The 288,358-nt window shown below is 40.1% G+C and overlaps 3 protein-coding genes and 2 long non-coding RNA genes across 10 annotated transcripts; 1 reads left to right on the top strand and 4 right to left on the bottom strand.

Moving 5' to 3' along the window:
- Positions 1-16,358: 16,358 nt before the first annotated feature.
- TAF2 (TATA-box binding protein associated factor 2) lies at positions 16,359-105,878 on the bottom strand. Of its 3 annotated transcripts, XM_032858421.1 has the most exons (27): positions 105,511-105,878; positions 105,042-105,096; positions 96,155-96,315; positions 86,635-86,753; positions 85,205-85,346; positions 83,741-83,972; positions 81,428-81,612; positions 79,820-79,933; positions 78,577-78,676; positions 76,916-77,001; positions 74,325-74,460; positions 73,132-73,286; positions 72,343-72,457; positions 71,890-71,999; positions 69,770-69,835; positions 68,294-68,546; positions 66,484-66,624; positions 63,284-63,394; positions 58,690-58,883; positions 57,932-58,071; positions 54,765-54,834; positions 48,000-48,109; positions 38,574-38,803; positions 37,116-37,271; positions 36,524-36,629; positions 27,169-27,291; positions 16,359-16,713 (listed from the first exon to the last, which is right to left on the bottom strand). In XM_032858421.1, exons 1-27 carry the CDS (start codon positions 105,591-105,593, stop codon positions 16,451-16,453), a joined length of 3,756 nt encoding a protein of 1,251 aa, XP_032714312.1. In that variant the 5' UTR covers positions 105,594-105,878; the 3' UTR covers positions 16,359-16,450. The 3 variants fall into 3 exon arrangements, with proteins under 3 accessions (XP_032714312.1, XP_032714313.1, XP_032714314.1); XM_032858422.1 differs by lacking the exon at positions 37,116-37,271; XM_032858423.1 differs by lacking the exons at positions 85,205-85,346; positions 96,155-96,315; positions 105,042-105,096; positions 105,511-105,878 and having other exon boundaries at positions 86,635-86,658.
- Positions 105,879-107,103: 1,225 nt separating this feature from the next.
- Positions 107,104-121,323, bottom strand: DSCC1 (DNA replication and sister chromatid cohesion 1). Its single transcript, XM_032858420.1, has 9 exons — positions 121,137-121,323; positions 119,236-119,404; positions 116,685-116,819; positions 115,345-115,435; positions 114,070-114,208; positions 113,315-113,367; positions 112,977-113,131; positions 110,363-110,511; positions 107,104-107,395 (listed from the first exon to the last, which is right to left on the bottom strand). The coding sequence occupies exons 1-9, from the start codon at positions 121,313-121,315 to the stop codon at positions 107,287-107,289; spliced, it is 1,179 nt and encodes a 392-aa protein (XP_032714311.1). The 5' UTR covers positions 121,316-121,323; the 3' UTR covers positions 107,104-107,286.
- Positions 121,324-130,042: 8,719 nt separating this feature from the next.
- On the bottom strand, positions 130,043-130,806 carry LOC116868419. The gene is made up of 2 exons (XR_004382822.1): positions 130,731-130,806; positions 130,043-130,519 (listed from the first exon to the last, which is right to left on the bottom strand). It is a non-coding gene; the product is annotated as an uncharacterized LOC116868419 (long non-coding RNA).
- Positions 130,807-133,793: 2,987 nt separating this feature from the next.
- Positions 133,794-261,145, top strand: DEPTOR (DEP domain containing MTOR interacting protein). The gene is made up of 9 exons (XM_032858418.1): positions 133,794-134,094; positions 177,661-177,839; positions 179,109-179,232; positions 201,788-201,966; positions 222,537-222,722; positions 225,062-225,196; positions 229,841-229,911; positions 231,820-231,924; positions 260,881-261,145. Exons 1-9 carry the CDS (start codon positions 133,973-133,975, stop codon positions 261,007-261,009), a joined length of 1,230 nt encoding a protein of 409 aa, XP_032714309.1. The 5' UTR covers positions 133,794-133,972; the 3' UTR covers positions 261,010-261,145.
- Positions 248,864-270,611, bottom strand: LOC116868286. Of its 4 annotated transcripts, XR_004382791.1 has the most exons (6): positions 270,543-270,611; positions 269,538-269,637; positions 267,599-267,655; positions 257,842-257,979; positions 254,828-254,967; positions 248,864-249,041 (listed from the first exon to the last, which is right to left on the bottom strand). It is a non-coding gene; the product is annotated as an uncharacterized LOC116868286 (long non-coding RNA). The 4 variants fall into 4 exon arrangements; XR_004382790.1 differs by lacking the exon at positions 267,599-267,655; XR_004382792.1 differs by lacking the exons at positions 257,842-257,979; positions 267,599-267,655.
- Positions 270,612-288,358: the final 17,747 nt, after the last annotated feature.

Genomic DNA, 288,358 nt, shown 5'->3' with positions numbered 1-288,358 from the left:
CTCTTAGTAGATCTCTTTGTGTTTATCCTGCTTGCAATTCACTGAGTTTTTGAGATTCATAGATTGATTTTCATCAAATTTGTAATGTTTTCAGCTTCTTTGTGGTAGGGGGCCCTTTCCTTTCTGCTCTTTTCTGCCTCTCTTTACCTCTTCTGGCACTCATATGACACGTCTATTGGTATGGGTAATGGTGTTCCTCATTTCTCTGAGGTTCTGTTCATTTTTCATCATTCTTATTGTTTTCTGTCCTCTGGTTTGCAAAGTCTCTATCCATCTAACTTCCACTTCACTGATTCTTTTAAATTTGTTGGTTCCTCTAGTGAATTTTTCATTTCAGTTAGACTTTTCAACTCCAGAGTTTCCATTTGGTTATTTTTGAAGTAATTTCTCTTAATCGATGTTCTTTCTTTGCTGAGATAGTGTCACCATAATTTCCTTTATTTCCTTAAGCGTGGTTTCTTCAATTCTTTGAACATACTTAAAACAGCTGCTTTGAAGTCTTTGCCCACTAATTTGACAACTAACCCCCCTCATAGTTTCTGTTGCCTGTTTTTCTTCTATGTATGAGTCAGACTTTCCTGTTTCTTTTTTTTTTTTTCTTCCAATGGGACATTTTAGGTAATGTATAGCAGAAATTCTGGGTAATGTTTCTCTCCTCCCTTTCTGGGCTTTTGTGTGAGCATGAAGCATATATTTGTTTAGTCATTTGCATATATTATTTTAATGAAATGTAATTTCCTCCTCCTGCATCTGACAGTATGAAGCCTCAGCATATACCCAGTCATCCTGGAAAGGCAGTGGTTTTAGCAGGTTTTTTTTTACCTTCTCGTTCCCTGACTTCTCTGTTTAGTTGTCTGCCTCTTTTATATCCCACTCAGCTATTAGACTCCATTGACTGCGTGTGATTTTTCTCTTCTTTCTCTCTTCACCATAAATTGCTCCTCGGGTTGATCTAATTAAATGCAGGCTGGGGTAGTTGGGGTCCAATCTTTGAAACTTTTTTCTCACATCAGGGGGCTCATAGAAGCTATGTGTTTTCCTGATTCTTTCTTGTAAACTAGCTGGCCTAGGTTTAGTTTGATGCTCAGAACTACCACCCCCTCTTAATTTCTTTCTACCAGATCTTCATTGCTTTAGACAATGCCCTTAGGTTTGAACTTCCCCTTCTTCTGTTTCAAATAAAGTCAGTTCCTTTGTGGGGTGAGCTTCAGAGCTCTATGTTTTTACTGGCTGCATCCCACCCCCTGGGCAAAATCTCTGAGCCACTGAACCAGGTGTTAGACAGTGACAGGGGCCTGCTTCTCTTAGAGAGACACCTTTGCTTTATAAGCAGAGAGACCTGGGGAGAGGTAGCAGCCTCTATCTTTCTCAGTTTGCCTCCGCTGGCATGGAATCTTCACCCTGCGTCAGCTGGGGTGAGGATAATCAGGGACCCATTATTCTCAGACTACCATGTTTGGAGTAAAGCCTCCAACCTATGAGTAGGGGCTGGATGGAGGAGAGGAGTACCCAGCCTCATGGAAGCACCCACCAAGAACTTAGTGTCTGTAACTTGAAGTTGTACGTGATTAGAAATGTTGGCCTGTTGCTCCTGGTAAAATACTGTACCCTTTGATTGGGAATGGAGCGGAATGGCAGCTCTTTCTGGCCACACCTGCCTAGAGCAGAGCTTCTACCAAGCTCAGCTAGTAAGGAGAGACAGGGAGGAAGAGGGTGATGATTCAAGGACCACCGATTCTCACTGATCTTACATATTTAGTAGATTTTGCTGAATAAATATTTCTCCCTTTGCTGTACGTTCTCAGGACAATTTCCAGAAACTCTAAAGAGTTGTGTTTTGGTGTTTTGTTTTTTTTTAAATCACTTTCACTAGTTATTTTGTAGCCCTGGAGAATACGTCTATCAATCTCTTAACACCTTCCAAAAGTCTTAGCCCCTTTTAAAACACAGAATTCCATAAGCTAACATTATAATTGCTAGTTTTGGTTCTCTTTGCTGACTTTGATTTCAAGTTGTAATAATAACGGCTAGTAAGATAGAGAGATGCTATTTTTTCCTGATCAAGTGGACTTGATTCCTTTCAAATGAACTAACTTACATGCAAATCTGAAACAGGAACGGGGGGGTGGGGGAAGGGAAGCAAGTGGGAACAACATTTTATAATCTGTTATTAAAAGTATACATTGCATGGAGCACTGGGTGTGGTGCAAAAATAATCAATACTGTTACGCTGAAAAAGTAAAAAATTTTAAAAAAAGAATTAAAAGGGACATTTATGAAAAAACTAGTAAAATCTGAATATGGTCTATAGTTCAGTTAATGATAAGAGTATATCAGTGTTAATTTGTTAGTTTTGACAAATATATTACGACTATGGAAAATATTAACAATGGGGGACTTGGATGGAAATTCTCTGTTATATATATTATAATATATATATAAATAAAATTTCTATAAATCTAAAAAAAAAGTATACAATGTTGTTTTTTTTTCTTTCTGGTTTTAAAAGGCAAACACCAAGACTAAAGTGAACTTACAATTTATGAAGGAAATCAAGCATTTAGGCACCGGCTACCAAGCGGAGACCCCCGTTTTTATTCTGACCCTAATCCATTTTAATGTGAGCTAATCACTACGAATCCACATATGAATTGCTGCATCTACTCCATGATGATCTTGTTTTCAACATGGTTTCACTAACTGGAACCACTTTGAGTAGGGTACATGTGCATTAATAAAAATGTTACTGTTGTAAAAGCAAACATTTGTTGAGTGCATATGCCAAACCCTTTAAAAACTGTTTTAAATTTATTATTCCAATCAATTCTGATAACATTACTATGAGGGAGTTTGGATTATTACTGTTCCCATCTCATAGATGAAGCAACTAAGGCACAGAGAGGTTAAGTTACTTGCTTAATATCACACAGTTTATCAGTCAGTGGTGAGGCTAGATCTGAAACAAGACAGTTTCTAGAACTTTACTGAAGCTTTGGACTATACTAATACTTAAAAAAAAATGCTTCACTACCAAAGAGGGATATAGTAATCTCCTAAAAGTGGTGTTTAGGAAAATTTCTCTAAGAGAGAAATTATTCAACAAATATTCACTTATTCAACAAACTTTTCTGAGCACCTATTACAGCCACGAACCCGGATTGTTCAATTAAGCACGGAAACTAAATACCAACCTTTTGGAAGAAAAGTTGACTCCTCAGAATGGAAAATAACTTCATGAGAATCAAAACCCAGAAGTCACACTGTGAAGCAATAGCTGGGATTGTGGAAAAGGTCTTAAGATTTTAATGAGCGTGTACTACAAGCCAGGCACCATGTTAAGCTAAAATGCTTTATGTAAGTAATTTCATGTCCTTCCTCCAAAAACCACAAGTAGTTAAAAGCTCAGACTGTAAGTCAGCCTTGGGGGTGGGTCTGAATTCCAATTCCATCAGACTAGCTGTGCAAATCAGATACATTATTTAACACCTCTGGGCCTGTTTCTTTTTCTGGAGATTGAAGATAATAATACTTTGTAGCAGGTAGGACTGTATTTCAACTGCAAGTAAAGAAATATCTGATAATAGGGGCACCTGGGTGGCTCAGTAGGTTAAGCCTCTGCCTTCAGCTCAGGTCATGATCTCAGGGTCCTGGGATCAAGCCCCACATCGGGCTCTCTGCTCAGCAGGGAGCCTGCTTCCCTCTCTCTCTCTCTCTTCCTGCCTCTCTGCCTACTTGTGATCTCTGTCTGTCAAATAAATAAATAAAATCTTAAAAAAAAAAAAAGAAAAAAGAAATATCTGATAATAGTGGCCTAAACAAATAAGGGTCTACTCCACGTAACAGAAAGCCCGAGAAACAGAGACTATAGGTGTTGGCTTAGCATTTCCACAATGTCAGGGCTGGCATCTGCAATGTTTTTCAGCCTTTTCTTTGGAGCACAGGCTAGCTGTTTCAGTTCCAGACATCATGTCAGTATTTAGGGCAGAATGAGAACAGAAGAGGGGACCAGCCATGACGGTTCTCTTTGATCCATAAAACTAAGGCAGAACCAGCAGATTTCTGCTACATCTGCATGGCCAGAACCCTGTCCTATACGGTTACTCGAGCCACAAGTGAAGCCTGAAAAGCAAATACCTAAGAGACACATTGTCACCCCCACAACATCGGGGTTCTAGAAGCAAGGGAGGGGAGAATGAGTACTATGGGAGGAGCGCCCAAACAAGCGTCCACCACACCATTTCACGGAGGATTGAGAGAATTCATGGGGCAAACTTAAGGCAATCTGGGGTCCTCATCCAGGGCCAATAGAGGTTAGCTATTTTATTTATAAATGAAGAGGTTGAACAGCTTACTTCAAGTCACAGTTTCTCTACAACAGAGACAAGATTTAAAGGCAGCCTTGTGGACGCCAAAGCCTATGCAGTAACAAGTAGGTAAAGGGTATCTACAGTGCCCTTATCGTGATGAGCACTGGGAAATGTATAGGATTGTTGAATCATTATGTTATATGCCTGAAACTAGCATAGCATTGTACGGTAATGATACATCAATTTAAAAAAAAAAAAGTCATTGGGCAACTGCGTAGAGGCATTTGCAGGGTGATGGGTATTGAGGAGGGCAGGTGCTGTGACGAGCACTAGGTGTTACGCTTAATGAATCTCTGATCACTACATCAAAAACAAATTAGGTACCATATAGTGGCTAACCAAACATAATAAAAAATTAATAAAAAATAAAGAGTTATTTCCCTCCCGAACTCCTTTTTGTGCTTTACTTAACAGTCATGGTTTTTTCCTCCATAGAGGGGCTAAGGTACAGCTCAGCCAGAGCCCCTGTAGTCATTAGTGGAAAAAGAAGCAGTGTAGCCAGCTCTTGTCCTAAGTCTTTGAATCACCAGACAACTACCTAAGATGAAGCAGAAAGACATCTGCATTTAACAAAAAACTCTTGTATTTAATAGAAAAATTGCCATGAAGCTCGATTGTTTGATTAAGCATGGAAGCCAAACACTGACCTTTTAGGATAAGAGTTGGCTTCTCTCCGAATGGAAAACAACTACATAAGAATCAAAACCTGATGTGTAAAGTGTCCCCTCAAAGCAAGATATTCGAAAGATGTTAGAAGCTTTAGCCAGGAAAACAGACATCTCCATTTTTCAGTTACAGAAACTTACCATTACTAATTAAAACCACAATATTGAAGTCGATGCCTCCCCTACCGCATGAAAGACTTGGTTCTGTCTTTGCAAGGTGTAAGGAGAACGTGAGGTCTAGTGACCTCATACATAATAACCCCACACATATAATTACTGTGTACAGAGGTGTCTGGAGAGCAGATTTTTAATCAATGCCAGGAAAAGCCTGCATTGCATTAATAGAAAATGTAGAACACATGGTTCCAAGTCTGTTTGCTTAACCATAAAATGATCAGAGTCTTGCTGACTCGACTTCTTCCCATAGGGAGAAAGAGCAGAAGATAAATTTCTCGAAGACACAATCTATGTCCACAGGGCACCAATGGCAACGCTTATTATTCTCAAGAAGTTCAAGGACCATCAACTTTGACCTTGCCAAGTAGGAACATGAAACTGACAATCATAGCAACAATCAACCACCCACACAACAAACCACTGACCACTGCCATCACCATTTCATAAAAGGTCATTTTGAACACCATGCTACTAGGATGGACATACTTGTGCGCCAAGCAGAAGGCAGTACTTCACGTGGAATGAGTTTTACTGAAGTCTTACTGCCTCCTCCAAATTTTTTCTTGCTTGATAGGCCACACATCAACATTTAGGTCACAGAGTCCGTCCTGGCATTGTTTTCTCGGATGGACTATCGGGACACTGGGTTTCAAGGACAATCTCTGGGGTAGGATTATAGGCAGGGCCCAGGAGTTTCAGGATGCAAGCAATTAAAATTCTGTACTAGGAAATTTTGACAGTGTTTATCCATAACCAGAGCAGAGAATTTGGCAAGGCTCCCCCATGCGCCTCAGGGTCTGCCTTAAAGTAGCGCCATACTTTGTTTAGACTCTGGGTTCAAGTTCCTTATATATTCATTTTAATTCTATGCCTAGAACCTAGACCCTTTGAGACAGCGGACTTATATACATGCAATGATGTCTACTTACTGACTTGGTGTGAGCTTGATGACTGTGCGTTCTGCAGAAATTCTAAAAGCTCATCATAGCAGCTGATGAATGTCCCTGTAAGTGGGTCTGGGGTAAATACGGGTCTGTCCAAAGAGCTAAGGAAAGAAAAAACTGTTTACTGTCCATGGAAAACTTTCATGTTCACACACCCAGCTCCATGGTGTCTCATGCATAGACCGAGCATATGCAGATGGTCTGAGGCTGACAAAGAAGTTCTCTCTAGAAAATTCAAATAAAACTGTTCCAGGCTATCCACATTAAAAAGCTGAAATAAGGACTTTATAAGCTTATAAGCTACATTTTCTTAGACACGTGTGACCTTCTCCAGGTATTTATTGTGTAATGGTAACAGAATAATCACAGGAGATTGGCGCAGGCAGGAAACTTTGAGACCGTCTTAACCAGTCTTCTCATTTTTCAAGGAAACGGTCCCCAGTGAGGTTGGTTGATTTATCTGAGGCCATCACAAGAGACACTCATGAAGAAGTTGGGACATAAAACTCTGGTTTCCTGTTTTCCAGAACCATGATCTTTCTACAGTATTACCGACTCTCTGGCTGATAAAAACACCTTCTGCTTTCATATTCAATTCAATCAAAACAGCCCATGGTGAGTGCCAAGAGTGACTCGCAGTGGCAGTAGATAGTTAAGGGACAATAAGCATCATAAACAGGATAATGGCATGACCTCCACCCTCAGTGAGTCATAATTAAACGGGAAGGACTTCACACACCCAAGTAACATGTTTTTGGGGTAAAAGTTTATCTTGAGAAATAATAAAATTGTTGAATTTTTCAACCCACCCAGTTTGCTGACTCCTTTCCTCTTTCCTACTATATTCCTAATATCTAACATGTGCGTGTTACACAGACTATCTGGTAGAGGCAACCAGATAGCCCTGTTGAAAAGAAAATCCTCCAGTGTTTACTTCTCAGTGTTGGAAAGTAGGCACAAAATAATATCCTTTATGCAATTTTGTACAAAACTCTGCACATTGATCTATCCTCTGGCGTGCAGACTTAAAACTGTAACACCAATCAAAATAAGACTGTCACTCAAGTGAATGCACATCCATGTTCCAAACGAATACCATCACAGTAAAAGCCCTGAAAAGAGAGAGAGACACAGAAGAGAGAGAGACAACAGAACCTCAAAAACTATATGAAAAATTCTAGCAGCCCCTAGGAGGATAAAGGCCATAACATGCATTGCATCCTGCTGGACGTCTGTCCATATATATGCGGCTCATCGACTAGGATTAGCTTGGTGGACTAAATTCTTCTTTCAGGAGATAATTTGGGTAGAGGTGGTGGTAGAAAAGAGAGGTGGTTCTAGAAACGACGGAGCAGGGTTAAAATTTTGTTGCTTCTGCTTACTTAGCTGCATAAACTAAAATGCAAGCTCAGTGAGGGCAAAAACTGTGTCCCTCTTCTTCATGAATTTATCTCAGTGCCGAGACGCAGAATGTACCTACAAAATCGTGGATGATAGATTTTAATCACGGTAGGCACTTTAGAGTTTCTCTACCTGTAAAAAAAGGATACTGCCACTCATTTCACAGGGTGTAATGAGTCTGGAATGGGCAAATGCACACGTGGTAGGTAGCACGGTGCCAGGCTCATGGGAAATGCTTAATGAGCAGCTGTGATTAGAGACAATAAGGCTTTGTACTTTCTTGAATGGGGATTTTCATCTAATTTTAATTAGAGATTTATAATAATATTCTCTCTTGTAAGCTGAGAGACAGTAATGAGAGTCTGGAGTGAATAGTTAGCCCGAGAATTCTCAAGGAAGAATTCTCACTTCCAGGGGAGCACTGGAGGTAGGCCAGGAGATTGATTGTTGCAGTGACTGGGCCTGGTTAGCATGCTGGGACCAGAGTGTCAGATGTCCAGTAACAGGTGGGACAGTCCTGCACAAAATACCCCAATGTTCCCCATCATGCTTCTACTAAGAAGCACAGTGTAATCTTGAGAGGTAACACAGTTACTCGTTTCCTGCCACCTTTCACTTTAAAACACAATGTAGGGGTGCCTGGGAGGCTCAGCATTAAGGGTCTGCCTTCGGCTCAGGTCATGATCCCAGAGTCCTGGGATTGAGCCCCGCATCGGGCTCCCTGCTCATCAGGGTGCCTGCTTCTCCCTCTCCCACGTCCCCTCTTGTGTTCCCTCTCTCACTCTGTCAAATAAATAAGTAAAATCTTAAAAAAAACAAACCATAATGTATACAACTTTATGAAAAGTATTTGCAAGTGAAATTACACTTATCCCTATTTTGTTGTCTCACATGTACACAAAGACGTATCAGGTTCTATCACAGTATACGATAAACTCAGTTAAAATGTCATAATCATTTTTTATGATTGCACCAAGGAAAAAAGTTCTCGTGAAATAGTCAAAGAACACGGCACTAAAAGCAGAGAATGTGTTTGCAAAAGACATTAAGGATTTTTATCTTGTCAAAGAAGCAACTGAGACTTTTCATAAGAGTCAAAGAAAACCACTTTGAAGAACTCTTACTTCCCTCCTTCTGGCCCTGTATTCCATAGAGAGAACATCTGTGTCCCGTTAAGATTTTAGTTTCCCTGCTGAGCAACAGTCTTGCCAGTCTCAAGCCTAAGTTTTGCTTATTCTTTTGAAAAGAGGAAGATTGAGGAGCGATGTTACAAGAGCAAGGCACAGAAGAGGGAGAAACCGCTCGAAAACGTGAGGTCGGACGGAGATCTAGAATAGGGACCTTCCAAGTAGAGGGTTTGTGTATTCCAAAGAGCATACAAGAGATAGAAGACTGTACTCGAGCTCTACTTATATGTATCTCTCTACATATAAATGGACAGTGAGATCGTCTCCTGAACCCTGTGTCAGACAATATTGTGAGATATTTCACAGCATCAAGAGACTGGGGACAGGGGTGCCTCACCCATTCCTCTATTTTGACATATCGCAGTTTATTGTGTCCAGTTAAATGGACTTATGGGTTATGTTACCTGTTTTAACTACACCAAACACCGCAAAGTAGACAATGGTCTTTCAAAGATTTCTACAAATCACACCAGATTGAAGACCGTAACAATCAGGCAAGCACATGCAAACAAATGAGAAAGAGCTAAACCAATGCTTGCTTCATAGCATGAGTTCTACCAAAGCCACAGCACAAGACAGAAACTTGATGACCAGTTGCCCGCGTCAGTGCTGTCTAATAGGACTGATGACAAAATGTTCTAGAGTGGTGCTGTCCAACATGGTAGCCACCACCCAGATAAAGTTATTAAACTTAAAAAAAAAGTTATTAAACTTTTTAAATATACCTCATGACACTGAAAAGCTAAAAATTTTTATTTTTCAAACTTAAATAGCCACTATTTAAATGGCTATTTAAATGTCTAGTGGCTACTATCCTGGACAGTGCAAGTCTAAGAGGTAATAAATAGGGCCAAGTTCTTAGGTTTGAATCCAAATGCTGCCACTTACAAGCTGTGTGACCTTTACCTTAACTTGCCCATGCTTCAATTTCTTCATCATAATCATACTGCCTATGTCATACAGTTGTTGTAAAGATTAAGTTAGTTAATGCATAGTACTTAGAATATTGCATCATATATAGGACATTTTTATTGGCCCTTAATCAGACTGGAGAAGAAAAAAAGAAATTCACTTGAAATACAAATTGACAAATGCTTAGTACTAATGAACCTTGAACAAAGTTTATAGTGGGCTTTAAGTTATTAAATAGTATGAAGATATCACAAACTTCAGGACATTTACAAATAATTTATCTCATCTTTATCCTTCCTTGTATAATTTTTAAAAAGATTTTATTTACTTATCTGACAGAGATCATGAGTCAGGCAGAGAGAGAGGGGGAAGCAGGCTCCCTGCCGAGAAGAGAGCCCAATGCAGGGCTCCATTTCAGGACCCTGAGATCACGACCCAAGCCGAAGGCAGAGGCTTAACCCACTGAACCACCCAGGCGCCCCCCTTGTATAATTTTATGATGAATATTGTAGCTATTAATCCAACTATATAAACAATGTAATTACTTTAAATGTGAATGACATTAAATACACCAATGAAAAGACAAAGATCATCAGCAGATTTTAAAAACCACCACCCAAAACCAAACTATGTTATGCACTAATATATACTTATAAATATATACACATTAGATACATGTACCTTTTTTTTTAACTAATGGAGTAAACAACCAAAACTGTTTAGAGATTACTGGGCTAAACCAAGAGAAATGTTTATTTTAGCAAAGCAAAACAAAACAAAAAACAGTGCTGGGTCTATTACCATTCAATTACTCTGTTTAAGTCATGTAGATAGAGTTAAAAAAACTTTTTTAAAGGATCATTGCCAAGAACTTTAAGTCTGTGATGAACAGAGGATGCGCTCAATAATTACACTTTGTTTTATTAAACAGTAAGGATATTCTTAAGTAAGGTCTGACCATTAAGGGACAATAAATGCTCTAGAATAATTGGTTGAGAAACCTCTATTTCAGTGATAATATAGTCCAAATAGTATAAATACCAGGGAAACATTTAAAAAATCAGACTTATGGAACAGCTTTTTCCAAGATTATAGTAGATGTTCCTTAGATTTTCACAGATGTGACAGAAGAAAGTTCCACAGTCGGGTAAGTTTGGGAAAATACTGTGTTAAAAAGGTCTCTTTACTACAGAACTTCTTGGAACTTGTGAGAGGCCTCTGACAGTTAAGTGAAACTCTAAGAGGGCATATGCATTTTCTCAATTATCTCCAATCACAAAATTCTCACTTTTTTTTTTTTTTTTTTTTTACAGTATCTAATTAGGGAAAAAAATTTTTCTTTTTTTTTATGGTTAGCCCCTCAGCCTGTTCTTCTCTTCTTGTAAGAACTTCTTTTATATTTCTGCTCTTAAGCTTTCCAGCTGTCACCTTTGGGTCTTTTATCCTTGCTCCCTTTGACCTCTCTCCAAATATTCCTCTCTTGTAAAATGCTGAGGTGAGGAAAATGAATTTTTAGCTCTTCAAAAAGTAAATAATTTAGGTTATAAAAATGATCAAAATACACACTCATACCCTAGAAGGAATACAATTCCAAGATTACAATTCCTTCCTCGCAAGTATTCCCACATACCCTTCCCCCAGTTTCCCATTAAGGTCAAACATCACCGTAGCTCATTTGTCCAAACTAAGGAACGAATACTGGTTCATTAATGAAACTCCAGAATGTACTTTGATTTCACTAGTTTTTTCACAAATGTTCTTCTTCTGTTGTAGGATCCCATCCAAGAAAACTCACTGCCTTGTTGTCATGTCTCCCTCATCGCCTCTGGTGGGACAGTCTCTCTGTCATTTGTTTTTGTTGTTTTTTTTTTTTAAATTTTTAATTTTTTATAAACATATATTATCCCCAGGGGTACAGGTCTGTGAATCGCCAGGTTTACACATTTCACAGCACTCACCATAGCACACACCCTCCCCAATGTCCATAACCCCACCACCCTCTCCCAACCCCAAATTTAAGGGCTTTGAGGAATAACAGTCAGGAATTTTGTAGTATCCCTCTGTTGGGTTTGTCTGATGTTTTTCTCATCTGGTCTAATAGATAAACTGGCACTGTAGGATTTTATATCCACAGAGGTGTCCTTCTCACCACATTGTACTAATGAGGACATATTAACATGACTTACCGCTACTGCTATTTACCATGGTCACTTGGCTAATGATGTGTCTGTCAGCTTTAACTGGAAAGTTACTATTTTCCCCTTCCATACTCTATCCTTTGGAAGTGAGTCACTCAGTCCTGCTTGCACTCAAAGGCAGGGTTGCCAGAAGTTGAAAGTTTTGAAAGGACAGTTCCACCTGGGCTGGAGCACATGAGATATACTGAGATTTCATTTCTTTATAGAGTAAAAGGTTGCAAACAGGAGAGATGAGTTAGGAGAGGAGGATGGGGAAACGAAGTAGCTTTCCAACTATTTACCAGACAAGGATTTCAATGGAACAATGATACTTTGATCAAAATGTCTTTTTCAGGATTTTCTAAGACTTCAGTAGTAAGGTAGTGTCTCCATTCTCTCCTTGATAATCACCCAAAGGAAACAAATATCATAAACTTCAACTTCAAAGAAGGTGAAGAAGTGTGAAACACAATCCACAACCCATGAAGCAGAGAACGCAAAGCGGGACGTGAGATCATCAGAGACTATGCCATCCCGGCAACTCTCAGGCCACTTCAAGCAAGAGAAATAAGTCAGACAAAAAAATAAATTAGAAAACTAAATTTATCGGGGCGCCTGGTTGGCTCAGTGGGTTAAGCTTCTGCCTTTGGCTCAGGTCATGATCTCAGTGTCCTAGGATCGAGTCCCACGTTGGGCTCTTTGCTCAGCGGGGAGCCTGCTCCCCACCCCCAGCCCCGCCTGCCTCTCTGCCTCCTTGTGATCTCTGTCAAATAAATAAATGAAATCTTAAAAAGAAAACTAAATTTATCAACATTAGACAAGAGGTAATAAAATTATCATCATTTACAGATATGGATGCTTTTAAGTAAAACCCAAGAAATACATGTAAATGTTGCAGATAGTGAGAATTTAGTCATGTAGTTATGCTGGCTAATTTTAGGTGTCAACTTGTCTGGGCCAACGGATGCCCCCCTAACTGGTTAAACATTATTTTGGGGTGTATTCGTAAGGGTGGTTCATGAAGAGACTAGCATCGGAATTGGTGGAATGAGTGAAGGCGCCAGCCCTTCCCACTGTGCATGGGCCTCACCAGAACTGCTGAGGGCTTCCACAGAACAGGTGTAGGAAGGTTGAATCCCCTCTCTGACGAGAGTGGGGACAGAGACCTTCTGCCCTTTACAGTCGTGGTTCTCAGGACTTCAGACCTAGACTAGAATCTGTGCTGTAGGCCCTCTTTCTCTCAGGCCTTGGGACTATATACCTCTAGCTTTGCTGGGTCTCTAGCATGCAGACAGCAGATTGTAGAACTTCCCAACCTCCAAAATTGTCAATACCTTATAACAAACATCTATATATTTCTCGAGAACCCTGATTAATGCAGTAGCTAAGCACAAAATCAGCATAAAATAATCTTATAATGAAAAGACTTCATTTCTAGACAACCAAACAGAAACAAACGACTGTATATATGAAACCATCCTAATAGATAGGAATACGGACATCACTAATACAAATCATCAACCTCAAAATACCAATTCTAAGTTCACTCTTGACCAATACTCACTAAAAAACAATTTCATGGGAGAACCTAAAAAGCCTAATTCTAGTATTTATGTAGAAAAATAAATCCACAAAAAGGCAAAATTACAGGGATGGAAAATCTGTGAGTGGAAGGCAGGGGTTGGGTGGCGGAGCTGCTGACTACAGACTGAATTTTTGCAGGGACGGAACTGGTGGTTGGAGATACAAGTCCAAGCGTTTGTCGAAACCATAGAAATATACAAAAGAAGGGAGTTTTACTGTGTGTAAATCAATCAATCAACTGGAAAAAGAAAACACACAGGAACAGCAAGAAGATCATGAAAAGTAATGAAGGGAGACTAGGTCTACAGTATTGAAACATGGCACGGTGCTACCGTGATCTCATCAGCGTGGTACTGGCGGACGAGCAGACCCATGCATGACACCAGCCGCAAAGTCCAGAAATGGGCCCAAGCAGTAAGGGGATTTAGTATGCAAGACTTGAAATCTAGAGAGAAAAGATGCGAGTTTTATTTTTTTAATTAATTAAAAAAAAAATTTTTTTTTGAAGATTTTATTTATTTATTTAACAGAGAGAGAGAGAGAGAGAGAGAGATCACAAGCAGGCAGAGAGGCAGGCAGAGAGAGAGGGGGAAGCAGGCTCCCCGCTGAGCAGAGAGCCCGAAGCAGGGTCCGATCCCAGGAACCTGGGATCATGACCTGAGCTGAAGGCAGAGGCTCAACCCACTGAGCCACCCAGGCGCCCCTAATTTTTTTTTTTTTTTTAAAGTAAACGCTACATCCTATGTGGGGCTTGAACTCACAACACGAAGATGAGGAGTCTCGCACTTTAGCCAGGGACCCCAAAAAGGAAGTTTTAAATACATAGTATTGGGTAACATTCTGGGGGGGGAAAAAAAAAAAAGCTGGATCTCTCCACCTCCTATTTTCTATGAAAATAAATTCCAGATGGATACTAGTTGGATAGAAACTTGAAACATAAAACTTTAAAACCAATAGAAAAAAATGGGAGAATTCTTTTGTAATCACAGAATAAAAAAGACATTTGTTAGTACGACGCAAAATGTGTAGTCATAAAAGATAAGCTATACCAAAATTCAAAACATTTCTATAACTATCGTTTGTTAAAAAAAAATGTCCATACTGCATAGACATACGTACAGACTAGCTCTGGAAAGACACACGTAATACTGCCTGCAGAGACTCCTTCTGGGGAAGGAGACTGGGGAGACTTACACTGGAACTCTGTGTTGTTTGCATGTAATTACATATTTCAAAAAAATATGAATAATTCTTGTGTTGTCTGCTCCTAACCATCAGCTTAAATAACTGAAAGCTTGCCATTAAAAAAACGTGCCTCACAAGAAACACCCAGTATAAATACCCAATTTAGAAACGACAGGTAACATACAGTTCCCAGTACGACGCCGGATATACAACACGTCCTTAAGTTATACAGGTTTGCTATTATTTGTCACCTCTTCCTACAACATTAATGATTATTTTGAAATACATCTTACTATTTTCAAAGTTGGGAATTCTGTAAATGGTATCACACTGCGCACCGTGACAAGATGTTCCACTTTCCCAAAATAATTCCAGCGGGCCGACACTAAACTAATGGGGATCTTGAAATAACTGCCACTCAGGCCTTTCACCAAGTCAACTGCACACGTTTTCAACTCCTGAACATCCCCTTACTTTCCTCCATAAAAAAAGAAACACCGTTTCTTTTACTGAGAGAACTTTCCCCATCTCTACTGAAATCATTCTCCCTAGCAAGACCAGCTCAGATCCTGCCGTCCACAAAGCCTGCAGACAGCTTTGTGGACAGGTACGTGATATGCATACACAAAGAAAAGGGTAACAAAGCCATAAAAAGACACAAAGGCAGAATGGACAATTTAAAAAGTTATTTATTAAACAAGTTAAACACAACTAAAAGTATATTTACTTAAAAGTCCAATATTACTGGATCCCTTTGAGACATCTATTCCAGAAGAAATACTCTGTCAAGCTAATGGTAAGAGAAATGATAAAAATAGAACAGGTATGAAAAACATTTTAAATAAACAATAAAGCACATGGTAAATTCAGAAATAAAAACACACAAACTATTTAAGTATGAAACCAAAATGTTTCATATATTTTTAAATGTTTCTGGTATACTTACATGAGGGCTGACTTGTCTATCTCTGAGTTAGTAAACACCATATAAACACCTTTTTAAGGTACTGGACTTTGTGTTATATAGAAATAATTTTAGATTATGTGTCGGGTGTGTAAACTGTCCACATTTAACAAATATATTCTATATATGAACATATTCACTTATACTTAATGAAAAAAGAACTTAAAATTTAAACATCTTGATTTGAGAACTGTGGCTTTGAGAGTTCTGTTAAATTCCAACGTCATAATCCCCAAAAGCACTATCAAAAATGCTATCCAAAAAAAAATTTTTTTTAAAAAGAGCTGCTTCTAAAAATTTCAGTGTTTTAGGGCAAAAGAAAGTATCATGTAATCTTGTTCACAAATTCTGATGTTTAGCCTCTATGGTTAACACAAAAAATACCATGTAATACAGAAGATTCCTATGGAAAAGCCTCAGTCTTTCTCAGTAGTTCCCAATAGTGTCATACAAGATTTCACTGGAAATCGTGGTTTCACCACAGATCTGGCAGGAGCTTGTTTAAAACATCACTTTGCCCCATAACATCCATCAAAGACTTTAAAACATAATTGGTTTTGGCAGTACACATGAAGACCATGATGTGAATGGGAACTGCCAGTGGATATGAGGGCCTTTACGAAGGCTGGTGTGAGTGCGCGTGCATGTGTGTGCGGTCTAAGGAGGAAATGGGAGGAAATGGTTGATTCAGAACTATAAAACATTCTTCTAATTAGACCTCAACTGCATAAATAAGTCAAACGTTTAGAACTTACATAGATTCTGAATTTCTATGAGAAAGGCAACTATTTTTTTGTCTGTTTCCTTTTATCATTCTTTACAGAGAACAAAGCTTTAGTTACATATATTCTTCAGGACACAGAGGCAAAGCGCCCTTTGTCCCCCTCTCAGTCTGAAAGAGAAGGAGATCGGACAGACCTGGCGCTGGCCGGGCTGGGGAAAGTGAAAGGCTCTTTGTCCTTCTCTTTACTCTCGTGCTTGTGCTTGTGCTTGTGCTTATGTTTGTGCTTCTTCTTCTTCTTCTTGTGCTCGTGGTGATGGTGGTGGTGGTGCTCGCCGTGTTTGGAGGACGCCGTCTCCTTAGTAAACACGGAGAGCGGAGCTGCTGCCACTGGGTGCACAGCCATCTCCAGAGGCGACTGTTCCTTCCCTTCAAGATGAAAGACACCCAAATGAATCCCGTTGATAACAAGGGACGTGAAATGAAAGTGAGAGAGAGCTGACGGACGGTACAGAAACGAGGGTCTCCCGAGTGAGAATTATTAGGAATGGGAGAAGTAGCTGAAGAACATATGCAGTCAGTCACGCACACAGACGTGTTCAGCATTGTGGCCAGGACACAGAATATTTCAATTCCTTACAGTTTATACCAATTACGATATACACCGGTGTGTTACCAAACCATATTTTAAAAGTTAGCACTTATGTTTTAAAGTACTGTGAAATGATAAGAATGATTACATGTTTGTGTTGTAAGTTAAGACCCACATTCATCCTTCAACTGTAGCCCGTTTAACTACAGCTCGAGCCTAGGGTACTGGGCGGGCAATGGCAGTACTTTACTTCTGCCACCCGAAGACCCACTTACATACACACGGAAACATGGTACACTAGTTACAGATAACAGTGCAGCAAAAATTACATTTGTTTAAGTTCCTGAAGATAAGTTCTTGGGAATGGATAGGAAAAAGTGAACTCTTTAAGTAGGTTTAGCGCACTTAAGAAAACCAGAAAAGGCACTTAGTGTATAAAAGGAACATCTCTACTTAAAAAGACAAGAGTCGTGTCACACACACACACAAAAGAAACAAAGGAAGGAAGAGAGAAAGATGAGAGACAGGGAGACCTATGCTCTTGAACAGATTCTGCTGTTAACTTTCAGCATGCATCTTCTTCCTTTTTACCTCACCTAAAAAAAAAAATAATCAAATGTTTTGGAAAGTTCTTTTCATTTAGTATTCTATCAGTCCAAGAATCTACAGCAGGAGTTCGTAGACTCTAGTGTACAACAATTTCTCGCTTCCTGCACTGCTGCAATCCCGAGGAAGACTTCTCTCCATACGACTCTGGACTGAAGGCACTGCTGTACAGGCAGCCAGCTAAGGCAGGCCCAAGGATCATCTCGGGCACCGGCCTTTCTCAATCCAGGTGGTCACCGAATCTCGTTGGCTTTCACGTACAAATACGCCATTCGCCTGCCCCTACGCTGTCTGTAACCATATGAATTCAAACCACCTCGCCTCATCTGGGTGACCGCCCCAGTCCCCTGTGAACTGGTTCCTCTGCCTGAAGTGTATTACACTCAAACCCGTATTTTGCACAGCTGCACCGAAGCTGATTTCACCCCACAGGTGTTAGTCGGCAGTATCTGAAGACACCGTGTTCACACCTGAGGCAGGACTGGGGGCGGAAGTGATATGGGCCTCCAGTGGGTAGAGCCTAGGGATGCACAGGACATCACATCACGCACAGGACAGCTCCTACAACAACAAATTCTCAGGCCCAAAATGTTAATACTGTTTAAGCTGGAAGACCCTGCTGTGTAATGACCTTCCTAAACACAAAGCTATCCATAATTACCTGCTCAAAAACTCAGTTGATTTTAAAATCAACAACAACAAAAAGAACCACTCAGCTGGTTCTACTAACAGAATAAAGCCAAACTCCTTGGACTTAAACACAACAGTTTCAGAAAATATAGGTTTTTATCCAAAATAGCTAAAAAACCAAGCTTTTCACTGAAATGGACTTTTAAAGTAAATTCTCAGCACTAATTTTGATCCAAACTAGCCCCAAACCATGGATCTTATCAAAACAGACATCACCACATAAGTTTCTTAAAAATCAGTCTCAGCACCAATTTTACTGACCACTTAAAATCTGTCCTGAACCCACCATTCCAGCCTTATGTTCCCTGTCACTTTCCATGCACTTGAGGGTAGCCCTTCGTTAACCGTGAATTTGTAAATGCTGCTTCCTATGCTTGAAATGCCCTTCCCTTATTTGTATGACCACAGATTCCCTTAACAAGTAACAGAAACTATACGGGGAACTGGGGAAAATAATGATAAACTGAACAGATCTCAGTCCTCCTGCCATTTACGAATGAGCTGACAAGAAACTGGGTAGGTATAACCAAGTAATAAAAAGACAAAACAGAGAGTGAACCAGTAGCACAACAGGAAACTTAAATTAGTTGTGTGGGGATCAGAGGCAAACTTCTGCAAGGAAGTAATGTTTAAATGGTAACCTAAAGCAGACAAAAGGGATTAAAAAAAAAAAAAAAAACTTCATGCTCTTTAATGATTTAAAACAACTCAAATGTCATTTCTTTAAGAAGTGTTCCCCAAACTGCCCAAATAGAATTCGTTCTTTCATATTCCCACAACATAACACAGAAAGGAAATTCTAGCACAGAGAACTCAAGTGACTTGTCCAAGGCAGCACAGGCAAGTCTAAACCTGCCTCCAGCCTGCACGCTTCCCTCCCCCCCCCCCCCCCCCCTCACCCGCCCCCTCCCCCACACCCCTACCCTCCTCCCGCACTGTGCAGGCGGCTGGCTGCCCAGCTTTTCCTTGGTGGGTCTCTTTCATTCCACTTCCAGCGTCTTGAGAACAGGCAGGTCTTTCATCCTTGTATCCCAGTGTTTCACCCGGCGTCTAGCACCCCTCCATTTCACCTCCCCACCCCTGCCAAAGCTTGCTAAACAAATGAATTCATACAATAGAAATATCTAGTAGCTGTGTTTCTTTTAGAGAGGATGTCCGGTGAACTTAATCCAACAAAATGAAATGTGAAGGTCACTAATTTTGCAACTAGAGGGATAAAGCACAGAAACTATTAAAGACCATTCATTCACCTAGTACTGACAGACTACTATACTTCTTTTGTGTCGGGCACTGTGCCAACATTTCAGGACAAATGAAGAAATCGAGATTCTTGTCCTCACGGATTCATATTTTAACTACTACAAAATTATAGCTTTATATTCATGGTACTTTGGTAAAGACATCACTAGTAATGATGCATGAGCTAATTACAGAGATTATTTACATACAGAGCAAGTTTAGAGATCTTTATCTTTTGCAATAACTGGTAACCAAGAGAGTATTCAGAAAAATTTTGAGAGATACCAGCCAAATATGCCACCAAAAGTAAGATTTTAATTTAGATTTTAAATAAATTACACGAGCAGGTTTCCAAAATATGAGAAAATAAGTCCATACCTAACAGGATACAGAGCGAGGTGATAAGAAGAAGTGGTAAGAGACTTTAAAGTCTCATGAACAAATCCCTTCAGATCCTACCTCATAATTTAGTCAGTCTAAAACAACAGATTATGAGGGTTCCGATTGGCTGTCTGCACTATTAAGAGTCTGAGGTCCTCCTCTGGGCTGAGAGAAGTTTCATCATCCTAAACACCCGCCAAGCTACTTGGATTGCAGAAAAACCAGTAATTACATTGGAAACTGTACTTCCTGGCAGAGGCAACTGCCAAAGAGACAACCGAGCGTACTTGGGTATATTCTTTTCCAAGGAATACTTATAATCACTTCAAAGTCCAATCTCTTGTCTAATGGCCTTATACTCAGTATCAAAGATACACTGAGGGGCGCCTGGGTGGCTCAGTCATTAACCGTCTGCCTTCGGCTCCCGTCAGGATCCCAGCGTCCTGGGATTGAGTCCCATATCGGGCTCCCTGCTTGGTGGAAAGCCTGCTTCTCCCTCTCCCACTCCCCCTGCTTGTACTCCCTCTCTCGCTGTGTCTCTCTGTCAAATAAATAAATAAAATATTAAAAAAAAAAAGATACACTGATTGTAAATCTTGCATGTCTCTTGATTTGCATTTAGTCTATTAATAAGACAATGGATTAACCTGATCCACAGATAAAGGTGTTAGGAACCAGGGTTCCCAGGACAAATGACTAATTTTGGACTGGGCAGAATATTTACAAAATGAACCTGAAATATCTGGTATAATGGCAAGGAAGTTAACATTCTTCTCAATAGACCCAATGGTCAACTTCTAATAGTTTTAACTGTCCAAAGATGAGAAAATTTGAATAATGATAAGAATAATAACTAAGGGACTGGAATTAATTAGCTCACCACTGAAGGATGCTAGTTAGCCAACTTATTATTCGGGAAATTATTAAATAAAAAGAGAAGCCATTACCTTTCTCCCTCTGTATAATCGATACCACTGGGTAATAATAGATGAGGGGGGCTTCAGCTTTACAAAAATAAACCAGTTTATAAAAGTGGAAAGATGAATGAGAATAGCACCATCTTGTGAGGCGCCCGGGTGGCTCAGTCCATTGAGTGTCTGACTCTCTTGATTTTTGGCTCAGGTCATGATCTCAGAGTCATGAGACTGAGCCCTGCATCAGGTCCCATGATCAGCAGGGAGTGTGCTCTAGATTCTCGCTCTCCGTGCTCGCACATGCACACACTCTCTCTAAATAAATTAATAAAGTCTTAAAAAAAAAAAAAAGAATATCAGCATCTTGTAACCCGTAGTGAACCCTTAATATAGGGCTAAAACATCTAGGCCTTAAACATCTTAGTGGCTAACCTCATAAAAGAGTCAATTCTTAATCACAGGAAACCAACTGAGGATTGCTGGAGGGGAGATGGGTGGAGGGATGGGTTAACTGGGGGATGGGTATTAAGGAGGGCACAGGATGGAATGAGCACTGGATGTTATATAAGAATGATGAATCACTGAACTCCACAACTGAAACTAATAATACATTATGTTACTTAATGGAATTTAAGTTAAAAAATTAAAAATATGTAAAAATAAAAAAAATCTAACTTCCACTATTAAAAAAAAAAAAAGCCAACCAGACATCAGATGTTACCAGATGGAAGAACACGACGCCATCTATAAACCTAAATACACTTAAGCTTCTATATCCAACTACAAATTTACAGGAAATAAAGAGGACTCTAACACGTTAATTATACCATGGTATAGAATTACCAAAACACAGACTTGAAAACTACAATCAAAACCCTCGTTTCTTTAACAATTACAATTACAGAAGGGAAGAAAAGAGAGAAAAAGGTAAACTTGAACATTAAAACGATGTAAAGGACATAGCCAACTGCAATTAAAGACGTGTGGATAATGATTCAAAAAATAAAGTGTTAAAAATAAATATCAGAATAATGGCATAAGTAAACTGCAACTTATACAATGACTGGATATTTAAAAGTATGATAAAATTAATTTTTTAAAGTATAAGAATGTTACTGTGGTTATGACTTTAAAGTCCTCAACTTTTAGAGATCTATACTAAGCTGTTCATGAATAAAGTGATGATATGTGGGATCTGTTTTATGAGAGTGGAAATGGGTAAGGATATAGACCACACAAGACTGACATGAGCTGATCACTGTAGAAGCTGAGTAATAGATAAATGGGGTTCATTACACTAGTCTGAGGCCTTCACAGTTTTCCATAATAAAGTGTGTTTTTTTTTTAATTTAATTTATTTATTTGACAGAGATCATAAGTAGGCAGAGAGGCAGGCAGAGGTGGTGGGGGGAGCAGACTTCCCGCTGAGCAGAGATCCTGACTTGGGGCTCGATTCCAGGACCCTGGGATCATGACCTGAGCAGAAGGCAGAAGCTTAACCCACTGAGCCACCCAGGCGCCCCATAATAAAGTGTCTTTTAAAAAGGAGAAGTTAAGGCAGTTCAATACTATCCATGAAAATGCTAAATGCCCATATTGTGTGATTTAGAACATTCACTTCTAGAAATCTATCCCACAACAAATGTGCTCATGCATATGTTCAAAGACACATACACAAAAATATTCGCTGGAATAGTGTCTATAACAGCAGAACATCTGATAAAACCTAATGTTACTTCATCACCACCACCACCCCTTAGCTCTTAAAGTTTTCACTTATTATAGACAATATATATTTCTATATACTGAGATTATTTGAGAGAGAAAACATGTACGTGTGCAGCGTGGGGGGAGGTGGCGCAGAGGGAAGGAGAGAGAGAAGTTCAAGCTAGACTCTCCCCTGAGCCTGACAACAAGGCAGGGCTCAACCTCATAACCCTGAGATCACGACCTGAGGTGAAATCAAGAGTCAGACCCACCGACTGAGCCACCCAGGACCCCTGACAAAATATATTTTTTTCTTTGTTTGCCTAATCTCTCTTTCCTGGATAATTTTACCAGGTCAAAGCCAAGGTGATAAGAAAGTACAAATTCCTTCCCATGTGGAACTGTATTAATAGTTGGATTTGGGACACATAGGAGTTGACTTTCACATTAGCATGAGGTCATGTTTAGAATCTCTACTGAGAAAAATGCATATATTACCATCCCTAAGACACATTTACAAACATAATTTCACACTATCATTTCAGGGGTTTATCAGATTCCTGGGAACTTGAGGTCCACCCAAGGGGAGGCAGCACTCATTTTAAGCTTAAGAAAGTCCTTTCAGTGACCTGAAAGATATGTCTCTATGATAGACAGCACATATATCAAAAAAAGGATATATATAATTCAGAATATATTTTCCTATTTCATGTTATATGAAAAGAAAAAACACACGCTCTTTTTTTTTTTATAACAATCTCACTTTAATCTTCTTCTTTTTTTTTTTTTTTTTAAACTTATTTGACAGAGAGACACAGCGAGAAAGGGAACACAAGCAGGGGGAGGGGAGGAGGGAGAAGCAGGCTTCCTGCTGAGTGGGGAGCCCAATGTGGGGCTCTGTCCCAGGACCCTGGCCTTATGACTGAGCCAAAGGCAGACACTTAATGACTAAGTCACCTAGGTGCCCACCAATGCTCTGTTTTGTTGTTTTACCCAACATTAAATCTTTCCTAGAGATCTAGTAAAATGCACTATGGGTAAGGATTTTAGCTGCAGTCAGTTTAACAAATGCAAAATAAACCAAGGCAGTACTTAATATAGGGCTAATGTAGAAGTTTCTCAGCCCATCTGATTAAAGTGTTAATAAGAGTCAGTAACCTGCTAATTCTCTTAAATTCATTCACATTAGGTATATGTTTAAACTTAACACAAAACCTGCAGTTTTTATTAGGAAAAGTATGAAGTCTAGTCTTTGGATTCTTTAGATCACTGTAAAAAATAAAGTGAGTAAATTTTAAAATTTAAGTTAAAAAACCCAAAGTCTGTTTTTCATATTAGAGTTTCAAAAGAAAGAACCAGTACTCTCAAGATATATATGTATCTTTTTTATGGGAAAGAGTTCATGCACTAGAAAGTGCTTTTCTGACTTATGCTAGGTGTTACACAACACAGGAGTCCTAGCTAGGCAAAACTACAGGAACTCTCCTTCCTTTCTTCCCCACAGAAACCACTAGGGATTTCCCTCTGCCCCTGTGCCTGTCACTCCTCTGTGCTTCATCACCACAAGCCTCCCAGCAACTTGGAAGATAGACGGGCTGTGTGGGGCATCGCAGCTGCTGTGGTGGAGAAAACTTGGGAGGCTATAAGGCCTCCATTTCTTGCCTTGGGGAGTGGCTGGCCGGGGTTGGGGGGAGGTGATAGTAAAGGAAGGAAGGAAAATATTCCTGCCACTTCTCTTTTCTTACTCCCAAATAGCTTAACCTGTCACACATATCATCCCTAAAATATTCTTCTATCATAAGCAAGAAATGAGAAAACTGGCGGGAAAAAAAAACAAACCAGAAACTATGACCTCTCCACCACTAAAAAGTTTCCACCTCTTCTTTATTTTACCTACAGCCCCATTCATTTTCTATCCACCCCCCCCACGAGATGACATCTGCAACATATGCCAGTTCTCAATTATCATTGGTTTGTTGGCTCTAAGAGAGCCATCTCAGAATTCATCCCAGAGAAGCAGGGCGCCCAGTCTCAAAAGCCTTGGACTGAGGGAGACAGCATAAATGAGTAAGCACTATTCCAAGCACAACACAAAATGGAAGGCACATGCCAGCCTAAGAGGACCTCTCAGTTAACCCTTTTCTGAGAGAAGCTAGAAATCCAGATTTTTATGTGTAATCTCTTTTTAGTCAACCACTTCAAAAATTTTTCCAAGACTTCTATAGACCAAGTAAAAGATGCCTCAGTTAGGGGCGTCTGGGTGGCTCAGTCATCAGGCGACTGCCTTCAGGTCGGGTCATGGTCCCAGGGCCCTGGGATCAGGCCCTCGTCAGGCTCCCTGCTCTGCGGGAGGCCTGCTTCTCCCTCTCCCACTCACCCTGCTTGTGTTCTCTCTTTCTCTGTCAAATAAACAAATAAAATCTTAAAAAAAAAAAAAGGTCCCTCAGTTGGATGTGCTGAGGGAGGTTCCAAATAAGGGTCATTTGTGAACTCTAATCTAGAATCCCCTAGAGAACGAAGAGAGGTCACTGCTTCCCTTACTTAAACTGGTTCTACGCCTCTTCTTCTCAGCCCTCCACGCCAGACTAGCTACCACTGCAAGGGACCCTGGCTCCTTCTGGGAGGCAGGAAGAGAGGAAGTTCCTGTTTTACTGCCAACTTTGAGTTGGGCTGAAGTTGTGCTTCTAATATCCGAAAAGATGGAGCTCTAAGTGCCCCTTCTATCAAAACCATTGTTACACACAGTGGCTAAGTCTGACATTTTTATTCTTCATGTATGGTGTAAGTTAAAAGGGATTTTTAACTTTGTAGGCTAGTTTGGGAGTTACCTATCAAATGTAACAATGTGTCTATGGGAAAACCACACTTAAAATTCCAAAATAAATACATGTACAGATAATCTTCAGGAACGCTACCATTTGTAAAATGAAGGTTTTCTAAATTCTCATAATATCACTATTGAACTTTAAGACTTGCTCACTGGCCACAGGGTACCAAATAGCCTAAACACATTTAAAGAAAATTACAAAAGCACATTAAAAATATATTCACAATTAAGGTTTACAGATCAGTCCAAATAAGATACTGGTATTCGTGTTGCCTCCTGTCACAAAAGGGTCCTAGCAACCAAAGTTAACATTATTTCCCAGCATTAGCCCTACGTATCCTCTTCCTAATCTTCCCACATGATGTCATGAGAACTACAAGACCTAATAAGGTGAGATTTCACAAAAAAGTAAAGATGGGTTTTTTAAAGCGATATGACACTATGATACAAAGGCATAGCAGTTGGCAAAAAAAAGGTGTTAGTCAGTGTGCCACATCACAAAGAAAAACCAAACATACTCAGATTCTTCTCTGGAATAGGAATTCATGCAATAGGCAGAAGAAGCATCACTCTCAAACTATATCAAGAGGTCTGAAACACCCTGAGCTCTAATGTTATTAAAAATGTGGGAAATTTTTCATGTTTAGTAAAATTTTAATAAGTATAACGGTAATAAAGCAAAATTAACCAAAATCAAAAATAAAACCAAGAGAATACAAAATGGCCAAGGCCAAGAAATGTCAAAATTCACTTATCAAAGGAAGTGATAAGGTCTCCAGCTGATTTCCTTCTGAAATAAATTCTGTATGAATCTATTTGAGTAAATGCATAGAGCAGCACACAGAGAGATATAAGAAAGCAACAGTCTGGGGTCTCAATACCAGAATATTCTGAGATGTTGCTTTGGTTTGAATTAATCACAGTTGATACTTCAGCTCCTCAAATCAATAAACAGTTACTCTTTTGTTTGTATTATAAAAACATGGTTTATGTAAGCAAAATCCATCTGTTAGAATCTTAAAATCTGACTAATGACTTTTGGAAAAAGTATTCTTTAAAAATAATTTTGCTTATGTATCCTGGTTTTCACTCCCTGTTCCTCCAAAACTTGAGGACTGAATCTTTGCTCAACAGCACTGAATGCTTACTCGTTATCTAGATTACAATCTTTTTTTTTTTTTTGGTAAGCAACTAAGAACATAGTAGCGGAAGACAATGTAAAATAGAATAGGTAAGAAACACATCTGAACTGAATTATTTTTCATAAACTTAAACCCAATTAGTATTTAGTAACAGGAAAGACAGGACATCCTAGTTTTATAGTATGGCATCTAGTCTTCAGGACTGACTATGGAAGAACAATTGTAAAATATTCAGGGGGAGAGGAAAGGAGAAATAAGTGGATGACTTTCGCATTTTTCAAAAGTATGTGAAAGGTGCAGATCTGATGGTGTCTACTGACGCTGGCATTTTTAATGTTATAATATTCTAAGAAAAATCACTGCAAAAAAAGAGCAATAATGGGTATTTTTAAATGGTATAATGAGGGATGATTTTTTTTTTCTCCTTTCAACTCTTTTCTCACTTCCAAGTTTCATATAATAGGAATGCACTATTTTCAAATAGTAAAAAGTCTAGTCTAAAATATTCTTAGGGGCGCCTGAGTGGCTCAGTTGGTTAAATGTCCAACTCAGCTTAGGTCTTGATCTCAGGGTCGTGAGTTCAAGCCCCAGTCCAAGCTGGGTCCAGAGCCTACTTAAAACTAAATAAATAAAATATTCTTTATGTTAGATAAAACAAAGTCAATGTGTTGCAAGAAAAGCAAGTCCCTAGATCTGTATTTTTCATGTATTTTTTTAAGTTGATAAACTCTGTAAAGTTTGTAGCTTTGTTCTTGAGCAAAATAATAATACTAATAATAATTTCACCTGTTCCCTTCCGTGCAAGTTCCATACTCCACTGGGGTTTTGTGGTGGGTGTGCCATCGCAGCCTGATGAGTGCTGGGGTATTAAAGCAGATCGGGAGCTGGCTGGCCGGTATTTAGAGAGCCCTAGAATGCCAAGGAAGAGGGAAAAGAGGTATTTATTTCTTGGTTTACTAAAAGAAGAAAAAAGCTTGACCTGTTTTTATCAGTTAACCTTAAAACCAGAAGCAGTTCAATAGTAGAATTCTAATAATAAAAAGAATACTCCTAACTACTAAAGATCCCATTTGATTTTAATCCTTTGTCATGGTTCCTATATGCTTAAGTCTAAGAACAACACACACTCAAGAAAGACAGTGAAGTGTGATGGCCTGCTAAATACATAAAGTGGATTCTGTATTTGAGGTGGAAACCGTATTTTATATTACGTGTGTGGAATTTTGCATATAGTCAAGTTTCTTTGCTCCCCTGAAAATTTGCTGGTAAATTCTACTGTAATATTTACTCAATAAAAAGGTAAAAATAATCTAGGGGTTACAGAAGACATTTCAAACAGGAAATGTTTTAATGGCAGGATATGGACAGCACTGGAGGAGCTATCAGGAAACCTTGGCTCTGATTCCAAATTATCAACAAATTAGAAAATCCAGGTGAGACATTATGTCATCGTGTCTCAAGTCCTTCATTTGTCACTTGGAAAAGTTCTAAGGTCAGTCTAGACCTGAGCTGGCTATGAGTCTAGACCTCAGCTGACACCTGAGTGCGTCATTTAGGGCAAGTGACCTAATACTGCTCTCTTAAGTTTACTTATCTATAAAATGGATTGAACAGATAAATAGTTGTTAAGATCTCTTAAATCAGAAAAGTCTAAGAATTCATGACCTTTCAGTTTTCAAATGTATCTCAGGCTCATATTCTACCTGAAGTCAGTTCTCAAATTCTACTAGCTTATCTCAGATCACTAAATAATGAAAAATAATTTATGTCTCAAAACTAAAATCTAATAAAAAGCAGACCAAGGTAGGTAAGGAGGCCTTTGCACAAATATTGCAAGTTTCAAAGAAAGGAAGAAAAACAAGAAGAAAGAAGAGAAAATATCATTCAAACATAAAGGTCATAAAAAGATAACCAGTATGGAGTATAAATAAATACTCCCTTTTTTTCCAATAAAAAGAAAACAGGAACAGTACCCAGAAAAAAAAGAAAAGAAAAGAAAAATACTCATATTTCCAATAAAAAATGCATTATAAAGTAAACTTGAGGGTGCCTGGCTGGCTCAGTCAATAAAGCATGTGACTCTTGATCTTGGTATCACTGAGTTCAAGCCCACATTGGACCTAGAGATTATTTAAAAAAAAAAAAAGTAAACTAAACTTGATTTATCATTTGTAATTAGTTAACAAGTATCTTTTAAGTTATTACAGTGGTAACAAAACAGTACTATGCATACAAAAATGATAAAGGATAAGTAAATGAAAATTAATAAATTCCATCTTACATATCAACATGGATGACTTTAGAAGCATAATGTTGACTGAAAAAAGTTAAGCCACATTGGTAGAATACCATTTTCATAAAATTAAAAAAACAAGTGCAAGGAAATCCTGTATTTATGTGGCATACTATAAAGAAAAGCAATAGAATGATTAAGAAAAAGTAAAAAAGGAAACTGAAGATAGTCTTTACTTCTAGTGTAAAAGCAGGTGAACAGAACCAGAAAGAGGCACAGAGGGAATGACCCTGGCATGGAACCCAAGACTCAGGTTAGAGTGGAGAGTAGGTTCACCGGTATTTGTTTTATTACTGTATTTCATACCTGACATGCAAGTTACATCAATGCTTTATCCCTGAAAGTTATAAAATGATGATAACATAAACTAGGTATTTACTCTTCAAAAAGCATTATGGCCCAATATATCAAGAACTGTGAAAATCTTCTGAAGGTAAGTATCTCACAAGACAGTTAAAACTAATCTTTTCACCAATAATATATTTTGGGAAATTTACCCAAAGAATATAAAGAAACAAAAGCTTTTGTATGAAGATATTCAGTGCAGAATTACCTATAATAAAAAAAATACTTGAAACTAGGCCTAAACACCTACCAACACAGAAAAATAAGGTACATTATAGTCTATCAACCTAATACTGTCTCGGGTACTATTTTCAAAAGGAAAGATTATGATGTTTGAGAAATGCGTGCAAAAATCTCTAGGCAGGCAAAAAGAGAAAGCTGTGTTATGGGAGGCACTGCTTCAGTCAAAGTTTAAAATTATGATTACATTATTAAAAAGAAAATAGATCTGGTATTTTATTTTGAAGTTAAGTCAACTACAAAAAAAAAAAAAAAAGGTTGGGGGGGAAACCCTTAAAGTTACTGGTAGAACTGTTGAATGATTTTTTTTAAAAAATACAAATCCAGGAGGAGGAGTCAAGATGGCAGAGAAGTAGCAGGCTGAGACTACATCAGGTAGCAGGAGATCAGCTAGATAGCTTCTCAGTCCATTGCGAACACCTACAAATCCAACAGGAGACTGAAGAGAAGAACAGCAACAATTCTAGAAACAGAAAATCGACCACTTTCTGAAAGGTAGGACCCGCACAGAAGTGAATCCAAAGCAACGGGAAAATAGACCGCAGGGGGAGGGGCCAGCTCCCGGCATGCGGCGGAGCAATGGAGCACAAAATCAGGACTTTTAAAAGTCTACTCCATTGAGGGACATCGCTCCAGAGGCTAAACTGGGGTGAAGCCCACGCGGGGTAACAGAAGGATCGGGGGTGTCTGAGTGTGGCAGAGCTTGCAGGTATTAGAGCAGGGAAGCCGGCTACAGAGACAGAGCCGAGGAGTGAGCTCTCAGCTCGGGGTTACCTTGAACCGGGCGCAGGCTGGGTGAGCTTGGAGCGCGGCCGGAGGCCACGGACACGGGAGTGATTGAGCGCTTGTCTCTGAGGGTACACTGAGGAGTGGGGCCCCGAGCTCTCAGCTCCTCCCGGCCGGACATTAGGAGGCTGCCATTTTCATTCCCGTCCTCTGGAACTCTACAGAAAGCGTTCAGGGAACAAAAGCTCCCAAAAGCTAACCCGGGAGGATTACTCAGCCTGGCCCCTGGTTAGGGCGGTGCAATTCCACCTCGGGGAAAGACACTTGAGAATCACTACAACAGTCCCCTGCCCCAGAAGATCATCAAGAAATCCAGCCAAGACCAAGTTCTTGTACCAAGGAGAACAGCAGAATTCCAGAGAAGGAGAAAGCAAAGCATGGAATTCATGGCTTTCTCCCCATGATTCCTTAGTCTTGCAGTTAATTTAATTTTTTTTCTTCTTCTAAATTTTTTTTAACTTTTACCCTTTCCTCTTTTAACGTTTAACTAGTTTATCTTAACAATACCTTTCATTAAAAAAAAAATAAAAATCTTTTGAACCTTCATTATTATAGCCATATTTTATCCTTCATTGTATCTAACTTTATTTTTTGTATACACATAGGGTTTTTTCTTCTAAAAAATTTGGGGTACAACTTCTTCTAATAGATCAAAATATGCCCTAAATCTAGCTCCAGGCTTGTTCTAGTCTCCAGCCCGAGCAAAATCTCTCCACTTTCTTTTTCTTTATTCTCCCAACCAACTTACTTTATCAACTCCTTTTTAGAAATTTAAAAAAAAAAAAAATTTTTTTTTCATCTTTATAGGCATATTCCATTCCTTCATTGTGTTTACCCTTATATATGTTTTTCATTCTTTAAAATTTTGGGAGGTAGTTTCTTCTAAGAGACCAAAATACTCCCAAAATTAAGTGGGTGACCCTGTTTTAGTCACCAGTCTAATATATATATTTTTTTCTTTTTAATGTATTTTTAAAATTTGTTTTCTTTTCTTCTTTTTTTTTTTTTTTTTAATTTTTTCTTTTCCTTAACTTCTTTTTATCCCCTTTCTCCCCACCATGATTTGGGGTCTCTTCTGATTTGGCTAAAGCACATTTTCCTGAGGTCTTTGCCAGCCTTTTAGTATTTTATTTGCTCCTTCATATATTCTTATCTGGACAAAATGACAAGGCGGAAAAACTCACCACAAAAAAAAAGAACAAGAGGAAATACCAAAGGCTAGGGACCTAATCAATATGGACACTGGTAATATGTCAGATCTAGAGTTCAGAATGACGATTCTCAAGGTCCTAGCTAGGCTTGAAAAAGGCAAGGAAGATATTAGAGAAACACTCTCTGGAGAGATAAAAGCCCTTTCTGGAGAAACAAAAGAACTAAAATCTAACCAAGTTGAAATCAAAAAAGCTATTAATGAGGTGCAATAAAAAATGGAGGCTCTTACTGCTAGGATAAATGAGGCAGAAGAAAGAATTAGTGATATAGAAGACCAAATGACAGAGAATAAAGAAGCTGAGCAAAAGAGAGACAAACATATACTGGACCACGAGGGCAGAATTTGAGAGATAAGTGACACCATAAGACGAAACAACATTAGAATAATTGGGATTCCAGAAGAAGAAGAAAGAGAGAGGGGAGCAGAAGGTATATTGGAGACAATTATTGTAGAGAATTTCCCTAATATGGCAAAGGGAACAAGCATCAAAATCCAGGAGGTGCAGAGAACCCCCCTCAAAATCAATAAGAATAGGTCCACACCGCGTCACCTAATAGTAAAATTTACAAGTCTTAGCGACAAAGAGAAAATCCTGAAAGCAGCCCGGGAAAAGAAGTCTGTAACATACAATGGTAAAAATATTAGATTGGCAGCGTACTTATCCACAGAGAACTGGCAGGCCAGAAAGAACTGGCATGATATATTCAGAGTATTATATCCAGCTAGGCTATCATTGAAAACAGAAGGAGAGATAAAAAGGTTCCAGGACAAACAAAAACTGAAAGAATTTGCAAACACCAAACCAGCTCTACAGGAAATATTGAAAGAGGTCCTCTAAGCAAAGAGAGAGCCTAAAAGAAGTAGATCAGAAAGGAACAGAGACAATATACAGTAACAGTCACCTTACAGGCAATACAATGGCATTAAACTCATATCTCTCAATAGTTACCCTGAATGTTAATGGGCTAAATGCCCCAATCAAAAGACACAGGGTATCAGAATGGATAAAAAAACAAAACCCATCAATATGCTGCCTACAAGAAACTCATTTTAGACCCGAAGACACCTCCAGATTTAAAGTGAGGGGCTGGAAAACAATTTATCATGCTAATGGACATCAGAAGAAGGCTGGGGTGGCAATCCTTATATCAGATCAGTTAGACTTTAAGCCAAAGACTATAATAAGAGATGAGGAAGGACACTATATCATACTCAAAGGGTCTGTACAACAAGAAGATCTAACAATTTTAAATATCTATGCCCTGAATGTGGGAGCAGCCAACTATATAAACCAATTAATAACAAAATCAAAGAAACACATCAACAATAATACAATAATAGTAGGGGACTTTAACACTCCCCTCACTGAAATGGACAGATCATCCAAGCCAAAGATCAACAGGGAAATAAAGGCCTTAAATGACACACTGGACCAGATGGACATCACAGATATATTCAGAACATTTCATCCCAAAGCAACAGAATACACATTCTTCTCTAGTGCACATGGGACATTCTCCAGAATAGATTACATCCTGGGTCACAAATCACGTCTCAACCGGTATCAAAAGATTGGGATCATTCCCTGCATATTTTCAGACCACAATGCTCTGAAGCTAGAACTCAATCACAAGAGGAAATTTGGAAAGAAACCAAATACATGGAGACTAAACAGCATCCTTCTAAAGAATGAAAGGGTCAACCAAGAAATTAAGGAAGAATTGAAAAAATTTATGGAAACAAATGATAATGAAAACACAACTGTTCAATATCTGTGGGACACAGCAAAGGCAGTCCTGAGAGGAAAATATATAGCGGTACAAGACTTTCTCAAGAAACAAGAAAGGTCTCAAGTACACAACCTAACCCTACACCTAATGGAGCTAGAGAAAGAACAACAAAGAAAGCCTAAACCCAGCAGGAGAAGAGAAATCATAAAGATCAGAGCAGAAATCGATGAAATTGAAACCAAAAAAACAATAGAACAAATCAACGAAACTAGGAGCTGGTTCTTTGAAAGAATTAATAAGATTGATAAACCCCTGGCTAGACTTATCAAAAAGAAAAGAGAAAGAACCCAAATAAATAAAATCATGAATGAAAGAGGAGCGATCACAACACCAAAGAAATACAAACAATTATAAGAACATATTATGAACAATTCTATGGCAACAAATTTGACAATCTGGAAGAAATTGATGCATTCCTGGAGACATATAAACTACCACAACTGAACCAGGAAGAAATAGAAAACCTGAACAGACCTATAACCAGTAAGGAGATTGAAACAGTCATCAAAAATCTCCAAACAAACAAAAGCCCAGGGCCAGACGGCTTCCCAGGGGAATTCTACCAAACATTTAAAGAAGAATTAATACCTATTCTCCTGAAACTGTTCCAAAAAATAGAAATGGAAGGAAAACTTCTAAACTCAGTTTATGAGGCCAGCATCACCTTGATCCCAAAACCAGACAAGGATCCCATCAAAAAAGAGAATTACAGACCAATATCCTTGATGAACACAGATGCGAAAATTCTCACCAAAATACTAGCCAATAGGATCCAACAGTGCATTAAAAAGATTATTCACCACGACCAAGCGGGATTTATTCCAGGGCTGCAAGGTTGGTTCAACATCCGCAAATCAATCAATGTGATACAACACATTAATAAAAGAAAGAACAAGAACCATATGATACTCTCAATAGATGCTGAAAAAGCATCTGACAAAGTACAGCATCCCTTCCTGATCAAAACTCTTCAAAGTGTAGGGATACAGGGCACATACCTCAATATCATCAAAGTCATCTATGAAAACCCACCACAAATATCATTCTCAATGGAGAAAAACTGAAAGCTTTTCCGCTAAGGTCAGGAACACGGCAGGGATGTCCATTATCACCACTGCTATTCAACATAGTACTAGAAGTCCTAGCCTCAGCAATCAGACAACAAAAAGAAAGGCATCCAAATTGGCAAAGAAGTCGTCACACTATCACTTTCTGCAGATGATATGATACTCTATGTGGAAAACCCAAAAGGCTCCACTCCAAAACTGCTAGAACTTGTACAGGAATTCAGTAAAGTGTCAGGATATAAAATCAATGCACAGAAATCAGTTGCATTTCTCTACACCAACAAGACAGAAAAAAGAGAAATTAAGGAGTCTAAATCCCATTTACAATTGCACCCAAAACGATAAGATACCTAGGAATAAACCTAAGCAAAGAGGCAAAGAATCTATACTCAGAAAACTATAAAGTACTCATGAAAGAAACTGAGGAAGACACAAGGAAATGGAAAAATGTTCCATGTTCCTGGATTGGAAGAATAAACATTGTGAAAATGTCTATGCTACCTAAAGCAATGTACACATTTAATGCAATCCCTATCGAAGTCCCATCCATTTATGGAACAAATAATCCTAAAATTTATATGGAACCAGAAAAGACCTCGAATAGCCAAAGGAATATTGAAAAAGAAAGCCAAAGTTGGCGGCATCACAATTCCAGACTTCAAGCTCTGTTACAAAGCTGTCATCATCAAGACAGTATGGTACTGGCACAAAAACAGACACATAGATCAATGGAACAGAATAGAGAGCCCAGAAACAGACCCTCAACTCTATGGTCAACTAATCTTCGACAAAGCAGGCAAGAATGTCCAATGGAAAAAAGATAGCCTCTTCAACAGAAAAAAGAGAAATTAAGGAGTCTAAATCCCATTTACAATTGCACCCAAAACGATGCAGAAAAGTGAAATTGGACCATTTCCTTACACCACACACGAAAATAGACTCAAAATGGATGAAGGACCTCAATGTGAGAAAGGAATCCATCAAAATCCTTGAGAACACAGGCAGCAACCTCTTTAAACTCAGCCGCAGCAACTTCTTCCTGGGAACATCGCCAAAAGCAAGGGAAGCAAGAGCAAAAATGAACTATTGGGATTTCATCAAGATCAAAAGCTTTTGCACAGCAAAGGAAACAGTTAACAAAACCAAAAGACAACTGACAGAATGGGAGAAGATATTTGCAAACGACATATCAGATAAAGGGCTAGTATCCAAAATCTATAAAGAGCTTATCAAACTCAACACCCAAAGAACAAATAATCCAATCAAGAAATGGACAGAAGACATGAACAGACATTTCTGCAAAAAAGACATCCAGATGGCCAACAGACACATGAAAAAGTGCTCCATATCACTCGGCATCAGAGAAATACAAATCAAAACCACAATAAGATACCACTTCACACCAGTCAGAATGGCTAAAATTAACAAGTCAGGAAATGGCGGGTGTTGGTGAGGATGTGGAGAAAGGGGAACCCTCCTACACTGTTGGGAATGCAAGCTGGTGCAACCACTCTGGAAAACAGCATGGAGGCTCCTTAAAATGTTGAAAATAGAGCTACCCTATGACCCAGCAATTGCACTACTGGGTATTTACCCTAAAGATACAAATGTAGTGATCCGAAGGGGCACGTGCACCCGAATGTTTATAGCAGCAATGTCTACAATAGCCAAACTATGGAAAGAACCTAGATGTCCATCAACAGATGAATGGATAAAGAAGATGTGGTATATATACACAATGGAATACTATGCAGCCATCAAAAGAAATGAAATCTTGCCATTTGCGACGACATGGATGGAACTAGAGGGTATTATGCTTAGAGAAATAAGTCAATCAGAGAAAGACAGCTATCATATGATCTCCCTGATATGAGGAAGTGGAGATGCAATGTGGGGGGTTTGGGGGGTAGGAAAAGAATAAAATGAAACAAGATGGGATTGGGAGGGAGACAAACCATAAGTGACTCTTAATCTCACAAAACAAACTGAGGGTTGCTGGGGGGAGGGGGGCCGGGAGAGGGGGGTGGGGTTATGGACATCGGGTAGGGTATGTGCTATGGTGAGTGCTGTGAACTGTGTAAACCTGGCGATTCACAGACCTGTACCCCTGAGGACAAAAATACATTATATGTTTATAAAAAAAATTTTTAAAAATTAAAAAAAAATACAAATGCAGAAGTACGCCAAATACTTAAAAAGGACCAAAATGAAACATAATTTTAAAAAATCCTTTAAAAATACTTATTCCTTTGCTAATAGGCATTATAATCTGATACAACCTAGTATTTGATACTACCTACTTTTCAACTTTATAGCTGTTCACTTGTAAATAAAGCAAGAGGTTTTAGAACAGCAGTACCACGAGAACTCTCTTCATCACCTCCTGATTACTGTACACCAGTCTTACCTGGAGTCGATGGCCTTTCAAGCATGTTCAAATGATGGGAAATGAACGCCTGGCTATCATGAACTGTGTCCATGTCAATTTCCTCCTCATCTTGAGAATTTGAAAACTAAAACACACACACAAAACAAAGGAGGAAAAGACTATTACATCGCTTTATGTTTGGATCTTAGCTCTTAGGAAAGGTAGTAGAGAAGCCACAGAATATACCCCCACATCTTAAAAGGAAAAGTAGTCTTTTTCTCAAAAAGTACTATGAGTAAGAAAAAATTAAGTGGGCCAGCCTCTAAAAGAAGCTGAATGGATATTACTGGAAATGAAACAGCAACTAAAATCTACTCCTATGTTGTAGGGAGAGGGAGTGAGCCATGGTAGACAACACACACATAGTTCCTCCCCCAAAACAGAGAAGAAGTATGTGATAATAGAAGTTAAATCATCAGATGGAAGATCTGAAATGGACATTTGGGATCTTTTATGATTCAGTCTGCCCCATCTGCTCCTGCTAAGGAAAAACCATTGGAAGTATTCAAAAAGATTTACAAGAAAGTGAATATCCTACACTATTAATACAGGTTGAACCTGTATTTCTTACTCTGATTTTGAGTTTGACTTTACTGCTATCCTCATTCTTCTCCAGTATTTGACCAGGTTCTAGTGGGGACCCCAGTGGTGTATCAGCCTTCCTCTTCACTCCCTGCTGATGAGCTGACATATTACATGTTGCTTCCTTGGCAAGGTGATCATCTTCCTGCGGCAATATTCAAGATCAAAATTAGATTTCTGAAGACAAGTAGCTCATATTATAGCTGAACACTAATAGCTACAGCAACCATGCAGATTAGAACATGCCCAGTGCCTAAAAATTATCAGCAATGGGCTTAAAATAAACTTCACCTTTTCCTGTCTGCTGGTCTTTTTGGGGGGAGGTGGAAGGTATAAAAGCGAACTTCTAGAGCTTTCCCAAAAGAATGTATCTTTTGGTATCATTTCCTCCTCTTCTGAAGACTCCAAGAATGAATGTGAATAAGTTAACATAAATGGGCAAGAATTAGAAACATATTTATTCCTACAACTTTGTAAATATTCAGATTTGAAAGAGCACATTAATGAGACTCTTTTTTTCCTATGGAAAGATCATCTCACTTTTTCATAACCCAAACTCTAGGATACATTTCAAATTTACAACAAATACGTACAACTCTATTCCATAAAAATCTAGGTGAATAAACAAATTTAAAATAATTATCACTAACTAGCATGAAGAGAATCTCAGTTTTCAAGTGTCAAAACACCAGTAGGGAATTGCCAGGGAAGTAATCTGGTCTAAATATTGGCGAAAAATGAAGCATGAGTTATTAAGGACATTTTGTTATTAATATGAAAATCATTTCTGGAAAACTTTTTTGAATTACAGTAAAATGATTCCTCAAGGTCTTTCTGCAAAAAGTCTGGTAATTTTCTAATGCATAGCTAGAAACAAAATTTTTTTTAAAAGGCAAACACAGACACACATACATAAATAAAAATGTAACGTATCAACTCCTCCCAAATCAGCAGCTTACTCATTTACCTGACCATTCACGGTTATATAATTCGAAAAGCATTTGCTAGGCACTTATCATATGCTTAGAATTGTGCTACGTACGACACAGAGTAGCAAAAAAACAAACCAAAACAAAACAAAAACACAAAGTCAGGGCCCTTGTGTTCAAATAGTTTGCCAACAGCATAGACAGATAAGATTAACTATTCATTTTAATTTCCTACTACTCGAGGAAGAAATTCAACAGTCAAGTACAAAAACACCAGGTCGTGACAAAAGGGGAAAGGGGACTGACAGGACCTCCTCTGCCACGTGCAGCCGTGCAGCTTGTCGGGAGCACGTTCTAAACTGGAAAGTGCTCTCAGCTACTGTCAGTTGGCCATTATTTTCAAGTGGCACATCAAACTCTTCGTGGCTTTAAAATTCACCAGTCAAAAAAAGCCATTCTCCTCTCTAGAGAGCCCTCTATGATAAAACTACATCTTCCATAATGCATGGGATTCTTACAGGGTTCGGAAATCCAACTAGCTGTGCGTGACTACTTGGATTAATCGCAGCTTCTTGGTTGCCTGCTATGGCCTCTGGAATTATGGTCGGATTCAAGACAGCTTTTTTCTCTTTTAGATTAAGAACCAACCCAAGCTCTGGTAAGGGCAAGCAGGAAGGTCTACTGAGGCCAAAGAGTGTGAAGTACAAGTCCACAGCACCACACCGTAACCTCCAGTCATGTGACGTTCCTAAGAAGTAAATAATAAAGAAATAAGTCAGTACGTACATTTATCCACAAATTTTTAACTGTTCTACAACCCACAAAGGGGAAAGGATTATGATGTCAAGGGGCCATTTAATGACCTGGGATCCACTGGCAAACCCTCTACTCTCAAAATGCATCGTAACACAGATATTCAGAAATTGTTATGGTAGCAGGAAATGCTTTTTTTCTTAAAAAAAAAAATTATTTGAGAGAGACCGCGCACACACAAACATGTGTACAGGGGTGCGGGGGAGAGGGAGAGAGCAACTCAAGCTGACTGGGGAGCCCACGTGGGGCTCGATCTTATGAGCCTGAGATCATGACCTGAGCTGAAATCAAGAGTCAGGAGGCTTAACCAACTGAGCCACCCAGGTGCCCCTGGAAGCAGTAAATGTCAGTGAATGAAACTAATGAGTTTTATAACTGGAAAAAATGTTATCATTATACCTTTTTTTTTTTTTTAAGATTTATTTTAGAGAAAGAGTACAAGTGAGTAGCGGGAGGGACAGAAGGAGAGAAGCAGACTCACTGCTGAGTGTGGAGCCTGACCAGGGGCTCCATCTCAGGACCCTGAGATCATGACCTAAGCTGAAAGCAAGAGTAAGATGCTTAACCAACTGAGCCACCCAAGTACCCCCATTACACCATTCTTCTTAGCAAATGCATATTAGACATTCACTAAAAATTTAATATTCCCCAAACAGTATTTTTTTCTGGCTTTAAATCTTCCTTTTAATTCCTCCTCCTCGGTAACTACTCCATGTTCACTCATTTTCTGTTCATCTTGTCGGATTTTCTTCTTGAACAGCCCATTAGGAAGACAGCACACCATGAGCCTTTATGAACCCTACCACTTGAAACAAATTCTCCTGTCAAAGTTATTACTTTTAGGTTTAAAATATGGTAAGAAATCCTACAACTTCTTAAAATAACATGATTCAAAACTTTATTGAGGAGGAGGAAAATGTTTTGCTAAATGTCTTTATATTTGTGTTGCTCTACTAGGTATTTGTTTAAAAAATAAAAATTAAAGGAAAAAGCAAATCCCATGGATAGCAACAGCTGGTAAAACACATACTGATCAGAAGACTGACTGTGTAGAAATTCGGTTTAAAGTCATTGAGAGACTAGAGACAAGTTCTTTCAATTTCTCTGATGAATCTCGGTCTTTTTTATCTTCAAAATAAGGGTTTTGATCTTAGATTACACATTATCCCATAAAATAGCAGATCAGAGAGCAAATCAATACCAGAGTTCTTTCTCACTTTCCCTTTTTTCCCCAAAAGAGCCCTCCAGGAAGATACTGCCATCAAATGGAACTGACTGAAAGGACAAAATCTGTCACCTGTGGCTTCTAGGAAGAATTTAAAATGAAGTACAGAATTTAAAATAAATGAAAAGTGACATGTAAATTCTTCTGGATAAGAAAAATCCTACAAATACTTAATTTTGATCAAGAACTGTGATTTCAAAGGAGGACCATAATGTAGGAAAAGAGGTTGCTACAGCAAATTTTAGACAGCATAAATACTAGGTTTTGTGGTTTTCAACAAATATAGAATGAGTAAATAAACTGCCATCAGTCATGTAGTGGTTCTGATGAGACTTACTCAAACAGGTAATAAACAGGACATAAATTTTATGCCAAGGAAATTCATATGGGAGGAATTATTATTTTGGAGAGTTCACACTATATACGACACTGGGCTAGGCACTTTACATGCCTAAGTCTGATGTATATGCCTATATGATGTACCTGATGTACATGAAAAAGCTAACATTAATCCTGTTTGAGACATCTTAACTTTGCTACTATGTGAGAAGGTAACAGATAAATAGCATTGTTAAAAGCAAAAGAAAGGCAAGAGCTCCTAAGGAGGATGAGGTTTTTGCCACAAAAACTACAGAGAAACTAGACATGGCAAGAACAGTATGGATTGAAGAGTAAGGATTTTATGTTGGAAATCCATTTCTTTCTGTGGAATACGGAGATCTGGACATTTTAATGGCCTACCATTGCTTAAGTTTTTGTAGGCATCCACTGTTCTCCTCCTCGAAGCATTTTCCACACGTCGGTTCCACAAAGGGCAGGTATCGGATTCCTGAGGCTTTTATTACGAAGCCTGGATGGGCTCAAACCTCTGAGGGAAAGGAAGGAATCCTGCCAGAGCAGCGAGCACTATCTACTCATGGGCGTCACAAGTAAAGGAGTGAACCTCAGGCATTTTATCAGCAAAGAAAACTGGAACAGTTTAGGGTACATTTACACTGGAAGAAAACTTAGCCTTGAAGATTGGTATCACCTAATTACATCTGCTGCAAATAACCATCCTGAACTACGTTGTAGATGACATCAAAACCAGTCAGGCCATTGAGTGTGAATTCCTAAGTTTAAATAAAAATTATTAGCAAATGGAAAATGTACATTTTGATGAACTAGGGTGTTTTTTTTTTCAAAGTCAGCTTGAAGATGATTAGGCAGCACAGTGAAGGCTGCTAAATGCACTGAGCCCCTAGAGTAAGAACTTTGATGCTTTTTACTTCTATGTGGGCTTTCTGGTTTTGTTTTAAGATTTTATGTATTTGAGAGAGTGGGCGGGAGGGAGAGCATGTGCATGGGCACAAGACTGAGAGGAGGGGCAGAGGGAAAGGGAGATCACCTGCCGAACAGGGAGCCCAATGCCCGGCTCGATCCGAGGACCCTGAGATCATGACCTGAGCCGAAGGCAGACACTTAACCGACTGAACCACCCAGGTGCCCTGCACTTTGTTTCATTTTTTGAGGATTTTGCTAGATCCTCATTTGAATGGAGGAATGAATACTGTCTTGTTCCTGGGGGAAATTACTGATAGTGTTTCCTCCCTCAAAGAACTGATGTGTATGTATTAAAATGTAGGGCTGGTAAGAGGGAGCTAAAAAATGAAGAGCAGTACTTCCTATAAAATTACAAAAGAGAAAAAAAAACAAAGCTCTATTCCACTTCAAAATCATAGAACAGAATCTGAAAATGGCTGTCCTTATGTACAGTGCAACTAAGTTGAAAGGCATACCGGGGAAAACATTTCTGCTAAATGGCCTGCTGGCTCTGGGATCTTGGGCAAGTCAGGTGCCTGGGCCCTCAAAGGAGAACACAGATCTGAGATAATGTGTAAGGTCCCCTCAGGTTAAAATTCTATGATTTCAAATCAATCAATTCCATTAATGAGAAGCCCTGAAACAGTTCCTGACTTCTACCCTCAGTTACAGCATTTCGAAGACGCTCTTCTAGCTTACATGGCTCCAATCATGGAAGCGGCAAGGAATGCTCATAATATATGAACAATACAGTTATTTGCTCCTCTCGGGTCAAATGCTGTCCCATCCTGTCCTCACTAGCGGTTACACTCTGGGACCCACCCTGCTTACCTGAAACAGAAGAACAACACTCATGAAGAAAGGAGGACACCCAGTACTGATGTTCTCTACTCCAATCACGGAGTTTCTAAAGACAAACTCCCAAAAGGGCAAATCTGACACTATAAGAGCATCTCTTCGTTTTTTGAAGTAATTGCTACTAAAGCTGATCAAGCCAAAACACTGCTAAGAAGAGAAGGAAAGCAAGCCACTGTTTCCAGGACACTTTTCAAGAAACCCAGCATTTCTTATTGATGAAAGAACCTTGGAAATCTGAGCAGAGCTGAGTCAGGCAAATAACAACTGCCCGAGGGCAGGTCTATCCTGATCTCCCCACGCCTATTACACTAAGTAAAAAAATTTCACTCACAGCCATTTGTGTGTACATGGATGAAATTTCCTACAAAATATGTATTAGTGCGTTTTCATTTTCTTGACCATTGTTCTTCCTAAAAAAGAGTGTTTACAGGGAGAACACCAGAAGGCCAGAACTTTGAAATCTTCTGATGTTAATATCAAAACTGTCTATTTTCTTACTCTGAAATGTGGCAAACTCCACCAAACAATCTGAATTAGAAGCTTTCATTCTACCCCCTAGAGGATAGTTGTACACTTCCAAACACTAAAAAGTATGATATAAACAGCCATCAATGTCCCGAGCAATTTCATAAATGCTCTCACGTCATTGTCACAGTATTGTGCCAAACACTGAAAAGCAACTTGGGGAGTAATGGCTAAGATTTCTTTCATAATGACATACAATCTAATGCAGGCCTCTATCTTGAGAAATGAAAAAACACTGTTAATCAGGAAAGACTTGAGAAAGTACTTACATTTTAAATAAAATGCAAAGCACCAATGAAAAACTCCAAGTATAAGTTCTTAATTTTAAAATGTATTTTTAGGGGGCCTGGGTGGCTCAGTGGGTTAAAGCCTCTGCTTTTGGCTCAGGTCATGATCCCAAGGTCCTGGGATGGAGACCCACATTGGGCTCTCTGCTGAGCAGAGTCCGCTTCCCTCTCTCTCTCTGCCTGCCTCTCTGCCTGCTTGTGATCTCTGTCAAATAAATAAATAAAATCTTAAAAAAAGAAAGGAATTTTAAAAATTGTCATGGGGTGCCTGGGTGGTGCAGTGGGTTAAGCCTCTGCCTTCAGCTCAGGTCATGGTCTCGGGGTCCTGGGATCGAGCCCCGCATCAGGCTCTCTGCTCAGCAGGGAGTCTGCTTCCCCCCATCTCTCTCTGCCTGCCCCTCTGCCTACTTGTGATCTCTGTGTGTCAAATAAATAAATAAAATCTTAAAAAAAATTGTCATAAAAGAAAATCATTGTCATGTTGGTCTATAATCCAATATCTTACATAAAGCTGTAAGAGGTAGGATTCTCATATGTTCTGAATTTTACAACATTTTTCTTTGGGAAAGGAAAATCATTTCTTTCACTGTGGAAGAAATATACACACACACACACACACACACACACACACACACACACAGCTAATAGAAGAGAGCCAGATCACAACTCCACCTGTTCCTCACTATATATGGGATAAAATGCAAACTCCTGAGGGCTCTTTACTTTTGCATCCTAATCCATTTTTCCAGATAACCCTGTTTGCCAAACACCCTTTCAGAACTTCAGGCTTTTTTTTTTTTTTAAATAGAATTCTCTTACCTAAAACATCTTCCTCCTGTGGCAAACTCCTCCATTCCTTAAGAGCTAGCTCAAAAGTCACCACCCCACAAACATTCTGCCATTCCAGGCAGGGTTCGTGGTTCTATTTTCAGATTTCTGGAGTTCTTTGCTCTTTTCCTTATTTCGGCAACTATCTCTTTGTATTAAATTCTTGTACATACAAAACATAGTACAGTGGCTACTGGAAGTGCTCAGGAAATAAATGGTGGATAAATGAATACCTGAAGCTTTAAAAAGAACTGCTTATGAACAATGTGATACTTTTAATTGAAAATAAACCTATTTATTTAAGATTCTTAAGCAACTAGAGAGAAAAACGATACAATGTGAAAGAGGTTTCTCTTTAAAAATGTTTATTCTTGGGGCACCTGGGTGGCTCAGTGTGTTAAAGCCTCTGCCTTCAGCTCAGGTCATGATCCCAGAGTCCCAGAATCAAGCCCCACATCAGGCAGCGGGAAGCCTACTTCCTCCTCTCTCTCTCTGCCTGCCTCTCCACCTACTTGTGATCTCTGTCTGTTAAATAAATAAATAAAATCTTTTAAAAAAACGTTTATTCTTTCGGAGAAGCATTATTCTTTAAAAAGTATATGAGAACAAGAACGACATTTTGGCAGAAAACTGAGGAAATGTGGATACGAGATCTACACTGGAGTAGGGCATGTTACTGATACAGAAGATAGGTTAGAGGATGTCCTTATTCTTAGGAACATATACTAAAGTATTTTGGGAAGAGTATCATGATGCAACTTGCCTTCAAACAATTCAGGGAAAAAAAGAGGTACGAAAGAAAGAGAGGGAAAAGAAAGTACGTATGGTAAAAAGTTAGTAGCTCCTGAACCGAGATGAAAATACATGGTCATTCACTGTATTATTCTTAAAATTTTTCTAAGCTTTGAAAATCTTAAAAACAAAATGTGGGGGAGGAAAAAAGTATGTGGGAAAATTAGCGGAATGGGGTAAGATATCTAATATCTGTATGTATGTGTACATACTTGTCCAGGTGTATATATGTGTAAGTGTTTTCAAAACAAAAACAGAGTAGCAACCCAGAACTTCAGACTGAGTGGAGCTACCACACGCCAGACAGACAGCAGAGACCAGGCAGCCCTGGGATCTCAAGGCAGAAGTCTGGGAACCTTCCTTGTGGTATATGGCCATTAGAATGACTCAGTTTCCAAGAGCCCCTACTTTCTTTATCTCTCAGCTCTAAATACTTGTAGTTTATTTCTAAAAAGAGTATTATTAATATTAATGACATATGAAATAAAAAAGAGCATGAATATAATTTCATATAATTAGTTCATTTGTCTTACTCTCAAAGTAATTTCAATTTTTGAAACCCTAATGCTATGTATCCTACCACAATTACTCTCTTATTGAGAAGTTTCTGAAACCAGCTAAGCAAACTTTGATTCTTCAGAAACACCTGATGACCACCTTCTAAGATGAGATTTTCTTAACTGCTATGATACTGTCTCTCTATACTATTTCAAATGGGTTCAACAAATTTTTTAACTATGCAAAGTCAACATATCTCAAATCCACTTCGGAACAGGACAGAAATAAATGAATATAATTAAATCCCCATTGTCCACAGTTTTTTGTTCTCCGTATATTTATCGCAAATGACCAGATGACCAAGGAGCCCCAATAGGGAGTGAGGGGCAGACAGATTTCGGTAGGATTTAGGGCCTGAGATGATGTTTTGGCTCCTTTTGTTACAAGCAGATTCTCACTACCATTTCTTAAAAACAATCACAAGTAAGAAGATATATAGTAATGTGAGAAATTATCATGATTAAATGCTGTTTTAATATCTTTATTTCAACTACAACTATATATATACAATTTTCTTCCCTAAAAGCTGAATATACTTAAGTGTTAACAGTGGGTTCAGATAAAACTCTGTAATGTGATTATATTAATGTTACCATTTTTTTAAAAAGACACTTTAAAAATTTTGGGGAGCCTGGCTGGGGATTGTAGGACTCTTGATCTTGGGGTTTTAAGTTCGAGCCTTACACTGGGTGTAGAGATTGCTTAAAAATAAAACCTAAAAAAAAAAAAAAAAAAAAAAAAAAATTAAACAAACAAAAAAGGGATTTCTTAGATCAGATTCATTCATATATCCCACAGGTTCAGGAGTGGAAGGGAAATGAGCAATCCTCTATCCAATCTTCCCTAATATCCAATGTCCCTCTGAAAACATTAAAAAACAAAAAAACAAAAAAACTATTCCCAACTATTCATGCCACTCCCACTGTTCATACTACTCCCATTTATTTATAACTCTGAAAGCTGAGCAATAAATTATTTACAACTACAGATCTGTTCTGTTTAGAGAACTGCCATTGAGAATTCCAAGTCCAACCAACAACTGTACTTTATACTGAACACTACCAAAATTAAATACTAAAACATCAATCTGAGCTTGAATGTATATAACCACAGTTTTCCAATGGGCTTCAAATGTCTTAGAGAAATTGTCCCATTAATCTTAAACACATATTTATTTTGTTCAAGAAATCTTCTGTAGAAGGTGTAAGAGATTCTTTATTTCATTACTACGCTTTCCTCAAAGTTGTAACCCATCCCAGTCGTGGAATCATGCATCTTATTAAGAATATATTCAACACAGTACAATTTGTGCCACATATTAACTGTTAAATGACCCTTTCCAAGTTCCTAAACTTGTGTATTCATCCCCCGGATCTAAATGACAATAATCATAACACCCTTCAAGGTACCACAAGTAGCAAAATATAAAAATTATGTAAACAGCAACAATCATTCTTCTAGGGATTAGGGAAACCATCAGAAAAATAATTTAGGTTTATCAGTAGGAAATGCTTTATGTGTTATTTTCTGAATACTTTGAGGACAAGAGCCATACTACTGTTTCAATTTAATACCTGCTATAGTGCTTTTACCTGGGGTGCTGCACTATGATTATGAAACTGAGGGACAGAGTTATACAATTACTTAACATCACAATGCTAGTAAATAAAATAATTGTTTAAAAAGAATCAGAACTTGGTATTTAGTTATGATTTAGAGAAGTGGCCGCCAATATAATAAGCAGGATAAGTTATTTTCTAATACTCTAGAGAGCAGATAAAATAACATACATATTGGAACGAATAGCAACTGCTCTCTCACCGTCTACCTGGAGCAGTTTATCTTTAAGTAAAATAAATTTACCCTTTAATTGAATTTTAAACCAAAGCTAGTACTACAATTTCAACACATCAGAGCCATACGGCAAATTTTCTTGAAGCATATACAACATTTACAAGTCAACTGGAAAAGATCAAAAAATTATTTAATAGAAATGGCAAAGAGTATGAACGACCTACAAAAAAGGAACTACAAACAGCTCAAGTATATGAGACGCATAATGATATCATTACTCTGTTAGCTTAACACCACTGTTGGCACTTAATAGGAACTAGATACTGTGCTTTACAGATAGTAACTCACTGAGTTTTCAGTTTGCAGAGGCAGAAATCAGCGCCACCTCCATTTCATAAATGGAGATACAAAGGCTTAGACAAGTCACACCTCATAAATCATTCAGCTGGGACCTGACCCTTATCCCGCTGGTTCCGGAGCCGATATGTAGGAGCAATACCTCTCCCAAATAAAGTGATTTCAAAGTGTGATGGTATCCACTGTGCAGAACGGTAACAACATACACTGTTCGTGAAAGGATACACGGGAAACTGGTTCCCCCTGGGAAAGGGAACTAGGTGGCAAGGGAAACCAGATGAGAAGACCTATTTCTCAACGTTTTGTAACCTTCTGAAATAAAAATAACAGTAGTAACCCTTTGCAGGTCCATATTTATAGCTCTTTAGTCATGTGGGATACTTCCATATAAATTAATATTTTTGTTTCCTCAACCACTTTGTGAGGCAAAGGGAGTGAACAGATCCTTAGTAAATGTCATCACGCTCACCACTGTGAAGGCAGATTTCGTAAGTATCCGTCTTAAAAAAAAAAAATGATAAAAAATTAACCATAGTTCTTTAAGTAGTGAAAACTTTTTGTAAAATGAAAATACTCGGATAATAAATTTTTTAAAAAATTCTTACCAGAATTCATAAGTTTCCAAAGTTGATCTACCAAGGCTTCATTGCATAATGGAGACTCCATGTTCTTAGTAAATGGTGGGTTCTTTGTCAGCATGTTTAGAATCTTATGTCTGAAAGATAAAGAAAAATCAAACTTTTGCTGACCATGAACTAAAAGCATTTGAAAATTATCTGTAGTATCTCCTTCCTATTTTATCATCTCTTCTTAGATTTATCTTTGTGTTTAAGTTTAACTTCAAAAGACATTATTTCACACATAATATTTACTATTGTTTTTTCACTGGAAAGATTCTGGTGGGTTTGTTCTTTCAAAAATTACCTTAGTGTACAAGGAGGTCCTTTAAAACGTGACTTTATGTATTCCTAACCAACCTTTCCCATTTCATTTCTAAAATGAACCTTTTATTCTCCTTAGAAAAATTTTTAAAGAAAAGACTGGTCAGTAAATACAAAAATCTTAAAATGGGTCAAAAAAAAATTACATATGGACCAAGAAACCAAGAAGCCTACACTGAAGTAATAAAATGAATATATACTTCATTATTATAGTACCTTTTAAAGCATGGAAATGTGCAGAAGCACTCAAAATATGGAGACCAAAAAAAAAAGGTTTCCTCAAAATGAGCTGAAGTTTAGAGGAGTTAATTAGTAAAAGTATCCTCATGCTGGTAACAGTTAAACTCCGCTACTGGGAGTTATCTCCTGTGAGAGGCCATCTGAACACTTCTGGAGTCTTCTAAAAATAGGGTTGGTGACCGAAACAAAATCTGAAAAAGAAAAATGTCCAAAGCTATGTGTAGGAGACACTAAAGAAAGAGGATAGAGAAAGAAAATGAAAAGCAAGGAAGCTATGGCAGTAGTCTAACTAAATTTAGTGCAGGGATAAGAGCCAGGCCCAGGCCTAAGAGATTCAAGACCACAGAGTAATGGAATACTTGGATATAACTGGAGAAGAAACTTAGGTTGTAATTACAAATGAGATTAGCAAAACCTTAAAGGTGAACTCAGGCAGTTTTTATATTTAATTGTTGGTGGTAAGGCATCGAACTGGATTTGTACTTGAAAAAGAGATGGGAGGAAAGTGGAACAAATAGGCTGCAGATTAAGATACTTAACCCCTTTTGGCTTCAATTTTATGTCTGTAAAACTGGAAGATGTGGACTCCCACTTTAACATCCTCTTATGCTTTGATATTTTAAGACTGTATAAAATAAAAAGACTACTGAAAAGCTTTGAGAACAAAAAGCGAAATGGAGTTATAGATGCAATTTACAGACAGGGAATATCAAAGGGGATACACACCTTCATGGATATTTCATATTCATATTTTCAAACCTTTATAAATAAACACAATTTCTATCCTTAAGGACCTCAGAATCTCTATGTAAGAATAGATCAATAATACAAGTAAACAATCTTTAAAAATACGGATGAGTTTGTTTACAGCATGTTCATGTTGTTATACTTTAAGTCTGCATTAAGAAGAAAACTGAAGTTTCCATTCCGCTGCTTTCTCAGTTATCCTCAAAGACCAAAGTGGTAGCACCCAACTAATAAAACTTTATGGCATTTACTCAGATCATCATGAACTCTTTAGAGCTCTGCCAATGAACTGAAAAGATGAAACAGAGGGTATCTTTGAAACGGTCACTAAAAGAGCAATAATGGTCAGCACACGTATTACTATTATCAAATTAAACATTTCCTCAAAAGCTTTGTGTTTCTCTAAAGTTTAGACGATAGAAGAAAGGATTTTACAAAGAAATACTTATAAGTGACTAAATACCCAGAGCAATACTCAGGAGATGAAGTTTAAGGGAAGACAATGAGAATTGTCATGCTTAATTTTACAGAGATTAAATACCAAAATTCAGAATATGCTTATACGTTTCAGACAACTGGAAGAGATCTAAAGCAAATCCTGAGAAAGTCACAGGTTTACAGTATTATTTCTCTAAACAGTTGAGAATCTTCTTGGTGGGCCAGTCCAATCTACTGCAAATCACTATCAATAAGAAACTCAAATCAAAACTAAAAACATGCTCAAAATCTCTCATGAGAAAAAGCACAAGATGTATGTGTGTCTCTTGAGGGACTGATACACTGTAATCAAACGTATGCTTCATTCCAAAACCAGAACATAATTCCATGTCATCTTTAAAACACTCTTATCCATTTTAAAGAATATAATTAATAGTTCTTCCTATCCATATAAAAAGTATATTCATGGATAGAAATGACTGGAAAGAAATAATCCAAAATGTTAAGTGTTTCTGGTTAAAATAATTATAGGCTATTTAAAGTTTTCTTCTTAGTGTGATTTTGCATTTTTCCAAATTTATAGGAATAAAAAAGTCATGCCCAGTGATGAATCACTAAGTTCTGCCCCTGAAACCAATACTACACTATATGTTAACTAACTTGAATTTAAATAAAATTTTGAAAAAAAGAAAAAGAAAAAAGTTATGCCTACTGAAAGGCATAATTTTCAAAAATGTAAATTTCATTTTAGTTCAAAAATACAACACCTAGATTTAATTATTTATTTACTGCATCTAGATTTTTTTTTTCTTTTCCCTTTTTGGATTATTTCTCTGTCTAATCAGATATGTGAAATGCACAGCAAACTTCATGGAAAAAAAGCATTAGTAAATGGTCAGGTGATTATTAAAGGTTACCAAAAGTGCATTTATTTAGTTTCAATTCTCAAGATACCTTAATGAAGAACTAAGCTACAATCTGAAAATCTTCTATTGCAAGAAAATGATACAAATAAAGTGGACAACCTTATTATTATATTTAAAACATCAAGCCAACATGAAAGACTAAGAACTTGCCCAACATTTCAAAATAAACACCTTAAAACTTTTTTCTGTATACAGTTGTCAACATAGAGATAAAATCACTTCTCTTTAACATATGAAGGAAGTTAAACATACATATGATTAGGGAAAAAGCCATACAGATGTTTAGAGGAAAAAGGAAAAAATTGCATCCAATCACTCATTTCACATGTACTCAACTGACTATTTGTAAGGACAATGTTATGTTCCATACATACAGTGACAAAAGGAAACGCGGTCCCTGTCTCTTTGGAACTTATATTCCTATGGGGGAGACAAAAATAATCAAATAGTTCTAGCTATAAAATTAATATTTATATATACAGGAGGTATTTCTTTAGTATAGGAAGAACGGCAGGATTTTTATGGGTGATTATGACTTCAGGGACATGATCTAGTACAAAGAATCAAGGAAGCATCCTTGCAGAAGGAAATTTCAAGTTTAGCTCTAAAGCATCAAGGAGTAATTACAGGTAGTTGGGTTTTTTTTCCTCCAGACTTTAAGGTTTCACCCTAAAATTCTTCAGAGCTTTATCTAACTCTACCAAAATCAGTAATTCTGACATATATAATAATAAACGCAGAAAGAGAAAATCAACATATATTTTTTAAATTTAAGTCTTATTGGGATGCCTGGGTGGCTCAGTCAGTTAGGCATCCAACTCTTGGTTTCAGCTCAGGTCGTGATCTCATGGGTTGTGAGACTGAGTCCTGTGTCAGTCTCTGCACTCAGAGGGGAGTCTGCTTGGTGGTTATCTCCCTTTGTCCCTCCCCCACTCTCTCTCTCCCTCTCTCTGTCTCTCAATAAATAAATAAATCTTAAAAAAAATTTTAGTTTTTATTGAAGACCATTTCATCATTAGCTTAAAAATCAACCAGGGCCATAAAAATAAAATGCTGTGTTTGGGGTAGGAGAGAATAATGCCAGTGACTATAAGACAGACACCAATATTTACCCATCTTTAAGACTAAGAATTCTATCCAATCAATAAAGCAGAATATGGTGGATCTGTACCGTAGTTACTTAACGAGTTTAAGAAAAAGTAATAGATTGGTGGTTGCAGGGGAAAGGGGGGCAAAATGGGTGAATCAGGTCAAAAAGTACAAAACTACAATTATAAGTCACAGGGATATGATATACAACATGGTGTCAATAGTTATTAATACTATGTTGTATATTTGAAAGTCATTAAGAGAGTAGATGTTAATAGTTCTTATCACAAGAAAAAAAGTCTGTGATTACATATGGTGATGGATGTTCACTGAACTTACTGTGGTGACAATTTCCCAATATATACTAATATTGAATCACTGTGTTATACACCTAAAATTAACATAATGTTATATTTCAATTATACCTAAAAGAAAAGAAAAAGGGAGAAAGAGTAATGATGGGAACAAAGAGAAAAGGACAGAGTTCCTATTCAAACTATTAAAAACAAAGAAGAAACACAAAAATATGGACAGATGTGCCAAGATACTAAATACATACATACATTAACTGTTACGTGGTAATACTTCTAGCCTCTGACAATTAACATTAAAGATTTTTAAAGACACGCTGAATTTTTTAACTATGAATAGAACTATGGGCTAGATGATATTAAGTACAGAATAAGAGCTTCCCTACTACTGATGATATAAATGAATCAGATTAACTAAGAAGAAAAGTGTCAAATATAATCATGAAGTGTATCTTTAAATAAGGTTTTCAGTTCAGACTGTAAATAACAGTACTCTTGAAATTTGAATGCTATTAATAGTTCCACAACAGAACTTCAAAAACAATCATTCAGGTTGTATAGTATATAACTTAGAAATACAGAGACTTCAAATATTATATAGTACTACAATCTGCTAAAATGATCTTCAAAACACAGTTCCATGATCTCAGAAATACACGCTTTAATGTCAGTTTTGATGTTGTGAACTGAAAACATAAATATACACGATATACTTTGTTTATACTCTATTTTTAATTTCTGTTCCTACTTGCTGTCAGTAGGATCTTATAAACTTCCAAGTGCATGAACTCCTGTCAGGTAAGAGATGAAGCTGGTTTCCTGCTTCTCCTCTTTTATCTGAATATACACCTGAGAACAGATGATCATTTTATCCACATCAACCATACCTTTAGTACACATCAACCAGAAAGAAAAATTATTTAAAATACAATTTAGATCACAAATCATGAACTATGAAATATTAACAGCAAAACTTTGCATGAAGATACACATATAACAGGCAACATTTAAAACAGTGAAATGGGTGCCTGAGTGGCTCAGTTGGTTAAGCGTCTACTTTCAGTTCAGGTCATGAACTCAGGGTCCTGCAATGGAACCCCACATTGGGCTTCCTGCTCAGTGGGGTGTCTACTTGTCCCTTTCCCTCTGCCCCTCACACTGCTCATGCTCACTCTCTCTTGCTCTGTTCTTTCTCAAATACATAAAATCTTTAAAAAAAAAATAAAGTTAAAAAAAACAACAACACTGAAATGGTTAGAGTTGAAAAAAAGACAGACAGAAATTAAACACTGAGATAAAAAGGTCCCTTAACCAAGAGCTCACTGCTACAACCCATCTCAAAAACTAACACTGGTCAAAGACAATGTCTTTATTAGGGAACTATAATCTCTTACATGGACTCCTCATGCCCTGACGCATTTCAGTAAGGGTAGAGAGCAGTTTGCCTGTACGCCTTTTTGGAAGAAAACAACTATCTGCCAACTTACGTGTAAAGCTGAGTAAGACAACATCTCTAGGTTTATGTTCTTGTTTCTAGTGGGCATGACTATAAGTTACTTACCACAAGTCAAATTTTATTTTATGAAGTCATAATCTTAAAAGAAATGACAAAAATTTAAGTGTCTCATATATACAAAGAAAGGAAGACAGAAAAGGTAAAAAATTGAATCCTATTCAAATAACTATGAATTATATGTTAATAAAAAATACACTATGAAGATCCTACTTTGCAAAAAGAAAGCAAGAGAAGTAAAGGAAATGAAGACTAGAAGAAATACAAAAATGAAGACTTACTAAGTCAGGACTGGGATTTTCTTCTACTTTCCTCTTATACTTTTTAAATCCCAGGTCTGTGTATTAAAAATGGAGATTTTATAGGAGATAGAAAGAAACAAATGGGATACACCAAGACACTTCTCTCAATGACTTGTAAAATAGACTGAATCAATCAATACAGATATAAATTCGGATATATAAGGGATGTACCATGTATACTACAAACTGTTATATAACCTTTTCTTTGAATTACAATGGAAGTTGTATATAAAGTTGCAGGAAATGAACTTTGCTTATTAACAATGTATTTTTTAGGGACCCCTGGGTGGCTCAGTGGGTTAAGCCTCTGCCTTGGACTCAGGTCATGGTCTCAGGGTCCTGGGATCGAGCCTCACATTGAGCCCCACATCGAGCCCCGCATTGGGCTCTCTACTCAGCAGGGAGCCTGCTTCCTCTCTCTCTCTGCCTGGCTCTCTCCCTACTTGTGATCTCTCTCTAATAAATAAATAAAACCTTTAAAAAAATGTATTTTTTAATGTATTAAAAATGTATTTTTTTAAAGGTTTTATTTATTTATTAGAGAGAGAGAGAGAGAGAGAGAGAGCATGTATGAGCTGAGGGGAATGGCAGAGGGACAGGGAGAAGCAGCCTCCTTGCTGAACAGGGCTTGATCCCAGGACCCTGAGATCATGACCTGAGCCCAAGGCAGACGCTTAAACAACTGAGCCACTCAGGTGCCCCAGCACACTAAATTTTTAAAAAAGCACCTTAAAAAGGACATTAATACATGTATAACATATTCCTCTTTTTTAAAAAAAATAATAAAAACTTGTTCCATGTATAATCTTGAAAATTAGTTTACTTTAGGACCTGCAAAATCAAAATACAGCACAAAAACTAACCTTACATAGGGTACAGGGTCACTCTGAATCATATTAAGTAGCCACTGCAGTTCTTCATAACTCCTGTCCACTGAAAATAAAAATAAAGAAATGTATGTTTTTAACTATAACAAATGAAATAATGAGTGACAAGGAGAGATTTACGCTTAGAATTTAGGGCAATGCCTTGGCTGTATTTTAAATCAGAGTTGAAGGCTGTCGCCGAATTCTTACATTTTTTATGAACAGGCCACTTTGTAAAACTTCACTGGTATTGTGCTACATATAGCCAAAACATAAAACAGGACCAAGTGCCTATTTTTCACTAATGCTCAAATCAATGACAAACACAACATAAAGCAAATTATAATTTAAGATCCCTAAATTAGATGAGTAACTCTAAATGGACAAAATATACTTAAATAAAATAGGAAAATTTGATACCCATTGGTATCTCGACTATGATTACAGTATACCATATGAAATACTGTTTTTACCCAAGTGGTTCCTTTCACTTAAGACTAAAGAGCAGTCTTAACTTAATAAGATAACATAACATAGTGCTATAAATATAAATGATCTGGATAAAAACACTCATTAGCAATTTCTGTTCACCTTTTCAACAAGTTACGTACGCTTTTATGATTTGAAAACCTTTACTATCAGAATTTTATTTCTGATCTCTTCTATTTTTTCACTTTCTAATGATCCAGATATACGGATAATACTAAAGCACCTCTCAATTATACTTATTAACTTAGCATTCTTTTGGAAATCATAATATTAGCATTCTATTTCATTTCAGGTAATACTAATTCATGAAATCTTCATATGTGGCAGTAAACATCATTCATGTATTTTGGGGAAGAAAGTTGGGAATACTGGCGTATTTGGTATATCTCAGGATGTCGAGATTTCACAAACTGGTAAAATGTCCAAACAAAATAGGAGACTGATAGATTACATTATTTTTACTTGAGGAAATATCCATTAAAACAAAATCACTATTTTCACTGCCATTTCTTTTCTTTTCTTTTTTTTTTTTAAAGATTTTATTTATTTATTTGACAGACAGAGATCACAAGTAGGCAGAGAGGCAGGCAGAGGCAGAGGGAGAAGCAGGCTCCCTGCCGAGCAAGGTGCCCGATATGGGACTCGATCCCAGGTCCCTGGGATCATGACCTGAGCCGAAGGCAGCTGCTTAACCAACTGAGCCACCCAGATGTCCCTTCACTGCCATTTCTTAAGAGAAAGATTTATTGTTACCCTCAATAAAAAGAACAAATGAGGGGAGCCTGGGTGGCTCAGTGGGTTAAAGCCTCTGCCTTCGGCTCGGATCATGATCCCAAGGTCCTGGGATCGAGCCCCGCATCGGGCTCTCTGCTCAGCAGGGAACCTGCTTCCCTTCCTTTCTCTCTGTCTGCCTCTCTGCCTACTTGTGATCTCTGTCAAATAAATAAATAAAATCTTTAAAAAAAAAAAAAAAGAACAAATGACCATCCTTTCTGAACTTAGCCCAACATATATAATATACACTATTTTGTTCTACACCTTTATAATTTCTGACTATACACACACATACTTCTATTGAAATTTATAAAAAAATGATAAAGATTTGGGTAGATTTCCTCTAATATGTAAAAATTAACCAGTATCTATTAAACAACTTTGCTCACTCCTTCCTCTCCAAAGTCAGAAGAGAAGTATAACATACTCTAACTTCTTTACTCTTCCCAAATTTTAGCATAAATCTGGAATTCTATATGTAAATTAAATTATAGAGTTCTTATATTTGCATATTATTTTTTAATTTTTTAAAAGATTTTATTTATTTGAGAGAAAGACAGAGCATGAGCAAGAGGGGGACAAAGCAGGGAGGAGAGTGGAAGCCGACTCCCGGCTGAGCGAGGAGCCCAAACTGGGCCTCAATCCCAGGACCCGGAGATCATGACCTGAGCCGAAGTGAGACCCTCAACCGACTGAACCACCCAGGCGCCCCTGCATATTATAAAGAATTATTTTGGAGGGGTGCCCAGGTGGCACAGTCAGTTACGCCTCTGACTCTTGGTTTTGGCTCAGGTCACGGTCTCAGTGTCATGCGAACAAGCCTTCATGCGGCTCCTGCGCAGTGTGGAGTCTGCTTAAGATGCTCTCCTCCTCTGCTCCCCCCACCCTACCAAAATAAATAAATCTTTTATAAAAGACAAATTATGTTTGCATTAAATTTTCTAACCATGCCATTAACAAATATTTAAGCTTAGTTCTAGTTTTGTTTTGTTTCTTTTTTTACAGGCATAGTCATTCATCACTGGGTCTTTCATTTCACACTTTCTTCAATCTTGAGTTATTATTTGATTCACTTCTAGCTCAGCTGAAAATTCTTTGGGAATTTTGTTTTAAAGAGTGTTACAAAGGAGATGTACTTCTAAATCTTTAAGACTATATGACTGACAACCTGGCAAAAAGAGAAGGTAGGATTGCACTTTTCCCTAAACATTACATTAGCCCTTTGTTCACTATCTTTTGAACTCTTCATATTCTGAAGAAGTCACAGGCCACAGGTAAATCATTATTTTTTTATCCTGTACAATAACTAGGTTCTGATATTCCTAGGAACTTATACACTTTTTCTTTAACCTTAAAATTTTAAATTTTATCAGATTTTAGCTTAAGAAGTTTTATTTTACTCTTTCAAAGTATTCTATTTTGGATTATTGTTTTTCTTCTACCTGTTCTATTCTTCTTGACTGAATTCTTAATATTTTCATCTCTTTATTTTTCTGCCCTGTATATCTTTAAATGTCTTGAATACACAATATTCTCTTAGTCACTTTCTGCTCTTACATTTTTTTCAATCTCATGAAGCCTGTTCTAAGGTACAAGATGTTTTCTTGAGTCCTCAGTTAGAAACTTCCCAAAAATCTTCTTCTAGTTTTAATAACATGTAATTAAAGCTATAGAGTAATACTACTGACTCCTTAGAAAGACCAAAGATACCTATCTCTAATTTTATTCTTTTCCCTCACTTATTCTTATGCAAGTTCTACATTTATCAAAAATTCTTTCTAAAGAATTTAAAATTTAAAAACCTATTATGTAATAGGAAATCCCAATAACTAAGATGGCTTTAAATATTTAATAAACATTTCCTTCTAAAATGATATGCACATACGCTTCTAAAGCATTACCTTTAGTATAATCAACGACTGCTTCCAAAGCTGCTATCCTGATGTCCACAAAGTGGCCATACTCTGCATAAGATTTAAAAAGAGCTGGATCACTTGGAACATGTCCATTCTTCTGAAGCACTCGTATGGCTCTCAAACAACTAGGAAAAAGAGTACTTGCAGTTAAATATTTCCATAAAAATATATTGAATCAAACTTGTTTCCAGACATTAGGAATCAATCTGTAACAGCAAACTGAAATGCTGATGTGATCTGAATCTTTTAATTTTGTAACATTAATTTTATGCAGTAATTTAGTCAACAACATCATAAAAGTGAGAACTGATGATATCTGAACTACTGGATCAACTTTTTTTTAGCAAACTCCTAAAGAAACAAGCTTTTAATAGCCATATACAAACAAGTTGACAGAACTAAAGTCATCTAAATAAGAAGCTTAAATAATACAGAGATGTTTATACTATATCCAATGGGATAAAAACATTTTCCAGACATCAAAAATAATGCTATGAAGAACTTCTGATGACATGAGAAAGTGTTGTGATAAAAGAATATAAAAATTTATATATATAATATGTATCACATAATTAAAAATGTATTTAGTTACAAGATGAAAAAATTTAGAAGGCAATTCTCCAAAACACTAAAAATACATCTGTGATGGTATAATGATAAAGGATTTTAATTTTCTTTTACTTTACTATATTTCCTATAATTAGAATAATTTCTATTATAAAAGCAAGTAACTTTTATTATACCTGACAGTGATGGTGTGTCTATAACTTGGAAGAAGTTTTTCCATATTCAAAAACCTGGTGATTTCTTCAAGAATGAGTCTCACATCTGGATTTAAGTTGTCCAAAGTTCGAACTTCATTATTCACACTGACTGCTGGCGTAACAGAGTTGGCAAGGGCATCGATCATTTCAGCACGATAATAGTTATCTGAAAACTAAGCCAAAAATAATTGCAAGAAACAAAATTCACACTTCTGTTCAAAAATTAATAAAATACTTATAACTTCAAAACATAATTTATCAGAAAACATACGCAAGTTCTTGGGTAATTATTTAACTATGTCTTTTGTGTAGTTATTCACTAGGAAAAAGAGTAACTCACTAATTAGTAATACATTAGTTTACTCAACTAGTATTTACTGCATATAAGAGGAACCTAGTTAGATTCCTCTCAAAGGAAGACCACAAGCCACAAAGCCTACTGGTAACACACAGCTTGAAATCGGCTGTTTAGCTCTATTCTCACATATAAATTTATAATCAAGAATCACCAGATATTTAAGGAAAGCATCAACATAAAAAAGGAAGACCAGAACAAACAAAAGGAAGAAAAGCAACCTGTTGGAAAGAGTTTGCAAGGAAAAGAACACTGCTAAGGGGGAAGAAAATCCAAAATCTATCATGAACACTGTCTGAGAAATAACTGAAGGTATGCCTTCCAACTGCATAACACATTTTAAAAAGAAAAAAATATGCAGAGATTAGAAAAAAAATGCAGAGATTCAGAATCAAAATTAAATTGGAATATAAAATTGAAAAAAGTTCCTTAAATTCTAAGCAAAAAGGAAGATACAAAGTAAAAAGAAAAGGAAACTAGGCCTGGTGTAGAAGATATAATAAGGTACAAACAGGAGATCTAGCAAGAGAAGCAGAAAGATGAGAGGAGACAACCATCCAAAACAATTTCTAAATCCATATCCCAGTCAATTCCCAGAGAAACAATTTATTGAAAGCAATCTAGGGTGGCTTGATTTAGCCTGGGAATTTGAATATGGAGCAATTAATTTTATCATCAGTGGGAATATGATACAGTTTTATATCATTGGGAATATGGTACAGTAACACCAACTGCCAGGGGACAGAGGGGGAGCACCTGTCCCCTGTGACTTCCATGGTGGAGGCAGAAGTTCACAATGACAGTTTTAACAACAGAATCCCAACACGTGCCTATGTTCAGATACTGGGCAGAAAAAAGTAAGGCACACACAAAAAAACAAAAATCAAAGAAAAAAATACTCCACACATGTTCACTATGGACCAAGTTTTGTTTTCAAATCATTTTCATGATTACAAAATTAATCACTAAAATTTTAATCTCTAAAAGTCCTATCTTTCCTTTGGAGCCAGGGAAAAGAATCATGGATTTTTGTCAGCCTAATTTTGTTTTAACATTGTGGCATTTATCAACCTTTTCTTTTCCAGGTTCTAAGTCTTGTTTCCAATTTAGAAAGACCCTTTCCATTCAGAGATTATTCAAATTACCAGTTTTCTTCAAATATTCTGATCGCTTCATTATTACCTTCTGATAACTACTTTGCCAACAAAGCAAGAGTCCATTTACTTAACCACTATTTCTGACATAAGTAGTCTAATCACAGAATGAACCTGGAAATTAAAAATAAGATGGGGGAATGGGTGAACTAGGAAAACCAAAAAGATTTAACATTTATCCCTCTGACCACATCCAATTTTCACAGCTACTATAATCCTAACTGAACAAGCTAGATTATCTGATCACCTTAAGGTTATAAAAGACAAAGAAGAAAAAATAATTTGCAGAACACATGGAAGGTAGAAGGTATTCGGTATAGCAAAAATTCCTACAAAAAACAAAACAAAAAAAACCCTGAAGGCATCAGTATCAGTGTACTATTGCAAAGACTGATGTTTTTAACAATGATCTTTGGGAATCAGGAATAGTTCAACCCATGTTCTGTGTACTGTAATTAACAAAACAGAAATTCCATAAGCATATATTATTTATTAGAAATTCATATATATGTATAAGAGATTATCATAGAAAATGGCTAATAACTAGGCTTTAAAGGGGTTTAATTTCAGACTTCTTGAAAACTTACCCAGAGTACTAAATTTCATGCTCTACCCAGTTAACGAGATGTTAAAAAATTTTTAAATATTTTCCACTGATTCTCAACTTCTTTTTGGCATTTCTACACATCTGGCTTATTACCCTAAGGTAAATCTTTATTAGCTTCTAATCTCCTCAAAGGGAAATTGAGATAATAGTCTCTATCTCAGATATCTGATGAGAATCCTATTAGATTATACATATTTTGGTACTGGCCATGGAACACACAAAAAACAGCTTATTTTATTATTACTATTGTTATCATTATTGTATTTATTCTATCCTTAATATCTTCCAAGATTAGTATGCTAATCTTACAGCCACTAACTATAACACCTGATTAGCCTTCTTCTCAAAGTTACAAGAAATTGAGTCTTACTCTGTTCTGCAAAAAAACAATGGAAGTGTAAAATTTCGTAATGTCAGTATGCTCCTTACAAAATCCTAAATGATGACATGGATGATAGCATCATATAAAGTAGCATAGTGCACTAAAAAGATCACCATTAGATGGGTGGCAATAGCTCACAGCACAATTCCCAGATTACACTTACTGTTAATTTTCAACTCTCGACCTCTGTGTTCTTCTTTCATTTGTCAACTCCAAAATAAGTAAGGTTTAAAGAAATTAAGGTAGATGAAATCACTTTACAAAGTAAAAGTACTATACTGGGGCTACCATGATTTTAATTACATAAGCAACCCGCCAAAACAAGAACTGACATAAACAATTTTACAAAGTATTTCCCCCTTCCATCTGAATGTAATTTTGATTCGATATCATCTGAAATTCTAACCTTATATCTTCAAATAAAAGAAATTCATGTGAGAGGAAGAAAGGAATACTATAAATCAAAGTCAAAACAAACCAGAAGGCTAGGAAAGAATCTTATAAAAAAATTTTTTTAAAGATTTTATTTATTTGACACAGAGAGAGAGATCACAAGTAGGCAGAGAGGCAGGCAGAGAGAGAGGGGGAGGCAGGCTCCCTGCTGAGCAGAGAGCCCGATTCGGGGCTCGATCCCAGGACCCTTGGATCATGACCTGAGCTGAAACCCACTGAGCCACCCAGGCGCCCCTAAAAATTTTTTAACAGTATTCAAAAATGGAAAGAAAAAGTCTATCAACTATTATGTACTTTTAAAGTACTAATTTTTAAGGACTCTTTTTAGCTTAAATCATTTGAATATTATTCTACAGACTTGAGGAAAAAATGGTCTTCCTGATTTTCATTACCATTCACCATTTTTTAATAAACATACTTGTCACTTTTTCCTTACTGTTGTGATGTTTCATTAACTGTTCATGATTTCGACTTATCTGCCATATCAGATACATGTGTCTTTACATGTCCTGTTCCTTCTTCCTGGAATAACACTGGGAAAATCCCATTCATCTTTAGGACTCAGTTTGAAAGTCACCACTTGTATACAAAACTTCCCTGAGTTTTTCTCTCTATACCCTTTGGAAGGCACTACTTTCTTTGAATTGCCCTAGAAAAGTCTAAACATATTTCTACTATGGATGACTATTAACTGCTTACTTCTCTGATTTCCCCATTAGGTTGAATCTGTGAGGGTCCAGAGTCAATCTGTAAATACAGCAGTTGTTCAAGAGATGTTTAATGAGTAAACATTAATAAATTAATTAATAAATTAGTAAATTCTGGATGCCATCTACCAATTCTTTTTCTGTTTAACACAGTATATTGCCTAGCACAGCATGTATTTTCAAAAACATTTGCTGACTGTTAGAATTACAAGATGAAATGATTTTGAAGCATAGCACTCAACTGCTATTTGCTAAATAAATTAATAAACATACATTATAGTAAAAAGTTAAATTTATTAATGAACAAATTATCCCTGGAGGGAACTGTTTTCTGTGTATCACATGGCAATAGAAAAAGGAATAAAAAATAACTGGGCTGTCAGACTTCCCCAAATCAAGTTTTAGTTGGCTTCCTGAAATCTGATACACTACTATTTCCACATTGCAACAGGTATGAGGAACATGCAAAAAAAAACAACTAATTAGGGGCGCCTGAGTGGCTCAGTGGGTTAAAGCCTCTGCCTTCGGTTCAGGTCATGATCCCAGGGTCCTGGGATCGAGCCCCGCATCGGGCTCTCTGCTCGGCGGGGAGCCTGCTTCCTCCTCTCTCTCTGCCTGCATCTCTGCCTACTTGTGATCTCTGTGTGTCAAATAAATAAATAAAATCTTTAAAAAATTTAAAAAAAAAACAAAAAAACCCACAACTAATTAAAACAAACAAACAACTAATCTTGGGTTGTCTTCCACTGGTTATTATAATAAATCATATTTGTGTATTATGTAACAAATATATACTGTATATAGTCTCAAGAAATTACAAGTACCATGGACTCAACAATGATTTCACAGTCTAAATATTTCTTTAAGAACAAAATGTCACTAGGTAGTTTTATAATATTCGTTAAAGTATCTTACCTTATTTTTTCTGTTGTCATTGTACTTGATTAAGTCTAAAATGAATGTTAAGACTTCTTTGGGACAAAGGTTGTGAACATCTCTCAATAAAGCCATTGCAACTGGCATAGTCTACAAAAAAAAAAAAAAAGAAAGAAAAACTTTTTAAGCATATAATAACCTCTTCTGTTACTACAATTCATTTTAGTACATGCAGAAAAGGTTTACTCCAGGACTGACCTAGGTATCTGGATGGCGCTTAACCCTCTAATTCTCACCCCTTCTCACCGGGAACACGTGATACGTTGCAACAGAGAGCAGAGTGACAAACCAAGGGCGGAGTAGTCAGTAGCCTGTGTGCTTATGTCTTCATTCCGTGAAGTAAAGTATATGTCATTATTAATTATATAAATGCAGTTCTGTGTCTTACAGTGGAAAAGGAATGGGTTTTAACACTAGACAGACTATTCTTCAAGTCCTACTCTACTACCAAGACGATTATTTTAGCCAGCTGCCTAGTTAAGAGCCTTGCTTCCTCACAACCATGTTTAGGATCAGATGACACAGTGGCTGGAAGCATGAGACAGACAGGAAAGAGATCATGAGTCGGAGAGACACTGATTCTGTAGTACCACCCCACTCTCAACCTAAAGAAAAATGGTAAATTATCTAAAATCCAGCTTAACTTTTCCCTTTCCAGATTTTCACAGGGAATTTTCCTAAAGAAGTGGAAACCTGACTCACACAGTGGTAAACTTTACCAGTAAAACCAAGCTATTTAAACTCAAGAAAGAACCACAGATGAAGTCATCACAGTCCTCAGTACCCAGGGAGATTTGGACTATGCTCTCATCTGATTCAAACTAACAGCATCTTCCAAACTGCAGGACAAAAAGGAGGGTAAGCTCCTTTGCTTGCATGAAGGAGTAGAAGCGGTAAGACCGTCAGTGTTACCACGATGTAACAAAAGACAGTATTCGTGCCCTAAGAACGGAAGGAAAGGCTCTTTTCCACAGAAATACCTGTCCTATGCCTGTTCTGCCCTTAAGAGACTTAGGTTTGACTTACAGTAATCTTTTCTCAGTCTTTTCTGGCACCAAAGTATTATGTGAAAGAAACTGGTCTACAAGCATTACTTTTCCAACTTTTTTGACTGCAAGCCACAATAAGAAATACATCTACATCCCAATCTACACACACACCAATGTCATGTATACTAATTAAAACCACAAACACTTTATACCTACCCTTATAAGATATGTTGCCTTCTGATACTGCCTACTATTTTATTTAAAAACAAACAAACAAACCAAAACTTACAAATTGATCTCATCCCTCTCACTAATGGGACACACCTCCCAATATGAAACACAATGTAAGGTATATGGACACAATGGCACAATGAAGGGAACATTCTGGGTAGACACAGAAATTAACTTGTCTCCATACCATGGATTAGTGAAATGGCAAGAGAAAGCTGAGCAACAAGTTAAGTACTAGAGAATGTTCAGTCCTTTAAAATGACACGCCACCTAGACTTCTTTGATCACACCAATACTGGCTTTCCCAAAACCTGGTTCATCCTGAATCTGTTCTGCTGATGAAATTCGCTCTAATTATACCATGACTTCTATTTTCAGTAGGTATCTCCATGTGGCTGGGTAATCTTTTCCTTCTCCCACTGTCACATATAAATCTCACCTTACCTAACAATCCCCTCAACATCTATCATTTCACTTCCACTTTACTTTCCACCTGCCTCAGAAAAAGGAATGTTCTTATCTTTTCTAAAATAAACCTCCCAACTGTGTCCCACCCACTCCTGTATCTTTAGAATTGACTTCACCTTCTCTTTTTTATATTTACTTGCTCCCACTTGAATATTTCATCTCACCCTTTCCACAGATTCCTTTCTCTGTGCCAAACATGCCTCAAGTTTCTTCTTCCTTTATACAAAACTAACCCACTGCTTTATCCACGACAAGGCTTTCCCGCACTCCTTAACACCAAAATCATTAAATAGGCTTTGTTAGTTTTTTCTACTTCAACTTCATTCCTCTTTCTAGTTTGATCTACTTAATCTGAACTCTGCCTTTATTACATATTTTGTTTTTTTTTAGAGAGCATATATATATATATATATAGAGAGAGAGAGAGAGAGAGAGAGAGGAGGAAGAGGAACAGAGGGAGAGGAAGAAAGAGAATCTTAAGCAGGCTCCACACCTAGCAGAGTCTGATGCAGGGCTCAATATCACGACCCTGAGATCACAGACTGAGCCAACCAAAATCAAGAGGTGGATGCTTAAATGAGCAAGCCACCCAGGCACCCCTGCCTTCATCTTCATCATCATCATCATCATCATTAAATCAGTCAAAACATTTTACAGGTGGTTTGCAAATTGCCCAAATGTTGAAAATCCTGCCATTCCCATATCCCTTCCTAAAACAGTGATACCATCACACCACTGTGACTTTCTATATATATATATATATGTGTATATATATATATATATATATATAAAATTTTCTATCTGATATAGTGTAAAAACACTTTATATACTTGGTCTATTTGATTTTTAAAAAGACAAATTTTACAATTGAGTAAACTGAGGCTTACAGGGTTAAGAAACTTATCCATGTGTAAACTGCTAGTGAGAGCAGAGCTAAGACTGAAACCAGAGATGGGTACTCTACTTGTCTGTTTCAGAAGGGCTGTCCACATTCTGGAAGGACTACCATCAGAAGGACTCACCCATACCTCCACCCCCTATATGAGCAACCAAAAGGTCAAATTAACCATTTCTGTTTACTTCAGTATAAATGTTGGTAGTTACTTACACACAGCTCATAATCTCAATGAATAATCAATTAAAATTTGGGGAACTTATTTTTTTTTTAAGATTTTGATTTTGAGAGAGAAAGAGAGAGAGAGCATGAGCAGGCGAGGGGCAGAGTGAGAAGCAGACTCCCCACTGAGCAGGGAGCCTGAATCGGGGCTGGATCCCAGTACCCTGGGATCATGACCTGAGCCGAAGGCAAACACCTGACTAACTGAGCCACCAAGTGCCCCTGGGGAACATTTTGAAGAACCAAAAATAGAATAAAGGCAAACATTTTATAAAAAAGTAAACACACCTGTTATTTAAATAGTCCCCAAGTTAAACTGAGATACACAGATAACAGCAAAAAACAATTATAACAAAGTAGAAAGTAAACTGTACCTTTTGTAGAAAATAGCTTTGAAAGCTCATAAAGTTGTTTGTTTTCACAATGTTTGGACAAGTTTTGCAACAAAACATTCGAGTAAAGAGTGACTTCATGGCTGGTGGTCCTGTCCATGTGCTTACCATTGAATTTGCAATCTGCAAATAATTATAATGAAGTAATTTCCATTACCACTGAAAAGATATTTTTAAATAAATAAAATAGCTTCTTAAAATCTATTAATAAAATTGGATTTTTCAACAATTTCAATTCTCAGAAATTTAATAATTTTAGCCTTTTATTACCATTTCCAAAAAAAATTAACTCACCTCCCCCCCAATTCTTATGTACACTTATATTTTCTGTAATTTCTAAGTTGGAGCATTATGTTTAAAAAAAAAAACATATTTGCAAAAGGCTTTTATTCTGAATAAGTTTGTCCTTTTCATATATGAAAATATAATTCTAACACTTCAAATTATCAAATAGAATCATCACCATGAATTTTAAATAAGGTTTTAAAGTCTACCCTAAATGAAAAATAAGCCAAGTACAGTGCTAATGTTTAAGTCTGCAAAATGTTCTAGAGAAAAACCATATATTGCTACTGAAACTTTTAGAGTATATAGAAATTATGTCTAAAAAGAATAATTTATAATTTTAAATAACAGTCTATAATTTCATGGAGCTGCTAAGAATTTAGCATGCAAGAATCACAAAGATCTTTATAGAAGCTATGAAATTATATCCTTAGCAGATGATCTATCAAAGAATACCATGTTGTCCCTCACAATCTGAGCAGGATGTAGCAATTTAACTACTCAATAGTGACCATTAAAGACAAAACGAATCTAACCATTATAATCTTTGGAAATGCTGGGCAAATGGATTTTAGCAGTGAGGAAGTCAGGGCAGTCACTAAATGCGAATGAACCTATATCAAGATTTTTTTTAAATACCTGAAACCCAGTATTTCTGGCCAAATTTTTGTCTGCGTTTTTCTGGTTTTCATTTGTTCTACCTTCAGTTTTTTTGCATCTAAAGAAAAATATTTAGTTTTCTTAATAAATTAACTTTTCTAGCATGTGAAATTGTAGAACCTACCATTTTAAGTTATATATCACTAATATTGGTTACTAAACCCAAACCAACATGAAATAATCACCACACGGACTAGTTGAGATGAACTGATTTCTTATGATATTTAACGTAAAACACTACTCAAACTAAGGAATTTCTTGACAAATGCATTCTGTGCTTTAACAGGATGGGTTTGGCAATTCAATAAAATGGTGAACAATCCTCTTTGAATTTAAAATCTGACTTTTGGTTTGACAAATAAAAAAAAAATTTTTAAACCTTGGTTTGAACTTCTGGTAAAGTTCATTCTTTTTTTTTTTTTTTAAGATTTTATTTATTTATTTGACAGAGAGAGAAAAATCCCAAGTAGGCACAGAGGCAGGTGGGGGCGGGGGGCGGGGAGGCAGGCTCCCTGCTGAGCAGAGAACTGAATGGATGCGGGGCTCAATCCCAGGACCCTGAGATCATGACCTGAGCCGAAGGCAGAGGTTTAACTCATTGAGCCACCCAGGTGCCCCGGCAGTTATAAACTTTTAATGCATTATCTATTTTCAGATCAAAATATTTTCCTTTTGAATCAGTCTTATAAACATATTTGGAAAAAAGCTTTTTGAGGGACCAGCTACCAAGTAAAATTAAAGACTTCAGTAAATGCTAAGTCATTATCAGAGTTTTTTGGGTTTTAGTTTTTGTTTTTGTTTTTTTAATGCAGTAATCGTGTTTTCTTTCTACTATACATCATCTCACCTTTGCGAGGCAGAAGCAAGCGGACATTCTTACTCGGTAGAAACACTGCTCTTGTTCTAATATGTCAGTGAGTGCAAGGCGAGATGCTGGCGTAGGGAACTTCTCTAAGGCCAGAATGGACTCCTGCTGTGCAACGACGTCCCTCTCATAGCGGAGCTGATACTGCCACATGAAATCAGCTTGCTCAAATTCTACTTTCCTCAGCACTGACATATCTGGGTCTATCCTTATCCACAGCAAAGGGGAATCAGCACTGAAAGAAAATAAAATTTTTTTTTTCAATTTTATAGAGTTATAAAATAAAAACTAAGCATTTATTAAACAGATTCTCTTCTCTATGCAACACTTAAGACTGCCTGACTTTTACTGTATTTTTTTAATCACACTGACAACATTCTCATTATATTTAATATATTTCAAACTTTCTCACAATAGCTAATCTTTACTAATCTTACTTAAAAGATCCCTCAAGGATAAGAAGACAGTGGTCACAAAAAAATTCCATCTCAAAATATTAATTTGGGGATTTTGATTTGTGCTTATATAATGTGAAAAAAAAGAATGAGATCAAATGTCTTCATTCCATGGCCTACAGCCTAACTGACTATGGCTATAAACGCCATCATTTCTTGGAATCAATCTGTGACTAAGAAATGAATTTATTTTACTAAACTAACTGATTTTTAATACTTTTTAAAAAAAATGTTAGATTCATGATCATCTTTTTCAAATAGCAAGTTCTGAAATCATAGTTCAGAGGCATATCATGAATTTATCCTCCCATACTTGTCAAAGTAACTCCCAGTTTAAAAAAATCTAGTCTATGTCAACACCATCATCAAAAGGACACTACCTAAAACACTACTTTAATTCACCAAATACTAGAGGGTGCTTACTACAAGAAAGGCACTTGATATGGAAAAAGTATATAAATAGCATATAAACAGCAGTAATATTTGGCAATCAAGCCAGTAAATAATTACTGGATTATTTATTATTATATAGATATTATATAGATATAATTAAATAGATATTTAATAAAAAAAACACAGAGGCACAATATGGAGCAAAATTAAATCTGAGTTATAGTATTTTTAAAAATTAAACACTGCCAATCAGTAAATACTACCACATAAAATTTAGAACAATGATATTTAAATTGTAGTTTGAAAGCACGGGGAGCCTCAAAATGCCCTGAAGCCTTGACCAAAGACAAAAAGAACCTGGATCATCTGAGAGCTCCCTAGAAATAGACTATCAGGACCCACTAGTGAAGCACTAGATCAGAAACTGTATATTAAGAAGATCCGCAAGTGACTGACACGCACATTATAGTTTGAGAAACACTGCACTTCTATGGACTTTCAAAGTTTTAAAAGCAGCAATTTCAACACATTTACATACTTTTAGGAGTGTGGAGTAACGAGACAAACAACAATGCATATAATATTACATCCTTAAACTCAAGTAACTTACTCCATCGCAGAAAGATCCATGTCAACTTCTTCTCCATTCATGAGTGGAATTTTTTTCTTCTTATTCCTACATTCAGGGAGAAGTTAAGTTTACAAACTGTGACATTTTCAATTCAGAAAGGAGATAAGAAGAGCTGAAGTTCAAAATAAAAACTTCAGGCAATGTTGTAAGACAGCTTGAGGAAGAAGGGATAGTGAATGTAATGGAATTTAAACACCAAAAAAATCTATTTTGAAGCTGAAGGGATTGAAGTCAATGATACTGAAAGCTCTTCCTGATGAAAGCTTAACAAAAAGCAAAAATATATAGCTAAATGCCAGGTTAAAACATAAATGTACTTCTAAAAACTGGTAATCTGCAATTTTATACAGAAAAGATCAATCTATCAACAAAGAAATCCTTTATAAAAAAACTGAAAAAAAAACCAGGCCTGAAACGAGACAAGAAGCAAGGAGCTATCCCATACGAAATGAAGTATGTGGTTAACTACAAAACATCTTAACAATATTAATTAACATGTACAACTGATCAATATGAAAAAGATTTAGGATAAGTCCTCCAAAAAGCAACTGCTTTCATGCAAATTACTCTTGAATGATAACATCTACTGGATATACACTAAAAACTTGGGAGACTACAAATTAAAATAGGAACAGAGAACAGTCTTCCCATGTTCCTCACACCAAAGAATACCCAAAGGACATACTGTTACTATAGAGAAAAAACCCTGAGGAAATGTTATGAAAAGGGTAGCAATAGGATGTTCCCAATTTCCAAGGCAGAAACAGAACAAAAGGAAGGGAAATTTCAGCCTGAACTAAGAAAGAATTTTTGCAGAGAAAAAATGGTTTCAGGGAAATTTCACAGTCAAGTTTCTCAAGGCTGTCACAATCAACTGACATCCTCATCTGTCTGACATGACCTCAATGTAGTCGTGACTGTAAAACTTCTGTTCCTGAAGTTCTGATATTACTACACAATCCTCCAGCAAAGCACAAAAATGTTCCCATCTTTTTATTCAGAATGAATGCTAATGGCTAACAACAGTGGTAAAGAAAAAATATACTACATTGAAGATGAACGGTTGAATACTTTATTATTTTTTAACATATAATGTACTATTAGCCCCAGGGGTACAGGTACTTTTTAAGGAAAATGACAATGTGCCTTTTTGAAAAACAACAAAAAGGTATTTTTGTTTGTTTGTTTTTTTGTTTTTTTAAGATTTTATTTATTTATTTGACACAGAGAGAGAGATCACAAGTAGGCAAAGAGGCAGGCAGAGAGAGAGGGGGAAGTAGGCTCCCCGCTGAGCAGAGAGCCTGATGTGGGGCTTGATCCCAGGACCCTGAGACCATGACCTGAGCGGAAGGCAGAAGCTTTAACCTACTGAGCCACCCAGGCACCTCAACAAGAAGGTTTTTTAAGGGGCACCTAGTTGGCTCAGCAACTCCTGATCTTGGGGTCATGAGTTCAAGTTCCATGTTGGGTATAGGATTGCTTAAAATAAATAAATGAAGGAGCACCTGGCTGGCTCAGGTGGAGGAGCATGTGACTCTTGATCTCAGGGTTGCAAGTTCGAGCTCCACGCTGGGTATAGAGATTACTTAAAATAAATAAATTAAAAAAAAAAAAAGAAGAATGTTCTGTAAAGGCATGGTGATACAGAGAAAAGGAGAAAGACAAAGTAAAGAAAATGCAGGGGCTTTTTATGACATAGGTGTTCAGTGCCTTCCTTTATATTTAATGATCATTTCCCCAATATTTACTATAGATATTAATCCAATAGGACTAATAAACCAAGCAATTTGCCTTGAATTTTTCCTGGCTCCAAAAAAAATCAAACTTCTATTCCACCTCCCAATGACCCTACAAAATAGATTCTTAAATCCAAGTTTTTAAATTAATTAATTCGAAGAATAAAAATGTCAAGAACAGAAAGCAAATAAAGAATATTTGGTAATACCAACTTGAAATAGAAGGAAGAAAAAAAGATACCAGAGAGTATGTTCTTTACTTAAAACTTAGGTATATATTAGGATTTTTATTTTGGCATTTTAATCCGTGAGACTTACAGTTTAGTTATAAACTGCAGTTTAAAGTTATGATTCAATGCCTACCTTCTGCTTTTGGAATGACAGGGAATATCATGTTTAAGGCTGTTTTCTTCAATTTGCAACGTATGATTGAAAGATCCATCTAACTCCTGCACTGTCACTTTAAGTGGTCCCTTTAAAAAGAAACAATGTTCAAAGATAATGCTAGAAAAATATCATATATGTATTCTTACATGTACAGGTATATATTTCAAGATATAAAACAGTACTATGGAAGATCTGTATCAGGAGACACAGAAAGGTAGTTGGTACCAAAGGAGGGGAGAACTGGGGTAACCTGTGTCCCCTGAAATCTCCATCATAACCTCCATCATTGATAGTTTGTGTTTTCTCAATTTCCACCTTTGCAAACAAAATCTCATTGTATCTTCTAATCAGTTCTCCACCCATAAGCGCTTCCTATATTGAAATGGGGAAGAAAGCAGTAAAAAAGGCCATTTGGAAAAAAAATCTTACCACATATTTCTGAGTTCCAGGGGATGTATAATCTTGCTTTATTTCTAATTCCAAAACATTTCGTTTTCTATTAAATGCAAAACTTCCATAAAATTTTACCACTCCACTCTGGTCTCTGCAGAATTGTAAAGGAACTTTTGAATTCTGAGATGAATATGTACTAAACAAAATAAATGACTCATTACAGTAGGTGATAACTTTCAGACACATTCTCACCAGTTCAAGGCCTGAGAACAAATTTCAGGGTAAACCAGGTGGCAAAGTATTCAAAATTTTTGTGAAAACTGTTTCCCCAGATTTAAACAAAATTTCTGAAATATTAACAAATTTGAAAGAAATAAAACCACTGTACTGGTTTATTAATATAATAGTGCTTTGATATGAAAAAAATGTAAAAATTGAAAAGTTCCCAGATAGCACTTAAGTTGTGCCAAACCCTAACCACATCTAAAAGCCACCAGACTGCTACATCTAACGAGCCGTCCTCCAGGTCTGTCTGGTGGATTATTCACCTCCCCCACCATCAAGCCTATTGCAATACTCACATACTAAAAAGCAATTCAAAATATGCCAAATTTTATAAGCATAAGCATATATGTGTGTATATCTCAATGATTAATAGGCACCTCAGCAGAAATGATTTACAGTTCCTAGTTATTTCTACTACCATTTAGCAACTTAAATAGTTCTTCTCCTTTGGTCTCCCAAATCTTTCTTTTGCCTCCTTCCCCTGACACATATAACCTTATTCCCTTCCCCTCCTTGGTGAGCTGCTACTGAAAAGGATACACCCACTGCTTTATTAAAGGCTGGATGTCTTTGCCAGAGACATTTGAGATGGATTTCAAAAATCCAGATGTGGAAACCAACATCTGACTCCACATATGTGACTGGAACTTCTGTGATGAAGCAGTACTAGCCAAACTTAGCAGTTTATTGAAGACCTGTACGGATGAAAAGGTCATTTAGTATGTTTGTGTAACACAATATACATTGTTTTTAATTCTGTACTATACCCATTTTGCATTATGACTTAACTATAGTCAATTACAAAGATAATACATTTCACATCTTACTATATAGGTAAAACTAGTTAAAGACTATTAGCAATAAAAGCATGCAAAGATTTAAACAGCCAGACTATAAAACTGTTCTTCCTCAAAATATAAGTCAATTTTAATGATGTCCTAGCCAAACAATGAACATTGTTTTTAAGGATTATAATAACAATAATATATAACACCTATAATTTATTGTATCATGAACTTTCAAAGAAACTAAACATTTAGCAAGTTGAGAACACTCATTAAGACTTACACAGCTCTACAAGTTTCTTTATGGACCATCTCTCATTTAATATTGCTCCACTTTAAAGGTAAGGTGAAGGACAGAAAGATTAAAGAAACTTAATTTTAAGGTAAACATAAAATGCTTTAAAAAATTACTAAAAAAATTTTTTTTCACTCACCTGATAACAAGAATGTTATCACTGGAAAAAAAAAATAGCTGACCATTTACAATACATCTTGCTTCTACTACCTCAACCACTATATCTCAACTATTTACACCAAAACTTGCTTAAAATATATGACAGAATTTAATAGTAGCAAAAATAAACATCTTTTAAACAGGGTTGGGTTTTTTTATTGAAAACACTTGTAAGTGGCAGTTCACCCTTAATATTTTAAATAATGCTAAACACAAAATCATATATACAAATAGGTTTTACTTTCATTCCTACATTCTAATTTTATATCCATGACAATCCAGCATTAAATGGGTTAAGTATTGATACTCATTCTACATCTGAGGAAACAAATGAAAAGCACTGATTACTTTGTGAGCAAACAGCTAATTAGTAACAGAATTCCTGCTACAACCCCAGAGGCCTGACTCCTATTCTACAAAATAGCATTCAGATTATACATATAGAACGTATCTTTCTTTGTAACTGTTAAGTCCTTAACTTCAATACTACTTACTTGTAGCATGAATTCCATACTGATCCTATTTTCAATCAATCTCATCACGAGGTGAGCTTTACACTGAAACATAGTGTAGTATTCCCAGGAAAGTGTATGTGGATGTTTTATTGAAAAGTGTAGATGAGATGCCGGACTAAAAATATAAACAACTGTACTTAATAAGACAAATTTGTGTTAAATAAACAAGTTTCACGGCCACATCATGATAATATAACTCAGTAATTTCTTAGCATGAGAGCAATACAAGTAGGAAACTTCTAAAAATAAATTTAACTGCAAGAAAATTAGGAGGTTTCATGAAAAAACAAAGGAAAATTTTAATAAAAACACATCCAAGCTCCTAGATAAGAACAGTGTCCATATTTTCGTGCTCTCCAAATTCATCATTATAATTAATATAATTCTAACCAATATCCCAAGGTTAAACCACATACACACAAAAAATTCCAGGTGCACTACATAACAAAAACAATTATAAAAGTACTAGAAGAAGGAAAAAAATTTCTTGTCCTATTCTAGGGTGGGAAAAATCTTAAAAAAAAAAAATAATAATAACTAACTAAATAAATAAAATCCAGGGGACAAAGACCAGACTGACTAGGTAAAAATTCTAAATTCTGAAATGATGATGATCATCATGAAAAGAAAATCATTAAAAGAAAAGTACTGTCTAGTAAAAAAAAATATATATATATAACATATATGAACACTTAAGATATTTAAAATTTTTCACTATTTTAAATAATGCTGTAGTGAATGTCTTTTTACACATGTGCAAGTATTTCTGTATGGCAAATGTCTAGAAGTAAAATTTCTATTTCAACAGAGTGAGAAATACAACTACTGAATCTAAAAATCATCTATTTTAAATGGCTATTTAATTGGTACCAACAAATTACCCTTCAAAATTACTGTACCAAATTACACTCTCACAATTAATGTGTAAGGGTAGTCATTACACTTGCTTAATAACATGGCATATCGAAATTTAAAGTATTCATCAATTTGGCAGTTACACAGTAACATATGTATGACTGAACTACATTTGGTAATGCCGTACATAAATAAAGGCACACACACACACACAAAAATGGTTATGGCTATTTCTAAGAGGAACTGGTGGGAGGGAGGTATATTGCTTCCAGACTTTTTTTGCCTTTAAAAATTAAACATACAAGAGCTAAATAAATGGGCAGAACCGAAGTAAGAGCCTTCAGTGTAAACAGTATTTACACACCATGGCAATGCTCTAATCATATGCTGGGAAACTGCCATATAGCAGGCAGTCAGGAGAAGAAAGTGAAAGGAGCTAGTATTTATGAAACTTGATTTCAAGTAATCCTCACAACCAACCTGGTTAAGGATTATTACCGTCATTTTACACATTAAAACACATACACAAAAAGGTTATGCGATTTTCTATGATCACAAAAATATTGACAAAAATCCAAGTTTGCCTAACTCCAGATTTCTATGCTTTCCTAAGAACTTACTTTTGTCTTGGTGACCATGCTACAACAAAGAAAAGGCTACTGGTTATACAACTTTAAATTTCTTAATCTCTGTGGTGATTTTTTTTAGACACTGGAGCAGCCTGGTTAATCTTATACGTCCCCTTTTGAGAAACTGCTTTCATATGCACAAAATACAATATATAGAATTACACAGAAAACCAATTGTAATGAAATGCAGTTATAAAAATATTTAAAAATTATGATATGCCAATATATGTGCTAGTTTATTAATACATTAAATAATGAGATCTGGCAGTGGTCTATTATAGTAATATTGAGGTGGTGATAAGTGCAGAGTATTTCAAAATATCTGCTAACAATTATAACATGACAGGAAAAGATCTATGATTTCTACTGTTGACAAAGTCACAGATAGTACTGTCTGTTGCCTACTTGCATAGTTAAGGAAAATATAAAATGTCAGCTAACAATGAGTGAAAATACAGAAAAACTTTCCCACCCATTTCAATCCACATTCCTTTAGGGAATCCATGGACACTAGAACAAACAAGACTGCCTGCCAGTACCATTATTTTGCTGTAAGTGGCTGTCTTCTTTACAGGGATTTGCTACACAACATAAGGAGAGAAAGAGAAAGAAAGAAGGAAGGTAGAGAGGGAGGGAAGTAAAAGGAAAGAAGGGAAAAAGCAAAGAATAAGTAAGTGTCTAGGTAGGTGACCATTCAGACAAACAGGTATAGATTGGATGTCTTGAACTTGAAATTACCTATTTAAGAAAATAATTGGTGGTCCATAAGCAAAATACTTGTTCCCATTATTTTTAAACCTTTCTAAGAACAGTATAATATACTAGCATCTGAAAACCAACATGGAAAAGGGTAAAGCCTTATATTTTTTCAGAGTCTTTAATGTTTAAATCCATTTGTAGCCATCACATGCAGTAAAAACAGTAAAGTAAGGAAAGAAGTAATGAGAGTATTACCAGTATTTGTGGTTTCAATATTACATACTATTATTTTGGTCTGTGTGGGCCTCAACACACATCCCAAGTAATCCTCAAAGACTGAACCCATAATATAAGGTTTATAATACCACCTCTGAAAAGCAAACATACTTATCCTTCTCTTTTCCTCCACCAAATATGGGATGTAGTAAAACTCCACCAGTTTTTAGTTCATATGCCACTATTTTGTCTAGCTCCTAAAACAAATAAAAATAGAAGTCAGTGCAAATTTCTTTACTATCAGATTTTAGAACTGAACTGTGATTTCTCATTTCCTGGAATCCAAATGTAAATTTCTTAAAATATGTTAAATGTATTTACAAAGTAGTTTATGTTCTTATAAACAAAGCAGACTATACAGCCAGCTCAATAATAAAGCCAAAAGGCCTTCTCTCCTTTGTGACTTCAGGGCTGACCAGCAGCCTGCCAATTTTTCTTAATGGCTCTTCCCAACCTTCTCTGACCTGTGTTCCAAGTTCATTTATTCCCTCTTTGTATTTTGTTTCTGGTGGAGGATTTAGGCAAGTAAAAAGAAATGGAAATAAAATTATGCCAGGAACCTACCATTTTAAAACTTCTTCAGTCTTCTCTAATAGGATACAGATCAAAGCAAAAAAGAAAGTTTAAGTGGAAAAAAAAAGACAACAGAACTGTGTTACAAATCATGACTAGTTTAAATAATATGTAACCTATATACAGAAGTGGTAAAAAATCATAGTGAAGTAGTTAAAAACCAGGTTTGAATTCTGGCTCTACTACTCACTAGCTGTGTAACTTTGACCAAATAATTTAACCTCTCTTCGTTTCAGTTTCCTCATCTGTCAAATGGGAGTACTAACAAGGTACTTAGGAAAATTAATAGTTAATACTTGTAAAATGTTTACAGTAGTTCCCAAAACACTGTAAGTGCTATATGTTATTTTTGCTCTTCATTAATAGTTTTTGAAATGAAGAATGGACTCTTCCAGTTTAGATGTATAAATTCTTTTTTGGTTTAGATGTTTGAAATCCTTTACAATTATCTTTCGGCTTACTTGAGTTTAGGCTGGGATGACGAAGATACATAAAATGAGAAAAGGGGAACATGGAGGGGTTTATTTCATAAAGATATTAAAGGTTGAAATTTTCCCACTTGAGAAGGAAGGAGTTAAGCACAAGATGAGTAAAATGTATATGCACGTGAACAGAAAGGGCTAGGCAAAATACATTTGATTTTTTTCTTTTTGGCCAAACCTTTAATTAATAGGAAAAAGAAGTGACAATGACAGCATAGATGCACTGAAGGGCTAGCTGGCACATAAGAAGCACTTATGATGTACAAGGCATCACGCACACTACATGTATGATGTCTCATAATCCCCATCTACTCTCCTTATAAAGATGACACTGAAAAAGATTAACCAAAGTCACAAAGCTTGTAAAGGCTATGAGGCCGACTGAAAAGTAATCTGACTCCAGAAGCTGGGCTCTAAATCTAAACAAATCTAAGAAGCACAGAGTTATGTTACCAATGACTACAAGGAGCTTGGATATATCTAATGACTAATTTGACGTTGAAGGAGCCTAAATACTTCCTTGCTTGTTAGCAAATCTTTGGAAGTCAACACTGACATGGAATTAGCTAAAAGAGACCATTAGTCTTACTCTGTAAAGTGATTTTCATTTTGCTGGGAAAAATTAGGCACTTTCAAATGACTGTGCTTTACAATTATGGAAAGTAAAGGACAAGTGACTTGTTGACTTCTAAATGGGAATGGATCTGGTTTTTTTACCTCTTTAATCCAATGGCGGTATTCATTAACACCAAAAGTTTTTTTCATCCAAAGTCCATAAATATAGCCAGAAATTCCCTTCAGTACCCATTCATCAGACCTATACAAAAAGTCAAAATGTATTCTTTTAATCATAAAAACTCTTAATCATAAAAATTTTCAGATAAGGCCAAAGAGGATAACAGAACACATAGTCTGTACTTTAATGCATTCTTTAAAAAAATGAAAAATAATTTAAAAAATGTATTAACAAAATATTTGGTTTAACCACTTTCTACCAGAAAGTTCTACTTACCCATTCATTACACCTTCCTCACATCTGCTTTCCAGTCTTATTTCAAGTAATGTCCCTACATTTGCACTGCTTCCCTCCTGGCCAACTCTGTCCATACCATCTGCCTCTAAGGAAATACTTGCCCAAAGCCAAGACTGTACTGCTCAATTTGTAAATTTCACATTTGCCAATCTCATGCATAATTATCAATGGGATTCTGAGATCGAAAGTTCAATTACTTATTTTTGGTTTTTCAAGAGGAAAGGGAATTAACACAATTCATTCATCTGTACATTCATACACTTATCCATTCATTCACTCATTTCTTCAAACATTTTGCCTACCATGTTCCAGGCACTATTCTTCACTGAAACTATGTTATTCTGGAAAAAATTACAAATCAAGAGAACTTAACCTCTGCCAACAACAACAAAAAAAGAAACAAACCGATATTCGTTTACCACATATAGCACAGAATAGTCACAAAAATAAATTATAATCTTAAGAGAGTTTCATGTCTTTCTTCAAATTCATCTCAAGTTAATAAAAAAAAAAAAACTATGTTCTTAACTCTTACTTCTTTCAAATATATTAGTACAAAGGTAAACACTAACAGGAAAATACCTACATCATTATCACTACTGTAGAAGACTGTTATTTTGCCTTATACATGATCTTGACCATTACCAGTTACATTGAACACTGACATTAGAATTCTAACCACAGTTTTCTACACATTCAAGGCCTTATGTCTACAGTATTCATTCAGTTTTCTAATAAAGTGTTGCTATCAAAATTCTTTTAAAAATTATAGAACTACAGTGCATTGATAGTCAAAAATTTGGAGTGAAATTTATACTCATTATTTTTCTCTAAATATACAGAGAGAAAAGAAATACAGGAAAAGAAAACAAAAACAAACTTTCCCAATTCTTCATCTCAGTAGTTGTAAACTATGAAATTACTCACCAAGACATTCTGGATATGAAACACCCAAAAAACTGCTGTGCTAAGGACTGGGCTAAACACCTTCTAGTCAGAGGCGTCTCATCTATAATCATGGCACTATGTAACAGATTTGTGCTGGAATTTAAAAGAGACAGCTAATTATAACCAAGAAATAAATAAATATTCAGTCAAAATAAAATAATCACACTTTCAAAATAAGAGAATTCAAGTTCAACGTAAAAGAGAAAAAACAGAACATTCTTCCAAAACTTTCACATCTTTTCAAAGTTTAGGTGAAATCCATAATCTTAATTCACTTTTGCCTAGAACAAGGACTGTAATGTTTCCCATTGATTTCTGTGAAAAATCTAAGTATCTTTTTCTGTGGGAAGGGGAAATTATCATTAGCCTGAAACAGGTATGTTCATCAGAAACTGATCCTCCTATGAAGCACTCTTCTAATTTCAAAAACCTTTTCCCAATAATAACTATTAATTTTTTTTAAGATTTTATTTATTTATTTGCGAGACAGAGTGAGCGAGAGAGAGCACAAGCAGGGGCAGAGAAAGAAGGAAAAGGAGACTCCCCTGATGAGCAGGGGGCCTGATTCGGGGCTCAATCCCAAGACCCTGGGATCACAACCTGAGCCAAAGGCAGACACTTCACCAACTGAGCCATCCAGGAGCCCCCCGCCTCCCCCCATTCTTTTAAAGTAAGTTCTATACCCAGTGCAGGGCTTAAACTCACAACCTCAAGATCAAGAGTCATATGCTCTACCAAGTGAGCCAGGCAGGCACCCCTATTAATTTTTGTGCTTCATTGTTTACTTTTAAATATGCTGACCATTAAGATCTTTCTAACATACTCCAGAAAATACAGGGGCAGTAATACTATTCCGCTTCTACAGATGAGAAAATTTAGGCTCAGATAAGATAAAATGATTGAACCTAAGGCATAAAATTTATAAATCTGGAACTTTCCAAGGAAAGAAAGTAAGTTAGGCAGGAGCAGAAAGGAAATAAATGAAGGGCGCCTTGGTGGCTCAGTCATTAAGTGTCTGCCTTCGACTCAGGTCATGATCCCAGGATGCTGGGATTCAGGTCCACACCGGGCTCCCTGCTTAGTGGGAGGTCTGCTTCTTCCTCTCCCACTCCCCCTGCTTGTGTTCCCTCTCTGTCAAATAAATAAATAAAATCTTTAAAAAAAAAAAAAAAGAAAGAAAAAGAAAGAAAACAAATGAAGTTTTCTCTCTTTTATAATTTGCAAAGAAATTTCTGACATCAGTAAATTTTTAAATGATGCTAGGGAAAAAAGCCCATTAGACATTTATATAAGTTATATAACTTATATGATTTTTTTAAAATGCATAAGAAGAGACTAAAAAAAAATCTGTAAAACATAACTATCAGTTACATCTGGATAAAAGTAACAGAAGTGTTTTGGGTCACTTGGAAATTTTATTTTTTATGCTTTTCTACATTTTGAATTTTAAAAGCACTAGATTTTCTACAAAATGAATCCTATTTAAATGAAAGGAAAAATGTTTGAAACGTATCTTAAAATTGATCACAAAATAACCTGTCTTCATAACATTACCCTCATTTGGGCATTGCAATCTTAAATACCAACCTAAAAATGCTCATGGAAGCATAAGCAGCCACTTCAACATAAGCCTCATCAATGAATACAGTCTTAAAACAGGAGTATGGGTATCGACATGTAAGAATTTCTTCATAAAATTCAAAAACTTCATGAAGATACGATGTAGTATGTTTAAGCAATGGAAGAAGTTGAGGTAAACAAAAATGAGTAACCTGAAAATAAAAAGCAGGAAAGTTCATTAAAAGACAATGTTACCTTTAGTATTTTAAATTCCCTAAATGTCCCAATTATAAGGAAAACTTCATTCATATAAATCCTTTTAACAAACTCATGGCAATGAGGGAAAATGCTAGTGTGAAATCAGTGATTACTTTTACTGATTATGTTTATAAAATATTCACTGTACTCAGAAATTAAATTCATGATGAATTATAAGTCTGTGACATGCTTAGATACACTGAAAATACAACTTTGGTTCAAAATTAAAATGCCCTCTGCATAATAAGCATACAAAAGAAGAATGATTTAAATTTCCAAGGCTTATCACAAATCCACTTTCAATTCATAAATATCTCACCTAGTGAATAGGTCCACCTTGGACACAGCCACTCAAGTATAACATATCATCTCACCCCATATCATGATTCTGTGCCAAATAAATGGCATCAACAACAGATCACTCTGTTTAGAATGACCTACTAAGGTTTCATGCTAGAGATTAAATCTGAGCTAATCTTTTTGAACTGGACAAAAGTTTGATAGGAATGAAGAGGTAAAGAGGATATTCTCAAACAAAGTCAAAGATAGAAAAAAATATAGTATGGTTAGGAAAATCTAAGTACCTATATCAAATATAATAAACAAACAGGAAAGTAATGGAGAAAAAAGCTAGAAAAGAAAATTAGGGCCAAATTCTACAAGATCCTGAAAGCCATACTAAAGAATTCTGATTGTTGCAGGATTGTGGAGGCAAGGAAAGTTTTTAATGTATGATTAAAAATTATTCTTCTAACAGTGTTAGAACAGATTAGACACTAACATACATGAGTGATAAGGATCTATGTACGATTAATGGTCAAAGGCCCAAGGTGCATTATAATCAGCCCTCTTCTTGGTACACAAACAAAACCCAAAATACTATTCATCAAAAAAAAGATTCTCTTTTAGAAAGACCCACGTGGCAGCAAATCTGATAATGCAGTAAAAACTATTTGAGACAGAGAAGGACTAAATGGGCTCCAAGTATTCAAGAAAAATACTTCTTAATGATCATTTACCTTTCTCCTATCCAATGGCCTGGGAGTGGGAAAAAATTCTTCCAAAACACAAAGTAGGTACTAACCAAATATTGATTTTACAGCTAACCATTTACCAAAGATAATAAAATTCTCTGCCAATCTTATCAGCGAATATACTTTTAAGAGTCATTGTCAAGCCAGTAAAAGCAAAACCATTCATAAAATATCCTGAATATTTTCCACAAGTGACTTTATAAATCTTGTGAATTTCAGGAAAGCAAATATGAGAACATACTGAGGAGCTTACTGACAGTCTAAACCTAACTGCCCTCCATCTTGCTAGCATAACAGAAAGAAATATTATTGAGACATATAGTCATTGTGTATCTTAGCTTTATACTAAGAAATAAAAATCTAAAATTGAAAATGTTAGGGACCAAGAGTAAATAAAAAGAGATTCATTCAAATGTTACTTTAAACAGGCACAGAAGTAGAGAGGGTCAATAACCAATACATTACTTCGTGAACACCAGAAGTCTCATCCTTAGGGAGGCCTAAAAGGGCTAACTGGTCTGCCAATTAACATACCATTTATAGCAAGATATGGGATGGAAAAAAACTGCAAGAAGCCTTCATGAATGTGCTGAACAGAATTCTAAACTCAGCTTCAGCCTTACCTTTCTTCCTCTGTAGCTGCTTAAGTGAGAACAAATCTTGTTCTTTAATTTTGAAATTGCAATATTTCAGATTCCAGAGATAGGACCATAACATTCATAAACATACACCAAACAAAAAGGTGACACTAATACAAACTAGTTACATAAATCAACTCCTATTCTCATCAAGGTACACTGAAACTCATTTGGAACTCTAAGTTCTCTGTTGAAAGAAAATCTAAAACTTCAATATACCAACATTTTAAAAGGAATTCATTCAAGAATTCACATCAGTTAATATATCAGATAAAGAATCCTTTTTCTCTCTAGTAATATTCTAGATAATTAGAAAGAAGAGTTGGGAAAAAACTCAGTATTTCATTATATCCTTCCCTTTATCAGGGTGAAAGGCTGGGAGGAGAAAGGAACAAGAAGCTATGACTTACCTCATGCATATATGGATCTACAAGTATTTCAAAAGGTCCAATGGCCAAAGAGATATTTGATGCAGCTGTTGGAATGGCAAGCATGTAATGGAAGGTCTTCTTCCTCATATCATGGGTATACACTGTCTCCACCAAATCTCCATTGGAAACAGCCACCATTGCGGCATCTACTGTAAATTCTAATTTCCATGTACATAATTCAGAGTATGAATCAACACATGGGAACCAAAATCTAGAAAAAATATCAATAGCATAAAAAAATAGCGAAAGTATAACCTACATCATTTCCCCCCACTTATAAGTTATTCTAACATTTATAGAATAGGTACAAAATGGCCTTCAGCTATTTGCCTACTGAAGCTTTTTACTGTGTAACTTGAAAGAATCTGATTAAAGACAGAAACTTTTTGCCAAATATTATTTGGCAATATCATAAAATATATCATATGATACTGCCAGTTCAAACGCTTAAAAAAGAGATAAAGAGTTCTTAGCTTTGAATCTTTAAATTAAAAATTATTTTCACTTGCATATTCACAATAGTTTTTATGTAGTATTCATTTCTGGAAACTAAAAAAGCTTATAATAAAGTCTAAAAAAACACAATATTCAGAATCTGATCCATAAGTTAGAAAACTGTTTTTGCAGAACACGATGCACTGTATTAATTCAAATGGTGTTAGTAAAGCCAGGCATTAAATTTCTATACCACTTTCTATCAAGGTCAGGTTTTACTGTCAGGGTCTGTACCTAATATTGCAACACAAAGAAGTATAAGATATCATCCTTGGCTTGAAGGAGTTAATAATCTAAGGATTACTAAAAATCTGAAGAGACTATGCATACCATAATATTTCAATAACATACAGTGAGCTATTGAGCTCTGGGAATGAACTATAAGTACACGTAACAATGAAGGTAAATCTCACTACCATTGTGTTGAAAAAAACCCAGATATAAAGAGCATAACGCATAACTTCCATCTATATAAAGTTTCAAAACAGATAATTAAGCTGTGGTATTTTAGAAATAAAAACAATTGTTAACCTTGGGCAGGAGGACATTAGGTGAGCAAGTAGTGAATGGAAATAGGTAGGAGGGACGATTCTACAACGCTGGTAATGTTCTTTTTCTTGATGTGAGATTACATAGGTTTGTTCACTTGTGAAAGTCACCGAACTTTTTTTTACTTACAATTTGTGTAATTTTCTGTATGCTATTTTACGTCAGTATAAAGTTAAAAAATAAAAAATTGAAGTGATTTTAGAAGCCTCATTTTGAGAGGGAAAGAGAAAATGTAAGACAGGACTAAAAATGAATGACTAGTGGAACAAGATTCAGAAGAGATAAATTTGAGGATCACGCTCACACTTTTCATTTTACACGAAACACATGTACTGCACATACACAGAAAAAAATGCAACTGGAAAATGAAATTAACTGAAATATATAAGAATAATCTACCTTGTGGAATTTTGATACCCACAAGAGAAAACATGAGCACCTCTCTCTGCCATACTTCCCTCAACACTGGGTACCACAAAATGAAGACCTCCTTTTGGCTGATCCAAAGAAAAATTGATGTGTATCTTTAGGACCTTTAATTCTGCAACAAATAAATATATATATACATTGATATATAAATACATAATTAAGTAACAGTGGTCTATATAATAAGGGCAAAGACTTACACTAAACATAAAGTGGGAATCAAAGCTCAATTTTAAATGAAAAAACTACACTACTTACCCTCGTTTAGGCTCTCACCTTCTCTCCACCTATACTAACTCAACAGCCTGCCTCCATTGATGTCCTTCCTTCCACTCAATTCCACTCACTGCTAGCTGTGTTCTCCCAAAATATGGCTCAGGTCATGCCATACCCTCCTCCCAACATTTCTGACAATGTTATACTGCTTCAAAAAAACAGTTCAAAACTAGATTCAATGCAAAACTTGAAAAATAAGGACTTAAAAAGCCTCCCAGATTGTTAGTTGACTTAGGGGAATAGGAGTAAAGGATGAGTGGGAAAAGCTACCTGAGGATTTACATAATGCATTATTTATTATGTTACCTTTGATTTCTACATAACAAATACATGTTGCTTTCGTAAGATTAAAAGGCGTTTCTTATAATTTCCCTGAAAACCCTACAACCATATGGACTATTTCCAATCCCTGAACATGAAATTATAGCCTTCTATGACTGTCCCCTAAATTGGGCAACTCCCCTTAAGAAAAATGCCCCTCCCAAACACACCAACTATTAAAAAAAAAAAAAAAAAAAAAAAAAGCAAGAGCAAAACAAAAAGTTTCTTTACTTATCTTGGTTATAGGCTAAATAAAGGTAGGTGAGTTATATATAGTAATTATAATGGCTGTGATTTTATACAAGAGAAAATGAAGGTTTAGAAATAATAAGACAGAGTGTGCTCAAAAGTGCAGAACAGAGAACCCTATGTTCTATCACTGATTTGACTACTAATTAGTGACCTTCAATAGGTCACTTACTGTCTGGACTTCAGATTACTCTTCTGTAAAAGGAAGGAACTGAACCAGGTGGTTTTTTAGGATTCTTCCTGCTATGACATGCTGTAACTCTAAACCACTTTGACACTGCACGGGTTCTCAACTCTTGGCAAATTGTCCCAACCATCCAATTTTTTAAAATAATTTTCACTTTAAAAACAACAGTGAATGGGTTGTTTTGTCACAGTCCTTAATTGCTACTTTCCTATTAACCAGTGATCCTTAAGAAAAAAAAAAAAAGCTTCCAACTTCTGTATGTTTCAACTTATTAACCTACAATTATGACATCATTAATTTTCATAGATGTTTCAGGTCACTGAGCCTAACATGATTCTACTGTCCAGTCAATATATTTTTGGTATTTTACCATCAACGTGTTTCCATAACTCTGATGGAACCTTAATGCAAAGTTCTCCATTTCCTGCATCGGGATCCACAGCACTAACCGCGGCTGCATAAGCATTGGAAAAATAATTCAGATTTCTCCTGGAAGAGACAAAAAAAGAGCCTGTTTTACTAATAAGCCAAACATCTCACCAACTATTTTCTTAAATATTTGATACATCTGTTAAGTATTGTATCATTTTATGTAACCTATGAGAATATTTTTTAGCCAAGTAACTATTACTCAACCCATCATGACAAAACCTATTAAATAATAAATATGTCATATTTAATCTACTTGCCAATGCTATGGTATTATTATGATTATCACATTCTTCATTAATTTTGGAATGCCAAAGCCACTATACCTTCCTGAGAGAAGTGAAAAGAATATATGTAGAATTATTATTAATAATTAATGAATAAATAAATATTCTTGATCATGCTGGCAAACATTTCAATGGATTCACAAGCTCTACGATCTGACAGAAATTAAGAAATTAAGATGCTTAAAATAGGTTAGGATGAGTATCAAAGTCCTCAAAATATAACACTTCTTACCATCACTCACCAATGCCTGACAATATAAGCTTAAGGAAGGAGGGAAATTTTGGCTGCTTCACTGTTTTATCTCCTATATGCAAGGGGGCTACTATCAGTATTTGTTCAATAGTTACTTGGCTTTATTTCCCATTAGATGAAAACAACATTGAGAAGTCTTATGGAAATATTAAAACACTGTTCCCATCCAATTTTCTAACTTTATTTCAGTAAAAACAATATATGTATGTGTGTAATTCACTAAATACACACACACACACATAAATACACACCCATAGAGATCTCCTCCCATTTACAACGGGTTTATGTCCTAATAAACCCATCATAAATTGAAAATATTCTAAGTTGAAATACATTTAATACACCTAACCTACCAAAATATCAAAGCTTAGCCTAGCTTACCACAAACGTGTTCAGTACACTTTCATTAACCTACCACTGGGCCAAATCATCTAACACAAAGCCTATCTTTTAATGAAGTGTTGAACATCTCAGGTAATTTATTGGATAATATATTGAAAGTGAAAAACAGAGCGGCTGTATGGATAAAGAATGGTTCTAAGTATATAGATTGCTTAGTCTTGTGATCACATGGCTGGCTGGGAGCTATGGCTCATCACACACCAAAACACAGGTACCACATACTGCTAACCTAGGAAAGTAATCAAAATTCAAAGTATGGTTTCTACTAACTGCATATCACCACCTCTGCACTATCATAACGTTGAAAAATCTTTAAGTCAAACTGTCCTAAGCTGGGGACCATCTATACACCTATTACATTTTCTCACTGAAATCAGTTAAAGGAATATGGACAAAATGGATAAAAGAAAAAAGACAAGGAACGATGTAACAAGAAAATGAGATGAAAGACAACCCCATGAGCCATATTCTTGTTGTGCACATTTAGGCTTATCATTTGGCCACTAGATGAATCCAGAAAGTTAGTTACATTTCACTAGCTTAATAAAATTTTAACTAGTTAAAAGGCAAGATTTATAGACTATACAGAGTGATTACAGGAAAAATTAAATGGGAAAAGCCATTAAAAAAAATTAAAGTTATAAACTCTGAAGCTGACAGAGGCCATTCCTCTCCCATTTTCATCCTCTATTATCTAGGAAGGATGTACTAACTAAAGCTTTTAACAACTACACAACATAACGTTTTGGAAGCACTTAATCAGACTTCTCAATAATTTTAACTATTCTGGGACACCTGGGTGGCTCAGTTGGTTAATGGTCTGCCTTTTGCTCAGGTCATGATCCCAGGATCCTGGGATTGAGTCCTACATCAGGATCCTTGCTCAGTGGGGAGCCTGCTTCTTCTTCTCCCTGCGGCTCCCCCCACTTGTGCCCTTGCTCAATCTTCAAAAAAATAGTAATATTTTTAACTATTTCTTCCTGGCAGATAAATGTGTAATGTGTGATATGTGTAAAATAAATGTAAAATATAAAATAAATGTAAAATGTGTAGAAACTATAGGATCACAATAAAATGAATAAATCTGTGTTTTCACATACCATCTATTTTTTTTTAAAATATCATACAGCAAAAAGAACTCTTTTTCCTTTGGTATATAATTCTGTAAATTCTTACACATGTGTAACCACTACCACAATCAGGATATAGAATAGGTCCAGCATTCCAAAGAGTACCTTGCACTATGCCTTGTGTCAGATAAATGGGAGTCATACAGAAAGCAACCTTGTGAGGCTGGCTTGTCTCAATCGGTATGTCTTTGAAATTCACCTCGAGCATTACATGTATCAATAAGTTTGTTTCTTCCTATACCGAAGAGTATTTCACAGTATAGACTGGACCACTGATTATTGTTCATTCATTCAGCCACTGAAGAACATGTGGGTTGTTTCTAGCTTTTGGCTATCACAAATAGAAGTGCTACGAACAACTGTATATTGTTTTTCATGTGATTTTAATTTTCATTTTTGTAGTACAAATACACAAAAGCGGGACTGCTGAGTCAGATGGTAAAATATGTTTAGCTTTGTAAGAATATGCCAAACTGTTTTCCAGAATGGCTATACCATTCCATATTCCCACCATCAATATATAAAAGTGCCAGTTGCTTCACATTCTTGCCAGCACTTAGTTAACATACCATCTAATTTTAAAGGCTACTTTGTATATCAGAGATTGCAATTTCTTTTCAATAGAATTTCAGAAACATGAAATATGAAAGACAGTGGAAGAAACCTGTAATTTCCCCCGTTATTTGTGAAATTAAAAAATAAAAAACAATCATTACATAAAAAGCCAAATTTAAACGTATTAGACCACTCAGTTTTTTTATGGGAAATTATTCTCACTTAATCTCCTCATTTCCTGAGAAAAGGTAAAGTGGTCCAAATAAAATGGTGAGTCATTTTACGCGGAATCTATTGGAAAGTTAGTTATGAGGAACAATCTTCTCATGGTTTGGATTTCAGTGTTTCCTTTCATAATATGAATCAAATATGTTTCTTTTCATAATAACCTCACTAAAGCCAAAAATCACAAGGCAGGATTATAATAAGTGTTTTCAATTTTCAGAATAATAGTGACTGCAAAATATTAATATGTCCTTGCCCTGTAACCACGACCATCCCCAAACTCCAGCTCCCAACCCTCATCCCCTCAAGGAGACAAAGCTTAAAGATATAAGTAATGTTGTAGGAGATACTGAAAAACTAGTAAACTAGGTTAATCAAAAGAATTTTCTCCAAGAACCTATTATAAACATTCATATTAAAATAATCTGGTAATTCTTTGTCAATAACATATACTTCTTTAAACTATAAGTGCAGATTTTACAAAACTTAAGATTCAGTTATTTGTAAACTTCTTCTCTATTTAAATTAAAAAAACTCATGGAAGTGCAATACGTATCAGAAAAGCACACATACTCTAAATATACAGCTAAATAAATTTTCACAGAACAAAAACAGCCAGAATACAGAGCAAGAACAGAACTTTACCAGCCTCTCAGAAGCCCTCCTGTAATCACTAACCAAGCCCCACTTCCTACCACCAAGGGTTACCCATTATTCTGACATCTAAGGCGATAGATTAACAACTTAATAGACTTTCTCCTGTGTTGGACTTCTTTTACCCAATGTCAAGTCTGCGAGATCCAGACATACTACAGCATATAGCTGATGGTCATTCATTCTTGTTACTGTTTAGAATTCCAGTGGTGTGAGAACATACCACAATCTACCTTCCACCACTGGTCAGTCTTCAGGTAATTTCCAGTTTGACTATTATAAATGCTGCTGTGAACATTTTTGTACACATTTTTTGGTGAACATATGCACATGTTTCTATTGGGTATATACCTAAGAGTAAGACCTACTGATAAGGTATGCATCTATTCAAACTCAATTTACATTTCTATTAGCAGTGTTTGAAAGTTCTAGTTACTCTACATCCAAGTTTTGGTTTCCCTTCTGTCTTTGGTTTTGACAGTTTCCACAGAGAAAATAAGTAAATAAGCCAGCCAGCAGGAAAACCCATTTTCTGAAACAGAGACCATATTGGTATTTGGATATTCCAAATCAATAAAGATGTTTTTAGAAATAATCAAAACAACATTTAATATGATACTGTGAAATAAGGTTGCTTGGAGAAAACTGTACCTGACAGGTTTTTATATAAAATCAATCAATCAATCAATCAATCTAGGGGATTTCCCTCAAATTCAAACTTGAATGAACTACTCCAAATAGCCATTTGTCTAAAATTAACAACACAGAAAACAACAAATGTTGGTGAGGATGTGGAGAAAGGGGAACCCTCCTACACTGTTGGTGGGAATGCAAACTGGTGCAGCCACTCTGGAAAACAATACAGAGGTGCCTCAAGAAGTTAAAAATATAGCTACCCTATGACCCAGTAATTGCACTACGAGATTCAAAGGGTACACGCACCCCAATACTTCTAGCAGCATTATCAACAACAGCCAAATTACGGGAAGAGCCCAAGTGTCTAATGACTGATGATGAATGGATAAAGATGTGATATATATATATACAAAGAAAAAGAATAAAATCTTGTCATTTGCAACAACATGGATAGAACTAGAATGTACTATGCTAAGCAAAGTAAGTCAGTCAGAGAAAGAAAAATACCATATGATTTCACTCATATGTAGAACTTAGGAAACAAAACAAATGAATATATGGTAAGAGGAAAACAAAGAGAGAGAAAGAGGGAAGCAAACCGTAAGGGACACTTAACAACAGAAAACAAACTAAGGGTTGATGGAGGAAGGTGTGTGGGGGATGGGCTGGATGGGTGATGGGTAGTAAGGAAGGCACTTATGATAAGCACTGGGTGTTCCATGCAAGTGATAAATCACTAAATTCTACTCTTGAAACCAATATTACACTATATGTTAACTAACTAGAAATTAAATTAAAAATTTGGAAAGGGGTGCCTGGGTGGCTCAGGGTTAATAAGCCTCTGCCTTCGGCTCAGGTCATGATCTCAGAGTCCTCTGATGGGAGTGCCATATGGGCTCTCTGCTCAGCATGGAGCCTGCTTCCCCCTCTCTCTCTGCCTGCCTACTTGCGATCTCTCTGTGATATAAAAAAAATAAAACCTTTAAAAAAAATTTTTGGAAAAAAAAAATCAAAACAAAACAAAACCAAAGTAGCCATTTGTGAAAGGCTAATGTATTTCAAACTATAGAATAATGAATACACATAAGGTCAAAATGACTCTATAGCTAAGCATCTATCATTTAATCCAAATAGGAAGGATTATATCTAGTTTCAGGGCTACCACATTTAAGAAAAAACAATGACAAATCAGAGTATATTCAAAGGGTGAGAATGGTAATAAATTTGGAAAGAGTTTTAGATGAGGAAGGGTTGAAAGTATTTAGATCATGTAGACTAGAAAGGGGAAAACAATATTTAATTAGGATAAAACAATATTTAAATGGATAATTTTGTGAATATCATAGCAAAACAAACTGTAGTTTGATATAATAATGAATTTTCTAGCATTCAGAAATAATGAAAGGGGTGCTTTAAAATATAGTGAGCTCTCCAGAGCTAGAAGCGTTCAAGCAGAAGGTGAAACAGTATAGGAAAAATTCCTGTTGATGTTTTGACTAAGTCAACTTCAATGTTACTCCAACCACTATAACTTAATCCCAATTGATACTAGTAAAATAACTGGCAGTGAGGCATCCTGAGTTAAAATATAAAACTATCTTCATATAAAACTTACTTAACCATAATCAGTGAGGGAATCACCTACTTCTACTATGTATTAGTAAAATAATGTTTAAAACATTTATAGTAGAAGTCTGTATTAAAATAAAGGATCCACAAAATCTTTTTTTAAAAAGTAGCAAAAAATAAAATTAAACATCAATTTTAAAAAATCAACTCCAATTACTCTAAAAATAATCATTCTAATCACTCAACAGCTACTTCATTTATATCTCAAGATTGTTCATTTCTACTATCATTCCTGAGTGAAAATGAACATAGGAGACAGGAATTAAACTGATGCTTGGAACTCTGGAAGACTGAAGCTTTTCAAGCAAAATAAAAAAGATCTTCTCAAAGTCGCAAAGCCTACCTAGGGAAGGAAAAGAAACAAAGTAAAAGGATGTCAGCCGCTGTAGGCTATCCACAGAAACAGCTTCTCTGGCAAAATCTACATCTATTTCATTCTAAGAAAAAAAAAAATACAGCAAGAAAAAAAAAAAAGGAAAAAAAAAGAGAACCAAAAAGCCATAACTCCTACAGGACAAACTATAATTTATCAACAATATATAAGATTCAAATATAAAATATACTTAGAGAAACTGCTGCAATTATTTTACTGGCAGACAATAAGCCCCCCCAAAAAAGAGTGAGAGAGAGACTGAGCGAGCATGCGTCCCATCCATGTAACGTAACAAACAGGGTTTTTAATTGCATCTGGTCATTTAACAACTCAGCTAACAGTTAGGTAAAACAGGCAAAAGTATAGACACAGAAACGTCTTTTAGTCTGTTATCTAAATGTTTCCCTTCCTTACATTCTCCCTGCAGTAGAAAGATACTGAATCCCAACCAAGGTAAGCACACACTTTCCATTAAAAATAGAAGGGCCTGGCGCCTTAACTTTAAAACAAATAAGAAGAAATGTGACGAAGCAGTATATTACTTTGACTGTTAGGGCATTCTTGTTTTAAATACATTTAAACTCATTCTGGTAGTAAAGATCAAATGTTATCACAGAATCTAATTTTCAATTTCAAAACTGCTATACTTAATTTCTGTTTCAGCTTCAGTGTAAATTTTATTGGTTTAAGAAAGAAAGTTACTTTAGAAACAAAGGCGACGGAAGTATCCAGGGAGCACAGTAAGGACCTCAACTCTCGGCCTTTCCCAAAGTTCTCTAAAAGTAATATAATCCAGAAGAGAGATTTTCCACATCTAACTTCTAAGGAAAGCAGAATTTCCTCTAATACCTGGCATACTTCTATCTTGTGGCTTATCAATCACAACAGTATTTCCCTCTTCGGTATGGCAGCCAGAAGTACCAAACCCAAGTCTAGTTCTTCCACAGTCACTGTGCAGTAGCTTCTGTTAGCGTGTGCCCACACCCGATTTGCTTTTCACTGCTCATACTACATTCATTAGCTTCTTTTTAAAACCGTTGTCTAAGAAAATTCTACAACCAATTTCAAACCCTTTTTAAAATAAGTCAGAGAATAAAAACCAGGAAAAAATAACTAATGTCCTCTCTCTTAAAAAGTAAACGAGATTCTAGCGCTTGGCAGAAAAGCAGGGGTAGGGAGCAAGTATTTGCTAAGTGACCATGCCTAACTGAGCTCTGGTTCTAGCTGAAAAGATTAAAATGTATTTTTGAAAAGATTTCCCTTTATAACCTCCTTTTCTTTCCTTAAAATGCTCTAAGTGATAAAGCATCTTCCCTACCACTAGAGAGAAATTTTAGGGGATATGATCACCTCAAAACAAACATGGCAAAAGTAAAGCTTGCTTCCTCAACAGCTGTGGAGTCCACTGTTCCTGTCATTGGACTGGCACTGATTATATTCTCTGAGACCTGAGCAACAGGTAAAGCAGATGTGCAAGCACTGTTCTGTGACTGGCAGATGGAGAGGCTTCTAACCCTGTCATGAAATACAGAGTTCTAGTACCAACTGGGTAGCTATTCTGGGCCTTAGGAAGGCAATGGCTTCCCTACCTGCTTTTTTGCAGGTGTCTTTTCCTTTCATTAGTGGTGTATATTTACTATCCCAAAGGCAAGTCATTTCTACCCACCCCCGCCCCGGGGGAAAGAGGATGCAAATGATTTTTTAGTAAGTGTTTTTATATGAGTTCTACAAGTGTGGCTGAAAAGGCAATGTAATTTCAACAACGACTCATCTCTGTGAAATGGGAAGTTACAGAAGCAATTCAGAGATTCCCTGAATTTTTCCAACAAGCATTTCCTTTTCTCTTCCCTGAGTTGTAAAGATTCTGAACCAATGATAATTGGAACTAAAAATACATCTAAAGACAAGCCTCTTTTCTCAACCCTTCTAATCACCTGGCACACTAGTTGAAACACAAATTGTAGGACTATATCCCCAGTTTCTGATTCAGTAGATCTAAAGCCAATGCATGGGAATCTGCATTTCTTTTTTTTTTTTTTTTTTCAAGATTTTATTTAAGTTCTAGTCAGTTAACATATAGCGTAGTATTAGTTTTAGGACTAAAATTTAGTGATTCATCACTTGCATATAACACCCAGTGCTCATTACAGTAAGTGCCCTCCTGAACACCTATCACCCATTTACTCCATCCTCTTACTACCTCCCCTCCAGGAACTCTGTCTGTTCCCTGTTGTTAAGAGTCTTTGATGGTTTGCCTTCCTTTCTGTTATTATCATATTTTTTTTCTAACAAGTTTCCAGGTGATGCTGATGCTGCTTGTCTGGAAATCATATTTAGAGAATTGCTGCTTTAAGGCAATGTTGTACATCTAGAGGAATTAAAATACCATCCTGACTTAAAAAAAGTTATAATGAAGTTTTGGCACCTGACCCCAAAACAGAGACTCATGATACAATCCAATGCTATCTAAACTTTGAAAAAACATGTGCCCTCAAATGTAGTTGACAGTACTTAACACAAATGTTACGGGGCACAATGAAGTAAAATACTAAGTGCCTTAAAAATAATAAATAATCCTATTTGCCTAAGGAAATAATTCAAAGGAAAATAAACTGATCTGGGACAAAATATTCACTCAACATTACTTAGGATCTCAAAAGCTGGAAATTATACAAAAGCTGAAAGATGGGAAACAACATGCAAACTATAGAATACTGAGTAAATGGAATATTAATCTGACCATAAAAATGACAGAAAGTGAAGTGTATCATATTTGGAAAAGTGGAGACAAAGCACTTAATTGTAAAAAGTAGGACACAAAACTCATCAAACGTGTTTACTGATAAAAAACAGAAGTAACCTCAGTAGATGGCAGTATTTATGTAAAGTGAAGTAAAGAGGCATTTAAAACAATATTTTTATATAATAGTCTGAAACTATCTAAAGTAAAGTGGTCTCTGGTCCAGGGATTATAGTAAACACCTAATCTACTAAGATCACACTTAATATTTATGAAGTAATTTTTAAAAAACATTAAAAGTAGGAAAATGGTTAAAATTTATTTAGAATTCTCAGATAATACTTCTTGAAAACCAGTCTGAAGAAAGGAAACTTAGTAACTTACTATGTTGGGCAGAGCTAGTAAAATTTCTTGAACCAAATGGGCAGAGCGGTAAAAGAAAAATTATAATTAGGAAAAATATTGCGATTTGAAGTCTAATAATCATCTAAGAAAAATCTATCAAAAAAAATTAATCCAATAATATCGGGAAAACAAAGCTGTTAGAAATATCAACTTTTAAATGTATACAACTTACTGTTTTGATTCACTGTGACAGACTTCCAGGGTTGGGTCATTATAAATAAAAGCAGCTTCTAAATCATTTATCCTTACTCGATATATTCTACACTGTTTGCTGTTCAATTTGATTCTGTTCAAGTTCGCAACTGTGGGAAATATAGTCAGTTCCACGAATCCCTGCAAAGATAAAGAATAATAACTTCATTAGAATTAAGAAGGGTAGGTTTTAGAACATATTTTTTAATCTCTACTACTTACACTTACTTATATTTTTATTTCTACTATGTATACTACACTTCAGAGACAGAATCTCAAATAGCTACATACAAACAAAAGCTCTCCAAGTATCTTCATTTCAAACGTTACTGTCCTAATGAATGAACAGTTGTGAATTATAAATACTTTTATCTTCTTCATGATTCACTATCAGTGAAAATTAGACATTCTGCTAATAGAAAAGTAAAACGACTCACTATCAAATTCGAGAATTTCCATACAGTCTGGAACTCAAACAGGGAAGAAAGAAAAGAAAAAAAAAAAGAGCAGAAAGAGAATCAAAACCAGGTTGGTGAGTGAAAGAACATGGTCCTCCAAAATGGGAACCAAATGGGAAAGATGGGCCATTGGAACATGGCATCTAGTCCACTGATTTTACTCTCTCGAGTAAAAAAACTGATGTACTCAAATGCCAATTATGGGAGGGCATGAAACAGTAGCCTTTAAGGGGCTGCAGGGTGAATAGGGAAACTGGACAAGCTACAATGGGAAAAGCTAAGATGAAATGAGGCAGCAACATAGAGAACTAAAGCATAACAAGTATAATGGCCGCTATTTAGTGAGCGCTACTATATGCCAGACATTACACGAATATGTTCTCTCCAATCCCACTAACAACCTAACAACCGAAAAAAGTATACTTTTCACAGATAAGTTAACAAAGTTAAGAAAGTCATATAACTAGTAAGAGGAGTATTCACATTCAAACCAGATCTAAATGATTCCAACGGATTCCTACAATGCTAGGTTTCTCGTACAAGGTTTTAAATAATATACAAGAAATTTTTTTTTATAACATTCAGCATAACTGCTCAAATATCTAGAGATTCTGCAGCCCCCATCCCTCTAATTCGCAAATATGAAGAGAGCCATACATTCTAAAATTATACTATCTATGCAGGTCTATGTGGTAGCAAATGAGAACAGAAAGAAGCCAAAATACTGCTGATGAAAGCTGTGTTTAAAGGTGTAAACTACTGGGGTGCCTGGGAGGCTCGATCATTAAGCGTCTGCCTTGGGCTCAGGTCCTGATCCCAGGGTCCTGGGATCGAGCCCCGCACTGGGCTCCCTGCTCAATGGGAAGCCTGCTTCTCCCTCTTCCACTCCCCCTGCTTGTGGTCCCTCTCCTGCTGTTTCTTTCTCTCTCTGTCGAATAAATAAGTAAAATCTTAAAAAATAATAATAATAAAATAAAGGTGTAAACTACTAGCTTAATTAGCCTATCAGCAATCCGATGACCAATCTATATGAACAAACTTGGATCAGCTCAAAGACAGCGAGTAGAATGCAGACAAGAGCGAAAGTGAGCTATAATAGAAAAGATTATGGAAAGTGCTTTAAGTCAGTAGTTAGCTCCATGGCTGGAACTAAGAACAGGATTTGGCTTTCTAGACTAAGGTTAACAGTGACAGAACAGTGAATGGAGTGTATTTCATGAAGATAGGGCAAGCCCAGTCTCCTTGTAACATCAGGTCTCTGACACCACCTAGAGCCCTAACCTATATTTGCTTACAACATTCAGATCCATTAATTTCTACATGCCTCCATTCCGTCATCTCTGACCACTGGCATCACTGCAAGGCCCCCAGTCACCTAAGCTCTCACTTAGTCTCATCTCCTTCTTGCTCCTTGTTCCCTCCCAAACACTTCACAGCTGATCATACTCCTATCCTGTTCTAAATCTCTCTTTTGCTATTCAACTTTTTCAAATACTTGTTCTATACCTTCTGGCTTTAGATAAAATGTCTCTTGAAATCCCTCTGACAAGAAGTTACTTATTCTTTCATTCACTATAAATTATGGGAGGGGAAAACAGGAGACCTCCTAGTTTCAAATGCTACTCTAGACCGCTCATAGGATTTTATATAGCATATAATATAAGAGCAAGGGCAGGATAATGTCATCTTTAAATGTTATGTTTTCTGGAGGTAAACTGCCTGCATTCAAATCCAAGCTCTACCACTTAATGAGTGTATGATCTTGGGTTAGTCTAGCTCTGTCTTTTCCTCATCTGTAAAACAGGTGGTCTGACAACTCAGCAATTTAATACATGGAAAGCCCTTAAAATCATAGTGGACATCTAATAGATGCTTAAGACATGTCTTTATCATTCTTTTCTACTTCTTTTCCCGTATGTTCGTGCCATATAGGTCCACTACCCTCTATTTCTCTTTATTCGAATCTCCCAAATTCTTCAACATTTATCAAAGGCTCATACTCCCCCTTTTTAACCTCTGCCATCACTCTAAGTGATATGAATGTAGATATATTTGATCCGTGCAGTAACACAGCTTCAAAGTTCCTTGACCTTAATTCCTACAATCTTCACTTCAGCATCAAGACCACACTCCAAAAGATGTATCATTACTGCTGGTAATTACTCCCACGCTGACACTTCAAACTTGAGTGCCCGCAATGCTTATCCTTCTGCCCCTCCTGTTATTTCCTCCCCAGTGGTACTGTCAACCACATGAAGTCCTCCAATTCCTTGACCTCCTCCAGTTTCTTACACAATCCTTCTCCGTTTATTCAAGATCCTTCATTTCAACCACTCTTCTGCCATCTACCAATTCTCTTGCCCTCCTGCTGCATGTAGCCATCTTTACTGTTCAACAGTGATCCTTCCACTGGTCACTGGAGGCCATACCCTATAGCAGCCTTTAAAATTCCACTCTATTAATCACCCTCTCCTATAATTACAATGCCTCCTCCCTACAGAATTTCTTCCTGTGCCTACAAACATGTACAAGTCTCACATATCATTCCTTAAAATCTTGAGATCTATCACACTCAAATGAACTAATTTTTGCTCTCTTCTTGGAGGTATTGTATCTTGATTCTGAAACAATTCCTGGAGTCCCAAAACCTTACCAGTCTACTAGTCATACTGGAAGTCTTTGGAGGTCAAGTACTCATGAGGGTAACAGCCCAAGGCTATTTCCGAGTAGGACTTATCTCCCTAGTCTCAGAACACACAGTATATATTTTAGTAACTGACAAATCCCCATATTTGTTCTCTCACCAGCACAGTGAGGACTACTAGAGAAGGGCTAGACAGTAAGTCAAAGCAACTGAACATCCCTTGGGGAACTGCAGAGATTCATGCCATCAGATACTGGAAAGATGCCTACTACATCTTCACTTAACTCTACTATTCAGCCAATACAAAAGTTGAGTAAGTTTTGGAGAATGACAATGAATTATTACACACCTGCCAATTACAACCACAGTTTCAGACATAGTATTTTTACTGCAGCAAATCATCATAGCTCTTGGTAACTAGTATCGAAACTAATTATCAAGCAAATGCTTCCCCCACCCCGCCAATTCTTACCAGGAAAAAAAAAATCAGACACAGGTTTTCTGCAAAATAGCAGAACCCCTTCACTGTCATCTAATAACTAAAAGCTATTATCAATTCTCCTGCTCAATCAAAACGTAGTCCAAAAGTCCTTTGATTCCAAGATAGGCTATAAAGAATTACACTGGCATATTATAATGACAGAATTATGCTAACTAGACCTGGTGAGAAGAGAAAAGCAAGTTCTCCAAACGCTTTAAGAAAAAAAACCATATGGATGGCAGAGGATGCAGGTTAAAAAGCATCAAAGTTCAGGGGCCTATCACATTAATAAAGCTTCTAAGGTTCCAGTATTGAGGCATATGAAAGTACTCCTTTCAAAGAAAAGATAAGTTGCTTCATTTCATACTGCCCACCAAGGTGGGGAGGGGGAAGAGGAAAGGACACAAAACTTGGTAAGCTTCCTTGAATTCTGGAGGCAATATCTAGATCTGGGCGTACTGCTTACTAGGCAACCTATTAAGTTACCAGCTTTGACAGGGGTCTAGACTAAGAAAAGGTTCTGCAGCAGGTTCAGGCGTGGTTCAAGCCACCTTGACACTTGGGCCTTAGGAGTCAGCAGATCCAATGGCACTAGGAATGTCCATGACAGACAGAGGTGTTCTACAGACACTGGCTTTTCCCAATAGAATGACAGTGCAAATTCCCGAGCTTTGAGAGGAAGGCCACAAAGTCTTCTGTTGCTAATTACACTCAATTTGCAAAGCCACTACTGGTTTGCTACTAGACCCTTCAGTAGAAACTCAACACTTGACTTCCAAAGACTGTTACCTGAAATGACCATAATGATAGGAGAGTAAAATAAAGCTCTGAAAAATCAAACTGGGCAAGTGCAGCAGTTTTCCACTTTTAAACAGAGACAACAGATCTGAGCCAGGGCCAAGCAGATTCATAAAGAAGAGGCAACACGTGAGTAGGTGCTCAGAATCCAGTAAGACGTCCTCCCACTGCTCGTCTACCTCTCCCTCAATCTACACCCATCGTGTCACTGAGAACTCCCTATGCTCAGCTAACAGCACAAAGCACAAGCCCAAACTAGGAGTAAGCATGCAGGGTGCTACCACCAGCTGGAAGTGGAGGGAACTGCCATTAGAATGCCACTGAAGTGTGGCCCTAAAAGACAGTGGAAGAAGTTCTACAGCCAGCAGAACCTTGGGAAATAGATCTGGCCATACCCTCCTTGTGGAAGCAGAGACGTCCTGAAGTATACAACAACACGGATCCATGGGCAATTGCTAACGGGTTGGTTAGGACTTTGGTAAGAACAAAATTAAAAGACTGAAAACAGGAAGATGGCAGAAGTGTATGGATGGATTTCTCAGAACAGGTACCGTGTGAAAATAGCCATGCTGTTATCACATAAACGACCATCAGAGGGCACCCACAGCAGAAAGGACCTCCCCAAAACCAAGTGGCAAGAGGAAGTCGATACGGTGGACTCTTTCCCTAGTCACCCTACCCAATGCACAAGTGGTAGAACAGACGTGCTACATGAGCCCTATGGCATGGTCTTCCCTCCATCAGGGATGAGCTGGCTACCACCACTGCTGAGGGCCCACTGCCACTAGCACAGGCTCATACTAAGCATCCAGTATGGTACTGGAAAGACCAGTCAGTCACTTGGTAGGAGAACGACTATAAGACAGCACACACCAAGAACATATCTGTCCTTACAAGAGCAGACATATTCTAGATTTTCCCCCCAAACCACAACATACTTGTAGAAGACCATACATATCATTGTAATATCTCATACATGCCTCTAAGTATACAGGGAAGTGTGGTGATAGGCTCTTACACACAAAATTTACTCGTTTCATCATGTGCCCTATCATCCAGAAATGCTGGCATGATCAGCTACTGAGGCTCAGTACTCAGTACAGCTACTGAATGCTCAGCTACTGCATCAACTGAGAGACCTCCAACAGAATGCTATTGGAACTAGTGGACAATATACAAGGTCAGCTTTCCATGGCCAAACTAGATCTGCAAACCAAAGGTAAAAGCTGGAGTGACTGTTCTCACTATTATATTAAAAACAAAAACAAAACAAAACAAACACTGAAGGAATCTTTGCTGTCTTTGTTACCCTGGGTTTGGTATATTTGGCCAGGAGAAACGTGCATCCACCAGGCACATAGTCCTGGTTCCATTACACCGTAGGCTGAGACTGTCCCTTGACCACTTTGGGTTCCTCATGCCACTAAACCGTCAGGCAGAGAAGAGGCCACTATACTGACTGGAATGACTAATCCCAATTATCAAACAAAGATTAGGTTCTGCGATACAGTAAGGACAACAATTCTGTCTGCAGTCCAGGAGGATTCACAGAACGCCTCTTATGGCTCACCTGGCTGACAGTCCTCATCAACGGGCAAGTACAACAATTCAATAAAGACAGGACAGGCAAGGATGCCGATCCTACAGGAATGAAGGTCTAGTCAGACCAACAGAAACATCAGCAGAAGGAAAAGGGAAAATGGAACGGGCAGGAGAATGAGGAAGCTGTGTTTATCAACTTTGGCCTTGACACCGGCTAAATAAAGCAGGGACTGTAGCAATTAAGTTTCACGTTCTCTTAACTACTTTTCTTTCCACTGTTTTGGATGAAAGATACTGGTGGGAGATAATACTTTAGTGGGAGTACAGCTGAAAGGCCATATCCTCACATGAATTCATGAGATGAGAGATTGGCAAACTCCCTCAAGGGTCAGGCAGTAAATGGGCTTTGTGGGCCACAGAGCCTCTGCCATAGGTATTCAGCTCTGCCAGGGCAGCTCCAAAGCACTGTGGACAATATATAAATAAGTGGATGTGACTGCACTGCGACAAAACTTGTTACGAAAATAGGTAGTCAGCCATTGCCAACCTCTGCAATAATGGGTGAGACTTCATTAAGTTTCCTGTGTTGGGAATGCTAGCTTTTCATCTCAAAAAGACAAAAACAAACAAACAAAAAAAAACAAGAAAGAATGTTTTTGGGGGCAAATGGGTAGACTATTCTAAATATTCTCCTTTTGCCCCTCCGAATCCACTCTCCATTCTATACCCCAAGATGTACATTAACTGGCCACTAGCTCTTTAGCTTCTAGTTGGGGTGGTCCAATGGGAAGGAGGAGAAAACTGGAGAAGAAAAGTGAGCTCATTACATCTAAACTTCAGGTTCCCTGCTACCCAGCTGAAGGAGGCAGTAGCTTTTGCCACCAAAGGCCACACATCCTATAAGGTGACTCTTTTTCACAGCTACTATAGTCTATTATACCCTAGTACCCTCTTCCTTTGCTTTTTCAGGTTTAGAAGTGTTAACTGTTCCTTGTTGCTAACCCAGTGTGCCCCTCCATCTCTTGGTTTCTCTTAACCCTGTTTGTTCTAAATAGTCCTTTTACAACCTTCCCTCAATTAACCTGTATGAATATGCTGCTTATTTCCTTATAGGACTCCAATCCATTCACCACCTAACCAGTTTTTCTAGTGGGAAACCACTCATTCACAGCTCCTTCCTAAAATTTTTAGTATGAATCATCTGCAATTCCTTCCCATCTATTATTTTGTCAAAAAAACAAAGCTCACTAAGATTTTGTCTCTTTAATACAGTTCCCCCCAAATTAAGAACTTGGGCAGTCAGAGACTGTCCCAGACTGGATTATATATGCAGGGGCAGAGGAGGTGGAAAGAGGGAACAGACAGTAAGGAGCTGCAGGAGACTCTTAGGTCTTCCTGGATTTAAAAATGGCTCCATCACTTGTTAACTTTATGCCCTGAAGAAAGTTACTTAGTCTCCAGCCTTTCAGCCACTTTAATTTTTAAAATTAGGATTAAAAGAGTGTCTACTTCATGGGGTTATTGTGATTGAGGTCACTCACATAAAACCTTAGAAAGTCTCATACATCGAATGTACTCAATGAACATTCACTGTAATTCAGTCAATCTTGTCTACTCTATTTCTATACCACTTTCATTATAGTTATTTCATTCAGGGCTTCATCATTTCTCCCCAAGATTATTACAGTAACATCTTAAACTTCCTAATTCTCCTATCTTCCCTGCCCAACTAACACAACACAACACAACACACCTAAGTATCCCTCCATGAAGTACAAAGTAAATCTAGCTGACCCCTGAACAACACAGATTTGAACTGCACAGGCCCACGTATATGTGGATTTTTTTCCTAATACAGGGCGGTACTGTAAATGTATTTTCTCTTCCTTATGATTTTAATAACACATTATTTCCCTACCTTATTACAATAACACAGTATATAATAAACACACAAAATACACGTTAATCAACTGTTCACGTTACTGGTAATACTTCTGGTCAATAGTAGGCTATAAGAAGTAAGATTTTGGGAAGTCGAAGTTATACGCATATTTTTGACCGTGCAGAAAGTCGGGACCGCTAGTCCCTACATTATTCAAGGGTCAGCTGTAATCCTATGCAAGGAATATTGACAGAGAAATTCCCTAAATAAGGAGATGGGACTTAGTGAACCTTTAAGGATTCTAAGATTCCTATAATAGGTTACTTTTTAATTTAACTATACAGCTCATCTTGAGTAAACTTATGCATACAGCAGTAACAGTTCCAGAAGGAAGTTCATGCCATCACCCACCCCCTGTAAAAAACAAAACAAAACAAATGAGAAAACAAAACAAAAAAACAAAAAACAAACAAAAACAAAAATCTCACTAAGATTTTGTCTCTTTAATATAAGTCCCCCCAAATTAAGCACTGTGCAGCCAAAGACTGTCCCAGACTGGATTATATATGCAATCTATAAATATCAAAGGAAAGGGGCAAGGTCTGCGAGATTTCAAACACCCTAACACCATACCTAAACCTTCAAAAAGCAATGCTCCTAAACCAGGTCTGCTAAGTATCAGAAAACAAAACCGGCCTCTTAGCAGCCAAGTTAAGTCTGTGAAAGCGCTAACCTTAATTTTTCTCACTGAAGAAATTTCACTATGGGCTTATTCTTGTGTCATGCAAAATTCTAAAATGCTTGGTAATAGAGACTTTCATATTCCACAACAGATTAAACAGAATAAAATATTAATACAGAAACAAAAAAAGAGAGAGAGAGAAAGAAGGGAGATTTGAGGCAGTCGGAACAGCAGCAAGGCTATGCACCTGGGAGTCACACAGATCTGAATTCTGAATATTACCTATTCTTGAAGCATAGTCATCTGGAAGGGAACATTTCTAAATATTGTAAAGGATGTTTGAATTTGTTACTGCTTATAATTGTTGAGAATATACTTACCACAACAGATTTTCTCTGGAAGTTTATATTGTTGATGCAGACAACCTGATGGGTTGTATATTAAAAAGAAAAAGAAAAAAATACTGCTATTATTAAATAAAAACATAATTCTACGGAAGAATAAACAGGAAGTTCTAAGCAGCTCACAATTCTAATTAAGGTAATTGCACGTTTTAAATTTAGCAACAGCCATGAAAATAGATTTCTTCGTATAAAAATAGGAAGCTAGGTATTTTAAGAAAAACACCTATTGACCTGCAAGAGACATTAAATTTGTTGAACAATACTGCCATTCAAAACCATACATACTGTCCACATAGGGTCCTACAAACGGCATTTCCACCACCGTGAGTGGGCTCTAGTTTCCCACTAGGTTTCCCAGGGTCACCAAGGCAGCTTCAAGCAATCACAAAATAAAACTAGTAAGAACTAAAGCTAGAAAAGGAAAGGAATACGAAAAAATACTTATAATTTATATGGCCTTGGGCTTTCAAAGCCCTTGTCTCCTTTCTTCCTGTTCATCCTGGCGGGCTCTAAACCAGTCGGCGGCATGAAGCGCTCCCACCGAGCTTTGCTTCCCGGTTCCCGGGGGGCTGCGGGGTATTACCAGCCTCCGGCACCTCCCACTCCCCGCTCCCCCACGCTCCCGACAGTCATGCCCCGCGGCCAGGGCTCCCTCGGCGCCCACACCCCGCCGCGTCCGATCCGCCGCCGCCTCAAACTTGCTCCCGCGATTCGGCTCCTTTTCGCCGTCTCCGGCGAGCTTGTCACGAAGATGCTCCTTTCACCAACCGCTCCAAGCCACAGACGGCCGAAATCTTGCCTGTCACCTCTGACCTCTGGCGTCAGCGGAACTGGGACGGCGCCGAGGGCGGGAGCCGGAAGTTCTGTGCCGGTGGGCGGGGCTTGCGAGAGCACATTGGGGGTTTGCCTTTGCTTTTCCTGGCACTTGGAAGCCAACTGTTAGAAATTAGGAAATGTATAATGGTTGCGGAAGAGCTGGGCGGGGAATAGGTATGTGTGTGTGTGTGTGGCGGGGGGGAGGTGGGGGGGGGGTGTCTTAGAACCAGTGACACGTGAAACCAAAAGAAGAGGGTCCCGCCGGTTTGCTGTGTGAAGGGACAGCATGAACTCATTGGGCCCCAGTGACTATAGCTGTGAGACATGTAATTAGACCCAGGTAGTCCTAACTCAGACTTAGAGGCCTCACTAGGTACTGCTGCCTCAGTATATATATATTTTTTTAATAATCGCACATAGATACAAAACATTTATAGAAAAGACAAATACTTTGAAACCATCGACATGTGCAGTTTATGTACAAGAGAATAAAAGAGTTGCAAATTTCATTAACAGTCAAATCTTGGTTAGGTAATTGTGGATTACCCATTAACATTTTTTTTTTTTTTTTAACCTTGGATCAGATTTATCTTTCGCCTAACCCCTCAAACTGTCCTGGTGATAAGCTTATTAGCTAAGTTAAAATTAATTTGAACTTTGGTCAAATGAATACAAATCAGGAAAATAAAGCTATAAAGGCATTTTATCAAGCATTCCAAAACCCATTAGACATTACTTGTAGATTTCCAGTATTAGCCGTGTCCCTTTTCTCCATTACAGGATTGTAAATTGCTCTATTAGTATTCTTCATGTAAGATTGAGGATCAAACCCATTTCACATGAACATCAGCCAGGCAACACAGCAGCTATTACCAAGCCAACTTCATCAATGTAAATGACTAATTTAGATAATAGAGGATCTAGTGACTCTCTGTCTTGGTGGAATGTTGAAAATAGAGGGGAAATCACTTGAGAAATGACATTTTAGTGAACAAATAGTTTTTCTAGGAAAGTATTACTATTTAGTTCTCTGAAAAAAGGCTTTAACTTTGTTAATTATTAGGACGTCAAATCCTAATTAAAGGAATGCAATTTTAAATATAAAAAAGGCCAACACTTTTCTATAAATAAAACCATATAGACTCAAGATATACTAAATATAGAAAACAACTTTTGTCCTTATTTAGTCTGTATGCATAATAAAAAAATAACTTGAAAGACAAAGAAATGTCCTATTTCATTCAAGGGGAAAAGAGCCATAGTTTCAAAACACTTAGGATTAGGAGAAAAACGTTTCAAAGTATGTTTTTAAAATCTGTATATGCAAATATATGCAAGAATCTTTTTCTTATAACCATCAACTTTATGTAGCAACTTCAGTCCCAAAGAACAGATTGTTGTTCTTTTAAGAAATGGGCCTTCTTGAATTGTAAACTTTAACACCATTTTGTATTGACGAGCGAGAATATTTAGTGAGCAATGCACCTATGGTTTGCTTCTCTCCACACAAATCTCTGTGGGGAAAAAAAATAATAAGTGAATAGCATAAATATTCATAGTGCCAGCTATTTTTATATATTATATTATATATTATATATATTATATATGTTATATATATTATATATAATATATCATATATTATATTATTATATTATATGTGATATATACATATAATATATGATATATTATATATAATATATATAATATTCATATACATATACACTATATATATACTATATTTATATATATATCTACTATACTCATTGTGCTAATTACTTGTATCACTCTTACCTATATCCATCTTTCCAACAAGCATAAGGATGTGTGTTTGTGGGAGAGACAGGGTACAGAGTGGTTACTAAGCCTTAATTGAACTAGGTACTATACACGTATTACCTTGTTTAACCACAGAAAGAGTAACAGTAATGTATTACTTAACCCCACATTAGATATGGAACTCAGGTGGTCAAGGATGGAACCAAACTTCGCTGCCAGGTCTGCATGACTTTTAAGTCCATTTTTTTTTCCCCATTGTATCACACAGTCTCCAAATTACAAATACAAGCCATGCAATATAGGAGGGTCTAGACAGAGACGCTGGGTCCCAGGCTACCTGTGGGTGCTTATCTATGTTACCCACCCTCCCTGAACTTTAGCTTCATCTTCTGTACCCCAAAGAGGAGAAGGACTATCACTGGAACGTATGAGGTAAAGAAAGAATGAAGGGACAGGAGCTGGAGAAAGGAGCAACAGCAAGGTCATACAGGCTTTAAAGAACATGGAAAGGAGCAGTTGTGATTTAATTCTAAGTATAAAGGGAAGTTACTAGGTGGGTTTTCATTAATGTAAAAGCAGAATGTGATCTAAGTTTTAAATAATGGGGGCAATGAGTTGATGATTATGGAAGCTAAATGGTGAGTACCTGGTACATTCATTATGTTATATTGTCACTTCTGAACATTTAAAATTTTCCAAAATAAAAAGTCTGAATCATGGGACAGGAGAAGAGGGAAAAATACAAGTAGGGACACCAATTCAGAGGCAGGTCCTAGAGGACCCATTAGGATTTGCTCGTAGTTTGAACCAGAGAGTGAGAGAAGAAAAAAGACAAGTATGATTCCCAGATGTTTTGCTTGAGTAACTGGACTAATGGTGGTGATCTCACTGAGAGGTGAAAGATAGGGTTAGGACAAGGCGGAAACCACAGTTCTGTTGTGAGCATGTCGGTTTGAAACTCTTCTTAGATAACCGAGTGGACATGTTCAATAGACAGCCAGGTAAGAGAAACTGGAATTCAGGGAAAAGATCAAATATGAAGATAAAATTAGGAAGTCATTAAGTTTAAATCCAGGTCTAGATAAGGGCACCAAGGAAAAAAATACAAATGGAAAAGCAGATGGTCGAGAACAGTCCCAGAGCTCAGAAGCATTTAAAGGTTTGAAAGAACCAGGACATCTGAGCAAGAGACAGAGAAGGAGCTGCTTTGGGAGAGAGGGGACAAAAACTGTGTGCTTCAAGTAGAAAATGGTGCACAGTGTCCAACAGTTCTAAGAGGCCAAGTAAATAAGGATGGACAGTTGACCACTGAAATGTAGAAAGACAGATGCCAACAGGTTAAGGAAAGAATGGGAGACAAGGAAGCAGAAATGAGTGCCCAAACTTTTAAAAGGAATTACTTGTGAAACAGAGCAGAAGGTATGGAGTCCAGTAGGTTGTTGTTTTTTTAAAAGGAGCAATCGTACAGAATACCATATGTTGATGGGAACAATCCAGCAGGTAGGGAGACATCAATAACAAAAGGGGGGACAGGGATAACTAGAGGATGTACGTCTTTAATAAGGCCAGAGGGATGGGGCGCCTGCATGGCTCAGTGGTTAAAGCCTCTGCCTTCCACTTGGGTCATGATCCCAGGGTCCTGGATCGAGCCCCACGTTGGGCTCTCTGCTCAGCAGGGAGCCTGCTTCCTCCTCTCTCTCTCTCTCTCTGCCTGCCTCTCAGCCTACTTGTGATCTCCATCTGTCAAATAAATAAATAAAATCTTAAAAAAAAAAAGTATTTAAAAAAATAAGGCCAGAGGGATGGATCTAGTGCAGAAGAAGGACTGGCCTTAGGAGTAAGGATGGTTCATGCATTATAGAGGAAGGACTGCAAAGGGCGTTTGTGCAGACATAATCCAAGGAGGCTGGCAGATTTAATGGTAGGAAAGACGTTGTCCTTGTCTTTTCTTTTCTTATCTAAGTCCAGCCTGGGTAAAGAGAGGACAGGAGAGCTAAGACACAGGAGAGCTAAGACACAGTGAAGAGGTGGCAGCATTAGTACATTTGAGATTTGAGTCCTATAAACAGTGACCAACCAGCTAGGTCATTTTCCTGCAATCTGGCATCTATGGGAAATGTTAAAGCGAGGCAGCAGGAAAGGGGGGAGGGTGTCCATCAGCAAGAGGGCCTGCTTTAGAGCCATAGTGGGGCATGTAGTCTGACTGGGCCTCGAAGAGCTGCACTTTGGCAGGGAGGAGGGCAGAGAAGTGGTTTTAGAGGCAGCATGAGGAAGAAAGACAACACATTCCCACCTCTGGGATCAGAGGTGAAGAATGACAGAAAAGATGGCCACCATTTGAAAAAGTTTCAAAGGAAGCCATGTCCTCAGGGAATGCTCAAAAAAAAAAAAAAAATTTCCTAATAATAAATCTCTTTATAAAAATCTCTTTATAAAATCTCTTTATAAAAAGAACCGTCACATGCACCTGGGTGGCTCAGTGGGTTAAGCCTCTGCCTTTGGCTCAGGTCATGATCTTAGGGTCCTGGGATAGAGCCCCACACTGGACTCTCTGCTCAGCAGGGAGCCTGCTTCCTCCTCTCTCTCTGCCTGCCTCTCTGCCTACTTGTGATCCCTGTCTATCAAATAAATAAATAAAATCTTTAAAAAAGAAAAGAAAAGAAAGATAAGAAAACCCTCAAAATCCACTTTGGTAAATTACTTACTGAATATACGGAGCAATGTCTTCTTCTGTCCACTTTTCCCTTAGAGAGAAGAGACTGTTAAAACGTTCTTGATTATCCTCAGGCAAATCATCTACTTTTAGCAAAAATATGATTTCTGGTCTCGAGTGTCTATCCACCAAGGCTAAACCCTATTTTTAAAAAAAATGAAATGAAAAAAGGCAGTTAGAATAATGGTTTAGTGTCTAAATACAACTCATTCTTTTACCTTTAGGTTTGGCTGAGCCCAAGCTGCTCAAGACGTCAGCTACGTAAAACTTCCACAAACTTCCACCTCCTCTAGAAGAGACCCTCAGTAGCGTTTTTCATAAAAAGAGCTCCCTTAGACAGTGAATTCTCTTTTTCCCTTCTACAATCTGACTTCCGTTGCTCAATTCATCAGGATGGCTCTAGTTCAAAGTCACCAATGACCTGTCATTGCCAAATCTAGGGGCACCCTTCCTTGGATTTGTTAGCCCTGTTTTCTTTATTGATGTTGTCTCCTCCCTCTTTGAATCTCCATCGCAGACATCACCATCTTATTATTTTCCTCCTAACTCAGCGTTGCAGTTCCTGTGGCTCCTACCCTGATACCTCAACTTGGTTCAATGTCATTGTCCTGGGTGTCTCAACTCACCTCGACTTAACCTCAGACTGCAAATACTACTTGCTAATGACCGCAACACATGCACCTTCAACTCAAATTACTCTTCTGAGGGCAAGAACTCTATACCCTATCTAAACGTATCTAAGAACTCATTTGATACCCAAAACTGCTCTAGTCCCATTATCCTAGGAAACCATGAACTCTGGGCATTATCCTAGATTGCATTGTTCAAACCCCATACCTATGTGATCACTTAATCCTATAGATTTTAAGGCCTCAACATTTCCCTTAACCATTCCTCATCACCTAATTTCTTTGGTCAGTACTTTCTTCGTTACAAGTATGTAACTGTAGAGAGCCTGGAGATTTCTCCTTTTTCATAATCTAGCCAACCTTCCATCCAAACATCCTCAAGGTCACAGTGTTCTTTCCAAAAGGTCAAATTCATCAGGTAGCTCTTCTCTTCTGATGTCACTAAAAGGTCCCCAAGAGCTTTCTATCCCTTTGCACAGACCGTAGTGTCCCTCACTGACTCACTAGCACCTTTTATTCTAGTCACGCATCTCTACCAATAGTGCCCCAATTTCTCTCTCTCCATGCGTTGGAACACGCTCTCCGGGGTCCTCATCTCTGCCCTTCCATCTAGAGAGTTCATAGTTCATCCTTTCAAACTCAGCAGCTCAAACAGCCAAGACTTCAGGAATTCATCCCCGATCAACCAGTCAGTGAGATGCGTTAAGTCCCCTTCCTTTGCTCCCATAACACCTTGTACACACCCTTCCCATGACACAGATCATGCTACGTTATAAGAAAGGATTTATGCATGTCAGAGGCACCCCCATTGCCAGAGCCCAGAATGAGGACCCTGATGGCATGTGACATCTTCTTCTCAGCGTCCAGCATGATGCCTGGACGTAGTAGGAACGCTCAGTATTGAGCAAATCCTTTCACACTGTAACAAATACTTACTGAGCATACACGACACTATTAGCAAGCAACACTGAAGAAAATTCTATCATGGAGAGTGGGAAACTCACATAATTAAATATTTTCCCAGAGCTAAGCAGTGAGCGCCATGAAGGAAAAATACTGGGTGCTCCGGCAAAGTCAATAGGAGACATTTTTTTTTTAGAGAAAAGAAAAGCCTCCTTGAAGGAATGACTCAAAGATGAATAGGAAGTGGCAAGGCAAAACTACAACAAAGGTCATTCTAGAACAAAAAGCCTTGTGTGAAGGTCCTCAGGTGGGAGAGAGCTTGAGGATCTTGAAAACCTGAAAGAAGGCTGGAATTCAGTGAGCAGGAGAAGGAGATGGAGCCACAGTGGGGTGATGAAGCATTTTGCAGGCCAAGATACGGGTCCTGGATTTTGTTTTTCTTTTTTAAAGATTTTACTTATTTATTTGAGAGAGAGGGCATGCATGCACACGCACAAGCAGGTGGTAGAGGAGGAGGGAGAGGGAAAAGCAGACTCCCCGCTGAGCAGGGAGATTGACGTGGGACTCAATCCCAGGACCCTCAGACCATGACCTGAGCCGAAGGCAAACGCTTCACCGACTGAGACCCTCAGGTGCCCTCCTGCATTGTCTATCTTAAATGCTACTGGCAACCATTACATCATTAAGCATGACGTTCGTCTCATCCACTGACATTTTCCAAGTCATTCTAGCAGCACTGCGGAGAATGGATCGGAGGGACACCATTGCTCTTTACAGCCATGTAAATATGGCACTTCAGGTTCCAACAGTGCTGGTGGGAAGACAAATGCACCAAGATGAAATACACCAGGGGTGGGAAGCAGGATTAACTGTACACTGGCCTGAAGAACCTCACCAAGGTGACAGAAACATTCTCAAAGCAGTGACGGACTGAATGCAGCGTCGGCTCCTAATGGAAACGGTGGCTTGGAAAATAAAGTGGCTCCCAACTCAGTGGCAATAAAGATTTCATGTCACCCAGTAATGAATGAAACCCCATTGCATTATGGCAGTGATCCCCACCGCTAACCTCACCTTAAGCTGATCGAGCCGTGTTGTCATTCCTTCTGGAACACTCTGTTGCCACACTTCTTGAAACTCAGCCAGGTTAAATTTCACTGCATTCTGAAGGAGCATCTGTGCTGTTGCTCTGCAAATTTTATCAGCACTCAATGCAAAATAAACTTCACCTAAGGAAAAGGTCGTTTCCTATGATCTTCTGAGCATTCATTCAATGCACTACTCCGGTTTCTTTTTCCCCAGTGCAATTTCTCAGGAAAAATTACACCCAACTTACCTCCCGCAAACACACATGCACATTTCAGAAAGGTGTACCAATTTGAAGACAAGTTAAAATACTTTCCAAATCTTACCTTCTTCTACATATTTCTTCCCGTAACATTTAAGACAGTGTTCAATCATTGCCCTGAAAAATTTAAAACACTCCTTTGAAAATTTGTCAATATGTTTTTAGGCATTGTATCTTAAACACCATTGCTAACTAAAAACTTAAGATACAAATTTGAGATTTTACATACTATGTGATTTTGGTTGCCAATTAAAATTTTTATAGTAGGAACTAAGTAAAATACATTGGAAAGTTACTACATGACAGGCCCATACTAAACATTTTTTTTCATGAATTATGTGAGCATACATTTATTATAAGATAGCTAAAGCATCATTATGAATTGTAGGAAAGACACTGTATTTTTTTTAAGATTTTATTTAATTTTTTGACAGAGATCACAAGCAGGCAGAGAGGCAGGCCAAGGGGAGGGGGGAACAGGAAGCAGACTCCCAGCTGAGCAGAGAGCCTGATGCTGGGCCCCATCCCAGGGCCCTGAGATGATGATCTGAGCCAAAGGCAGAGGCTTAACACTGAGCCACCCAGGTGCCTCTGTCTTTGTATTTTTTAAGGTAGTAAAACAAACAAACAAAACAGAGATGATGGACATTTATTCAGCCCAGTGACTAAAACTTCTAAATCCTTCCTGGTTATATTATTTTTTAAATTTCTGTAAGACATCAAAATATTAACAGTCTACGCCCTATATTTAGTTCCACTCTGGGAAATAATTTTCTTTCCTTTAAGCAAGTTTGGAGGGACAGTGATTAAAATACTCACTCTGGCTCCAAGGGTCTAAGCTCCTGAAGACAAATATTCAAAGGAACTTTATCAAAAGACCAAGATTCAGAATCCACAAGCTGAGTTACATGATTCAGAAGTTTCATCTCATAATCAAATTCAAGAAGCCTCCAATAACCTACAAATTCCCAAAGTAATAGTTACAAAGGACATTGTAAGCAAATTAATTGGCTAATAGATTGATGAAGCAGCAGTGTGCTCTTGCCCAGTACAAAAGAGACACTACAAGTCTTAGTTTTCTTTAGAGGAAACACTTTTTATGCTTTTCTCCTCATCATTACGAATTGTGTTTGGAGGGAAACCCAAGTGGTTTTTAAAAAGTACCTTACCTATGACTCACACTGATTTTTTCAAGTGCTTTAATAATTAGTTCAGAGCAATCTTGTCATTCTAAATGGAAATGCGGAAACCTGTAGCTGGCTCAGTGATTTCATTAGAACACTGTACAAAAGAGGCAAAGGTTGTCCGTTGGATATCCCACATAGTGATTTCCACTCTGGGGCACTGGCATGGCTGTAACTCTCCTCTAGATGCCTTGCAGAGGTGTTCTCATGCTCATAAAGGGGACTAGGTCACTCAAGAGTCAACAGACTCAGAGGTATGATATGAATCAATGGCAAGATAAAGGTTGGGTGCCAAGATACCTTTCCCTGTTCTTGAGAAAGATCACAAAATGCAACACCATCCCCCTGGAGAAACAAATCAAATACAAATCCACCATTTCCAAGAGAGAATGTTACTATTGCCATTCTGAAAAAATAAAGGCGACCTTAGAAAAGAGGGTGTGTGATGTCGATCTGAGAAAATGCCAGGAATAAACGATACGCCCCTCGACACATACCAAAATTTTATCCATCCCCATGCAAGAGGTGAAAAATGAAGAGGGTGGCATTAAAATCCATTGGTTTCTAACCTCAACATTCATGGTACTCCTATACCATAGAATTAACGGCAGGCATCCATAATTTAAAACTTTATTTCCAAGGCTTAAGGATCAACTGTGCCTCAAGAAAAAGCCCTGTTAAGAGTGGCTGGACTCACCAGTCGGGTGGACCTCGTCATGTAAACAAGACATGTAGCCTCTACTTCCCATCCAAAAAGATAAGTATATCTTTTTTAACCTTAACCCTAACCCTAACCTAAGCTTTAAGACCAAAAGATAATTAAATAGATAGTATGCAGTGGGATGAAAATGTCCATAAATTTCTTTCTTTCATGATAATTCCATTGAATAATTATGGTAAGTAACGCTACCTTCAATCTCACAGGCATTTAGAACTTGTAATTGGGTCATTATTTCTTCCTCGCTTGCCTGAATTTGATCAAGCAAATCTTCCGTTGTATACTGAAACCAGGAAAAAAAAAAAACAAAAAACATTTTAAGGCCTTTGAAGAATATTTTTTTAGACTCACTGAATTTGGGAGAATAGATACATAGAACAGATTAAGACAGTATTTATACATAGCTCAATTTCTTCTGATAACATGTAATGATTATTACATGAAATCTAAGAAGAAAATATAGGGTCGATCTTTGTGAGGTCAACTATAGCCACAGTTTTGTAGATAGGATGCCAAAGAAAAAAGAAAAGTTACGTATGGCTGAGTGGGAGAGGGAAGTAGGAAAAAGTAAGATTAGAAGGTAACAGTTAAATGTAAGAGGTACGGGGTTTCCTTGGGGTGATTAAAGTGTTCTGAATGTCATTGTGGTGACTGACCACACAACTCTGTGTATATCCTAAAGCCACTGAATTAAAGGCACTTAAAAATGAGTGAACTGGGGCACCTGGGGGGCTCAGTGGGTTAAAGCCTCTGTCTTCGGCTCAGGCCATGATCTCAGGGTCCTGGGATCAAGCCCCGCATCAGGCTCTTTGCTCAGCAAGGAACCTGCCTCCCCTGCCGCCCTTCTCTCTGCGTGCCTCTCTGCCTTTTTGTGATCTCTGTCAAATAAATAAGTAAAATCTTTAAATAAATAAATAAAATGAGTGAACTATCTGGTCTATAGGAAAAAAAGAAAAAGAAAAAGAAAAAAATCAGTCAATGAAGAAAACGAGAACTAACATAAATACGGTCTTCAGAATGCCCATACAGTTCTATAATTTTGAATTAAAAACTTGAGAATTGTTTTTACTTAGCTTGTAAATATTTTTCCATAGTTCCAGGAATCGATCAGTTCTCACAGGAGAATAAGAATACTTTCCACTTCCATAATGTCTTTCCTGAAGAGCCCCTAATTATATTTTTAATTAAATAAAAAATAAACTTCTAAAAAATGTATTCCATAGTTAGGAACATGTGAAGCCTTCAGCTATGTAAATGACACCATGATATCTAGCATTTGCTTTAAAGTATTCCAGAAAAAGGAGGAAAAAAAAAAAAGGTGGGATGTAGCAGAGAGACAGAAGCCTCAAGATTGACAAAATATTGATAAATGTTCAACTGAGTGATGAATATATGGGGGGGGTCTTTCTGCTTTGGGGTATGTTCGAAATTTTCATAACATAAACACTAAAAGTAAGAATGTCGCCATTAAGTGGCTCTAATTATATTTCTATTTTGTAAATTTCAAAGAAAAAAATGAAAATAAGTCTTACTTTTGAATGATTTGAATCCTTTTCTTTTTGACTATCAGGTCCTTCATAAGTATTTTCCATCAAAAGTTTCTTTAGCTTCTTTAATTTAGGTCTGCATCTTCTTAATTCCCAATAATTATTAGAAAAACCAAAGATCTAGAAAATATAAATACATAACCTTTCAGGAGGCTTTCTAAAAGAAAATTTCATACAAAATTTCAACCAACTCCTCTGCTCTCAGTAAGAAGAAAAGACGGCCAGGTAATGTACTTTCTGTTGAGAAGGCCTCCTCCAGCCATCTCAAGCAAATGAATGGGTATATTCAGGAAACATCTTTTCAAACCCCAATTAAGAAGACACTGCCAGCATAGTGAGCCAGTCACTGAGGTCAGTAGCTCAAATGTACTCTGGAAACTAGGGTGTATGCCCAGAAAAGAAATGACTGGGATGGAACAGTTCTATAAACCTGATGGACACAATAGAAAATGAGTATTTTTAGGCTGGAAAACAAAAAATAGAGACGTGATCATAGTCTTCAAATAATGAAGGGATGTTAAAAGAGGGAGTTTCCTTGCTCTGTGTGGCTTATGGTGTCAAAATCAAGCAGAAAGTTAAGGAAGAGAGACTTTAATGCAAGAATGCTGCTAATTCCTTGTTGTGAAACCGCAAGAGGCTCATCACTCCAACCAATCCAGTTGACAGTGGCTACTGGACGGATGAGTATCTGCTACCCTTCCCTACCTCTGGGACAGCCAGTACCTAGCGTCTGGTAGGTGCCCGCTTAAATCGTTCACTTAAGTAAGGAGAGAAGGCTGCACTGGATTATCTGCAGGGTGCCTTCCAAAATGCAAGGTCAAGGATGCTTCTACTTTCAAGCTAGTACAAGGCTTGATTGACAAATGATGGGGATGCTGCTGAATCCAGGGATTCCAAGGAGGAGCCTAACAACCAAACCAAAAAGATCGGTTTCATCCACAGTTCATAAACGGACGGGTTGCTGGCTATACCCAAAGCACAGATGTTGGTGATTGCTTTGTGCTGTCCAGGAGGGATAGTCAGTATGGAGTTGAAATTAGTTGCCCATGTGGAAATATTAGAGGAGATTTCTGTCCCAGAATCTAAATGTCAACGTTTACTTGAAAACAGGAAGTCAGAAGATTGGCCTGCTTTCCCACAAGGCCATGCTATGGCTGCCCGCATATGTGGGACTAGTGTTTTCCAATTTGCCACAGACCCCACCACTCTCTATTACTGCAAAGACTAATATCCGCTAACATTTTATCAGCAGCAGCCTGCTCTGCCCATGGGCATTCCTCATCTAACCCTTCCAGGCATCTGAAGCGCAACCACAGTTTAAAGCTTGGGGCACCTGGGTGACTCAGTAAGTTAAGTGTCTGCTTTCGGCTCAGCTTATGATCTTGGCATCAAGCCCTGCAACGGGCTCCCTGTTCAGTGCAGTGTCTGTTTCTTCCTACTCCCTCTGTCCCCCTAAAGATTAAATAAATCTTTAAAATAAAATCTTTAAAACAAAAAAACTTCAGTTGGTAGATCTCTGTTACACTTTCCTCAGTCTCAATGCACAGAATTCCCTTAACGAGAGCTCAGAGGTACTCCTACTTTGTTATACACCTGCAAAAACACCTACAAAACAGGTGCACAATGAGAAAATGACATCTTTTACAAAAGACTGAACTGCCCATATTTCTAGTTAATTACAATTGAAATACAGAACCACCCCCCCCGCCAAAAAAAAGAAAATTTACTGGAAGTTATTCTGTTCTAGCAACATGATGGATCACTGACATTTCCCAGTATTTTCCCTTATTTCTATTCCAATTCTTAGGCAGTAGTTGGCCTAACGTCATTCCAAGAGAATTAAGGGCTATGTTTGGATCATGACATGTATAATAATCTAGACAGGATAGAAACTTCTATTTGGTATCAGTCATCAGTAGTCTCCATAATTAAGAATTTATTATGCATGGCTAGAGGCCGTAATGAGCTAAACCGACTTCAAAGGTGAGAAACACACCTGCCTCAAAAATTCAAATTTCTTTGTTTCTTCACCTCATAAACATTACTTAAAGTATTAGTTGTGGCTTGAGTGAGCCTCCTTTCAAACATATCTCCAGCAAGACTCACTAAAAATAAGTAAAACTTTTAGAATATGTCACCTAATCATAAACTTACCATGTTGCAGAAAATGGTCATCTTATCTATGACTTAAAAATCCAATAGGGAAAATAAGCCAACTTCACAAGACTCCAAACAATGCCAAGACATTTTAAATTGCATTAGAGAACTTTTCAGATCCCCTGTGATTATACTAAAGACTTTTTTAAAGATTTATTTGTTTATTATTTTAAAGACAGAAGGGAGAGGAGAGAATCTCAAGCAGACTCCCCGCTGAGCTCAAGCGCTGGACCCTGAGATCATGACCTGAGCCAAAATCAAGAGTCAGACACTTAACTGACTGAGCCACCCAGATGCCCCCATACCTAGATTTTAATTAAAAGCAGTATTAGCACAGGTGTTGTGATTCTCACATAAATTAGAAGGCAGAGAACAGTACCTCAGCGTGAATAATGTTACAATGCATTTCCTCCTTCTTCAGCTGGTCCGGAGTTTTACAGCCAGGAATAAAAAGCAACATATTAGAAGTGTCCGCTATTTTCAAGTCATACGTTTTGTCTTTACTGCACAGGACAGCCCGTTCATCTTTGTCACCCCGAATCACAAGACTGCAGGAAAATGGGAAGAGAAAATACAGGATTTACTTACTGAGACGTCAACAGACATCTTCATCATAAACAGTTCCAAAATCCTCTAGGCTTGTAGAATGTAAAATGAAGTCTTGAGGCTCTCTCTGTCCCCCCACGCCCCCCACCCCAAGAATCTTGTTAAAAAACTGGATCCCAATATGCCAGGCTGGGATGGAACCCAGAATTCTAATAGGCTCCCAGACAATCATTATGCTCTTGCTCCTGGTACCCACCTAAGAGTGGTTCTTCTTGTTTTGTTCTGAATATCCCCCTAACAATCAAAGCAGCACACCCTAACCTACCCATCAGCTCTGCTGCAAAGAAATTGGGACTTTATAAAGAGAATTGCAACGCTGAATGAAAAAAAGAGGAAAAACATGTTTTTACAAACTGCAGTAAAAAAGTTCTGGCAAAGGCTCACGGTGGGGGGGGGGGGAAGAGCCAGAGAGGACGGAAAGGACAGAAGTGAGGAAGAAGAAGAAAGGCCAAGGACAAAGATGATGGCATTGACAAGGGTAGAGGCTCTAGCAGTTTTGTTTATAAAACGTTTAACCCTCCTCTACGCTATTCACCTCTTTTAAAGAAATAAAAACAAACCCTGAAATAGAAGAATGTGTAATGCTTTTTAAAATTAAAGCCTTAATTTAAGTGAAAATAAGTGGGGTTTTGTTTTGAGTTTCTTAGTGCTAAAAACACTTAAGTCCCAGTACCCCACTCTGCAACATTTATTTCCACCTTGCACTATCTATGCTTCAATATTTTGTTTAAAGCAACAACCCGTCCCCTGGCAAAAAGGTTTTTAAACGACGCATTTCTTGGTCCTTCTGGATTGCCAGGTGGATGAATTGTAACCGGATAAAAGCAATGTCAGCACACCTGAAGTCCTTTCTTAAACTCCGCCCCACGCCGTCCCTAGCTCAGCTGGAATGAAAACCAATGAATGAGGCTCCGCTTAGGCTTCCTTAAAGATCCTTCGCGGCTAGCATCTGTAGATGGCCAGTTAATTATAACAGCGTCAGACGAGTAAATGTGAAAACTGAAAGCCTGAAGAGTTCAAGTTAAAGAAATCTACAAGAAAACAACCTCAAAAGATACAGGTGTTGGAGGTGGGGTGTTGCAGAAGAGAAGCAAACCAGAACCCCTAACTCCTTTTCCAGAAGCTGGGCGTGCACAAAGTTGAATAACTCTCTAGACGTCTCCTCTGTATTTCTTAATCCATGGCTTTGCAGCCCATGTGTAGCTGACCCAAAATGAGAAACAGCTTCAGATTCCCATTAAACGGCCCCACGCGAGTAGGCTTTTGGAGGCCTCCCACAATGACCAACTGTGTAGAACGGCTTTCAACTCATTCCCTACAGTCCGACCTACTTACAGTGGAATATAAGCGGGCGGAAGGCAAGGAGAACTCTGTTAACATTAGAAAGTACCACCGGATTTTAAGCTACAATGACGAAGTGTACACCGCAGCTCCTGACATCAGTGTTCAGGGCTCCCAAAACTTCACTGAGGTTCTATTTCCCGATGTGTTCCCCCCAGATGAGCTGGGCCAGTCCTCTGGATGACCGCAGTCCAGCTACGTGGACGGACCCGCAGTGGCGTGGACCCCTCGGAAGAAAGGCAGCGCGCTGGAGATGAGGCCTCCGGGCAGCTGCGAGCCCTCTGCGTTTCCGGCCCAGTTTCCCCGTCCTGCGTCTCCCCGAGGGGCAGTCACCTGTGCCCGGCCTCCAGCTGCTGGCACAGCGCGGGCTCCAGCTCCAGCAGGCAGAAGTCGCCGGCAGCAGCGCCGGCCCCGGGCCCGAAGGCCAGGCAGTGCACCGCGGGCTGCAGCTCGGCCGCGTTCAGCTTGGCGATCTGGAGCGTCGCGTCCACCTCCTCGCGGGTCCGCTTCATCGCCGCGCCCGGGGTAGGGGGGCAGGAGGGATGCCGCAAGGCTAATGAGAGAGAACGGAGCTGCGTGAGCAAGCCCGACCCCGCGGAAAGCACGCGGGCACCCGACAGCCTTCCAAAAGCGCGCCCAGGCGGAGGGGGCGTGTTTCCGGGGCGGAGCGTCCGCGGAAGGCGCCAAAGGTCGCCGCTGCTCCGGGGCGAGGTGCGGTCCGCGGCGGCCCGTCACCCCCCGCACGACCGGGGCTGCGGGAGGAAATCCACGCTTCCGCCGGGCCATCTCGGCGGGACCCCGTGAGAGCTGTGCTGCCACCTCGCCGGGCGCCACGCGGAGCCCTCGCCCACCCCTTCCGCTTTCGCGCCGGCGCCCCCATTTCCTCGCGGTCAAAATCGTCTCATCCTCCCCCACCCCCACCAGGGGCGGGCCTTATGCTAAGCACTCTGCCGGCGTCCTTTGATGAATCCTTCACCACAACCCTTTAAGGTGGTCCCAGTTCTTCCCATTTTGCGAGTGGGACCTGCTCCTGACCCGCGGTGGCACAGCAGGAGGTAGTGAAGTCTGATTCCACCCCCCACGCTGTTGGGGCTCTGAAAACAAGCAGCCGGGTGTCCTGCAAACACTTGGAGCGGGAGCGAGGCCCTGGTAGACTTGGTCAGGGAATCTCACGTCTTTGCCTCTGGGGACCATCATAGCTGGGGGACAATGGCTTGGACTAGATCCAACCATCCATTGAATACCCGGTCTGAGCTGGGTGTCAGGAGAGGAGCCGAGTCCCCTTTCCCGAAGAAAGCCACCTTTCTGGGGCCGGAAAGGGCCTGCAGTCTCCTGGAAAGACAGACAGACTTGCCACTGCAGGGTGTGTGAGTTGTTCACGCAGCTTTCTCCGTGGTGTCTTCCAGACCACATCTTACAATGAATACAGCGTTTTAAGAGAAGGGTGTCCAGATACGCAAGTGCATTAGTAGCTCGTAAGGGCATAACCTGAACTCTCCCAGGGACCCTGCAGCCCCAGTCTGGGACCCTTGCTGCCCCTGGGAGCTGATGCAGCATGGGAGGAACGTTCCACTAGGGATGTACCTCAGACCTTGGTTAAAGTAAAAGAAGGAGGTGGGTGGGTGAGTGAGGGGTTTAACTCAAGGGAAATGAGTGGGCATTTTCTTTCCACTTCTGGGTGAAATTATACGCAATTACAAAGTAGGGCATCCCAGGAGCACGGGCGCAGCTTCAGTTGGTGGCAGAAAGGTTGGTTCCTATGACCTACTTCTTCATTAACCTTTTTTAGTACACCTGAATGCAACGACTATGATGGAGAAAAATGTTGACTATGTAGGCGGTTCCATGATGAGATATTTACGAATTGGAAGAGAATCAACCATTGCAGGTGCTGTAAATTTGGAGCAGCTCAGTGTGTGAAGAATGCTGGCACTTGCCTCAGACGCGCCTGGCTTGCAATCTGAACTCTGCTCTCCCTAGTTTTGTGACCTAGAGCAGTTTACTTCATTTCTCTTGTTCCAACTTCCTTGTCTGTAAAAAGAAGATAATAATACCTACATTCTAAAATGCATGGAAAGCAAAGGATACTTTTTCAATGGCAGCTTTTTTTTATTTATTAGTTATTATTAATAAATAACAACAATAATTAATGATTATATTAATATATCATATTAATTATAATCAACATATTGATAATATATTGTTACTAAATCAATAATTTATGTGTTAAGTATATTATATATTATTTTATATATTATATCTGATATAATATATATTATTAATAATTAATAATAACTAATTGATTATTTGTTTTTAGGTAACTTATTAAATGATTTTACTAATATCATTTATAACTAATAAATGATATCCAATTTTGCTATTTGGACAGGGAGCTGGGCCTTGGTTCCTCTCTTAAAATAGAATTGTAGTCTTTATTAATTCATTTTTCTAAAGCATCTTAGTAGGTACATTTCTCTAAATAAAAAAAATACACATTTTTCTTAACTGAGGCTTGTTCCATCATTAACCTGAAAACAAGGAAAAAAGAAAAGCTCTTTTAGCAGGTAAACACACAGTTACAGGAAAACTTCAAAAGAGCCAACCACGTAAAACTGATCTGTTTCTATCGATGCTAGGAGCTTGATTATAGAGTTCATGTGTTGTTTCATAGTGTGAAATGGGAATTTTATTAGTAAATCATAGATTATAAATAAGAATTACATATTAATACTTTTTTGTTTTTGTTTCCTCTCTTGTTTTCATTATTTTTTAAATTTTTATTTATTTTATTTTTTTTAAGATTTTATTTAGGGACACCTGGGTATTGGTATGATTAAGTGTCTGTTTTCGGCTCAAGTCTAGTCCAGCACTGGGATCCTTGCTCATCGGGGAGCCTGCTTCTCCTTCTCCCTCTCCCTCTCCCTCTGCCCCTCCCTTTGCTCATGCTCTCTCTCTCTCTCTCTCTGACAAATAAAATCTTAAGGAAAAAATACATTTTGCTTCTTCATTTGAGAGAGAGACAGAGCACAAGTCACAGGCAGAGACAGAGGGAGGAGACTCCCCACTGAGCAAGGTGCCCCATGCAGCACTCGATCCCAGGACCTTGAGAGCATGACCTGAGCGGAAGGCAGGCACTTAGCTGACTGAGCCACCCAGGTGCCCCTCATTATGTTTTTTTAATTTAATGAACAGCACGGTGGCTTCCAGGCATTCCAAAAACTTAAAATGATTCATAACCATGACCTTGGTTTGGGCTCTCACTTCCCACCACTGTGGCCTCCTGAGGTCTAGGTTTTCCTACCTTCCATCCCTCTTTCCCACTGCCCAGACATCCCCATACCACGATGAGTAAATTGTCTGAACATTGAGTTCTCTAATAGCATTACCTTTTGCTCACAGATCATCAACATCTCCCACACCCTTGGAAAAAAAGCTCGTACTCCTGCCAGCTTCCAGGATTTTTCACACGGGGTCTGTCTTGCTTTTTCAGATTCTTCATCCCCAAGTGCTTTTCATGTCTACTATAATCCACAGATGCCCCTGTCCTCCTCTGGTTTCAGGGGCTGCCTGGGTGGCTCAGTCCCTTAAGCTTCATGCTCAGGTCATGATCTCTGGGTCCTGGGATCAAGTCCCGCATTGGGCTCTTTGGTCAGCAGGGAGCCTGCTTCTCCCTCTGCTTGCCTCTCCCTCTGCCCACTGCTCACTCTGCTTGTGTTCTCTCTGACAAATAAATACAATCTTAAGAATAAAAAAAAAAAAAAAAAACTGTCACCTATCACCCTGGAGCGGTCTGCCTCTTTCTTTGGTCCCACCTTGCCCTCCGTGGCTGGGAGCCAGTGTGCAAACCAATAGAACATATCACCTCAATGAGGTGATCAAGGCGAACATCAATGCTGGGATGAACATCATGTGCCTTCTGATATGATATACTGAGTTAATCCTGCCAAAATATATAACCTGAATCTAAATGTAAGGAAAACCTCAGGCAACTCAAGTCGAGGGACATTCTATTCAAACAAACAAACAAAACCCAAAAAAAACCAAAAACAAAATGAACAAAAAACCCCCCCAAACCTGGCCTATATCCTTCTCCAAAAATGGCGGGGTCATGAAGCACAAGAAAAACTGAGAAACTCTCTGAAATTATATGAAAGAAAAGAGACATAATAATTAAATAAAATTAATTCAGGTAAGAGCCAAAAGATAAAATCCTAGGTTAGATCTCGGACTAGGAAAAATTACTGCTATAAAATACATTGTTGAGATCAGTAATGAAATCTGCATATGGACTGAGGGATGGATAAGAGGTTTTTTGAGTTGGGTTTTTTTGTTTTTTTTTTTTAATCAATGTTACATTTCCTGCTTTTGATAATTGGGCTATGATTATATAACAGAATGTCTTTTGTCTTAGGAAATACACATGGAAATATTTAGGAGCAAATGAGCATGATGTCTGCTTCTTATTCTCAAGAACTTGAAAAACAGAATATACATTAGATACATTGACAAAGAAAACGATGGAAGTGGGGCAAAATGATAACCATCAATGTGTCTGAGTAAAGTATACAAAGGCTTAGAGGAACGTCAAGTCCAGATACAGAAGTGAGAGGTGGCTCTGGGGTATGTACTGGGATGATTGATGAGGGAAGCCGGTAACTTCCTCGTGTCCACCCATACTGAGTTAGCAGCAGCTCTGTCCACTGGCCAAAGCGGTGCGTGAAACGGTCATGGGAAGGCAGAGAAATGCGTGGCGGGTAATGAATTCCACGAGTGGGGAGCAAAAACTCCCCGAAGGCAAACCACCAACAGAACTCCCTACTCAGGCTCAAGTGTGATCTTACCCCTTCCCCCAAATCTCTGGCGGTAGGTTGTGCAGAACAGAGGGTGAAGGAATGGTGAACACAGATTCTCAAATCTGAAGAGAGACAACCAAGAATCACCATTTATAAAAATAAATAAAGTAAAATAAGTCACCATTCATGGATGACTAAGGACATAAAAAAGAGATCTAGAAAGTCATCAGATGAAAGAGTTCAGACCAAAGGAAACAGAGGTAATGGAGCAAAAATCCCAAGACTTTGTGATAAATATAATTAAGATTTTCAGAGAGGTGAGAGAGAACTCATAGACAACGGTCAACCAGCAGTCAAAAGTCATTTCCGTTTCCCAAATGTCATTCCCATTTTTAATGATACATTTAGTTGCGGACTCTCAAATTAGCTCCTTCAACTCACGGTGTCAGAATTACTGAAGTAGAAAAGGCAAAATATTAGTTGTGAAACCGTCACAGAAATTAAATTAGTATCTTTTTTTTTCTCTCAGTCTTTTGTTGTTTCTTTTTTTTTTTAAGATTTTATATATTTGAGAGAGAAAGAGAGAGCGAGCACACAAGCAGAGGGAGGGGCAGAGGGAGAAGCAGACTCCTACCGAGCAGGAGATTTTTAGATTTTAAGTAAATTACAATTTTACATTTAGTTCTCTAATTACTTAATGTCTCTCCCTACCTTTTTTTTTTTTTTTTTTACTCTAAGAGCCCACATGAGTGATGAAAGTGGCTGGGTTTAAGAAGTAATTTTTGAGGGGCGCCTGGGTGGCTCAGTGGGTTAAAGCCTCTGCCTTCGGCTCAGGTCATGACCTCGGTCCTGGGATGGAGCCCCACATTGGGCTCTCTGCTTGGTGGGGAGCTTGCTTTCTCCTCTCCCTCTCTCTCTGCCTGACTCTCTGCCTACTTGTGATCTCTGTCAGTCAAATAAATAAATAAATATTTTTTTTTTATAAAGTAATTTTTGAGCTACAAGGGACAATATTGACTACTTGATTAGACATAAGGAATAAGAAGAGGGGAAAGGATCCAATATTCTCGGTTCTGGTGTGGGCAACTGCATTTCTCTTACAACATACTGTAGGAAGGGTAGGAACAGATTTGGGATGAGATATTATGAGTCCTGGTTCTAATGTGTGGCAATTGATGTGCTATGAGCATACACAAGGGAGAACACACTTCGAAGTTGGATTTAGAACTTGGGAGTTTGAAGAAAGGTCTGGCTAGGAGCTAAAAGATAAAGCTTTTAAATATACATACATGGTGATTACAAGACTGCCTATAAATGAGATGGCCCATGGAGAGTGTGATGAAGGGAGGAAAAATTTCTAAGTTCTTTGGCTTTTCTAATAATTAAATTGGCACAAGACAGTTAATAAGAGAAAAACAAATGTAATTCATACGTATGGGAGCTCATAGAAATACAAGACTGAAAGAAGCGACTAAAGCCAGCAATGATTTTTACCTTTTAGACAAAACGATTGACATGATCAAGTTTGAGCTTGGGGTAGTGAATTAGTGAAGAAGTGATAGGGTTTATTTATGCAACATCTGGGCCTTAAACTCCTTTTCTGGTGATAAGGGGATCTCTCTACCTCCTGGTGCAGCTGCCTTTCACAAGGGAGATTTATTTCCTGCTTTTAAGGAGAACAAGGAGGGTCAGAGAGGCCTTCTTGTACTAGCTGCTTCTTAGGTTAACTTTAATTCAAAATAAGCAGTATGCCAAAGAGGCATGTTTTGGGGGCAGCCTGCCCTGAACTCAATCATTGATTTTCAAAACTCAGCTAAAAAATGAAGCCTCACCAATATTTGAAGCGTAAGCCTTGAAAGAAATACCTCCTGGGGTGGCTGGCGGTCTCAGTCAGTAGAGGCATGGGAATCTCAATCTCAGGTTTCTGAGTTTGAGCCACGTGTTGGGCATGGAGCCTACTTTATTTTTTTTTTAATTTTATTATTATTTTTTAAAGATTTTATTTATTTATTTGACAGACAGAGATCACAAGTAGGCAGAGAGGCAGGCAGAGAGAGAGGAGGAAGCAGGCTCCCTGCCGAGCAGAGAGCCCAACACGGGGCTCGATCCCAGGACCATCATGACCTGAGCCAAAGGCACAGGCTTTAACCCACTGAGACACCCAGGCACCCCTGGAGCCTACTTTAAAAAAGAAAGAAGGAAAGGAAGGAAGGAAGGGAGGGAGGGAGGGAGGGAGGGAGGGAGGGAGGGAGGGAGGGAGGGAGACTTCCTTAGAGAAATAATTTCATGAGATAGGAGAAATGGAATCAAGTAGTGTCTTGGAAACTGTATTACTTTGTTTTTACTTAAAATCATTTCAGATAAGGAATTTCTGATTTACACCAAGATGTATTTAATTCTACAGGAAATACAGCAGTTTAAATTTTAACTGCACCTTCTTTGTTAAATAAACTTTTGAAACTTTGCTTAGAAAACAATCAGGACTTTGGCCACTAGATGGTGGTATTGTGTCATGTTTCACAGAGTGGCCCAGTTTTTTGCCCTGTTCACTCACTCACTACCTTAGAAAAAAGAAGGAATATCCATTAATATATCTACTTCATCAAGCACAGAACCGAGTAGCCTGTGCTATCTCAAACCATCTTTGTAGTAATGTAAGTCAGATGATGGCATTCCTTTGTTCAAAATCTGCCAATGTTCTCAATATACACACGCACAATTCAGTGTGCATATAAAAAAAAATCAGTACGATGTCCTTACACTGGAGTATAAGGAAGAAAAAGAAAATCCTTTATACCAAAATAAAATCTAGTTTAATATTTAAGTGAATATAGAAAGTGTAGCGAGATGGTCAGATGTTTACAACTTTTTATAATGAATAATTTTTCAATTAAAAAAATTTTAGGGGCGCCTGGGTGGCTCAGTGGGTTAAAGCCTCTGCCTTGGGCTCAGGTCATGATCTCAGGGTCCTGGGATCAAGCCCCACATCAGGCTCTCTGCTCAGCAGGGAGCCTGCTTCCTCCTCCCTCTCTCTCTGCCTGCCTCTCTGCCTACTTGTGATCTCTGTCAAATAAATAAATAAAATCTTTAAAAAAATTTTTTTAGAAGACTTTTTTATTTATTTGAGAGAAAGAGACCAAGAGCACAAGCAGGGGCAAGAGGGAGAAGCAGACTCCCTGCTGAGCAGGGAGCCCGATGCAGGGCTTGATTTGAGCCGTGGGATCATGAGCCTCCCAGACGCCCCTATAACGAATAATTTTAGAATAACAGAAGACAATAGTTTACTGAATACTGCTATCACTTCTTTTTTATATTTGGCATTCTAAAATTTGGCTAAATAATATATTCCTATACAAATACACATAGAGTCACCACACAGGCAATCGCTAACAAGTGCAGCCTGAAAAAGGTGTTTTGTACTCACAGCATGTTTACCACACAAATAACAAATGAAACAATTTTTTCTAACAAATCTTTCTTGGCAAAGTTCTGAGCAAAGTACAATTTCTTTTTCTCAATGTACATAATAATTGCATTCCTGGACAATTCAGAATTATATTAAAATTGTGCAAAAAAAAATCTTGTGTTTCTATGTAAAACCAATTTAGGTTCTAAATTCAGGAACAGGTTTTTCATCGGCAGGAATATCCCACAGGACCTAGGAAAGACATTCAGGATTTAGGATAATTCTTTATGAGGTCGCTGTCCCTGGAAAGTGAGGATATCTAGCATCCTTAGTTTCTGCTCACTAAAAGCCAGTAGCACTCCTAATACCATGACAAACCACAATCCCCACCTAAATTTTCCAAAAATGTTTTCTTGTGGGTGGGTAGTCCTTCTCTGGTCCAGGACCCACCATCATTTAATGTCATTGCAAAATCATCCACTAAGTGGCAGTATAGACCAACGTATTGAGCATTTTTGATGCCCTTACAGCTTTAAGAACTTCTTGGGGGGTCAGCGGGACCGGGATTGGAGGACAAAAGGACTTCACAATTATTTTGTAATGTTTGAAAAGATGGATCAAACACGACTAAAATATTAAAAAGGGATGTGAATGATGACACAGGAACATTTTATTTTCCCTCTACATTTATTTTTTCCTTTTTTTATTAACAAATTTTTTTTATTAACATATAATGTATTATTAGCCCCAGGGGTACAGGTCTGTGAATCGCCAGGTTTACACACTTCACAGCACTCACCATAGCACATACCTTCCCCAATGTCCATAACCCCACCTCCCTCTCCCTACCCACCCCCCCACCCCCGCAACCCTTGGTTTGTTTTGTGAGATTAAGAGTCTCTTATGGTTTGTTTCTCTCCCGATCCCATCTTGTTTCATTTATTCTTTTCCTACCCCCCAAACCCCTGACGTTGCATCTCCACTTCTTCATATCATGGAGATCATATGATAATTGTCTTTCTCCGATTGACCAATTTCGCTGAGCATAATACCCTCTAGTTCCATCCACTTCTATTTTTTCCTTCTTAAAGGATCTGTCAACAGAAATCTCTAGACAGGCTCATACTGACCCATCCATTTGCTTCTATCCACAGAAAGAGAATAAAAATCATGGCAGCTGAGGAAGAGAGACTCCCATTCATGGGAGTAGACCATGCATGGGAGTAGCAACGTAGACCTTCTGATACCATGCGAGGCACAGGGAAGAACAACACAGCGCTTGAGGGAGTGTAAGAAGACAGCACAGAGAAGGTGGGGTTTGAGTTCATCTTTAAGATCATGTGGGAGCAATACTGGTGTCCACGAAGAGTCAACACCACCACCCAGAGCTACCTGTTATTAAGCTTCAGAGCTGACAATACTCTCTCATACATTTTATTCAAGTCCGTCTTCTCACATTGCAGCTTACCCTTAACCGGTACTCCTAAAAGGGCAGTCTGCCAACGGGTGACCTTTACCTGTACTGAGATACATTGAGACATACAGACATCAGGAGAAATGTTTATAACAATCTGCCAATCTGCTATCTGTTGACCACAACAATGACAAACTGGGCTGTGTTTTGTACATTTAAAAATTCCCCCCCCAACAAAAATTCATTTCTGTAGTATTTTACCCAATATCAAGCTTGAGTGGACTGAAAGCACATACACACACGCACAAACATACCTGGTCCTCATCTCCCCAAAGTTTGAGAAGCACTGGCTCCAAGCACGGGAACAGCCAGAAGGCAGGATGAAGGTGAACAGGGCAAGCTGGAAGAAAAGGCTTACATTTAATAGTTCCCACCTGCAAGAAGTGTGCTCCTTAAATGTTATTGAATCCTCCCCCAAGCCCAATGGGATTAGTAGTATGATCTTGACTTTACAGAAGAGAGCGAAAATTAGAGATGATCATGAGCCTGCCCCCCGTGGAGCCAGGAATCAAACTGAGGTCTGTTGGAATTTTCAGCCCTTCTAAGATCTTCACGCTTGGTTTAATCACCATGTCAGTGCCCATCCCTCTTCCAGCAACACCTGCAGATCCCAGTCTATTTTGGAAGAGTTGCTCCAGGGCTGATGGACTCAGCACGGGTGACTGCATGTTCTTGGGAGTCAGACCAATCTTTCCCTAAGTTAGGAAAAAGGATCTGTCCTCTAACCCAGTCTCATATGCCAAAGAAAGTTTGAAACAATGACAGCAAACCAGTTCCCCCTTCTCACTCATGTGTACAGACACGGAAAACCCTTCTCGTTGAGCAAGAGAAGCAAATTCTGCTTTTTCTCACTGGAGCAGTATAAGGTGTTTTCCTGACTTGAATTTTTTTTTTCCCCTTACGTCAAGGTGTTTTTTACAATTATAAACTTTCATGATAAAAGTTTTTTTTACCACAGTTTTTTAATCATAAACTGTCTAACAAGAAAGTATTCCACAAAAAAATATTTCTTGGAATTTTTATTTTTCAGATGAAGTTGCCTAAATTTAAATGAAAACACAACTAGAGTGAAAGGAAGAAGAAGCAAAAGGCAATTGACAATAGTGATAATTTATAATATGTAGCCAGAGCTTTTAGGATAAAACACTGTTGAACAATGGATAATCAGAAATGTGTTATAATTTATTTTTAATTTTATAATTTTATTTATAATTTTAATTATAATTTATTCTTTTTTCATTCTGCACTTCCAGAAAGCTTAAAATCATTAAATAAAAGGGATTTAGGGGGGCCAGGCCTGTACTTCTTCTTTCTTCATTTTCAATAATTATAATAATTTAAAAAATAATAATTAAGTCAATAATTTAAATAATAATAATTAAAAAAATAATTAGAGATACTTTGAGAAAAGGTGTTTTGCCTTGCACAAAAACTCCTGGAAAATAATCTGACAAGAATTTCTTCTCCTTCCTCTCTTTCTCCCTCCTCCTCCTTCATCCTCTTCCTCTTCTTATTATTACAACAATAAAGATATTAAAGAGAACAGCTTTTGAACACATCATATGCATGATAACTTTACATAATGTTATTAAACCACACAGCTTCCCTATAAGGTAGGAATTATTATTCCTGTCAGGAGATTGAGGCCCAGAGAGGGTAAGTAACTAGCATAAAGTTGCAAACTCTTCATATTCTATGTTATAGGATTAAACCATGAGGGACAGCCAGCTGTTAAACTCATTAATTCTGGGACCTCTATTTCTGTTAAATGATTTTTATACTTCATGCAGAAGGAAGTTCTTAGAATAACATTCATTTGGAACTATATCTCACTTGCCCCACATGTTTGCCATAGGTTTATTTAAGGAGTTAAGGAAGTTAGATTATTTTTCTTGGAGAAAGCATTGCCTAATATCTATTGTTGAATTCACAAGGGAGTTGGACAATTGTTCTCTTTCTGGAGTACGGTTGAGCATAACTTAGAGAGTCTGCAAATCCAGGGGTTAAGGGCTGCCTAACTGACTTTCCAGGCGTGAAATTTAGGCAAATCTCATCACCTTTCCATGCTTAAGCTTTTCCAGTGTAAGCTGACAATAAGAATACACAGCTCTCAGGGGTTTTGTGAGGGTAAAGTGAATAAAATAAACAAAGTGCTTAGCACCATGTAAAGCACAGAATAAATGCTTGATGAATTGTAAATTTTAAGTTAGGTAGTGATCTTGTAGAATACTGGAAAAGGCTACAGTGATCTTTTTTAAAATAAATGACAAGAAGAAAACAGAATAACAAAATACAATAAACCAGAAGGATAGTGAGTATAAATACTTTTGAACAGCAGAATTGGTATAAAATACACAAAGAAGATTATTTGAAGATAATTTGCTTTTCAACAGCCCTCTCATTTTCATGTCTTTCCATATAGTATTCACTAAAAAAAAATTTACATTTACTTGTGAAGGTGCAGAGACTTACATATATGCAAAAATCATAAAAAAGCTGCATAAATTGTCAACAGACAGATATCCCTTTACTATAATGACCTCTGCCATTCGCATTACTCTGTTTTCCTGTATACCAGGCTCTCACCCTGAATGAGACAGAATAACAGACCATTCATTTGGTATTAGTCAAAGTTCCTTTCATCTTCCCCATAAGGAAGGAAAAAACCCATAATATCCCCCATTTTAAGAAGCAGTCTTTTAAGAACGCAACTCTAAAGCTGGAATGTGTGGGTTTGATTCTTCTTGCATTTATTACCTTGCGAGTCGCAAGCCACGAGCCACACTCATCTTTCATGTGGTAGATGTCAACCAGTGGTATCCAGTTATTTTTATTTTGTAAAGGAAGCAGCTGAGGATTAAGCACGTTTTGGTAAGAAATTGTAGGTGGGAGCTGGATCCCAGGTCTGATTCCCAGGCCAGCGTTCTTTATTGACTACGCTATAAGGTAAGTAAGCTTTCTTGGGTGAAGAGGACTGGGACGAGAACAAGGCCTAATTTCACAAATCCCTGCAGTGACGTGTATATCCCTATATCCTTCATTGTTCATTATTCAGCTATTTTGTTATTGTTTTTACACTGGCAATTTGGAGAATAGTATAATAAAAATACCTTCACACTGGTCTAGTACTTACTGGCCTGTCCCCAGGGTCCCACTGCATGGGCTCTGCGGGTTAACGCCTAGAGAGGTCACCTACCTAACCTCCACCAGCACACACTCCGCAGAGCCGGAGCCCCGCCCAGATGTTTATATTTTCCTCCATTGGCCCCGCCCCCGACCACGCGGGGCTCCAGCCGCCGCCCGGAGCCGGAGTTCCTGGAGCAGACTTGCCTAGCGCCTCAGCCTACCCACAGGGATTCCCTCTCCAGCCAATCGCGTCTGAGCAACGGTACTGCCCCTAACAAAGATGGCGGGAGAGGCCTCCGTGGGGGCAGGCTGATTTAACACCCAGACCCAGGGCGGCTAGGGAAGACAGCGGTAGCGGAGCGGCCCGGCCATGGAGGAGGGCGGCAGCGGCGGCAGCGGTGGCAGCGACAGCAGCACCAGCGGGAGTGGTGGGGCGCAGCAAAGGGAGCTAGAGCGCATGGCTGAGGTCCTGGTCACCGGTGAGCAGCTACGGTAAGGCGTGGGGTAGTGCGAGTGGGAGCGCTGTGGCACTGCCAGCCTGTGCCCGAAGCAGCCCCGCGCGCACATGCGCGTGGCTCGTGCCCTGCGACTTGCGCGGGGTTCCGGGACCGCTGGGGGCGCGTGGACGGTCGGCGTGGCTCCCCTGCCTAGCTGCTGCAGCCGGGCGCCCTGCGACTCGGCACGGGCGCCGGGCTTCGAGGGGGACAGGCGGGAGCCGGTGCTGCGCGCTGCGCCCCCGCCGCGCCGCTGCAGCCGCGCGCGCCGCAGACGCGCGCTCCCTCTTCCCGGGCACCTGGCTGCCAGGCGACCCCGAGTGCATCCAGAGAGTGAGAGGGTGGGTGCGCAGCCCCATGCCGCCTCCAGCCCCAGCCCCTCGACTCCTAGATGGAAGGGCAAACCCAACGATTGACTTGAGGTTTTCCTTTCCGCTGGCAAGTCCTGCTTCACTCCTCTGACCCTCGGCGTTTTCATCTGTCTGTAAAATGAGGCTGATTGCCGGGACTGCCTTGACCGCGTGTTGTGGGGGGGCTAAACCCCAGGTTCTGAAAAGCTGCCTATCGCGAAATTGGCACGGCCCCGTCAATCATCAGTCGCGTCCGCGAGGGGGCGTGGAGGCACCTTGTCCCGATGCCCCGCTGCTGTGCCAGCTTCCAGAGCGCGCATATTTGGGAGAGCAGAGTCCATGGGCTCCCGGCTGCTGCAAGAATTAGTAATTGACGGTCTCGCCGCACCCGGGACAGGCAGTGAAACCCAGATCCCGCCCCCACCGTCCCCCTTACCATTGGCATCCCATCCTGGTCCTTCTTGGAATCATGTTTGAGTAATGTGCTACCACGGTCTGACCGGTTCTGCAGCTGCCGGTCGTGGGGTCATAAATCAGTTTGCCAGGAGAAGAAGAAGAAAGAAAGAAACAAACAAACAAACAAACAAACGTGGCTCTGAAGCGTTTGAGCCACAACTCGAGTGCCCTGGCCCAGCTGGCATGAGGCGCTCGCCTGTTCCTTCTAATGCTTGGCCTGCATCTCCAGGCTCATTTTGGTTTCTAAATGCTGTGTTTCAGGACGTTTAGGAGAGAGAATCTTTGCAAAGATCCATGAAGGTTTAGTAACCACCCAGTTTGCAGCGGTTAGATTGAGGAAGTAAATATTGGAAATCAGAGTTAGTTGAGGTTAACGTTACAAAAGGCAAATTGCACACTTCAATCCCTCCATGACTTTTACGTGTAGAGTCAAAATTAAAGGGAATGAAAGCTCGTTTTTCCTTCATCAAGAGTATTTCCTAATTGAATAAAAATCAAAAGCTTTCCTGATTCAGTCTGAAACAGTCACTCTTTAATAATTTATTTGCTCCTCCTTTATCATCTTTTTCGAAGTCCATATCGGGTACTTTTCTTTTTTTTTTAAGATTTATTTATTTATTTTAAAAGGGATAAGGGAAGGAAGAGAGGGAGAGAAAGTTAAACAGACTCCTTGCTGAGACCCAATCAAGGAGGGCTTGGATCTCACCACCCAGAGAGCAGCACCTAAGCCAAGAGTCTGACAATTAACCGACTGCGCCTTCCAGGTGCCCCTCATTTCTTCTAAAATAACAAAATCGGATGGTGCCTTTCTTTGGCCAGGAAGCACTTTCTCCCTCAGGAGGCAGCTTAAATGCCCTTTCTGTGGGGATCTCCAGAGCAGTCATTACTCTCCTTTTCCCCAGCAGCCCTCTATACTAAGGTAGGACTGAGGGGGCCATGCTTAGCTAGTGGGTAAGAAGAGAGAAGGCTCTTTCCCTGGAGGCAGACCTGGGTTTGAATTTCTGCTCAGCCACTTTGTAGCCAAGTCACCATTAGGTTGTTTTCAAGACCGACTTTTAGAGTACATCTTGGTTTTACTACTTACTAGTGTGGGACCTTGAACAAGTTACTTAACTAAGATTGCTAGTCAACAGTGGAACTTAACTCAGTGTTGTTATGAGGATTAGATGAGTTAGTGCTTAGAGGAAGAGTGCCAGGTATATAAGGAAGGACCATGTCCGCGTAGCTAGCATAGCTCTGTGACGTTGGACAAGTTAACTCACTTCTCTGAGCCTTTGTTTCTTCATCTATAAAATGGAAATGCAGATAAGTACTTCATAGGGTTGTTGTGGGAATGTGCCCTTGAGCTTCTGTATTAATGAGCATTCAACAATGGTTGCTGGAATTAATCAGTATTACTGGTCTCTGTGCGTCACCACATGGGACTTCCAGCCAAGTGAGATCTGGCAGGAAGGATTGGGTGGTGGTTAGGAACACAGGGTATAGAATCAGGCTGTCTAGGTTCTTATTCTGCCTCCACATTTCATAGCTCTATCACTTTGGGGTCAATTTACTGATTCACTCTCTGGGCCTGTTTCCACATCTCTTGCAAGAATGTTGTGAGGATTAAATGAGATGTTCCATGTGAAGGCCTTAGAAAATGTTCACGCCTTAATTTTACTTTGCAAAATTGAAATCATTGCTTTTTAAAATCCCAATCATGTTAGCACTGTGTCTAGCACATAGTTATTATTCAATAAATATATGACGAGTACATGTGATTAAATATACAGATGAAATATTCAGAATTTAGGAATTTAACTGTGCCCTGGCTTCTTGGTTACTGGAAGAGCCTCTCGTGAACAGGTGGGAAGGCATCCGTCTGCGCTGTCCCTGTCACAACGTGTCCTTGCATCCTTAGCGGCTTTCCCATAGTCTGACTGGGAGGACTTTGTGATGTACAGGTCACCTGCCTCTAACTGCTTCACACACAACTCCCTTTGTCCTCTCTTGGTTTCCCACGGCTTTCTTGGTCATCAGAGATAAGGCAAATGAACGTGGTAAGGAACCAGGACACCAAGGATTGGGATTTGAAATAAAAAATTTGGCTTCCAGGTCCAACTCTGTGCGTTTTATTTATTTAATGCCATATATACATATATATATATATAATGTATATTGTGTATACAATATATACATAATATTGTATATATGTGCTATATGTAATTATATAATAACATATATATTTGTATAAATAAATGCACTTATTTAATGCTATATATTAAACACAACATTTACTAGTAATGAAACACACACGTGTATGTATGTATGTATGTACTTTTAAACATTTTTCCTTGGTCAAGTCAGCCTCTCTGGGCCTCAGTGCTCTTACCAGCAGAATGGGAATTGATAATATCCTTCCACATAAGGTTTGTGATGTTGGATCAAATGGGCTAGAATATGAGAGGGAACTCTGTAAAATAAGCCATAAACCAAGATTTAGTTATTGTTATGATTATTATAAGCTCCAGGTGTGAAATTGAGGCCTGGCTCCACAGTCCTGACACCTTGAAGGGCAGTTGGTTGCATAAGGACATGAAATTAACTAGCAAACTTAGAAACATCTCCTGCTTCCTTTTCCAGCCCGACTGTGGGTTCCTTTTCCTAATCTCATCATTCTTTCCCTTTTCATAAAAGATTTTACTTCCTTGCCCAGTGTATCTTTATGGTTTTGCATCTTAAAAAAGCATTTGGATACCACTCTATACTGACACGATGTCTGCAGTGAAAGAGATAGATCATAACCAGTGTTCACAAAGTTGTGGAGAAGTTGAAGCCTTCATACACAGCTGGTGGACGGTAAAATGATACAGTCACTTTGGAAAGCAGTCTGGCATTTACTCAGTGATAAAACATAAAGTTAACATAAGGGCCAGCGATTTTACTCCTAGGTAGTCAGAAGAAATGATAACATATGTCCACATAAAAATTTATGCACAAGTGTTCACAGCAGCATTATTCATAATAGCCAGAAACAACAGCTCAGGTGTCCATCTGCTGGTGGATGGATAAATATCCATGCAATGGATTATTATTTGGCATAAAAAGAAATACAGTAGGGAGGCATGCTACAACATGGATGAACCTTGAAAACATGCTGAGAGCAGGGATACCCGGGTGGCAGATGGTTCAGCGTCTGCCTTCAACTCAGGTCATGATCTCCAAGTCCTGGGATCAAGTCCTACGTTGGGGAGTCGGCTTCTCCCCGCCTGCTCATGCTCTCTCTCTCTCTCCCTCTCCCTGTATCTCTCTCCCTAATTCATAAATAAAATCTTAAAAAATAAATTAAAAAAAAAAGAATATATGCTGGGAGTGAAAGCAGAAACAAGAAGCCAGATATCATATGACTCCACTTTTATGACATGTCCATAATAGACAGATCTATAGAGACAGAGAGTGGTTGCCAGCAGCCGTGGGGAGGGAGAATGGAGGGTGAGTACTCATGGGTATAGAGTTTCTTTTGGGGATGATGAAAATGTTATAAAATTGTTTGTGGTTATGATTTCATAACTCTGGGGATGTACTTAAAATCATCACATTATAATCATTAAATGGATGAATTATGTGGTATGTGATTTACATCTTAACAAAAGCATTACAAAAATGGATGATTTGGATGACACATTTTATTACAGAGTGATAAAGACAAAATATTAGAAGTTTTAAAATAAACTTTTGCTTTTTTGATTGGCCAAAGAATGCAATGATATTTATCACTAACTCAGTAACACATTACTACCACACCAAATGGGACTGATATTTTACATATATATTTTTATAGTATTATTCTTGATACAGAACAGAAAAGGTGCCATGAGTAGTTGAGAAAATCTCAGAACATTCCTCATTTGAAGATAATTAACCATATATAAATAATTCATGAAGGGAATTTCATATTATGAATTTTGAAGTCATTGGTTATTTTTACATGCTCTATGCATGTCTTTTATCCTGAAATTTGCTGTGCACTTGTAAATATGACACTCTAATTAAGACACCCCAAATGCATGTCATGTTTCTTCTCTAAGATAATCCCAGAGATACTTTCCACAAAAGTGGGGTTTTTTTGTTTGTTTTAAAGATTTTATTTATTTATTTGAGGGAGAGAGAGAGTGAGAGAGAGCATGAGAGGAGAGAAGATCAGAGGGAGAAACAGACTCCCCATGGAGCTGGGAGCCGAATGCAGGACTCGATCTCCAGACTCCGGGATCGTGACCTGAGCTGAAGGCAGTCGCTTAACCAACTGAGCCACCCAGGCGCCCATGAAAGTGGTTTTTGATAGAGTGTTGTAATAATAAGTTTGTGTTGGGTTTCACTGTTCTCTTTGTGTTGATGGTAGGCATGGTAATAATAACAATAAGAGTCACTTCTATGGCATTTATTACCTGCCAAAGACATATATGCATGAGTGTGTGTATACATGTATACACATATATGCCTTTAATATATATATTTATATAACATACATATATATTTTTATGTTTAATATATAAAATATAAATATAAACATTTATATTTTTATATATATGTATGTCTATCTTTAATCCACATAATGACTCCTTGTAGAAGATGTGCTTATCACCCCATTTTATAGATGAGGAAACTGAGGAACAGAACATTTAAACTAACTGGTGATAGGTTATCCAGCCATAAAGTGGTAGAGCCGAAGTCCCTGCACTTAGGCAGGATGCTAGACTACAGTTTAATGTGTCATCAGCTAAGCAATTTAGAGGGTTACAAAACGTAATGATAAGACAAACAAAAAATGGATTCCTTTTATAAGATTTGTCACATTCTAGTGTGACATCTTTTTGCAAACAAAAAAGTAGACAAGGACTTTTTCCATTCTGTTGGGAAAAATCCAATTTATTTCTGGAAGTGTTTATGTTTTGACAAGATAGAATGGTCACTTCCTCTACTAACTATTAAATCGCTTGCCTTGTGGTTTTGCAAACTTACTTTGGACTCCACTCATTCTAAATTTGTAATCATTTAATGGGAAGATAAATTGCAGTTCACAATTTTGCCAGCTGTGGGGATAAAAGTGGAGTGGGGAGGAGAATTAAGAAGGTAATGAGGGATGCTTAATTAAGAGAGAAAACATTTCAAGCATCCCAGTTATGCTCATCTACCTAGACTAAATATGTGAATTACAGCAATCTCGTACAATCACTAAAGTGGGTTCCTCACAAGCAATTTATTAGGCGATGAGTTTTAGCTGCATTGTAAGAAACTGTATTGCTTTCAAATTGTTTGATGTATTTGCCTTTTTGCTATAACAGACTGCCTTTCCAGACTCTTACAGACTTGCTATTGCTTTTTCATAAAAGCACGTTCAGCAAATATGGAATTGATTATTTCCCAAATTTGTAAATGTTAATGCAGTATGCAGGTAAAAGGTAAGAATCAGCTCATTGAACCAAAAACCAAGCTACAAATAAAATAAATAGGAGATAAGGAATTTAGAGCATGCAGAGGAGAAAAAGGAGAAATAGTTCATTTCCTTGCATTTTGAACTTAAGGAATTTTACATTTGACATGGAGATTATCTTAGGGGGTAGCCCCTCTTGGAAGCCATTAATATGGAAGCTTTGCTCACTCTACTAGACACTGTAACTAAGGAAATAGTAGGAAACCACCACCCAGAAGCTACTACTAGATTTTAGTTAATAATAAAATAAATGAAATAAAATATAAATAAATAATGAAATACATAATAAATATATATTTATATATAAATATTTATATATAACATACACTGTATATTTATATAAATATGATATATAAATAAATACAAATAAATACAATATATAATAAATATAAATAAATAATAAAATATATAATAAATAATGATAAAATATATTTAGTTATAGTTTTAAAATAAATTAATTAAATAAAATAGATAAAATAATACAGGGAGAACACTTTTATTCTTCTCAATAGCAGAGATATCCTCGAGTCAGGAAATCACTGCCTATTTGGTTAAAGAAAAGGGGGGAGGTGCTATAGGAAATAGAGTCACTGTATTTGGAGTCAGTGCAGAAAAGCTTAGTGTAGAGCATTAACTGCCTTTGAATCAGGGGCTCTTCCAGCATACAGACTCTATTCCAGTGAACATCTTTTCTGCCTCACAATTTGGATGAGAGCTTAGGGAGCAGAACCCTGGTACAGAGCAGACCCTCGGTAATGACTCATCTCTTACCAGCAGAGAGCATTGGAAATACTTTGTCACGTTGCGCAAAAAGCATCATGCAAATAGAAGACATTTGGTAAGCCCTCCATAAATGATTGTGGAATTATTTTATACCCATATGGATGTATTCTCGTGTAAATCCTTTTCTGAAATGACTAGGGTGTTAGTTGTGAACAAGTAATATATTTGTGTTTTCTCAAAGGCAAATGCTGATAGTTAAGTCATGGCTCCCATCTCTCAGAATCAATAAATCTGCAGATAAGTTAAACACCTTTCAAAAGAAGAGAATGTAAGCAGGAGGAACATTGTTCTCCTCTCCTGTTGTTTCCAGTATTCATTTTATCGGGAACTCATTAGGTATATATTAAGGGGCATTTACTAAGGGGCCTTTATTCTTTTTTTCCTTTTTTAAAAACTATTTTTACTAACAAATAATGTATTATTTGCCCCAGGGGTACAGGTCTGTGAATCATCAGTCTTACACATTTCACAGCACTCACCATAGCCCATGCCCTCCCCAATGTCCATAACCCAGCCACCCTATCCTATCCCCCTACCCCCCAGCAACCCTCAGTTTGTTTTGTGAGATTAAGAGTCTCTTATCATTTGTCTCCATCCCTGGTCCCATCTTGTTTCATTTTTCCCTTCCCTACCCCCCACAACCCCCTGCCCTGCCTCTCAAATTCTTCATATCAGAGAGATCATATAATTGTCTTTCTCTGATTGACTTATTTCACTCAGCATAATACCCTCTAGCTCCATCCACCTCATCGCAAATGGCAAGATTTCATTTCTTTGGATGGCTTCATAGTATTCCATTATATATATATATATATCACATCTTTATCCATTCATCTGTCGATGGACCTCCAAGTTCTTTCCATAGTTTGGTTATTGTGGACATTGCTGCTTTAAACATTTGGGTGCACGTGCCCCTTCGGATCACTACATTTGTATCTTTAGGGTAAATACCCAGTAGTGCGATTGCTGGTCATAGGGTAGCTCTATTTTCAACTTTTTGAGGAATCTCCATGCTGTTTTCCAGAGTGACTGCACCATCTTGCATTCCCACCAACAGCGTAGGAGGGTTCCCTTAAGAGGCCTTTATTAAGGGGCAGCTCTTAAATGTTGGTTTCTATGAGGTTAGTGACTAGGAAAAAACAGACAAAACAATGGTCAACCCTCTTTCTACACAGGTCATCACTCTTCTTTATGCTCCTCTCCCTGTCCCGAGGAGTGGCAGACTCTAGAACTAAGATCAAGATCCTTCTTCCAGTATTTATCAGCCTGACCCATACTTGGCAGAAAGCTCATGTCAGTGACTGGTTTTTGTGGATTATTATGTACTTGGGGGCGGATAACAGTGGAGACAGCATGGGGACAGAGGGCTTCGCGGGCCAGACGGCATGCTTGCAAGCAGCTATCCCTGGTGGCCATCAGGGGCTGTGGGATCTTTGTTCATCGGATCTGGATGGGATGGCTGCAAGAGAGAACCCTGACTTATGTGGCTATGCATAAAGAATCACTTTTTTTGTAGCTTTTACAATACTTCTAAGGTTGGATAGGGGAGATGAGATGAAGTGAGAGAAAACATATCCGGGAGGGTGGGATAAGATCTTCTTTTGTGTCTGCAGTTTACAGAGGAACAGCTGTGGCTAGGGTGTGGCAAGAGGGGACAAATGCCAGGGCCTCCAGCTCAGGGAAGCCGATGGCAGCTGCACAGAAGGTAGGAGGAGGTAGTCAGCAGTGAGTGTCATCAGAGAGGCTCAAATCTGCCCACCCTTATCCCTCAGCTGCTCCTGGTGCTTCTGGTGGTGGTGGTGATCGTTTGCTTATGAGTTTTAATGCTGACAATACGGTCTCCCTGAATACTTGTTCCTACCCATTTCTGATTCTGATATTTTCCCAGAGATTCCTTTTATGGAGGCGAGCTGTGGCCCAGCACCCACCTAGATCTCGGCCTCATGTAGATCATCCAGCTCGGACAGGCTCTGCTTGGGGTGGTGGAATGATTTCTGCTCTGGAGAGCTGAGCAGGGGACATTGTGGGCAGATCAGGCAATAGTCAGAGGACAAGTCCCCACACAGCAGCTCCTCTGATCTTGACATCAGGTGTAAGAAACAATCGAGCATTCTGATGAACACTCTTTCAAGAAGAGGGAAAGTCTCATTTCATGTGATCCTGTTTTCATCAGGGTTGGGTGTGTCACTGCATTTTATTATGTGTGAAGGTTGGCTATTTTCTAACAAGCTGTGAGATTTGGGAAGATTATGCCACGAGTGTTGTCTTGACAGAAAGAGCAGGGAGGATTGGGAAGGGGGGGGTAGTATAGAGATACGTAATTATGTGTGGACCTAAGAGCAACCATTCTCTTATCCTTCCTAGAAGAATATATGAAAGTGCAAATTTAATGGGCAAGTATGTTAAGAAAGGATTGTATTTTTTTCACATTAAAGAAGAGTTTAACACATATTTCTTTTGGGTATCCTGGGTCAGTTTGCTATCTGTCATACGATCAATCCTCTTATAAGATTTGCCTGCTATTTCCAGGCACATACAGTGAATGCAGCAAAGTGTGAATTACTTGGGTTGTAAGTCATTCCTTTCCTCTTCCTTGGAAGGAAAGGAGAATGGAATCAACTTGGATCTTCTTTTCACTGAGTTCTCAAAGTTCTACTTACCTTTTTATTCTCTAACTTTTCCATGAATGAAAGTGACTTTCACAGAATACATTCATGGCAAAAAGCAAGAAGTTAGTCCCTGTGGTGGTATGAGTATGTCTTACCCTGAGCCATAGAATGCCCCTTATTTTGTGTTCAGTTAAGCTGTGATAAGGTAGATTAAAACAGGGCTTTACCAAAGCTCCCACTTATTGTGCTATTTTCCTTCTTAAGGACTGACAATGAAAAGCAGTTTTAGAGATGAGGTTTTAAGGCAGTATGATCTAATGCATAACCACACTTCCTTTTCCTTCACATTTGTTAGAATTTATTTTATTAGCAACTAGGTCACAGACTCTGATTGTCAGACAGAACAGTATGAATGGGAGGGTATGAATGGACCTTGATTGCCATGATAAAGAACACTTTACTGTACTTACAAGAGCTGAGAGATATCACAAAGCATTTTAAGGACATCCACATGTAAAGAACAAGAGCTTTTTCCTCCAATGGTTTATCATGAAACATTCTAAACATACAGAAAAGTTAAAAGAATTTTACAGTGAATACCTTATACCTACCACTTAGATTCCACAATTAACATTTTATCATGTTTGCTTTATCACATAACTGTTTTTCTATCCCTCCTTCTGTCCAACTTATTATTCTTGTCTACTTGGGAGTGAGTTGCAGACTATAATATACTTCCCCTAAAACCTTCAACATGCAATTTACTAATATTCACTATTTGTTTTCTGAACAAATGAAGACTGAAGAGACAGAGAGTTGGATGCCATCAATGATCAGCAAAAGTCTTGAGCTTTGATGTTTTGGGACCATCTTAACTCACAGATTCACAAGATATTACAGCAAAGCAAAGCTCTTCACTGGTAGTCTTGGGCTTAACCATCTGTAATACTGTGGCAAGGAAGATGCCTTTATCCTGCCTGCCATAGGTCCCCTTGTGGAAGAAGAGGGATCACAACTGTTGTACTTTGGAGAAGGGTTCATTAAATGTTGGGGAGATCAGCACAATGTCCTCAACAAAAGGTAATTTGGGGTCAATGAGAGATCAGTGAAAAATTTTTGAGCAGAGTACATTAAACCAAGACTTTCAGAGAAATAACTCAGAGTCCAGAGCGGGGAGCTTATGCAGAAAAGAAGAAAGTGTCCACAGGAAAGCCACAAGAAAGACACAGCATAAGAAACGTTAGGAGACATTAGTACTTCTTGGACTCTATGGCTTTCAACATAATTTCCCCTATAAACCACCCCAGCATGATGGTCACCTCTTCAGCTGACAGATGCTTTCTCCGTCATCTCCTACCCCTCACCACCTCTGATTGGAATATATGCCTCTAATATTTCTTGGCAATAGAAGTAAAATCGAATTCTCAACATCTGGCTGGAATGCAAGTGGTTCAAGGTCAAATCACAAAGAATTATTTCTGTATCCATTAGATTTTGATGATTTTCCAAGGAACCCCTCCATCCAGAGAAAGCCAAGGCCATATAAAAGTCATCGCTTTATTTAAGCAAAATTGTTTTGGGGATAATGAAGATGTAGATTTTTTTTGGAAAAGGTGTGAAACATTTTTTTTACTTACATATCTCAAATAAGAAAAGGTCTTTCATGTCTCATGTTCAGTATATTTTGCCAATTTCCCCCCTCTGTTCTCCATAAATTGGAAATGGGAGTTAGCTTTGGTTATCAAGCAGGCAGGTTTTTCTCCACTATTAATATGGTTTGAGCTTATATTTCAGTGTACATTGTGTTGACCTTACAATAGTGACTTTGGCATTGATTTCCTTACTACATCTTACCATAAAGATAATTAACAGGAATAAATCCAAATAAAAGTGGTATGATTCTCAGATAATATAGTATGAATTTAGCCTTTTATTCAGAATGGTTGGCATATGCACAAATGTAGCAAAGCTTCTGTACTCAAGTGCTGATAAAAAAAAAAAAATGTGATATCACAAGCGTGATTTTTCTTACACCCGTGTTCACTACCAAAGAGAGCAGCTCCAGTTAAACCCATCAAGAAACATCCATGAAATCTAAGAAGCTGGGCTTGGAGCCAACACATTTGTCTACACGTTTGCCATTTGCTGACTTTGCACCAATCAGGGCGTTAAGCCAAGAAGGGCAGAGTCTGATTACCGGGGACATCACTGTAACTTGCAATTACATCTGTCATGCAAAAGGTGTAGCAGTCAGGGGCGGGAATTCCTTACCAACCACTATTCCAAGGCAGTAGGATTTGTTGAGCCGTTTCATTTATTCCGGGACAGAATGAGTTCAGTATTTACGTGGTTAATTAACCAGAGGGAATCTCTCCAGCTGTCTTCCTGTTAGCTTCATTTTGGGTGGAGATTTTGTTGTGAGATAATCTCCTTTCCAAAAGGGGAACCCTGAAGAGAGGAAGTTGGTTTGGCTATTTGTCAGCAGTTCTGGAAGAATGTTTACCCAGGGAGGAGTCTGAAAACTGTGAGAACTTGGGGGCTTAGCTGGACGTGTCTGATTCTTTTTTGGACTGCCACCATCTATATGCTAAGACTTTCTGGCTGAAGCCAGGCCTCCAGAGGGTCCTTGGGAGAGTGGTAGTGACTTCTTCAGGGTCTCCTTTCCCTCAATTCTTGTGATTCAGAACATCTTCCACAATCTGGAATTCCTCTGCTTCATCAGTGCTTCTCCATTGACCCTCTTGCTTCTGCCAGAGGAAACTTCCAGTAGCCAAGATGCAATATGTTCTTTATGAGCCTCTAAACATGTGGCTGGGGCAGGGTGGGTGGGAGGAAGACTCCATCAGCACAGCACTCGTACTTATGGAATCTCAGATACATCTGGGGAGATCATTGCAATCTTTGTTGGTAGCTTATGTGAAACGAAATTTCATTATAAAATTTAGCCTAGTGGTCCTTAAAGGAACATCCCCCTCTAACGTGAGAATTGGTTTGACTTTGTAGTAAAAAATGCTATTCATGGTGGGGCATAGCAACAGTTATTTAATTGCATTGTCTGGGGAGTTCTGAGAGCTGGGCCTTCGTGGGGATTCTAGTACAACCTGTAGCAAAGAGAACACTTATTTAAAATTATACTGTAGTCTGTTCAGACACTTGTTCAAAGTTTACATTTGAAAATTGAGTGAGGGGCGCCTGAGTGGCTGAGTTGGTAAGCAGCCAACTCTGGATTTTGGCTCAGGTCATGATCTCAGGGTCCTGGGATTGAGCCCCACACTGGACTCCCTGCTCAGTGGGGGGTCTGCTTCTCCCTCTCCGTCTGCCCCGGATTTTAAGATTTATTTTAGGTTTAAATCAAATCTTAAAAAAAAAAAGAAAAGAAAAATTCAGTTAGTCACTTAAAACCAAGAATGCAGACATTTTATAGTATTAGGCCCTGAGTCCTTGACAATCAAATCTTATCTGTACGACCTCGCATGCCTCGCATGGCAGAAGGATTGTTAATGCAAAGTGTGTGTTTCTCATAGGGGCAGGTGTTTTCTTTTCTAAGAGTCCCTATGTCCAAGTTTGATAATTCTCCTGGAGAAGGGGTCAAGGTGATTGACTGCAGACCTATCTTCCTTTCCCCTTCAGACCTTTAGGGATGGGAGGTGTCAGCGAAAGATGACACCTTCTAAAGGGAAAGTCCAACTCTCATTGCCAAACTTCTTCCAGTGACACAAGAGGATGGCTGCACCTCTTGGTTTGAGTCTTCCCATTGTAGCTTACAGACTTCCATCAAGGCCTCCACAGCACTTTCTGGTTTTGTCCCTCTTGTGTGTGGGGGGGGGGAGGGGGGGATGAAGGTGAATACCATGTTTCATGGTGTGGATTAAGGACACTTTTCCTAGGGACCCATACATGGAAAAAGCTCAGCAAGGAGGGACATGGTCCTCCATTCCTTATTGTCCTACCAAAAGTTGGCCATGAGCTGAAGCTGCCTGGCATGCAGTCTGTTTCTATTCCATAGGATAGACCCTATCCCTTTGCTGCATGACCTTCTTGTATTGTGAACTCAGGCACCAAGAAGTCCAACCTGGGGAACAGCAGGTGCCCAGCAGCTGGAGACCTTGGGGGCTTGTTTGAAATTGCAGCCAGGAAGAGAGGCCACCAATCCTAGAGGAAGCTGGGTTTGGGTGCAGCCACTCCTGCTGGGGAAAGGTCAGGCTCCCAGCCTCAGCCAGCTCACTGCCTGGCAAAGCAAGCTGGGCCTCTGAGGTCACAGCCAGACTTCTTGTGTATCCCTCCACAGGTAACAGAGCTGTACTCTTTGAGGTGAGGTCTGCTGCCTTGTTTAATCTTAGGTCCAGAACTTAATGCGTAAACTCCAGGAAGAGGCACAGCGTATTTTAATGCTGAAGTGCATTTTGTCTTACTCTGAAGTTTGGAAACCAGGACTTTAAATGTTACTTTATCTTATAAGGTAAAGGTTTAGGGTGTTCGGTTCACAGGTGAAGCTAGGTTATACCTTCTAACCTCTGACTCTCTTTAATTGCTCACCACTGAGCTTCCATCCGTTTTCCTTCTGCCAAGGTACGTGGACAAATCATCCCTCAGCAGCAGAGTGTAAGCTTTATTACTGCGCTATTGACTGTGATATTCGTTGGTTTGGTGTTGGTTTGATTTTCTTTTAGCCTTCTCAATAAATAATAACAGTCATTACAATAATAACCAGTCTTTATTGAACCCGACTGTGTGCCGAATAGTGTGGTAAGCATTATATATGAATTGTATCATTTAATCCTTGAGTAGGTATCATTAGTCCCATGTTCGAGATGGGGGCACACAGGCTTACAAAGTAAGAAACTTGTCCAGGGTCACAAGATTAGCCAAACAGAAGAGCTGGGCTTTGCAACACCACAGCGCTCCATCAAAAGCCATGCTCTTAGAGTTTGCAGGTGGAGGAAACAGCTAGACTCAACCCCAAGCCACTGGAGCCTGGAGTTCAGATTCAGAGAATGCCCCAGCTATTGTAGGTGTACTGCCTGGACCTTGGAAATTTGACTTGTCTCAGAATGTTTGTGTCTGTGTTGAGTAAAAATGAAATTTTCACATGCTATAAGAATTATAGCAAGTTGGTGTAGCCACTTTGGGAAACAGTGTGGAGATTCCTTAAGAAATTAAAAATAGAGCTACCCTATGACCCTGCAAATGCACTACTGGGTATTTGCCCTAAAGATACAGATGTAGTGAAAAGAAGGACCACCTGTACCCCAATGTTCATAGCAGCAACGGCCGCAGTTGCCAAACTGTGGAAAGAGCCAAGATGCCCTTCAACAAATGAATGGATAAAGAAGATATGGTCCATATATGCAATGGAGTATTATGCCTCCATCAGAAAGGATGAATACCCAACTTTTGTATCCACATGGACGGGACTGGAAGAGATTATGCTGAGAGAAATAAGTCAAGCAGAGAGAGTCAATTATCATATGGTTTCACTTACTTGTGGAGCACAAGGAATAACAAGGAGGACATTGGGAGTTGGAAAGGAGACATGAGTTGGGGGAAATTGGAGGGAGAGATGAACCATGAGAGACTGTGGACTCTGAGAAACAAACTGAGGGTTTAGGAGGGGAGTGAGGTGGGGGGTTGGGTGAGCCTGGTGGTGGGTATTAAGGAGGGCACGTATTGCATGGAGCACTGGGTGTGGTGCATAAACAATGAATCTTGGAACACTGATAAAATAAAATCAAATTTAAAAAAAGAATTATAGCAACTACATACATGAAAATGATGAATAGCAATGTTAATCCCTTTAAAAAGTAATGAAGAAATACTTAAAGATACAAAAAGCCTGGCTCAGTTGTGTGAATAATTAACTAATTTCCACTACACTGTGTGCCTAATTATCAGGAAACATATTGATAGAATATGTCAGATTGACTTCTGTGTGTTTTATCGTAAGATCAGAGTAAATACACCTCACCTGTGGATTGTTTATTAACCAGAAATGGAAGTTCTGGAAGGTGAATACAGCTGGTCCTATTTTAGTCTGTAGAAGGAAACTTATTTATTGCTGCTTTTCTATGTTTTGAAATTCTAGAAAATGCACATCCCTAAGCTTATGTTTTACACATAAGGAATAGATTAGGCAGCAGAATCTCATGCAAGAAACATTTTTAAATGTTCCAAATATTATTTGGGACATTGTAGATTGAGACCTTTTCAAGGTATTGCTCAATTTCTGTTTAGAGCTAAAATTAATTTTTACTTAGTCAACTATAGGTCCTTACCTTAGACCCTAATATAGAGCCTTTGATTCACTGTTTTTCAGAGTGGAAGTTGAAATAGGAAAAAAAAAAAATCTTGGACATTTAGTCCAGGCTCCCTTGCTTCATTTGTAGGAATGGATTAGACAATAATTTTATGACTGTAACTTATTTTTTCACACTAGACCTTGAGATTTGGTGGAAAATGGGTTCCAGAGTTTAGGTGTTGATTTTTGGATTAGAAGAAAATAGGAGGGTGGGGAATCTTGGATTCAAGACAGAATGAGTATAAAGATTTTCTCTGGTAACAGGGGATATGCAGGCATAATGCTAGAATTTTCAAGTATCCTAAGACAAGACTTGCTTTAGCATAGGAGGGGATAAGGAATATTTATAGGAGGTTATACAGTCTTGGCCTGGGTTCTTGAATAAATAGACTATCTCAGGAGATTCTGGGCTCTAAGTAGTCGCCTTTATTGACTAAATCAATTTAAAGTTCTGTTTCCTTTTCTATAAAATGGGAAGAAAAATAGGGTCCTTGAAGTAACATGCCTGTAGAGTTCTTAGATTAAGGCCTAGCGTGTAAGGAACATTCATTGTTAGTTGTTGTTATTATTATCAGTAATAGTAACCACATCAACATGGCTCAAAGTTAACATTCTGAAAGCACATTTTCGGCTATTATGAAATGAGAGTGTACATATTTATTCATGATGTTGAAAACATGAATTATTAAGTGTTATATTAAAAATCAAACACGTATATTGGGAATAAGCAAAACTACGGCTGGTGGGGCATATCTGGCCCACTGCTAGAAATAAAGTTTTATTGGACATAGCCATGTCCTTTCATTTGTGTATTGTCTATGGCTGCTTTTATGCTATAACAACAGAGTTAAGTAATTACAAATGAGCCTGTATGGTTTCCAAAACCAAAAGACTTTGTTATCTGGTCTTTTATAGAAAAATTTGCCGACCCTTAATTATATATCAAAGAGAGAGAGAGTTGTGTGTGTGTGCACGCACGTGTGTGTGTGTGTGTGTGTGTGTGTGTGGTTTGTGCATAGTTGTATTTAGGGACACCTACCTTCAGAAACTGATGACATTCTTCCAAATGAGAGATGAGTATTTCGCAAATTTATAAATTGATTTTGAGAAGCTTTGGTGTTCATTACTTTCCTTTACCTTTTTAAAAGACTTGTATTTTATAGTAGGAAACTAAGTTGAGAAACATTCTGATTTTTTGATCAGGGATAAAGACTTGATTCACCATAAAGAGCCCTAAACTATTTGTTTTCTAATTATTTTGTCCCCTCACGGATGCCTATTATTTGTTCCACTGATACAGAATATGACATTAATAACAAATACACAGCTGTAGACTAATGGTTGTTCTCTGTGCAGTTTTGCCAAAAGCCCATATTTTGGTAAAACCCATATCAAGACTATGTATTGCTGTTTTAACCAAATGTGAAATACTGGCTTTATTTCCCTCCCCTCCTTTTTTTTTTAATCTTTGCCCCACCCTCTGTCAGTTACTATGAATTTCCAAATAGTGTTATAGATATAAAGTCCTATTACTCTTTAATTCCTCCTTATCCTGTGATATAAGGCTTTCTTCCTTTTTTTTTTTAATTTCATTTATTTATTTATTTACTTTTAGAGGACTAGGGAGAGGAGAAGAGGGAGAGGGAGTGAGTATCTTAATCAGGTTCCACACAAACCTTGGAGCTCAATATTGCAGTTACATCTCACAAGACCTGAGATGAAATCAAGAGTTGGTTGCTTTACCCATTGAGTCACCCAGGGAAACCAATCATTGGTAGACTTATAAAAAAAAAATATGTTGGAAATGCTGTTGTACTAAATCCCTTTTATGTGTATGGCTGCAGATTACAATGACCTAGCCACATTGGTGAGTATCATAAGGTGACCAATGGTATATTAAGAGCAATGGGCTTTAGAATTCTGATGGCTACTAGTCATTTTCTATTTATAATTCTACTGAATCTAACAAACTCTAAGCAGCAATGTTGATGTTGTCCAGACAAATAAGGATGGTTATTATTAGGATAGGAATCACTGGTGGCATGAAGAACAGAGAATAACCCCTTTCTGAAGGTCATCAAAATATAACAGAACCACCACAGTTCTAATAACATGTCCGTCTACTGTAGGTGGAAATGGATAAGTATTGGCTTTAACCCAGGAATGCTCCACTTTTTTTTTTAATTTTATTTTTTATAAACATATAATATATTTTTTCCCCCAGGGGTACAGGTCTGTGAATCGCCAGGTTTACACACTTCACAGCACTCACCATGGAATGCTCCACTTTTAAGAGTGCTAAATTAATTTGTTTCAATATGATTCAATGTTTTGTATTTTATGTTCATATGTTTCTGTTCATATGTTTTATGTTCATGTGTGTGTGTGTGTGTGTGTGTGTGTGATTTTTATGGCTATATATATATGTTCATTTTTCCAAGGATAACTACTTTTTATCACACGTTAAGTAGCTCCTCGTCTGTGCTTGTGTATTCAAGCTTCTTCATGTCTCTAGAAATCTGTTACTACTCAGTTGATTGGCACTTTAGTCACGTACGTGGAAGTCTCTTCCCACATCTGTTCATTCTTGCTCTTGGTCTCGGGACCAAATCTAGGAACTGAATGAAGCCAGAAGGAGTAACCTACTCTTTTCCTTCATTTCCATGTCTTCTGGATGAGGGAAGTTGTTTGTCAGGTGGACAAAGAACAGCACGTGACCCATTCAGACACTTCACATAGTCTCCTGGCAGTTAAGGCTTTAAATCTGTGTGTGAATCTGTATGTGTTTAAACTTTTAGTCGAAATTCTCAGTTCAGTGCATATTTGGTCATTGGCCATTGGAATGCTTTTACCTTGTCAGCCCCCCCTTCTCCTTTTTTAAAATCACAAATCTATTACAAAACAACCATAATTTCTACTCACTGAATCACTATATGGCTCTGAGAAGCTCTCTAGCGTGCTTCAAGAACTTGTGGTCTTCATCATCCACAAGTTCTTGAAAGTCTCTGGAAATCTCCCACCTGTTTAATTTTAAATGCTGCTCGCGGTCTCCTGATCCCTCGGTGGGACTCTAGAGCAGGTTTCTAGACGTACACTTCCTGTGTTTTCTAAGCTTACATCTTCGAACTTCTCTTGAATTTGTAAGACCCTCTATATCCTTTCAGTGAAATCCACTTTTTCCTAAATTAGCCAGAATTAGTATCTGCCTCTTTTTTTTTTTAAAGATTTTATTTATTTATTTGACAGAGAGAGAGATCACAAGTAGGCAGAGAGGCAGGCAGAGAGAGAGGAGGAAGCAGGCTCCCCGCTGAGCAGAGAGCCCGACCTGGGGCTCAATCCCAGGACCCTGAGATCGTGACCTGAGCCTAAGGCAGAGGCTTAACCCACTGAGCCACCCAGGTGCCCCAGTGTCTGTCTCTTAACAACTACTATTGACACAGAAATTAACACCAGGAATGAGGTCTATAAATACTATGTCACAAAAATTACAGGTATCTATTACACTCTTTTTCCCCCTAAATGCACAGAGTTGGGATATTAATATAAAACGATTGCTTGTTGCAGAATATAAACAAAGGCTTATAGTACTTGGTATAGAAAATCCTCTTGTGGTCAAAACAATCATCTTATTGTTTGCTTACATTGGAATGAGCTTTAATACATAAAAGTATGTTGGATTTCTAATGACATTGTTATATAGATGGCTGCTTGTTTCTCTGTGTTGATAGCTCTCATGATATCTCCACTGTTCTAGGAATGGGGTAGGAAATAAAATAAAGACTTATTGATTGATCCCCTCTAGAGAGTGAAATGCTTTTAGTTTCCAGGTAATTTCATTCTCCCCATTTTAACTTTTAAAATAGGAAAACTCTTAGGGTTTTTATTTATTTTAGAGAGAGAAAGAGAGAGCAAATTGGGGTTGGGGGCAAAGGGAGAGAGGAAATCTTAAAGCAGGCTCTGTGCTCAGCATGGAGCCCCGCGTGGGGCTTGATCTCAAGACCCTGAGATCATGACCGGAGCCCAGATGCTTAACTGATTGAGCCACCCAGGTGCCCTGGAAAACCCTGAGGTTTTAGGTACTGGACTTCTCTATGATTTGGAGTTTATACTGGGAGTAAGAAGCAGAGAGTATTTTATTTAATGAATTTCATTTGGTTGTTTTCAATTTTAGATGGTTTCATGGACAAGGACACTTACGCAATCTATTTGTGAGCCAGTTCACGTTTTTTTGGTCTTTTTATATTTAGTCTGTCATTTCATTGCACTGTTAAAATTGCTAACTGTTTAGGTACAAACATGAAACAACATTTTAGAGTCAGCTGATTATGCACTGAAGGTAAGATGACACACAAACATTAATATTTTTAGCTTTCTCAGATGCTGTTAGAAAGATGCGATCATCTCGGTCTCGTGAATTTATAGCAGTTATTGATGGTCAGATGTTGTCAGAAAAAATGGGAGTAGGTCACGCTGTGAGCCCTCAATCTGTAGAATCACAGAGAACACTTGCTGGGTGAGACAAATATATAAATAAACGGATGAAAGATCTAAACGTGAGACAGGAAACCATCAAAATCCTAGAGCAGAACATGGGCAGCAATGCCTGCGACATCTGCAGTAGCAACTTCTTATTAGTCTCGTCCTGGGGAGCAAGGGAAACAAAAGCAAAAATGAACTATTGGGGCTCTATCAAGATAAAAAGCTTCTGCACAGCAGAGGAAACAGTCAACAAAACTAAAAGGCAACCTAAGAATGAGAGAAGATATCTGCAGATGACATGTCTGATAAAGGGTTAATATCCAGAGTCTATCAAGAAGGCATCAAACTTAACACCCAAAAAACCCCAAATAATCCAGTTAAGAAATGGACAGAGACATGAATAGGCATTTTTCCAAAGAAAACATCCAGATGGCCAACAGACACATGAAAAGATGCTCAACATCACCATCATCAGGGAAATACAAATCAAAACCACGATGAGATAGTACTTCACACCTGCCAGAATGGCTAAAATTAACAAGTCAGGAAACAAGAGATGTTGGCAAGGATGCAGAGAAAGGTGAACACTCTTACACAGTGGGTGGGAATGCAAGCTGGTGCAGCCACTCTGGAAAACAGTATGGAGGTGCCCCAAAGAGTTAAAAATAGAGCTTCCACCTTATAACCCAGCAATTGCACTATCAGGTATTTACCCAAAAGATAAAAAATACTGATTTGAAGGGTCACATGCACCCTGATGCTTATAACAGCATCATCAACAATATCCAAATTATGGAAAGAGCCCAAGTATCTATTGAATGATGAATGGATAAAGAAGAGGTGGTCTATATATGTACAATGGAATATTACTCGGCCATCCAAAAGAATGAAATCTTATCATTTGCAATGATGTGGACAGAACTAGAGTGTATTTCACTAAGCGAAATAAGTCATTTGAAGAAAGACAAATACCACATGATTTCACTCATATGTGGAATTTAAGAACCAAAACGGATGAACATATGGAAGGGGGAAAGAAAGAGAGAGGGAGGCAAACCATAAAAGACTCTTAACTATAGAGAACAAACTGAGGATTAATAGAAGAGAGGTGGGCAGGCAATGGGCTAAATGAATGATGGATATTAAGGAGGGCACTTGTGATCAGCACTGGGTGTTCTATGTAAGTGATGAATCACTAATTTCTATTCTTGAAACCAATATTACACTACATGTTAACTAACTATAATTTAAATAACAGCTTGAAAGGCAAACCATAAAACAGACTGTTAAGTATAGAGAACAAACAGATGGTTACCAGAGGGGAGGTGGGTGGCAGGATGGGTTAAATAGGTGATGGGGATGAAGGAGTGCACTTATCCTGACGAGCACTAGGTGTTGTATGGAAGTGTTGAATCACTATATTGTACAAATGAAACTAATATTACACTGCATTATAAATGGAATAAAAGTAAAACCTTAAAAAAAGAAATTTATTATTTCTAAAATGATTTTCCTTTCTCTTTTCTGAAAAGCTTTCATGATAGGAACTACGAACACCATTAACATTTAAACAGATATAATTAAATCTTATGTTTAGAAAGAGGTATTATTTTTTATCTAAAAATTTTAAAAGGATTTTATTAATTTATTTAGAGAGAGTGTGAACAGGGGGAGGGGCAGAGAGAGAGAGAGAGAGAGGATCTCAGGCATACTGTGAGCGGAGCATGGAGCTTAATATGAGGCTCAGTCTCATGACCCTGAGATCACAACCTGAGCCGAAATCAAGAGTCAGGTGCTCAGCTGACTGAGTCACCCAGGCACCCCTAAAATTTCTAATTAAAGTATAGTTGACATATAATATTATATTAATTTTAGGTGTAAAACCCAGTGATTCAACAATTATATATGTTATGACATGCTCACCATAAGTATAGTTAACATCTTTTGCTGTACAAAGTTATTACTGCATTATTGACTATATTCCCTATGCTGTATTTTTCATCCCTGTAACTTGTTCATTTTATAATTGGAACGTTGTACCTCTTGATTCCCTTCACCTATTTTGTCCATTACTGCATCCCCATCTCCTCTGGAAACCACTAGTTCTCAATATTTATGAGTTTGTTTCTCTTTTTTGGTATTGTTGTTTATTCCTTTGTGTTTTGGATTCCACATATAAGTGAAATAATATGGTTCTTGTCATTTTCTGTCTGACTTATTTCACTTAGTGTAATATTCTCTAGGTCTATCATGTTGCTAAAGGCAGGTGGCATTCTTTTTTATTGCTGAGTAATATTCCATTCTAAATATGAAATCCCATATCTTGGCTGCTATAAATAATGTTGCAATAAACATAGGGGTGCCTAGATCTTTTTGAATTAGTGTTTTTGTTTTCTTCAGGTGAAAAATCAGAAGTGGAACTATTGAATCATATGGTACTTCTATTTTTAGTGTTTTGAGGAACCTCCATACTGTTTTCCAGGGTGGCTTCACCAATTACATTTCTGCCAACAGTGCATGCAGGTTCCTATAGAAAGAAGTGTTTTTTTGTTTGTTTTGTTTTGTTGTTGTTTTTAGTGTGGCTATTTTTTTTAAAGATTTTATTTACTTATTTGACAGACAGAGATCACAAGTAGGCAGAGAGGCAGGCAGAGAGAGAGGAGGAAGCATGCTCCCTGCTGAGCAGGGAGCCCGATGCAGGGCTCGATCCCAGGACCCTGAGATCATGACCTGAGCCGAAGGCAGAGGCTTAACCCACTGAGCCACCCAGGAGCCCCTAGAAAGAGGTATTATTGATCCTGAACATTGTGTTGATCCTTAGCCTGTGAGCTAAGAGGAATCTGAGTGATTATTATAATTCTAATTTATAGGTGAGAAGGTTTAAATGAAGTTGATCCAATTTTCTTGTCCATTGCTATGTCTATAATGTTGAGCACTGGAGTGGGTACCTGGTTGACCTAAGTAAAAATTTGCTAAGTGGCAAAATAATGCAGCTCAGAGAGATTAAGTGACTTGGTCACAGGACACACAGTTACTAAGTGATGGAGGCAGCTCAGATTTATTCCAAATCCCATTCTCAGCTTTGTAATGCTAATACCCCAACAAGAGTCACTGAAGTAGTTTTCAGTGATAAGAGCTAAGATAAAGAAATATAGTTGAAATATTAAAATGCAGAAATCTTAAATTGAATAAGGGATTATTTTACAGCTAAAATTGGTTCTGTGGTTCTGCTATGTTCAAAGGGAATTTTTTTAAAATACAAAATTGCAGAGGAAATCTTGAGGGCCATGTCATTTTGGAGGTCACACTAAATCATTGCATTTCAGGGTTTTTAGACATGGAAGAACTTTTATATGTTGACAACAAGGAAAGTGAAGTGTACTGAACTGAACTTTCTGAGGCCAGAGTCCATGCTGGCTTGTTTACCACGTGTTCAGTGCCTGCCACAGTGCCTGATGCATGCTAGGTTTTTCAATCCATATTTGTTGACCAGAGGACATCTAGAAAACTAGAGTAGTTGCTCCAAGTCACACCTTGGTCAAGGTCTTCCTAAAATGTTGATCACATCACAGTTGGTCAACACTGCATCTTTTTAGGTCTTCAGCATAGCCAACTTGTTGAACTTCAGGCTGGAAGGACCTTGGTGAGAATCTAGTCCAGCCTTTGTAAATGACTCTTACTCTGCCATTTGACTTTGTGTGAGAGCAAGAACTGAACTGACAGTCTTGCTTCCTCCCCATTCTCTATTTCTTCATGCCAACCCAGAAAGTCTGCATGGGGAGTCAAGATGACCTTCTTTTCTGGAGACCGAGAGGCCCTGAAGTGGTTAGTGTATGTAGAGCTGACCTGGGACATGAGGTTCCTCCCCATTCCTGGGCACCTTTCCTCTGTCCCACAAGCATCTTCATGGGACCGTTCTACTGGAACACAGCATATCTCTGCATTTCTGGTTTGTTTTGCTCAGAAGTCTTTGTTCTCCATTTTTAACTGAAGACTGAAACTGACCAGCCCTCACTGGGGAATTTAAAATGTATAACTTTCTCACATCTTAGCTCTACATTTTCTAGTAGTAGCGGTCATCTGATGTCTTGAGCATGACCACCTTTCCCCACCCTCAGAGCTCTTCTGCCCCTCTACAAGGAGAGGAAGGAGGAAGTACAATGCACTCTGACTGCCCCCCCCCATAAAATTCTGTCTTCTCCAAGTCGATTGCAGTTAAAAAAAAAAAATTGTGAAGAGATTCTTCACCTAAGTGAGTACATTTCTCACACAAACTATGTCTCTTACATGTCAGACATTGTGCTAGCTCTTAAGGAAAACAACCCAACCCTGTCCTCAAGGAGCTCACAAGCAGTGACTCCTGACAGCTAGTTCCAGAGATGGAAATGATGATTCCAGGGTGGTGTGGGAGGACGTCCACAATGGAAGCGCGTACAAGCCACATTGGGAGCAGCTGGTGGAAGGGACCAGCTTTGCCTGGTGGAGGGGGATAATGATTTCCTTGAGCAGGTACCAGCTGAGCTAGGTTTTGAAGTTTATTCAGGATACAGTGAGGGAGAGGAGGTTCATTGGAAGCAGAGAAAATAAGAAGTTGGAAAGACCTAAAGATGAGAAATGTCGTGGCATGTTCAGGAAAATCTAAAGAGTCATGTAGTCCATTAGTTTTCAAATGTTTCTGCTTGCCTATCCTGATCTGCACAAATGTTTTGGTCATAGGGACACCTGGGTGGCTTTGTCTGTTAAGCTCTTGATTTCGGCTTAGGTCACAGTGTCATGGTTGTGGAATTGAACCCCAAGTTGGGTGCCATGCTCAGCAGGGAGTCTGCTTGAGATTTTCTCTCTCTTCTCCCTCTACCCCTCCCTCTCTGCTCATGCACTCTGTCAAAAAAAACAAATAAATCTTAAAAACAAAAGAAAAATGTTTTGATCATAGATTCCCCCACATGAGCATATTAATTTAACAGCTATCCACATGTACTACTGTTCCAATGCATTATATGTATCAGAAACTTATACAAAAATAGCAATTGAAATTCTTTTACAGGTGAGATAAAATACAGGAAGACATTCTCATATTTTTTTCAGTCGCACCCGAAGGGTAGTCTTAGACCCCTCCTTCTTAAGAAAGTCTACAAGCATGTTAGATTCACTGCTGTATCGCAGTGTCTGGCACAGTTTCAAGCATTACTAGGCACCAATAAATATTTGTTGGATTGAGCTGATTTTTAGTATGGCCAGAATTAGCCTGGAGTCGTGAGCTGGTGACAGATGCTTCTCGGCTTTGCTGAAGGGAGACCTTGCTAGATTTTCCCAGGGCTCCAAGCAGGACCCCAGAGCTTTGAGTTCAATCTCTGACTCTCACTGTTTATCTTAGGGCAGGCAAGGTCTTCACGTAACTTTCCTGTCTTATGAGGGCATTCACACCACTCAACAAGGGCAATAATATTCCCACGCATCACACGCCACTTGTGGCGAGTGACTAATAAGAGTGATTTTGTGAAGCACGTGGAACTGAGGAAAAGCTTATCAAAAGGGTAAGTGGCCCTTGTGTAAACAGGCGGACAGAATGAGGGCCATTCTTCCTCCTGCTCTTACTGCTAATGATAACAATGTCAAAAGCATATTCCTCTGTGTGACTTTTGAATCCAGGAGTCTGTGATGTTGGAGTAACAGAACTCTTTTCCACCTGGCAACAAACAGAACATAAAGTCTGTTCCAGTGCCTTGTAATTCATGGATAGGTTTGAACACGATTTAAGGCACTTTTTTTTTTTTTGCAGTAGATGTATTTATTATATATACTTCACCAAACAGTTCTGTTTATAGAAGGGTCAGTTATATTTTTCCCATAAGTAGGACTAAATGAAATTTGGGATTCTGAATTTTAAGTGCAGTTAACATTTTAATAGAGATGAGTTAAGATTATATACTTTGAGGTATATAAAGAGCCCAGATTGATTCAGCGGATTTTGGAGAAACCTGGACATAGCCTTTTTCATCTTTTCCTTCCAGAATCATTTCCTTATATGGATGCCTGCTGACAGTATTTTATCTCTACTTACTCAACCTACAGATATTTATTGGGAGGCTCTGAGACCCGTTTTTGTTTGTGTCATAAGATAAGAGATAAACAGTGTGATTCCTGCTCTCAGGAAGATGACATTTTTAGGTAGAGAAACAGAATAAGAATCCACGAATAATTGAAGGGCAGATGAACAAAATGCTACAAAGTACCCTGGAGAATTAAAGCTACCATTCTAGAAAGGAGAAATCCTTATGCCCCACAAAAGGACCTGGCTTCCTGGTGAGTGGGACATGAGGAAAGATGAGATGGTTTTGTAACAGTTGTAGGGAAGGACAGAAATCCTAGAGGTAGGAATACCATGGGCGAAGACACACAAATGGGATAGGTGTAGGGTGTGGGCCTGCTTGACTGGGGCAGGAGCCTATGGTTGAGAACAGGGGTTGGCACGGTTGGTAAAGGGGAGAGGCAGAGTGAGGAAGGCTCACAGAAATTTTTTGTTGCTACACAGAGGACTCAGGACTTGTGGCATATCGAAAGGAAAAGGGAGCCTCTGAATGTCCTTCTATAGCCTTGAGGCAGGCAGCAGGTGTGTGGCGAATGAGCTGCATTCGAGACTAAATGAGGAGACTCAGGACTAGAAAAGTAGCTGTGGCCTAAGACACATTAAGGGATATTTCCAGGGTGTCAACAATGGAACGTGGTGACAGGTTAAACACAGGAGATGAAAGAAATCTGAGTATAAGAAACCATGATGGAGCTCCTATCAACAGCACTCTGAGTGCTGGAAATATATATATATATATATATATATATATATAAAGGATGAAGTCTTAATTTCTGCGCTTGAAAGAATTCTCAGTCCAAGGTAGCTAGGAATAGTGCCTGGGTGGCTGGACTGTTTGGAGGACATGTGCCTAGAAATCAGATGTTTGGGAAGAGGAACAAGCTTACTAGGGAAGGATGTTAAGAGAATGTGTATGTTTATGGGTGGAGGTACGGTGGGGACCCACTGGAATGATGATGGATTTGTGTCTACCATGTTTTGTGTACGTTGAGTTTGCAGGGCAGAGCTAGGGGTCTGGAGATACAACAATGAGTACCATGGATGGAAATGCCCATCCTCATGTTGCTTCCTGGGTCAAGAGAAGAGTTAGAAGTATGGCTGTTTGCTATGGAATCAATGATATGACCCTCAAAAGAAGTACCATGGAGTATAAAATAATATTAAAGAGTATGAAGCAGAAAACATGTATATCCTCAAATGCAAATAATGCTTTAACATCTGGGTTTGAATTTTTCACCACTGATTTCTTAATTTAAGACTTTTACCTTTCTTTTAATTCTAGTGGTTACTTCCTGCTCTTTAGCTCATGCAGTCGAGAAATGCAGAATGAACATTTAAGGAAGAGTTTGACAGATCTGCTGTAATATAAAACCCACATAGAGTGTTGTGTTGCAAAAACGAATGGAGCTATTCTCAGGGCATGATAGATAGTCACACCATAAACACATTTAATAGAATTAATTGTACCTCCAACATTGGCATCTGGACTTAGTTATTGGTATATGACTCATTGGTTGAGTGGTTTAGGTAAGAAGTTCACCATCCTTCAGGTTAAATGCTCGGAGAAGATTTAAGGAACTTAATTACAGCACATTATTGCTGCAAATGAAAGGAAATAAATTAAAAATAAATTTTAAAGGACCAGAAACTGGAGGAAGAAAGATCATTCCTTTTTATGGAAAAGAGTTTTAGAAATAGCTCTAATGATCTAGGAAGGACTGTAAAATATTGTGATTCTCTGAACATAGACATGTTTAATTTTATCTATTCAATAATAGCTTGTGTTCACCCACTAATGATGTTGATTATATTCAGGCCATTGGTTTTCTATTATCAAATGAACACAGTCCCCTATTCTTTGGTTTATGCCCCTTTATTTTAAAATGCAGGTTTCAAACAATCAGTCGTGGAACACTACATCAAAAACTAATGATGCACTGTATGGTGATATAACATAATAAAAAATTTAATTTTTTAAAATGCAGATTTCATCATTGTTTTCATCTGAACACCTTATCCTGGGCTGCTTCCACTTTCTGTCTGCACCTCCTCCCTTAAATCAAAGAAGTTGAGAACTTGTGTTGCTTTTAAAGCAAATAGCAATCAAACCAAATCAAATCAAATCACTGTTCCTTCACTGTGTAATGAGTGGGAAAGTTACAAGTCTGATAAATGGAGACTGATTTGCAGGGCATTTTAAGTGTTCTCAAGAAACTAGCCAGACAGTTAGCTCGTCAGCTAGCCGGGAGCAGATGAAATTGTAGCGTACATCAGCGTCCCCTCGGAACAGACCTCGGGTTTAAACAGATGCCCGGGCCTCATTTAAAAACCAGGAGAGAGAACCCACCAATTCACAGGACACCAGTATCCTGTACTTTTTGGTACCTAGAGTGAAGGTTTGGAAGGTTTGTCACATGTGCTTTGCTTCCTAGCATCTTGCACACAAGAAAACAAATGCTGGGAAAGATATTAGAGACAGGTGCAGGAGCACGGTGACATTAAATAGAGAGAAGTCTTCCAAAGGCTGTCTGGAATTTTAAAGGATTTCCAAAGAGTCCACTTTCACCTTCTCTACCCTGCCTCAGGTAGCCTAATTAAGAGAGTGTGACTTTTTAGCTGTTGCCAAGTGCCACCACCATTCAAGTGACAACTGTCAAGGGAATGTGGCTGAGAGCTGACCAGATCTCTAGTTATCTGGCTATCTTTAGAAAATACAGTCTTGGCTTTAAAGAGTGCTATAATTCATAAGCAGCCGCAGGTGTTTGGAAACCACGCTGGGCGTCTGGGACTTTAAATAGAGATTGGTTAAGTTTTCAGATGCTTTATAAAAACATCAGCGTGGTTTAAATGCCTACCCACCCACCATAACAAAACAGGGAGTTATCGAGAAAATGGAGGGCTTGGGGGTGTTCTTCAAAATAACAGAAGACCCATGAAAAACATAAATATGCAAATAATACTACGGGTACAACCACTGGTATCACCAGTTATAACCACAGAGAGATAAGCTTGTTAATGAGGTTGGATATACTCTTTCAACTGTGGATTCCTGATAAGTGAGAAATCAAGTTCTAGATGTTACATGCAGCTCTGCCCCTTATGAACTATGAGTGTCAATCCCAGTCACCGTGGTAAAGCTCCTTCTTGTCACTGGTGGGCGGGACTTAATCCCCTCCCCCGCCAAGTATTTCACAGGGTTGTTTGCAAACATCAAATGTGATGAAATGAATGGCGGTGGTTTATAAACCACAATGGGCTGAGCCCATGAACTGTGACATTACTACTATGTGGAACCTCAGTGGGACTCAGATTTTCAGAAATCTGGACGCTCCAGAGGGATCATCTTAAGTCTTTCACACTTGACAGAATCCCTTCTTGGCTATTTCTGGTGCTTTTTTTTTGCATCTGCTTCCATCCCTCTGTTTCTCTCTGTTCCTCAGTCTGAGTGACCTGGAATCCAGGCACGTGTGGGTCTCCATCTAAGAGGTTACATGCACCAGAGCCTCCTGAAATGGAAACAGGGAGAACATCAAGTGTCTTCAGAGACTCCGTGGGTACATATGTATTCTGGAAATTTCGCTGAAAGTGTGTCGAGTTCCTACAAGGGTCACAGGAACGACGTTAAGAAAGGAAAAATGTAAACCTGGGATAAGCCGATATCTAGATTGCTGGTAGTTTCTTCTCCCTAACTGGGTCTCTCACAGGTCTGTGAAGATTTTCCCAAGGGGGATATCAGGTGCGTGAAATACCATTTTAGTATGTGACCCTGAGAAATGTTTTTGTTTTCTACATAGTTATGAGTGAAATGTAGATTTTTAGGTTGAGTTTCCCCCAGGATTTCAGTTTTGTTTTTTTTTCCTTTTGTGAATCTAGCTGACCTGCAATGTGACGTTGCTTTCAGATGTGGTGATTCCACAGGTTTACACACAAATGCTCTGCTTGCCACAAGGGCAACTGCCATCGGGCACCAGGCAGCACTAGTAGAATGTCATTGGGTCTGTTCCCTACACTGTACCCTTTATTCCCATGACCTCTTCGTTCTCCCAGAGTTTCATTTTACTTGCATCCTCTTAGTCACCACACAAACAAAATCATGACCAGTGGAGCTGGTGTCCACACTCTACCCGGGTATGAAAGGTGGCCTAAACATCTGGTCGTTAAGTGTGTTGAGTACCTAAAAGGGACCGCTAACCCCCAAAAGGGCTTATGTTGGAGTAGTCTGGACGTTTCTCAACAGCCCTTCTTGTGACTTCCTTGTGTCCCAGTGTTTGTGTGCGTACGTGTGTTTGTATCACTGCTCCGGAGACTGTCGGTATTCTCTTTTTTGTCTTTTTCGCTGCAGTGAGGCTGCCTCTGGCCTGTCACTTCACAAAACTTTAGTGAACACAGCACCTTCAGATTTGGCTCTGTGTCTTTGGGGGCTGACCAGGTACCTCAGCCTTCTCCCAATTTCCCTCCTCTCTGGTGGTCTGGCTCCTTTCCTGAACTGTCAGTGGCTTCCTGGGTGGGGGGCACCCTGTCCACCATCCTGAGGCACATCGGTCCAGACCTGTCTGGATCTTGACAGAGCTTGAGCTAAAGCTTGGACACCTGCTGTATACACATTCTATGAAGAAGATTGTGGGCTCTTTTTTTCTTTCTTTTTTCTTTTTTTTTTAAACAGCCTCCACACCCAGCCTCTCATGACCCTGAGATTAAGACCTGAGCTGAGATCAAGAGACAGACACTTAACCAACTGAGCCATCCAGGCGCCTGGGTGGGGGTCCTTTCTGAAGGAATTATCATTGAACACTACTTATCTGGGGAAACCAGACACACACATGTGATCCAAATATTCCTTCATATTAATATAGAAAGGAAATTGCAGAAATCCTTTGAAGTACTGCTGAGTGTTTGCAACCTGGATGGGTACAGAGCCACCAAAGGGCCCGAGAGGAGAGATGCAAGTTTTGCATTCTAGGCTGTGCTAATGTTTCTTTCTGTCTAGCTGAAAACAAAGATGAAAATCCAGACCCTTCTACTGAGTATCAGTTACCATTAGCCCTGTCCCACATGCTCTGAGAAATACGCAAGAGGAATGAAGCAGTTATATAAGCATAGAATTTGCAGGGTAGTTGAAGACAACTGATGCAAAAAAGAAGAAAATAACAAATAATATATGGGTAAACATGAGCACTGGAGAAAACAGATCACAGAAGAGTCAGGGAAACGAGATCCTATCTGGTTAGTGAGAGAAGTCATCATGGAAGAAGGTGGTGTTGAGCTAGACTTTCCCGGATGGATAGGAAAAGCAATGGAGCATATCCTGCAAAAAGGGTAGGCTACAAATAGGGACAGAGGCAGAAATGAAGGTGACACATTTGGCTAAAACAGAGGCAGTAAGAGAAGAGGAAAATAATTGGATAGATTCAGCCTTAACATAATATGGAGACTTTGGTTGGCGGGGGTGTGTGCGCATACCCTACACACATAGAATACAGCATTTTCATTTTGAAGAGACAACACTGGTTTCAGTTACATGGTCCTTGAACTATAGAAACTATCTTACCATGAGCCATTGTTCCAGCTATGCCTGGTACGCAGTTGGAGCTCAATAAATGTATATTGTTTGAGAAAACTTGTAGGAGCCCCTTAGCTGAAAGCAGCCTGCTCAATAGCTGCAGATATCCCTGATAACACTTTTTTTTTAAAAAAAAAAAAGATGTATTTATCTGTTTGTGTGAGAGAGAGCGAGTGATCAAGTGTGAGTGGGTGGAAGAGCTGAGGTTGAAAGAGAGCGTCTCAAGCAGACTCCCTGCTCGGCGTGGAGCCCCACTCGGGGCTCGATCTCACCACCTTGAGATCATGACCTGAGCCAAAATCAAGAGTCGGATGCTTAACCAATGAAGCCACCCAGGCACCCCCTGATAACACTTTTGAGGGTCCTCCAAGTACTTTTAAACCCAAAGAAACTTTTATTCTCATGTCCTGCACACCCAAAGCCTATGACACTGTGGCGGCTTCAGCGTCTGTCCCGTGGGCTGAATCTAGATGATTGTAACCGTAAACAGTGTTTGTAGAGCTCCCTTAGTGCCAGATTCACTTTGATATGTTCATCCTTGTTTGGAAGCCCAGAGGAAACAAAATTGCTGTGTTGTGCTCCCAGGCCTTGTGGTTTGTGGTAACTCTTTTTAGTACAGAATGTGCCCCCAAACGGCCTGTTCCATTTTGATCTCATGAGTGAGGATTTACCCTGGGGACTCCTCAGCATATCCATGAAAAACAGAGGCGTTAGAGTTGAAAGAGATTTTTAGAAATCATCTAGTCGGTTTCCTCATGTTCCCAATAGGAAGCTCGGGTCCTAATTCAGTTAAGAGCCCTCCCCGCCGGAGGTACCTGGACGGAACCGGCACACACTACACTTAGGTGGCCTGACTCCTCCCAGGGACAGCACAGTACCCAGTGTCTGTGGCTGCCCCCCAGACTTTGAGGACCCTGAGGTCCGCTTTCTGAGCCCGGCTTCCGCTTTGAGCTTCCTTCTCACCAGTCAGACCAATTCTTTGCTCTTCTTCCTTCAAAGTCACACACCTCCCTACTTTAAACTTCCTCTCAATCAAAATGGGAAGAGGTATCATGCCACCATTAATACGTGCTGCTTAACCGATTCCATTTATTTTATTTTTGTTATGTTATGTTAGTTCCCGTACAGTACATCATTAGTTTTTGATGCAGTCTTCCATGATTCATTGTTTGCATGTAAGACCCAGTGCTCTGTGCAATCTATGCCCTCCTTAATACCCATCACTGGGCCAACCCATCTCCCTACCCCCTCCCCTCTAAAATCCTTGTTTGTTTCTCAGAGTCCACAGTCTCACATGGTTCTTCTTCCCCTCTGAATCCCCCGCCTTCATTTTTCCTGGATTATGCTGAGTGAAATAAATCAAGCAGAGAAAGTCAATTATCATGCAGTTTCACTTACTTGTGGAGCATAAGGAATAGCATGGAGGACATTAACCGATGCCATTTAATAGGAGTTCAGGTTGTCACCTGTTCATTAGCTGAAGACCTCTGTTAAAAAAAGAAAAAGGCTTTTATACCTTCTTATCCGATGGACAGCTGTGCTCCTCCTTAAGGGGGAGCGAGCATCCGTGAGCAGGTAGGGAGATACATTTAAAGGAAGAAGGAGCCCTAAGAATCACACCATAGGTTGAATCCTGGGGTCGTTCACATGTCAGCCTTTTACTTTTTTTGGCAAGATGTGGGGTATAGACCCCCAGGCTTCTGATTTCCTGGGGAGGGCACTCCAGTGCCTGGAAACAGACTCCCTGAGAGTATGTCCCACGTGGATCCCCCCCCCACACACACACTTCCTCACCCTCTGCCCCCAGCCCTGGAAGGTCAGCTGGCTCAGTGCTTTGCTCAGCTCTGGTCACTCTCCCCCTGCCTCGTCCCCTTACTCTTACCTTCTTTTTATTCTGCAGCATAATGTTGGCGCACCCCACCTTTGCAAAAGGTGGTTTGCAAAGTGTGCATTAGCCTTACCTGGACCTTTGTTAGAAATGCAGATTCTCGGGGCCCCTGGTGGCTCAGTCCATTAAGCCTCTGCCTTCGGCTAGGGTCATGATCTCAGGATCCTGAGATCCAGCCCCTCACTGGGTTCCCTGCTTCTCCCTCTCCCTCTGACCCTCCCCCCTGCTCTTGCTCTCACTCTCACTCTCTTTAATGAATAAATAAACAAACCTTTAAAAACAAAAGAAATGTAGATTCTTGGGCCCACCTCCAGATCTACTGAAATGGAAACTAGCTGGGAGGGCCCAGCGCTCTGTGGTTAACAAGCCCTCCTGGTGATCTTAGTGAAGGACTTCTTCGAGCATCACTGCCCTCCCCTTTTCTAACCTGAATCTCTGTGTGTTCCCCCCACCCCCACTGGAGCACAGAGCTCCTGGCTGGTATTTTTTCAGATTCCATTTAGGGGTCCAGTGAACAATATTAAGTTATTATTTCATGATCTTTGTACTTCATCTCTTTCTCTATTTTTCCTCTTTGTCTAAAATGGGCCCTGAGACAGCTTCTGCTCTAAGAAGTTTTCAGTTTCCGACACTAAAGGTGCTGTTGCAATGCCGTGTCTCTCTCAAGGAGGGCAGGTACAGACTGGGCGTGACAACAGGAGACTTGAGAGGCTGTCACAGAGTCTAGGCCAGCTTGCCCATCAGTGGGCCAGTCCTCAGTAAAGGGCTAGAGTGCCACCAGTCGCTGTTTCCAGGCCGTCCCACAGTGGAGTTCAGGCAGAGAGTCTGGTTCGAGTCAGGAGGCCAAAGTTGACGTTCCAGTGGGTCAAACATGGGCGAGTCACTTCGCTTCTAAGTGTTGGCTTTCCTATCTGTCCAATAGTGATGTCAGAGAGGGCTTGGCCTGGATAGGCTGAAGGTGGTTTCCTGTTAAAACAACTCAGTGATTTTAGTTATCAGTTTGGTTGAGGCGGCAGAAGGGGTGAGATTAGTTCTTGTAGACCTCCCAGGAAGTGAGGCCTCCATGTGTTTTTAGGAAGTGACTGAGTGCTGTCTCACATTTGGTTTTCTCTGAGAGTTACCTGCCACCCCACACGGGGGCTCTTTCTCATCCTTGAACAAAGAACAGGTAAGCTAGACTTAGGTAGACTTAAATAGAGTTGCTAATTCACCCCCCTTATTCCCTGATTCACTCCCAGAGATATTAAGCAAATTTAATGCAAAATCCTGCACCCACACTGGAAAACAATGGCCAGCAACTTGAGCATTTGTTCTAAAAAGTACATATTTACTGGCTTCTTGAGGCTGCTTTTGATGAAATCTGACAATGAAATATATTACATAATAATAACAGTAAGGGTTGACGTTTACGGAGAGCTTATTATATGCTAAGCACTTTACATAGAATTTTCTCATTTAATCCTCACAATATGAGACATACATTGTTATACCCATTTTATAGATGAGAGAGTTGAGGTACTGGGAAGTCAAATGTTTTGTTCCAAGTTACACAGCGAATAACGGATGGAGCTTGTATTTGAACCCCAGTCTGTCTGGCTCCATAGCTCTGCTATAAAGGAAGGATAAATCGTGAATGAGGAGAGCAGGAAGTTAATCTGCTGACTGATGCCCCAGAGTCCCTGTTCCTGCCCGAGAGTTATACTTTCTTATTCCCTACTTGCTGCTACCTCCTCAGCTGACTCAGTCACCAGTACTGGTCCTACGGGTCACTCTGTGTCCTCACTGAGTTCCAGAAACCATTCTGGGCTGGTTTCTTCACCTGTAAAATGGCAAAGGCCTGATACGCTTGGGTGTGGTGTAAACAAATAATGACCTATTTGGAAAAAAAAATCTTGGAGCTTCTTGGAAAGGCGCTTTGCGGGCAGGAAGAACTTCTGTCTTATCAGAGAAAGAGATCAGAGCTGGGGATGTTGGTGCCAGTGCTCTTTGTTCCTTCAGAACAGGAGACCTCATAGGAAAAAGCCCCCAGGAGGAAGAACTCCGGGAAAATCTCAGGTCTAATGAGGTAAGGAAGGCTGACATAGAGACCTTCCCGTCTTGACCCTGTATTTACCTCTTATCTCCCGGATGAGAAGAAAGATTTAAAAGGGCCTCATGAGCTATTATGCACATGTCATTAGAAGGGGTTGTTGTATGTCCTGCATGAACTGATGCTTGCTCTCTGGGATGGTGTAACTCAACTCACCAGCTCATTTCCATGCCACCCCCCAGAAGTGGCATCCTAATTATACAACATTGGCTCAAAGCAGACATTGAGACAGTGCGATGACGTCTTTTGTATTTATGTTGGTGGCGGTATCTATAGGATGTATAAATTGCATAAATTTTCATCTTTCCATGTTTCTTTAGCAGAATGTTTTCTCTTCCGTAGTCTACATGAGCATAAAATAAGCAGAACACAGAGGCTTCTGGCATTTAAAGTTTGATGTCACTGAACGCTTTCTAAACACGGAAACCAGAAGATCTGAGTTCAAGTTCTGACTACTCCTGATCAAAAATGTGACTTGAGCAGGTCCCTTTAATTTTTCTGAACTTGCTTCCTTATCTGTCAAATGACTATGACAGTGCCTTCCTGATCACAGGGATGTCATTAGCCTCAGCTCTGTTCAAATGTGAAATAACTGTTATTATTTTGCTAATATGCCATCATCAAGATCTCAAATATAGTGCATGGTATGTAGGACTTGGAATCAAACATGCTTCCCTCATGGGTGTGCTTGCCATCTCAATTAGCGTGGTGACAAGACACAGCATAAAGGACTTGTGCTTGCACTGACCTGACATGGGACCTGGGAGGGTTCTGGGTAGAGCCCATGGCTCTGCCTTTGTTCCTGATTCACAGAGCCGTTGCTTATAACCCTCCTGCAAAGGGGTCTTGCTGGTGGAACATTTGAGGCTGCTGTCATTGAAGATGGTCACTACATTGTGTGTGTGTGTGATCTCAGACCAGTTCCTGCTGGCTCTCCCGAATCACATATACTGTATTTATGTTAACCTGTTTTTTATGCTCGTTCCTTCCTTTCGCTTTGTGTATTTTTTCTGTTGTTCTGATCTGGTTGGGAGAAATCAAGCATCATCTTGAAGCAAAACTACCCGAAATGTGTATAATGATCCTATCTCACATAAAGATATACATAAACTAGCTGTACATGTGTACATAAGAGATTTTGGCAAGAATACATAAGCAACTATTTTTTTAAGATTTTATTTATTTATTAGACAGACAGAGATCACAAGTTGGCAGAGAGGCAGGCAGAGAGAGAGGGAGGAAGCAGGCTCCCCTCTGAGCAGAGAGCCCGATGCGGGGCTCGATCCCAGGACTCTGGGATCATGACCCAAACCGGAGGCAGAGGTTTTAACATACTGAGCCACCCAGGTGCTTCAACATAAGCAGCTATTAACATCAGCTTCTTTTGAAAAGTGTGGGGTCAAGGAAAATTTTAAACACACCCCAAAGTCAATAAAGGAGTAGACCCCCATGCACCTGTCCCCTGGCTTTGACAATTACCAGTTCATGATCGTTACCCAGCTTCGTTTTAGACCTATTTGAGTTTCTTTTTATCTACCACGAGCATGTATTTGGAAAATTTGAAATTTTAATTGTAAAGTCAATTCAAACTTTAAAAGAAAATGCAGGAGGTTAGGTTTCATTTGTCTCTGTCTTTTTTTTTCTCACCCTTTTAGACTCCGGTCCTCTCAGAGGTAGGTGATCAAGAATGATTCTGTCCGACTTCCCTGGTCCCCAGGGACAGATACTGGCTGAACATCTGGGAAAGACAGCAGCTTTGGTTGACAGCACATCTATGTCAGCACTATTGCCTTAATCACAAGGCTCGCACTGTCAGCCCTACTGTTTGGCTTGCTGTGTTTTTTAATTAAACTGTTTACTTTGGCTGAGATTTATGACACTGTTTTTAAATGAGAATATGTGCTTTCTGTGTCCCCTCTTTGTTCCCTGGGCCTGACAACCTGTGCAGTTCTCTGCAAGCTATTTTTCGCAAAACAATCTCTGCATTTCTTATCAGATGGAGGGTAATTTTACAGGGATTATTAACACTCTGCGCTCAGTAGTGTTTGTTCTCCTAGGGCTAGAAGAGGAAATTGTCTGATGCAAGCCCAGCAGCTGGTTAGCTGGCCAGGAATAGACTATTACAAAATCACCTTGAATCTAAAACCTGTGCACCAGCTGTCTGAGATGAAGGACGGGAAGGTGGTTTTCGCATTTAAATTCCTTAGTTGGTGGTATTGAAAAACGCAGCTAAAATAGAAATGGTTATTTTCCCCAGTGGTTCAGTGTGGATCGATCTGGACTGTTAGTCAGAAGACCATTTGGCCCCGTGCCTTGTTAGCACGAGTGAGTTGCATGAGCAAATTGATTTTTCACATCAGTGAGAATTGATCCCCTCCTCCGCGATAGGCACTAGAATGATACAAATAAATAAACAACTCTCTCTTAGTATCCTGCTCCTCGTCTAACTGTAATACAGTGGGATGAATGTTCTACTCGTGGCACTAAAATAGCGTGGGAGAAGAGAGGAAAGAAGGTGCTGTAACTTTCGAAGGCTGGGGGGATGTTCACAAAGGAGATGCCTCATTAGCTGAAGAGCAAAGACAATTTTCTGAATTAGTGAAGGTGGAAGGAGGGTCTCCATCTTGAGCAGAGGCGTGGGAAGTGATGGCTGCGCGGGGTATGGGGAGAGGTCCAGTGTGCCTAGACTTCGAGGCGGGTGTGTTTGTGTTTGTGTTTGGGAGGTGAGGAAGGTGAGGAAGTTTGGAAAGCCTCCTTAGAACCTGAGTAGGTGTGGTTCTTTTGGATTCAGACAGTTGAGGCTTCCTCAGCCACCTGAAGGGATTGGTTCTGGTTATTAGTAGGGCACGCGTAGTGCGGAAGAAGAACTAGAAAACCTAAGGAACCAAGGTACTCCAGGGACAGGCATCTCTATCATTTTGCAACCTCTTTCTCCCCACCTCCTAGCTACACTGTGCCGGCTTCCCCACTCCCCTCACATTCCTGGACGGCCAGTTTCCTCAGCATCTTGGTGGGGAGTGTTCACCTTTGCTCTCGGAATCCCATGGTGATGGTCTCGGAAATATGGAGGATGTATGTGGGAAAACCGAGTGGGAAAACCAGGAAGTACTCGGTACTTGGCAGCCTTTCAGCTAGAACGGCCCACATTGCTGTTTTACACATTGACATCCAGTGAGTTCCATTTGAACAAAGTGTTCCATGGCACAAGTAGAGTTTGAAAACTCCAGCTCTAGTTTAAATCTTGGAGGGAGCCATTCTGCTTGGCTTTCACTGATTATGTCACTTGGGTTGGGTAAGATCTCATGCCTCTGGTCTCACTGAACAGCCCATGGGCACGTATGTGCAGGGGCCACCAGAGGTCAAGGGCTCTTTCAGTCAGGTACCTCCCCACATGGAAAGAAAACAGACGCAGGGTTGTGAACCCCGCCGGGGGTAGATAAGGTGTGGAAGGCCATTTTAAATCAAAGGGAGTGTTGGACATGGTGGACAATGTGACTGACGTGTCCAGGCAACAGGTCTTCTTTTAAAAAGTATGGTTTCTAGCCCCTTGCTCAGCATTTTGTGGAGTCTTCCTATTCCAGGAGAGGCTTGGCTCCTCAAAATGTCTATTTTTCCATAAGACTTTGAAATATTCCTTACTCTATTCCCTTTTTGGAGATCTCCATGTACAGTAGCATATGAAAACCTGTAAGGCTTAAGCTAAGTTCAAGTAAAAGGAAATAATTTTTTGAAAACCACCCATACACATGCAACACGGATTAGAATTTTGGAGATTGATCACCCTGGAATGGAAAGTATCAATCGTTTTATAAAAAGACTTAACGGTTACCAAGCTGTGGGGTGGGGACTCCTAATAGAAGCCTCCTTACCTTTTTGAAAATTTTGAAAATTTCAACAATTTCTTAGTGTCCTTGGACATTCATTTTTTCAGCAAATAATAAGGGCCCAAAGTGCTAGGCATATACACTTGGTTATGTGTTTGCAGTGTGAAAATTCTTATCTTTTTATTGGGATAATTTTTTGGGAAAGTACAATCAAAAAAATTTTTTTAAGATTTCTTTTATTTATTTACTTGAGAGAGAGAGATTGAGTGGTGGGGAGGGGCAGAGGGAGAGAGAGAGAGAGAGAGAGAAGCAGACTCCCTGCTGAGCAGGAAGCCCAATGTGGGGCTTGATCCCAGGACTCTGAGATCATGACCTGAGCTGAAGGCAGACCCCCAACCAACTGAGCCACCCAGGCACCCCCAAGAATGCATAATCTTAATGGTCATTTTTAGAATTCTGTATTTCTGACTATGAAATTAAAAAAAAAAGATGCTAGCACCATTATTAAAAGTTTTTAACCACAGTAATGAGTTGAAAGCCATCAGTATCTCCTGGATCCAGAGTTCTTTCCCCTCTATCAGATGACTGCTCCGTTTTCCAAACATGGAAATATACTAGGCCCTGGTGGGAGAGAGTCTAGTGCTTCTGCCCTCAGTGCAGGGTGGGAATCGGTGAGAATCAAGAATGCTCACGAATTAGCCCCATGCTCGGGTTCATGAAAGGATAGGAACTAAAAGGTTCTATTCTGTAGTATTTGAAGATAAACATTACCTAATAATTTTTTTTTAAGTTGGAAAGTTTATAGGAGCTAAAACTCCTCTTTTGGCTCATAACATATTCCTCCTCCACCAAATTATATGGTAGCTTGTTCCATGTTTCGATTTCTAAATAAATTGGTCCTCATTATTCTTGGATTCCTGACAGACATCACGTCTAAGAATTAATGTTTCACATTCTGCCACTTTGAGCATGTTAAACAAATTACTCAGTGTCATTGTCACTGAATTAATTAGAGGGAAGTGAGACTTTAGCACGCCTATGTGAACCTGTTTTTTTTATCAGGCTTTGTTTATTTTGTATTAATAATTACAACTCCACATTGGTTTTGTGGCTTTAACATTACCTGCATCCAGGAGCCGCTGTGAGGATTGCTGTCCATGAAGTAGTGAAAACAGTGCCTAGTGCATAGTAAGGGCTTGAATGCTTGCGTTGTCCTTATTAATGAACTTCGTGACTGTGTGATGAAGTAATCACCGTGGGTATAATTATCCCCATTTTATCAGGGAGGATTCTGGTGCTCAGAAGTTGGATTGTTTGGAATTACTGGCAGTGTCAGGACGAGAACCAAAAGTTGCTATTCCTAGTCTTGTGCTCCTGATTGCTGTCATAAGAGACATTTTAGGGTTTAGTATTTTGCTATATGAACTTGGGAGGATGCAACATTCAGGCAGTAGGCGTGAAGCGAGCATAGATATAAGTGCCTAATCGAGTACTAGGCATCGAGTAGGAATGCAGTGAACATGGGTTTTTTCTTTCTATGCCATTTACAGGCGTTAGGATTCTCATTTCTTTTCTTTTCTTTTTTTTTTAAATTTTATTTATTTGACAGAGAAAGAGTAGGCAGAGAGGCAGGCAGAGAGAGAGAAGGAAGCACTCTGAGAGCCTGATGTGGGGCTTGATCCCAGGACCCTGGGATCATGACCTGAGCCGAAGGCAGAGGCTTTAACCCACTGAGCCATCCAGATGCCCCCGGATTCTCATTTCTATCTTCCTCTCCCTTGTCCCTGCTGATGTCCCAGGTAAGCATTTCATCTGCAGACCACTCGTGCATCTCCAGGCTTTAGTCCTTCCTAGTGGTCCTTGTCAGCTCAGCCCACCATTACAGAGTATCACAGATGGAGTGGCTTGAACAACAGAAATTTACCTTCTCAGAGTTCTGGGGGCTAGAAATCTGAGATCAGGGTGGGGCAGGGTTGGCTTGTCCAAGGCCTAGCTTATAGGTGACCCCTTTCTCCGTGTGTCTTCATGCTCTTCTCTCTGTATAGAAGTGTGTCCTAATCTCTGCTCGTCATAAGGACACCAGTCATCTTGGATTAGGGCCACCCTCAAGACCTCATTTTAATTTAATTACCTTTTAAGAGACCCTATCTACAAATACAGTCACATTCTGAAGTACCAGGGGTTAGGCCTTCAGCATAATGAATTTGAGGGGAACACACTTCAGCCCATAAGAGTGGTCTAGCCAGGAAGAGAGCTGAGCTTCCAAGCCCCAGCCCAGTGTGCTCCCAACTTATACTCACAGTCCCTGGGATAGCAAAACCCATTAAATTTCATCCAGTCAACTCTGTTCAAAAAGCAGGCAAGCAGACAGTCTAGTTCCTTCCTTAAGGAGTAGACGAGAGGAGGTTGGGGCCTGTGCTGGGTGCCGATGCTGAATTGACATTCTGTTGCCCAGTCTCAACACGGCCAAGGATGGGGTGAGCAGAACTGCCTCCATTCTACAGAGGAAAAAGTAAGCCTCTGGCCTCGCTCACATAGATACTGTGAGATTTACTCAGGTGGCACTCCCCTCTCACAACGATGCTGAGAATATGAGGTTAGAATAGGACCATGTTGGCAAAGCAGGAAGAAAGCCGGCCTTGTGTTTCACCCAATTCAAACCCTTGAGAATGAAAAAGTAAATGCAGGCTGATAAAAGAAGGGAAACCAAATGGAAAAAAAAAAAAAATTAAAGGCTGGTTGAAGACTTTTGGAAAAAAAAGTCACAGAGTTCTGAAGTGTATTAAGGAAAGGCTCTGGGTCAACCGCTTTTCTCCATGCTAATCCATCAGCCTGTAAATAAATCATGTTTGTCCCACGGCTTTCATCCATCTCTCCTGGATATTCTGTTTATCCCTCCCTGGCTAGAGGCAGCACAAAGTGGCCGTTGGGAAGTCAGACTCTGAAGTGAGACCATCATGTGCAAATTTAATTTTCTTCACTTATTAGCTGTGTGGCAAGTCACTTAATCTCTTTGAGGTTCTCTCTGCTGTTAAAAAAAAAAAAGCGTAGATGGTAATAACAACTCTCGGTGAGGTTGTTGCAAACATGTATGGAATGTGCTTCGATCAGCACCTGGACCCTCGTAAGCCTCACCGAAAAATTAGCTGTTGGCCCTATAGAGAGCGGGACAGGCAGAGGCCGGGATCTTTGTGATACTTTCGAACATAGGTCTCTAATCCTGGAAATACGCAATGGGCAGGTGGTGGACATTCATTCATTTCTGTTGCATAGATGCATGAATGCCCATGCAGTAGACCTCTGTGACAAAGCGGAAGTGCCTGGTTTCAGCAAGTGTTGAGAACTTTCGTTTGTTCTTTGGTTGAAGCTGTAAGCCCACTGGTGGTTGGAAGAAGGGAGCCTGCCAAGTGGCACGAGAGCTCTAGCTCTAGCTTGTCCAGGGTTGTTTCATACCCCCCCACCACTGACCTGTATTATCTCTAGATCTGAGGGTAGAATCATTTCCTGGGACCTCTGGGCTGGGACAGTGTGGCAACCCCCTCCCGACCTGCAGGTATGTGGATGGCCCTTTGATACATTTAGAGCCTCCACTTTGTTCTGAGCTCTGGGATTGGCTGAATGATTTGCGTTGCCATTAAAATTCCTGGAAGTAATTGCCAAATTTTCTTTCCAGTCTCAGGCTGCATGAAGAAAAGGTGATTAAAGATAGACGACATCATCTCAAAACCTACCCAAACTGCTTTGTCGCAAAAGAACTGATCGACTGGCTGATTGAGCACAAAGAGGCTTCCGACAGAGAGACCGCAATCAAGCTCATGCAGAAGTTAGCTGACCGGGGCATCATTCATCATGGTGAGTGAGGTGCCCACCGAGGAGTCACGGTAACTTGGGAGGAAACCAAGGACCATGTCTTCCATTCCCGATAGGAACCTCCCATTGAACAAATAAAACGCTGGGTCTCCTGTGCATCTGTCTCCAGTGACATCCCCTCCTTCCTCCAAAAGGCATTGGGGTTTATTCCCATTTGCTTCTAAATACATTTCCCTTTCTGTATAGGCATCTCTTAGCAAGGTATCGTATTGCTTTTGGTGCTTTAAATCATTACATAAATGCATGTTTGTTCTTTCACAACTTGATCAGCACTGTAAGGTTCACGCATTTTGATGGCGTAACTCTCGTTTGCTGTGTACACCATATATAATTACGTTTGCCATTATTGTTAACTATGCCAGATATACCGGGTACGCTTACCCATTCTCCTGCTGATGACCATCTAAGAGATTTCTGAGTTTTTCTGTTACTCTCAGTGGTTCCGCGAACACTTCTCCTGGAATTCTCTAACCCTGACCAAGACCTCCCACGTGCTGTTGTTTTGGCTGGAATGCCCTCTCTCTTCACTTTAGCCCAATTTCTCACCATCCTTCAGGTCTCTGCCTACATGCAAGCTCTTCAGAAAAGTGTCCATTCCCTGCAACTAGGTTACTGGGGTTACTGGTTATTCTTTCTTTGGTCTCCCACGGTGATATCCCCTTCTTTCGTTGCCCCCTCGCACCGTATGTTAATTCCAAGTTGACATTTCTCATTATCTCACTAGACATCACATCCTTTGAGGCTGATGTCTGCCCCAGTATTTCAAGAATTTGTGCCATGACTGATGCATAGGAATGGTGTGACCATTCTACTAGATAATGATGGTGATGATGAGGATGGTGATGATAGCTAATATTCCTGTGCTAAACACGTGTACAAAATTGTAGAATGGTGTGCTTCATAACTTAGGTAGTAAAACAAGTCTTTTTTGTTGTCATTTTTATTTTTTATTTTATTTTTTAAAATTTTTAATTTTTATTAACATATAATGTATTATTAGCCCCAGGGCTACAGGTCTGTGAATCACCAGTTTTACACACTTCACAGCACTCACCATAGCACATACCCTCCCCAATGTCCATAACCCCACCACCGTCTCCCTACCCCCTTCTCCCAGCAACCCTCAGTTTGTTTTGTGAGATTAAGAGTCTCTTATGGTAAAACAAGTCTTAATTAACCTTTCACATCATTTGAGGAATTGAATAAGATATTTGTTTTCTTATTTGCCTCTCTGTATACATTGTGTTTCAGTGTGTGACGAGCACAAGGAATTCAAGGACGTCAAACTCTTCTACCGCTTTAGAAAGGATGACGGCACCTTCCCTCTGGACAACGAAGTGAAGGCCTTCATGAGGGGACAGAGGCTGTATGAGAAGTATGTCGCACATGAAATTCCCCACTGTGATCTTAACTTGTGGAGAGAGACAGGGCTATTTCCATCTTTTTATCATTCTGCCTTCAGCCTGGCTCTTCCCTGTGGGACAGTTACATAACTGTTCCTTTTAATACGGGAAAACTCGATCACTCATTTTCTTTTCTCTTTGCCAGAAATCAAGTCAATTTCGTAAGATTCTTAATAAAGAATTTATTTAAATAGAAAATGCTTTATTTAAATAGAAAATACTTAAATATTTATTTTTTATCTTTGAGTCGATTTAGCAAAAGTCCAGAAATAAAAAAAGGTTGGAGCTCGGTGTTTGCCCTCAGTAAGCAAGGCAGTTGCCTATTTTCTCTTTTTGAGGACTGTTGTATAACTCAGAGGTTTAGTCTTGTGAGTGGCTGGAGAAGCAGTGTCAAGTACAGGGGAAGTTCAGGTTCAGGTCAAGAGATGAGTAGTGAGAGAACTTCAGATAGCAGGATGGTCTAAGAGGAATCATCACTCAGCTCTTTGAAGATGCCTTGTCATCCAGGAGTGTTCCACTGCTGGGGTCTCAGATCTCCCCACTGGTCTGTCTCTGAGCTGATCTCCTGTTCCTGTGGCCTCTTTCTCATCCCACCTCTTGTTTTTTGCCAAGGCAGCCACTAGAGAAAGGAGGGTGGGGGTGGGATGCTCCCTCCTTAACACTGGGTGCCTTTCAAATAGGTTGAAAATAGGTCTTTATCACACAAAAGAGCCTACTGTGTGATGGGTGTGTTGGTGCATTGGGAGGTGGGTCTGGGGAGTCAGATTAAGTAACGTGATGGTGAAGAGCCAGATAAGTTTGATTCTAGCCCTGTCACCTCCCCTCTGTCAACCTCAGTCCTCTTTTATGACTGAGGAGGGGTGATGGGACTGCCTCCTAGGTGTTTAGTGCTGTTGTGGGAATTAAAAGAATAAATGTGTCAGGTACTTGAATATTTAGCTCAGTGACTGTGGTATGCTGTCAGACCCCAGAGATGATAGCCATTTCAGGTATTAGTCTAGTATTGTCCAACGACTTAATGCCGCTTAATGCCCCCTACGTGTTCCTTCTCCCATCACTTGCTTTCTAAAACTGAAGTGTAGAAAATCCCTCCTCTCCCAGACTCACATGAATTTGAAGGAAGGTGTCCATCAGCACCTCCATTTGTATATCTGAGTGCAGTGCTTGTTTTGTTGCTGTTTTCTTTCTTTTTATGTTTAATTCTTATTTAAATTCAATTGATTAACATATAATGTCTTACTAGTTTCAGAAGTAGAGGTCAGTGGTTCATTAGTCTTATATAACACCCAGTGCTCATTCCATCACGTGCCCTCCTTAAGGCCCATCCCCCAATTACCCCATCCCCCCACCCCATCTCCCCTCCAGCAATCCTCAGTTGGTTTCCTGTGATGAAGAGTCTTCCGTTGTTGGTGTTTTCTTTTTCTTTCTTAACTCCTTCTGGAAAATTATAGTAGGTGCTAGATGTTTAGATCACCAAGATAGTCCTTTCAAACTATAAGATTCTATGTTGTCAAAAATATACATGTTATTTCCATGGATCAATATTGCTCTCTTTTTTCTGTGTGCAGTTGGCCTTCCTATCATAAATGTTCAGTGTCTCAATTTCCAAGTAAACTTATTCCTCCAAACTGCTTGTGAAATTAGTACTAGGAAAAGTAATTTAATCGGTACTTAACCTTGCATGAACTAGCTGCCTCCTCGCAGTCTTGGCCCTACACTTGGTTGCTGGAACACACTTGGAACAAACTTTGGGGCCTTTGGAATGATGGCTCAGTTTACCTACTTGAAAAGTTTTATTTAGCATTATATATTATATATATAATATAATTATATAATAATATAATATATTAATTTATTGATATAAATATCTTAATTTATTCTTTGTATATTAATACAAACAATAAAATTTATTAATATGAAATTTAATATAATTTTTAAATATTTTTTATATATCATTTTTATTGTATTTCCCTGGATATCTTTTCTATGAATTCCAGCATGTACTATTATTTTGTAAGCTTTGTATACTTTCAAAATTATATGAAGAAGAAAATAGTTTTGTTCACAGCTCTTTTTAAGAAATTTATTTATTTTAGTATGGAAGGTTTTGTCCCTTTTTTTGCCAGAAAACTCGCTTAGGATATCTCTAACATTTGTGAAAGAAGTCCTTGCAAAATATATGTTCCTTTTATTTTTTTTCCTTTTAAGATAATAACAATAACATCAGTTGGTTAATAACTATGTATCAGGCATCCTGCCTGACTAGTCCATTTGTTTGGTCATCATAACAAACCCTGATTTGGATCAACTGTACCCATTTTATGGATGAGGAAAATGTGGCAGGGAGCGATTCAATCTCTTACCCAAGGTCAGTTCACTAATAAAAACATCTGGGATTTGAACCCAGAAGCCCAAAGCCCAAACTTATTGCTACTAGGCTATTGATAAATCTTAGAATGTTTATTATTAGGAAAGAGTTATCATTATTTATTATTTATGGAGATTAAACTTATGAAATTAATGTTTTCTTCAAAACGTAGTTTATCTTAAAATGTAACATGGGGATTGTAAATATCCAGATATGGAATTTTCTGTAAAATTCACAGAAATTTGAAAATATGAAAATACTCCAAGTAGACATTGGAGGTGAATAAAGTGATTTTTCTTCATGATTAATCTACCTATAGATTTAGGGACTAAAGAAGATAAGGAGTATAATTATTGGTACCTTAACAACAAAAAAAAAGAGATAAATCTATATGGTATTTTATAAAATGTGATGAAAACAGTATCTTTTATTTATAAATTAAGTTCCACAAAGCATTTCCCCTAGATTATTTTATCTGAATTCTCTCAATAGACTAATGATAGAATGGCAAATAATAATAGAAATAATAGCATAGTAATTAACAGTATAAAATATAATATAAAATACATGGGACATTACATTACTACCCTGTTTCTCAGAAGGAGCATCTGGGACCTGAGGCAATCAGGTCATTTCTATGTGTTGGTGATACAGCGTGAGAGGGTAACAGGTGTGTGGGCTGCTGCTCCCCACACCCTCCCTGCAGCTCTGGGGGGCTGACTGTATTGTCAATATTTCCTTTTTGTTTTCCTCTTGCTTGTTTGTTCTGTGTTATTAATAGAACTTTGTGAAACCAGGTGGTTTCTGTGTGAGGTTTTGCTGAGCCAGGCTGACTTGGGGGCACTTGGCTTTCTAACCTGTAGAGGTGTTTCTCAGTCTGCTGGTTTGTAGGGCAAAGCTGTACTTCCAATTTAAATTCAGTGACTCTGCTACCTCTTAGGATCCACATGTCTCCTGTGAATGTAACTCACAGGTACTCAAACAAATTCTGGTTAAGGGGTAAAAACTGGCCATTTCAGGGTGTCCTGCCAATAGAAAGGTTATGGGAGAGCTGGTGACATGAGTCCTCTGCAGAGTGAGTGACAGTGGATGTGGTTTTCAGAGTCACACAGCCCTCTGTATGGGGGCTCACACATTAGTCTGTGTGAGTCCAATCCCAGTCTCTCAACTGACTTGCTCTGTGACCTTGAGCCGACAGCGGAACCTCATTGATCTGTAGTCATAAATGGAAGTAAGACGGGGTCTCACCTGGAAAAGCTGCGGGGAGGACTTTACAGCCTGTACATTGCTAAGCACAGTGCTTGGCATGGGGTGAGCACCCAAGAAAAGTTAGCTGCTGATACTAGAGTAGTAAATCATAATGTAAATAAATGATACCCATTATTATTTAGCCCAGAACAGAAGTTAAGAGTCCAGGAACCGGGGCGCCTGGGTGGCTCAGTGGGTTAAAACCTCTGCCTTCAGCTTAAGTCATGATCTCAGGGTCCTGGGATCGAGCCCCGCATCGGGCTCTCTGCTCAGCGGGGATCCTGCTTCCTCCTCTCTCTCTCTGCCTGCCTCTCTGACTACTTGTGATCTCTATCAAATAAATAAAATCTTTAAAAAAAAAAAAAAAAGAGTCCAGGAACCAGGCTACCTGGGTGTGAATCCTGGCTCCGTGCCTACTTATCAAGGGCCTTCACCAAACTGTGCCTGTAATTGCCCTCCTAGTAGATGGATATATGGCCAGTATCCACCTTTCAGACTCCTTGTGGGGCTTAAATGAACTACATGATGTATAAGGCACACAGGACAGGGCCTGCCTCAGAGTAGGAGCATATCCCGTCGCTCCTCTCCTGCAGCTGGAAGCGAGTGTGAGAAAGAGGATGTGTGCCCCTGGATCGATGCCCAGACTTTGTCATTTTGTGTAATTCATCTGAGCACATTCAAGGCACAATGCACTTTCATCAACTAGCTTTCATCAGACCTTCACTGCGTCTGAAGGTGCCTAAAAGAAGGCCTGCCATCTCTCAAGGAGGGGCTTCCCGTTTCCCACTTAATTTTGCATGGGCCCACATACCCCAGACACACAACGCATGACTGTAACACATTCTCCTGAAGAGTACAATTTGTACTTTTCTTTTTTCTTTTTAAATTTTACTTATTTATTCATGAGAGAGAGAGCAGAGAGTGATAGAGAGGCAAAAGGAGAAGCAGGCTCTCCGCCGAGCAGGGAGCCCGATGCAGGACTCAATCCCAAGACCCCGGGATCATGACCAGAGCCGAAGGCAAACGCTTAACTGACTGAGCCGCCCAGGTGCCCCAATTTGTACTTTTCAAATGAGACCAGCATGAACAGGATAAATATCTGTAACTTAGAAGAGCAATGTTGAATTTGTGCCGCTGCCGTCCTGTGGTAGAAGATACTTTGAGCGCATGTTCCAAACTATTAAATTTGATTATCATTCAGCAGTCAGCAAAAGAGATCACTTTAAAATGAGTTGAACTCAGGATGATCCGTTCTATATACTGATAAAGAGAGGTAGTTATAAAAGAGAAAATGAGTTGACTGTACGAATTTGGACTTCCCTTACTAAAACTAGTAGTTGAAATGGACATCTGAAACTAACCTTGATTTCGTTGTGAGACCTGGAGGAGACTTCTCTGTTCTAGTTTAACCTCAGTCTTCACAGGGAGGTAGCTCTCTTCTAGGTCTGGTTCATACGGACATTAGTTTAGTTTTTCACCTAAAGAGCCTTTGGTTTTTCTCAGCAGCAAGAGTTTCCTCTCTCCAGCCACTGATAGTCTGATTCGTTTGTTTAGGAGTGTAAGCCTGACTGAAGAATTGCTTTAAACCACCGCACGCCATTAGAGTTCCCACTGCTTCCTTTATATTCTCTCCTCGAAGGGAAATATAAGGGGGAAACTATATCCAAAGGGGAAAAGTCCTTTTGTGTGTTTTATCTTATCAGAGGTTTCTCTACCATGTGCCCCTGGGATCTTTTTCCTGTTCCCTCCCAGTGCCTGGCACAATAAATATTTGTTGAATGAACAAAGGACTCTGCACGCTCTGATTGCCTTGAGCTGCTGAGCCTGGTCCATGAAAGAGCTACAGAGAACTTGCTTTTAATGGCAAACAACAGTAACCAGAGATTTACCTTCTCTTGCCTCCTTAGGGTTTACAAGGCATCTTAGGCATTAATGTGTGTGATCCCCTGTACAACTCTGGGAGTAAAACCTAGGAGACACAATTCATCCCACTGCAGAGGTGGGGAACATGAACTGGAGAGAGGTTTAATGACTGATGTAGCCCTAAAGCATGGAGCTGCAGCAAAAATGAGTAAATACATAAAAATAAAGTCTTCAAGCTTTTGACCCTATCTTGTTCCATTTCTGGGATAGAAGTGCTTTTCGAACGGAGATACGGAATTCTATGGATTGATTCAAATTTTGTGTTCAAAATGTGTTTTAATTATTTTGCATACCCTAATAAAAATAGTTTCTAATAGGCGATGTACAGCACTGTCACAGTTTACTTGTGCTGCCCAGTTTAACAGTGATTCATAGAATCACGGAATAAACTTTCCTGTCTTCTTGGTTTATTTGGAGAGTGTCCTAGGATTGTATTAAGTGGGTTAAAAGTTGTTCCCTTTTGCAATGGCTTGTCCGAGTGACAAGGGATGATTTCGATGCTGTGTAACCGATATCAAGAACTGTTAAGAATCTTGAGATTTTACCCTACTTGCAAGCTAACAAGTTTGCCTGCCACCATTTCCAGGGTGCCAGCAGAAGACAGGAGACCCCTGGACCAGAGACAAGGGACAGTTTGTTGCTCTCAGCAGTAGTAATAACCAGAGTATCATATTTTCTGGAACCAGTTCCCCAAGCCTCACTTCCCACAGAATAGCACAATGGAGGCCACCTGACGCCTGCCAGGGCTGGGTTACAGAAGAGGATCCCAAGCTTGAGGAACCTGAGTTTTTTGTAATAGTCATTATGCAAACTGCTCTTTAGCACAGAGTGAGATATTATCTTTCTTATACAGGATAGTAAGCCAATCTGCCCTTTTGCTTCAGAGACTGTCACTATCTGCCTTCTAAGTCTGCTCACTATACAAGCATTCTTGAAAAGATAGTTTAGAACATATGCTATCAGTGCTTCTACTTGCAAGATATAAAGAGATATGTAAGATCCTTGGAGAATTATCTCTGGGCAACTAAAACAAAATGCACAAATTAATTGGATTTTGTGCTGATTATTGAGGGAGCAACAAATATCCTCACCAGTATCCTTACTTCTGTATTTTGTATGTTAATCAAAACTCCCTTACAGGTTTCATTGCTTAACTTTTATAAGTAAATGTTGTGTTATAAGCATGAGATTTTAAAAAATGGGGTTTTCTGTAAAATTTTATTTGAGAAAGGAGATTTGTTGTTTAAAAAGTTTTAAAACAGGGGCAGTTTTAAAGGGCCATCATCCCCTCTCACAGGGTGTTTAACAATCATTTTAAGACAAAAATGTAAAAAAAAAAAAAGTAGTTTCATTATTGTGCAGCTCTAAGTAGAGTCACGAGAAACTTTTGACCTAGAACCACATCCTTGCTGGATGCTCCTAACCATCTCTTCTTTTTTTCTTTTCTTTAGAAAAAAAAAAAAAAAAGGTTTCTTTGTGCAAAATTGTGTGTTTCACCTGATGAGTTATTAAAACGTTTAATAATTTGTCAGGGGGAGACCATATAAAACAAACTCACTGTTTTATCATTTTCAGTATCAACACAAATATTATTTATTATTTATTTTTTTAAAGATTTTATTTATTTATTTGTCAGATTGAGAGAGAGTGAGCAAAAAGCAGGGAGAGCAGCAGGCAGAGGAAGAAGCAGGCTCCCCGCTGAGCAAGGAGCCCGATGTGAGGCTCGATCCCAGGACCTGGGATCATGACCTGAGCCAAAGGTAGATACCCAACCAACTGAGCCACCCAGGCACCCCAACACAAATTTTATACTGCAGTTATTTTCAAATAATTTCTCGAAACACTGCCTTATACATTCTAAGTGTAGTTGAGAGTATGGAAGACAATGTGCAGCATGTTGAAATGAACCAGCCCTGGTTCGCCTAATTTTGTTGGTTTTCCTATTTTTAACAGCTGCAGCTTCAGCCTGCCAAGGAAGGGTGAAGTAGGAGCCAACCTCCTGGCTAGTTTGGTCCAGGTAGCTGAGCTCAGGCCAGTTCTCCAGGAATAGAACTAGCCAGTGTCTGCACATTTAGTGATGCCCAGAGACTGGGCAGTAGGGGTTGTGAAATGCATCTGGGAACACAGAGCCATTAGAATCACAAAAAGTGGTGTTACAGCTGCTTCATACTCATCAGGGTAGTGATCACCAAAACAAACAAACAAACAAACAAATGATAAATCACAGTGTTGGTGAGGATGTGGAGAAACTGGAACCCTTGTGCATTGCTGGTGGGAATGGTATAGCTACTGGGAAAATGGTGTGGGGGAGGGAGTCCTCAAAAAATTAAACATATATATACCAGATGACCCAGCAATTCCACTTCTGGGGTTATGTACCCAGAGGAATTGAAATCAGGGATTTGAACAGATATCTGTACACCCATATTCACAGCAGCATTATTTACAATAAATAAAAGGTCAAAGGAGCCAATGTCCATTGATGGAAGAATGGATGAACAAAACGTGGTATTTACATACAATGGAATGTTATTCAGCTTTATCTATTTATTATTTATTTATTTTTGTTATTTAGCTTTAAAAAGGAAGAAAATTCTGACACTTGCTACATCATGGGTGACATTATGGTATGTCACAAATGGACAAATGTCAGATGATTCCACTTTTGTGAGGTCCCTAGAGGACTCAACTTCATAATGACAAAGAGTAGGTTGTCAGAGCCTGGCGTTGTGGGGTGGGTAATGGAGAGTTACTATTTAGCGGGTATAGAGTTTCAGTTTGGGGAGACGAAAAAGTTCTCGAGATGGATGGTGGTGATGATTGTAGATTCATGTGAAGCTACTTAATGCTACTGAACTATAACCTAAAAATAGCTAAATGGGAAGAATTTATGTTTATTGACCACAATTAAATAGATAAAATAAATTAAAAATTTTTAAATCACTTAAAAAACAAAGCTGGCCAGAGGTGGATGGAAAGCAGTCAGACAGCTTAGATGACCAGCGAGCATGAGAAAGACAGCAAGGTGATGATCCCGTACTGTTAGGACTAGGTATTGACTGGAGGAGTTGCCTCACTCTAAACTAATGAGCTAAATACTGTTGTCCTCCCTTTGGCAAATAAGGAGATCCAGGCTAGAGAGGTGAACTGAGTTGCTTACCTTCACAGCCAGAAAGCACGCGGCCGCTTTCCAACCCTGGTTTTCAGCACCAGAGCCCATGTTCTGAACCACTTTTCAGTCTGCACATTCTGCTTCAAAAAATTTCTATAGCTTCAAGCCGGGGTGGTAGTAGAAATGAAGACCACTAGATGATAGTGAACCACAGGCAGCTTAGGAGACTTTTAAATGGATGTGAAGACAGTCTTTGAGTCCAGTTTGGGAAATCGTATTCTCCTTACTGTCCCTTGGCGATGCCATCCCCCTGTAACGTATGGCTGTAATAGTCCAGCTTTGTTAACCCGCAGAACAGGCACCAGGCCAGCTGTGCCCATGAGAAGCCATCAGCCCTAGTTTGTCATCTACAGAGTTCTAGCTCTAGGTGTTATTTAGAAATGATTTGAAGGTAAACGTATTGCTGCTTCACCAGTAGACCAGGTTTGGTGGCAGTGGAGGTGGACTGTGCTGGTTATTTCTGCCATGTTTCCCTGATCTCATGTGATTGCAGGGCTGTGGGCCAAGTCTCTGTAATATTCACTTTGGCAATCAGTCTCTGTTGCTCCTTGTCAACTTGGTAAAAGGAAAAAGCCATTTACGATTTCTAGAATGGGGGAAGCCTGTGTCAGAGTTCTTGGCCTGTCTCTTATTGAAACATTCAACCTTTCCGACCCTGGTTTTTTTTTCATCAATAAAATTGAAAGAAAAATGTGTTAATTCACAGATTTGTTGTGAGGACTGAGGTAAAGCTCAGCAGAGCCTCATCTAATGCAGGAGGCATTGTATTTCTAATCCATAAGGGAAAATGCATATAGGCAAAAGTATCCTTGTGTTACCTAGACTATTAAAAAAAACCCATGTGCCTTTCTGCACTAGAGTCATTCAGCGTGGTGAGACTCCCAGTCTGGATGTGGGACATTTTTGTTCATCCTCCAGATCCATTCTCTCCAGGTCGCAGCCCTCTGTGTGCCCCAGAGGCTGACCTACATGGACAGAGGTCATCACCACGCTCCATGGCCATTGCCTCAGTCCGTGGGAGGCATGAGCAGGAAGTAAGTGGGAGGGAGGACAGTGAGGTCAGGGTGATAATTCTCTCTTCCCTCCCCACTATTGAAGGCCTCAGCTCCTGTCAGCCAGCCCTCTCCTTCCCCACATCTCTTTTATGCTTTGGAACCTTCCCTCCCTCCAGAATCGTCAGGCCTGGAGTTGTTAATGATCACTGCAGTCTGCTAGTCTGGGAGCTTTACTTGGTCATTGCCTTTAACCCTGCCCATAGCATCAGTAGCTCTTTCATTACAGACCAAATTTTAGTAGCTCATTTGCCCATCCATGTCGTTTCCTGCGGGGACCCCAATTGATAAGCCAGTGAGACCCATCCGGGCACTGATAGGAGTTATCTTGCACCTCCTTGAGTGGACAGGCAGACAGAATTACCCACACTCCGTCTGTAGAAAATTCACTTGCTCTTTCTGTTTTCTCTGCGCATGTACCACGCATGACAGGATGGTTGGAACTGGCACTGGATTCTGTCTGTCACCACTGTTGTGCTAGTATGGAGTGTGGTTGGATTGAAGCAGATTATTTTGGCTCCCTTTCTGCTCCTGTTTCATCCTGGGTTCTAGCCCAGAACTACAGCAGCCATCTCCCTGATGTGATTGGGTCTCATTCTCTCCAGTTGGACCAGAAGCCCACTGAGGTCATGGATCTAGGTCATTCTTATTTAGGAAAGAAACCAATGGTTAGCCCCTTTCTCTTTTTCCTAACCTGTGGCATGTTCAAATTTGAGTAAAACCAGGGGGAAGTATTTGATCATCTAAGATCTCTGTATTTGTATTTACTCATTGTAGGGTCTTAGTGGGTCTTAGTATAGACATTCAAAGAATAAGAATAGTAAACATAGCCATCGTTTACTGAGTACTCCCTGCTCTAGGCACCATCCTAAATATTTTTCACATATTACTTCACTTAATTCTTTCTGCACCTCTGACTAAGAGGGAGAGATTTTCACCATGAATTTACAGGTAAGGCAAGTGAATTTGAGATGGACCAAGAAACACACTTTAAACCTCCAGTTCCTAAAGAGTGATCCCGTCAAAGTTGCTCCTAATGCTCACTCTTCTTTTTCCCACAATTGGCATTAAAAACTAAAATTATAATTTGAGTGAACCTGTAGAAATGAAATATCCTCTCTAATATGCCTTGTGTACAATGACCCCTGCTTACATCTGGAAGAGATCAAGAACTGAGAGTCCTTTCTAGAGGAAATAGCTGATTTGTTTTTAAATGTTAAAGTTCTAGAATGAATGGATCAAGGGGAATGGGCATGAAGAGGCTAAGCCAGACATTCTGCCACATAGGGACAGGAGAACATACACAGAGTAGAAGAGCGGGCAGGACCTTCTGAGAGAACAGGCACATTTTGGAGCAAAGCAGAAGTGGATGTTTTAGGAGTGGCACCAGGGGAAGATGTGGCTGGGAGTTTTTAAGGAAGGAGAGTGTTCTTACATTAGAGGCTTTGTATGGAAGCTCCCTGAGGTTGGTGGCTTTGGTTAAATATCAAAACGAATCCAAGAAGTATAGTTCCTATGCTGTTTATCTTGCTTTATTTGCTAAATGAAAACATCCCTACTTAATTACTGTCTCTTCACACAGAGCTGGGGAGTATAAGCAAAGACATTGTTCCATCTAATGAAAAAAAGCACCAAAGTGACAGAAAACATTTATTAATTTCAGAACCTCTAACAAAAGAGTCTTTCAGACCAGAATGAAAGGCAAGCTGGATTTTTAACTTTATCAAATTTAAATTTGTAGTTAAAGTTTAAAGTTGAACTACAAATTTAAATTTATTGAACTGTAATATATGTAAAGTACACATATCCTAAGTGTACAGCTTAATAAATTTTCACAAATTTAACCCACCTATGAAACTACCTTTCTCCAAATAGTATTTTTTTAAAATTTCCCTCTGTAGTCTACCATAATTTAATATTCTAAACAAAATTGACATTAGCATCAGTGTTAACATTTATTAGAATATAAACTATATTTTTAAGTAATTAAACTTCTTTGGCTTTTATATGTTTCATCTGTTACCTGAATGCCACTTCCTCTCCCCAGATGCCTGGAATTGATTGGTTCTTCTGGTTAGTTTGAACTGTTGGACAACCTGACAAGGACAGACAGGGTTGACGAGGGTTGACTCTCTGGGGTATGTGTATGTGCCTGTGTGTATCATTTGCTCACTGCTACTTTGTGCCCGGTGATATGCCTGACTCTCTTATAGATTAGCTATAATTTTTACAACGCCATTGAAGTAAGCATTATTATCTTTATTATATCCAAGAGGAAATCCAGGATCATAGAGCCCAACCACAGCTTGGAAATCACAGAGATTCAAACCCAGGACTGCTTCTCATTTCCTCTCTCTGGAGCCATTTGTGCTGATAGGCAAGAGCAGAGGAGAAGGGAATCAACCATCACTCCTAGATTCCTTGCTTTCCTTTTGTTATCTGTATACTTCTGACTCTATTATGGCATTTATCTGTCTTGCTCATGGGTTTTTAATGTTTGCTTTTCCGCTGGAGTGTGAGCAATTTAAGGTCAAGGACCATGTCTTTTCATTTCTGCATCTCCTGGGACATAGAAGATGCTCAATAAATATTTATTGAATTGATGAATGAGTATTATTTTTAACAACTTTACTAAGATTAATTCCCATGTTATGTAATTGACCCAATAAAGTATACTTCTTAATGGTTATTAGTATATCATAGATATGTGCAGTCATTACCAATTGCAATTGTAGAACATTTTCATCACCTCAGAAAGAAACTCTGTTAACTCTTACCTATCACTTCCCTATTCTTTCATCTGTCCCTAAGCAACCACTAATTCTGTCCCTCTAGCTTTTTCTGTTCTGATCATCTCACGTGAATGGAATGATACAGTACATGGTCTTTGGTGACTGGCTTCTTTCATTTATTACGTTTTTCAAGGTTCATCCCTTTGCAGTTTATATCACTACTTCATTCCTTTTTGTAGCCAAATACTATTCCATTGTACGGATAGATAACATTTTCAGTTTCCTCAGTGGATGGGTGCTTGGGTGGTTCTAATTTTTGGCAATGATGAATAGTGCTGCTATGAACATTGGTGTTCACAAGTTATTCTGTGGACGTATGTTTTCATTTCTCCTGGTTATACAGTGAGGAGTAGAATGACTGGATCATGTAGTGGTTTGAGGAACTGAGAGATTGTTTTCTGCAGTGGCTGCACCATTTTACATTTCCACCAATAGTGTATGAAGCATCCAATTTCCCCACATCCTTGCAAACAATTTGTTATAATCTGATTCTTTGATTCTAGCCAACTAAGGGATGTGAAGTGATAGCTCATTGTGGTTTTGGTTAGCAGTTCTTGATGACCAATGATGCCTAGTATCTTTCTATGTGCTTATTGGCTATCTGTATATCTTCTCTGGCTTATTGAGATCATTAGTCCACTTGGAAATTGGGTTATTTTTCTTTATTATTGAGCTTTAAGTGTTCTTTATGTATTCTGGATGCAAATGCATTGTCAGATATATGCTTTGCAAATATTTTCTCCTATTCTGTGAGCTGTCTTTTCGCATTCTTACTGGTGCCTTTGAAGTATGAGAGTTATAAATGTTGATGTAGTCCCATTTATCTATTTTTTATTTTGTCACTGGTGCTTTTGGTGTCCTAACTAAGAATCCTTTGCCTAATCCAAAGTCTTGAAAATTTGCCCGTATGTTTTCCTATAAAAATTTTATGGTTTTAACTCTTACACTTAGGTCTTTAATATATTTTGGGTTTTTTTTTTTTTTTGTATAAGGTGTGAGGTAAGAGTCTAACTTCATTTTTTAACTTTTAAAATTTATTATTATTATTATTATTATTATTTTGCATGTGGCTCTCTAATCATCTCAGCACAATTTGTTGGAAAAAAAAATTGCTTCCCATTGGGTGGCCTTGGAACCCTTGTTAAAAATCAGTTGACCACAGATGTGTCAACACAGTGATTTTAAATCTGTTTTAAGAGGAGTGGAGTCTTATGATCGTACAACATAAGATCTTGGTTGAAAAAAGAGACCAGAGCCTGTTTCCCTTCCTCTTTCACACCACTTCCACAAAAGTACAGTACAAAGTGGTCCTCCTGTCACCCAGCCCATGAACCTGTACAAAAGTAGCACCTACTTGTCATGTGTTCAGTTTTTTCATCACTTTCTTACCTCTTTAAAATATACTTATTTTCCCTAGTGGGTATTGTCTTCAATTTGTCTTCATGGCTTTATCTTGCCTCTCCTAAGCTTCTTTCTTTGCCTGTTTCTTTCTTTGTTTTTGGCCTCAAATGCTTCTATTTCCTAATAATTGTGGAAGCATTCAACATAAATAATAACAATTCCCTTAGGAGAAGCCTTTATAATATGTTTGAGAACCCAGCTTCCCTGGACAGTTGTTGGAAAAGGCCAACAGAGGTTGGAATTGTTTTGAAGATATTGTAGAAATGCTCGGCTTCTCCTCTTCATGTGTAATTTTACAGTCATGAAACCATAGCTGAATGTGGCCTTTTAGGGCAGCTGTGGCCTTTCAGTGGCACTTGGCTTCTGTCTAAAGCTGACTCAAGTTCTGAAAATGTTTACTACAAAAACACTGAAAACCATGGGCAATGTGAAAATTACAGCTCCGGTTCCAAAATATCAGTCTTTTCAAAGCATAAAGCCAATACTAAGAAGTTCTAGTTTTTCTTCCAGCAGATTTAAAATAACAAGCAAGGAGGAAGGGATTTCACCTTTCGAAGACAAATCACCCTCTCTATTACTGTTGCTTGTGATATTCTGTTTTCCCTCGGTTGATTAACAAGTATTTATTTGAGCACTTCCTGTATAAGCCTTCCCTAGGCTCAGTTTCTGTTTGTTTTGTATGTTTGTTTTTTAAGAAATAAAAACACTTAAGGCATGGTGTCTATCTTTCAGAAGCTTCTAGCTTAGCTCAGGTGCATTAAAAATTGAATGGATATATAAACCATGGCACTGATTTTAAGTTCAAAACAGAGAGAGACCTGTCTGGATTGTACTTTAGTTGGGATAGCCTCAAAGAGGAATTAGTACTCAATCCAGCGCTTTAAAAGAGGCCAACTGCATCATTTCGTGCCTAGTGCAAATGAGAACCAGGTAATTTTTGCCCTTTCCTTCTGGCTAGTGCATTCTTTTCCACACAGGACTGCTCATGAGGAATTACGGCTAGACTTTAGCCCTCCTTTTTACCTGCAGCCAGGTTTTCTTGTACAGTGAACAACCTGTATCATTGTACAATGACCTCCCACCCCCTTTTAAAGAATGGTTTGGATTTCTTCAAGAAAGAAAGGAGAGGAGATGTGAGGGAACAGCACGAGTAAGGAATGAAGACGAAAATGAGGATGTTCAATTCAGTGTATAATATGAAGACGAAAGCAGGAGTGAAAGTAGGTAAAAGATATTCGTTGGCAAAGGATGTAAAATGCTGTTTTTTCTTTCTTTCCCTCACCCTTTCCAGTGTATACCATCTTTACTCATATTAACTGAATAGTTTTCTGTTTACTAGTTCCAAGTCTAATATGAAAATTATGTCAGTTTATCAGTATAATATCTGTTCTATAGATAATAGCATAATACTTAAAAATACCCATACTCATGTAAGCATTTCTACCTAATTAATACCTTCTTTCTAATCACAGAAGTCAATGTTATACATTCAAGCTATATGTTGGGAGCATACGGGTAAATATATAATTTATATATTGGGAGCTTCTTTATTGTATTGGGTATTAATATGAACATTTTGTCAGGAACAAGTGATGCAGTTAAGCATAAACTTAACCTTGGGGAGACTAGGTGGCTCAGTCAGTTGGGTTGAGCCATCTGACTCTTCATCCTGGCTCAGGACGTGATCTCAGGGTCATGTGATCGAGCCCTGCATGGGGCTCTGCACTGAGCTTGGAACCTGCTGAAGATTCTATCTCCCCCTCTCCCTCTGCCCATCCCTTGCCCCCTTATTTTGTGTGTGCATGCTCTCCTTCTAAACACAAAACAACAACAACAAAAACCCCAACAAAACAAAACTTAATATAACTTCTTCATTGATAACATTTTTCCCCAGTTACAAAAACAGTACCTTCTCTCTGGGGAATAATTTGAGTAATAGAGTATTCCATTAAGAAGGAAACAAAAATCATTCACAAACTACCCCCAGGAGTAAGAAACTCTTTTAATATTTGGGTAAATTAATATTTAATTTTTAATGGTTCTCATATATATTAAGTTACATATTTTGCCTTTCAAAATAATTTATCATTATGTTAACACAGGATTTTTTAAAAAGCTAACTTTCTGAATCCTAAACCACCTTTTTGGCCACATAGCCCATGGGTCATTGTGACTCTCCCTAGCTTATGCCCTTGAGTACCATTTACCTATGTTCTCATTTTATATAGGGCCTTCTCAACTATTTTGAATTTTTTTTTTTTCAGGGCACAAGGAGATCGCTATCATCTTATTTCTATTTCTGTACTGGCCCCTCAATGTAGCAGTTCCTTCTATTGTAATGCTGCCTTCCCCTGGTTAAAGTGGGTCTGGGAAATGTGACTCAGATATATATCCAGGAAAGGTTGACATCAACTCACATGCACAATCAAAATCTGTTTCATACATGCTTATGGGAGGCGGGGATTGCTAATGCCTGGCGCTCTATTTGGCAGGTGGCCTTCTGTCATGATTATAGGCCAGAGCAGGACAATTTTGATGAAAAATGAATTTGTTCTATAAAATATAAGAGTTCTGAGCCTCGTATATACTTCCGATTACTAATTAAACTAGAGTTGTTATTCTGGTCTGAAGAAACACACACAGAATTTCAATCCATTTTGCCACAGAAGGTTTTGATTTGATCAAATAATGGCTCCATCTAGAAAACTTTTATCGTCATCGTCAACATTGTCATCTTCATCGTCATCATGGCTAAAATGCATTCGGTGCTGCAGGGGCAGCTGGCACTGTGATTGAAGCATTTCATGCATTATTCCACTCACTGCAGACCTCCCCAAATAGTCACCCTTACACTCCCCAGTGTGCACTTAGGGAAGCAGGATCCTATGGTTAACATGTATATAGAGTTCGGATTTAAAGCTGGATTTGTCTTGAATCTCATACTTTTAAAACTACCTTATACTTTAAGTAAAAAATATTAAATAAATGAGGAAGAGAAAACACACAGCTGTAAATGAGCTAACTGTTGAAATTGCCTTTCATTGGTTAATGAAAATAAGTCAGCATGGTACCTCCTCTTCCAGATGGTTCCAAATATTCCCGCCTCTTCCTATATGCGCATGTTGCTCTTTCCACAAAGAGCTGATGCATGTATCACCTCCCGTTGAGTCTGGCCTGAGTCTGATGGCTTCAATAAATGCAATTCTGGGCATTTGACATTCTGTGACTTCAGAGCCTAACAATTTAGAAAGCCTGGCTGGGTTGATTGGTTTTTGATGAGTGCCAAGATAGTTCAGCGGGAGATGAATAATCCTTTCTTCAAATGGTGACAGAACAGCCACATGCGAAAGAATGAAGGTGGGCCCCAGCCCCATGCCTTATAGAAAAATGAGCTCAAAATGGATTATGGAACGAGATGTAAGGACTAAAACTGTAAAACTCTTAGAAGAAGACATAGGAGCAAATACATTTTCCTGGGCTTGGACCAGGCAGTGGTTTCTTAGCTGTGACACCAAACACACAAGGGACAAAAAGAGAGAAATGGAGAATTTGGACCACTTCAAAATTTAAAACTTTGGGGTTACAAGCAATATGGTGAAGAAAATGAAAAGACAACCCACAGAGTGGGAGAAAATATTGGCAAATCATATGTCTGATGATGGACTTGCATCCTGCCTATAAAAGACATTTAAAATTCAAAAATAAAAGACAGGTAACCTAATTTAAAAAATGAACTAAGGATCCGAATAGACATTTTCCCAAATATGTACACATGAACAATAAGCACGTGAAAATATGCTTAATATTATTAATCACCAGGGAAAATGGAAATCAAAACCACAGGGAGATACCACTTCACACCTGCTAGGAAGGCACTCAGAAAAATGAATAGATGGTATCAACTGCTGGTGAAGATTGGGAGAAATTAGAACCCTCACACTTCACTGGTGGGAATGAAAATGGCGCAACCACTATGGAAACAATCCGACAGTTTCCCAGAAGGTTAAACAGTAACCAAAGTGATCCAACAATTCTACTCTTAGATGTACACAAAGACATATGTCTACACAAAAATCCTATATGAATATTCATAGCAGCATTATTCCCAAGAACCCCAAAATGGAAACAACCCAAATGTCCATTAACTGATGCATGGATGAGCAAAAATGTAGTATATCCATAGGATGGAATATTATTTGGCCATACTATGGAGAGAATAGAATATTAATATACACTCCAGAATGGATGAACTTCAAACACATTATGCTGAATGAAAGGAACCGGTCACAAAGGGCCATGTATCATGTGATTTCTATGAACTGTGTAGAGCAGGCAAATTTTTAGATGCAGAACACAGATTAGTGTACACCTAAGGATGGGGCAGTGAGGAAGTGGGGAGTGATTGTGATGGGGTTTCCTTTTGGGGTGATGGAAATGTTCTAACATGGATTGTAGTGATGGTTGTCTACTCTGTGTATAAATACTGTTGAATTATACATGTTAAGCGGGTTCACTGTATGGTAAGTAAAAACCATAGCCTAGTTCTGGTAATGTCTGCCCCCTCCCTCTTGGGCTCTGCATCTCAACGTCCAGGCTGCCTCACTGGACAGAGATGCTCTGTTGACTGAGGAGCATGGCAGCACCAGATACCTAGCCCTAGCCACCGTCTGCCTACAAGTTCATGAGTGACCCCTAGCAAGAGTGACAGAGGAACTGCCAGCTGAGCCCCAGGTAACCCACAGAATACTTAGATACAATGAAATGATGGTTGTTTAAAAGCCACCAGCTTTAAGGATAGCTTGCTACATAGCGAAACACAGTAACAAGTAGTCAGTCTTGCCTTAACTCTATGACCACACATTAGTACCAAAGTCAAGTCCCGTGAAAGCGTTTTTCTTAGAGAGGAGCCTGTATAGGGACATTATTTGATTTTAAGAAGAAATGAAATGAGGAAGGACTAAGGCTGGTGGGGGCATGTTTTACATGGCAAGCTGCGTCAGTGCAAGCAGGCCTGCCAGCTGGTCTCTTTCCTGAAGCTCACATTGGCAATGGCGGCTAGCCAGCCACTTGTCCAGAGGCCACCAGTGACTTAGCTGGAGCTCTAGAGGTCTGGCAGGTCATGTTTCTGGTTACAAGAAGTGACATAAGTAAACCCTATCCACTTGTCCTCCCCACACCCAAAAGGAAAATCACTGAGCTAGAAGGGACAGAGTGTTATAAAGAGAGATAAAAGCCAGGTGGGTCCATCTATGTCTTAAATGGAGACTATCAACAGGGAAGGAATTCTAGATTCCCAATCCTGCTCTCGGCCATGACTTCCATATAACAGGACTCTGAAAATTCTGCTGGGAAGCCTGGAGGGAGTGCCAAGGAGTTTCCCTTGTCATTTCATAGCTATTGGGCACAAATCCATCCTGCTCTGGGATAGACACCATGATTGATTAAGTAGTGTAACATATTGTATCTACCTCATCTTTTGAACTGTAGATCTGTTTCATTCATACTCAGGGATGATTTCCCCAATCATGGATGAAAATGGCATTATACTCCTGAGAAAAAGGAGGCTGAAACAAAGAAAAGTGGCTTGTTTTATATCTCACAGCCAAGTGGTCTATTCCAAATAAACTTAAGTCTTCAAATTCCTAGCTCAGCATCCTTTCCACAGCAGAATTGGCTTCTAAGTCTGAAAGCACTGAAAAAGCACATACTGTGAATGGACCTTCAGGTGTGGAGGTTCAATTACCCCAAATGAAATGATTAATAAATATGTATAACTTGCTTCTTGGCATGACTCTGAGCAAGTTTTCTACTGGCAACATTAAGTGCAATCATTTAATTTTTTCTCATATGGATGAGAATTAGATTCTGGAAATTCAGATATGATTGACATATAATGTTGTGTTAGAGACTGACATTTTTCTCATGTGGATGAAGAGGGGGTTGGATTTCTGTGATCGCTAAGGTTTTGTCCTGCTCTAGAGTGAAATGGTACAACTTGTGTTGCATATTCTTGTTAGTTTGAAAAGAAAATAAGGGTTTTTAAAAGAAAGAAACTTTCATGCAGGAGATAGGAACTTATTAGGAATCGTTCTAAAAGAGGAAGATGACACAATGGTTTTGGTATTTTATGGGATTCAGTTTTCCATTGAACAAAGTTTTGTGGGTAAACGTGGTCCATAACCTAGTGGAGCTTATGAGTGAGTAGAGACAGTAATCTTTAATCTGATAATGACAGACTGTACAGGGAGCAATGAGATGGCCTAATGGAGACCCAAGGATAGCTGAGATAACAAAGGATAAGGAGTCAAATAGTCTTAAGGAGTAGAAGAGTGGAAAGGTGGGGGAGACCATTCCAGCTGCAAGAATAACATATTCAAAGGCCCTGTGGCAGATGATGTATGATATATTGAAGAGGTATAAGAAGACCATCTCTGAAGCACAATGAGGTCAGAAGTGAAGATGGTCCTAAAGGGATAAAGGGAAAGATCATGCATGCATTAGAGGCCATATAAAGGATTTCAGTGTTTAGCCTCAAAGCAACCAGAAACTACTAAATTGTATTTTGATCAAGAGTAGGAACATTGAAACATTTTCAGGTTTGAGTTTGAAAAAGATAAATTTAATTGCTGTGTCTGAACTTAGATGCTTGAGGTTGGGTTGCAAACAGGAGGGCATGCATAGTAAAGTCTGATGAAGAAACCATTGTAATTGGGTTAATGGTGTTAGTGTTATGGACTAAAGTAGTGACAGCATTGGAGAGGGGAAGGCCTAGATCTATGAGTATGATTTGGGATATAAAATTCACAATTCATATGACTGCCTGGATGTGGGGAAATGAGGAACATGGAGGCATTGAGGATACTGCCTTGTTTTCTGGCAGGATGATGGAAGCACTCACTGGCACAGGACCAGGTTTAGAGGAAGAACCCGGGTTCAGGTCTGGGTTTGTTGATGTTGAGGTCTTTGAGATGTCTGTGTGGATCCAAAGGTCCGGAGTTGGGAATATAGGCCTGATCCAGGAACATAATGTTGGGAATCTTTCGGACATGGATGGCAATTGAAGCCAGGAGGTTGAATGAACTTCCCTGAGAGACTGAGCAATAAGAAAAGAGGTATTTGGGGTACAGAATCTAAAGAGATTCCAGCCTTTAAAGTCCAGGGAGATGAGCAGGAGCCAATACAAAGATAACTGAGAAGGAGGTAGGAAGAGAGGGACAAGAGGGAAAGCAGGACACGGTAATGCTCCTCCGCGAGAGGGAAATGTTCAGTAGCATCTAATGCTATTAACACCAGCCCAAATGGGGATCTTCAAAATGCCCATCGTATATGGATGCAAGGGAGAATACTCCAGCCCCCGTAGGAGTTTTTCGGGAGGTGTGGTGAGGACAAAAGCGAGGGCAGTTGGAGAACGCCGAAGAAGAAGGCGTGAGAAACAAGTTCTGTGGGAACGGGGGTGTTGTGAAGGAGTGGTTTACGTCAGCGCAGGCTGCTGGAACAAATGCCACAGACTGGGTGGCTTAAACAATAAACTCTTATTTCTCACAGCTGGGAGGCCGGGAAGTCCAAGATCAAGGCACCGCATAGATCTGGGGTCTAGTGAGAGCCCTCTCCTTGGTGTGCAGTCTTCTCATGTCCTCGTCAAGAAAGAGGAGAAGGGAGTTGAGGGAAATTGGAAGGGGAGGTGAACCATGAGAGACTATGGACTCTGAAAAACAATCTGAGGGTTTTGAAGGGGCAGGGGGTGGGAGGTTGGGGGATCCAGGTGGTGGGTATTGGAGAGGGCACGGATGGCATGGAGCACTGGGTGTGGTGCAAAAATAATGAATACTGTTACGCTGAAAAAATAAAAAATTAATTAAAAAAAAAAGAAAAAGAAAGAAGGCAGAACCAAGATCTCTGTCTCTTCTTGCAAGGGCAGTAATCCTATCATGGGAGGCTTTATCCTCATGAAATAATCCCCCCAAAGGTCTCTGCTCCAATACCATCACACTGGACATCAACATTTCAGTATATGAATTTTGAGGGGACACAAGTATTCAACCTGTAATAGTTGTCTTGTAAGTCCAGTGGTTTGGGAAACTGAATAACTCCTTGCGGAAAGAAATACTAACCTTTTTAGAAAGGCTGGGTCCATAAATTGCCCTTTTCAAGGTACCTAAATGGAATGCAGTCTGCTACTGTGGGTTTTGGATTACATTTCCAGGGTTTTGTTTTTCTTTTTTTCTTTTTATTTCTTTTTTTTTCTTTTTTCCTATTCTTGTCTCTTCTTTTCTCTTCTCTTCTCTCCTGAATTTACAACAATCAAGAGTTGTGTGCCCTATCGAAAGAGCCAGCCAGGCACCCACCAGTTTTTGTTTTGTTTTCCTTTTCTCTCAATTACCAGGAGAAAACGCATCTTGTTCACTCCTGAAGCAGGTCCTTCTGTTAGAAATGACATGTGTAACAGCACGTGATGGCCACATCTGTCTAACAACCTGGCTGTGAGACTTCGCAGACACCTAGGATGTAGGATTTCAAAGGAGCAATTTTCCCTCCCTGTAGGCTTATTTTTCTTCCCTTCCTTCCTCCCAGGCTGATGAGCCCTGAAAACACGCTGCTGCAACCCAGGGAAGAGGAAGGGGTCAAGTATGAGCGCACCTTCATGGCGTCGGAGTTCCTGGACTGGCTGGTCCAGGAAGGCGAGGCCACCACAAGGAAGGAGGCCGAGCAGCTCTGCCACCGGCTCATGGAGCACGGCATCATACAACATGGTGAGTGTGTGGGTCGGCTTCCACCGAGGTCACAGATGATCCTAAAATCATGTGGCTTACAACGGCACATGTGTGTTTCTCACTCAGGGGTTTGTTGTTCCTCTGTACGGGCCTGGGCTCAGCTTAGCCTGTCTCCAAACTGGGCTCAGGTTCAGCTGGGCTGGCTGTGCGTTCTCGTGCTGGGACCCAGGCTAAAGGAACATTTACTCCCTGGGATATATTGTTTTTATAGATGAGGCCGGAAGCTTAAAGAGGACAGGTGGATCCTTACAGCATCTCCAAAAACTTCTGTTCGGATGCTATGTAACATCCTCAGCACCCGTAACCGATTGGCTAGAGCAAGTCCCCGGGTCCAGTCCAGATGGGAAGTAGATGTTTCTCACCAAGTTGGGTGCAAGGGGAGGGTACCATTTGCTGAACCACGGTACAAACCACCACAGTGAAGGATTCATCCAAAAGACCTCATAAGAGTTTGACTTTCCTTTTAGGGCTGACTCATAATGATGATGGCATAACCTATTGGTTAGGAACGACATTAGTTATCTATTGCTGCCTCAGAAATTACCCCAGACATTAAAGCTATAAAGCAATAATAAATATTTATTACCTCCCGCCAGTTTCTGTGGGTCAGCAGGTTAGGAGAAGCTTAGCTGGGTGGTTCTGGGGTGGCGTCTCTCATGAGATTGCAAAGATGTCAGTCGAGGGCTACCATCGTCTGAAGGCCTGGCCGGCTACAGGATTGGCTTCCACAGGTAGCCCTGTGTGTGCCTCACAAGTTGGTGCTGGACGTTGGCAGAAAGCTTCCGTCCAGTGCTGTCTGGACTTCTTCATAAGGCTGCTAGAGAGTTCTTAGGCTTAGGACATGGTGACCTGGCCATTCTTGAGGAGGGAGAATCTAAGAGGATGCAAGACAGAAACTGCCGTATCTTCTAAGTGAGCCCTGGAAATCACACACTGTCATTTCCTCAGGACTCCACTGGTGACCAGGTTGACCCTATTCGGTGAGAGAGGACTATACAAGGGTGGGAGTACCAGGAGGCAAGGACCACCAGAGCCATCCCAGAGGCTGGCTGTTGCAAGAACGAAGGCTCTGGAATCCCAACTCCACCAGTTATAGCTATTTGCCTTCTCTCATCTCTAAAATGGGAATATCTACACAGGATGTTGTAAGAATAAATGTGGCTGATGTAAACCACTCAGTTCAATGCCCTGATCTTAATAAGTGCTCAGTGTATTAACACAGCTGCAAGGTGTAGGCTCTGAGCAGCGAGGAAGGGGCTGGGAACCAGGTAAACACATCAGCCTAAAAGTTAATAGGAAAGGTCATACTTGAGTCATTCTTTTATTATTATTATTATTATTATTATTATCATTATTATTTATTTATTTGTCAGAGAAGAGAGCACACACACAAGCAGGAGAAGTGGCAGGCAGAGGGAGAAGCAGGCTCCTGGCTGAGTAGGGAGCCCAGTGTGGGACTCCATCCTGGGATGCTGGGATCATGACCTGAGCTGAAGGCATATGTTTAACTGACTGAGCCACCCAGGCACCCCTACTTGAGTCATTCTGACTGTGAATTCCCCTATCCCTACTTCCACACAGGCCTGAGACTTCTATCCCAAGGTTAGAAAGATAATAATGGAATTATAGAGGTGAAAGACTCAGAATTATTTGGAGCAGTGTTTCACAGCTGCAGATTGTAACCTTTTAGTGGGCTGTGAAATCAATTTAGAGAGCCATTCCCAGCATGACTACTCCCCAAAGTATGGGCCAGGGACTGTACAGTGTCACCATGGGAGCATGAAAGAAATACAGAATCTCTGATCCTACCAATTTCTGCTGAGTCTAATCTACATTTTAGCATGACCCCCACGTGGTTTGAATGCACATCAAAGCTTGAGATGCACTGGACTGGATTTAACTAGGACACACGAGAGCTGTTTGCATGAAGGGGGAGTGATATTCGACAGGTTGTTTATTTTTTAATGAAATAAAAAGTACATTTTTGTGAACCAAAAAAAAAATCAGAAGCATAGTCTATGTAATATCATTAAGTACTGTTTTGTAAAACTTTGATTTCAATGAGATAATGATACAAACATTGGACATAGTCAAGTGTGTATTGATTTTGCCACATACACATCATTACTGTGTGCTGGGGTCAAGTATTTTGAAACACATTGGCACAGAGGCTGTGGTCAAAGAGGCCCTCAAGCCTCTCACTATATTCCAGGGGGTTTCTCCTCAGTAACCCTGCCAGGACTACAACCATTTACTGATGGCCTCCTATGTCAGCTACTGTGCTAAGCTCATTGCAGGTGGGAAGTTGGGTAGAAAGTAGGGTGCCAGTGTGGTCTCCAGCCTTAGACATCTTAGAGTCTTGTTGGGACTCAAATATGGATATAGAAGCAATTAGTGAACAGAGGAAGTACTGTACATTTCATTTATTTCTTTTTTACCTTGTGGCAGGCACCATTCTAATGATTTCACCAATACTGGCTTATTTAAACCTCTTAAACTCTTTGAGGCAGATATGTTTTGGTTTTGTTTTTGTCTTTGTTTTTGTTTTTTAGGATTTTATTTATTTATTTGACAGAGAGAGAGAGCACAAGCAGGGGGAGTAGCAGGCAGAGAGAGAGAAGCAGTTTTCCCCACTGAGCAAGGAACCCGATGCGGGGCTCGATCCCAGAATGCTGGGATCATGACCTAAGCCAAAGGCAGACACCTAACTGACTGAGCCACCCAGGTGCCCCAAGACAGATATGTTTTTTGTTGTTATGGTTAAATTTATTTTATTGTGGTAAGAACACCTACCGTGAGGTCATTCTTCTTAACAAACTTCTAAGTGTCCAATATAGGATTGTTGACGTTAGGGCAGGTGTTATCATCATTGTTTTACAGAAAAGGAAACCAAGGCCCCAGCAGGCTAAAGATTTCATCTGAGGCCACTCGGGTAGTAACATCCAAAAGGATATTTGCTAATAAGTGTGAACTCAGAGTTGGTTGGAGTGTGGGGCTATCCACAGTGAAAAATGGTGTATTTGGGTTAGAGTTAGTGCTGTTGTCTTTGCTATAGACGGAAAACTTGGTGATACCACGCGCCAGAGAAAACTAGCCTCTTACACTGCAGTTTAGTGACTGATACTGTAACATCTTCAGAGAGAAGAGAGAGGGTGCCAGGAATTGTTTCCAAATGATTTCCCAAGAGCTTGTAATTATACATCAACTACATTGACTTTTGTAATGCTATCAGCATGAAGTTGCAATGTAAAGGGTAAAAGAAGGCATTACCGAGAGCAAATATTAACCCCAGAAGTTTGCTTTCTGGAGTTTCAGGAGGATTGAATATTCTTTATCTGGAGACGTCAGAGTTTCCAAGGGAGCCCAGTTTCCCGGTCCAGCAATCCATTGCTAGATAACAGATTCCACATTTGAGTAATGAAAATATGGCCACCTTGTATGTGTCTGTTAGAGCTAATGACAAATGCCAGTTAGTGTCTTACGCAAAGCACTGCGTTCTCTAGCTAATAATTAACTTCACAGTTGAACCATTAAAGAAAGAACGGACATTAGGCTTTGAGCGGAAGGTTTCTGGATAAATGTGATTCCCTAGACTGAAACCAACAGACAAAAAAAATCAGGCCCGCCATGAAGTCCTAACTAGCTTCATTTATGAATGGTGGATAGTGTGTTCTGTAATCAAGACAGAACCTGGAGATGAATCATTAACTTACAAGCCTATGTGTGTGTGCGTGTATGTGTGTCTGTGTGTTTATTCACATACCCATGCATATATGTATATGTTGATACGAATGTACGTATGTTGACCACATATGTACATATTTCTCCAGCTTTTTTGTTTATCAAGGCTTACTGTATACCAGGTACTGGACTAAATACAGGTTTTAATATATTGTATATATATTTTTAAGATTTTATTTATTTATTTGACAGACAGAGATCATAAGTAGGCAGAAAGGCAGGCCGAGAGAGAGGGGGAAGCAGGCTCCCTGCTGAGCAGAGAGCCCCATGCGGGGCTTGATCCCAGGACCCCGGGATCATGACCTGAGCCGAAGGCAGAGGCTTAACCCACTGAGCCACCCAGGCGCCACTATACTGTGTATTTAATGTGTGTATGTGTCACATATACAAGATATATATATATAATCTTATTACGTTTTCACAGCAACTCTGTGACATTGTATCATTCTTACTCTTCCAGTTTTACAGTGAAGAATTCAGAAGTGTAAAGCCTTTAAGCTCTTTTCCCAACGGCGCATAGCTAACCAGTAACTACTAGGTGTTGTGCCTTAGACATTTTCCTTGGCCCAGGATGTATGCACCTGGGTGTGGCCACCTGATACAGTGGCATGAACCTTGTCTCGGGAGACAGACAAGATCAGGTCCCAGCTTTTCCACCTACTGAGTGACCCTGTCAACATCTCAAGTCTTTCATTCCTGAGGCTTTTAGATTTATGAAATTAGAGTCACGTTATCCACCTTTGAGAGTTACTTACTCGCTCTGTGGGGAAGATCATATCAACTTACACGTGAACTGGAAGGATTCAACATAAAGTCAGCCTCACGGCTAAGATGTATTATGGTGAAAGGACACAGAGAAGGATCACTGCGGGGAAAGACACCTCAGGTGCTGCCTGGAGAAGCCCAGCACAGGATTTCTCTGTCCTCCCTCCTAGAACCATGCAGATCTGGCTCCTTCGTCTAGCAAGGACTTGCCGTAACACATGGGCAATACCTCTGTCCCGCCGGAGCCCACTCGAGACTCAAGTACAAGGTTTTCGCTGGGGGCTGCTCATGGAGGGGCACTCTGCCTGCGTGGCCCGGCACAACTACCCACACTGCAGACTCTCAGAAGGAAAGCACGTGTTCTCCGTAAATCACAGAGTTTGTACAAACAATCTAGGCAGGCTGGTACAGCAGTGTGCAGTGTGCCAAGTGTTTAAAATTGCCTTATCAGTCAGTAACTTCGGGAACTTTCCAGAAACCAAGTTCCCAGATGCGAGCCACAGGCCAGGCCCACCAGCAAGCCCTCCTGGATTGGGCCTGCCGTGGTAACCCCAGCACAGAGCTGCCATGAGGTTTCCATTAAGAGCGGTTGGCAAAGCCTTCCGAACAATGCCTACTTCTTAGGGGCCCCAGACACCAGCTATTGTACACGATCTGATCGACGGGAAATAACAGTTTAAATTTATAGAGCCCCTACCATGTGCCAGCCACTGTTCTAGTCACTCTCCTCATGGACTCATTCCTCTCCCTGACTCTGTTAGGTATCATAATTCTTCCCCTCTTAAAGATGAGCTTAAGGGGCACCTGGGTGGCTCAGTGGGTTAAGCCTCTGCCTTCGGCTCAGGTCATGATCCCAGGGTCCTGGGATCAAGCTCTGCATGGGGCTCTCTGCTCAGCGGGGAGCCCGCTTCCTCCTTTCTCTCTGCCTGCCTCTCTGCCTACTTGTGATCTCTGTCTGTCAAATGAATAAGTAAAATCTTAAAAAAAAAAAAAAAAGATGAGGTTAAGTGACTTGAGGAAGACAAGAGCTGGTAAACAGCAGATTCAAGATTGAAATCCAGGCAATCTGGCTCTTACCACTAAATACGACTGGACCCATTGGAATCTCTGTAACTCCCCCACTTTTATTGCTTTGGTGCATAGTGCCTGGCAGATGTTTTAACCATAAAAATGGTTAGCTCATAACACAGACGATTCCCTTTCTCCGAACAATGATGGGACACCTTGGGATTCTTGTGCAGCCTTCACAGATGTGACGAACACGTTTCTCTGCTCACATAAAGTATCTGCCTACGCTCTAGCTGTTCTCCAGCTAACTTTGCCTTACATGGAGGGAGCTAGAAACCAGATAATCACGTGGGTCAGCTGCTCACAGCTGCAGCAGCTGACCTGGGGTAATCAGGCTCCTGCTGCTCTGTCCAGGCATATAATTTCCTCTTTTAAAGATTTAGTCAGAGCACTTCAAAAATTTCAACACTTCATCAAGCTCTTCTCTTTTTCTTTTGTTTTGAGCATATATTTATATAACATTTTGCAATTCCCAAAGCAGGTTTATGTATATTATCTTTTCAGTCCTTCCAGCTGCTTGGGGGAGAGTTGGGATTATCCCCTTCTCCAGTGGAAGATGGTAGCTGAGACATTGACTCGGACAGCCGTGAAGAGAGAGCTTGGAATCTGCCGCACAGGAAGCTAAGTGCCAGATTGAGACAATTAACCTGATATTTCCAGTAATTAAGATCACTGATAGAGTTCAGCCTAAGCCTAGAATAGCCTGGCCAAAGAAAGAATGAGAGAGAGAAGGAGAGAGAGAGAGAGAGAGAGAGAGATGGGAGGGAGGAAGAAAGAAAGAAAGAAAGAAAAATGGCCTTGAAGATTGAGGCCAAAGGTAAGATTGCAACTTGCCCAAGACTGAGGGATCCTGCAGAAAAGAAAGTCTTCTGCCAGTTATTAGAACAGTAAGGAAGACTTGCCCTAAGACTATTGCAGTGAGGGAGGGAGATGGACCTCAACTCTGAATGTCACAAGGATAAGTGGGGATTTGTAGCCGCAGGACAAGGTGAGGGGGTCAGGGAATGGAAATGTATTAATAGAGGGCATAAGGGGTAGGGGGATTCCTGCTAAACCGATTTAAAGAGTTCTTTTGAAAGGTAGGCCAAGGAACTTATACATCAAAGATGGAGGATGAGAAACTTGTCAAATATCAAGAGTGATTGGGCATTGTGGTGGGTGAAGGTTCTCACTAAAGTGACTTAGCAGAATTCTTCTCAAGACTGGGCTGGCTAAGCAAACCAAAGACAGGATGGGGGGGCCAAGGTCAAGGCCTAATCAAAAAGAACCTGGCTATCACTTCTCAGCCTTTTGGCTAAGATCAAGTGTAGGGGAACCTGGCTATAAAGTCAGAACATGGAGAAAGTCTTTGTCAATGGCAACCTATCCTTTCTGGCCTACCCTCCCTTCCTGTCCATCAAGACTCTCTTACTCACATTCTCTTACTTTTTGCTTTTGGTCACTTCTTGCCTTCATCAAATGAAGATTTTTCTATTACAAATGGTACCCAGTCAATATCTTCATCTTTCTTTACCCTTAACTAGAATGTAAGTGCTTTGAGGGCAATTCATTTTCTCTCTATATATCCCCAATGGCTTGGCATTTGTATATTAACTGTCAGTAAAAAAGTGTTCAATGAACGGATGACAGTAATGACCACTTATTGAGACCTTGCCTTTGCCGGGCACAGGGCTGAGTATTTATGCCAGCCAGAGTTCTTTGAGTGTGAGCAGCCCCAGTCATCATTGGCTTTAAAATATGGCAGAGCTATCCGATAGTGAAAGGAAACATTGAAAACCAGATGCCTGAAGAACTAGAGCACCTCCTGGGGATCCAGGTGCCAGGAACCTGTGACTAAAGAGCCATGTCTTCCAGCCATCCACAGCCTGGGAAGCAGCTCCAAGCTCAACTACAGAGAGATTCTGATTGGCTGAACCTAGGTCACATGCCCACGTCTTGATCCAAGATGGGCAGAACCCTTTGACTGACAGACTCACCAGATAGGAGAGGGCTGTTGGTCAGCAGAAACAACAACAACAACAACAAAAAGTTGAAAATTCTGTCAGCACAAGGAAATGAGCACTAAGGCAGGCAAAAGTGTTAGGCTTTTTTTTTTCTTTTGTTTATTTAATTAGGCTATGATAGTTCCCATACATCCTTGGTTCCCTGATTCATTATTTGCCTGTAACTCCCAGTGATCCACACAAGACAGGCTGTTCTTAACCACTGTTAGTTCCTTTAATCCTTCCCCCTTAAATCAGTGCATTTAGTATTGTTGTCCCTGCTGCTTTAGATGACCGTGTTGTAGGATTTGCAACTAGTATAACCGTTTGCTCCTAAATGTTAAACTCTGAATAGGGAAAAAAAAAAAAGCTTGGGGAGAATATTTCCTCAATCTACTTTTAATAGTTCTTTCAAGCATAATCTTTATCAACAGCCACAATCTAATAAAACCGTTTCATTTTCTCAATTTGGAATTTTGGGGAATTATCCCACTGTGCCTTCTGATGTGCTTTGATTCTATTTTACTTTTTATTATAGCTGAATCCAAAGCAAGAAGGAAAATGTACACAGCCAGAATTTTGCTGCAATATAAACAGAAGGGAGCAAGGTTGCTTGGTAAAGTCAAGGGCTAATGCACTGGCACACATTACAGTGTTGATTTTGGTTAAAGGAAAACAGGTCTGTAGCTACACTGAGCCTTAACTATTAGAAAGTATAAAGGAAATGAGAGATAGCCTTATCTCATGTAATTTTCCAAAAGAGTACGATGTATAAGGAACAGAGGGCTTTTGTGAACAGTGCCATAACTGCAAACATTTCCATCTTTAGTTGACGTTAGTATAACTTGTCAGGTCCACAGACACTGATCTAACTACAGACAGTGTTTGGCCTTGAAACCTGTAGTCCTACCAATTCCAATTCCTGCCTCGCTCCTGATAGCTCGTCGTCCAGTGTTCTGCCAATACATAGTCTTCAGTTTACCCAGGTGCAGCATTCTTATAACAGCACAAGGAAGTCTTGACGTTCAATAACACAATCGCGTGCAGTTAAAGTATATGGAAGCTATGCGATCTTGTATTAAGTACTACTCAGCTAGGTGTTCCATGGTAATTTAAGGATTTCGCTGGGTTTCCGTGGTCGTCTCTAGTGGGACATGTAGAGGTCTGGGGTTTATTAGAAAGACGTATCAGGGTGGAATGGACAGTTCAGGTTGCTGATCATGATACACCCCTCCCCTCTCCTACTGCTCACGAAGCACCACTGTGGTGTTAAGTCCAGGCTACTGATGGACATGAGCTTGACCATAGCCCTCAAGGCAAAATGGAGGGGGGTTGGACAAAAAGTTAAGAGGCCTTCCTTTAAGGAATGAAATGCCTCCATTCTCTTTTCCATCGCAGATCATTTTTCTAGCTCTTGACTCAGCATCAGTCTTGAGTGAGTTTTTTTGTGGCAGTCCCTTGCAGCTGGGAGACTGGGACGTTGGAGGAAGGGTTCATGTCTGGGACCCAGGTTCTCCTTGGATACTAATAAGGATTATTTTCACAGCATTTCGTCCTTGCTGCTGTCCTGCAGTCTCTCATGGTTATTCCTCTAGAAAGTCCCCAACTAGCCATGCCTGGCTCAGTATCCTTACCCACTCACGCTCACGTTAACTCAGTTTCTCCTTGCTGACACTCCGCTCCCAGACAGTGTGTCTGGATTGTCGTTTTGTGTTTGGGCCTCCAGCTCCTCCTCCAGTTCCCTCCTCCCCTATTCAGCCTAATGGCTAAGTAAACTTATTTGTACTGGGCATACAAATAAAGCGTATTTGTACTGGGGAGTGATTGCTAGGTGTAAAACTGACCATATGTCAACTCTGATCGGTGTGACTATGCGACGATATTAAGTTAAAATTTATGAAGGAATTATACACACATATGTACACACATCCAGATTACAATGGAAAAATATGTTTATTAATGTTCATAACCAAATTTAGTCAAATTTGGAGAGTAATGTTTTTTTAAAATTATTTATGTAAATTATTTTAAAACTGACATAAAATTTTAAAGGCTCTAACATTTTCTCTAGCTTTTCTCTAAAAAGCTTCCTTTCACTTTCTTCTCTATCCCAGTGGTGACATGGGACCTAAGGAGGAGCCCACCCCACCTCTTCTCTCCTTCTATCCAAGCAAGGCCTGCGTATCAGGATCTATATTCTCTCCATCTTATTGTAGCCACTCCTTCAGCTCCTATACACTTTCAGTCCAATTGGAAATTACCAAAGCCACCATGCCCGGGGAGAAGGGGTAGGTGTTGGTTTGGCCCACTGGCTCGCTCCTGTCTTTCTAAAATCATCTTTGACAGTTTCCAAGAGCATAATCGCAAACAAGGATTCCTGCCAAGTGGGAACATAACGTGCTTCCACATCAAAATGAAGGAACTGGGATGGGGGATATAGTGTGGGGGACAGGAAAAGGGACGGCAATAACAAGAACCCTCGATCACTCAGTTGTCAGAAGCTCAGGGTAAGAGTTCTCTTCTCCGACAGATAGCTCTCAAAGTGCTACACGTAAGGGCATGAACTCGTTTGGTGGCTAGCTCGTCTGTTCCTATGGCGTATCAGCCTCTACTCTAGACTGATCCCATTTCCCACAGGAATATGTTGTAAGCCATAAATGTAATCCACAGATGTACTTTTAAAATTTCTAAGAGCCACAGTAAAAACAGTAGAAGCAGGTGAACTTAATCGCAATAATCTTATGTGAAGTCACCGTCTCTAAAATATCATTTCAAAATATGGTTAACATGACAGATACCAATCAGCTCTTTAATGTTCTTATTTTCCTTACTCAATCTTTTAAAATTCAGTGCAGGGGCGTCTGGGTGGCCCAGCCAGTTAGGCATATGACTCTTAATCTCAGCTCATGTCTTGATCTCAGGGTTGTGAGTTCAAGCCCCATTCAAGCCCCAATACTAATACTAATAAAATAATAATAATAATAAAATCCAGAGTTCATCTCAATTCAGACTGTGACATTTTAAGTCCTTGGCAGGCCCATGTGTCCTTTGGCTGTCATTCTAGATAGCCAAGCTCTGGACCTTTCTGAATCCATCACAGGGTAGGACAATATCCTGGGGAATGTGTTTGTCATTTTTCAGCCCCTCATCTCAGACATCTTTGTCTGTGGCTAAATACCCGAACGTTTGCGTCAAAAAAGCACCTGGTTATCTCTGTTTTGCCACGCCAGTTTGGACACCCCCACAGAGCTGGTTGCCAGCCGTGGAAGTTTCTGGAATGGCGACAATAATTCTCTCTTCCCCAGCACACTGATTTCACAATCATGTTTTCTTTCTCTTCTGTTTTTTAAATATTCCCTTTGATTTTTAAATATTTCCACAAGTCAGAAACTGTTGCCTGCCATCACTTAGGCTGGTTTTGATCTCGGAGGCTCCCTCTTTGCTCAGAAAGGGCTTATCCAATAGGTAATGCAAAGTTCAGGAGCACTTGCTTAAACTCCTGCTCTTCCTTGTGGGCTCTTTTGGATTTTTGCTGGCAGAAGGATAGTTATTAATGGTGCATTGACATTATTGTGACCTGCTTTTCAGAGATCTATGTGTCCCCATATGTTTATGAATTTCACTTACGATGGATAAAAGATGAGGTTATTGTAATTTCTTTTCTGCCGATGTGAAAATTGAGGCCCAAGGAATGTCCATAAGCAGTTCCGTCCCAGGGGAATCAGAGCCGAGTGGCTGGAAGGCGTATCTTCTGCCTGCATGACTTTATGTCTAATCCCTCTTGGCTTTGAGTCAAGCAGTTTGTTGTAAGGCGTGGGCTGCAAATAAATGGGAAGCATTTGTTTTTTTTAAGCTTTTGATTTCATGTCTCAAGACCTACATTTGGAACAGCGTCAGGATTGTGTTTTGGTACAAATAACAGAAAATATAATAATGATGGGTTGAACAGAGAGGTCCTTCTGCCTCAGGCAAGAAGCTGCTCCAGAGGTGGGGAGGGGGGCGTCCTGGGCTGATAAGAGGTAGATAAGGCCCCATCCATTTCTGCTTGGCTATTCCTAGAGTTCGATAGACCTCATGTCGGTACTGTGGGCAGGGAGAAGATGGAAAGGCAGAGAGAGCTCACCTAGTAAGACTTAGCTTTTTGTTTAGGAAAGGTTGCCTCTTCTCGACACTTACACCTACATCATGAGGGTCAGAACTGGGTCACATGGTCACCCCTTGGCAGAAGGCGATCAGTGGTCGAATGCTTTTACCAAGGTACACTGCTGCCATGGGCAAGGCATAAAGGAGGAAGAAAGAGAGTGGGTTTTGGATAAGCAGCCAGCGTTGTCATCCACAAGGACAAACGTCTTTTATCATTTCACAGTGAAATGCGCTTCCCTGGGAAACTGGGTGTCCAAGGGAGAGTTTTCTTTTTGAGTCCACTCACAGAGTTCCTTGTAGCTCTAAGTGAGATGGGGGTACCAATGTCAATGTCTTAGTTTTGACCACTGCACATGGTTATCTTAACGTGAGGGTGTGTTGGGGTATATGGGGACTATCTATACTCCTTTACTGCTTTCCTATAAATCTAAGAAGATTTCAAAATACAAAAAAAAAAAAAAAATCATGCAAGGTTTTTTCCTATACCTTTTTTTTTGCTTAAGAAAAGGTGAGTACAGATATAAACGATATAGAAAATAGATGAAGACCTTTTTAAAAAAAAAAACAAAAAAAAACCTCTAAATCTCACCACCGATTCCTTCCTTTTCTGAACGTCTGCTTCTTCCTACTTCAAAGATACTGCACTATTCAGTGTCATAACAAACACCTGACAAATTACCTGACAGTGAAACACCATCAGGTTCTGTGGTAATCTTTCTGGAAAGAGTTAGAAAATGCCATCTGGGAATGAGGCTGTGGTGGGCGTTCACACTTCATATTTCTTGGGTAGCATTTTATTCTGGTCCCTCCAACCTCCCGCTGGATGCTTTTCTCCATGTTGGTGACCTTGCTGAATTGATCTGGCTTAAGTTGGGTGCCTCCTTTTCTTCCAGAGCACCTAGAGTTGTTTCCAGATGCTTCCGCTCCGTAGGCGGAGTCTTCAGAGGCTTAAACCATGAGAAAGTTTAAGGCCCTGACAGCCCTGGGCCTTCCAGAAAACCGACATATGGCCAATGTTACTGGAGCACCCCTGGCCTAGAAACTATAACAGGCCCTTTACCTAGGTCGTTCTGTTATTTCTTCAACTTGTTTTCCAAATGAATGCAGCTGGAGCTCAGGGCAGTTAAGTAACTTAGTAAAGATGGGTATCCAGCCCTGGATAAAACATGAGTATCAAAGATGAATCATCTTTGAAGATTCTGGCTGTATCTTCTCAGGCTGAGTGTAATGGATAGTGGAAAAAAAATTGTCTGTATTATTTGGACAAATACAATGCAGTTCATCTTAAAAAAAAAAAAAAAAGAGTGAAGCTGCTGTTCAGCCAAGGGTCCTCTGAGACCAGACTAGTGTTTTCTATGTCATCATTCTATCCTTTCGATGAGCAATTCCAAGGTAATAAATGTTCTGTCCTGGTGAAGAGTTTTGTGGAAAAGGTGCCTGTCCAAACTGCCTCCTGTAAACTAGAGATAGGAATCAATGAGGGGTAAGCTGGGTTTTTGGTGTTGGTAATCTCATTTACCTCTTCATTGGCGTTACATCTCTGGATGGGAGTTAGTCGAGGGAGGATAGTAAGGGGTGGGGTTCCAGAGTTCATCTGTCAGTATTTCTTTTTTTTTTTTTAAGATTTCATTTATTTATTTGACAGAGATCACAAGTAGGCAGAGAGGCAGTCAGAGAGAGAGGAGGAAGCAGGATCCCCACGGAGCAGAGAGCCCGATGTGGGGCTCAATTCCAAGACCCTGGGATCATGACCTGAGCCGAAGGCAGAGGCTTTAACCCACTGAGCCACCCAGGCGCCCCAAAGTATTTCTGACTTGAATCTTCCAGTTAGTAACAATGGAACCTTGGGCAAATTTACTTTGTGTAATCCTGTTTTCTCATCTGTAAAATGGGAATAATTCTAACAGCTCTCTCATAGTGTTGCTGTGAGAACAGAATGATACAATCATGCAAGTGCTCAGCAGAGGGCCTGGGACAGAGTGTCCCTCAATAAATGTTCACCAGTTGTTACTTTCATTTATTGTTATCATCAACATCCACAACATCAGATGCCTTGGTGGGGAGGGGGCTCGATATCACATTGATGGCCTCACCCTTGCTGGTCTTACGCAGTATCTTATCCATACTCTGTGCTGAATGCATACATGTTAAATCAATCAACATGGAGGTACTCTCATGAGGCCTTTGGATTTATGCCAACAATTCCAAAAGATCTAGAACAGAGTCACAAAATGGTTTTCATTGACTTTTGTAGGTGCAGTATTCCATTTCCTGGACAAAATAAATTTGTTTTTAGACCTTTGCCCTTATGGTATGATTTAGTCTCTGAAAAACATACCCTTTGTCTGGAGTTCTATCACTAACAGTGAAGGTTCTAGTCTTTGGAATGTGCCCAGCTATTATTTAATGATGCATAGAGAAGAAGAAAACATTATTTGACCTACCGTCTGTTTATTACCTTTGTATTTCTGGCACCGAGACACAGAAGATGCAGAAACCTATGCCATCACAATGTCATGTTTTGATTTTCTTCTTTTCTGCTATCTTTTCTAGGGTGACTTTTGTCCTTCTTCCTTGTCTCTTTCCCATCCTCTCCTCCCTTCAGTCAATTAAGTTGGTGTAATTGGGTTCTAACTTTGTGAATGTGAAGTGTTTTGTTTTAGTAGTATCAGTTAATAGGACTTTATACCCTAAAACCAATTTCCTGTTTTCATATCCTCTACTTAATATTGTCGGTGCTCAGGAAATAATTATTTTAGTTCTCTGACTCATTGTTGTTACTGCCGTTTGAAGAGTTTAGGATCCCAAGCACCTCACTCTGTCCTTATGTGCCACAGGCACTTAAAAACAACTGCTTAATGTTCTTGAATCAAGGACTTCTGCTGCTTGGGGAAACAGGGCTCTTTCAACTCCTGCATTCCTTTAGAATGGTTTGAGATGGGTAATTACGACCTTAAGTATAGCTCAGATTAAAAAAAAAAATAGCTTTAATCTTCTGTTGTAGTTAGTTCTCAGTGTGTGTTTTCCACCAAACACATTATTAAAAAGCATGATATCAATATTTTTTTGTCTTGCCAGCTTTTTAAATCTGCAGCCTACCAAGCAACATGAGTTGCTTGGACTCTGAAGGGCGGTGAATTAGTAGGAGCAGGGAGGCCAAAGGCCGCAAAGCCTTCCCTGGACACTGAGACAACGGAAGGCTTTGGGCTTGTTGGCAGGGGAGGTGCAGCACTTGCATATGCACATTTTCTTTCTTTTTTTTTTTTTAAGATTTTATTTAATTATTTGACAGGGATCACAAGTAGGCAGAGAGAAAGAGAGAGAGGGAGAAGCAGGCTCCCTGCTGAGCAGAGAGCCCGATGTGGGGCTCGATCCCAGGACCCTGAGATCATGACCCGAGCCGAAGGCAGAGGCTTTAACCCACTGAGCCACCCAGGTGCCCCTGCATATGCACATTTTATTTGCCTTTTAGAAACCCTAAATCTGAGGACTAGATCGTGACCTGTTTAGTCTTGAGGTTTGGTTAGTATGCTTGTCAATGTCTTGTCAATGTCAATACAATGTCTGCAGGGGGGAAATGGTCCTTTTAGGATGCGGTAAAGGGAGTTGAGAAAGCAAACGAGAGGAAATGGAGTGAGGAGTAAGATAGAGTAACAGCCCGGATGGTCCTGAATGATCCTTCACCCACCAGGGTGCCCTGGGGGAAGCAGTGAGCCACACCAACCTCTGCTGTGCGGAGGACCATTGAGGGATGTTTATCAGGGCAGCTGCTGAGGGTCTCCTGTCTTCAAGGTGACCTGGAAGACCTTTTAGCTTTGGCACCAGTTTGCCTTTGCAGTATGGTGCCCCCACCTCATCCTTGCTGATCATTCTCCTCATGGCAATAGCATTATCCTTCCCCCCTCCCCCCATTAAGCCCTCTTTTCACTCTGCCAAGTTACTTATGTAATCCCAGATCCAAGACCACCTTTAAGAAGGTTTGATGGAGATGCCTGGGTGCCGGAGTGGCTCAGTCAGTTGAGTGTTTGACTCCTGATATGGGCTCAGGTCATGATCTCAGAGTCCTGGGATCAAGTGCCCCCCCAGTTGGGTGGCTCCGCACTCAGTGGGGAGTGTGTTTGAGATTCTCTCTCTCCCTCTGACTCACCTTTCCCCCCCACTCACACTCTCTCAAAAAAATAAATAAATCTTTAAAAAAAATTAAAGAATAAATAAAAATGTAAAGGTTTGATGAAATGCCATCCAGAGAGCAGTTGGTGACTGCACATTCTCTCCCCCTCCCTCCCTCCCAACCCCCCTCCCCATCACACTGCTGGGTTCAATGGGCTTGTTTCATGATGCCTATTGTATTATGTCATTTGCCAGCAAACATTTCAAGGATGAATGAAAGTATGTGACCTTCTTCAATCCAACTAGATAAGTAGTTTAAAATGTCTTTTATGTTCAGCTGAATTTATAGGTTTCAAGATGATAGATTTTTATATTCATGTTTAGATTCTTTGTGTCAGTGGTGAAGAAGCCAATTTCCCCTCTTGTAGATAATCACTTTCAAGGTCTCTTTGTGTTTGCTGAAGTCATCCAAAAACTTATAAGAGAAAAATGTAGCCACATTGTCTACAAAAAGAATCTATGTATGTCACTCTATTATAACATTTCTCTCATGCTTTCTGAAAAGGAAAACCACGCAGCAAATCAGGATCTCTTTTCTTTTACCAAGTATCAACAACATTGTGAGCTTAGTGCTTCTAGAACCCCCACTTTCCTAAGCAATTAGGTCCTCTTGTATTTACAGCTTTCTGGCTGTGCCTGCTTTTACTCTAATTTTTATGTCTGATTTAATACGAAGCCGAGTCAAGCCCCTTGGGAATGCTACCCGTATGAAAGGAAAGTCTTCATAAGTCCCAGAAATTATAAATTGAAAGGATAAATAATTATCACTTTTCAATTATAACTATAATTGAAAGAGCACAACTAGAAAAACCAGATATCGAATGTCAGCTTTGAATATTCTGTCTTACTTATTCCTGGTTAGAGGTTCATAGTCTCAAGGAGCAAAGAACAAAATTTGTCAAATTGTTTGTATCACAATATTTACTTTAAATAAAAGTTCTGTACAGTGTTGGGATCTGAGAAGTAAAGAATTGGAACAACCTCAAGTTTTAGAGCCACCAGTTACCTTCCCCTAAATGGTTTTCCTTTCCTTCTCTTTAATATTTTCCCCCTGAGTTTAGGTTATTTCTTCTGTGTTTACCAAAGAGTAAGTCGCCTATGTAGCAAATGGCTTTTGGATTTCATATAGTGGATGTCATGTTAAAGTGTAGGAGGAACCAACGCTTTTCTCTCTCTGGAATATAAACTGTCCTGTCATTTAGCCATTGTTTATTTCTTGAGGCTTTACATGTATAATTTATGACCGAAGGCTAAAGTCAATCTTTAGGAGTCTAAGAACAAGAAGACTTAAACCACTAGATTTCAGATGATATTCCAAATCTCTCACATCCATTATCCCATTTTTCCTTCACAGCAAAGCCGTGAAAAGTTGAAAGTTTAGTAAGTTGCCTAAAGCACTCCGCTAGTCGGGTTGGCAGAACTGAGATCAAAACTGAGGTCATTGAACTCTAGAACCTTCACTTTTTATTGCGTAATATTAGTTTCTAAAAGTTACTCAGCCGAAGAGAGTGTGTAATGGAGTCCCAACTTAATTGTTTCGTTCTTATATGAAGCAATGTCTCTTTTAGCAGTCTTTGGTTTTTGAAAGGAGGAGCAGATAAGTTGTCATATTCCAGCCACCGTGCTAAGAGAGATAACTGCATGGTGTGCGAGATTTAGTAGGTGCTCACGTTGCATAAATGAATGGAAGCCATGTGTCAACTGATCGTCGCTATAATATGGCTGTCTGCCTGTGCTCATCAAGATTTTGTGACTACATTTATCTCTGGTATACCTAAGGGTATGCTCACAAACAAAGCAAATGCCTGAAATTCAGTGTTCATGTCATCCAACTTTTAATGAGCAATAGAGAAAAAAAAAAACCCTTTTAAAAGCCAAGTAATTTATTGAAAACAATGCAGGTGACACATGCAATTGTCACTTTTCTATTCTGAGAGGAGAATTGGACTCCATCTGTTCCAGCCACACAGCTGGAAGATGAACACATGGAGTCCTTCGTTTTCACAGAGTGTGGCTGCTCCTCGGGCTTGAAAATCCAAATGAGCCCTTGAAAATGGAAGTGGGGCATTAAATATCGTGTGTCATAAAATTGAATTCCCATAAGCCAAATGGCATCATCATCAGTACATGAGGGTAATTGTAAAAATAACAACAGTGCTTGTAAAATAATAGAGGTCTAATTTTTTGAGTTCTTACAGTCCACTTGGCATTATGCTTATCAAGTATGGTCTGCTGTCTCGTCCAACTTTTGTTTTCCCTGATTCGGTCGATCACATTTAAGGTCATTTGCAGGATTGGAGAGGGAATAGGGTGAATAAGGACTATTTGAATTTAACCCATTCATCTCAGATGCCAGATTTACCCTCTGAGCTGTAGGTAGTGGGGAGCTGGGGAGGTGGAGAATGGAGCATGGGTATGACTTCAACTCTACGTCTCGGTATTTAAAGCCCGAGGAGACTAAACTGGCAGCCAAATTTCCACTTGAACTAAAAATACTTTTTAAAGTACTTTTGGCCATTCTGGAATTTGGTTGGATTTAGAGTGTTTTTTCTGTATTTATTTATACCAGAGCCAATGTTTTGTATATGTCACACTCCAAAGAGAAAGCAGTAAGTATAAATAAATGTATACAGGAGAGTGTATTTTCAGGTTGTAATTTAAGATACTGTTGCCTAAGTCAACCTGAGGATTTAAAAGATCTCAATACACTCTGAAAAGTTTGCCAGAAATAGATAACTTCTCTACAAAATTTTATTAAAATAGCATTGTTGAATGTAGCAATTAAATAAATTTATTATTAAAGTTTGACATGGGGAGATGGAGAGGAGAAGGGAGTTGGGGGAAATTAGAGGGGGAGATGAACCATGAGAGACTGTGGACTCTGAAAAACAATCTGAGGGTTTTGGAGGGGTGGGGAGCGGAAGGTTGAGTGAGCCTGGTGGTGGGTATTATGGAGGGCACGTATTGCATGGAGCACTGGTTGTAGTGCATAAACGATGAATTCTGGAACACTGAAAAGAAATTAAAAAAATAAATAAAAATTAAAAAAGAATTTGACTATCCACAAAAGAACCACTATTTGTAGATATCATATCCAAGTGTAATTGGCTAATCTCTTGGTCCAGGATGCAATTCAGCATCTCCTGAATCCAAGAATGACGTCATTTATTAAGAAGAATGATGTCATTTATTAAGAACATTGCAGAACTACCACTGAATTAAGTGTATTTGTCTTGGTGGCCCAAATCACGTGTTTAGCCAAAGGGACTAGTCACCATTTAAAAACAGTGAAACAACCATATGAATCACTAAGTTCAAAGTTAGCAGGGGACTCTCTTAAAAGGGACCCACCTTTCTGAGGCTTGGATATTCATGTAACCAGAATTACTCATAGCAAATGTGCATGATAAACACAACAATAACCCTAGATTTCACTTCCTGGTGTTGAGCCAGAAGGGATGTGATGCTATTTGTGAAACACCTAAAAAGGCTGCTGTACTGGTTACTATTATTGATAAATGAGTTAATATGATTCTCAATGTTTGTGTTAGATTATTTTCTTAGAGATTTACAGAATTTTAAATTTCACATTTCAAAAAAAAATTGCCAAAATAAGTACCCTAAAAAAACCACTTTTATCTCTTTTTACCATCATTTCATAATTGCAGGACAAAAAATGTACACAACATGTAGTCAACCTAAGTCAATAAATGTGAGTTGAATAATTGGATGGGTGAATGGACAACAAAAAAGCTGTGATGATATCATTTCAGAATAAAGGAAAGGATTCAAAGGGACTATACTTAGTTTAGGAAAGACTAGAGATGCATTGTCTTTAATGTTCCAATTTCCTATGCCCCAGTAACTTCTTTGTGACCTACCATGAACCCACACCTTGGTTTAAGGTGAGCTCTGTTGCACAGACTAGCCATAAATAGTCTAAAGTTAGCTGTGTTCTGGACATATTGTTTACCCAACTACTACCCATCACAGACTGTTCACTACCAGTCTTTTACTGAGCACCTACTCTGAGCCAAACATGGGGTAGTCTAGGATTTCAGGTTGCCAGAATGATTAAGACGCAGTCTGGGCCCTTAAGCAGAAGGACTTAGTTGAAAGAAAGAGATGGACTTCTCCCCCCTCCCCGACCAAAACAAACAAACAAACAAACAAATTATATGTAGTCTCTGTATTATTTTTGCAACTTTCTTTGAGTCTATAATCATTTCAAAATCAAAAGTTTAAAAACAAACAGACGTATGGCTATGAGACTAGCATTTTGCAGGGCGCTGGGACACATGACCACATGAAGCCATGATCACGGCCCCAGAGAGCCTAGAGCTGAGTGGACAAGGCAGAGAAGTGAACAGACAATGCAGGCTCCGTGTGGTAAGTGCTCAGTGGGAGGTTGCATAGAGGCTCAGACAACTCCAGGAAGAGTATGACTTTAGATCAGGGGTGCAATCAGGCAATGCTTCCCCCAAGGAATGGGTTAGCAAATTTTTAAAGTGCATGGCATGTGGAAAGCTCCTGGGATGGTGTGTGGACTACAAGCTCATGTGGCATCTGGAGAATTACACTCTTTCCAAAGACTTTTGCCCCTGCTGGATAGAGTCTCCTGGCTGTGGTGCTCTGTGGCCAGGACACCAGACATACCTGTCTGTTGTTTCTCCTTCCCAGTGTCCAACAAGCACCCATTCGTGGACAGCAACCTTCTCTACCAGTTCAGAATGAACTTCCGGCGGAGGCGCAGACTGATGGAGCTGCTCAATGAAAAATCGCCCTCGTCTCAGGAAACTCATGATAGCCCCTTCTGCCTGAGGAAGCAGAGCCATGACAATCGGAAATCTACCAGTTTTATGTCCGGTATGTCAGTTTCATTGTGTATGTGATCAGGTGCATTTGTCTTTTGAGAACTAGTCTAGTGATGCCTCACCTTTGTGAAAGGCTGTCCTCTGGCACCTTTTTATTTATTCATAACCAAAAAGTATGGGGGGGAACCAGTATGACCATATTGTTCCTGGGCAGTCCATTTAGATGTGATGAAAACATAGTTATATCAAAATTTTTTTAATTTATTTATTTAACACACAGACAGAGATCACAAGTAGGCAGAGAGGCAGGCAGAGAGAGAGGAGGAAGCAGGCTCCCTGCTGAGCAGAGAGCCCGATGCGGGGCTTGATCCCAGGACCCCCAGATCATGACCTGAGCCGAAGGCAGGGGCTTTAACCCACTGAGCCACTCAGGTGCCCCTCAAATTATGTTTTTTTGTGATAGAAATTTTCTTAAGCTCTCACGCTACCTTATTTACTTTTCATTTGTAAACAATTCTTACATATCATTAATGATCCAGTTTTCTAAATCAGAACACTGACAAGCTCTATGTTTTAATAGTGAATAAGGACTTGTGAGGGCATATTCAACTAAAAGACTACTGATTGTCAACCTGGCATGAAGGGGTGACCCAGAACAAAGAAAAATTGTGAAAAGCAAGCAGAGGAGCTCATAAAGCCTAGGACATCACATGGAAGGTCACACAGTCCCATATTTACAGTGACCCCTGCCAGAAATGACACTGACAGGGGTCCGCAAAGATAACCCCGCTCATCCGGAAAAGGTTAACTTGAGGTGCCCTTCTTCGGAAGAAGCAGAAGTGCTTAAATGGCTATCTTCAACTCCTCTGAAAATTTGGCATGGATTGACTTGAGAAACTGGTTGGTCTAAGGTTTGCACGATCTGGGCTTTGCCTGAAACTCAGGGCACAGTGAAAATGTGTGTCTTGGTTACTTATGGCAGGAGGCAATGAGAACCCTTGCAGCCATATTGACACCTTTCTGTGCCCCCTGGCACTGAGCTAAGCTTGTTTGCATAGTTTTGCTCTTTAATTCTCACTGTACCCTCAGAAGAAGGACTTTTCTTATTCCCATTTTGTGGGTAGAGAAACTGAGGCATGGAGCAGTAGAGGGGCTTACCCAAGGTTACAGAGCTAGAAAAGGGTGGACAGAGCTGGATCTCATGCCAGTTCTGTCTTCACTCCAGTGCTTCTGCCCCAACCCCCCTCACCCCACAGACAGAACTAGGGTGGAAGAAAGAAGGAAGCAAGAGCCCCTCAGGGAAAGTGAGGACTAGCAGCCAATCAGGGGCCCAGTCTGTGCTCAGACACACCCCAGCCGTGTGTCCCCTTTGGGCTGCAGCCTTCTGCCAATGCAGAGTAAGTCTTCCCGTTCTCTTCTAGCACTAAGCTCTGCCTGTGTCTTGTGGTCAGATAGAACCTGAAGGTGACAGTGATGAAAAGGAGGACAGAGGGGACGTGGTCACCACAAAAGCCAGCATTTGTTTCTTTCCCATGTTCCAGGCACTAAGCGGGGACTCTCCGTGGCTTCTGTCATTTGACCGTACACCCTCCTCTCTCCCCTCCCTTGTTGAGAGCCACACACTCTGTGGCAAAGAGAGCCAGACCCAACTGCTACCCCACATACACTTTCAGAGCTAAATACATGGTCTTGTGTTTTAATCTCCCTCTTCCATGGCTCTGGGTGATTAGTGACTTCGTAGTAAATCAGGAGACTTTATTATTACCTTAATCTGTTAAGTGTCAAGCCGGGAGGTAATTTACATCCTTCCAGAACTGCTCAGCACAGGCTCTGTCATTCTTGAAATAACATTTTATGTTCCTGAGTACATTCCCATTCGTCATGTAATCCACTCTTCCTACCGACCCCGTGGGACCGCATTATTCCCACTTCACAGCTGGGGAAGTAGAGGCTCCAAGAACTGAAACGAGTGGCAGGCTGCAGTTGAAATTCTTGCCTTTCTTTCTTTCTTTCTTTCTTTCTTTCTTTCTTTCTTTCTTTCTTTCTTTCTTTCTTTCCTTTTTTAGATTATTTATTTATTTAAGAGAGAGAGTGAGCTCACAAGCAGGGGAGAGGGACAGAGGGAGAAGCAGGCTCCCCATTGAGCAGGGAGCCCACGGCTGGACATGATCCCAGCACCCTGGGATCAGAACCCGAGCCGAAGGCCCCCGCTTAACCGACGGAGCCCACCCCCCCCCGCCAGGTGCCCACATTCGTGTTTTTCTGACTCCAAGCCAGGGTGCCTTTTCCTGGCGGGCTGGCCTGGCCTGGCCTGGCGGTGGCAAGCTCCGGTGGACTGGGGAGGGGAGGCAAGCGCCCCCCCGTGACCCGCTGTGTTTCCCGCCCGCACAGTCAGCCCCAGCAAGGAGATCAAGATCGTGTCTGCCGTGCGGAGGAGTAGCATGAGCAGCTGTGGGAGCAGCGGCTACTTCAGCAGCAGCCCCACCCTGAGCAGCAGCCCCCCGGTGCTCTGCAACCCCAAGTCCGGTGAGTGGCCGAAAGGCAGCCCCGGGTTTCTGGCTGGGGTGGGGGATGGGTGTGCAGGCGGGGTGTGTCCCCCCCCCCGGGGGGGCAGCAGATTCTCAGACGGGGTTGGGGGGAGACTCGTGAGTGGGAATCTGGTGCCAGCATCCCCTCGAACGGAAGGGAAACATGGAGGTTTGGGCAGAGGGAGGGTCAGGCTGCCCCACTGACTCCAGGGGGAGCTCTGGAGTCTGGGTGGCCCTTCAGAGTTGTCCCAGCTTGGGGTGACACGGCCAGGCCCGTCAACCGTCATTTTTGAGCATTCATTCGATGTCAGCTGCCCTTGGGGAGGAGGGCAGGACTTTGGGCAAGGCAGCTCTTTCCAGAGGCAGTTGGGAAGACAGTGGAAGATACCCGAAGTCCCGGCGTCTGGGAGAAGCCCCACGCTCCTAAGAGGGTTTGAGCAGATGCAAAGATCTTTTGGGTCCCAGGAGCCCCCAAAGAAGAGGCACGGATCTATGCAAACCCTGCGCTCTCTGAAAATGACTCCTGGTGCCTTGCGTTTATGATCCTACTCATCGAACTCCATGGCCTTTACGTTCCAGAAAGAAAAGTCTAGGTGCAAAGATGGGTGATGAGCTCGTGCTTAAAAACATTTCTTCCTTGACCCTGTCAGTTCTTCAGCCCATAGGTTCCTGTAACTCCCAGATACAGCCAGCGTCTCACTGCCCCTTACCCACCGCTCTGCCAGGGTTAGATTGCATGGTCCATCGTGCCAATAATCACTGCCTTGAAAACACCCTCAACTCCCTTTTTTTCCACGCCCTGTCCAGTATATCACCTTCAGGGAAGGGACTTTGTTCCTTTGGCTCATGTTGTTCTCTCATCACCACATTTGGGGATATAAAGACGAAAGATCATGACCCCTTCCCTCAGTGAAGCCATCATCTCTCTGGGAGGGGGGAGAGAATACACATGTTAGTAAGGACAAATAAATATTGATCAAAGGGCTTTAGGAGAAACTGTTATGTAAGGATGTTATCTAGGCAAATGGGTATTTTACCTAATCTAACATTTTTTTGCTACCTTCTGGAGGGTTAGCTGGAAGAGTCAAATCATAATGAATGAAGAAACTGGCTTCCACACTGACTCTGGCTAGAAAATCATTGAGCCCCCATGTGTTTTCCAATGAACAAGCACTGCTGATAAGGTAGAATGAGAAAGGAGAACTGTATTCTTAGAAATAGACTTTTTGAAGCCTAGATCGAAATCTGACAGGTGTAACCTAGAGTTAGAAGCGATAGAGTTCAATTTCAGAAAAGGGTCAGCGAGGCTAAAGCCATTTTTTTTCTTGCTTGCATTTGCATACAATGGTAGAGTCAGAGCGAAGTGTTAATTACTTAAATGAACTACACATCCACCTTTCCTGGGTGGGTTTTCCCTGTTTCCTCTTTCTCCTCCCGCCTTGGCTCAAAGGGGAAAGTATGCTGATAAGGAGGCAACAAAAAGGTCAGGTTGCCTTTTTTGGGTCTCCATTGTGGTTGTCTCAATTGTCTTAACTATGCTTCATAAATCCTACATCTTACCCATATTCTGACACGCTTCTCCTTCACTCTTGGGAGGGTTCCCAGGGTGCAGTGAGCTCATGTGTGATTTTTTTTTTTTCTCAAGCAGATAAGCAGGGCTTCACAGTAAGGCACTTAAAATTAATCATTATATTTACATCTGGATGTATTTTTTTTTAGTACTGTGTATTAATGCCCTAAGCCAGCCAAAACAAACAAACAAACAAACAAACAAACAAAAAAAGAGCTACCAGATATTCCCGTTATTGGTGTTCTTATAATGAGCAAATAACTTCCAAAGGACACAAAAAGAGAAAGTTAAAGGATAATTCCATGGGCTTCAAGATTTCTATTTTTCAACAGAAGAAAGGGCAAATGTATTAAAATATTTTAATTTATAATTTATTTTATTTTATTAGTATGGTGGTCAAATATCACAGTACAGTGTGATTTAAAACCATGACGAGCTGTGATCTCGCACCTGTTAGAATGGCTGTTGTCAAAAAGACAAGAAATAACAAGTGTTGGCGAGGATGTGGAGAAAAGGGCACCCTCGTGCACTGTTGGTGGGAGTGTCAAAGGGTGCAGCCACCGTGGGAAGTAGTATGAGGGGTCCTCAGGAAACTAACAGAGAACCATCGTATAATCCTGCAATTTGCTGCTGGGTATTTATCCAAAGGTAGGAAAATGGAAGCTTGAAAGGTTATCTACATGTCCACGTTCATCTCAGCCTTATTTACAATAGCCAAGACACGGAAATGACCCAAGGGTCGATGGCTAGACGAATGGATGAAGAAGATGAGGGATATGACACAACTGCATATCGTTCAGTCATTAAAAAAAGGAAATCCTTCCATTTGCAACAACATGGGTAGATTTTGAGAGCCTTATGCGACATGACAAATATGTGGTCTCACTTATGTGCGGAATGAAAATGGGAAAAAAAAACCACACCCAAACTCACATATCCAGGGAACAGATTGGTCATTGCCAGAGGAACGGGTGAAGATGGGCAAACAGTACAAATTTCCCATTAGAAAATAAGTAAGTCCTGGGGTGTAATATACAGCATGACCCCTATAGTTCGTACTACTGTATTGTCCATTTCAGAGTTGCTAAGAAAATAAATCTTAAAGGTTATCACAAGAAAATAAAAGGTTGTAACCATGTGAGTTCATAGGTGTTAGCCGGACTTATTGTGGTGATGGTTTGCCAAAAATATATACATATATTGAACCATTATGCTGTAACCTGAGACTAATATAGTTTTAGATGTCAATTATAGCTCAATAAAAAGAAAGATTATGTATATTAAAGAATTGGACAGTAATATTATAGTAATAATATAGTAATATCATGGTAATATTATAGTAATAAATATTACAGTACAGTGTGCTTCCTATATCCAAATTCATACACCCAGAAGTGGTTTTGGGGAGGGGGGGGACTTGTCTGATAGGAAATTAAAAAGTCTGAGTTCTCAACTGTGGACCTCTTCTCTTATCTCCTGTTCATCTGAGAGGTTCTTTTCTTTGATATTCGACCTGCTTCCTCTTTTGGGGAGAATGTAAATTCATGTTCTCTTTTATGAGCTTTATAAAAGCAACCAGTCATCCCAGCCACCTGTCATCTCAACGAGAATCACTTCATTGCCTTTGACAGAGAGAGGGTCTGTAAGTGCCATGCTTCCTGGTGGGTCATCCAGGTCTTGCCCTGTGCTGCCTTATCTTTTTCTGCTGTACCCTTGTTCCAGGACTGGCCCCTGACCTCTGAATGCTGCCAGCCAAGGGAACTGAAGGCTGGCACTTTGCCAGGTTAGGGGCTTGGCCTTGGCCCCTCATGTTTCTTTGGGATACCCAAGGTCATGATCTCTGTCTAACTAGGTAAGGAGGCTCCCTGGGTCGCCATTTGCTGGCTTCTCTGGATGTCCATAGCAGTCCCCTATCAAGTTCTTAGTGAGCCCCGGATGGATGGAGACATTCATTACGGCGTATTGTTCTAATTGTTTTATTTTATTGTTAGTGTTGGTGTTAATCTCTTACTGTGACTCATTTCTACAATAAACTTGATCATGAATATGTACACATAGGAAAAAATGTAGTATCTCTAGGGCTCAGTCCTATCCATGCCTTCCAGCACCCACTGGGGGTCTTGGAATGTGTCCCCCACAGATAAGGAGGGACTACGGTATTGGCAGAATTTCAGGGCGCCTGCAAGTCAGGGATTGGCTGCTGGCTTTGCCATCTTGCTGGGCAACAGTAGCGAGCTGATAAGAACAGACATCTTAGGAGGACAACTCACTACTGCCTTCTGGAGTTTTTGAGCCCATCCTTCTGCTCATGGAGAAAGAGAGCATGGGAGGACCCATGTCGCAGTGGCTGCTGGGCCTTGGTATCCAGTGCCCGAGTTTGAATCTTGATTGTGCTACCGATGAGGGCTGAGATCCTGGACAGAGCTATTTAACTTTTCTAAACCTCTGGTGTCTCACTAATAATATAGGGATAATGTGGAACCTAGCTAGATAGCTTTTGTGATGACTAAATGAGATAATATATTTGGAACACCTAGCATAGAGCCTAGCACACACTGAATATGCTTAACATTCCTCTAGCATCATTCCTCGGGACGTGACACACTCAGTGAGTGGGTCCATGTAGTCCAGGATATTGATCAGGAAATAAGTAAAGCTTCCATGAGTGAGATGAGATGTGTGCCGTATGTTGTGGGGGGTGGGATGGGTAGCTCTTGAAACATGGCTATGGGACTGCTGGAGTCAAGTCTCTCTCTTAACCTTTTCCTGTTGAATACATGTCAGGATTCAAAAGAAAGAAGCATGAGCACTAGAAAACTTTTTCTTGATAGAAAAATATCAACGCACTCCTGTGCTATTTCTTCTTTCCAGAAGTCTCTAAGTTGGGCTTTGGGTTAATCGTCCTGCTCATGTTTTCTGTCTCTGTTTGGCTAGAAAGATACACTGTGAGGTGGGGATCCTTGCCATGCTTCTTTGTGGATGGTCACATACGAGGCATTCAGTAAATATCCGCTACATGAATGAACAAACGACCAGAAGGGTTTTCACCTTGACCTTGTGTCTGTCTTATAGTGTTGAAGAGACCCGTAACTTCGGAGGAACTCCTGACTCCTGGGGCTCCGTACGCAAGGAAGACATTCACGGTAGGCTCCTCATTTGGGTTTTTCTCGTGCTTTCTCTCTGTGCCATGTCAACATGTCAGTGAATCAGTGTGTAGCTTAGGGACAGAATTGAAAACCTTCTAATTTCCCTTTTGTTTGGCATTATTATGAGAGTAGATTTTCTTGACCCTTGGGCACTAAAATGCATTAGGACTTGACATGATTTATGATTAATACAGCATTTTAAACTCCTTTTGAATGTGCCCTTAAGAAAAGGTTTCCACTATATACTTAGTCTGATATAATTACAGACTTTAAGGCAAATGGCAGTGCAAATAATGCCAATAATTCCTTCTGTGTTACAGTTAATCCCAAAATTCACTTAAGACATTAGAGAAGTCTTTAGGGGAGAAAAGAAAACTATGGGATAATCTGTTCTACCACAAGTAATGGTGCTTTTGACAATGCTGAGCATGTCTTGAGTTATACAAGCCCTGGATTTTGGAGCACTGCGTACCTGTGAGCCCCTCCTGGCCACCTGCCCCTTCTTGGAGGTCCTCCAGGCTTCCTTCTAGAACTACCAGCCCCACTGGCTTTCTTTAAACAGAATCGAAGTGCTTTGCTTGACAGCACCTCACGCACTCTCCATTCCCCCCCTCTTTCTCTCAGTCTCTGCACAAAACCATGTGGACGTGCCCTTGAAGGCACTTCTACTCTTCCTTCAGTCTTCTAACTTTGGGGGGCACCTGGATGGCTCAGTTCGTTAAGAGTCTGCCTTCAGTTCAGCTCATGATCCCAGGGGCCTGGAATTGAGCCCCACATCAGGTTCCCTGCTCAGCAGAGAGTCTGATTCTCCCTTTCTCTCTCCATCTGCCTCTCCCCCTGCTCATGCTTGTGCTTGCACTCTCTCTTTCTCAAATATTTGTCAAGGCCTGCCTCACTTTCTGGGCACCAAGGAGTTAAAATAAAGATGGGGTCAGTCCTAACCTATCAATATGAAAAAATGCATTGGGAATATGTCTGTAAAAGATAAACTATGTTTTGTAAGTGAATTAGGTATAAGGAACTAATAACCAGCAAAACCTAAAGCCAATGGAAGGCCTAAACTTTTTTTTTTGAGAATGTTCACCAAAATTGCATTTGCTTTCCTGCCTTGCATCAGTCTCAAGCATACAAGAAACAGTTGATGATATTTGTAAGTATTTCTCTTTGGTTTTAAATGTAAATGCCCTCATTGCTAGTAATTGTGAATGTGTGTCTTCTGCATTTTAATTGGGGTATGTATTAGAGACATGTCTGGGAGTTGCCCAGGGAATGTAACTGCCAAGTATAATGATTCTATAAGAAAAGGCACCCTCTAGTTTCAAACACTTTTGGAACAGCCCTTCCTTGTAAATTGTGAACTTTAAGTACTTATTCACTTACTTTTCTTGGTAGACAAAATTGTGTTTCAAAAAAGCCGAAACTCTTCATATTCCACACGGTTGGTAATTTAAATTGTTCCTTTGGACTTCACGGATATAGCAAGATCACCAGGAGAGTATCATTGGATCCAGGGGAAAAAGAATAAATTTGGAACAGAACTTGGGTCTAGAGAGAAATTTCAACCGTGTTTTCACGATCTTCTAAATTTTCCATTGGAGTCTGATATTAAATTGCATAGCAGCCTAAGAAAGAGGCGATCTGCTGGTTATGTACTGATGAGTACACCTCACAGAGGAAGCTTCTTTCTGCCAAAAAGGTATTTTCTTGACTCCCCCTTTCTACATTGATATGCCTGTGTTTAGGATAGAAGCAAAATGTCATGTTCTCCCACAAGGTTCAGATAAAACAGAGGAGAGAGATGTCAGGACACACACCTTAATCCTGGACTGGTTTTCTTTCTCTTGGAAGGACAGGCAAATTGCTAGAGACCATCTGCCGATTGCTCACTGTGGTTTTCCTCTCCAGATTGTCGGTGATGCCGTGGGTTGGGGCTTTGTGGTACGAGGAAGTAAGCCATGCCACATCCAGGCCGTGGACCCCAGTGGCCCAGCAGCAGCAGCGGGAATGAAGGTACCTCCAACCGGGCAATGTCTGAACACCTTTAGCCTCGTTTCATTGTTTGTTTCCATCTGTACGTTCCCTCCCTGAGTGGTTTGGTCCCATTTTGGTCAAGTTTCCTTTACCCTTTCTGAAGAGGGTTGAAGTGAAGCCAAGAGTGTATGATGTGGCCACCAGGAGGAAAAGCTTTCCTGTCACTCTGATGGGGCCTCATTGGTTTCCGGTCTTTGCGTGGTTAGTCTCATCTCTCCCCTCCACCAGTACTGAGTTTGAACAAAAAATAGTAGCTTTTTTGCTCAAGTCTTTTTTTTTTTTTTTAAGATTTTTATTTATTTATTTGACCCAGAGAGGGAGAGTACAAGCAGAGGGAGAGGCAGGTAGAGGGAGAGGGAGAAGCAGGCTCCCCACTGAGCAAGGAACCCAGTGCCCCAGTGCAGGGCTCGATCCCAGGACTCTGGGATCATGACCTGAGCTGAAGGCAGATGCTTAACCGACTGAGCCACCCAGGTCCCCCACTTTTTGCTCAAGTCTTATATGATAACTCTACTGCTTTGGTTCTATAAAGAAGTATACTTTGGGGGCGTTTATGCAGTCACTGGAACATGCTTAGACCATGGGAGGCAGCAAGCAGTGAGCAGAAGAAAACAGAAGTCATGGGATTTGGAAGAGGAGATCTGGGATTCCCATTTTGGTTCTGCTAATTTCTAGATCTTTGACCTTGAACAAGTCCTGTAACTACCTCAGAACCCGCTTTATCCTTTCTCAAGTAATACATTTCCTTCTGCTGTTAAATATGTGGAAACTCTTTATAAGGTGCAGAGAATGACACAAACATCAAACAAATTAAATGAATTGTGGAAGATTTTTTAAATAACTTTCGATATTTTATGGTACTAAAGTAATGCATGTAAAGTCAAGAAAGTCTAGAAAATACAACAGAAGAAAATGTAGAAAATACCAGCAGAAGAAAATGATAATTGCTTGTAATCTTTCATAACACAGATGTAACCACTATTTACATTAACTTTTTTTTTAAGATTTTATTTATTTATTTGACAGACAGAGATCACAAGTAGTCAGAGAGGCAGGCAGAGAGAGAAGGGGAAGCAGGCTCCCTGCTGAGCAGAGAGCCCAATGTGGGGCTTCATCCCAGGATCCTGGGATCATGACCCGAGCCAAAGCCAGAGGCTCTAACCTACTGAGCCACCCAGGCCCCCCTACATTAACTTTATTGGGATGTGATTGACATACAGTAAAGCATAGTCCTGTTCACATTTTAATTTCTATCTTCTGACTTCTTATATTGTGTATATACATATACACACATACATCTATATGTAAGGATATATGTGTTGTGTGTGTGTGTATGTGTGTGTATGTGTGTCTGTGTGTGTATGTGTATATATATATATATATGTATGTATATATATATATACATATCTTGGTTTCTTTAAGCTTTTTAAATCGGAGTATAATTAAGTACAATGTTATATTAATTCCAGCTGGACAGCATACTGATTTGACAATTCTATAGATGACTTGGGGCTCACCTGGGTAAGTGTAGTCACTATCTGGCACATAGTTTTTATTTACACAGAAATATCATATAAGAAGTTGTTGAGAGCATTGGTTTTCTCTTTCAAAACACCTTTACCTGGGCTGCCTGGATGGCTAGGTCTGTTAAGCACCTGACCCTTGGTTTCAGCTCAGGTCATGATCTTGTGGTTGTGGGATCAAGCCCCACGTCGGGCTCTATGGTCAGTGCGGTATCTGCTTCAGATTCTCTCTCCCTCTCCCTCATCCTCCCTCTCCCTCTCTCTCAAATAAAGAAAATCTTAAAAAAAAAAAAAAACAGAAAACACCTTTACCTACCCCAGTTTTCTTCTGTCATCTGTAAAACATTTCTCAAGAGGATATTTATGTCTTGATTATCTGGGCCTGTGGGAGGATGCAGAAGGCTTGAAAGCTACAGATCATTCCTCTGCTCATTTCTTCAGCACTCTCATCGTCTCCCATCGTCAGTCCTTTTCCTGGACCAGTAAACCAGTCAAGTGATAGGCATGGCTTGGGTCTTCACAGCTCTGATGTCCAGCACTTACCCTCCACTGATGTGCCCACTGGAAAAGAAATCTGGGCAGCAGAGACCAGCTCAAGGGTACACAGACCACAGATTACTGCTGGTCTGGGTAATCAGTGCTGTAGGATTAGGGGTTGACTCTATGCCCTGATCTGAACACCATCATTCACACAGGGAAGTCTGGGCTCACCAGGTACTGTGCTCTGGCTGAGTTTCAGAAGCCTTGTTGGCCAAGTCCGTCTGTGTGACAGGCCCTTCCTCCTTCCTCCATCCACAGCAGGCACAGCAACAAAGAAACTCGGAGCAGGAAGTTGGCCGGGAGCAGAAAAGGCGAGCATTTGTATCTGTGCCGAGGCTGAATTTGTCATTTTCTAATGGAACTCTTGGCCCAGGGAAGAGTTTTATATTTTATTTCCATAGTAAAGCACCTAGTAGAAATTATTTTTGGCAGAATGTTTCAGTGCTAAGCATGTCCTCACTCACATAGGGCTTTGACCTAAAGCATGTTTGCTTTGGGGAAAGTGATGGACTTACGCTGCAGTTGAAGACCTTGTTGTGCTTGGCCATGTAATTGATTGTAGTCTGTCTTTATTGATTAACATGAATTACTGTTCTAGACATTGTCGATCGGTCCGTTCATTAAGTCCTTAGTGTATATACTTTGATAAGTGGGTAACCTGATAGTCTGTTTTCCAACATCATAAGCTACTATTTCATATGGTTTATAGTCTTAGTTTCTCCAGGGGTGTACAATGGTTTTCATATGTTTTTAGAACAATACAGGATTTATTAGAGCAGCATTTCCAAAGTTGTATTATACAGCTCTCTGGTCCAGCAAAATATACTGACCTGAGGTTCTGTGATCAAAATTAATTAGTTAATTAATTAATTAAAAGAGAGAGAGGGTGTGCATACATGCCCACAAGCCGTGGGGAGTGGGGGCAGAGGGAGAGAAAGAGAATTTTAAGCAGGCTCGGTGCCCAGTGCAAAGGTTCCATCTCTCAACCCTGAGATCATGACCTGAGCTGAAATCGAGTTGGACACTTAACTGACTGAGCTGCCCAGGGACCCCTGTAATTAAAATTATTTCAAACTGCTGTGCACTTTAGTGCCCTTTCGGAAATTCACAAAGCACGCTGGCGTATTAAAAATTCTGGTAAGTCCAGCAGGCAAAAAACTTGTTTAAATTGTCTAACACAATGTTTTATCATTTAATAGAAACACTCAAATGAAATCTTAGGATTGTTAAGCTATAGCATTAAAACTGTTCAAAGAGGGGCACCTGGGTAGTCAATCAGTTACTCATCTGACTCTTAATTTCAGCTCAGGTCCTAAGACTGAGCCGCACGTCGGGCTCTGCGCTGAGCGTGGAGCTTGCTTAAGATTCTCTCACTCTCCCTCTGCCTCCTCCCCCTGCTCTCGCTATCTCTCTTAAAAACAAAAATAAAAACGAAAACAAAATGTTCAAAGAAACTGCTTTTGGTCAAACTGTGTATTGAGATGAATATATAGAGATATATTTTTGAATTGTATTGCTGGTTGAATGAAAAAGACAGAGAATACCATGTCCTTCCATATCCATACAGTTTAACTGTGTATATTCATTTTAATTACTTAGCACATTGTTTTTCTCGAAGAAAACATTGAACTATTTCCTATTTTACCATATTTACTTGCCCTCGAATAATTTCACTTACATACAAATTCGTTCCTATAATCCAGTCCCAGAGGCTTGTTTCCACTGACCTGTCACATTGCTGCTGCCCTTTACCCTTGTTCAGGAAAACTGCAGGGTGGTGTGTCTGGTTGTGCTGAGCCCTGGGAGGGTAGGAGGATGGGACACCAGCCCACGGGAGCTTACCCACTGACCTGCGTAATGATTGACCTGCTTGGTCTGGGCGGTAGGAATGATCCAAAGCTCTGGCCAGAAGCCTCGTTTAGCACCTCTGACTGGCAGGAGCTGACCCAGGATAGTATAAAGTGCCTCGCTCTGTGTTCAGGGTCACTGTCTCCGTGGAATGCCAGCCTCACCCCTCAAGTCACCGTCCTGGTTTCCTCCAGCTTTCTGACGTGAACAGAGCCTTGCGCCTGAGCCTTTGTGACCACGGCTGCTGAATTTCACTACTTGACTTGCCAAAACAGAGATCATTTTGTAGCTAAGTTTCTCATGGGTACCATTTCTCTCTCTTATGTCAACTTTCTGTGGGGATCTGAAAGTTTTAAGGTGTGGGTCTCCAGCATGTGGACAGGACAGACCCCAGACTGAAGAAACTGAGGGCCATTTGCCCCTGTTAACACTTCTAGGCCTTCCCAGACCCAAAGGAGAGCTCCTTGCCCGGTTTAAACGGCATCCTTAATCCATTCTCGAGGAGACCTTCATGTTTGTATTAAAATTTACTTCTCTACAATGTCTGGAAGAACTTCAGAGAACAGGTATCCTTCAGGAGAGTGATAAGGTCTGCCGCAATTCTAGATTGGAGTAGAGACATCTGAGATCTTTGTGCCTGGGCCACCTAGCCCCGTGGCCCCATAGCTCTCAGGCCTCCCAGTCTACACTGCTGACTGAGGCAGACGGGGCTGGGTCAGACAACTGGACTGCAAAGTGGGGCAGCCCAGTTGAGAATGAACGAGAGGCAGGGCCGGGAGCCTACAAACGTGTAGAGCAGGGAAAGTTGCAGCCTGACCTCCGCTGTAAATGCAATGGAATTTTAGACGTTTCAGTCAATTATTCGATTTCTATATGATCCCAAGCTTGTTTGTCAAGTGTGTCTTTAGTCTGGTTTCTCCCCTTCCCTTCTGATGACTTGGTCTCCATGCTGTAGGAAAATGTTTGTTCCCAGAGACCTAAAAGGAAACGGATGTTACAAGAGGCCCCAGACTATAACCTTATTTTTAGTTTTGTCTGAATCAAGACACTCTTTAAAAAAAAAAAAAAAAAAAGAGAGAGAGAGAGAGAGACAACAATTAGTTGCATCTTTTCTAAGATGTTTGCTGTTCTGTCTCATATGACTCCTCTCCTCATTCCCGTGCCTTAAAAAACAGCCGTAGGAGTCATTAAAACTCGCACTTGATCTAGCATCTTTGCCTTTGGAGCTGTTTTCCTTCTGATGGTTCTTTTGCTTAAAAAATGGAAACTTTAAAGTCACTGGGCATTATAACTCCACAGTGTAGCATGAAATATGGGAATCATCAAAAGCTTAGTCAACCATTCAGCATTCAGTGCATTTTTTAAAAAGATTTTATTTATTTATTTGACCCAGAGAGTGCACGAGGAGGCAGAAAGGCAGACAGAGAGGGAGAAGCAGACTCCCCACTGTGCAGGGAGCCCGACACAGGACTCGATCCCAGAACTCCCGATCATGACCTGAGCAGAAGGCAGACGCTTAACCGGCTAAGCCACCCAGGCTCCCCCAGCATTGAGTACATTTTCAACTAGAAGAGGTTGTTTGCTACATTTTCTCTTTGGCAACTCTTCATTCACCTTTTTAGGAATTCCAGAGCAGTAGACTGTGGTTTCTTGTAAGGCAAAGGGGGGAAGGGGAAAGAAGAGAAGGATCTCTAATTTATGGAGTGTGTTCTGTGTGCCTGACCCCGCACCATACTAGGCCCTTTCTGTACCTAAGGCCATTTAATACCAGCATCTGAATACTAAAATCCTAGAGAAAGAAACGGTTCCAGGAGGAATAATTCTATTTCTTCCTTCTTTTCTTCTACTTTGAAAGGAATTAAAGTGTCTTCCACAAGACTGTAGGCCACAATCGAATGGCCATCACTTAAACATGACTTCACATCACAACCTTGAATGACATCCTTTTTTTTTTTTTTTTAAATCACATCAAGTCGAAACCTATTTCTGGACCACATTGTCTGTCATAACTTTATTTTACATGATTCTCTAGTGGCTGTTCTCCACTGTAGACAGGGGAGAATTTTTACATTTCACAAATACATCATGCTTGTATCTTCATCTGCCCACAAATAAATCTAATCAAGTGATTCTGGCACTTAAAATCCTCTGATGGCTCCCCATTACAATGAGAATAAGGTCCAGACGCCTTCCCGTGGACTGCAGTGTCCATGATCTGGACCCTGCTGAGAATAACATTACTTCTACCCTGTTTTGCTTATATAAGACTCCATTGGCCTTGCGGGTGTCCCTCCCAAGTACCAAGTTTTCCTGCCTAAGGCTGGATGACAGGCTCTACTATTGTCATCAAAGTCTCAGATTCCGTAAAAACCCTAGGATAGTCTCCCTGTCTCTCTCCAGTCACTCTTTACCATTATTACTCTGTCTTAGGTTTTTAAGGCATAGTATTTATCAGAATCTGATAATAGTACTTACATGTTTATTATCTATCTGTCTCTAGTAGCTCCATAAATGTAGAGACCTTGTCTGTCTTAACTACTATGTTCCCAGTACTTAGCACAATTCCTAGTGTTTAGTAAGTGCTGGAAACAATTTTTGAATGATCCAATGAATCTGTGCTTCCATAGAAAGGCTGAAAAGTTCACCCATTGAACACCTGTATTGCGTCCCCACACATGTCATATGCATTCTCTCTTTTATTTTTCTTCCAACTTTTGAAAGTGGAAGGGAAGCGTTCTTCCGACGTCATGAATGGGGAAACTGAGACCCGGTGAATCTCTTTCCCCAACTCACCCCGTCTGTGAACGTCAGAACTAGATTCAAGCCTGGTCTCACTGCCCAAAGCCCTACTAATGTTTCCTACTGCATTATTTCATAAAATGCAAACCCACAAGGCAGAGTTAAATAGATGATATATCCCAATAAAATCTTAAACTATTGCAAATTACTCATGGATGCATGAACTTTGATGTCTCCTGTGGGAAGAATTTGTATTTAATTCAAATGAATTATTAGGGCAGTCACGTGTTCTCCTGTGTTGGCTTGAAGATCAAATAAATAATTTTTATTCTTGGCACCAACCTCTCACTCGGGTCAGCTCTAGATCTTACTGGGTCACCCAAGTGAAAGAGGCAGAATATTCGTTCGTGTTAGTTTAATCACCTACTATCAGGGTAAACCATTCAGCCTTCACACTGTGAAGAAATTTGAGCTGTATTTACAAATAAGGCACAAAAACTATCCTTGCTCTTTTCTGGAAAGTTTCTTTTTTTCTGGTGGGGATAATTAAATCCTGTGAGAAACAGTATTCAAGTTTTTATGCAACCCGTGCCAACACTCAGGAGGGATTTCAAGACTCCTGGCTTCTTCTTGTGTTTCCTGCTGTGATGAATTGATGGATATGGACTTATGGGGCCTCTTTTCTCTTTGTTTGTTTCTTTGCATGTTTATATAGAAACAGAGCTATCTGACTCAGAGTAAGGCATGCATGGTCATTGTGTTCTTTTTTTACACTTTCAGAAATTCCTATTTCTTATATGAAAAGAAAAAAGTAAAAATCCTGCTTTTTGGACTTTCTTCCTCATAGCAACAAACCTAAATCTCTCATGGACTTTTCCTTCTGAACCAAGAGAGGCCAGGTTGGGCAAACCATCCGAAGTTCCTAATTAATTTAGCCAAGACAGTTTGGGCATTCAGGTAGCATATTGTGGGATCATGGTCAACACAGATGAAAAAAAAAATGCTTTCTGTTAACTGTGTTAAAGGTAGTTCTTTTTCAGTTGAGTTCAGGAAATTCATGCATGGGAATAAAAGGTGATGTCTTATGCAGCATGCTATGCCTCTAGCCATCTTGTCCCTTAGTTGACGGAAAACAGTAGGGTTAGTGTCCCTTTGCTCATCATTAGGCATGACTAGCGTTGGGGGAGAAAAGACCATTTTGCGGGGGGTCCCTGCCTGCACAAGAGGCCACTTCTCAGGGCCTCAGCTCAGACCCCTTAGCTGCTCTGTGCCCTTCCTTAACAGAGGGTGATCTTCATGTCCTCCTCTGACAGCCTTCCAGAAGACAGGGCAACTCGGCACAGTTCTTTGTTAAGTCGGTATTAGCCACCTACCATGCACCAGACACTATGTCAGGACTTCATGGGATTTTCAGTCTAGAGAAGAGAGACATTAACCAAGTAATTCCACTCTTAAATATATAATTATAAACAGATGAGAACTATGAAGAAAAGGACTAGAGTTTCTCATTTTGTAGGGTGGTGGGAAGAATGACAGGGAACACTTCCCTCAGGAAAAATGCTTGAGCTGAGATCTACAGAGCGTAGAGAAGTCAACTAAACCTAAGTGTGTCTGTGCACGTTGTGTGTGTGTGTGCGTTCTGTGTACATGTGTATTATACACACACATGCATGCACACAAACATACACACAAAGGGTTTATTCCATATAGAAGAAACCCAGAAAAGGATCATGGTTCCTCATAAGACAAGAATGGAAGCCATGGCTAGATTATACTGTGAAGAGAATTTTGGAAGGAGAGGTAGCAACGAGATAGGGTAGAGTGTTTCTCAACTTACTTATTATTATCTTTCCCAAAGGAGCCTTTTTAAGACATTTTTCATCCCTCCCATGAAATTTGGATAACACAGATGCACTGTATTCCTGTTTATGTACACTACACATGTATGTGTACATGTGTGTGTACACGTGTATATGCTTTGTACATAAAAAGAGGAAGATTTTTTCACATTCCCTTTTGGGGCAGTTTTTCACCTTTGGTGGCTAAGTCACACCTAATGAGAATGCATGAGTTAGGGAAGGAAGCTCAGGTGCTTTGTAAAATTGTGTTAAATTGAATTGCAATGGTCATGTAACCAAATATATAGCTTTTAAGTGTATAGTTTGATAAACCTTGTTAAATGTACGCACTTGCGTAACAACCTTCAGAACAAATACCATTTCCAGCATTCCAGAAAGTTCCCTCATGCCTCACTGTTATGATTTCTGTCACCAGAAATTAGTTCAGGTTTTTAGAGTAAGATAGATTCCTGGCTGCACGCCTCGTGTCTCTGTGATGTTTAGCAAATTATTTCATTTCTCTGGGCCTTTTTCTCATCTTATAAATGAGGAAAGATGTGGAGTCTTCCTCACAGGGTTGGTGAGGGAGGCATGCTGTCCTGCCCACTTCCCCACAGTGTGAATACGTGGGCATCTCTAAGAGGCGTCCAATGGGATCAGGCTTATAGCATAAGCTGATGATTACTTCGGGCCTGGTGATCCTTCTAGTTCCCTGAGCTCTGGCCCTAACAGTCTGTGTTTCCCTTTGCCTTGTGACCACAAATCCTGCCTGCTTCTCTCGTTTCCCAAATGTTTCTCCTCCTGTGCTCTTCTAGAAAGCTGCCGCCATGCTGAGAAGGACACAGGTCCTTTCTCAATGGCTTCATCTAGTGAGCCTATTACAAGCACCTCTAGTTCCCCCACTTTCAGAATCTCCCAGAATCCTATCTGACTTATCTTGGCTGGTCATGCTCCTTCCTTTCATCCGACCCATCCTCCTCATTCCTTATCATGTGGCCCATCCCATGTTCCCAAAGGCTCAAGTCTCCAGGTAATGTGCCCAGTGCTGGGTCATAGGATGAAGAGTCAGGCTTGGGTGTCATACAGCAGGTGTTTAAATCCCACCTTCACCACTTGTAAAGGACCCAGGATAATGGCTTAAACTCTAATCTCAGCCTCAAGTTCTTCATTTTTACAGTGACACTTAAAATAGTCACTCACAAGTCAAATGAAATGAAATGTGTCCTAGGACCGTAGTTGGCCATCATAAACCCTCAACAAATGTGTGTAGGTGTCAGTATTAAATTGCTTATTCCAATTATTGTGGTATTCTGAGTCTGCTGGCTCATCTTTGCTTAAATAATTTATATTTACAAACATGTAGTACAGAGTAGCAGACTCTTCAGTAGCTGAAGTGGGGTATCGTGGGGAGCCTGGTCTAGATAATCAGAGGTCCCTGCCATGTGGCATCGTGCCATTGCAATTTGATCACTTTCTTAGAAATGCCAAACCTCCATTTTTCGTGTTAAAATGGCAATGATCCGTGCTGTGAAATGTGTAAGCCTGATAATTCACAGACCTGTACCCCTGGGGCAAATCACACATTATATGTTAATAAAAATAATTAAGATATGGTTAAAAAATGGCAATGATCATTGCTTCATGGCATAAGTGTGAGGACAGATAAGAAAACACACATGAAGTATCAAGCCCAGAGCTGTCCGGAGTAGACCTTCAGTAAGGATCGTCTCCTATGTCTCATCGCATATAAGATGCATCGATTGTAAGATGGAACCCGATTTCAGAGCTGTGCGTCGTAGAATCAGCAGTTACTGGCATTACGTCAAGTCCCAGCCCCACCGATTCCTATACATCTAGCAGGGAGTTTGTTTTGCTTGCTGCAAACCTTGTTTAGCACTGAGTTGAAAATAAATGCTTTTATGCACAACTGTTGCAAAAGTCATCTTTTACAAAAACAAGGACATGTCAAGTTTTAGAAATGTCTTGGTATAATCCTGAGCCGTTCCTACACCGATCTACTGTGGGCTCTAATGCTGGTTTTCTTTGTGCTGGATCCCTGAGGACAGGAGGAAAGGCAAATACTGAGAAGTGAAAACCTTGACATCCCTCAGACCTCAGTAGATTAGGTGGTCACCCTATTTTTCTGCGTCACACCTGAATAGTTATGTGAGGCCAAATCCTGTCAACCTTCTAAAGGATTCCTCAAGGGCAGATAACCCTAAGACTGCCTCCAGGTATAAAGTCAGTGACCCCTACCTCCCAAGACTCACCTATACCTGGAAGAAATAAAAAACGACCCCAACCAAGGCTGGACATCTCCTTCCGCAGCCATGCTCCTGAATTTATCTATGACCAATCCAAGTATCTGGAAGAGTAAAGATAAGTATAATACTGTTTACTGTCTCCACTGATGTGTGACTTACAGAAGATTTCACAGTTTGGGGCTGTAGATCAGCGACTATTAGGTGTCACTATTTTATGAGTGACAAAAATCCTTCCAAACAGTGGTTAAGACCAGTATTTTTTGTCATGTACAAGCTGGAAAGAAGTCAGTCCAAGACTGAGATGTGTCTCTGTGGTCTCTGATTCCTATTTTGTATATTTACTTGCTCAGTTTCCATTGCCAAGGTCACTTGAAGGTCTAGGATGGCTGCTGGAACCATGAGGTTTGCATTCCAGCCATCCATAAAAGACAAAGGGAAGGAGAAGGGCACTTTTATTCCTTTAAAGATTCTTCCTAGAAACACTGCTTCTGTTTACATCCCATTGGTCAGAATATAACCACACATGGCCACACTTAGATACAAGGAAATCTGGGAAATGTTGTTTATTCTGAGTGACTATCATGGGTTGAATTGTATACCCCCCCCAAAAAAAAAGACACGTAGAAGTTCTAATCTCCAGTACCCGAGAAGGTGACCTTCAGGAAATAGAATCTTGACAGAAGTAATCAAGTTATGATGAAGTCATTAGGTTGGGCCCTAGTCCATGATTGGTGTCCTTATAAAAAGGAAAAAATTAGAAATACAGACTGATGTGCACATTAGAAAGGCAGACAGAAGACACACAAGGAGAAGATGTCCGTGGAACTGGATGGTACATCTATAAGCCAGTGATTGCCAGCAACAAGCAGAAGCTAGAAGATGCAGGCAAGGATCTCCCCTGGAGCCATCAGAGAGAGCGTGGCTTTGCTGATGATACCTTAATCTCATACTTCTAGACTCCAGAACCATGAGACAATGAATTTCTGTTGTTTTAAGCCACCCTGCTCTTGGTATTTGTTATGGCAGCCCTAACACAGTTGCCATGTATCCAAGAAAAAAATGGAGGTTCTATTAATAAAGAGGGAAAAGGGCACCTGGGTGGCTCAGGGGGTTAAGCCTCTGCCTTCGGCTCAGGTCATGATCTCAGGGTCCTGGGATCGAGTCCCACATCTGGCTCTCTGCTCCGCAGGGAGCCTGCTTCCTCCTCTCTCTCTCTGCCTGCCTCTCTGCCTACTTGTGATCTCTGTCTGTCAAATAAATAAAATCTTTAAAAAAAATAAAAATAAAAATAAATAAAGAGGGAAAAGACAATGGATACTAGGGGACAACTTGTAGTTTCTGTCACTGACCATAAAAAGCTGTACAAACATCCTTCAAGCAATATTGACTGTGTACCTACTGCCTACGGTGCCCTGTGGGGATCCAGTGGTAAGTAAAGCCAGCGAGGTCCCTGCCCTCGTGAAGTTTCCGGTCTAGCGACCAGGGAGATATTAGTAATTCACACAAATATTTAGTTATGCACTGTGATGTGTATGTTTAGTAGGCATATTACCGGATGCAAGACTTGGAGTCTCAGATACAAATTTCTGTAGGTTTGCACATTTCATTCATTTTCCGAATCCCAGGAGGAGCACTCTGAAGTCAGGTGCTGAGTCTGCCCGTTGCCTTCAGCATCAGAGTCTCTTAATTCCACCCACTGCTCTTATTCTGCCGGTTGAAATGAAATGTTGTTGATCTTATAGTTATAGCTTGTGGTTCTCAAGGGAGAGCCTGTGAGAGAAAGTAAAATGATGGAGAACAAGATGGGAAAACATCCGTTTGGCAGAGGGTCGGATCACTAAAGCAGGAATTATGGATGTTGAGTTGATTGAATGCTTTGTTTTGCACATTCCTCCTCCTCCTCCTCCTCCAGCCTCTTGCATCCCCGGCCATATCATGACCCTCCACCCAACTGCTTGGCCCAGAAACCTAGAAGTCCTGCTTGTTTTTCTCTTCTTCCTCCAATGCAAGACACTTCCAAAATGTATCTCGAATGCATCTGTTTGTCTTCATTTCCCCTCCTCCAAACCCCTGCCCTCTCTCACCAGGACTACTGTGGCCCTAATTGGTCTCCTTACATGTGATTTTGTAGCCTTATCGTCTGTCTCCCATGTTGCAACGAAAGGAAATCTAGTTCTGCCACTCTCTTGCTTGAGATCCTTCATTGTGTCCATGTTGCTTTTAGCATGAAATCTAAAGACCTTACCATGGCCTACATAGTCCCACATGAACCTACCCCCACCTATCTTTCAAATCTTACCTCCTAGCCGCTCTCGTCCTTGCTCCCCTCCATCATCACCTTGTAGATCCTCAAACCAGTGATTGCTTTCTCTCCACGGGCCTTTTGCACTTGCCACTCCTTCCTCTTAGGATTCTCTTCTCGCAGCTTGTCACGGGATCCCTCCTTATTTTTTACACCTCCCCTTACAGGTCTCCTCCTCTTCAGTGGGGATGGAACGTCTTCGTAGCGTTTTCACACCCGTATCTCATTGGCTAAAATTGTGTTGCGTGCCAAACACCTGGGGGTGCTGAGGATTTCAATATTTCATTCTCCACCTTTTATAGGGCAAGAGAAAGAGAGGTTGGGCCGAAGTAGGGTGGCTAAATTCTGCGGTATCTGCTGAGCCCCTCGTTTTTCTCTTTCTTCCTTCCCTGCTTATTTCCTTCACAGATAAGTATTTGTCTTTTTCTTAAAGGAGAACTTAGGGAGTTCTCCCATTTTTTTAAAAAAAGATTTTATTCATTTATTTGACAGACAGAGATCGCAAGTAGGCAGAGAGGTAGGCAGAGAGAGAGGAAGGGAAGCAGACTCCCTACTGAGCAGAGAGTCCAATGCGGGGTTCAATCCCAGGACCCTGAGATCATGACCTGAGCCGAAGGCAGAGGCTTTAACCCACTGAGCCACCCAGGCGCCCCTATTTGTCTTTTTCTAATCCTCCTCTAGGATACACGCTCTATGAATCCAAGGATAACATCTAATTCTTCTTCTACTACATTTCCAATAAATGTTTATTGAGTCAACAAGTTAAATTCTGTGGCCAGGGATGGTGGAAACTCTGATCCAGACACTGTCTCTGCTTTACTAGAATAGAAAGGCTTGTTAATATAGCAGGTAGTCAGTGAGATTTCATTCTAGCCCTTGCCACACCACGTGACCCTTAACAGGTGCTCAGAAATTTTTTTAGAAATCCCAGTCAATTGGTTTCCATTTATTCAAGTCTTACTATTTCTAAGGTATTAAATAAATCCTTGGAAGTTGATTCCCAAGGCCCCATCATTATAGTCTTAGGTAGATGGACAAATATAATATGTACTATATAATATAATATATATATGGTGTGTGTGTGTGTGTGTGTATATATATATATATGTATATATAAATATACAATGTATAATATAATATGCAACAACAAGATAATTTATCTGAAAATCCCCAGCACCTTGCCGGTACAGAGTCCATCCTCATCTTTATTTTTTAAAAGAATTTGAGCATGTCAGGTGATGTCTAGACAATACATCATTTCAGTCAGATAAAGAGGCAGACAGCACTGAACATATTTGCAAAAGAAGATAGATTTTCCATCTGGGAGCACATGTCCCACCCTTTCAGTAGATTTCGTGGAGGACAAGTGAAAACAGCCCTACGATAATTAAAACAGTATTTGTTGAGTAACATTACATGCTAGGCACTATGCTAGGTGCATTATCTCTGGGCTTTCATTTACAATCACCTCTGTCCTGGGACAGAGTATTGTCTCCCTTTCTACAGCTGGGGAAAATAATGAGGTTTGGAGGTTTAAGAATTTTGACTACATGGGAATTCAGATATGCCTGGGTCTAGATCATATGCTTTGGAATCATTATTGTTTATGAGTGGAATGGCTTTTATCAAGAGAAGATAGAAGCCAGAAATACCCTTAATAACACAGGGCTTTAGAGGATCCTGGGCCAGAAGCGTAATACTGCATTTGAGGCCCCTCTGCAGTGGTCCTTATTGTACAGCTGTGTCCCCCGGTTCCATGACACTGATGGATGGCATTCTTGCAAAATGAGAAATCCAAATCACTGAGCCATTTAAAAGTGAAAGGGCGGAACTAGAAAGAACACAGCCTTCTCTCAACTTTCTGTGTCCCAAAGATCCGAGCAGCCCAAATCTGTGGATCTTTAAGATGTTAGTATGATCCCCAGCATCAAACTGGACTTCTGAATGAATGTGTTCTGGCTGGAAGCCCAGAAGCATGCATCCTGGTGTCTCCTGATAGCAAGTATGGGTCCCGACGATGTGCTTGTGGAGAGCCTTAAGCAAAGTCTGGACCGAACGTCACCAGACGCCTTGTTCTACCCTGGGCTTTAATATCTGGTTTTTCCTTCTTCTGTGTTTTGTCTGACACTGACAAGTGCTTGTTCTGGCTGAGTCCCATACTGTAGAGACGTCTCTCTCTGAGCTAAGACTTTACTTTCTGCCCCATCTGTTCTCCAGCCCCCATGCAAATCCATATTCCTTCCACCAGTCCCACGGTGGAATTAGAGGGCAGGATGTGCAGAATCTCCGGGCTGGCAGACCCCCGAGGATGGTCTGGCCCCAGTACCTCTCTAGGCCAGTGCAAGTCTTCTGGGTCTTTTGTGACATGATATCATCTTCAGCCTAGTTTGATTTCTGGGAGGGGACGAAAGCCATTGTGGTTATGTGATTAATGCTTGTCGGTTCTCCTTTTATTCTTGGCTCTTGTCCAGGATTTTCATTGACTATCTTTATAAATGAAATGTGTTTGAAATGCAACATCGTATAAATGTCTGTTGAATTACCAACAACAATGGAAGGTATTATTTTCTCTATCAATAATCAGAAGCTTAGAGCTAGAGATTCTGCTGATTCTTAATATTATCTTGGGGTCATATGCCTCTTTGAGAGTTCAGTGACAGCTATGGACCCTCTTCTCAGAAAAACAAACAAAAAAAAAGTTGGGTGTGTGTGTGTGTGTGTGTGTGTGTGAGAGAGAGAGAGAGAGAGAGACATACATTTGCACACAGTTTAATGTTGTTCACGGATTATCCAAAATTTATTCGTGGATCCCGGGATAAGAATCTCCCAGTCTAACCTTCCCATGTTATCAGTAAGGAAAGTGAATCCCACCTAAATGAACTGACTCACCCAGGGTTACGTGAGAAAACCAGGACTAGGACCTGATCATGCTAGTTACTGTGTACGATGGATCAACTCAATGCTTGGCCCGTGGACATTCAATTTAGACTGTTTCTATCCCTCCTATACCCCACCCCTACCATCGTAGTCCTTTTAGTAACTAATATGATTTGGGCTATTTGAGTTTATATTATGGTCAATTATTATTAATAATAATTTTTATACTAATAGTGCCTTGCTTTTGTGACTCCTATGATGGAGACGCACATTCCTCATTGTATTCCCATAACTCCCTGAAATAGAAGTGAGTGTGTATTATAAACTCCGTTTTACATGCAGGAAAATCAAGACCCAAGGAAAGCTGTTCAGGGTCAAGTGAGAAGTGAATGGCAGCTCTTGGTGTGCCCTGCATTCCCATTTCGGGGAACCGGGCTTACATAGAATCTTCTTGTCTAGAAAAAGCATAAGAAAGAGCACAAACCTCCTTGAATGAATGCCCAGACCAGTGTTTCTCCGGCCTCCCTGTACATCGGAATCACTTGGGAAACTCCTCCAACATATCCAAAGATACGGACACAGTTGATCTGGGCTGAGGCCCGGATATGGGCGCTTTGTGGAAACTCCTAGACGACTTAAATGTGTAGTGGCCAAAAGTGAGAATTATCATCCAGACTTCACAAAAGGTGGATACAGTGCTACCTGATCTCGTCCTGTGGTTGCATAAGAGGCTGCCCTGACTTTCATGCCTGAAATTCAAAGGGAAGACAGCATTCCATATAGTTTGTTTTTGAAATGCGCTGCGAAGACATTCGGACAGTGTACTTTGGGTCTGGAGGGATTAACTTGCAGTGTCTCAGTGACAAGCACATTTGGAAATGCATTAGCTCCACTTGATATCAGAATTGGCCCAAAGCAGAACAAGCCAAGAAGCAGCCCGTAAACCTCAGTAACACCGATTGCGCACAGTTATTCCTCAGGCTGACTTCTGGGCTGCTGTGAACTATGTGGTGCCATGTGTGGGTCAAGAAACCCAGCTTCCCCCAGCCGCCGGCGTAAAACACAGCTCTCGTTACATGTCCCATACCTCGGGATGGAATTTCGGGATGGAGTTTCAGCCGCATTTGATGGTGAGGTTGCCACTTAACAACTGTGGCCTTGTACCCTGGGAAAATTGCACTGTGTCAGGTTCTTTTAGAGATGCAGAGGCTTTTTGGAAGAAAAAGGAAATAGACTGCCTACCGGGCCAAGGAAAGTTGAAGGCTGGTGGAGGTCAGCTACTTTTTAATTCAAATATATGTGGAGTCTTTCACTTGAAGAGGTGATGTTTCTCTGCCGAGGAACCTCTCCTCATACCTAGATCTGTCTAGTCACCCAGATTAGGCAGAAGCTTGTGCTAACTGATGAAAAGTTCACAAAGCGAGGTGTTAAAGGGGGCTCTCTTGCTGGGCTGGGAAAGTCAGAGATCTGCTTAGAGAGGGCCCGCAGAGCCCTTCGGCACCTCCAAGGAAAAAGCTGCCTTTGTTGTGGCTATGTGTGATCAGCTGTGTTACTACAGTGGGACCGTGGGACCCTTACGGGGCTGTGTTCCAGGCAGGGTAGCCACCTGCACGTACCCTCAGCTGGGGTTGGCGAGGTCAAATTCACAGAGCCAGAGTAATCAGGACCAGGCACACACCATATCTTTGTAGGCCCACTGGTGGCATGACTGTCTCCTGCCTTAGCTAGGTCAGAGGAGGCAGAGGACCAAGGGGTCCCCGTGTCTGTGTGCACCGGAATTTTGAGCCGCAGGGCACAGGGCTGCACTCTGTGTGGAACACAACTTAGGGGTCTCAGACTCTGTGGAGAGTCTGAGGTCATTCTTGTCAGGAGCTTCTGATCTTGTGGAAATAGGATGTATACAGAGAAATAGCTGGAAAAAAAAAAAAAAAACAACATTTTCCATATGTATTAGCAGACACCTTGGTTGTTTATGGCTCCCAAAACTTGATTTCCGGTTGGGTGACCCGAACGTTCGTTTCCAAACATTCTGGAATGGGACTGTAAGGGAAGCTGGTGAAGAAATCTGGAAGGCGGTGACCTCCTTGTCGATGGGAGGCTTGACACCACAATTGGTCAGAGGGCTATCAGTCGGGGAATGTGGAACAACAGACCGGAACGCCTCCATGGCACCTGTGTCAGCCTCTCACGGTCTTTAACCACGGCAACCATGAGTGATGTTCGCTGTCTTACTTCTGCTTCCCACATAGGATGCAGATTTCTCCTTGTGGCCACTGCGACCTGGAAGCACACTGGAAAGGGAATCTGGGAAATGTAGTTCTGGCTTGGCCAAGGGGCCGATATATTATATTCATGCCCTTCCTAATATCAGGCCCGCAGAATATCCCCAGTACAAATACAAGGAAGGGGTGGGGACCCTGAATATGAGATCCATCTGGTCAAGGAGGAGAGAGGATGAAGAGGATGACCTCAAGGAATTGTACCCAGTACTTGCTACCGCATGTGAAATTAGATTATATACCTCTAGAGTTGCTTCTACCATTGTCTCTGTAAGCAAAAACTATCTCTTTGTTCCCTCTGGCTCCTTGGGGTAGGGACCCAAGACAGAGGAAGTAATTAAAATAGGAGTCCCATGTTTGGTCTCTTCTCTCTAAACTTAAAAAACAAACAAACACCTCATTCTAGCAAACTCTGGTTCTGTGCATAACATGACTCATCTCAGGTACTTTATGAAAGATGGAAGCAATAGGACCAAACTGACTATGGCCATCTGGGACGCTTTCCTGGATCGTTTCTGAATGCCCAGAATGGAAGCCCATTTTCCTGGGTTAACCTATAAATTAATCACCTTCTCACATTAAGACTTAGCGAAGCTGTTCAGTCCTGGCTCAGAATCCAGTGGTTTGGCATTCAAGTAAACATGCGTGGGTGTGGGAGCTGGCCCAGGAGGGGAGACCACTTAATGGAATGGAATGTCTGGTATGTTCTTCAGGGATAACAGGAAGAAGGAACCCATTTTAGTTGGGCGTCACGGTGAGCACAGTGACGGTTGCTTAATGTGTATCATCTGTCTCATCTTTGTCCCAACCCTATAACCTGGATATTAGCTCTATTTTCTAGTTGAGACTGACAGAATTTGAGTCATAGCCTCTGGTTGTGTGAGTAAATGGAAGAGCCAAAAGCCAAACTAGCCCAGGTCTGTCTGTTTCCAGAACCCTTGGTCTTTCCATCGTATCATGGTACCCTCCAAATGTGTTGGGATTATTTAATTTTCTGGTCCTCAATTTTTCCACCTGGGCTAATCTTGGCAAAGTCTGTTACCAACTCTGCCAGGGATTAGGTGTTTCTCTAGGAATGGAGATATTGGACAGAACCCCAGTCTTCAAAGCCATACAGTGTGCAATGTTCCTAAAGATGTTATGATCCATAACATAACACAAAGGCCATACCTACTGTTTATTGCTAGACCCCGGGAGGTGGGAGTGGGGTGGGGTTTACTCCCAATCTTTAGCCAAGTCAGCATGGAACCTCCCCAGGTCCTTCAGTACAAGTCCCTAAACTGAGAGGGTCCTGAGGAGCCTGATTGGCAGCCCTGTCCTTGGCCCACAGATCACTTGGTCCCAAATATAGCCCCATGTACTGGTAAAATAAGAGTTTCTAGAGAAGAAACAGAGGCATAGTTTCCTCTGCCAGGGGTACTCAGCTCCCAGCGACCATGACAAAGAATTTCTGAGGTTACTTAGTCCAGATAACGTGCTCACAAAGACCACACTCCATCTTAGACCTATTTTCAACCCGTTTACTTCCCTTCCCCCCAGAATACTACCACCTACTTGTGACCTGTGCTATCTCTGCGAAGTACACAAGCATACACACCACTTTGTTCTCAGCTCCAATCACAGCGGCACGACCTTGGGGGTAGAATAAAAAGAATGAGACTTTGGTTCACTCTTAAAGGTTAGATAATATCAGGGCATCTGGGTGGCTCAGTTGGTTGGGCATCTGCCTTCGGCTCAGGTCGTGGTCCTGGGGTCTTGGGATTGAGCCCTCCATCAGGCTCCTTGCTCAGTGGGGAGCCTGCTTCTCTCTCTCCCACTGCTGCTCTGCCTGCTTGTGCTCTTTCACTCTCTCTGTCAAATAAATAAATAAATTCTTAAAAAAAAAGATTAGATAATATTACCAACACACTATAGATCACCTCTTATGAGTACAATAGTATATGAAAAACGTGATTGTCTACCTGATGAATAACCTTACTGTGTATTGCCTCTTGTTTAGTCTCTTTTAAAACTTTTACTATATTCATTTTGCTTTTTAGCATAGTCCAAAAAAAAAGCATAATCATTTCTGGGTGTTAAGTGCCTAATAATAAAAAGCATTCTAAGGGCAAATAGCTAATTGGGTAAAAGGTTTCTGTGGAGGAAAGAATTTGGGGTCAGGGAGGAAGTTGGACCTTCGGAGCCTCTTTCCTTTTAGCCCTGAGCTCCCGTGGGAGTTAACACATGGCGTTGGGAGTGTGTGTCTCCTGCTGCTGGAAACCCCAGTTCGCCATTCTTGGAATTCGAAGGAACTTTCCGTATCCAGAGTGCAAGCCAACTTTGTCAGGGGGGGCAAGGTAGGAGTGATAATTTGCATATCCTCTGTGGTATTCAAAGGCTCCCAGATAGCAGATTCCTTTCCTTCAGTAGTAAAGGAATTCCAAGGAATCTTGTGGTTATAATGTGCGTACATTGCTTCTCTTCAGTGCCTGGACGCTGCTTATAACCTCGGGGACCCACCAGGTCAAGAGTGTGCTGTCTGGCCTTAGCACAAGCAGATCTTGGAAGTGGTCCCAGGGAATCCAGAGCAGCATGTGGGAAAGGGTATAAAGCACCAGGACAGGCCACAAATCCTCCATCTAGCCTCAACCCCATTTCCAGAGGAACCTCCTGGAAGGCAAATTTTCATCCTAAATCTGGAAACCTAAGTTCAGTGGACCCCATATCTCCCCGTCCTTGAAGTACGCCGCAGTCCCCCATGACCGGCCCCTCCCCCCACAATGGAGCAAAGTGAACTAAGGGTGAGCCTGGATCTGAAGCAGACCTGTGGTCGACTTGGGCTGGAAGGGGGCAGATTCTGCTAGAAACCAGCAGGCACTTGGCATTCCTCAGTCGGAAACAAAAATTCTTCAGTGTTGCTTTTTGTTGTTGTTTTATTGGGAAAGTCACTCGTAACATATCCTTGACTTTCCTTCAAGGCTGATGGCACAGTCTGTTCTTTGGGGACATCACAGGGCCCTATAGTGTGCTGAACATGCATAAAGCTTAGAGGAAAACGAATTCTCTGGAGAGAGGATCCTGTGTTTGTCTAAGAACTGGATCTCTGCCGCCTCCCACACCACTCGCTCTCCAGCCAGTTGCATATTTGGTGAACAGATTTATGGGACTAAACATACAGCTGCAAATCCTTTCTTTTTTTTTTCCGCTCCCCAAGAACAATGTTCCACTGTCAAGGCTATTATGCACTAAATATAGACACACAACTTATTTACTACAGCAGTGTCTAAAACTCCTGGTATCCTTGCTGAATGTGAATGTTTTTGCAAACATAAAGCATTCTATAGATGTAAGGAATTCATTCTGTAGAAGTAATGAGCACATTCTGACTCAGCTTACTTTAGTTCTGCATCGTCTTTTTAAAATGAATATTGTACAGACAGGACCAAGGATGCCTTAAGGAATTCTATACTCGATTTACTTTAAAATTATGCTGACTGTTTACAGTGGTTTCTGGATTCTCTAACCTTGCGGGATACTCTTAGCTTAGGGAAAAATCTCTCTTATCACCCTGGATTGATTTTTATCTTTATTTTTCATATTTTATCTCAGTAAATAATACCAACTCAGTGTCTATTTCCGTCTCCCAAAACCAGAACCCAAGGTGGCTTTCTTGGGTAATCACCATGCGATGGTTGGTTTTTCTTTTCGTTTCAACAATCTGCATTCATGAGGCTGTTTGCGGGGAGAGGTTGTGTGTGAAGAGGGACAGAAGAGAAAAACCAATATTTATTTAGTGTTTCACTATTATTAAACACGGGGCTTAGTAGTTAATCAGATTTGATCCTCATAATAAACTTGATCCCCATTTTACAGATGAGTAAAGCATAACTCGGGGTATTTATAACTTGCCCAAAGTCCCATTACTCGTAAATTATAAAGGTTAGAGTTAAAACAATTCTATTGCACTATATAGAAAATGTACATATTATTTAGGCACATCTCAGTTTGTTACAAAATGAGCTGCTAGTGAAACTACTACCCAGGAATGCTAAGATAAGGCTAGTTGCCTACTTTTGAAATTTGTATCAATTAATCATATTATAATCATAGTATTAAAACTTTGTCTCTTGGTCTCTGTCTTGCCAACTGTTTTGTTATTTTGAGGGAAAGCCTCAAACAGGCTTACCCTCCAATCTTTTCTCCTTCAAGAACACAAGGAAAAGGAAGAGAAAAGCCAGGGTAGCTCTCACATGAGCGCAGTCATTTCAGGGATGCGAGTGTGCCGGTGAATACAGATTTCCGTGGCAGGAAGAAGACACTTATGTAATCATAGGTGTAGTGTTTCTTTCCAGCCTCACTCGCACTTTGGATAACAATTGAATGATTGTGATGGAACGCTAGCCATACAAGGACGAATGTGCAATTGCGCAATGCAGGGGCACTCAATCCATCTGTAGGATTGTCTGGCGTCTGCCGGGAGGACTGGCACAGGAGAGGAATTAGAGGCAAGATTATTTAGTTGTTTTGGCTCCTTATCAGGAGAGAAGCTGGAGTTCAGCCTAGGTATTCATCCCAACCTGATCACACCCTGAAATGTACTGAGTCCTACCCCTGTCTTCCCATTAACTCTTACCAGACCTACCATGGTTTCTAGGACTTTTCTCCACTGCCTTCTTGCTCAGAAATCACTTACCTATGACTTACGAAGGTGTTCTTCTTCCTCCTCATTAAGGATGACATCCTCCATATCCCTTCTATATAAAGTCAAGGTACCACCGTTCTTGGAGGAAACGAGTTTAGAGCAGCTACATGACCTCATGCTTGATCTCTTTTCTGTGAACCAGGAAATGAGAGAATTGCAATAAAATCTTTGAAAATAGATCTGATAAAGGTAATTATAAGCAGAAGAAAAGTATCACACCCTCACTTAAATTCTCATTTCCGCCTACGGGTGGCGTCTACATTCCCTGAACCTAGGTAGTAGGTAATACGGTACCTAATGTAGATCTAGTCACATGTTCTGTTTATTGTATGTGTGAGCTTTTTAATACAGAAGAGAAAAACATTTTCCCCAGGCTGTGTACTTCCTGTGGTTACTTGTAATATGTCTTTATTTGCAGAACAGAGTGTACCATAGATGCTAATTCAAAGTCTGTCATAACTGAATACGTTATGCAATTCTACCTGCATTTCCAGATCATTTTGCACATTTTTAGTAACAGGACATTGGAACTGCAGGAGCCACAACAGTTGTGAGAACCACTTAGGGAGAGATGACGTTTTTACTAACAGACTGACTCCAAAAATACCACCTTGAATACAAGCATGATGAATGTTTGGAAGGCTTTTTTCCCCTCATCATTCAAGAAAAAAAAAATCGAAATAAATATGTAAGTTCATATATCGCTCAGGACTTTAAGTGGCACAAAAGCAATCCAAGATTAACTGAGTAAAAACCTTTTTATGCAGGTGGAAGACCCAAAATATCACTTGTCGACATCACAAGCTATTTGAGCAGACCTACACTGCTTAATTAATAGTTAAAGCAAAGAGAAGAAACATGTGTCTTCTACTATTATCTGCATTCCTCAAACTTGCATATATAACTTGTACTTTATAAATTTGTATTTATGTGGGGCTGTGGAGTCATATGGAGTTCAAATTCCAGAAGTCGCACTTAGTTGTGTAACCTTGAGCAAAAACTTAACCTCTAAGACTCAGTTTGTTCATAAGCATTATACTGATGATCATGGGTGGCCAGTGATAGAAACCAGCTACCATAAAAGAAAATTTTTAATATATTTTTTTAAGATTTTATTTATTTACTTGGCAGACAGAGATCACAAGTAGGCAGAGAGGCAGGCAGAGAGAGAGGGGGAAGCAGGCTTCCCATCGAGCAGAAAGCCTGACAACGTGGGGCTTGATCCCAGGACTCTGGGATCATGACCTGAGCCGAGGTCAGAGACTTTAACCCACTGAGCCACCCAGGCACCCCAAAAGAAAATTTTTTAAAAGAATGATTTATTGGAGCACCTGGGGGACAGAGTCAGTTAAGATCCAACTCTTGGTTTCAGCTCAGATCATGATCTCAGGGTCCTGGTATGGAGCCCCATGTTGGGTTCCAGGCTCAGTGTGGAGTCTGCTCAAGATTCTCTCTCTCTCTCTCTTTTCTAAAGATGTACTTATTTTAGAAAGAGAGAGTATGAGTGGGAGGGGCAGAGAGCGAGGGAGAGAGAGAATCCCAAGCAAACTCCCTGTTGAGCGCAGAGCCCAATGTGGGGCTCCATCTCACGATCCTGAGATCATAATCTGAGCCGAAATCAGGAATTGGACACTTAACGGACTGAGCCACCCAGGTACCCCCAAAATGACCTTTCTCCAAAATCAAGTGCAGATCAAGTCACCACTCACCAAGGTTGATGACAAGTCCAATATAATATTGTTTTGGTGTCCCATTGCCCATGACTTCCCCTTTGGGATTATGTTGTTTCCCCCGGTGCCCATCCTGGGGTTTAGGCACCCCAATAAGAAGGACTTTGACCAGTGTGCTGCCCATGGTCCTTGTCCAACTGGCCCTGATGCCTGCCCCCTTTCCACCTCTCAACTCCAGGGCATAGGTCCTGAGCAGCGGCCACGGAGGGCTCATCCTCCCAATCACACAGCCCTTACCATTCCAGTTTTGAACCTCCAAGAGCCCCTGCAATCAGGAGGTCTGTAAGACCCCTTCTTTCAACCAATCCTGCATCCACCCTCTCCAGTCTACAGAGATCTATGAATTGCTGGCATCAGCCCGCCCTTCCCTCCAATTCTTCTTTTTAATAACATCTTTGTTGAGTCATAATTCATACACTGTGTAAAGTGTATATCTCACTTATTTTGGGCATAGTCACAGAGTCATGTGACTATCTCCACAATCAATATTAGAACACTGCACCACCTCTGAAAGAAGCCCTACACTTTTTTTTTTTTAATAAAACAATCATTTTTGAGGATTGCAAGTTGGTTACAGTTTGACTGGACTAGACACCCTTTCATACCTCCCCATGCCCTAGCCTTAGGCAACCACTAATCTACTTTCTTTCTCTGTGCATTTATCCGTTCTGGACTTTCTATATAAATGGACTTATACAAATACGGTCTGTTGCAACTGACTTCTATCACTTAGCATCATGTTTTCAAGGTTCATCCATGTTGTAGCGCAAGGTTGATTCCATTTTATTGCTGAATGATATTCCATGATATGGATATACCAAATTTTATTTCTCTTTTCATCCATCAGTGGACATTTGGCATCCTTTGGTTCTTGGTGTACCAAGTCTCCCTCTCTTCAGCTCTTTGCTTCTGGTGGCCCCAGATCAGGGACATAGACTCCAATGTCCGTCTGCTAGGTGGCAGAGAAACACAAACCAGTGTGGACCATGGCAAGTAAGAGAACATCTACTAGGGTTAGCCCCTACTCAGCCATTGGCAAGTGGCCATCCTGACCTGATGTTATTAGAGCTTTAGATTGTTCCAGAGAAGCTAGATCCTAGATGTTTATGTGGAAATTTCCTACTTTTCAAGTGTTGGTCAGTGAAAACAACCAGTGTGTCAGAGAGACAGAATATAATTCTGGTTGAGACTAAATGCTAGAGGTAATCCCTGGTGATGCTGAGACACATCTCTCCTTCCAGAGCCCATGAAGGTTTTGCTGGAATGTGAGCTCACCTGGCAACTACTGCCTTCTCATTTGGCATCACAAAAAGACTATTCATCTCTTTGGAGGAAAGAAAGACCCGGGTCTAAAGTCAGCACTCTGGATCAGGAGGGAGTGGACTTTCTCTTATCCTTTGGCTCATGAGTATGCTGGAACAGAAAAAACAAAGCACCACGAATGTTTACTTTAAATTAGTGCTCAATTGCCTTGCAAATTACCCATGGCCTACTTCAGGAGGGATTGTAACCTGCTAGTATGACTTTGATTATGACTATGACTTCTATCATGGTTGAGAACTGCTGATTCTTTTTTTTTTTTTTAAGATTTTATTTATTTGAAACAGAGAGAGAGATCACAAGTATGCAGAGAGGCAGGCATAGAGAGAGAGAGGAGAAAGCAGGTTCCCCGCTGAGCAGAGAGCCTGATGCGGGCCTCGATCCCAGGACCCTGAGATCATGACCTGAGCCGAAGGCAGAGGCTTAACCCACTGAGCCACCCAGGCGCCCAGAACTGCTGATTCTATACAACATGTGCCCTGAATCCATGAGGACAGATTTATGGAAATGGGAAAGGAGAAACAGTGATGGTATGGTCTCCTTACATACGAGGATGCCATGGCTGTGTAGGTTGGGAGTGGAAAATATTGAGGTTCATGACAATAGAAAGTGTTCATTATGTAAATAACCACTTTGCTTACCACGGTCCACTTTCCATTTTGTTTTGCATGTGACCACAGAGAAACTGGGTATTTTTAAAGAGAAAGAAATTCATGAAACCAACAGTGTAGTGCTTGACATGTGCAAAGAGGCTTTAAATTCATTATCTAATTTGAGCCTGTGCAGATAAGTATTTTTACCTAACCCTGTTTTATAAATTGAGACATGGTAGAGAAGACATGACTTGATTAAGGTCATCAAACAAAAGGAGCCAAAGACTTAAATGCTTAGGATTAAATTCCAAATCCCACATCTTTTCCATCTATAGCTGCCCTTCTAATACTTTCCAATATTGGTTTGAGGAATAGGATAGGTATTTTTACACTTAATAATATAGTGTTTTATTATATTTAATTTATAGATTTAATTTTATTTTTATATTTAAAATATATTTTGTGTTTTAAACATTTATAATTCATATTATTTATATTGTATCAATACAGTGTTTGAGTTGATAGTTATTACCCACTCAGAAAATAAGAAAAGGAAATAATGATTTTCAAACTGTTTTCATATTTTCCTATTCTTTGAGTCATTAACACTAAATCAATTAATTAATAATCAGATATGCATATTAATTACTGGGGATTATAAAGAAATATGATGATAACAACAGATATGGGAGACATTCAATCAGTCAGTCTCAACCAGAGAATCTCCTTTCCTTCCCCTATCTCAATCTGCTTTCCCTTCTTCCTTTTTGTCTTCTTTCCTTTCCTCCTTTTTATTTTCTTATTTTCTTATTCAGTGAGGGGATAATTTATAAGAAGCAAGAAACCCTTCAGAGTCAATCAAAATTGTGCTTTTTTTGCTTAATGCATTTATACATTCAATTCATTCAACAATGAATATTTATTGGGTTACTGCATTGGTTTTTCTATTGCTGCTGTAACAAATTGACATAAACTTGGCAGCTTGAAACAAAGAAAATGTATTGCTCTAGCTCTGGAGTCAGAAATCTAAAGGTGTGAGCGTGTCTGCATTCCTTCTGGGCTTTTGGAGGGGAGAATCCACTGCCTTGCCTTTTCCAGCTGATAGACGCCACTTACATTTCTTGGTTCCTGGCCCCTTTCTCTTTTCTCTCCACTTTCTTGCTTCTGTTCTGACATCTACTTCTGCCTTTGGCTTGCAAGTCTCTCTCTCTCATAAGGACCTTTGCAGTTACATTGGGCCCACCTAGATGACTCAGGATAATCTCCTAATGTTAAAATCAGCTGATGAGCAACCTATTCCATCTGGAACCCTAACTCCCCATTGCCCTGTAAATAAATATTCAGAGGTTCCAGGGATTAGGACATAGACATCATTGGGGGTTGGGGATATTGTATCTCCTATGTGCCAGGTACTATACAGACTTACATTCTGTGGGACTCTGTTTTGCTAATTAGATGTCCTTATCACTGACAGCTGGAGATCTGTGTCTCTCCATTTTTCTATTTGAGGGACATAAATCATTTGAATGTCCCATGTCTGCCTCTTTAGACACACAACAGATATACTAACTGTTATTTTGTGTCAGCTAAATAAGAAAGTACCCAGCATCTGATGTCACCACTAACCTCAAGTGAAGTACCTCCCTTTAAGGCAGTAGCTGTAGATCATTCTCAAGCTCACTATGGTCTCTCATTATTGAATGGTACTTCATTTTTTTATTGTAATTCTCTTTCCTATCACGGGTTAACTAATACTTGGTGTAAAAGCTGACCTTTATTTGCCTCATCCACTTTCATAAGGGATGGAAATAGGGAAAGGTATGAAATTTATCATCTCAATGGGGACACATTGGCAAGTGAAAGGAAGCACTATTAATAATCTTTCAGAAACAGTAGGTGGAAAAGAGGGCTGTCTTGGGAATCATGGGCCATAGGGGCTCCCTAAATATTGACTCCAAATGAATAACATCCCTAAACACTGTAAAAATGTATTGAGTACTCCATTGGCATAGAGCACTGCAGAAACTTGATGTACTTCACTTCCTTTAATTCTTACAACATCTTATAAGGTGGGTATTATTATTATTATTATTATTATTAATCATCTCTAGTTTAGAGTTGAGGGAAATGAAGCTCAGAAATTTAAATACCTAGCTCCAGCTAGTAAGTTGCTAAATTAGGATTTAATCCTAATTTTGTGAAACACTAAGGCAAATGCTTTCTCTTTATATCTTACATCACCTTCCAGGAAAAGCATAGATTCTTGGAAATTGTTGTCTTCAGCTAGGGGCAGTTGGGTATTTTAAGAGATGTTAGACATTAGAGATACACAATGATTTCATTAGAAGTCTATGGAAAAGCAGGAGCTGTAATAGATACTTTCTCTTCATCTGTCCTTTAGGTCTGTCAGTTTGTCGTCTCTGTAAATGGGCTCAATGTGCTGCATGTTGACTACCGGACGGTGAGCAATCTGATTCTGACGGGCCCTCGGACGATCGTCATGGAAGTCATGGAGGAGTTAGAGTGCTGAACAGGTGGACATCCCGGCCCTTCAGTGGCCTGAGGATGATCGAAGCCAGGACAACACAAAGCAATGCAATGACAAGACTTCCACGCACACAGATGGTTTTGGATGCACAAAATTTCTCCATACATACACATCTTTGCATTTGATTTGCATTTCATACACTGTTTAAATGTGGAAGAACCAGGTAGATCATCTTTAAAAAAAAATTATGTCAGTGTATAAAAAAGTTCAGAAATGAAATTTCCTTACGTAGTAGAATTGCCTTACTCAGGTTCCATTTGTAGTTCTCAGCCATTGTTTTTTATCTTGGTTTGCCTAAAGTTGTTGAAATGCTTCTCTGGCCAAAACAGCAACATGCTAAAATCCCCTCATAGGATTCAATGGAATAGTTGTTACAGATTTTAAATTGTTCTCTTACCCAAATGAACCTGGAACTCTTTATGGAAAGATCTGGATTTCACCAAGCTTCAAATTAAAGCAACATCCAAAGGAATATTACCCGTTAACTAGCATTTTGAAGAAGTTCTAAAGCATTCAAGTGCTTAAAAGCCATTGAAAAAAATGACTTTTTCTTAATTCCTGCCTTTAGTATCAACTTCTATGTTTTCATTTATGGCGTTCATTAGAAAACAAAAACCTTGTGATAAATATAGATGGGATACATAGGGGGATACTACTTCTGATTATTTGCTCTGATTTCTCTTTCTGAGCCTAAATAATTTTGTCTTATCAATCAGCTACAGAAGCTTTCTAGAATTAATCCAGAGTATGTTGAATGTGAAAACAGAGGAATTTGTATATACACATATCAAGCCTCTGGCAAGATTTCACATTGAAGTTGTCCCTTTTTAGATGAAGTATTCTAGAGCTTGGCCCATATGTGATAAAAACATGAAATTAAATTGCCTTGTTGGCCTGAATTTTTACTAGCTTTCTAGTGTAACATATTCTAAGGAATGACATGTCCTGATTCTTTGGCGGGATTATTTTTCACCAAAACTTCATCTTGTGTTGTCATTTTTCAGCTCACTGTATATATGCATGTTTCTTTTTTTGGTTTAGAAAAGAATGCATTTGGGGGCTTGGTGTATCGAGGAAATTCCTCAAAGTGCCAAATTAGATAGTCAGGGAATGCCACATTCTTGATTTCATATAATGCATTCTGAACAACCAGGTTACTTTCTTATCACGTATTAACAATGAAATATGAATGTTGTACCTCAGCCATTCTTTTTGTGATAGGTTATCTTAATGTGTTGGTACTAGTAAAATGGACATATCATGCTACAGATGTTACATATATATGTTTCTGGTAATCCAGCTTTTCTGATCTTAGCTTTAGTCAGAGAATAGGATTCTGAAGTAATATAGAATGTCTAACGTTAGTACCGTCGATCTCCATTTGGGAACTAGTAGCGATTCTGTGTGTATGTGCGATTATACTGTATGCCAGGCTTTGTGCTACGGCACTTAATGTATGTGATCTCTTTGAATCTCCATCAGAATCTTCCAAGGGACACCTGAGTGGCTCAGTGGGTGAAGCATCTTCCTTTGGCTCAGGTTTTGATCCCGGGGTCCTGGGATCAAGCCCCGCATCATGCTCCTTTCTTGGCGGGGTGCCTGCTTCTCCCTCTTCCTGCCACCCCACCTGCTTGCGCACACCTGCTCTCTGTCGCTCTGACAATAAATAAATAAATTCTTAAAAAAAACCCAAACCTCCAAGAAGGGTATTATCACCCTCATTTCTCAGATATGGAAACTAAGTGTAAGCAAACTTCAACATCTGTGTTCTCACTGCTGCAAGATCTGCTAAGATTCAAACATGGGTTTGTTTAATGCTAGAGCCCATGTTACCGCCCCTCCCCCAGCCTTTCCCTTTCCCCATTTAGGGACCTACTGCTGCGGGGTTATTTTATACCCAGCGCTGTGCTAAAACTATATATCACTTATTCCTCCTGACCCATGAGGTTCAATATCGCCATTATCTCCATTTTACAGCTGAGGAAGCTGATTCATACAGAGATAAGTCATGTGCCTGAGGCCACACAACTAGGGAGTGGGAGACCTTATGATTCAGCTCAGAAAGTTCTTAGGACATCTTTAAAAGACAAGTCTTAGATGCTGCCTCTGTTCAGGTGTTCATTAAGTTCAAAAGAAGGAGGACCACCTTTGTCGATGGCATCTTCTTCTTGCCTGCCATCCGTACTTTGTACTCATGTCCTAGTGCCGATCATCTTGGGCCCTGGGATAGTATCACTTCCATTTAACCAATCTAAGCCCCAGAGAAGTATCTGTCTTTCTTTACTCCGTTCAGCTTCCTGCCAGTGGAATTTCTTTGATTCAGAGTTTATTGATGTCTTCAGTCAAATGAATATGAAGGGAAGAAGAGGAGGAAAGAAGGAAGGAAAGAAAGGAGGGAGGAACTATTTCTTCCTGTGGCTCCCATCACCCTCAGATTAAAGGCCAAATGCCAGAGAATTCTAGTTAAGGTCAAGAGAGCTTTGCCTTAGCTACTCCTCGGCAACCCCCCACCCTGACATCCTTGCATGGTAATGAAAGAGAGTGCTCCCATTCCCATCAGGACACTACTGAGCTCCCTCCAGCCTTTCCACATAAGCTTCTCCTCTCTGCAATATGACCTCTCTGTCTTTGCCTGGAGAAATCTAAGTAACTCCCCTTAGATACTATCTTCTCTGAGAAATCTTTGCCAGCTCCCCACTTCTGGGCTTGACTCCCCTTGTCTAAATTCCCATGGGCCCTTATGCATCAATGCCCCGTGTTTACAGCACTGATGATATTTACTTGGAGGTTGTCCATCACGTCTCTGTCAGAGACGTATGACAGACGTCTCTGACAGACACGTATCTGTCTCCCTCACTACACTCTGAGCATCAGCAGGTGGTGACACAATAGTGTATCAGCTGTCCCTGGCTGCTGGCGTGCCACCCCACAATATGCCTCGTAACACTCTCTGTGCTCATGATCCTTTATGTTGGCAAATGGTGCAGAACTCTGCCGGGATGGCCAGCCATTGGTCCAGGGGGTGCCGGGTGGGTTCCCATGAACATTTGTGGTCTAGGAAGGCTCTGTGCATGGGTGTCACAGATGGCTGGTGCTCTTGGCTGAGGTGTCTCCTTCCACCCCATGTGGCCTTTCCCCAGAGCTCCAAAGATTCCTCATCACACCTCATGAGATCAAAGAAGGCGAGAATGGAAACTGCAAGGACCTTTCATGGACTTGCCTGGGGAGTGACCCAGGGATACTTACGTAGCGTGTTGCTGGTCAAAGCAAGTCACTAAACTAGCTGAGAATCAAGAGGCGGGGAATGGTCTCTCCCTTTGATGGAAGGAGCTGCAAAGAATTTATGGCTACTTTTAATGCACCAAGAGTAGGTACTCACCATTTATGGAATAAAGGACCAAGGAGCTACCTAGTTACTGAAAGGTTCTGCTTTCCAGATGCAAATCATTGACCAAACACTGGGTAGAAGTTCGTTACTAGGTTGTGAATAGAGCCCAGTGCCTAATGAAAACTTCAAAGTTGGAAAATCCTAAACTAATGGTGCCACATGGAGCCATGGAGAGCACGGTGTCCTGTCCTCATTTTACTGATGAGCACAGCTCAGTGTGGGACGTTCCGGTGGCACACCCAAGCTCATGAGGCTTGCTAGGGAGAGAGCCCAGGTTAGACGCTAGTCTTCTGCTTTCTAATGACGTGTCCTTTACAAGATAGCTTTCTGTAGCAAACACAAATGTGGTGAAAATAGGCCTTTGCCTCTGGGGTGTTCATAAAACACAAGGAGTGCTGTCTACCTGTGAAGGTGAAAGATTACATTTTAATTAACTCAGGCCATGGATTGTGAAATATCATTAAAAAATAAGTATCTTCTGTGATATTTTAACAGGCAAATTGCTTTAAAATTTAGGAACTCCACTTCTAAATGAAACCTCAAGAATTATCCTAAATGAACAGTAAGCAATACTCCTAAGAGCTTTTCTTTTGCACGCACATTTGTGTGTGTGTGTGTGCACGTGTGCGCCCACGCACACGCATATCATGTGTGTAACTTCACTCACCGAGAGTCCCTGAAATGGCTTTCGTTGTTCCCCGAGAAAACACTTTGGATTTTTCAGGAGTTTGTGTCGTGTGTTCGTGTTAGTGTGACGGAGGTGGAAATCTTCTTTGGTTTCTTCATTAGTGTGGTATATGCTACCAATGCAAGTTTGAAAGCCACGTTTGTTACCTCTGCTGTAGAGAGAAAAATGCAGTTGCCTTTTGGGTCGGTCCTATTGTGTGATGTTTGACTATTAATGTCTGATGAATAGTTGCACAAGTTGCTAAGGGGACTAGTTGAGAAATGGCAGGTCACCGGAAGAAGATACCCATATTTGAGTAGATGAAATGCAGTCAGCTTCATGCCATCTTATAAAAGTGACAGCATTGGGGTGGTAGCAATTAACAATTAACAATTTAAGAATCATTGCTTTCCGTTCAAAATATAGTATCACATTTCCAAATACTCTTTTCAAATATTTGTGATGAGAGTCAACTTTCAAGACCTATTTTCTTTTCTTTCTTTTTTTAATGATTTTATTTATTTGACAGAGAAAGCAAAAGAGCACAAGCAGGGGGAGCAGCAAAGGGAGAGGGAGAAGCAGGCTCCCTGCTGAGCAGGGAGCCCCATGTGGGGCTCGATCCCAGGACCCTGGGATCATAACCTGTGCCGAAGGCAGACGCTTAACTGGTTGAGCCACCCAGGTGTCCCTCAAGACCTATTTTAAACTGACACTAGCTATTCTTTCCTGTTGAGTATTAATCCTGTTTCATTTTCGTCAGAAGAACTTGGGAACATTTCAGTCTTACCAACTGGTAAGATTCTGTTGATATCACTGAGCATTGTTTTACTCATCGAAGACAGAATTTCAGGTATAATATGCTTTTCCTTAGTTCAACACCAAAAGGGCAAATCTGCAGCATACCAAAATGAAGTTCATCGTCAAAGTTAGCATATGATATTATCAAATGCATTAATATATGTACTTAATTTATATGTTTATTTTTAAATTAGGTTGAAATTTATGTTTTCCCTTCTTAAGAATTGTAGCATAATACTGAAAATTATAATATGAAAATAGATTGTATAATGAAATAAATGTTAAATTTTTAAAGTGGTGACTTTAGGTTTACAGCTTTTCCTGTCTTTTAGGACAAATTAGCCATTTTTTTATCCTAAGAAAGGGTTGCATTATAAAGTTGCTCTACTACTAAGCGATCAGAGAAAACACATGGGATTCATATCTAATTCTCTAATGTAGCCAAAAGTGCCATTTGTAACACTACTTAATGATGGATGTTTTCTGACGCTCTTTTGCCTGAAAAAAAAGAAGTGCATTAAAAAGCTTTTTCTGTACTGTATTTGATTTGGAATCATTTTCTCCCTACAAAGCCCCATATTGATGAGTATTGTGGAATAGCCTATATGGAAAAATGTTATGTAGTTGTTTACTACTCTGGGAGAATGTTAGTTCTTTTTTATTTTCAACTAATTAGGAAATTGATTACATAATTCAGTATGTGTGGGAGCAGGTAAAGCATGGGGTGATTGGATTACACTCAATATAAACCAAAGACACTTTACATTTTTCTCTCATTTCCTCCCTTCCTTTCTCCCTTCCTTCCTTCCTTCCTTCCTTCCAGAAACCTCCCTGAGACTGTCTTGCTAGATACTGTATATAGGCCCTGGGAATACAAAACTGAGGAGACATGACCCTGGATCCATGAGTCAATTTTGGGCCTGCCTTCTAGAAGTGTTCTCTCCATGGAAGGGGTTGGGGGGCCGGATAAGAAATTATGGTTTTGAAGCACATGGTTTACTGCAAGAAACCACCATCTCACCAAAGAACCAGAACACTGACAGCAACTTACCCAGAGAATGGTAAAGTCAACAACTTCACAACCGTGTGCCACTTTCCCTTACCCAACATAACCACAGCAGTCAGTGTTGACTTTACCATTCTCTTGTTTTCATTATTGTTTAGTTTTTTTTTAATGAACTTTATTAAAAGAGCATCAAGTTTTATATAATCTGAGATTCGCATATTTTTGTTCAGGATTATATTACTAAGATTCTTCTAGATTTTTCTGCGTAGTCATCATTAATTCATTTTTCACAGCTTCACAAATTTCTAGAGCCCAAGTTATTTTCTTGTCATTGGGCATTTGGGTTGTTTCCACTGTTGTTGTCATCATCATTGGTAGGGTTGTTAGGAACATTCTTATACCAACTCCTGGAAATAAGTGTAGGAATTTACCTTAGGCATTTACTTGGGAGAAGAAGTGCTGAGTCATGGGAAACGTGAGTGCTGACTTTACAAGGACACATCTAATTTCCAAAGTGGTGAGTCACTGTACACTCCTTTCCAAAATATGAAAGTGATACATGTTGTCATTATCTTCTCCAACACTTGATATTCTGAGACTTCTTAATTTTTGTCAAATAAATGTCTATTTGGTCAATGATACTGAGACTCCTAATTAGCTCATAAATTTAAAGCACAGAAAATGTAATTGGCAATTTATAATCCTAACTTACTACATTAGTGTCTTCATGATGCCTCGATGTCTTGAAACTTTTTATCCTGTAACAACCCTGTGATTCCAATGAGGCAAGGATTATTGGAAGTCAGTATGACATATTTATGGACATCCAACCAATAATTATTAAGCACGTGCTATGGGTCTGTCACTAAGTCTTTGGCAAACAACAGTAAATAATAAAGGTCCCTGTCCACATGAAATTTACGTATCCTTGGGAGCCACAGATAATAAATAAATTATATAAATAAAACAGTTCATTTTAGATAGGGGTAAGTGCTAAGAAGTAAATGAAACCAGATGGGGTGATGGAGAGTGACCAGGATTTCAGCAGGGTGGTCAGTAAAACTGTGCTCCTCAATTCCAGTGAGGCACCGTTCTCATTACGGTCCATGTGAATAGCGCCCCCTGGAGTTATGCAGTGCAACAGCTCTGAGCCAAAGCCTCTTTGCAAACCTGGTTGTTGGCCTTAATACCTAAAGAAGGCGACTGAGTCAGGCTTAAAGAAATCAAGACGAGTATTGCAGGCAGAGGAAGCAAAGACGAGTATTGCAGGCAGAGGAAGCAGCAAGTCCAAATGTACTAAGGCTGGAAAGGTCATAGGGGTTAAGAGCACGGGATCTGGAGACCTAGAGATCTAGATTCAGATTCTAATTCTCACGCTCAAGAGCACATTCAGTTACTTGATGTCTCTAGGTATCAGTTTCCTGATCTGTAAAATGGGGATTATAGCACTGACCCCGTCTGACTACTGTGAGGAGTAAATGAGATAACACGAGTAAAATACTCATCCTCATGCCTGATCCATAATAAATAACCAGTAAGTGGATGCTTGTCTTATTTTTTTGCCCTCTAAACAGAAAGGAAAATGAAATCTGGAGAAGTTATGACTTGTCTCAAATCCATGCCAACTAATGTATATGTGGGACTGGAGCCTGGGTCCCAGAATGTTTAGTCAATGCTCTTCTCAGTGCATCTTTCTGTGTCTTGGTTTTCTCATTTTTTTAAAAGATTTTATTTATTTATTTGACAGAGAGAGAGAGATCACAAGCAGGCAGAGAAGCAGGCAGAGAGAGACGAGGAAGCAGGCTCCCCGCCGAGCAGAGAGCCCGATGTGGGGCTTGATCACAGGACCCTGGGATCATGACCCGAGCCGAAGGCAGAGGCTCCAACCCACTGAGCCACCAAGGTGCCCCGGTTTTCTCATTTTTAAATGATATAATCATCTCAGGAGGTTATTATGAAGATTAATTAGTTAATACATTGAAGGGTCTTAGTACAGTGCCTGGCACATAGTACTTTAAAAATAACGACTGATAGCTATTATTATTATTACTTTTAAAAAAAAAATTAGGTATCATAGACTTTATCTTTTTATTTTTTTAAAGATTTTTTATTATTTATTTGACAGAATAACAAGTAGGCAGAGGCAGGCAGAGAAAGAGGGGGAAGCAGGCCCCCCGCTGAGCAGAGAGCCCAATTTGGGGCTCGATCCCAGGACCCTGAGATCATGACCCAAGCCGAAGGCAGAGGCTTAACCACTGAGCCACCCAGGCACCCCGATTATTATTAATATTACTATATCATGCTAATTTCAGCCATGGTGACACACACTAATTCATAAGATTGTCTATACATATATATCTTCATCACCAACCATGTACATTTTAGTTTTTACCGTAGACTGGATAATAGATGGGTTAGAAAAATATATATGATCATCACTATACTCAGTTGAGTACATTAAAAGAAATCACCCACTCTGTCACCTTGGTTATACTCCTCGGGTGCTGCAGAGCAAGGATTTTCCCAGGTTGATTAGAAAACACAGCTCTGGATTTGTGGCTGTATGTTGGGACAGAGTAAAAATCCTTCTGCTTTGGATAGTTACTCAGCTGCCTCACTTTGAAACCAAAAATTACATATAAATAACTTACCAAACATAATCTTTGAAACTCCAGATCTCATACCGAGTAATTTCACAACACTGCGTATTATCCATTTACCACCTGATCAGGTTCCCGGCAGTTTGATAGCCTGTTAAGAAAACAGTGAAAGGGGGCTCCTGGGTGGCTCAGTGGGTTAAAGCCTCTGCCTTGGGCTCAGGTCATGATCCCGGGGTCCTGGGATGGAGCCCCACATCGGGCTCTCTGCTCAGCAGGGAGCCTGCTTCCTCCCCTCTCTCTCTCTGCCTGCCTTTCTGCCTACTTGTGGTCTCTGTCTGTCAAATGAAAAAAAATCTTTAAAAAAATAAATAAATAAATAATAAAAAAGAAAAGAAAACAGTGAAAGTAATCAATGGGCGTGCCTTGTGTCCCAGGCCAAACGCTCTTTCTCAGGTACACCAGCAACTCCGTCTTGATTATCAAGAAGTTATAAAGGTTTCCTGAGCAAACCGTAATTGAGACATCATTCTGTTTGTCTTTTGTGGGCAGCTTCCTAAGTCTAGAGGCTTAGGAGATTCATGCGGGAATTATGCAAGCGAAACCACCCGCTAGTGCTTCTGTTAGCACAAGCTTTGGGCAGGCGGAGAGTGGAGGCACAGGCTGCTGCTTGCCTTGGACATCTGACGCACGTCCTGGAGCAGAAGAAAGGAGCGCACTGTAAAACCCTTGGCAAAGCGTCTTGGGCGCTTACATCCCGGATTTGACAGCTCCCTTTTCCTTCGCCTGTCATTGGGCCATTGTGACCTTCTTTTATTGCCTCCTGGGACTCCATATCTCACTCTAAATTCCCCTTGCTCCCTTGGGACTAAATATTAAACTTGCTTCTCCCTGAACTCTGAAATGCCTGGGTCCACAAAGGCTGATTGATGATACGAACTTGAGGAAGGGAGCTAGGGACAGCTCTTGAGGTCCAGCCTGAGTGGATGAGACTTGGGCTGGGTAGGACAGGGAGGAGGAGGAGAAAAGAAGAAAGAAGAAGGACATTTGATCTGTTACCTCAACTTTGAAGAGGTGTCTGTGTGTGCACCAAACCGTGAGAGGAGCCCGGAGTTTAAAAGATCTGGATGTTCCTGATGCTATGAAAGGTAAAGAAGGAGAGAGCCCTTACTCTTGAACCTGGGGTGACCATGGAGCATGTGACGTGGGAACAGGAAGGTTCGTTAATTATTAAGCCAGAAGACTCCCAGGTGTGGAGCTTAACAGCAGAAAGGGAGGAAGCAAGTCCTGTGAGCTCTAAGGAAGACTGGAAGGTCAGGCCAGCGAGTCTGTTAGACAAAGAACCCCTATTTTGTTTCATTTTGTTTTCAGATTTTCTTTCAGCTTGTCCAAGCTACGTAAGATGTGAGAGGGGCTCCAGGGTGCTCTGTCAGTTAAGTGTTCGACTCTGGTTTCAGCTCAGGGCATGATCTTGGGGTCATGAGATCGAGCCCCGGGTTGGGTTCTGTGCTGGGCATGGAGCCTGCTTCAGATTCTCTCCCTCTCCCTCTGCCCCTCCCCCTGCCTCCGCCACACACCTGTGCACTTGCTCTCTCTGTCTCTCAAATAAAATAAAATAAAAAAAAAAAATAAAATAAAATAATGTTGTTTTTGCTTGAAATGGAGGGGAAGGAGGTCATACACCGACTTAGCTGTGAAGTGCATGGTGTTTCTTACCACAAACACACAGTAAGCCACTCACTTACATTTCTGCTTAGCCATCCACCTTCCTGGCCTTCCTCCTTCTTGCTTAAGAAAACTGGCTCACCTGTATGTATTCCACACACTTCCATCTTAGTACAGAAATGGAAGTAGAAGTATGAAACCAGAGATCAGGATCTTTTTTTTTTTTTTAATCTGTAAGAGGCCTTGTAAATTTGACTGGTTTACTCTCATTTTATGGATGTTAGACAAACAAATAATAACTAATATTTATTTCACGCTAAATACATGCCAGCTACTCTGATAATTGTGGTTTTATGGATGATCTCATTTGATCCTCACACGACTCCATGACATGGGTCCTAGTAAAATCCTTGCTTTGTAGACAAGGATTCCAGCTCTCTAGGGAGGTGAAGTCGGTTGCACAAGGTCATATACAGGCCAAATGGTGAGGCCAAGATTGGAAGCCAGTCATTCTGACTGCTGACGGTATCTGCCTCCCGTGGCAACCCGGTTTGTCCAAGGGCACGAGATGGCACATGCATGCAGTGGCAAGAGAACCATCTAGAGCCAGACTTTGCACCTTGGGAGCACGCCACGCTCTAGCTGTTGCTGTGGGGGACCACAGCTGGGCCCCTCCCGAGCAGCAATGATCCAGGGCTCATCCCTCTTGCCTAGTGACTGCCCTTCCGGCTCATGTTCCTCTTGCACACACCAGGGATTCCCCCTCCTCCCCTCTTTCTTATCAACATCACTACCTATCATTTGGTTCATTCCTAGGGTTTCCTTTGTTCCCCAACTGGCAATGTTTTTTCCAGCTTCCTTTTTGGATGGTTCTTGGGACACAAACACCTAGGCATTTTTGTTTTCATGCACTCGTTTCACTTCATTCATTCAACACGTAATAATATATGCCTCCTATGCTATTAGGTCAAGTGCTAATCACTACAGGCGGACAGCCAACAAGTAACTTGGGAGTTCCAGAGGATAGGAAGGAGCTACACTGAATCCTGTATCTCTAGGACCTAGTAGCATTCCCTACCCACAGTCATCTCTTAATTAATGTTTGTTTAAAAAGTATGTGTCTGTACAAATCTCTTCAAATTGATAGTGTACCCTCCCAAAATGGAAATCGACCCAGATATCTTAGGTATCTTCTGGATGCTTCCTCCTTCCTGCCTCCTTCTGAGATGACCTGTGAAACACACGGACCCTCCTTTTCATCCATTCCTTCAGGCAGTCTGGTGTAGCCCAGTTTCCTTGGTCCTCCAGTGAGGCCACACTGACATCTGCTGGACCACAGGAGACCTTCAATCTGGCATCGTTTTTAGAGCTTAGGGAGAGAAAGTGGGCTCACAGCAAGGACCAAGGAGAGACAAAGAGACCTCTTTCTTTTAGAAGGAGAGACATTTATGGTCACAGACCCACAATAAAAGGAATCAAGGCAAAGTCCCTGTGATTCCAGACTTCTAGAAAGTTTCTCAATGATTGAGAAATCGAATGTCTATTATATGCCATGTGCATGCTCAGGGTTTGATGGCCGTTCTTAACTGCTGGATTGACTTTATGCACATTGTCCCAAGTAACAACTCTACGTATGACACATCTCACAATGGTTCATCAACTCCATTTAACCTTTGATCTTCTACCTTCCCTCTACAACCCCCACCACGCAGAAAAACTAGGTTATAAGTCCAGGACTGGACTTGTACTGTGCGCGCGCGCGCGCACACACACACACACACACACACACACACACACACTTGAAAGACAAGAAGTTTTCATCTGAATGCAGTCTCTGAGAGTTGTTGCTGTCTTTTAATTCCCAAGAAATTCTTCATTCTTAGACGTGTTGCGCTTTTCTCATGTGAATTAGAGGTCAAGAAAAGTGTGTTAGAGTTTTCTCTTACAAACAGGAACATGTCATCCTACTTCCGAAGGTTACTTCCATATCCAAGCTAAGTTACTGACTATGGCAGAGTTTTATCAGGAGAGAAAGTGGCTGTTAACAGTCCAAGATCATTAGTGCCCAGAGCAAGAAAAGCTCAGTGGATATGCATTTTTATAGCTGCTTAACACAGCGCTTGTAACTGTGAGGGGCTTCCTGACTCCAGCTTCAAGCCCTATAGAGGAAGAGCAGAATGTTCACATCCCCCTTCAGCTATGTTCAACCAGGGGATGAAGTACCTCTTTTTTACTCCTTGGAAATGCCTTCTGTTCACATCAACCACACTGTGGATGCCTTTGGATGATGTCAACATCTTAATATGAAAAAGAGCGAGCCCAGAAACAAAGCATGCATTGGTTCTTTGGCAAGTCTGGTGGGGGTCATACAATTGGAGAGTTCTACAAGGGTTGAGACCACCCCTTGCACGAACAGAGACTGTCTCTCATTTGACAGTTGGAGTCTTCCCCTGGTTTCTCAAAGGGAATTCTACTGTAAAAAATAAAAATAGTGCATGTACAGCTTCTCACTTAATGGTCTCCTTTCTTGGTGACAACTTTATTTGCAGTTAGTGTCTAGACTCTAAATTCAAGTAAAGCTTCCCTTTTTAAAAATTTCTGCTGACAGATGGGATTGGGAGGGAGATAAACCATAAGTGACTCTTAATCTCACAAAACAAACTGAGGGTTGCTGGGGGGAGGGGGTTGAGGGGGGTGGGGTTATTATGGACATTGGGGAGGGTATGTGCTATGATGAGTGCGGGGAAGTGTGTAAACCTGGCGATTCACAGACCTGTACCCCTGGGGAAAAAAAATATATGTTTATAAAAAATAAAATTTAAAAAAAAAATTTCTGCTGACCATGAGTTAAGAGTGCAAGGCATTTCCTTTTGATGCTCCTGACCTTTTGTTCCCTTAACTACCAACTGACTTTCCCTCCCTCTTACTCCTTTCTTCCCCATTTTGACTTAAAACCTATTAATTCTCCTTATCAGTTTCTAGCAGCCTCTTCTAGCCCTTACTGAATGTTGAGCTCTATCTGTGGGAGGCTGGTGGGGATGGGGCAGCCATAAACAGGAGAGTGGGTACAAAGCCCACTGGATGGAAGAAACACTGGAGAATCCACAGGGAGAGGCTCTGTCTGTTGGTGGGTCTACGTAGGATGACACGAAGGAGTAGAGCCAACCATCAGCACCTAGGCAGCAGAAAGATCTATTGTGGTTGTAGGATCTGAAATTGGGGATGAAGCCAAAAGTCATCATCAAGTGACAAGACAAAGATGCATTAAGAAAGAGGGAAAACTAAAGCCAGAAAGAGAGCTCTAGATCTTTTGTCACGAGCTACATCTTCCACAACTTTCTTCCAGTCTCTATCAGCCAGGTGATGTCTTTGTGAATCAACTTCAGTTCAGTGGAATCAGAGAATTCAAGTAGATTTCTCTTAATTCCCTTATAATTGTCCATGTCATATTAACCATATTTATAGTTATCTTGTCTTAATATTGAAGACCTTAGTCTGCTCATGTCAGAGTGCTTCATAGCCTCTAGCATTTTGACTCTACTACAAAATGGTTTTTCTTTAAACATATGCATTAAAGACAGCACCAGGACACTATTTTAACATCCTAACTTGGGCAGTTGCCCTGGGGAATGTAAAAGACAAACAAAAATTAAATGAATAATTGCTGACACCGGTATTTCTACCACCACATTTCCGTCAGCTATTTCTACACGAGCCATTTGGAACCTCATAAAGTTGTTGTGAGCATTAAATTACATGAGATAACCCATGAAAAGAGCTAATAATATGCTTGGCGTGTAAGTGCTTAATATTATTATGCTGATTATAATAAATACCATCGTCGGTTTTATTTTCAGCGCACACCAACTAGGAAATGTGATTGTCATAGACAGACTAGATGCTTACTTGCCAATCCTGCTTCCTCTTCCTGGGAAGTCTACAGCCTTGAATTTGGGTAGGACAATGTGATTTGGTTCTGGCCACTGGTATGTGGATAGACGTTATATATACCACTTCTCGGGCTGGCTATAAAAATATCCTGTGAAATCTTACACTCCCACTCTAACATGGGTCCAGAAGAGAAGGATTCTGAGATAGAGTAGCCACACAATGGAAAGAGCCAGGATCCCTGAGTTGTCTGCGAGAGAAAACATCCTGACTCAGGTCCGGCTATGATATGAGCAGGAAACCAATTGGTATTGTTGAAGCCACTGAGATTTGGGGGGTTTGTTATTGTAGCATAAATGACCTTACTCTAATACAGTAGTATTGGAGAAAAGGAAAACAAACGTATCTAATAACTAATACCAAATAAAGCAGGAAAAAAGATTTGCACATGAAACAAATCTGCAAAACTGTGTGGGGTTTTTGGAAAGCTATAACGTGTCATTCTGCTAGGGGGTAAGTCCTGGGTTTCACACTAACAATAATGGCAGAGCTGGGATGTGAATCACGTGTGTCTGACTCCAGGACCAGTACTTTTTTTTTTTTTTTTTAAACTACATCCTTCATCAGTTTGGGATGAACCAGCAGATGTGCCTCCTGCAAGTTAATGATAAGGTACCAGATCTCTGTGGTAGATTGAACCGAACTAGAATGAATGATGTATCAGCCAAAGCCTTTGATAAGTAGTAGAAAGGATGGAGGGAAAAGAAAGAACCAAAATGCAAAGCTAAGGAAACAGTGCTGAAAGTTTAGAATGGTGAGAAGTGCCATGAGCAGGAAAACATGTTACAAAACTAGAAGCCAAAAGAGGGGAACATGGCAGAAGTGTGGAGTGATACAATCAGGAAGAAAGACTCAACCTGGAGATGGAATCAAGCTGGAGGGTGTTGGAAACTGGATTTGATGTGATGTTGGCAAAGGGAGGAGCCTGATGGACAGGATCCAGCAGGATGGACTTGAGGCAAGAGAAGGAGTGCAACAGGAAACCTCCCCCAGATCTCCTATAAATACGAGCCCAAACTGGGTCATGACTATGCACTGGGGAAAAGCACAATATATAAAGACTAGCTCCATTGTCACTTAGGGTGATACTGGTTTTGGATGGTGAAGTGTGGAGTAAAGGGCCCATGATCAGGGCTGGGTATGCTTGGAAGAGCACAGGGTTTCAATTCTACAGAACAAGTGGAGACCACGAAGCAGAAAGATAATCGGGTGTCTGCCAGTGAATTCAAGCAAGTGGAGACGATCAAAGTTTGGACTTGTACCGGGAAAAGATTTCCTGATTAATTTAGAAAAGACTGATAGATCCGTCATGATTTTTTAAAAAATTTTTTAAAGATTTATTTATTGATTTGACAGACAGAGATCACAAGTAGGCAGAGAGAGTGGGGTGGGGAGAGGGGAGCAGTCTCCCTGCTGAGCAGAGAGCCCGACACAGGCCCGATCCCAGGGCTGATCCCGGGATCCTGAGATCATGACCTGAGCCAAAGGCAGAGGCTTAATCCACTGAGCCACTCAGGTACCCCTAGATCAATCATGATTTTTTGGGCAGCAAGTGACATAAAACCAGCTTAAACTAACTTAGCGCGGGGCGAGACTTTATTACTTTATTTAGCCGCATTGCAATAGGAACAATGATTATACATTTTATCATTCACCTGGAACACTTCTGAGAATGTAAGAGGGAGCTATCAATGATTAAGCTGGGGCAACAGGTGTCAGCTGGGCCTGCTTAGACAAACTGGGAACTGGCAAAACTGAGTGTTAGGAAATCAGGGCAAGTAAAACCTAAAAGGCTGCAAGGGATCTCACTTTCTGTGTAGCTGTTACTTTTCTCTACTTTCTCCTTCTCGTGTATGGCCTTTATTCACACAAGACTATGTAGCAGTGGGCACAGCTGCCAGGTTTGAATTCTTACAGCTGACCGATCAGTGAGGAAAGGACGCTTTTCCATGGGCTTCACTGTGAAATGTCCTGCCCCACAGCTTCAAGTCATCTGGCCTGTGTCACATGACCAACCCTGGACCAATCTTTGTGAACAAAAGGACGGATTCCTATGATTGGTTCACCTTGGTTCCTATGCCCTTCCAGTGTCGAAGACATAGGAGCACTAGTTTGAAGGGCATTTTTCAAGGAGAAGATCTTTCCTTGGAGATAAAACCGTACACACCCACTATGATGGCCTTTTATAGAGTGCTTGCTGCCAAATCCACTGGCAGTGTGGAAACACGAAACACAGTGTTAGATTAAATACATCCTATATAAAACACAGCTGGCAGATGCAGCAGCTACCTGGAAAGAGTGTTAATCATGAATGCTGCAATCTGGGAAACTGCTGGATTGTTCTATCCCTTTATAACCTAGTATATAATGGCCTGTTAGTGACATGTACGGTCTGAGGACGCAGTATTACTATGAGCCTCTAGCACCTCTCAAGTGAAGGGAGCTTACTCCAAAAAGCCATTGGCAGAGGCTTAAGGCACTGAGCACCTCAAGTTTCAAATGGAGATTTGGGGAACAGAAAGGAAAATGAGGATTCCATAGAAAAGGGTTGAGAAGGAGAATGTTAGAGGTGGACATCCCTTCCATCCCAGCTTGTCCAAGCTCCCAGTTCTGCTGCTGCTGGCCCCTGCTTCGGCTCCATTGTTGGAAAGCATAACCATTTACGATGAAACTTGCAACACAGAGACATCACCTTCTACCCATCTTGAAGAAGATTTCTTGGTGGCTAACTCTCACTAGCAATCCACTTGTCCCCAGCCAACCCTTCCCAGAGAGAAAAAAAGTGGACAAATGTGCGGAAGGCTGACTGGGTGACTGTGGGCTCCCATCCAAAGAAGCAATTCAGCCAAAGGACAGGGTAGAGAGTTGGTCCAGTGGAATTTGATTTCACAATGGGCCCCTTGCCACTACAGAGGGCACAGTGCTTAGTGGAGAGAGCTCTTCAACCTCAAAGTCGTGCCTTTCAGAAAGCTGCAGCTTTTACTCTAATAAATAACCAACCAGCTTAAGCCAAGCCCTGCTGGAGTGGGTAGAACTGTCCTTACCACCGTGCTGATCATCAGGAAATGTCCCCTGTAAGTCCTGCCCTTCGGAAACAGGCAACAAGGTTGAAAATGCTGGAAGCTGTAACCATTCTTTGGAACCCTACATAATAAATGGGAGATTCCTCAACAGGCTATTAATAGGTAAATTCTCTCTTGCTGGATTGTATCTGAACAACTCACAGGAAATTCTTCTTAGAACTTAGCAGTATGTGAATAAACAAACGTGCACTAGCATCTGGTCCAGGATAAATAGTTAATGAAACATGCCATAGTTCACCTTGGCTCAGCGTTCAGGAACATGAAACGAATTACTGGAGGTTGAAATGATCATTTTAGCTCTAGGCTTTGGTCAGTGTACATGTTCCCTGTTCCATTTTGTTCATTTCTTCTTTCAAATGTTTCCTCCCTCTTGTCTCATGATCCAAGACAGAGTATTTCTTTTTTATCTTTTTATTCAAATATGTAGTGGTGCTGTGGTCCTGTTGTAGACTGGGTCCTGTCCCTCAGTCTGGCTGCTGGAAGGGCTGGTAGGCGGTAGTGCTTGGCTGGCCATCTCTAGTCCAAGCCCTCTGCTAATGAGAGCCACCCTGCATTGCTCACAATAGCCAAGGTACGAAAACAACCTAAATGTCTTCCATTGGATGAATGGATCAAGAAAATACAGTATAAATGTACAATGGAATTTGATTCATCCCCTCATTTGTGACAATGTGGGTGAAGCTGGAAAGTGTTCTGCTAAGGAAAATAAGCCAGACCAGGAAAGACAAGTAAGTGCATGGTATCACTTACACGGAATCTAAAAAAGAAAGTTGAACTCCTAGAAACAGAGAGTGGAAAGATGGTTATCACGAACTAGGGTTGGGGAAAATAGGGAGAGATTGGTCAAGGGTACAGACTTTCAGCTCTAAGATGGCTGTGGTCTGAGTATCTAATGTATAGCACGGGGACTCTAGTATTGTATAATTGAAAATATCAAGAGTAGAAACTTCTACAAAAGTAGAAACTTAAATATTCTCACCATGAGAGGGTGGGGGGAGGTTAAAAAAAAAGAGAGAGAGCTGCCTCATCCTAGATCATGCCCCCTTCCCTGGGGGCAGTCCATGGCTTTGAAGAATGAATGAACTTGCTGAACAGAAAGCACACAAACACTAAAAAGAACACCTCTCAAAAGAGAATGTGTGCAGAGTTTAGGCATAAAAAGGCTTGACCCCTTTGGGGTGACTCTGAAGGGTCATTTAATTCCTGAGCCCTTTCCTATTGGACTGGCCAAGGCCTTTGCTTACACTGTTTCCCTGTCATTTGCTCCCTCTACTCCATCATGCCTTGACTCTAAGATGTTGTTCATGAAAGCACCCACCCCAACATCTTACTGTATATCAATCTCCATCTTGGAGTCTACTTCCAGATAATCTGACTCCTGATAATGTATAACATAAACCCAGAAATATGCATTGATCGTAATTGCACAGCTTCATGAATACTTACAAAATGAACACACCCATCTAACCAGCACCCAAATCAAGAGACATCCCACGTGCTCCCCTATCACTAAAGGTAACTATTATCACTTTTAAGAGCATGCATTTGTTTAATCTGTTCTAGTACTTTACCTGAATGGTAGCATATAGTACATCCTCCTTTCATGTCTCGTGTCTGTTGCTCAACATTTTGTGTGATTTGTTCATGCCATCACATGAGATTGTACATAGTTCATTCCCAGTGCTTCTTCCATTGTGAGATTATAATGTAGTTTATTTTTCTACTCTTTGGTTTCTGGGCATTGGGATAGTTCCAGTTTGAGGCAACTAAAAATGGTACTCAAATGAACATTCTAGCATATGTCTTTGGAGGGGCATAAGCAATCATTGTTGTAGGGGATTACATATATTTAGTTTTAGTGGACAGTATTCCAAAGTGGTTGTACCAAGTTATAGTGCCACTCTCAGTGCACTAGCTTGAAGACCAACACTGGGTGTTTTCCACCCTCACTCACTGTGGTGAGCATGTCGTGGAAGTGTATGGTGGTTTTGATTTGTATTTCCCTGGAGGCCAGTAAGGCACATTTTCCTATGTTTATTGGCCATTCAGATATTCTCTTTTAAAAATGTCTCTTCAAGAGGCGCCTGGGTGGCTCAGTGGCTCAGTGGGTTAAAGCCTCTGCCTTCGGCTCAGGTCATGATCTCGGGGTCCTGGGATCGAGCCCCGCATCGGGCTCTCTCCTCAGCGGGGAGCCTGCTTCCTCCTCTTCCTCTCTGCCTGCCTCTCCGCCTACATGATCTCTGTCAAATAAATAAATAAAGTCTTAAAAAAAAAAAGAATGTTCAAGTCTTTGCCCATTTTCTGTTGGGTCACGAAGACAACCCTCTCTTTACTGCTGACTGCTGGAAGACCCTTACAGAGACCATCTTTGGTAGAGAGGCAAAGGGGAGTGGTGTTTTGTCAAGGGCAAAGTAAGTGACAGATGAAGAAAGCATGCAGGGAAGCATGTAAGAGATGATAAACATGGGCAGCAATGCTGCTGGGAATGAGATCCATCCATAGCAACAAAGTCATAGACTCACGGAGAAAAGTAAACTGAGGGAGGTAGTCAAGGAAGCCATGGACACAGATGGGGTCCAGCTGTTGGATGCAGGAAAGCCAAAGCAGTGTCTTGAATGAATGCCACCAAGAACCATAAGAATCCACTCAATTGATAGATGAGAAATATGATGCACGATTGCCAGAAAAGTTAAAAGAGGTGGTGTTTCCAGAAAGAGGTTAGAATGAAACAGAATGGTTATTGTCAGTCTTGTGTATCCAGGCAGAGTCTCAAGACCAGCAAGTGGCTCACATGGTTTTAGAGCAGAAGAGAGGAGGCACACCTTTTTCAGGTTTACACAACAACCACATGGGAGAAAGAACAAGGGCAGAGTGATCTAGAACACAAGAAAATATCATTACCTAGGTAACTGTTTCCAGGGAGCAGCCTGCAACCTCAGCTAGCAGGAGGGGACTGGAGTCAGATCTACTGTGACTTTGCCATGCCTTCCTGTGTGTCTCCAGAACCAACCCCCACCCCCAAGCCCCCCAGATCCAGCACTAGACCTGTCCTTTCCTTCACTAAAGGTTATTTTGAGGCAACTCCACCTCCTGCCTTTCTATCAGTTTGACGTGTAAGGTTTTTATTGTGCTGGCTCTTGAGCCTCCATGGCTGCCTGTAAAAACTGAGACCCTGTTTTGCTCTTTTTAGACCACTGTCTGAAGACTTGTGCCTTGAAGATCTTAACTGTTTTGTAAGGATAGACTCTCTTGAGGGAATCTTTATTTTAGAGATGGGGCAAAGCTGGAGAAAGGAGATAACTTTCCACAGAACAAGTCTGCCCTGTTGATCCTGTTGGAACCTTGTTTGTATTGTTATAGATAGGGAATGCCGAAAAAAATTCTTTCATTTCTTTATTTCAATTGCGGGTTTTGTTTTTGTTTTTGTTTTTGTTTTTGCACATCTGCTATGCGCTTGCTGTATACACCCTGGAGACAGAGCAGAAAACAAGACAGATGCAGGACTTTCATGGAGAATTTGTTCCAGTCGGTCAGATAGACATTAAGCAGATAGTGTCAATAAAGTATAAGACTAGGAAGTCTGGATACCTTTCTCTCAGAGAGATAAACCTTCTTTTATGTTCTAGCTCTCTCCTAGGAAGAAGTAATTGAAAAACTGTGCAATAGGCATTTTCAACAGGGACTGATTTTGCCCCAGGGGGATAGTTAGCAATGTCTGAGAATATATTTGGTTATTCTGACTGGGAACTTCTAGCAACTAGTGGGTAAAGACCAAGGATGTTTCTAAACACGCTACGTTACCCAGGACAGCCCCCTATAACAAGGAACTATCCAGCCCCAAATGTCAAGAATTCCAAAGGTTAGAAACTGACTCATACCATCTGTCTTCAATAGCTTTCCTAAGCCTCCTACCATGCACAGGCAGCCCCCATAACAAAGAATTATCTGTCCCCAAATTTCCATAGTGCCGCAGCTGAGAAACAGTGCTTGTTCGGCTCCAAATTCTGGCTCTTTCGAAGCCCAGGAGTGGTTTTCCTCTACTTTTTTTTTTTAAAGTCAAATTCTTTTGTATTATACTTACTACAAATAAATTATTAGCATTTATCATGAGCCAAACATTGTGCTCATAACTAAACACATTGTGAAGAACTTTACATTATCTCATTTATTCATCTGGAAAATATGAGATAAATAAGATTATTCTCATTTTATAAATAAGAAAACAGAGGTTCAAAGAGGTTAATGGTGTTCTCAAATTCACGCAGGTTATAAGCGGCATGGTCAGCCTTATGCGTCAACTTGGCTGGGGCCGTGGGGCTTGGATATTTGGTCAAACACTACTCTGGATGTTTCTGCGAGGGTGTTTATAGAGGAGATTTACATTTAAATTAGTGGACCTTAAGTAAAGTAGGTTGTCACCTGTAACGTGGATGGACCCTATCCAATTAGTTGGAGGTTTGAGTAGAACCAAATACTGACCATCCCCTGAACAAGAGGGAGCTCTGCCAGGAGGTAGCCTCTGGATCTGAAATTCAGCATTGGCTCTTCCTGGGTCTCTAGTCTGCTGACTCATTCTGCAGATTTTGGACTTGCTAACCTCCAGATAGGCTGATTCCTTAAAATAATTCTCTTTATACATATTTTATATATATAATATATAAAATATGTATGATATATATTCTCTGTATATCATATATACTATACATAATACATTAGTATATGAATTCTGCATATATACTATATATTCTGATACAAATGTGTATCTTATATATTTTAAAAATAACTCTATACTTGGGGTGCCTGGGTGGTTCAGTGGGTTAAGCCTCTGCCTTCGGCTCAGATCATGATCTCAGGGTCCTGGGATCAAATCCTGCATCGGGCTCTCTGCTCAGCAGGGAGCCTGCTTCCTCCTCTCTCTCTCTGCCTGCCTCTCTGCCTACTTGTTATCTCTCTCTCTCTCTCTCTCTCTCTCTGTTAAATACATAAAATCTTAAAAAAAATAACTCTATAATCTATCTACTATCTATATCATATCATATCATACTATATTATATATACATCCTAGTTCTGTTACTCTGGGGACTCCTGACCAATATATACCCATACTATGTAGGATGTATTCTGTTGTTCTCTTTTTCTTTCTTTCTTTCTTTTTTTTAAAGATTTTATTTACTTATTAGACAGAGAGGGAGACAGACAGCATGAGCAGGGAGGAAGGGTAGAGGGAGAGGGAGAAGCAGGCTTCCCACTGAGCAGGGAAACAGACACCCAGACATGGGGCTCCATCCCAGGATTCCAGGAACATGACCTGAGCTGAAGGCAGATGCTTAAACTACTGAGCCACAGGTGGCCCCTGTAGTTCTCTTTTTCAATTTAATTGAGTTCTATTCTATCCAGGCCTGTTCTATTTCATGTTTTAAAAAATGCTAGTGACAATCCAATAAATCTATTTCAAACTTGATCACAATCATAAGCTTAAAAAAGACTGGCTTATACCCAATCAGCAGTGAAAAAGTTGGGAGCAGGCCCTAATTTTAGCCAATTAGAGATTCTTTTACTGGTTTTACACAGGAAATGTTGTAGTGTGTATGTTTCTGCTCAAAGGGAAAACAAAACAGAACAGTGCTTTATTTTCGAACTATCACACCCTCTCACATCAGGCTCCCTGCTCAGCAGGAAGTCTGCTTCTCCCTCTGACCTCTCCCCTCTCATGCTCTCTCTCTCTCTCTCTCTCTCTCTCTCATTCTCTCAAAAAAATAAATAAAATCTTAAAAAAAAAAACCTTAAAAAAAAAAACAGCACATAGAAATGCCATCTTTAGGATAATGGATGCTAGGGGTTGAATTGTTAGGAAATCCCCAGTACCTCAGAATTTATGAAACAATAATAGAATCTGTGGGGGCATACTGAACCCACACTCTAGAATGGAATTATTTACACTTACTATACAATTAACACCTGTAACTATGCAGCTTAAGATCCAGTTACTGAACGCTGGTGTCCTACCAGAGAACACCAATTACTCCTCACAAGAAACTGCTGAAAATCATTAGCTTGGGTAAGTCTGTCCCAAAGAATTCTATTGTCATTTTTTAAAGTCTTGAGTTAGACTCAGTAGGAATTATTACAAATAGATACATGGAATGGACAGACCTGATTTAGAGTAGAGGCATTCAGGTACAAAAGAGGTAAAACCATGTTTTATGGGGTCAATGCATGCACAGGCCATGCTGGCCTCATACTGCACAACAGTGGGAGACACAATGACACAAATCTGGGGGGATGGTGCCCCCTGGAGTTGTGCAACATGGTGGCATTAGCCAGGTAAGCAGTCTCCCAAACAGACTCTGCCTTGTATGGGCATTTTCTCTTTGGCTTTACCAGGTAAGCCAAGCTCTTAGCACAAGGTGATGGACCCAAAAATATTGCTTGATTCTATCTCCATATGCCAGGAAATGAGGCTTGGGGAAATTGTAATGGGGTGGGGGGGAGGCACATGACCAAAGGGCCACAGATGAAAAGAGACAGAGCCATTATGTAATTATGCCAGCAGTCTTCTGTCTGCTCCTCTAAAATATTTCATTCCTGATTAAAGAACAAAAGAAGAAACAAACAAATGACAATCTTCGAAATAATATAAGAATTGCAATTCTTAAGCTAGGAGTATATGGCTGAGCATAGATAGATAAAGATAGAAGTGTATGCATTTTCAGTGAATGCAGTTTCCGGAAACTTAACCTAACTTACAATGTACCTGAGCACAGGAAATAAAAACGGTGTCATCAAGAGCTCCTGCTGGATATGAAGAAACATGGAAGCAAGAAAAGGAGTCCCAAAGTCTGGAAGCTTCTCCCACCCAGCCTGAAGCTTGGAGTTTTGCACTTACAGCTTCTGCAGTGAGTCAGAAGATCCCTACAGCCTTGGGTCTGCCTGTTGCCTTGTTGTTTACCAAGAAGACTTCAGAGCCAAGAGTCACACTGTTTAAAAACTGTGAAAAGAGGGATTTCTTGGTGGCTCAGTTGGTTGGGTGTCTGCCTTTGGCTTGGGTGATGGTCCAGGGTCCTGGGATCAAGTCCCACATTGGGCTCCTTGCTCAGCGGGGAGCCTGCTTCTCCCTCTGCCTGCGGCTTCCCCTGCTTATGCTTTCTCTCTCTTTCACAAATAAATAAAATCTTAAAAAAAAAAAAGGTGAAACTGTGAAAAGAAGCAAGTTATTTGTCTTGCCTGTTAGAAAGGCGAGAAAATTTGAGAAGATTAAAGGAGCCTCTCCCATTCCATCCAATGCAACCTACATGCCGCTGGGAGGGGAAAGAACGGTGTAGAAGGAGAAGGGGACAGGCAGCCCCACAGGGGTGTTGACTCGGGATTGCTGCTGTGTGTGGATTCTGCATTTGTGAGAGGAGACGCATGACAGTGTGGAGAGAGGCTCAAATACCTAAATGACAGGTGGATAGTGGCCGTGTGAGGGGGAACGGGGACCAAGACAAGAGCAAGCCGTAGGGTTGTAGGTGGTGCAGAACGCGCGCTCCAAAAGCATTCAACTCCTGGCACTGTTTGTTTTCAGACAAAATAGAACAAATCCACTGCCCCAGTGAAACGAAACACCTCTGCAGGCCCCGGGCTCCGCTCAACCCATATGTTCATAGTCCCCAGTTGAAAGGGTCAGAAACTGGCAAGAGCTTCGTCTCCGTGTTTTCTGAAGGTCACAATTCTGCCCCTTCACTGTTCCTTTCATGGGCCACTTGAGTTCTGCTCTAAGTACAGTCTCCCTCGGGCAATTTGCCCAAGAGCCGGGTGATAATTCTTCTTGAAAACAAAGGTAGAGAGAATCATATTCATTATATCCCGGTGTGGCTGTTTAGTAGGCTAGGGTTTAGAATCAGTATAAATTAAAGAAGATTTTGTATTGATCAGTACAATCTGGGTATATAAATGTGCTGATTTCTAGAGTATTTAAACTTTGTCTCTCCTAGCTAGCAAAGCCATTAAAGCCGTAATAAATAGCAGAAAACACTTATTGTCCTTCCTATGAGTCAGACTCCACAGACTTACATGGATTATCTCATTCTGAATCACTAAATGCTTGCAATAACTCTCCAAGGTGGGCGTTGTTATTACCCTCATTTTTCAGGTGAGAATGCAGAGTTACCGAGAGGCTAAGTGACTTTCCTGAAACCACACCAGCAGTGGCGGAGATGGGATTTGAAGCCAGGGTGTGGGGGCGTGGTCCAGTCATCACCCATAAATCTAAGTAAGTAACCAGCATGAAATCTCTTGCCCTCCGTGCACTCTACCAATTCTTTTGAGTTTTTGCCAGACCAGTGGCGGGAGTCATCCCAGAGCCTTAGACCTGCAGCCGTCCCTGGTCCCATTGCCTGGCAGAAAGACAGATAGATACATGATGGGTGTTCTTTGCAGACTCTTGAGTTTTGTTTCTGATTGAAACGTCATTATCTTTGTTGAGATTCCTCAGAATGGTGAGGGCCTCAGAGTCGAGCTTCATTTTTGTGGCCAACGGGAGTGCGAAAAAGAATGTCCAAGTTACGCACAGACTAACGGTCAAGAGTCCTAGTAGCATGAAAGCTTGATGCATGAGTTACAACTGGTGTCTGGTCCCTAGGGCTAAGACTCCCCAAACTGGGGAAACTAGTGGTTTCCTTTTGACCTCCCAGGCACCGTGCCAGATACAGAAGGCATGCATGCTCCCCGAGGAGTAAAAGTGTTTTGGGGTTCAGAAAGTTGGGACACTTGCTGGGTATTAACAGAGAGAAGTTTTTAAGTTCAATGCCATTCAAGTTGTTCTCTGCTTCAATACCAGAGACTTGGTATAAGTTCCCTAGAGAAATAGGGAGATGAAGGGATTTTTCATGAATCAAACAGCAAAGAAGAGCCAGGCTAACAGGCACCCCAAAGAAGTGGAGGGAGCAAAGCTGTCTTGCTTGTGACTTAATAAAGGAGTTTGGCCCAAGTGGGAGGACATTTTCATATCTTCAGCCTTTAACAGGCTGTAGCGGTAGTAATTTGTCGTCTGCTTTCTCTTTGTCCAGCTGGGGCTCGGGATTCCTCCTTACCTGTCTTAGTCTCACTTTGGCTCTTTCTGGCCCTCTAACGCATGTGAGTTTTGACCATGTCTTCCGCCTGGCCCTCTGGCTCTGCCCATCCACCCCTAGCTTCTGCCTTAGAGCTATCTCATCTTTTCTCAGTGTGGACCAGCGGTAGGTCTTCAGGTTCCCCACTCTGCTGCCTTCCAAGCTTTCCTGGAGCTCCAGGAACTCCTGGACCCTTGGACAGGGAACTGCCTAGAGAAACTCAAAGTCAAGGCTTCCCTCCACCAACCACAAAGGTGGACACCAGACTTACTTTGACGTGGCTATTGCCAAGTCAGGCACCCTGAGAAGTGGCGGTCCATGTCCAGAGTCTTTACTGAGGAGGACATAGAAATCTCTCTTCCTATTGGCTTTCTTCTCCAAGTTTTAGGCTTTATCCCAAAGAGGGGATAGCTGGACATATCCTCTGATCACTTCTTCGTCCTTCTCTCTTTCTAGTCACCTTCTCCATCTCACAGTCCCTTCTGTTAGAAGAAGTGAACTTTAGTCTCATTTTTCCTGACATCGTAGTCACCTTTAAACCTAGAACAGCAAGCCTCATGTCCTGGGTATCATGAGCCGAAAAGATAGCTTTTTTTTTTTTTTTTTTTTAAGATTTTATTTGAGAGAGAGCGGGAGAATGAGAGAAAAAGAGTGATCATGAGCAGGGAGGTGGAGTAGAGGGAGAAGAAGACTCCCTATTGAGCAGGGAGCCCAAGGCAGGGCTCGAACCGTGAGATCATGACCCAAGCCGAAGGCAGAGGCTTAACCCACTGAGCCACCCTGGCACCCCAAAAGGATGATTTTCTATACGATGCAGAAGTCTGGGAATTAGTCCATCAGGCCTAACCTTGATATAGTAATGAACTCTACCACTAAAAGCTACAGCAAACTCTTTTTCTCTCCCCATAAAGATTTTACTGTCTTTATAAAGAGGGCAAGCACATTATATCTACCACTCTTAATAAGAGCTTCTTGCAAGAAGTCCAAGAATGCAATAAAACAAGATTCGAGGGTGTATCTGAAATGCACGTCTTTAACATTCGCAAGCCGTTATTTTAAAATGACCACCGTCTAACCATTCCCTCAAGGT

This window comes from Lontra canadensis, unplaced genomic scaffold, assembly GCF_010015895.1.
Source record: "Lontra canadensis isolate GAN:19392208 unplaced genomic scaffold, GSC_riverotter_1.0 scaffold15, whole genome shotgun sequence".
NCBI lineage: Eukaryota > Metazoa > Chordata > Mammalia > Carnivora > Mustelidae > Lontra > Lontra canadensis.
Note: the sequence above shows the minus strand (reverse complement) of the source record. Positions and strands in the feature narration are given on the sequence as shown.

Bases quoted from the DNA above. Each gene is read 5' to 3' on its own strand.
- TAF2 (XM_032858421.1), bottom strand. From the start codon at position 105,593: ATGCCGCCGACTGGTTTAGAGCCCGCCAGGATGAACAGGAAGAAAGGA. The intron at 79,934-81,427 runs GTTGGTATTTAA...TTTAAATTCCAG, and splicing joins GCTTCCATGAGCATTTTTAG to CACAAATCTGTTACATAGTG. The intron at 63,395-66,483 runs GTACAGTTTACT...TTTTTTTTGTAG, and splicing joins AAAGCTATTTTCTACAAAAG to ACTATGCCAGTTGCAATGGC.
- DEPTOR (XM_032858418.1), top strand. From the start codon at position 133,973: ATGGAGGAGGGCGGCAGCGGCGGCAGCGGTGGCAGCGACAGCAGCACC. The intron at 134,095-177,660 runs GTAAGGCGTGGG...TTTTCTTTCCAG, and splicing joins GTCACCGGTGAGCAGCTACG to TCTCAGGCTGCATGAAGAAA. The intron at 222,723-225,061 runs GTATGTCAGTTT...CCGCCCGCACAG, and splicing joins ATCTACCAGTTTTATGTCCG to TCAGCCCCAGCAAGGAGATC.
- DSCC1 (XM_032858420.1), bottom strand. From the start codon at position 121,315: ATGAAGCGGACCCGCGAGGAGGTGGACGCGACGCTCCAGATCGCCAAG. The intron at 115,436-116,684 runs GTAAGACTTATT...TCCTGGTTTCAG, and splicing joins AGGATTCAAATCATTCAAAA to TATACAACGGAAGATTTGCT. The intron at 113,368-114,069 runs GTGAGTATTTTA...TAAATTTTTCAG, and splicing joins CTTAGACCCTTGGAGCCAGA to GGCAATGATTGAACACTGTC.